At 40.3% G+C, this 282,991-nt stretch overlaps 4 protein-coding genes and 5 long non-coding RNA genes across 36 annotated transcripts; 6 read left to right on the forward strand and 3 right to left on the reverse strand.

The window, feature by feature from the left end:
- Positions 1-10,111: 10,111 nt before the first annotated feature.
- Positions 10,112-70,648, forward strand: TANC1 (tetratricopeptide repeat, ankyrin repeat and coiled-coil containing 1). 5 transcript variants are annotated; one of them, XM_053947952.1, is made up of 26 exons: positions 10,112-10,236; positions 26,154-26,228; positions 37,976-38,179; positions 42,057-42,158; positions 43,275-43,396; positions 44,343-44,532; positions 47,886-48,143; positions 48,715-48,834; positions 49,905-50,186; positions 51,067-51,221; positions 52,459-52,690; positions 53,684-53,850; positions 55,096-55,703; positions 57,033-57,141; positions 57,355-57,477; positions 58,311-58,547; positions 59,165-59,350; positions 61,222-61,300; positions 62,647-62,780; positions 63,534-63,657; positions 63,771-63,946; positions 64,973-65,105; positions 65,935-66,026; positions 66,444-66,590; positions 67,077-67,177; positions 68,055-70,648. In XM_053947952.1, exons 2-26 carry the CDS (start codon positions 26,168-26,170, stop codon positions 69,415-69,417), a joined length of 5,505 nt encoding a protein of 1,834 aa, XP_053803927.1. In that variant the 5' UTR covers positions 10,112-10,236; positions 26,154-26,167; the 3' UTR covers positions 69,418-70,648. The 5 variants fall into 5 exon arrangements, with proteins under 5 accessions (XP_053803927.1, XP_053803928.1, XP_053803930.1 ...); XM_053947953.1 differs by having other exon boundaries at positions 51,070-51,221; XM_053947955.1 differs by having other exon boundaries at positions 51,130-51,221.
- A 168-nt stretch (positions 70,649-70,816) lies between these two features.
- Positions 70,817-89,186, reverse strand: WDSUB1 (WD repeat, sterile alpha motif and U-box domain containing 1). 9 transcript variants are annotated; one of them, XM_053947958.1, is made up of 12 exons: positions 87,590-87,617; positions 87,074-87,189; positions 85,026-85,439; positions 81,617-81,801; positions 78,662-78,754; positions 77,866-77,959; positions 77,563-77,596; positions 75,802-75,842; positions 75,611-75,717; positions 74,511-74,690; positions 72,480-72,614; positions 70,817-71,222 (listed from the first exon to the last, which is right to left on the reverse strand). In XM_053947958.1, the coding sequence occupies exons 3-12, from the start codon at positions 85,421-85,423 to the stop codon at positions 71,068-71,070; spliced, it is 1,422 nt and encodes a 473-aa protein (XP_053803933.1). In that variant the 5' UTR covers positions 85,424-85,439; positions 87,074-87,189; positions 87,590-87,617; the 3' UTR covers positions 70,817-71,067. The 9 variants fall into 9 exon arrangements, with proteins under 9 accessions (XP_053803933.1, XP_053803934.1, XP_053803936.1 ...); XM_053947959.1 differs by lacking the exons at positions 87,074-87,189; positions 87,590-87,617 and adding an exon at positions 88,239-89,186 and having other exon boundaries at positions 85,026-85,080; XM_053947961.1 differs by lacking the exons at positions 87,074-87,189; positions 87,590-87,617 and adding an exon at positions 87,771-87,841 and having other exon boundaries at positions 85,026-85,080.
- A 1,658-nt stretch (positions 89,187-90,844) lies between these two features.
- On the reverse strand, positions 90,845-201,894 carry BAZ2B (bromodomain adjacent to zinc finger domain 2B). 3 transcript variants are annotated; one of them, XM_053947948.1, is made up of 36 exons: positions 201,772-201,894; positions 148,521-148,676; positions 142,762-142,923; positions 142,191-142,384; positions 140,217-140,426; positions 139,145-139,543; positions 136,352-136,958; positions 134,879-135,175; positions 132,508-132,568; positions 131,852-131,960; positions 131,485-131,586; positions 126,469-126,679; positions 125,436-125,528; positions 125,272-125,333; positions 120,043-120,108; positions 119,266-119,331; positions 118,604-118,648; positions 118,327-118,353; positions 117,069-117,134; positions 114,534-114,674; positions 113,526-113,780; positions 112,559-112,773; positions 111,063-111,137; positions 105,731-105,974; positions 104,051-104,113; positions 102,680-102,824; positions 99,417-100,081; positions 98,619-98,895; positions 98,323-98,478; positions 97,691-97,851; positions 96,479-96,789; positions 95,957-96,092; positions 94,009-94,155; positions 93,033-93,295; positions 92,272-92,415; positions 90,845-91,386 (listed from the first exon to the last, which is right to left on the reverse strand). In XM_053947948.1, exons 2-36 carry the CDS (start codon positions 148,672-148,674, stop codon positions 91,233-91,235), a joined length of 6,483 nt encoding a protein of 2,160 aa, XP_053803923.1. In that variant the 5' UTR covers positions 148,675-148,676; positions 201,772-201,894; the 3' UTR covers positions 90,845-91,232. The 3 variants fall into 3 exon arrangements, with proteins under 3 accessions (XP_053803923.1, XP_053803925.1, XP_053803924.1); XM_053947950.1 differs by lacking the exons at positions 118,327-118,353; positions 201,772-201,894 and adding exons at positions 155,265-155,324; positions 161,891-162,095 and having other exon boundaries at positions 96,584-96,789; positions 98,619-98,892; XM_053947949.1 differs by lacking the exons at positions 118,327-118,353; positions 201,772-201,894 and adding exons at positions 155,265-155,324; positions 161,891-162,095.
- On the forward strand, positions 105,019-108,318 carry LOC128790842 (uncharacterized). The gene is made up of 3 exons (XR_008431887.1): positions 105,019-105,374; positions 106,207-106,424; positions 108,012-108,318. It is a non-coding gene; the product is annotated as an uncharacterized LOC128790842 (long non-coding RNA).
- A 29,457-nt stretch (positions 201,895-231,351) lies between the features above and the next one.
- Positions 231,352-256,010, forward strand: MARCHF7 (membrane associated ring-CH-type finger 7). 12 transcript variants are annotated; one of them, XR_008431724.1, is made up of 12 exons: positions 231,635-231,892; positions 236,947-237,097; positions 241,178-241,336; positions 243,458-243,629; positions 245,292-245,459; positions 247,051-248,164; positions 248,426-248,595; positions 249,806-249,915; positions 251,298-251,411; positions 253,234-253,282; positions 254,353-254,465; positions 255,105-255,255. XR_008431724.1 is itself a non-coding variant. In XM_053947031.1 (11 exons), exons 2-11 carry the CDS (start codon positions 236,957-236,959, stop codon positions 255,339-255,341), a joined length of 2,220 nt encoding a protein of 739 aa, XP_053803006.1. In that variant the 5' UTR covers positions 231,636-231,892; positions 236,947-236,956; the 3' UTR covers positions 255,342-256,010. The 12 variants fall into 12 exon arrangements, 9 of the variants coding, with proteins under 9 accessions (XP_053802999.1, XP_053803006.1, XP_053803004.1 ...); XM_053947031.1 differs by lacking the exons at positions 253,234-253,282; positions 254,353-254,465 and having other exon boundaries at positions 231,636-231,892; positions 247,051-247,845; positions 248,011-248,164; positions 255,105-256,010; XM_053947029.1 differs by lacking the exons at positions 253,234-253,282; positions 254,353-254,465 and having other exon boundaries at positions 231,637-231,892; positions 247,051-247,845; positions 247,933-248,164; positions 255,105-256,010.
- Positions 256,011-258,155: 2,145 nt separating this feature from the next.
- LOC128790376 (uncharacterized) lies at positions 258,156-259,915 on the forward strand. Its single transcript, XR_008431727.1, has 3 exons — positions 258,156-258,453; positions 258,625-258,749; positions 259,349-259,915. It is a non-coding gene; the product is annotated as an uncharacterized LOC128790376 (long non-coding RNA).
- A 6,465-nt stretch (positions 259,916-266,380) lies between these two features.
- Positions 266,381-268,299, reverse strand: LOC128790883 (uncharacterized). Of its 3 annotated transcripts, XR_008431896.1 has the most exons (3): positions 267,239-267,318; positions 266,843-267,007; positions 266,381-266,572 (listed from the first exon to the last, which is right to left on the reverse strand). It is a non-coding gene; the product is annotated as an uncharacterized LOC128790883 (long non-coding RNA). The 3 variants fall into 3 exon arrangements; XR_008431895.1 differs by lacking the exons at positions 266,843-267,007; positions 267,239-267,318 and adding an exon at positions 268,258-268,299; XR_008431894.1 differs by lacking the exon at positions 267,239-267,318 and having other exon boundaries at positions 266,843-267,076.
- A 2,151-nt stretch (positions 268,300-270,450) lies between these two features.
- Positions 270,451-270,852, forward strand: LOC128791021 (uncharacterized). Its single transcript, XR_008431934.1, has 3 exons — positions 270,451-270,555; positions 270,636-270,663; positions 270,771-270,852. It is a non-coding gene; the product is annotated as an uncharacterized LOC128791021 (long non-coding RNA).
- A 9,502-nt stretch (positions 270,853-280,354) lies between these two features.
- On the forward strand, positions 280,355-280,755 carry LOC128791025 (uncharacterized). The gene is made up of 3 exons (XR_008431935.1): positions 280,355-280,459; positions 280,539-280,566; positions 280,674-280,755. It is a non-coding gene; the product is annotated as an uncharacterized LOC128791025 (long non-coding RNA).
- The last annotated feature ends 2,236 nt before the right edge of the window (positions 280,756-282,991 follow it).

Genomic DNA, 282,991 nt, shown 5'->3' on the forward strand with positions numbered 1-282,991 from the left:
AGTTGAGCCTGAGGTTTTCCATGCTGAATGTAGGCCTGAGGCTAACTGAATGATAGGCAATTCACAAAGTCCTGTGAAGGATTTCTGTGCAATGAAAGAAGTATTTTTTGCTTGCATTTCTTTCTGTAAGAAAACCCAGCTCCTCTGCAGAGATCCAGCAAGCAGGAAGAACTGAGTGGAAACAGTCTGTTTGAACCTATTAGGGGCTGGAGTGGATGAATGAAGTACCTGAGTTGGAGCTGAACCCTTGGCATAGGACAACAGGTAGCAGGGAGAAGCCAAGGTGCAGAGAATGCTATGACTGCAGTTTGGACTTAGACTTGGTAGAATGGGGTATGAGACTTAGCACTGCCTGACAGTAGTAGGGTCACAAAGGGTCAAGCTTAAAAATGGGGAGGAACAAGTGTAAATCTGAGTCCAGGCAATGTCCTTGAGCCATGACCTGCTTGCAGTGACAGCAGGGACAATAGAGAGAGCCAGGGGATAATACTGTCCTGCTGTTGGGAGTTGGTTATGGAGCTCCACTGACTCAGAATTAATTGACTATTTTTTTTTTTAAGGTAGTGACTGCAGAAGAGTATTGTGCCAAAACTGATTCTTTCACCCTTTTGGTGTGCAAGAAATTGATCCCCACACAAAGTGGAGGTTTTTGATTTGTTTACAGTTGTATGCAGAAAGGGGTACTGGATGGTGAATTGTCAGAGCTAGCATGGAGACAGACCAAGGCAGGCACACCTATAGGTTACAGTCTCAGTCCAAGCAGATCTTACTTCACTCCATGGTTAAGTTGCTGTTAGCTTCTCTCTGTTTCAGTCTCAAGGTATCGTGTCCCAAGAAGTCATGGTATGTGCTCAGTGAGCAGTGGGCTCTTGGTGGGCAGAGGGGGCTGAGCTAGGGATGTGGCTTTTACTATTATAATTATGATCTAATGAGGAAAGTTCATGGCAAGGGCAAGTTCTCACCACAGAAACAGTCAGACCTGGGGGTTTGTTGGCCCATCATAAAAGGTCCTGAATGAGAAGGGTGTGATCTTTTTATTCCCTCCCCTTCAAGGACCTAGGACATCAATTTTCTGTTTTCTACATTCCTGTGGCCGTTGCTCCCATTGCTTAACTGCTTTGTTCTCTGTCTTATTATTTGGAACTTTGTTCATGTTATTCATCAGTTCCCACTTCCATACTTAGGATGCTTCTTATACATATCATGAGTCTCACTTTGGAACCATCACATATTTTCCTGAGAGGAATCACGGGGCTGACAGGTAAATCAATTGCTTCATGATTTCCCAAATGCAAATACACAGTGCTACAATTAAGACAAAACATAATAGGGTTAGTATTAGGAGAACAACAAGGTAAAACATCTTTTAAACTCCCTTTAGTGATGGTAAGTGACCATCTGAAAAGTGTTCTACACAACTGAGCTCAGATGTAGGTAAGAGAAAAAGAACCTTCACCTTGGTTTGCACCAAGTGCCTCTGGGATCAACTATGAAGCTCGCTCATGGATTCTTTCCCACTGAGGCAATGTGTCAGATAAGAGCCATTGATTAGTTTCTAATGCTGGTAGAAAAGACCACAGAGGGTATTGCAATTTACTTAAATCACTTGTGGTTGTGCTCAGGTTATTTATAACAGCATCTGTACAGTTGAAAATTCCCTGTGGTTCCAGTCACAATTCTTATTCCTTTTGGAGAAGTGGCCATGTAGCCAAGCTGTCTTGCATGGGAAGCACTTAAACCAATGTGGTCACCATCCTTAAGTGTAGAAATATTAATCTGCATTACTAGCTCTATTTGTTTAAGAAACCAAGGTGGATTAAACAACATTTGTTGCTGATCTGTATTTTTGATCACATGATCTAATTTCAAAAATTTCTGGGGATTGAATTTTCTCATCCTCTTTGACTGGGGCAGATGTAATTGTTTTGGTTTCAGTAATATCTACCTTGAGTTTAAATGTTAGTCCCACATTATGGTGATCCCAAAGGCATACAACAAAACCAGTTTTAACCAGGGTAATTTTATACCAACAATCCCACCTTTTGGTGGCACAAAATTTCGAGTCTTGCACTTGATTCTGTTCTACTATGAAACACTGAAATCTGAGTGGCTTTCCCATGTGTAGATCCATTGATCATTTTGCAGCATATCTGAATTTTTTCTTGGGTTGTTCCTTTCAAGAGAGGAACCCAACTATATCTATCCTAATCCTACCCATGTTCTGAATATGCTGCAGCTCCATGCATAACCAGAGTAGTGAAATTGTACACTAAAATTGTATATTTAAATTCATGTTTAATGTGAAAGGTAATACTCAAAAAATGGTTATACTGTCAATGAGGATTCTTTTTGAAGTGTGCTTTCCATGTGACTGCAGTGGGAAGCTATTGCAAATATATGAGACGCTCCCTCTAAAATCAATGGGTCCTGGGAAGGTTACCCAGAGTTAGTGTTGCCATTTAACACTAATGTCTGCATCTTTTCATCCATCTATTAAATGTAAGTACCCTAGTGTTGATTAAAGATTAAATTATGATCACAGGAGGTGGTGATTATTAGCATATGCCATAAATAATTTGGTTACACCTTGAATAAATAGAAAAAAAATTAAAATACTGCTTCTGCTTTGAAGACAACTGTTTTTTATCTCTGGTTCCATAACTGACTGATAGCCACTTGTGAAATACTATCAGTGTTATCCTGGACAACAGCAACAAAATACTCTATGGGTGTTGAAGTTGTAGGTATGGGTTTTGGAAACCAGTCTGCTTTTGTATTGTTTATAGCACACTTCTATTCCCCAGGCTGGCTTTACGGCAGTGCATGTTGATATGAATGTCAGTGAACAAACAGAACTTGAGTCAAAGCTGTCCATGTGTCAAATGACTATCCATGCTCTCAGAGCCAAAATTAGCACAGGGCACTCTAATGTATTGATGGTCAATACATGCTCCCTTTACAAAGAATATTTGTAAAATCTTTAGAATTCTAATCTTTACGCTTTTTGTTTCTGAAGAAAATCAATAACTAGTGAAAAGTTGTAGGGTCTGATTCTTCAGGCCTTTATGAACATCACTTTGTATGAAGCTGAATGTTACTTAACTGTTTAAGGCAGTACGTTCAGGGAGGAGGGATGTGCTTGGTGTAGAAGGGTGCTGTCGTGAATCCCTTTTGTGGCGTAAATCAGGCAGTTATATGGGGGTTGCTAAGGATGGAACAGTTCTGTTAAAAAGCCCTAGGCACTGCCCTGTGCAGTGCACACTTGGCAAGTGCAGTCCCACAGAGACGAGCTAAGTACATTCAGGAACTCGAGTTTCTGGCAGGGCCGTGTCTGTAGGCAAACAGGAGTTCTGCAGCATGGGCTCAGCCCATGTGTCTGAACTGCATCAGTGTGCCCAGCCCAACCAATGCAGGTGTGCCTGCAGCAGCATCTGGGCTCCTGTACGGGAGCACTGCTGCAGGCTGCTCTGGGAGTGCCCAATGGCCTGCCGGAGAGCAGGCTGGAATGGAAAGGATCTTCCAGGAGCTAGCTGGGTAAAACTTGCTCATGTAAAAACAGGTCCAGACAAGAACCTAGGAGGCCTAGTTTTGATAAACTTTGTTTCATGGGCTTGTTAAATGTAGAGCAGGTGCAATCTCCTCTTCTGCTATAAGATGAATCTTGCAGAGTAGGGAATCCTGGCAAGTGTTCTGTTCCATGTCCTGCTCTGTCAGGTGGTGCCCAGTTTGTGTTTGCACCATGCTTGATGATACTGTGATAAGGCTGTTGTGCCTTCTGTTGCAGGGAGTTTGTTTTATTTAGTTTAAGCCATAATACTTTCATTATTTAAATATGCATTGCCACCAAATTCAGCACATAAAGACCAAATACAGTAGGTTTGCTAGAAAAATCAAACCCCTGCAGGAAGACTGTTTTCAGGCTTTTCATGGACTGTTTCAAACAATGCAGGCATTCAGTGAGAAGGATATGATTTCAGGAAAGCATTTCTGCTGCTGATCTTCATTTCACCATATTGGAGGACACAATGTTGGTTAATATGCAGTTGTTATTAGCTGTAGCCCTCAAAACACCTTACAGAGATGGGAAGCTAAGGGACAATGAAAGCTGTGAAAAGAGATTTCAGTACACGTTGGTTGGTTCAATGTCTTTGTCAGCTTGGTAATGTCACATGTGCTGTTTGATGCCCTGAGACACACACGTTCTGTTGGACTTCTCTGCAGGGAGGAGTTTCCTCTGGGGCAAGGAAGAGTCTCTCCCCTTAAGCACTTGGTGCTCCTAGGTTGGGTGGTGCTGGACAGAGCTGCTTGGGAATTGGGAACTGTGCAGCTTGTCACTGGTCTAGCAGGAGCTACAGGATATGCTGTTCAGTGCACAGACCAAGGCCTGTATTGAGACAAAGGGATTCCTGACTTTTGTGTGAAACTGCAGCAGATTAAATGGCAAAGAAATTACACATGGCGAGACTGGGAAGTTGCAATAAAAGAGAACTACAGCACAAGACTTCATTTTAATACACAAATATCAGCTGTTGCGTAAAGCTTTTGAGCGTTCCAGGATGTACTTGTTCAGCCTGTTCCTCTCTAAGTGGTATGCATAAATCTGCAAATCATTTCAAGCACATTAACCTCTGCCTGGCATATCAGCCCCAAAAGTCCTGGTAAGTGGTGCATACATAAGCCAAATTATTTCCTGAATTCACCTTTAATTCCAGGATAGAAGACTTTATTCCTAAAATGTAAAAAAAAAGAAAACTAATTCAGTGGTCTAATCGGTGTCATCTGCCATACTCGTATTGTTCCTGTTGTGTGCAATTCCCACACCATGTTCCCAGGAAGGCACCTCTTGGTTTGGAAAATCTTGCTGTTGTTGAGGACCCTTGTTTTCACATGTTGTCATTCCTCCTCTTCCCTTCTTGCACCTTCTCACTGCCCTTTCCTCCTCAGCCTGCACAGGACAGCCAGCTGGTCAGGTGGCTGGTGGAATGTGTACTTTTATAGTATGTTTATGGTTCTTGTCATACATAGCCACGGATTCTACTCGTGGCCATTATGCCATTCTTGCTCAATTTTAATGAAAAACTTCTAGATTATAGTATTAGCAGAAATTTCAGTCTGGCGCTTCATTTATAATGGGCTACCAATGTTTAATTCATTCCAGAATTGAAGGATTATTAGAACTCTGAAGTCTGAGTATTGTTGAGTGTCCAGCTAACAGGGACTCTCCAACTCTCCAGTTGTTTGTTAAAGCAATTTTATAGAGGTTTATAACTCATATCAAGAGAAGCTTATGCAGTTTCAAAGGTTATTAATTGTTACATGTTTAGTGGATTTGCCACAAGAGGTTGCTGTATGCCTACAGCTTGTTCCAGCTCTGCCAGCTGAGCACCCCTCAGAAATACAGCTATTTTCTGCCGAGGAGGTATATTTTAATCTGCTGGAAAAGTTTCAAAGTAAAAGAATAGATAAGTTTATAAAAACCTCATTTGGCATTTCATGGGGGACATGACTGCCTAGAAGCTGTGAAGATACAAAGGGCATAATTCCATGGTAACACAAAGTGGTATCAGACTTCCCACCCTTCCTCCAGTCTCTGGGTTCCCAGCTGGAGTCAGGTACAGGTGAGGCAGCACAAGAAACAGGAAAGAGTGCAGACTGTGTTGGTATTGGGTACATTCGGTTTGATTTTCTCAGTTTGTAGATGCTTACATAGTATGTTTCTGAATGTGGTCACTTAATAAATTCATTGCGCCATGAGCCAGGCAACATTAGAAAGTTGGATGTAGCATCCCACAGGCAACAGTTATGTATCAAGGGATTAAGTTTCTGAACCCAGCCCTATACACAGTGTAGTTCTTTTATATTTGGGCCTGACTTCTGGAGAGCAATTCAGAAGTTATAGTTATGTAAAGGAATTATTAAGGCTTTTCTTAAGTTATGATACAAATGTTTTATATAATATGTATCATTTTAGTTGCAAAATATGCAATTACCATATACTGAAATAAAACAGTCACTAAAATGAAGATTGATATTAAAATTTAAATTCAACCTTCTACTTTCATTGATTATAACTTTCTTAAATTCCTTCTAGTTTAAATTTTTCATATTCGATATGTTTTTTCAAAGTTAAAGAGAGAGCTGGAGCAAACTGAGCTATCTTTAAGCTACATAAGCCTGAAATATTTGTTTTTTATATTTTACAATCAAGAAATATTAAATAATGAAAAGTAATATTATTGATTAAAAAAATAGCTGAAATTGAAAACTTTTAATTTGGTTTGTTCTGTGGATCTGAGCCTTAAAAAGTAAAACAAGTCAAAAAGACAAATTTAGACTAATTTTGCTGAAGCTGTTCACAGGTGCCAGCCAAAGGTGACAGGTGTGTTGCTTATCTCTGGTGTGTGTGCATTTGAACTCTTCTCCAGTAAAGTCTGTTGAGGTTTCTGTAGACAGCACTTGTAAATATGTCACAAAGAGCCCTCCAATTATGTCAAAAGTTCTAGCTGCTGGTTCTAAATTTGGTTTTGATGCTTTGAATTGTAATGAATAAAACGGACAATAAGGGGAGGTGGCAGAATGTCCTAACACTTTGCAGACCTGGGCTGTAAGGAATTCAGAATCTGGCTGGCAGCAGTGGCAGACTGCATGCTTCTGCTGGTTGAAGTGCATATACTGTTCTGATGAGCTTACAGCTCACAAATAGCACTTTTTTTTACCTTGTCTTATGCTCTGCCAGCGACGAGGTTCACAAAGGAAACTGGGAGGGAGCATAGCTGGGACAGGTGACCGAAGCTGACCAAAGGGATATTCCATACCATCGAATTTCATTCCAAGTCTATGAACTGGGGGAGGTACCCAGAAGGGCCTATATAGATTTGGGAAGGGGGGGGTCTGGCATCATTCAGCCAATGGTGAGCAATTCCATTATGCATCACTTGTTTTTTCCTTTTTTATTATTTACCATTATTACTGTATTTTACTTTATTTTCAATTATTAAACTGTTACTATCTCAACAAACAAGTTTTACTTTGATTCTCCTCCACATTCCCCTGGGGTGGGGATGAAGAAAGGGCATTGAGGGAGCAGCTGCATGGTGTTTCATCTCCAGGTAGGTTTAAAATCATGACAATCTACTACCTTAAAATCAGTAAACTGAGGATTTTATACCAAATTATTATGTTGCATGAGAATGAATCTGCTGGGATAAAAGCATCTACATTGAATGGAACCTCTAAAATTAACAAATTACCTTCCTTGAAAGCACCCTCCAAAACCAAGAATTGGAATAGTGGGTTAAGATGAGAATCATGAACTAATATAAACAACACTGAAGCTGAGCTGAAAAAGGGAGAAAATGTGATTTCTAATTTCTCTAGCCCCTAGCATATATGTTAATACAATGAACACTGCTGCTGTTATATTTCATTGTGATCTGATTCCTGTTTTCCTAAAATAAAAAAGCTACTAGAAGCTTGCATGATAAGTGCGAGACTGAGGAGAGCCATAACCTTTTTAAGAAGAAGGAAGAGCTGAAGAATTTCAGTGGCTAGGAATGGATATATCATCTGAACAAATGAGTGGAAGGAGCAGAGGGCAGAACAGTTAAAGTAGAACAGCTGTGAGCTAAATACTTCCCAGAAGGAGGCTACTGACGAGAGCAAAAATCTTCCTGATATCAAAAGCATTGTTCTACTGAGACAAATGGGGAAACAATAGAATCCATTCTGAGCTTTCCTGTGAAGCAGCAGGACCTAAATCCAGTTGACTGTAAATACATTTCAAAACTTTTGGGTTCCTCTCTAGAGGAAGAGAGTGTGAGCACTGGACCTGCTGAGGAATAGATCCTGCAACAGTGGAGTCATTGCTCAGTTTCTTGTCTCAAATTTCAGAGACAAAGACAAAATCATAAAATGCTGCCCAAACTTTGATATTTCCTCTGAGAAGGAAAATTCCTTTATTTCCAGATACAGGTCTCATCACACTGGCAAAATGTAGGGAAGAGAATGTGATTAAGAGGATTCTCCACTGGAGAAAAGACACTGTGCTGCTGGCTGAGGTGCATACAGCATCCTCCCCTTGTTTTGGAACCAATCTTTGGCTACCAAATTGCTGAAGTGACAGTGAAAGAAGAGTAATGTCACTAATTGCTATTGCTCTTGTCACCCTGAGGGCTTTGTCTCCAGTTCCTCTGCTCTTCTGATACCAAACAAGGCAGTTATGGCCAATGTTCTGCAGAAAATGTGCTGCTTGTGTATCAGCCTGTCACTTCTTTCTGAACACACACATGGATTGTCTTTGTGTCCCTTACAGACACGTTGGAAGACATTTTGTGAAATGCTTGCATAGTATAGAAAATGTTCTGGAATACTCTGGCACTGTAATTTTGCAGTTAAATTCAGATTTATTTTATTATGATGAATTACATATGAAAATCAATCAGAGTTTGTACAGAAAACAGCAAATCCTTATTTATCCATTTATAAATGTATTTTGGATTATCCCTGCATTTTCCTTTTTTGGTGTGAGGAAGATTCTTTTTTGTATTTAGTTATGTGAAATTGTAGAGGTTGTGTGTAGCATAGCTAAGCACTTTGGCCTCTATGCAGGGAATAGCTGCAGTATTGGACACGGGGTGGAAGAAGCAAGCAGCTTCAGGCTGGGAGAGAAAAACATCTCAGCTGAGTGTTTCTGCTGACATTTTTGATTGATGTGCTCATAACAATGGCATGCAGATCACCACTGCTAAACCTATGTTATACTTAACACAGATAAAACCACTGGGCACTTCAGTGCTAACTCCACTGATGTAAGACAGTTATCTATCTACGTGTGACATTCCCAGCCAGAGATGCTGCTCTTTGGTGGCTACTTTGGTAAGGCTCATTGGGGTTATCATGGGTGCCCCACAGGAAAATTACCAGTACCTTGGGTTTTTTCCTCATAAGCTGCCATCTGAGCTGACTTTTTGAGGAGCTAAATATTTTAACACTTGCTGCCTGGCATCATCTTCAGCCTTCAGATCAGTTCTGTGGATTTCTTCTGCAGTCTCTCATTCTTCAGTATCTTGGAAAATATGGATGGATAGACTCAGAGGTAATACCACCTCTACACGTGCTTGCTGATCCCTCATTTGGACACGCTGGTAAAGAACACACAGGCTTCTTTTGGAGCAGCAGTACTCATGTCATGTGGTTTTGCCATGGCATCCCCAAACCCTTTTGAAGGTGCTGCTTTCCAGGATGCAGTTTATCTTTTTCTGTGTTGTGCGCAGGGAACTCCTTGTTCCTACACCTGGCGTTTCAAATGTGGCTATCTGAAATGCCTTGCGTGGTCCAGTTCAAAAAGTAACTTGGATCAGTCTGAGATCTTCACAGAATGGGTCAATTTGAAAGCGACCACAGTGGGTCATCTAGTCCAACCTCCCTGCTCAATCAGGGTCATCCCAGAGCACATGGCAAAGGATTGTGCCCAGACGGTCCTTGAATACAAGCACCTGTGGAGGAGACTCCACAACCTCTATGGGTAATCAGTTCCAGACCTGCCGTTATTATTTATAGTATTTATAGTATTTATATTCCATTCGTCTTTTGCCGTGTGCAGCTTTTATAAGCTCCGATGCGATTACGCTCATGTTCCTGATGGAAGGCTGCTCTGGTGGAAGTGGATGGCTTCCGATGCGGGGCTCGGGGCAGGAGCCCGCAGCCCCGAGCTGTGCCAGTGGGCTCTCAGGAGCAGAGCTCAGCCGGGCAGAGCGCAGAGGGCTGGGGCGCTCCGAGCAGCACACGGTCCGCGGGCCCGAGCACGGCTCTGCGGGGCCGTGCGGTCGGTGTTTGCGGAGCGGGACCGCGGCTCGCGGAAGGGCGGCCCGGCCGAGCGGGCACGGCGCTGCTGTGCCTCAGCCAGCGCTGCTGTGCCTCAGCCGGCGCTCCGCTCCGGCCCCGCTCCGCTCCGGCCCCCCTCCGGCCCGGCCGAGCGGGCCCGACGCTGCTGTGCCTCAGCCGGCGCCCCGCTCCGGCCCCGCTCCGGCCCGGCCGAGCGGGCACGGCGCTGCTGTGCCTCAGCCGGCGCTCCGGCCCGGCCCCGCTCCGCCCCAGCCCGGCCCGTGGGGCGGGCGCTGCCGCCGCCCCTCCCGTGAGCTCATCCCGCCGCCGCGCCTGCCCAGCCCGGAGGAGCCCGGAGCAGCCCGGGCTGGGCCGCGCGCGGAGCCCGAGGCGAGGGGCCGGGCCCGCCGCTGGGTGAGACCTCCCTGCCTCTTCCTCTCCTTCCCTTCGCCGCCCCGCGCCCGGCTGGGCCGGGGGCTGCGCGGGGTCGGCGGGCGCGGAGCCGCCGCTGAAACTTTCTGGCGAAGAAGCGTGTGCGGGCATGTCGGGCGGGCACGGGCCGGGGCCGGGGCCGGGGCCGGGGCCGGGGCCGGGGCCGGGGTGTGGAGGGGCGCCGCTCCGGGCCAGCGAGGTGGCCCACGGCTCGTGAGTGGCCCGGGATGGCCGGGGCCGGTCCGGTCCGGGGAAGGCGCTGCCCGGGCGGGGCCCGGCCGGGATTTCCGCCTCCCGGCCCGCACTGTCTCGTTTCGGCGACTGGGGCGGTTTTCATGCTTTTACCAGTAAAGATCTGGGGGGAAAGGGGGGGGGGAAGGGAAAAGCTGCTTTCTGGAAAACTTGGTTTCTTGGTGGTGTTTGGTTTCGGTATTAGAAGGCGAGGAAGAGCCGCTGAGAAGAGGCACACGGGCCGGGCAGAGCGGGTTCGGCCGTGCGGGGGCAGAGGCGGGGATGGGATGGGATGCGATGGGATGCGATGGGATGGGACGGGACGGGACACGCGCGTGTCTGTGGGCAGCGACCTTGTTTTGACGGCTGGAGTAGAAGGGCCTGCCCTAGAGGTCATCAGTGTTCCTGCTGAGATCTCAAGCATAAAATGATAAAACGATAACTTGATTAGTTTTTGATATGTGAGTTACTGATAATGTGTAGTAACAGTGTATTTTAAAGCAGACTTTCTTAAAGCTTTCTGATTTCTCAGTATTTGTTTGCCATAGCCTCATAAGGCATATTTATTAGATAGGGGACTGGGTCCTGAATTACTGTTTTCAAAAACAGAATGTGGCTGGAGACACCTTTGTGTGAGGTTGGACCCCGGGGGATGGAAGGAGGCTTAGATCCGCCTCGGTGGGATATGGGATGTGTGCCCTGGCCGTGGTCCCTGCTCTGCAGCCCCGCGGGGCCGGCTGGCAGTGGCGCTGCTCTGCTCACGGAGCGGTTTCTGACGAAGCCTGTGCTTTTGCACCTTTTGGGAAGCTAACAGCTGAGGATGTGGGAGGTTTACTTTGGGCTTCCGTGACTGCTGGGTGTAAAAACAGTTGGCAAGAGATTTGTTCATAGGTCTGGAGTATTTTAAATGTTTTACTCATCCAGCCTACTTCAGAGTTTTGCAGGATTATTCAGTATATGCAGAAGTCCTGTGTTACCTCATATTTTTGATAGTTGTTGCTTAAAAATAGCCTGATACTTAAAAATTGAAAAGACCAGGGAATTAGGGAAATAAGTGTGATGCCTTAGATCCTAGAAAATTTCCTCCCACTGTTGTTTAATATACAGTGGCCAAAAATGAACCTTTCCTATTTGTTCTGATCTGCTGTATAAGTGCTGTTTAAGTGAAAAATGTTAATATATTATTAAATAGTGCCAGTGAGCAAGGTAAACACAAGTACTACTGCTTTTTGCCACTGCTCGGGTAGTGTATTCAGTGCTTCATTTATGTGGATACTCTGAAGTTCTGGTTGCCTTGCTTTCTCAGCATAGCTAACCATTGGAATGTCCAAATGGTGATGAATTATATCTGCCAAAGAGCCAAAACATATTTGGTTCATAGCTAGAGTTGCTCAGCTTCCCATGAGTATGTAGGAAAAAAGACATTTTGTGTGTATGACCACAGTCCTGAAGTTGATACCATGGCAACTTTGTGATCTGAATTATATGTTGGAAGGCAGCTGAGCAGTTTTAGCAGAGGTGTTTGTTTTTCTTTAGCTGAACTTCTTTCTCTTATCAAGATTAAACCTTTCTTTGAAGGTGAAAGATTATTTAGCAAGCTTTCAAACTCCTGTGCATGTAAGAATATCAGCCTGATCTGTTAGTTATTTGTAATGACACCCGTAAATATCTGTAAATTGTAATTTATATCCATTATTTTAAAATTAATATTTATATGTAGGGATGCTGTTTTGACTAAAAAGTGTTATTTCAGGCTCTGTCAGGAGCTAGATCTTCATGTTTTCCAGAAAAATAGATAAAGGTCAGTTTTAGGTTTTGTGTGTGGGAAAGTCTAAGAAAACTGGGTTAGTTCAAGTCTTTTGGTTGCTTTCAGCTCCCAAGACTTGATGTGGAGGTTGGAGAGTTTTTTTATCACAAAGTTGTGGCAATGGAAAAAAAAAAATCTCAGCATATGGCCTAACAAATGTGTCCGGTCTTATTTCTTAACAATATGTTTGTGTAGAAGAAACACTGTTAGAAAACTGACCTCTGAGTATTGAAGGCATAGTGTAACACCAGACTGAAGAAACCCCAGAAGCAACCTCTGCAACGACATGATCCTCACTGCATTTGGTTTTGTGTTTAACTTTAGTTTGATAAGTGCATATTTTTTTTTTATTTTTAATAAGTTTGTTTTTGTGGAGCCTTAACCTCTCTGATCTTATCCTGAAGGGAAGTAAATAAAGGGATCAGTTGCTCATTAATGCAGAATATCTATTGTGTGGTCTAATGTTAATATGTCTGTTTGCTCTGCTGTCTCCTACTATCCTTTCCTTTTAAAACTCATTGTTTAGCACGACTGAATTATTTCTTCAGTATTCATTGTACTTGAGAAATTCTGTAGAGGTATTTCAGCATGCATAATTGAATAGATTATTTTTCTAAGTATAAAACTGTAGAGCTCAGGGGATGATCTCTATGCTGTGTTTGGGCTCTCCACAGATACTTTGGAGTCTCCTGTGGCGTCCATCTCCTGCTCACTGGGGTGTAGGAGAGTCTGAAGTGGAGCACAGGTTTTATTTCACTCAGTTTGTGCTTTAGTCAAACAGGGTGCTTTTCTGTCTCCTTTCATAGTTAAAATGTCCCCTTGCTCCCCCTCTCTGTCTTCCTGCTTCATAAACCTCCAGAGGTTTATCCAGCGTAGTGACTTCAGAATTTTGTGCTGTGTAGGTGATACATCACTGTGTAGGCTTTTTTCATCCATCATTGCCATTCCTGCTTCCTGAAGTATATGCATTGTAGTTCATGGAATTACTATAACTTCTAAAAGAGCTGTTTCTCTTGCGGTGTTTCTGGAATTTTGTTTTTGCTCCCCCCCCTCACCAAGAGGAGGCCTGCTAAACCACAGGCTTAATCTGTAAAGGTACTTTGTTACTAGAATATTCGACTTTGCAATATCTTAGCTTCAGTGCTTGGCCTCCTTATGTAAAGCATGGGGATACTCCTGTGCCTGAGGGATGTTCATTACGGTGTGGGAACACAGGGCCAAGCAGCTGTGCCTGTGAAAGTTACTTCTCCACTGAGTGATTGGGAGCATTGCTGGCACATGGGCTTTGTTTCCTGAGGTGGTATCACCAATTTAGTATTTCATATACTTTCTCCTCTCGGTCTGGAATACTAATTTCTAATGAGGGTGCCAGTTTGAAAGCAGGCTTTTGGAGTGACCAGCTGTGCAGATCAGCCAGCTTGGCAGATGTGAGGTGTCCCGTTGGTGTCTTGTCCCACGGGACAAGTCCTTGGGTGCTGGCAGAGAACAGTTTGTTCTCAGCCTCATGGGTGGTGTAACACCTCAGCCTGGGATTCTTGCTGGGCCACAGAAGTGATGTTCAGTGATGGCAGCGGCGAGTTCTGCCACAGCCCTTACTGAAATTGAAGTGTCTGTGGTCAAGTCAAGAGCTGCCTTTACAGTCTTGATGCTGAGGAAGTTGGTGGCAATGCTCACTGAATTATGCCTGTCTGACCTTTTTCTGTAAATACTCTGTGTCAACAGGTGCAGGGGTTGTGGTTTGCAGTGTTTGTGAGGTGACCAACTTGGTGAGGCACTCTTTGTGAAGCACTTCTCAGGCACTTTTGCAGTCTAAATGGCCAAAATAATTTTGGGAATGCAGCTGGTCTTGAAGTCATCTAGTTCTTCCTCATCTGCATTAGGGAATTCAGCTGTGTTTAGATGTGTATGAAATTGGAAAACTACATGCAGCTTTAAAGTTCTAGTGATCTTAAATATTGTAACTATATAATAAATAGCTACAATATGTAAAATATATACAAAGTTACAGATATGTATTTTGAATATCAGAGTGTTTTTTATCAGCTGCCTGTAATTCATGGTGATGCATGTTAAAACTTGAGAATTTACCATTAAATACAGATTTCCTCCAAGTTTTAGATTTCTGTAATGCAGGGTGGTCCTAAAAGAGAAACAAACTCTGCAGCCTACAGCAGAATTGTTTGCAGTCTCATTTCGCTCTGCAGCAGAATTTCCACCTGATTAGTGATGCAAGTGTTAATGGAATTTATCACCTTTTATTTTTAAGAAAAGATGCCTGGTGACCCAGCTCAGAATGACCCCATGTAGGGGGTGTGCCAGGTGACAGTGGCGCATAGCCCACCTGACACAGAGGTGCCACAGCTGTGGGGCCCAGGGGGGATCCTGAGTGCCTCAGGACAGGCCATAGGCACACAGGACACAGGGCAGTGTGGAGTGTAGCATCCCGAGGGTGGCTCAGGACAGGTACAGGACACAGGGCAGTGTGGAGTGTGGCATCCCAAGGGTGGCTCAGGACAGGTACAGGACACAGGGCAGTGTGGAGTGTGGCATCCCAAGGGTGGCTCAGGACAGGTACATAGGACACAGGGCAGTGTGGAGTGTGGCATCCCAAGGGTGGCTCAGGACAAGGACAAGGACACAGGGCAGTGTGGAGTGTGGCATCCCAAGGGTGGCTCAGGACAAGGACAAGGACACAGGGCAGTGTGGAGTGTGGCATCCCTAGGGTGGCTCAGGACAAGGACAAGGACACAGGGCAGTGTGGAGTGTGGCATCCCAAGGGTGGCTCAGGACAAGGACACAGGGCAGTGTGGAGTGTGGCATCCCAAGGGTGGCTCAGGACAGGTACACAGGACACAGGGCAGTGTGGAGTGTGGCATCCCAAGGGTGGCTCAGGACAAGGACACAGGGCAGTGTGGAGTGTGGCATCCCAAGGGTGGCTCAGGACAGGTACACAGGACACAGGGCAGTGTGGAGTGTGGCATCCCAAGGGTGGCTCAGGACAAGGACACAGGGCAGTGTGGAGTGTGGCATCCCAAGGGTGGCTCAGGACAAGGACACAGGGCAGTGTGGAGTGTGGCATCCCAAGGGTGGCTCAGGACAAGGACAAGGACACAGGGCAGTGTGGAGTGTGGCATCCCAAGGGTGGCTCAGGACAAGGACACAGGGCAGTGTGGAGTGTGGCATCCCAAGGGTGGCTCAGGACAAGGACAAGGACACAGGGCAGTGTGGAGTGTGGCATCCCAAGGGTGGCTCAGGACAAGGACACAGGGCAGTGTGGAGTGTGGCATCCCAAGGGTGGCTCAGGACAGGCACACAGGACACAGGGCAGTGTGGAGTGTGGCATCCCTAGGGTGGCTCAGGACAAGGACACAGGGCAGTGTGGAGTGTGGCATCCCTAGGGTGGCTCAGGACAAGGACACAGGGCAGTGTGGAGTGTGGCATCCCGAGGGTGGCTCAAGACAAGGACACAGGGCAGTGTGGAGTGTGGCATCCCTAGGGTGGCTCAGGACAGGTACATAGGACACAGGGCAGTGTGGAGTGTGGCCATGGGAGCGCGTGGCTGCAGGCAGCAGCCTGAGTGCTGAAGCTCCTTGTCCTTGAGTTGTTTCTTACTCTTCTGCCTGCCTGTGCCCCTGTGTAGCTCAGACAAATCTGTAATTAAGATATTCAAGAATTACAGTGTTTGCAGCAAAGCCTGAAGACTTTGTAAGGAGGGTTTTTGGCTTGATGAGGCTGTGGTGAGTGCTCTCATTCCGATGGCCAGGCACCCTGGGCTGCAGTGGGGCCTCTGCCTGCCCTGTGGATGTCACCAGCTGTCACATGCACCTACTGAACAGTGGGAGCTGGTGTCACCTGTGCCTTGGAGCTCTTAAAGTGCATTTTCAGAAGTTTGTAGGATGAGAGGGTGAGGGGCTGCTGCTTGTTTGCTGCATATTTCATATATTTGATAATTAACTGCTTAAAGACCAAAGGGTTCTGTAAAATGTTTGCTGCACTACGCTGCAGTTGTGTATATGGTGTAGGTTGTTTTTTTGTGTTGCTTCTGTTTGTTAGTGGGGTTTTTTTGGTTTATTGTTTGGGGGTTTTTGCTGTCTTTTTTATTTTTTTAAGGCTGGATTTTAGTCATGGCTAAATTTAGCTCCAGCAGGAGAGAAGCTGGAGCTTGTTAGCACACAGGAAATGCCTTGACAGGAGGTTTTTGATGTGTGTGTTTGTGTGTGCATGTGAACTCTGCAGCTCCACGATGGAGTCGGGCCTGCAGACCTTTGGGTAGGTCACAATGGTTTTACATCTTTAAATGTTGTCTTAGATTCTCGTGGAACTTCGCTATATTAAGTGTTAAATATGTCTTAACTTGTCAAAAACTGGTAGTTTTAAGTTAAATCCAAAGCGTTCACTCTTAAAACAGCAGAGGTGTTTAATTGCTGAAAAGGCAGTTCAGATTTTATCTGCTTCAGCTTTGTGTTATCTAGAAAAATACTAGAATTTGTGTAGTCTAAAGATTGTGCTTTTCTCTTTTCAGTCATTTACTATTAAACTAATCCACTTTGGTCTTAGCAGGTGTCCCTTCTTTAGGATCTATATTTTTGACCATCTTTAACAATTAAGTATTTGAACAGTATCCAAGTAAGAGTGACTAGAAGGACACTATGACCTTTGTTTTTTGAAATTTAAATGAGGTGGAAGTTGGTAGAGGCTTTAAGGTGTGGGTTGGGTTTGATTATTTTTCTGTGTTGTGTGGGGCTTTTTTTCTTTTTCTGTGTTGTGTGGGGTTTTTTTGTTCCTTGGGGTTTTTTTTGTTGTTGCTTTTGAACAAGAATGACAAAACACAAAATATTCTTAGTGTGAGTTTTAGGGAGACTAGTTTTGTGTTTTACACCAGAAATGCCTTTGAGTTCAGTTGATTATTTAGTTAATATGCTTCAAGGTCTGTTTTACACTGGGCTAAATACCATTGAGGTCGCAAAGGGATTTTTTTTGTTTGCAAGGACGGAGTTCCTGGATTTTTCTACAAAATTTTCCAGCAATTGGCAGTTTGAAGAGGACTATTGCTGCCACAAAGTGTAGGTATGGTAAGATAAATTTTGAGCACTTCCCAACTACTGATACAGAATGTTTATGTTCCTGCAAGAATTCCTTTGGAAAGTTAGGAGACATTGTGACAAGACATGAAGGGAAGACTTTGCTTTACTCTCAGGTGAACTATACTTGGCAAAGGTAGAATGGAGTATAGGAACATTGTGCCTTCTAGCATCATATACTAATCTGCTGTGTAGTTTCAGAATTCAGTGGTCTGGTATATTCAAAACTCTAGCAATACAGAGCTGGTGTGTATGTTTTTGTTTGTTTATTCTCTGTCTAAGCCATTCTTCGTGCCACTGTGGTATGTCACCAGATATTTTCTGTGAGTTTGCATTAAGCCACCCAGTGATTGATGGCAGCAGCTTATAAAGTGTTTTATACTCATTTTGAGGTACTGGGCATAGTTTGAAGGTCTGAGGGGAAAAAAGACCTAATTAATATTGGGTTTTTTCCCTGACCAGAAGTGTTGCACTTTGTCCTTTAAAGACAATAAGGAAAGGAGAACAAAAGTGATATTAAATTACTTTTTTCTGCGGGAGTTCAAAGCTTTTTAAAAGTCTTCACCAGAGGAGTGTGCTGAGTGGTTTGTCAGGGAGGACTTGTTTCTCTTTTTGCTCTTCCCATGCCCATGCAGAAGGTTCCCCCAAGGCTCTTGGACCCTGTGTGCAGTGTGTGCCACCAGAACTGCCTTGGGTCTCACTGGGGATCTGGGCTTCTCCAGAAAGCTCCTTTTGTGCATTCCAGGCATCTGCCTCACTAGCATCTGGGGAATCTCACACTGTCCTGCAACCTGGTAGAAACAAGTTTATTTTTTACCTGTTTTCATCATCTCTGCTAATAGAAAAAACAGTGAGAGCCTCCTTTCTTCAATTTTCAGCCTTCCCCAGGAGAAAAAACGAATTTTGTTTCTTTGCAGTATTTCTTCTGTTGGCAGGATTTTGACCTGAGTGAGTTCTTGTTGGTGCCGCATCGCCTCTCTTCGTATATCAGTGAACTTGACTCGTGATGTACTGTGGGCTTGTAGGCGTCTCAGGAGCAGCTTAAGGGGAGGCAAACTTGTCTTGGCAAACTTGTAAAGATTTACAGATTTAAGATTTTAACGAATAATTACTTTTTTTTTTTTTAAGTATAAAAGTTTGTGTTCCACTAGTAGTCAAATTCTGGTTGTGAGCATTTAAATTTATTTGGTTTGGACACTTGCCTGTGGAAGGAATGCTTTCTGGCATCTGAGTTAGAAACTACAGTGGTGCTTGGCTGTTTAATTACTGAAAACAACAGGACAACTGTAAAATTTTAATAAATACGGGCTTGCTGGATATTTAATATTTTTGGTAAGAGCATATAGGATCTTGTCTATGCCAGGGAGTTATTGCAGGATGGGGGAGGGTGTGAATGTGAAGCACTGTCCACCTTGTATAGGCAAGTCTTTAATTTTGCTTGAGTGAACTCTGGGATGTTCTGGGTATTCAGTGTTCTTGTCCTTAATTTGAGCTGTGCAGGGGCTGACAAGGAGTTAGTTATACTGCAAGCCTGTGTCTGGTCCATGTGAATAATCTCCCTAGTCTGGGGTCTGTGTGTAAAGAGAGCCCACACATGCCAGGCTAGGCTCGGGGGAGGCCTTGTGTGTGATCCCATTGGGGCAGGTGTTGCCTGTCAGGAATGTGCCAACAGCCAATATTAATGCTGTACCATGATCTCTCAATGCGACTACATTGTACACTGAAATAAGAAGTGATTCAAGGCAAAAGGAATTGGGAGAACATGGATGTTAGAGTGTTTCCTTGTGGTTTACACTATGGAAGAATGCCTGAGTCTGGTCCATAAAATAACACAAGCAGGTAATTAAAAATGGAAGGTTTATATTTCACAAGAGGCAGAAAAAGGCAGCATCCCAGATCTGAGGTGGAAAGCAGGGAGAGTAAATATTTTTGTTTTGCCTCACTCTGATGAGTGAGATTTCAGGAAATAACCAAGCTAATCTAAAGTTTGTTGTGATTCGGGGGAGTGGCATTCCTTCCTTCTGTACCTGCTGTGAGGTCCTTCTTTTTTCCGACGTCATCTCCTCTGTAAGCACAGAGAAGATGAGTTGCATGTGGCACCATGCAGCAGGAGCACAGGGCTGACCCCACTGGCCATCTTGTAAAGGCTCCTCCAGTATGACCTGGAGAAAACTGGGCTTGGCTCCTCCTAGGTGAAATGGAAATAAGATTGTTCCCCTTCCTGCAGGCTCTGTGAGCTGCCATACGTTCTGAGATGTTCTGAGGTTGAAGAGGCAGTATATGTAGATACCCAACATACTTTCTGGATTATGTGACTTCAGTGTCTGTTCTTTAGGCATCCTCAAAAATGTTAATGTTTAATTCCAAAGTTTGCTAATTTATTTTGTCAGCAAAGATATATACCCTTCTTCTTGTGTGTGTGTGTAGTTGTGCAATTGTGCTAATGTGTCCTGGATAGACCAGTATGTTTGAGCTTTGTGTTCCTTGTGTTGCTGCTCATTCCCACATTTTAGGGTCACTTAGCACTTGCTTTTCTTTTATTATTTTTGGGAGGAGGAGGGTTGCAGGAGGTACTGTCACATTATAGTAATTGTTATTAACTGTCTAATCCAAAACCAGCACAGGGATCAATTTAGACAGTTATGTTCTCTGAAGGAAGTAATTTTGTTTTGTATTTTTGATAGAGATTTCCAAGATTTTCTTGTGTGACTTGCCCTGACCAGGGGGCTGGACCAGATGACCTCCAGAGGTCCTTTCCAACCTTAAGCATTCTGTGACTCTGCCCTAGTCAAAGAAGTCCCAGTGAGTCCTAATGTTTCCTTTCTGTCATTTTGGATATTTCAAGCTGTTGTTGCACACATATCACTCTACCTCTAGTAACTAAAGTTAAGGATAGTTATCCTAAGGAAGAAAACATCAATATCAATTTGATGTCAGAGTAGTGTATTTTAAAAGCCACATTAAAACCTTTTAAAGTGTTTACTTAGTAATATCTATGTTTGTCTCTGCCTGTGAAGCAGGAAGTAAGTGTTGTTTGTGTGCACATTTTGGATAGAGCTCTGCATTTGATTTCTATAAAAAGTGAGCGGCTGTGATTCCCAGCCATTTCAAGATCAGGTATTTTGAGATTTGGGTTTATAGAAAACATGCTATCCCAGAGTTTCTAAGGGTACCTGACATGGGGGAGAAAAGATTGATACCAAATACAGATGCATCTTCTGGTCTATGCTTAAATAGAGGTCTGTAGTGTTAGAAGAAAACTTCTAGTGAAACAGGAGAAAAACTCCATGAAAAAGCAGATGATAAAATCCTCAAAATACCTGATAAGAAGCATGAAGAATATAGGAGATTTGGAACTAGATATGGTAAGGAACTAAAATAGAAAGAAGCTTTGAGTCTTACCAGTACCATCTTATGTTAACATTCAAGGAAATACAGCTGTCTGTATTAGTGCGATGTTTCTTTAAAAAAATAAAAATCTCAGGCATACTAGATTCACTGAATACCTGCAAAGTAGCTATGATGATGAAAACAGTCAACTCTTCTGTATTCTGGACATAATACTGACCTTGTTTGAGGTTTTGTTTGGATTAGTTAGTTTTAATTTTGCTTTGTAAGTCACAGCTGAAGAAAGGGAAGACTGTAGAAAAAGGTAGGTGGCTGTGGTCTTGGCATTTTCTCTGGAGGGTCTCAGCAGAATGGGAACAAAAAGTCTAGAACACCTCTGCTGTGGTCAGAAAAGCTGTGAACAGGTAAGATTTTCAGGTTGTGTTGACAGCTGCTGCTCTTTTTTCCCAGTGTAGCCAGACAGGTGATTCCACTCGTGATTCTCCATCTGCATGACTGCTGAATCCTTCAGGGTGCTTGCCCCTCTGGAGTGAATGGCTCTGGCTTGTGAGGGCGCTCCATCTGCTTCAGTGAAGATCGGATTCTTCAGTGCTTTGGTGTAGTAACAAGTAGTGGGGAGCAGTAATCGCTGAAATTATGATAAAGAGTAATTTTTGCAGTGTCTGGCACCTGCCCAAGATTTTTGGACAGCAGTCAAGTGAAGTGACCAGCTTTTTCCCTGTGTTGGCAGCCCTCAGGGACACTGGCCAAAATAATCAGCAGTTTGGTAAAAGAGTAACGTGGCAGAAAACTGAGTGATTGCAGGGCATAATAGTTACATCTCTGGCATCTGAGAAATGAAATCTAGATCCAGACTGGTGGGGAAAAAAGCTACTGCAAAAGTACATTCTAACAGCTAACATGATAATGAGGTTTTTCTCACACTTCCTCATCTTTCACCTCTTATTGTATTTTAATAGTGCTTCAGGGCATAATTCCACTTGAGAAGTGAACAACAAACTGGAAACCTTGCTGTTGTTTTGCAGTTTCCTTTTAAACTGCTGCATAGCTTTCACTGGGTCAGATGAGAGGGATAAAATATGGAGAATCTCACTGGTAAGTTTAATAATAATTAGATGATTGAGTGAAGAGCAAATGATGCAAATGTACTATGACTTGGCAGTTTTGTATCTGTATTGTATCTGTTTTGTACTTAGATTGATCTTTCTGTATGAGAAATGCCTACAAAGGGTAAAGGCCATAATTGCTTAGAGTATTGTATAAAAATATTTCAGTAATAACTATTTAACTTCAGTGGGTCTGGCTAAATATAGCATATTGGAAACATTATATATGCCACTTTTTACTTGGCTGTAGGGACAAAGGGTCAGGGACAGACCTCTCCAGTGTATGCTTTATCATTTTTGTACATGTATTTGAATCATCGTAACACAAATATATGTCACTGGAAATTGCATCTTAAAAGTAAAACCACTATTCTCTTCAAATGTCTGTTCATTCATTAATTAGTAGTCACATATTTGGGGATATACGCTCTGTTTATTACAAAATGCTAGATATTGATGGCCCAAAATGTAGCAATTTTAAAGGATTTTTTTCCTTACTGTCTTGATTTGTTGCATCAGTAATACCTTGCTCCTTTAAGTATTGTTTTTTGCTGTATATTTCTCTTGTTTGAAATCTGGACTTTGAATTTGCCAGAAAAGGGAAATGTTGGAACTTTTCTGTGTGACACATAGAATGACACTCTGAATGTGTTTGTAGGCAGTGAAAGCAGTTCTGACTAAATGAAGTTTTCTTTTGAAGCTTAGTATTTTGGGATTCAAATTTTTGAATCTTTGGATTCAAAAATGCAAAATACACTTTAAAAAATACAGCTTATCTGAAGTATGTGTTTAATAAATCCCACACAGAAAGGTGGCAAATACTTAAGTACTTCTGTGCAGACAGTAGACTAAGATGTTCTACCCTGTATTTCTTTGCAAATGAATGCTGACTGGTTTTCAGGATCTAAATATGGAAGCTTGAACACAGCTGTGGGTAGTACTGTAAGGAGTGTAAATGTCAGGAGTTCATGGGCATTGACTCAGGTGCTTACCTGCCATGTGCGATTAGTTTATTTGACCTCTGCAGTAGTGACGAACTCCTGAGGGTAGATCTTTGAAAATAACCCTCTCCAAAAGGTGAGGGAGGTACAACAAGAGCTGGTAGTTTTATATGGAAAACATTCCCATGCAAGGAAGTTGCTGAGTTTTAAGGAGAGACTTGCAGGTGAAGAGATTTTTTCCGTCTCTGCTTTTCAGAGGGGATTCCTCAGGTAATGAAGTACTTATAAAGGTTGATACAGGAACTGTTCTGCGTGCCTGCGCTCCTGACTCTTTCCATGACCTAAAATTTGTGTTTTATAAAACTGACAATGTTTTGGAGTTGTTCATAAAGGAGCTGATCATTATAAATTCTTGAATCAAGGGACTTTCTGCCCTTTCCCTTCATGCTCTGAGCAGGAAGCATGTATGGAACGTCGTCTGCATCTAAAGAAAACAGTTGAACTGGTGGGAGGACAGCATCCATTTGAAATGGTCTGGACAGAGCTGGGAGTCCACCTTTGTCAGCAGCTGACAGGGTCTTCAACAAGCAGAGGAGTTGTGTTGGGACGGTATTATTAGCACTCTGGGATAACAAGTCCACATCTAATACCCGTTTTAAAATGGGAATGATAGTTTTTAAATCTTTAAAAAAACCCAACAAACACCAAACAAGTGGTTTCATGGCAGAATTTAAAAATTGGAATTAAGAAAACATGAACTGGAGTTGTTTACCAGAGTGAAGCAATTGCAGTAGCTGAAAGGGTTCCTGAAGTCTGAGTCAGGGAATTTTTCTACTTCAACTTAGCTGTGAGAGAGAGAAAGTGCAGTGTGCTTAGAAAGACAACATGCCAGCATTACTAAAATATGTAAAATATCCTATTAATACAGTTATCTTTAAAAAAGAACAAGATTTAGTATTTTGTGCCTGGTTCAAGGGATGAGAAATTATAAATGCACACTATTGCTGTTCGCTTTAATTGGTGTTACTGAGGTGTGAACTATGGGTATGAAGAAATACTGAAGCTGAAATGCTTTTGGATGTATGTCAATAAGCATCACAGTAGGTGCAAATAACTTTGGTATATCTTCTGGGTCCGTTTTTTTATTTTTTAAGTAACACTGTCTGAAGTATTTCTAAGCTGTAGTAGTTGGTTCATTCTCTCAGTGTTCACCTGCATGCTCTGGAATGCAAATGATGTTTTACTGGACCCAAGGTGGTGGTTTTAGCATTACTTCAGAAGACAGTTTATTTTTTCTACCTTTCAGTTTGCAAAGAAAGAGCTGCTATTGCTTTGCTGTTGCAGCCCTTTGGGTTAGCTCTCTCTGTGTGCATAACTCACACAGCAAAAGGTGAATTGCTTCGGAAGTACTTATCTTTATTTTTGCATTTCATTTTATAGGGGAAAAGGAAGGAAGTGGGCTTTATTTCCAGGTAGTAGGTACTTTTCATATCCACACTGAATGTGGTCTGAATAAGCAACCATCTTGCATGCCAGTTGTGTTCTGTGTTAGATCAGTGAAGAACTCTTTGCACAGTAGGGAAATTGGCCTCAATTCCAAAAAGAGAAAATCTAGGATGGAATTGTCCTTGATTCCTTTTATTTGGTCTCTCATTAACCCTTATCTATATTCTAAGAATAGGAATGACATATACTGTAGAGTTTCAGTTCTATATGAAGCCTGTCTGTCCTGGTTAATAGAAAATTCACACTTGTATTTGCAAAATAAGAAAGTTAAGTATAATATATGACTTTTCAGGTCTTCCTTTTTTTTCTTCCCCCTGCCACTCTATTCTAGCTATATATGTAAAATACCTTTTTTAGATTCTGAAATTCATTAATACTTTTAGGTCCTATCATTGCATAATGCAGGCTTTCTAACATGGCAGATGGTTTTTGTATGCTTATTTTGATACATTTATATTGCTTTGTATCCAATAAGTAATCATAAATTACTTCCTTTTAGCGTATTTCATTTTTTGGTTAGATGATCCAGTTTTGGGGGTGTGTTTGTGAGCTTTTTCAATTTTCTTGTTAGTGGAATTGGAGAGGGCTGATTAATTCCCATCCTTCGGGAAGCAGCTGGAAGCGTTGCAGAGCCTGTTGGCCGTGGCAGCGCATGGGACCGCGGTGTCTGTGCCGTGTGTGCTGCCCTGTGCCCCTGGGTGGCCCCAGGAGTGCCACCCCTCAGCACAGCTGCCTGCACTGTCCTGCCTGCGTGGGGACCAGCCCGCGCTGTGCCTGGCTGTCACCTGTGCGAAGCTGTCAGAGAGCTGCGTGTGGAGGAGGATCCGGGCCCTGGAAACCTTCCAGTCTTCTGGGTGCTGTTACTTGCATGTGCTTTAGGTTATTCATAGGAGCTGAACAATGCTGTTGTACTAATTTCTCTTTCTCTGCTTTATTTCATCAAATGAAGAGAACTTTCTGAGGAATCCATAGATTTTGGATGGAAGACTTTTGCTTTTCCTGTTGATTTCTTGTGGTGTTCTTGGCAGTCTGTTACATGAGACAGCATGGTCAGATTACTTTTTTCCCCCCTTCTTGTTGCGTATTCCATACTGAAAGTTGTATTAAATTATACCTTTTGAATTCTTCAATAGAGAAAACAAATGAAATTTCAATTCTCAGATGCTCCCAGAAAGCTTTTTGAGAAAGAAGTGATCTTCATAATTCCATCCATTATGTTTTCCTTGCTCTGTAACTGAAGTTACTTCTGTGAAAGAACTGTCTTTCAGGTTTATCAGCCCAAATACATTTTACTTATACTTCATACTTCTCTGAAATCTGCAGCTGTTGCTCACTTGAGGTTGACTGTTAAGTGTGCCATGTGGCAGGCAGAAAGCGTTGTGGGGATGGAGGAGTTTGTTCCTCAGTTCCCCTGTGTGCTGTGTGTGGGCACAGGTGGGGGTGGTACCATGTCCTGCTCTTATCCCTGCTGTACAGTTGGCTTTCCCAGCTGACACCAGCCTGCTCCCATTGCTGCCAGTCAGGCTGCTGAACTCCAGTCAGAAGTTAGAGCTTGATTTTAGTTTATTTTGCTGGAGTGTCTTACAGCAGCTTACTCAGGTTTAGCTCTGTAACTGCAATTGGATGTGGAATGTGGAGAATGCTGCATTTTTTTTCTGTACCAGAAGACAGCATACTCTTAGTTGCTTAGTTCAAGTATTGGAACATTTCTTGTGCATCAGTACTTTGCTAAACCAAGTGATGCTGTAAGAAATAAATGTGACCACCAAATGGTTTCTTGTAATTACCTCACTGTTTTATTAGTACTCATCCCGTTCTTTGTTTTGACTTGTGTGAATGGAGATTGCATTTATTTTTGTTTCTCTCTGTTATTCTCCAGGAGCAACACTTAAAATGTTAAAGGCCGTTCTGAAAAAGAGCCGAGAGGGTGGCAAAGGGACCAAGAAAGACCCAGGTATGAATATTATTGTGATGTTTTATACCCCAGGTGAGTTGAGCACTGCAAACCCAGCACTGTCCATCCTGTGGTGCAGCAGTGCCCGTCCCGGGGGCAGCTCCCTGTCTGCCTCCCCAGCTCTGCCTGGGGAGCAGGAGCTGCAGGCCTGGACCTGCCTGGAAGGCGGCTCCAGTGCTTTTATTGCTGCATCTCCAGCGGGCAGCAGCGGGAGAGCAGCTGGTTGTGCTTGTTGCCCTAGAAGTACTGAGAGCAGGCTGTGTGTGCTGTGCTGCCAGCTCCTACCCGGCTTGGTGCCAGCCCTCCCGAGCACAGAAATGCACTTTAAACTGCTTATTCGTTATGTTACAAAAAAACTCAACACTGGTTATATATTATGGGCAATAGAATTTTTATTATGTATGTCTTTTGAAAAAAAAATTATTGAATTAGTGAAAATATTATTATTAAGTTGATTATCAGGTTTCTATTATGTTCTAGTTTTTGCTTTAACTACAGAGATTTTTGGAAGGTGAAAGTAATCATTATCAACAAATCTTACTTAAAATAAGTTTTATTTTACTATTAAACGTATATTTAGTAGGCCACTACTTACCTGCATTACCTTCCAGGAAGAGGGTAACTAGGAACTTTCATTGCCATTTTCTAGGGCAGAGAAGGCCCAGCAATGCTTGTTGAGGAGGAGCAGTAGCTGTAGATGTGCAGGTCTTGGTGACTGGTATGAACCTGCCTGCTCTGTGCTAGGTGTGCTGAAGTCTTTGCTGCAGTGGCCAGAAAGCTCATGGACCTGAGTGAAAGTTACCTGTTTTTCAGAGTTTCATCTTAAATGTAAGCAGACCAGAGTATTATAATGAGCAATGCAGGTACCATTCTCAACTTCTAACAGCATCTCAAATAGGAATTAAATCCTAAGGCCTTAAAAGAAAGGAGATTCATTTTCAGTCTTATGTGAAGTTTTAAGAGGAGTAACTAAGTCCTTAGTACACTGTTCCTAACAACTAGTCTGGAATTGATGTTGGTTCAGCAGCCAGCCATTACACTTTTATGGCTAAATAAAACCTCTGTTATCACAAATCTCTTCCCCTCTAGTGTACTTTATATTTTTAACTTCAGACTGTTAATGTAGACTAACATTTCTCACTTTCTGATGAGTTTGATCCTGAATTATCCATTAGAATAAATTTGTATTCTTTGGCAACAAGAACTTCTTACTCCCAGAGTGCAATACAAATAAATCCAAATACTTCTTAAATGCATAAAATTGGAACCTTTAAAACAACACAATCCTGTTTTCTTGGAAAGCAAGTTACATACATATCTTGCATTGCAGCTTTTAAAACTATGCAGTTACACTGAGTCCTGCAAGGGGAGGGTATTTTCACTGTTCTTTTGCAAAAACCGGTTCTGAGTTCATCTGGCAGGTAATGTGTTGTTCTTCAGGAAATTTCTGTGGTCTTGTGAAGTTTTCACTCTGCCACAGTTCCTTTCTAAATGACTGAATGATGGGAGCTATGCTGATTAGAAAAAAACATTGACACTAGATCAGAGATGCACAGAAATGGTCACAGAGCAACACGAAAGGCATCCTGTTAATTTTGTGTGTGCTGCTGACTTGACGTTACCAGCTGGGGTTGTTTAAACAGAGTGGGCTAAAGATTCCTGTGGTGAGGCTTTCACTGGTACATTTTTTGTTAAAGTACTAGATGGAAGTTGGTTTTGGCTCAAAAGGAAAATTGGGCTGTCCGGAATGGAGCTCTGACCAGGCTTTGATTAAAATCTGAAGCTTGGAAAAACCATTTTCCTGTAGGTCAGAAAGCATGGCTTTTTATTTTAGGATCTTATGACATCTGTCTTTATTAATGTGTGCAAAAGAAGATTTTTCTCTGTTTTTGCAAATACAATGCTGCTGTATTTCTGAGCAGCAAGAGAAGAGTTAGAGTGTGGGAAGTTTTTTGGTTTAATTTTTGGTTTAGTGCATTTGTTTACTTGTTTGGAGTTTTTTGTTGTTGTTTTTTTAAGCAGAGCTCTAGAGTTTCATGTATTAATTAGATATTATGGAAACCAAGTATTGGGCAAAATTGGTGAGAGCTAGAGCAAGGAGGAGTTCAGTAGCAGCTTTTTAAAAGGAAGTAAATAATTGATACATTGGATTTGAGAGATTTAGGGGGTTTTTTTGTATTTGAAGATGATGTGAAAAGTTTGAAGAGAGATGTATGCATTTTATTCTGTCCTGTGTTATGCCAGGACTTCCTATAACGTTATGTCCAGTTTATTAGCTTTCTCTGTTGTTCCAAAGGACATTCCAATTCTTCCAGCTGTAAGACATTTCTCTACTTTTAGAAAAGATGTGAAGCAAGGCAAAGAACATTGGTCTTTGTAGAGCTTATTTTTGCTCACTCATCTCCCTGGTCTTTAAACTGAAAACAGGGAGAAACTGAAGGGTTTTTTTGATTGTAGAGTTTTCCCACTTCATGGCCCTTTGGATATGGAATAGTAACAACAGCTTAAAATTTCCTGCTCTCTGAAGAGAGTAGAATGCACGCCAGCGATGGGAGCTGACTAGAGAGATACCACTGTTAACGTGGCCGTGGCCATTCTGCAAACTGCTGTTGGAGACAGGAATGTAGTAGTAAATTTAGATGCTTCTCTCAGCTCTGTGGGCACATGGGCTTGATTTTTTGCTTATGAAGTTCTGAAAAATTTTTCAGGTTTTTCAGAGCTTCCAAATGTGGGAGGATGCAGACAGCACATCTCACTAGGGCCACCCTGCACACAACTGGGAAGACTGCGTGGTCTTTTTTCAGTATATTCATGGTTTTAGGAGTGATGCAGAGGAGCTAGAAGGTAATAAAATCTCCATGGGTCATAGTGGGCAGCCCAGCCGGCGTAGGAAGGACCCCAGGGTGATGAGTTGCAGCTGTGCCTTTACCACATGTGACCATTTGAAGTCAAATTGGAAGGGGTTTAGGTTAAATTGCAACAGCTTATTCTTAAACTGAAGTAACCCCAGTTGTCCCATGGGTTGCACGAAAGGAACGCCTGGAAGTCTGCATAATTTAGATCTGAGTGGGATGATTCCTGTTCTACTGAATAGAACTTCCTGTTTGTGTGTTAACTCTATTTTATGGGTTTTACAGCTGGTAGGCTTGTGGAACTAGTGTGAGTAGGAATGGTGGCGTTTTTTTTCTGGATTGAAGGCAGGCACAGCTGTAATATTAAAAAATATAAAAGGGTTAAAGGACAAAAAGAAATAATCTGAACTGTTTTAACAGTAGCTTCTGTGGATTTTAATATTAGAATTTCTCATTTGTCCTGACATAAGGGCTTAAGAGCTGAAGCTGTGCATAACATTTTTGAAATCTAGCTGCTGGGAATGTTGACTGCAGGTTTTAATAGATTCTTAAATTCAGGGTTATCTTGAAAAAGAGGGTTGCAAGAACTAGTATTGATACTTTGAGAGAGAGACTAAAGTGCTCTGCTGAAGAGTGGTAGAATGTCTTTGTAGAAATAACTTCTGCCTTGATCAGATGGAAGGCTATCATGTGGGAATGTCACTTCTGGAAAAATGATTCCTCAAGCAGCACCAAAAGCACTAGTTAGAGATTCATAGTTGGGCTCAGACTGTGCAGTTGCTTCAGTAGAAATTCTTCTACAATAGTTTTGTAATAAACCCATTTTAACATGGGTTTATGTAGATGTGGCTGGGAGGCATTGATAGGTAGGTAGGTGGCTGTTGTAGAATTAGATCAAATTTAAATGAAGCAAAATTACTGTGTTTAAACATGCACATATGTAATTATCAGTTTGTGCAACGTACATGAACACAGGTGAAAAGAGCTGTGTTGGCAACAAGTTACATGTAGAGCAGCTTTTGCAAGCAAAACTTAGGAACGTTATTTCTAAATGTGGATTTGAAGACAAGGTGGTTGATATCCTACTTAGGTAAACAGATGTGCCAAATGAACAGAATTTCAAACAAACCAAATTTTTTACCCAGACATACAACTTTTTCTGCATCCAGATTTTTTCTGGTTTTCTGCAGCATGAAGAAACCTGTCTTTACAGCCCTTCAGACATAGTTATTTCCATACAACAGACATAACTATCTGTAAGTTGATTTTTCTTTTCTCTTGTCCTTCTTTGCATTAGTGATGTACATACTTGGTAAAGGACAGAACCTGAGGGGGGAAAACCCACAGTCTGCACCTGTAGCCTTAAAGTAACAGAAAACTGTTTGGGCAATGTTTGAAACCAAGCGGGAAGGGAGTAAACAGAAACAAAGTAAGAAGTGGTACTTTCTCCTCTTTGTTAGCTTGTTGTCATCAAATACCTGTTATCTCTTTAAACTCTTCCAAAGTTTCCAAGTCCTCTAGAGGTTGCTGGGGAGGTGTCTCTCCAGTGGGACATGGCAGAGCTGTCTCACCTTGTGCCCTCTGCTGAGGGTTCGTGTTCTTGTTCCTTGCTCTTTGTCTTTTGCTTTGCTTTGTTAATGGACTTTATTTTCTACATTTAAGGTAATCCCAGCTCTGTCTCTATTTCTGCCCTGTGTTTCTACCTAGAATTGTTTCTGCTCTCTCCCCTCTGTTCTCATAGTTGAGGTTTATTTGTTGACCAGTTTATTTTCTTGAGGTTTTTAACTTGACCTCAGTAACCACAAGGAGATCTTCTGTCTCTGACCTCAGCTGAAAGCAGCTGGCTGTTTTTATTTTAATATAGCATAGAAATTGTGTGTGTTAGTGACACAGTTCAAGCAGTCAGAGCCAGAAGACTGTTGTTCAAGTTGAAGTTCTACTAAGTTACCTGTAAATCCTGTCTGTGCCTATGAAGAGGTGATAGTATAAAGAATATACATAATAAGCTTCAGAATATAAACAAAAAGTACTTCTTAATTATGATTGGTTCAAAAATTCTACAGAGCTACTCATTCTTAAATGCTTAAAAATGCTTCAGAGATAAATTTATATTAGTATTTCCTGTTGGGTTTCTGTACTGCCAGCTGCTTTCCAGTATATAATTACATTTGTTTTCTTTAACTGTCCCAAAGTCAGCAACTCGCCTGCATTTGAGAATCTGCTTTCTTTTTTTTTTTTTATTTACTAATCAAAAGCTCATTCAGGATAAAATACATGTAATGTATTCTAATTTAAAAAGAAAATAAAATCCTGTATATTAAGTTTCTACAGAACATACTCAGTTATTTCAGATGGCTTTGTAGTAGCGTGACCATTGTTGTTCTGTTGACCCAATATCAGGCCTGAAGGAACACGAATAATGGCAGTATTGTGCTTAGTTTGCAGTGTTCTTCCTGCACTAAATCCCATCAGAAGTTGAACATCAAATGTAGTACATGGTATGCCTGGAAACTTCATTGATGTCAGTAGAAATTCAGTGGGGTAAGTAGTTGGGACTTTCAGGTTTTCCAGCTTCAAGGCTTGTTAGATATTAATAGTAGTGGTCAAATAACAAGAGACAGATTATTATGTCAACAAAATGATGATGTTTAGAATGTAGCAACGTAGTGCTTTAAAGGCAGAGAATGTGGAGAAACAATCTGGGTGGTTTTGATTTCTGAAATAAAAGTTATTGAAGTACTTACAGATTTGTATACATCAGACTTTCAGTGATTGCCTGCATATTTAGATTTTTTTATTATTTCGTCTGCAAAAAGGGTCCATATTAATAAATCTTTCTTGTGTCTTGTTTGATTCAGATCTGGTAGATCAGACCTAAATTTTTTCAATACTCTTTGAGACCTAGTTTGCATTTGCATTAGTTTCTTCTTGTATTCAGGTATTTTTATGTAAGTATCTTTGGCTTAAATATGGGTGTACAGACTTCTGAATGTTTGTATAGAATGGAGGCTTTATTTCTGCATTACATTCCATTGCAGATTGGCATATCATTAGTTACTTTTGTTTGTCTGCCTTGCCCTTTAGGAATACTGTATACTGAACAAGTTGGATGAAATCTGTGAATTCAGAATTTCCTCTCTTTTATTCACTCTTTTATCAGATACAATTAAGAAATTGAGATTATACTTAGTATTCTTTTTCATAAGTAAAATGGCTTTTGAAGGCATGAGCTGTGATCGCTTGTATGAGGTTCCACCATCCCTGTTTTACGTTCTCCTTTTCCTTTCAGCCAAGGCCCCTGTTACAAGCCTGACATGCAGCACTGGGGCAGCACTTGGAATGATAAACAGAAATGTGCTGAAATTCACTGTCCCTGGGTTTTGAGGCTTTTTGTTTGTTGGGTGGGGTTTTTTTGTTTATTTGGGTTTTTTATTTATTGTTTTTATTACTAGTGGCAACTAAATTGCTACTCTGAAAAGAGAAATGAAGCTGCTGTGCAGAAAAGCCTAATTTTTTCTTAAGACCCAGATCCACTATTTAGTCATTATTTTAAAACAGTATTTTAAGAACTACTTGCTTGTAGTAGTAAAGGTTTGATTCTCAGCTGACTGTGGTGAGCTAAATGCAGCTTTTAACACCCCTGTCTTGCATTACATTTCACTCAGCATTTCTGACTAATACACTCTGAACCCAGCTGAGAGCATCAAGGTACCATTCTGGAAAACTGAAAGGCCAATAAATAAAATAAGTTTGCCTTTTTAAATCTAAATATGTAAATTCAATTGGCTTTTTTCTGTCCAAACACTCTGTGATATTAGGCTTTGAATTTTAAGAGCAAAGGGCATTTGTGCTGCATAAAGTACACATTCACTGTCTGGAACATTGAACTTGGAATGGAATACTTTTAAGTTTCAGTTTGACTTTTTGTTGTTACTCTAAAAATACCTTGCAACAGAAGAAGCATTGTTTCATGCTTAAAATACGGAGCTGTTTTTGATTTTGAAAGTGTGTTGCTTTGCCCACTTTCAGCTGCTCTTGTCAATTATTTAAGAGCTTAAGCTTTTTTGCTGAGCACTGAGTATTTAATGTGGTGAATGTCTTTTCAGAAGCTAATTCCAGTGATGTATCCCATGTACATATAAACACCACCCCTCAAAAAAAATTCTGCCCTTGAAACACATATGCAAATTACTTCAATGGTCTGAATGACCTCTATTTTTCACTGCTTTTTTTTTTTTTTAAGAACTACAGGAGAACATTAATATTTTGTGTACCGATAAAGTAATCCAAGGTGCAGAAATAAATGCCAGAAAGCGAGCAAATAATGTCAAGTACAAGCAGAGTTGGCAATGGTTGGCCATTTAAACCATTTATTCTAATTTTGCTTGGGTTGTTTCTCACTCATTGCACTTCACTGCTTCCTTTACTCAGGCCATAATGCATTTTCTTCCCATGCTAGTTTCTCTGTTTTTCTGGTCTTCCCAGAGTCTCGAGAGCAAAAGAATTAAATGTTGCTCTCCCCTCGTGCATGTATTTCCCATGCCAGCAGCCTGTGTCCTGTCCCAGAAGGCTGGCTATGGATGGCTCCACTTGGCAGGAGTGGTTCTGCAGCTCCTGGTCAGTGTTTGTCCTGTGTGACTGGACTGCCTTGTCCTGGCTGGACAGACTGGGACGCTGGACTCCCCACGCCTCCTGGATTGCCCTCTCCCAAAGCTGGGCTGGCTGTGTGTGCAAGCACACACACGCATGTAAGCATTTCAGTTTTGAAAGACACAACCCTTCAAGGGCAGTGCTTAGTGTTTTACAATGAAAATGAAGCATCTTCTACTCAGTCACTGAGCCATGTTACAGAGTTCTGTGTACACCTGCCTGTCAGTTCTATTGAAAGAATATCAAACCCACTGGGTTTTGTAATCCTTAAAGAGTTTCTTACTGCTTAGACATAGAGATGCCTTGTTCTGAAAGGGATTTTCCAGTTTGGATGGCTTTCCTTGTTCTTACAACTGTTTTCTTTTTCCCACATGTAGTTTCCTTCTGAACTTGTCTGTAAGGTCGCATCTTTTCTTAGTATTTGTTAGGGTGAAACACATCCTGTGAAACAGAGTAGACTTTAAGACTGTCAGTGGTAACGTGTAATCACATCAGTGTTGGATGTGGTGGTATCCTTCACTCTGTGGGGTTCACAGGGAGCCTTGGTCAGCAGCAGCAGCATCCTGCACTTTTGTTTTTTTAAACACATCTGAAGCAGAAATACAGAATTTAAGATTTCTTCCATTGTAGCACAATTTTATATCAGATATTTTTCTTAAGTGTGTTGAGAGTCTTGTTTCACTTTAGTAGAAAGGTTAAGGGAGAGAAAGACAAAACAGGCTATCCCAGAAGGGCCTGTTGAGGGAATCCATGGAACATAGTTTTCTCTGTGGTTGCTCTCAATATCCAGGATCAAAGAGGCTGCATGTTCATTGTTTTAGCTCTCACTGTTGTAAAGGCAGTGGTCCTATTCCTTCATGTTAAAAAGTGATCTGAATTCCCCCATCTGCATCAAACTCAGTTTACACATATATTGGTAATGTAGGTGGCATTCTTCTGGTTTCTAAGCAACTTATATTGAATGAAGAATTAGATGCATTTTATAATGTTTAATACTGATATAGACAGGTACGAAGGTTTCCATTTTAGTTATCCTCCCTATTAAATAGGATTAGTTTGATCTTAAAGTTCAAGTTCTCTTTTAGAATACTAAGCTCTACAAAATCATTACTGTAGTCAGCCATCCTTGTATCTCTTTGTATTTAAAGGAAAAAAAAGTAGTTTGTAATCACATTACACCATTCAGTTGCATCCTTAGGTGCAGCTAAACTGGGATTTGGTTTTCATTCTCCAAGCTTTTTGTGTGTGGTTTTTAAAAATTTTGTTTCTGTAGTTACATTGACCACTGAATAAGAACTCTAGTGTTGATTGATGCTTATGGAAGATTTTTGTCCAGAGGCTGCTTGGCAATGGAAAACGTACAACTCAGAGGTTTTAAAAAAATGGAAGTGGAGATTCATAGGACCTTCCCTTATGTGTTTATTTTACACTGACAAACTTCTGAGAGGTCATCTTCCTTCCACTCCAGAACTGACGCAGCCTGCTTTATACTCTGGTAGATGGCAGGCAATGTCATGTAATTTTAAAGTATTGTTCTGGTAGCTAAAATATTTTAAATTACTAACCTTTAAGTTAGTAACAAGTAATTTTGGGGTTTTGTGTTTGTGTGGCATCTGCTAGTATCTGGGCATTGTAGCAGACTGTATTTGACAGGTATTTCTCATGCATTTTTCTAGTATTGTTTCCATAATGCTAAATTGATGTGTGGGAAGCATAATCTATTACTGGGTGGATCCCACAAGCTTGGTAGTTTTGGGTTTGTCTTGTCATTTGTAAAGCCTCTTATGTTACAGGAATTTTCCTGTTACTCGGATGAAATGTGGAGTTTGGTCATCAGCCCAGTTTACACAAAATAGAAAGTGCAAGATTAGAATAAATAAAATCTATGGGATAGATTTAGAGACTTAGGAAAGGATGATGTAAGCACGTAAAAAGTTTGGCACCCCTCATTATCCCACATGGAATTGAACTGGAGGCAGCCACAGATGAGGTTCCTCGTGCAGGTCTGGATGCTGCGGTGCCGGGGCCACGCGTCTGTGGGTCTGTCCGAGGTGCCACGGGCTCAGTCTGCACTGCGGGGCCAGGAGCCCCTCGCTGGGGCAGGGACACCGCAGTGTCCCCTGGCAGCCCTGGCAGCCTGCCCCGGGCACAGAGCTGGCCCTGGCCCTGGCCCTGCTGGGCAAAGGGAGCCTCAGAGCTGGCCCTGGCCCTGTCCCTGCTGGGCAAAGGGAGCCTCAGAGCTGGCCCTGGCCCTGTCCCTGTCCCTGCTGGGCAAAGGGAGCCTCAGAGCTGGCCCTGGCCCTGTCCCTGTCCCTGCTGGGCAAAGGGAGCCTCAGAGCTGGCCCTGGCCCTGGCCCTGTCCCTGCTGGGCAAAGGGAGCCTCAGAGCTGGCCCTGGCCCTGGCCCTGTCCCTGCTGGGCAAAGGGAGCCTCAGAGCTGGCCCTGGCCCTGGCCCTGTCCCTGCTGGGCAAAGGGAGCCTCAGAGCTGGCCCTGGCCCTGGCCCTGGCCCTGGCCCTGGCCCGGCTGGGTGAAGGGAGCCTTGGCCTGTGCAGTGAGGGATGAGGGCTGTGCCAGGCTTCTGCTGGAGCTGCTCTTGGGCAGTTGGGGAGTTCTGGGGAAGAGCTGGTCTGTGCCTATGGCTGGGGCAGCATTCCAGGGGCTGTGGTGTACGTGCTCTGCTGGTTCCCTGCTGTTCCTGGTGTGCATTTTTTCTGAGCTTGCAGGTGTGGGTTTGGTCTATTACCTTGAGTTTAACAGCTTTTTAGAAAGGGCCTGGAGGAGCAGGGTGCTGTTCCTCCTTTCTTGGAATGAAATTTATCTAATAGGTGTCTGTTATTCCATTATATCATAACCATTTTACACTTAACACAGGAGTTTTCCTTCTTCAGCAGAAAACAGCGCTGTTCAAATACACTGACCATCACTGAGGATACAGTACCCTTAGGCTGAAGCCTTGGGTTTTCTCAAGGTGTGGGTTTTGCTCCAAAGAGCTGCTCTGTCTGAACACCATGGGGATGTGAGTGGTAATGTGCAAAGGCTTATTGTAAAATTAGGAAATGAAGGGATTGAAAATGCTGTGGTACACATTTTACATTTTTGTCTTTTAAGTCATATTGCTCTCAGAATCTGAGTCATGGAAGCCTGCTCTCCACAGCATCAGGAAAAAGAAAAACCAGAGTATGCTGGAACAAAAATTCCTAAGATGCAGTAATGTCTCTATATATTGACTGTAAAATATCTTTCCTGTTACCATCATGGTCAAATACTCCAAACTTACCGATTAGAGCTATTTAGCTCCATCCAGCTCTCTTCCATGTTGTTATGTTTCATATGCAATAGAGATGAGAAAATTTATTCAAAATTCAAAAGTCTACTAAGAAGGCAATGAATTGCACAGATTATGCCATCATAAAAAGGAAAATAGAAATGAAGGAATTCCGGGTGAATGTGTCAACCCTTTTGCACCCCCCACTCCTCAGCATCCACCTGGAATACTTACAAATTCCAAACTGCAACCTGGATATGTATCTAGTAAAAAGCTGTTAACAGGAATTCCAGTATTTTCTAGTTATATTTAGCTGCATTACCATTCTACTGTATTTTTCAACACCTTTTGAAGCAAACTCACATATTCTGTATTGAAAAATAAAGAATAATATCACCAGTGTTTAAATCTGTGTTTAAATCGGCTGTTGTAGAAGTTTAATTTTCAAAAGAACAGAAAAGGAATATCCTTAGTCTCTTTACTAGCACTGAAAGTGGGAAAACAAATCTTAGAGTGCTCATCTCTGAGTGTACCTATTAGTAATCCACCTTATCATTACATGTAAAGGTAACCCAACCCTCCTTTAACTGGTTCAGTAAGCAGTATTTCAGGTGGTCCTGGCTTTCATGCTAATGCAGTGATGCTAAAACACCTTTTTAGTTTGAAAAATACTTTTATCTTCATAGGAAACTTGATGTTAACCCTAAGGATGAAATCTGAAAAGTGCCGACTCTGTTGAAAGTGAGATTTTTCTTCCCCTTTTTTCTCTTTATTACATTAAATTAGAATGTTGCTTACTTGTGTGTTTACATTTTCCCAGTGGTTATGTGGATTCTGCAGTGGAGGTAGCACAGTAGGGCAAGTCATGCTCAGTTTTTGCTGGCAAATGTTTTCTTGTGTTAAATATTTATATTTCAATGCAACTCTAGGCTGTTTATTTTGGCAGATCACCAAATACATGACAAAATTCTATTTTTAGCAGGTGACTGCTGCCCAGAGAATGCCTCGCAGGTTACAGCAACATCTGGCCACAATGCAGATTTCCCCAGTGGCGAGCAGCCAGGCTCCCAGGACACTTACAGAACGAACTTGGCCAAAGGAGTCTCAATGTCACTGCCGTCCTCGCCGCTGCTGCCACGGCAGTCCTATCTGATGCAGGCAAGAGCAAACAAGAAGTCTCCAGGTAAGATGAAACAATGAGCAACTAAAATCTTCATAACATGTTAATCAGTTATTGATAAATGCTGCATAAAATAACATAGTAAAGTCATGTTAAACTTTTGCAACAAGAACAAGAGTAGTGCATGTTTCCAGGTTAAAAAAAGTAACTGGTTATTAAATAGAATGTATTATTTCATGTGGCAAAAAATTAATCTGTTTGGTGTTGCAGATACTTATATTGAGGTGTCTGAATATGATTAAACTTGGTTATTTATGTTTAGTTGGTCAGGTGGAGGACTGCTGCAAAAAGCTTTGTTTGTGCATGTGTTAGTGACTGTGTGAGTATTGTTTGTGGCTTTTACAGTTCAATTGCTTTACTTGTATCTCCATACACAAATGTATTAATAGATAAGTTGCTGTGGAAGTGACAAGGAAGTTGTTAGTTTTCAGCAGTTGTGTGCTCAGTGGTGCCTACCCATTGGTGTGGGAGCCAGACTAAATATGGGGCTCCATGGGGCTCCTTTTATCAGCATTCTGTGCATAGAAATCATTCCAGCACACCAGCATCACTTGGGTTCACTTGGGTCAGGGCGGGAGAGAGAAGCGAAACTCTCCATGTTCTTGTTGCCTGTGGCGACACTCAGCAGGTTTGAGTTTATAAGGTCTGGAGCAGTGTGTCAAAAGCTGGGCTTTGTCAGCACAGAAAATGCTGAACAGTTGATGAAAAAGTGACTGAAAAGCCATATTCACGATGACTGCAGAGTTATTCCACTGTGACCCACAGCCAAGGGAAAAGGTTTCCTGTGATGCTACAGTGCTGGGAATGCATTTGCATTTATGCATCATTATTTTGTACAAAGACCTAACCAGGTGACAGGAGGCTGACAGAAATATTGTGCTATTCCTTTGACTTTCACCAAACTCTAGCTAATGGAAGATGATTCAATATAAATTAGCTGTCTAGTATCTGGGGCAGGGGTAGTAACAAGATTATACCAATGTCCTGATTTTAAAGCTCTCTATTTCGGTAGCATGACAGCAAGTTGGAGATCTTTCAGGATATGGTGAGTGAAAGAAGAAAGGGCTGCACAGGAGGCTGAAGTAGTGTTCTGAAGTTGGGTAGTAGTGATGAAGTTGTCTAACAATGATAGAACAAAATTCTAATTTCAGTCCTCTCAGTTGAGCTTCTTCTACTACAAAACTAGAATAAGCATTGTTTGGATTGGTTATCTTACAGGTGTGCAGTTAAACCAGTATTTGTTTTCTTAAAGGGGTAATAATTTATTGTAGTCTGATTTAGGAGGCTCAACTAAAAGAATGAAAATACTAATTTATAAGGGATGTTCCAAAAAACTTGATTGTGGAATTTAAGATATGAATAAAAGATGATGCTGCTGCACTTGAAAAAAATGTTTGCTGCTTTCCTTACATTAATGGTACAATAATGCTTTAACAGAGAAAGGTTTCCCTGGAAATCAGTGGAATTCCATCAGTGAATGCCAGAGGTGACTCCTAGGAGAGTCTTGCATAAATGTACAACAGAACTTTAGTAAGTTTTGAAGTTAAACTTCAATTAAAACTTCTAATTAATAAGCAAATTAATCCTCATACCTGATTCTTGAGACTAGACTAGGTCAGAGAACTGGTTTCATCTTAGGCTGCAGTTCAGTGCCCTACCCTTGGGAGCCCTGGGACTGTTACTCCTGAGAGCACTAAGGTGTCCCAGCTCCAAGGTCCTGCATCAGGCAATCTCTGGGATCAGTACAGCTACAGATCCACTTAGTCCTGACAAGAGGGAAAGGATGGAGCTGCACAAGTTACAATGATCTTCTGAGACATCAGCTCTTCTGCAGTCAAAAAAGCATTAAGAATTACTAACAAAGCAAGAAATTACTTAAAAAACTATTGGTATGGAATTGTATAAATCTATATATTGTCCCCCTTGGGAGGAGACTGGAGTAACTCTGGTGATACCAGCTTTATAAACCTTTACTAGATTTAGGACAGAACTAGAACAGGCTTCAGGAATGACGGTTGATGTGGGATGGCACTGAAGAGAAGTCATGGTAATAATAGACTGGAGTGGTGTTTGTCCACCTAGAAGAAAGGCAGTTGTAAAAAGGAGACAGTACAGTCACTGTGTCTGGCAGTGTTGTGTTCACCTGCTGATGTTGCAGAGTATGAGAGAAAGGCTGGAGTTAGTTCCTGGAAGAAAAATCCATCTAGAACTCCTAAAGAACAAGTGGCCGCTTTTGCCTCAGGACACAATAAGGCACTCAGCAGCAGTCACAAGAGCATGGCAGGGAGTGTGTTTTCCCTTACTGAGATTCCTCTGCAATTTGCTGCTGATAAAGCCCCGTCCCAGATGAACATTCTGTCAGACTTGATTCAGCCATCCTACACTTCTGTAAAAGAGCTGCTGTTCTGCAGATGCACTTCACATTTAAATGAGTCCTTTTCATCCAAGAGTTAATTCATGTGTCCTGTTCTAGATTAGTGCATGAAAATAAATTTACGATGAATTCTCCTACTTGTTGCAATGTTGTATATTGGGTTTGCAAGTACTGTAAGTCACTTCCACAGCATTTTGTGAGGAACAAAATTCAGTAAAGAGTTTCTTCCACAGCTTAAAGCATGAGCGTTAAAAATACATCCTGAAGATCTTTCTGTGTTGATCTAATTTTACAACTGCTACACGTTTGGGTTTTTTTTTATTCTTTTAGAATGAGTGCTTTTTGTTGTCCAACTTCGGTATGTTTCATTATACTTCTGCTTACAAATGACAGGTGTGAACTATTGTCTCCTTAAAGAATGCAATTTTGTTTCAAAGGAATACGTTTTTAGCTGCTTTCACCAGGGCCAATGTCCCTTATTTTTGTTAGACAGTAGCATTGGAAGAGCCCCCTCTGGTGCTGGTGCTGAGATGTTGGTGTAAAAATGGAAATTGACTCAAGAATCTCTACTACAGATATAAATATGTGTTCATATAGGACTGACACTTCCTCAGCAGTATTTCTTAGCTAAGAAATTAGATTGTCACCATGTTCCCGTATCGCACTTCTAGGTGGAAATCTGAAAGAGCAGATGGGTCCAGCCAGATCGTTCTGGGCAAATGATGTGATGTGGTGGCCAGGCCTTCACATCTCTGTGGTGGTGTGACCCTGGGAGCCTGAGGCCGCAGAGGAGAGATGCAGCTTTTCTTTAAAAGCAGTCATGAGTCTTAAAGTGCTCAGAAAAAAGAGCAAGAAATCAATGTAGTTTTCAGAGACTTAATGTAGCATCTGAGGCTGCTGCCAAAAGGAAAGATGGGATGCTTAATGTGGCTGAAGTGCCACAGCCTGTATATAGGGTGGAGTTTTAATAAACAAAGTGTCAGAGAGCTTTGGTGTGCTCTTGAACTCTGAAGCAAGGAGAAAGATGCTTTTTGAAGACCTGAACTGAGGAAGGGGAAAGTCCCTTTATCAAGGGCAATGTGGGACAGTTGGCATCAGGCCCACAGTCCCTCTGCAGTGCTCCCTGAAGGGGTTTTGCTCTATTAGCGTGGGAAGTGCAGAGCAGGAGGAGGCATAGTTGAGAGCCGAGGTGTAGTCCTGAGTTACACATCAGTACTGAGAGGAGTAGGGAGAAGAGTAGGGAGCTACTGGGGTTACATGCAGTATGCAGCTTACACACCACATACAATGGGTTTGTTTTCTAGCAGTCTTCGTGTTCTGAAAAGCCTGGAGCGTGTTTCTCACGAGAGTGGAAGTGCAGGAGCTCGCTCATCTTTGTGATAGCAGCTGTGTGTTTTAGAAGTAATTTCTCTGCTTTCTTTGCGTCATAGAGAATAGATACAGGACATAGGAATCTTGTGGTCCATGTGGAAACAGTTCAGTATGCTGCGTTCATTCCCATTGCAGGTCCAGTCAGGAAGCCCAAGTATGTGGAGAGCCCCAGGGTGCCAGGTGAGGCAGCCCTGGCCCTGCAGAGGAGGCCGGAGCCAGGAGAGCCCAGCGCCAGTGGTGAGCATCTGCCTGCCCAGCGTCTGTCTGTCCGCCTGCCCAGCGTCTGTCCGTCTGCTCGCTGGGCTCCCTAAGTCTGGGCACCTGCTTCTCTCACCCACTGAGGCACTCTGTAGCAATTGGGAATTGTTTGCTGCACAGCATCTCCAAAAGTTAAAGTGCTAGAGCTGTTTGGGTGTCCTTGCTGCCTCCCAGCAGCGGGGGTGGCACCAGCAGCCCGGGTGCTGGCTGGGAAGGGCCCGTGCAGCTGCTCCTCAATGTCCCCCTTGGCAGTTCTGGGGATAAGAGCTCCTGCTGGGATCTTCTTCTCCAAGTGGTAGGATGATGCTCCTTATTTAATTAGCTGTTTATACCTGAGGATGGGACAGGCCTATGTATATATATATTTTTTTTTTATATAATGGATGAAAGAAATAAATGCCCTGTAAATGTTCCTGTCAGAGCAGGTGGTCACAGGTTGGTGGGTGATGCCAGACTGCTGCCATCAAAGAAGGAAAAGGGCTGGAAATGCTTGTTGGTGAGATGCCATTAGCAAGAGTGTGTGCCAGGGCAGAGCTGTGCTTGGTTGCTTTTGTTGCAGGCTGCCTCATTTTGAGTTTTGTCTTGTTATATCAGTTGGATGGTAGGAGACATTTCAAAGCACTGTACTGATAAAATTAAATATCTTTGCACCAGAAGAGCTGGGGCTTTTAGAACTGGTGTCACATCTTTTGCATAGCAAACAAAACAAAGATGTGTGGTACTAGTTCTGATGTTAACTGTGAGATTACAAAACATCTATGTTATTAACCTCTACTCTTCACATTTTTATATGACAGAAATAGAATTTCAGCTTGCCACTAAGCTTTGATAGCATTGAGGTTAATACTACTCTTAGGAGAATCATTGTGTTATGTCACTCATCAGTCCAGTGATGAACTAATTGCACTTAAACATTTCTGGTTTGACTGGCAGGTGGGTTTTTCCTCCCCTAGATTTGTGCAGTTATGCAGAGGATCCAAGACCCAAGAGCAATTAAAAGTCTTGTGGACAATTTGGTTGTACTTTTTCTACATCTTTTAATAGTTCCCAAACAAAAGACTCTAACATTCAATTTTTTTTCCTCCCAATCCAAAGCAAAGTCTGACAAAGACTCAAGCTGTTCTCCTGCAGCACAAGAATTGATGACAAGATTGGGGTTTTTACTGGGAGAAGGGATCCCAACTTCTGTTCACATGGAAGAGAAAAGCGAAGTTATGGTAGGATAATGGAATATAATCTTTTAATGTTCATCCTGTTTCAGAGAGAACTAATCATACTTTGTCTATCTGCTAGCTGCAGTTACTTGATATCTACCCAAATACCATCCATTTTAATAGAAATATAATAATAGAATTGGACTTCATTTTTAACAAGTGGTTTTTTTTCAAGAATTCCAAATCAATTTACAATTTCAAAACACACAAACTGAATAGATTTCTCATCATTTCTGGAGGTTAAATCTAATCTACTATGAATGTGAATAGCTTCTAGAATTCTCTCTCCTTTTAGTATTTAGGAGGAAATATTTGCCTTCTCTTTTCAATGATTTCCAAGAATGGAGAAGGCCAGCATTCTGTTAAAATGGGAGCATGCTTGGGGAGAGGAGTGTGTTTATTTCTTGCTGAGAAGTTCAATCAGACAGTCCTTCTCTGTCATTTGGGGTAGAGGGATTGGAGAGAATCAGGCAGCTACTATCCACATGAAACTCATCTGCTAACTTAAACTTCACAGTAACTACCAACCTCTGCTCCTCCCCCTTGCTCTCTCCACTTCTAGTCCCAGCCCTCCTAAATCTTAATGTATCAGTTTGGGTTTTCACACTGATGGTGAAAACTTAATAAGACTGCAGTTCTAGGTTTTTTCAACTCAAAGAATAAATACTAGGGGTATCCAGTAAAGTGTTAAATAGATAAGAGATCTGCCTCACTACAGCTTTTTCACTGAATTGTGAAATTCCCTTTTTAATTCAGTGGTCACTTTTTAAGAGCAGTATGAAAGATTAAGATTTCCAGTCTAGACAAAGCTTTCACTTCTTGAAGTTTTTACTTGAAAAATGGGCTCTTTGCTTTGCTCTTATTCTACCTCAGCTCGAGGTGTCTAGTTTTCAGCCCAGCAGGGTCCTGCGTGCTGTGCAGTGAGTGTTTCTTGCTCTTTCCCTGGCAGTGTGCAGTCGCCAGCCAAGGAGTGAGTCCCTGTTCCACCCTCACCAGCAGCACAACGTCGCCCAGCACTGACAGCCCCTGCTCCACCCTCAACAGCTGTGCTGGCAAAACAGCAGCCAACAAGGGCAGTCCCTGTGGCACCATCAGCACCCCCAGCTCCACCCTGGAGAGCAAGGACAGTGGGATTATAGGTGAGCATTTCCATTAGCACTTAATAGAAATTACTTTCCTCTTAATTGTGCAAGTCTGAGCAGCTGCTTTGTGTCACCATGTTCAGTTTTACACTGTCTATGGATCCCATTTTGAAAGAGTGAAATCTTGTTCTTGGCTATGACAGCTACTGTTATGTGCGCATTTCTCTTCTTTTGTTTTCCTGGTGCCGTTCTAATTTCTCCACTTTTTCCTTTGAAATAATTAATTTCCTCTGTTTTTTCTCCATTTCTTGTTTTCTTATGCCTTTTTTCTTTTCCATTCCAGAGGTCTTAACAGTGCTTTTCATAATGGTGAAGCACAGCAGGGCTTGAAGTTGATTTAATTTCCAGCTGAGGAAACAATAATTGATGTGATTTCTTATGAGAATAGCTTAAATTAAACTGTTTAAAGAAAGTGCAGACTTTTGAGTAATTGGCATGAAAATGAAGCTAAAGTGGGACATTGTGGAAGAGATGAAATGGTGTGATCCTCTGTTGAAAGATGGCTGAATTGAGAGACTATGTGCATCTTGTGTGGGGAGTCCATGACCATTGGAGGCACCACCCTCACAGCCCAACTGTTACAAGCTCCTTGCACCAACCAGCTGAGTATAAATCATTTCTACTGATCAGTTACCCTAAGAGACATAGTTTGTCATGGGTCAAAACACTCCTGTATAAAACTTAAGTGTTTCAGTTGAAGAATTTGAACATTCCATGTCAGATTGATACATGATCAGCTTCGTATAAGATCTAGTTTTGAGATAGCATGAACATCTTGATGTGAAGGAAAGGATATATCAGAGTTGTTGCTTTTGGAAAAAGAGCACAAATGTAGATACTGATATGAACATACTAGCCATGCTTGACAAGTTTGAAATAGTCCAAGAGTATGTCCATGCTCTAAATAAGGTCAAAATGGCTTCATGTTTGTTTAAAATAGTGTACTGCCATAACAACATCATTACTGTATAACCTTGGAAGTACCAGTGTTTTAAAGAAAATATTTTAGAACAGTGATAAAAGTTGCTTATTGAACTACTGAAAAGGAAGGATGAGTGTATGAATGCAAGAGCAGGGGGAACTTCCTGGTGGCTCCTTCAGTCAAGTACGTGTGGTTCATGGCTGCAGGACCACATGGAAATCATCAGCTGCTCCTCTGCAGAGCTGCCGTTCGTGTCTCAAATTCCAGGAGAATTTGAACACCCCCTGTCTCTTGGCTACCCATGGCAGCACCCCTTACATCTATAAAGGCATGAAACCAAGAAGGGAAAGAAGAGGCACCTTTCTGATAAGTGGCCTTTTGGTTTTTATATACAAGTATGTCTGTGTATTCAAATTTGTTATTAGTACATGTGCATTTTAAATTATGCTTAGCAAGTATATGTTTTCTAATGTCTTTGACAGAGTTCATCCAGCCATGAAAATATCTTACTCCTTCGTGCTACTTATGTGGGCCTCCTTTGTATTTCTACTCCCACTATGTTTTCCGGACCAGCAGACTGATGGGAAATCGGTCTTTTCTCCCTTTTCCTCTTTTTTGCTTACAGTTCAGGTTTCCTTTAGTTTTCCAGTGTTTTACTGCTGTAGCTGAATAATTCTTTGCTTCAGTTGAGGTTGACGTAGTAGCAGTAAAGGCAGGTTTTAAACTTCATCAAGGAGCTAAGCAGGAGAAAAGATTGGGCTGCTGGCCAAAACAAAAGCTTTGCTGGATCCTTGCTGCTGTGTCAGGATGGAAATCTTGAGCAGCCAGGTTTCCTGGAGCTGCATTTCACTCCAAGAGGAATCAAGTTTTAAAGATTTCATACTTCAGGAGGAGCCAGATTTTTTTGACATAACAATAAAAATAAAATAAATTTGTCATATGGAAGTCCAATCTAAGTGTGTGCAAAGATTAATGGGGTGCCTGGAAAGTTGGTTTTTTTTCTTCTACTGCCTCTAAGTTGCATGTCATATTATTGGTATTTCTTAGAGTAGGAGTTGTTGAGTTGAAGCATCCAATCTTCTGTTTCTTATGAATGTGAGCCTAAGCTGGAGGAACACAGAGTTGTACAAGTACCTCACCATCCTGCACGGCTGAAGCTGCAGTGCAGCTGGTGTGGAAGAACAGCTGGTCCTTCCTTGACTGGACCAGGCTCAGTATTGCAGGGGCCATCCCTGTGGTTGCATTTTTTTAACAGTCCAGTATGCCAGAACGTTTTCATTAAAAAATGAGCCAGTTGAGTGTAGAATAGCCACAAATATAGCTTTAACTTTTAAATTGGTAGCCTGGGAAGGACCCAGAGTTCAAACAGATATTATAGTTTGAACTGGTATTGATTTTTTAAATGTTTTTTTTTTTGATCCTGATGCCCTTTCATCCTATTTTGTATTTTCCTCTGTTGCATTAAAGTGTTCAGAATGCATTGAGTGTTGGCTTAACCTTCAATAAATATTTGTTGTTCAGTTATTTTGTGAGAGTTTAATGTAAGTACTTGAAAAACTTTTAAATTAAACAGAGTGGTTTCAGTATTAGTCATACAAAAAGTAGATATCTGCAAATTGTTCCTAATTGGGCAAGGAGGTTAGCATAGTTTTACCAAGCATTACTCAAGTAGGTCTTCAAGAATATAAAGTCTTCACATTGTTGCAGGAGACCTTGATTAAATACAATCTCAGACAAATACAGGCACACTGATAACCCTCAGCAACCAAACTGGAGCATTTGGATCCCAATGGGTAATGCAGTTGGTGTAATTTCTCATCCACAAAGTCACTGCAGCAGTGGAAATTGCTGCTCTGTACTACAGCATCCAAAAACACCTCAGTGGTCTTAGCTGCCTTTTAACTGAGGGTCTCTCTAGGTCTGTGTTGCTTATTGCCTAGCATATGAAATTTTCATAGCAGAAAAAACTCCCTTTCCCCCAAGCCTTTATTTGAGTCTCTGATTTATACTGCAGCACTCTTTAAAAACATAAATCAGTATAAATCAGTATAATAAATCAGTTTAATATAATCTGAAATTTTATTAAATAATTATTAATTAATTTTATTAATTTATTTATTTAACTGGTTCTGATTCATCATGCATCTACTCCTGTTTGCTCTTTCTGACAGTGAAATGTAGTAGGTGCTTAAGAAAGGAGCAGTAAATAGCTTACTTGCAGGAAGGTTTCTATCAAGATTGGTTTGCTAGGTATATGAGTACAGGCTGATTGTCATCCTGATGTGATTATGTATTCTAGGTGAGATGGACCTCTGAACAACATTGAATTTTTGTCATTTGTGTTTCACAATGCCATTTGAGAATGAAAATTCTTATGTGTGTGCCGTATTCCTCTGACTTTACTTGGGTTTTTTCCCTTCTTTCTCAGCCACTATAACAAGTTCATCAGAAAATGATGATCGTAGTGGATCCAGCTTAGAGTGGAGTAAGGATGGGAGTCTCAGAGCTGGAAAACACCAAGGCATCAGCCGTGATCGAAGAACAGATAATTGTTCACCAGTTGCAGAAGAGGAAGCCATTGGATCTTCTGAGAATTTGCCAAAAGAAGTACCAATGGGAGAGGGTCCCCTTCCTTACACTCAGAGTTCTGCCTCTTTAATAATGCCTCGTCCAAACTCTGTTGCAGGTAAAGTCCTGAGGTCAAAACCCAAGGGTGTTCTTAATGATAGGACATTTCTTTTGAGTCTTTCTGTTGTTAGTATGAAAGTATCTTTATAGGATAAAAAGAAAAAAAGTCTATGTTCTGAACTGAATAAATGAGCATTACTTCTTTTGTTTAAAACTGTGATCCAGAAGGCTCTTACCATGCTTTTTGGTAGGTCAGGACTTTTGAAACACTTCAGAGGTCCATCAGTTATTCCAGGACACTGCCTGGTGACAGGTAGTGTATTAGCAGGTAATACCTGAACCAATTCCAACACTTCTGACCTCGCTGATGTGGTTGTTTCTACAGTAAAAAAAGAAAAGTCTCTCAGTGAGAGAGCTGGCGGCCATTTAAACAGGGAAAAACCCAATTAAATCTTTAGTCAACTTGATTGAAACTCATTTTGTAAATGTTGCAATGTGAATGACTTAGTTGCCATTGTCTAGAAAAGCTTCTCTGTAAGTAACATGCAGATGAAGGACTGTAATAAATAATAACATTCTTTGTAACTTGTGTTGAGAGAATAAGCAGCTTCAGTTCTTTAATACTCTAGCAACAAGTTCAACCAAACTGGAAGATTTGAGTTATTTGGATGGACAAAGAAATACTCCTTTACGAACTTCAATTCGCTTACCTTGGCACAACACTGCTGGCGGAAGAGTGCAGCAGGAAGGTAAAGGCAGAGATATTTACACCTGCATCTGTCTGGCACAGTCACACATTCCTTCAGCAGTTTGGAGCATGGGTGGGCTGCGAGCTTTGTGAACAGCCCTGTCCTACAGTGTTATTGTGGAGTGCTCCTGACAAGTCACTCTGCATGTCTGCCAACAAGATGCTTGCTTACGCTTTTTGCTGCACAATGCTATGGTTTAGAGATGGAATGTGTGTGTGCATCTGTTACAACCAATAACAATTAAAGGCAGAAAAATTTAAGTGAACTCCTAGTAAAACTGATCTTGAGGAGCATATGTAGATACTATGCTGCCCTCTTCCATTTATGGCTTTTCACAGTCATAGATTAATTCTGAAACAGAAGTTGCGTAACATTACATTTGGCTAATGAATCTTTAGATCTTTAGAGCATATTATTGATGAATATTATTATTCCTGTAAATTTTAAGGTATTTTATGCAATCAAACCCAAATTCTTTCCTAAGTCATCAGGTGTTTCCCAAGTGTATATATCAAAGTAATCAAAAGTGTAACTACTGATCCTGTGACTTGAAAAGTACAGAAAAACAAGGTAGTAATTTTTTTTGTATTACTTTAGGGTTTTTTTTTTTTTTTACTTTAGGGTTTTTTTTTAACAGAAAAATTATGTTAGTCTCTTTACCTTTTTCTGTTTCTCTGTAAATGTCTTTACAGATTTGAAGACCTAGCACTGTGATGCTCAGGACATAATTCACTCTAAAATGAAAAATGGTGCTTCCCCATTTGTAGAATTATTAATGCATTATTAAGAAAACTTTTTGGATTCTACAACTTACTAACTCGAGTTCAGTTGTAAAACAATACACTGTACCTGTAGCTTCTTTCCTCTACAATTTAATTCATGCAAAAATTATGGAGATGACCTGAACTGAGGCAATCAGATTTTATTGCTTTCCTGGTGAAAGCACTAGAATGTCTGGTTATGACTGATAGTAACAAAGCTTCTAAATGATGTTGCCTTCTGAAACTGTGCTGTTTGACTGCATGTCAAGTTTCTTCTGGTAAACTGTCCTCCCTGACACATCTTTTCAGCTCGTTTCATCCCCTATAAGCCTCAGGACATTTTGCTGAAGCCGCTGTTGTTTGAGGTGCCAAGCATAACCACAGACTCGGTGTTTGTTGGAAGAGAATGGCTGTTTAACGCCATTGAAGAAAAACTGCAGAATCCTGACCCAGCAGAGAACAGGGGAGCAGTCATTACTGGAAATGTGGGATTTGGGAAGACTGCAGTCATTTCACGGCTGGTGGCACTCAGCTGCCATGGAAGCCGCATGAGACAAATAGCCTCCAACAGCCCAAGTTCATCTCCTAAAAGTATGTTATTTTTCTGGGTAATGGTCTGGGTTAATGTGCTGACATCAGGAGTCACATGTTTGCTTTTTTGACTTAAGGTAGTCAGGCCTCATCAAGTCTTAGGCAAACACTTTTTTCTTCCAATGAGCAAAGGAAGGAGTTAAAATTTTGTGTTCTGACAAATACCTTCAAAGTGACATAATGTGGGCTCAGCCCATCAGAGAGGTGGTATAACACAGAGGCAGCGTGCAGGATCTCTTCTTCTTGTCAGGCATTGTGTACCCCAAACTCTGAGGATATGACTGCAGCAGGCTTTGTCTCTCACAAGTTTGGAAAGGGAGCAGTGAGTGTTTCTTTCCCACTGTGTACCCACTGTGTATGCTTTCCATAGAATTTTTGTAGAGGTGAGAATAAAGCTGTGGAGAAACCTTTTCTGTGTTCTACTGGGATCCATAGCATCCTGTCACCATATCAGTCCAGTGCCTACATTAACTGGAAGGATGGTGAGACTTTCATTACTGCTATTTCCCTGCCTGACACTTCAAATGTTATTATTACTAATAATAACAATGATAAATTTCCCAAGAGTTCAGTCATACAGTAACTACTAGTTTAAATGAGGCATTGTATGTATAATTTTCTGAAGGAAACTCTTCACATCAGCATGGTTTTGCTTTCAGTAATTCTGTAGTTTTGATCTAAAAGTCAGTTGAGTTATTTTAAAATTGTAAAGTTGCAAATGTGTGCCTGTATTTATCAGACTAGTTGCAGGCTTCTTTTATAATGGTATTGCTCAGTTTCAATTTTTACTCTAGCAGTAAGATAAATCTGTGGTGTCTTCCTAGAAAGCAATCTCCTATCAGCAAATTTGGTTTCTCTTGTATTTGTTGCCTTTTACAAGCAGGTGGTGACTCCTGTCAGGAGATTCCCTTAAGCCAGTTACCCCCGTGTCCCCCTCCATCAGGTGACACCAATACAATGAAGACTCTGACTTGTCCTGGTACTCCTGAATACAAAACTCAAACAGGGGATTCTGTGAGACACCTCGCTTCAAAGGTGAGTTTTCACTTCCTAAGAGGTGTTCAGTGTGTTAGAACCCTCTAACCTGGGGGTCAGTTTGCTTTGCAGAGCCCCGGGCAGGCTGTGGGTGGTGTGGGGAGGGGGCAGCACCTTGGCACCTCAGCTGCCTGCCTCTTGTACTTGTCAGGTGATCACTTGAATCCTGCGTGGTCTTAGAGTTACCTTAACAATTTGTCATCAGTTTGGTGTGGGTGTGGGAGATTGGGATCCTTTCCTTGCCAAAGGGGCTGTATGTTTTCTACAGGGAGCTGCTCAGTGTACCTTCAAAAAGCAAAATTCAGGCCGGGGGAGACAGGGAAGATAAAATGTTTGGTTCTTGTATAACCCATTTATATGCTATGATACAGGTTGAGTCTGAATGTAGTTTTATTTTCCATCCTCTGAAAGCCTGAAGTCATTTTTGTATTAGATTAATATGTTAGGTGTTTTATTTTTTGCCTAACTAATGAGTGTCTGAATTGCATGTTTTATATGAATAATTGTAGGGAGAACATGAGGTCTTTAACATTTGCAGTCTTTAAAGTGATACATATTCGTTTGAAGCAGTGTCATGAAAACCACTGAAGTGCAGGCTTTTTATTCACTGTGAACACCATGTTTTCCTTACGGTTTGTTTTGGGTTTTTTTACCCCAAAGAAATATGGGTTACGTCCTGGTTTATTTTTAAGTAATACACAGCTTTGGAATACTCGGAATAAAGCCAGTTGTCGTATTTCTCCATTTGCTTATGTAAGGGTGTCTTTAATAGCTCTCTGTCATTTACTTTTGCCTGATGGTCAAATTAGTCCTTAGGTCGTTACAGTGTGGGACGTGGTGTTGTTAAATTACAGCTACTGGGTTACCTTGTCAGACCTCCAGGTTACTTTTGTGCTCAGTTAATCAGCTGCTTACCCACTGTATCCGAATGCCGTGAACTCAAATTATGTTTTCCTGTCAGAATCTGACACTTTGATTTCTTCTCCTCTCTGCATACCCTGCAAGGTCAAAAACCTATTTCATTGCCTTCCTCCCTGTGTTTGACCCAGACTATCAGAGACTGTTAAAGCATGGAATCTAACACTGAAAAGGATTTTGTAGTTGAAAGAGAAATTTAAATGTAATTTCAATTTAATAAAATGTAATTTATTAAAACTAGTGCAACTAGTTAGTTGCACTAACTAGTAACCAACCAAAATTCTGAAAGAGTAATGCTTTTTACTTTGTAATTCTGCAGGTTGTTGCCTATCATTACTGCCAGGCTGATAACACATACACGTGCCTGGTCCCCGAGTTTGTGCACAGCGTGGCAGCTTTGCTTTGCCGCTCACAGCAGTTAACAGCATACAGAGATCTCCTCATCAGAGAGCCTCACCTGCAGAGCATGCTGAGCCTGAGGTCTTGTGTCCAGGATCCAGCAGCAGCTTTTAAAAGGGGAGTGTTGGAACCACTTTCAAACCTCAGGAGAGGTACGTTAAGTAGGAAGGGACTTGGAATCTAAACTGCATAAAGAGTGGAGAAAAGTATTAAAAATAAATAAAGAAGAACATTTGTGGACAAAGGAATTCCTTAATTTTGCTAGTTGTTTGTAACAATAATAGATGGGTTTTATACAGTTGATTAGTGTTTAAATTAAAATTCTGTGAAACTTATTAAAGGTCATAGAAACTTTATATTTACTTTTTTGCTAGAAAATGGGAAGACAGCTATTAGCTTGAAGTTAAGGCTGGCACATCCACATTAAAGCATTTTGTTTTAAGACACTGTCTAATTTTCTGCATCTGCAGGAAAAAAAATCGGCCTAAACATCTGCAAAGTGGATGTATGTTTTGCTTTAAAATGGATGTGGCAGTTTTCCAACAATCACAGAATCTCCTAAGGATCCACCAGGATGATCAATCCAGCTCCTATCCCTGGACAGACACCCCAGCAATCCCACCCTGGGCATCCCTGGGAGTGGTGTCCAAATGCTCCTGGAGCTCTGGCAGCTTTGGGAATGTGCCCATTCCCTGGGGAGCCTGGACAGTGCCAGCACGCTCTGGGGGAATAACCTTTCCTGATATCCACCCTAACCTCCCTTTGACACAGCTGCAGCCATTCCCTCCAGTATGGCGTGTAAAAGAAAGCATGTAGCAACATGATTTTTGTATTTAATAAAACTCTAGCAAACTCCTCTTGAAAACAACTGCTTCCCAGCGTATGCCATCTTCAGCAGATGCCTGATCTGTGGCAGAATGGGGGCTTTGCCTACATATGAACAGAGTATATCATTCCTGTTAAAACTGTTTTTAGTCTTCTAATGTTGTTTTTAATCTCCTAAATAATGCTTAAATGCCATAAGATGTACTGGTGTGCATAAAGATACATTTTTGCTTCTTGACATAGGAAATTTGAGGATAAAGGTGGGTCACTTTAAGGGAGAATGTGTTTTTATCCTTTCCTTTTTTATTCTGAAATTTCAGAACAGAAGATTCCTGAGGAAGACTACATAATTTTGGTAGATGGTTTAAATGATGCTGAATTCCATAAACCTGATTATGGTGACACAATTTCTTCATTTATCACAAGTATAATCTATAAGTTTCCTCCCTGGCTGAAGCTCATTGTGACTGTAAGAACTAATTTCCAGGTAAAAACACCTTTTAATGCTTTTCTTACTCTCAAAGACCAAATGATCATTTATATTGGCACAGCTGCATTATTATGAAAAATACTGGGTTTAGAGGAACTCAAAGTCTCTTGGATTTTTTCTTTCCTTCCTTTGTTACATATTTGTTTGCTGTGCACAGATACAATATTGGTGGCCTTTTCCATTGTGAATCACTTTATTGCTGCTGTCAGTAGAATTGCTAATACAAGAAATGATGAAATTTGAGTCTGTTCCCTTGTACCTCAGGAGTTCAGTGTTAAGGTGCAGGTGAGCTTCAGTACAGTCTCCAAGAGTTTATTTCTTCTCTGCCTTCGTACCACTAGCACTCACTGTTTAATTGAGTGAAGAGTTTATTTCTCAACTAAATTTTTGGGTTTAAGAAGGGATTTCTATAGCAGAGACTATTCTGTCTCTGGAGACTGGAGAAGTGTGTCTTTGCTTAAAACATCTCACTAGTCTGAAAGTGTAGCTTTTTGAAATCCATTTAATTACATAAAGTGGAATAGTTCCTTTTTGTGTTGTGAAAGTCTGGAGATGTTTGCTAAACCTTTCCAATACATGACTCCATGTAAGAAGTTTCTGGTTTAAGTTAGAAGTTGCAGAAGTGTTTCTTTTAAATAAAGGTCTTTTGGATCTTTATTTACATAAACATAAAAGTATTCTGTGTAACTGAAGCATGAAAGTGTGTTCAGGTGAACCTGCTGAAATGTCTGTGCTGTACTTGGTACTTGTACCTTCAGGCACATGGGGCTGGGGATGTGTGCACAGCACCTTTCTGGTACATTGTTACTGGAAGGTGAAATGATAAGGGGAGTTCTTTCTCTTGTCATTTGTCACTTCTTAATAAAACATTCCTGTCTAATAGATCATTCCTTGCGCCTCCCCCTTTCCCTGGCCTGTCTTAGGGTCCAGTTCTGGTAAATGTTTTCAATTTTCTTGACTTTGAAGTGGTCATTTCTCATCCCCTTCAATTGTTGAATTTGATCAGTGAAATATTTGAGACCTTCCTATGAAAAATGATAAAATGTAGAAATACTGTTCTCCCTGTTATGAGGAGGCAATATTTGCAAAACCATCTCAGGGTTACTGAATTCCTTTTTAATCTCTTATTCACTACAGAAGGGAAATGTAACAGAGATTCATCATTGAGTTCTCACTGCTGGAATACTGTAATATCTTTGGTTTGCTTATTTTTTTCTATTTTCCCCTCTCTCTCCCTCACAGGAAGTGTTAAGTTCACTACCATTTATCGCAATATCCCTGGATAATTTTCCAGACAACAAAGGCATTCACGATGATTTGAATGCTTATATTCAGTACAGAATTAATAACAGTCAAGAAATTATAAACAACATGTCTTTAAATGGAAAAGCTGATGTGGCTACAATTGGGAAAGTGAGTAACCACCTGATCATGAGAAGCCTGGGATCTTACCTCTATTTGAAACTCACTTTGGATCTTTTCCAAAAAGGTCATTTAGTAATCAAAAGTGCAAGCTACAAGGTTGTTCCTGTGTCTCTGTCAGAGCTGTACTTACTGCAGTGCAATATGAAGTTCATGACAAACTCTGCTTTTGAGCGAGCTCAGCCCATCTTGAATGTGGCATTGGCATCCCTGCATCCCATGACAGATGACCAGATTTTCCAGGCTATTAATGCAGGACAGATAAGCAGTGAACAACAGTGGGAAGACTTCAGCCAGAGGATGGAAGCCCTTTCATGTTTTCTGATCAAAAGACGTGACAAAACACGCATGTTCTGCCATCCTTCCTTCAGGGAATGGCTTGTCTGGAGAGCAGAAGGTGAAAATACTGACTTCTTATGTGAGCCAAGGTAAATTAAAACTGCAGTAATGCATGTTCAAATAACCAAAATTAGGTTTTTTTGTATTTGATTACAGCAATTGGTGAGAGGAAAGAGTGATGTTAAAATACAAGTACACCTAATTTTTTCCGAAACGAAAACTTATATATTTAGAGGTGAAGTGACTTTAAGATTCAAAGTTTACAATGCATAATTGACTCTCTGGAAGTCAGAAGTTTGCTCTGACTTTGCTACCCTCATGGAGAAATGAGAGTGCTATATTGTTACTAACACAGCAAAATTGTTTAGGATCCTGTGCAGCAGCACCTTGTCTGTGTAATGTAGAATGCAGGAATAGAAGGAACAGATCATTTGTGCTTTTTTAAGTAAAAATGTTGAGACATTTTGTGCTGTAATTATATCCTGCTGGCATTGTTCTAGTTTGTTCCAGCTCACTTTCTGTGACTTGGAGAGCCAGAGTTGGTTGAGTTTGAGACAGTGGCTGTTACTGTTTGTCATGTTCTCACAGTCGGCTCCCCTTTTTTCTTTTTTTTTTTTTCATGTTCCTTGGGGTTTACAGCTTTTGGGTTTTACAAAAGAATAAATAATGCTGGTATTTAAAATTATTACCACCGCAAGAATTCTCTGAGCTTTCAAGTGGCTGTAATAAAACCAGTTCTGTAGGTGGAACTGGGCCTTGTGGAGCCCTGGTCCCACCACACTGGGAACTCCCAGTGCTTGCCCCAGCAGCAGCGGGAGCTGCCTGGCCCAGGAAAAGCTTCTGATTGTGGAAAGTTCTGTTCAGAAATGTCTGAAGATGGGGTGAGAAGTCGCTTCCCACAACTTCCCCCCTCAGCTGAAGAGTCCAGCTAGCATATGGCTAACTGCCCAGTTCCAGTGTATAGTGTGATTAACAAATAGTATATGGTAACCTTGTTTTCTCAGGGTTGTGCTGCTCTCACTGTTTCCTAGAACACTGACCACCACTAATGTAGGTGCAGAATTACTAAATACATGTTTTCACTCAAATTTCACAAGTGTTCCGATCTTGTGCTTCTAAGAGGATTGGTTTGTTTCTGAGATGCCTGCAGTTCCTGGCTCTGAGAATGCAAAAGGGAGCAGTATGTAAACCACTTCAAAGCTGACATAGGGCCCCTGTGAGGGGACAGCACGGAAACAAATACCAGGAGTGTTTCATCTTCAAAATTTGCCGTTTTTCATTTTGCATTATTTCATTATGGAAAGAATTTTGTTTAGATGCGATGGTATGTTGAACTGTTATAACAGGCATAAAGATGTGTTAGAATATTTTCTGAGATACAGTTATAAAAGTGGTTCTCTCTTAATCCCTTTTATTAGGAATGGACATGCTCTGCTGGCTTTCATGTTTTCTCGACAGGAGGGAAAGTTAAACCGCCAACAAACTATGGAACTTGGCCATCACATACTTAAAGCTCATATTTTCAAGGTAAAGCTTGCAGCTTAGTAGACTTTAAGACCTGTTCGTATGAATGCATCATAGAGGTTCTCCTCTGGCTTGCTTGAATAATTTGTTGGGAGCTTATGCAAAATACTTGGTAGTGCTATCGATCCAGATTTTATTTCTTTTTATACTGAGTTGTAGATTAAAATAGAATTTCTAATTCTATAGAGAGATTTCTTGTTATATCATTTCTGATAGGGTCTCAGTAAAAGGACCGGAATCTCTTCCAGTCATCTCCAAGCCTTATGGATTGGTTATAGTACTGATGGACTGTCTACAGCCCTGGCTTCTCTAAGAAACATCTACACACCCAACGTGAAGGTAAGAACATCAGCAGGGCTGTACAACCAGCACTTTGTCTGGCACTGGGCAGGGGAATGCTGAAGTCAGTGTGACCCTTCAGCAGAAAAGCACCTGGATCTGAACTCTTTTGTGACAAGCCTTCACATACTTTTGTAAGCTGTTGCTAAAGTTCAAATCAGTTTCCCTTGATAGTATTGATGGAAAGAAGGGTTTTTCCTTTTTTCTTCTGTGGCTGTGCTCTGTAGCACAGGTGACTGTGTGGCTGCATTTTTGGGGGTTAGATGTCCCACATGGCCTTGCTGGGCAGAGCTCAGTGCTCTTTGCTTCTGTGGGAAAGTGTCAGTTGTAAAAGGGGAAAATACTGTGAGAGGAAGGGATTTAAAATACCACAGCTTTGCACTGTTATTTGAATCCCCAGATGATGGATAGCGAAATCCAAGTCGGTCAGCTGTAACTTGAGCTAACTGCTAAAGCTTTTGACTGGAAATTTGTGTGTACATAAACACACACGTGCATGCTCTGGCTGGTTTTTTTTTGAGATTTTCTTCTTATGCAATCTGGCTCTCTCTTAATGGAGGTAGTTGCAGAGTAGCAGCAAGTCACACATGCAATTGTGATGAGAGTAGTGGGTTTCAGGGGAGAGACAGGGCTTCTCTTCAGAGTGCAGTGCTCAGTAATACAATAATATATTTACTAAGAGAAGATTTTAAACTGGTATGTTGCTATATATGTGTTGATGTCTGCCAATAAAATCTGCATCAAAATTAGGGTGTAACAAATGAGTACCTGATCAAGATATCAAATTCAGACAAATCTGAGGAAAACATTGTTTTGTTTAAATTAAATTTTAGGTGAGTCGGCTGCTGATTTTGGCAGGAGCAAACGTGAATTACAGAACTGAAGTACTGAATAATGCTCCAGTGCTGTGTGTTCAGTCACACCTTGGACATGAGGAAATGGTCACTCTTTTACTCGAGTTTGGAGCTGCTATTGATGGAACTTCAGAAAATGGGATGACAGCCCTTAGTTACGCAGCCGCTGCAGGTCACATGAACATCGTGTCACTGCTGTGCAGAAAAGGTGCAAAGGTAAGCTGGTGCATAAAGATTGCCAAGCCTGCAGCCAGAAGAGTCATACAAAGGCTTAAAAAAGCTGTTATTGATTACTTAAGTGTATAATTATCAGACATAGGCCTGAGGGGTGAGTCCAGACTTCCGTGAAGCCTTTTGCACGTGCCACTGGTCACAACCCTCTGGCAGAGCTGTTCAACCAGTTTTGGGTGCCCCTCACCGTGTACTTTCACGACCTGTTGTCATCAGCTTGTCAGTGACTGTTACTGAGAGAGTGTTGGGACCCTCTAAAGTCGAGGTCAGAGGCACCCCCAGCTCTCCTCACCCACCCTCTGGTCCCCTCAGAGCCGCTGGCTGTCCAGCAGGCTAAGCACAATCTCCCCTTGGCAAGCCCATGCTGACTGGTCCTGCTCACCTTGTCCTTCCTATGTTTGGCAATGCTCTCCAGGATTAGTTTTTCCATCACCTTCCCAGCTGCTCAGGTGAGGCTATTGGGCCTGTAATTCCCCAGATGTTCCCCCTTGTCCTGGAAGTTAGGAGTGAGCACTGCTCTCTCATAGTGCCTTGAAGCATCTCCTCTCCACAGCATTTCATTGCATCCTTTAACCTCAGACGTTCCCTTTCCCCCCCTTCAGGCTGACCTTGCAGACAAGAAGGGCCAGTGTGCTTTGGTCCATAGTGCACTGAGGGGGCACTGCGGAATCCTTGAGTTCTTGCTCGGCCTGGTTTGGGTGGCTCCCTCCCAAGAACAGGATGCACTGAGGAAGCGCCAGGCACTGCAACAAGCTCTCACAGCAGCTGCCAGCATGGGGCACTGCCAGGTGGGTTGGGAATACAGGTACTTCCAGATCTGTTTGAAATCATCAGAATTGTACAACAGTGCTTGCAGCTATTTTTAAAAGAGGCTTGGAAAGAACTGTTGGCACTTCCGATATTTATTGTAGTATGTATTAGCAGCTGGTTTAAATGCTCTAGCTGAGTATCCAATAATACAGTTTGCTTCAGGATTTGTTTATATGTAATTTTCTGTATACTTTCTCCTCCCTGTCCTTGGAAGTAGTCCTAAATCTCTGGTGGTGGTGATGATTTTCTGTATCACTGACCCACCCAAGTATGTTCCTACTTTAGACTGACTTTTTTCTTCCAATTTTTCATTGCATGCAATTGCACAGGCTTCAGTTTTTAGCTTGATGCATATGCCAACTTAGAAACTTCAGCTCGGTGTCACTTTGGACAGAAATTTGGGAAGGAACACTAAAAATAAACACATAAGAAGTACTTAAAATGCTTTAGATATTTAGGTAATACAAGTATGCCTTCTGTTCATTGGGAAAATAAACTGTAACCTTGATAGAAAAGTAATGGCTAAGTAAAGATACTTGAATGAAGATCAGGTAGGCTAGGGGACTTGGTTATGTAGTAAGTGATGTACCAAAGGGGAATCAAAATCTCTTCACTAAAGCTGTTTCAATATTTACTTCTTTTAAATCTAGCTTTAAATTGCTATAAAATAAAGAGTCTGATCTTTGAAGTTGTTTAGATGATCCAAATATAGACACATCTATGTGCAGTTAATTTATTATATGGTGTATATAAGCCATCGCTATCTCACAATAAAAACTTGAGGATTCTGAGCTATGGATAACTTGGATGAATGGATAATTCCATTACTCCCATAAAAGTTCTTGTTTGCTGTCCACTGATTAAATGAAAGCAGTCAACTCCTGAATATCAACAAAAGAGATCACATTAATCATAAACACATAAGTGAAAAATGTTCGTCTTTCTCTGTTTTTAAGACATTTAGAAGCTGTATTCTTAGCTGGAAAGAAGATCTGAGTGTTTCAGGAATTTAAACAAATTATGTCCTAGCATTTTGAATTCTAGCATTTTCCATACATTGTATGCAGCAGTTTTCAGACAGTTTGAAACCACACAGATCCTTTCTCCCTTTCTGCCTTTGTTTTTTCCTGTAGCATCCCAAACTTTGTTAGTATGATTCTCCTCCCTCACCTGTTGACTGCAGCCTCAGTGACCATGTGCTCCATTAGAAAATCTGTTTGAAACAGTAATGAGAAAAAGTTTTCATTTAATGATCTTTTAGCAAGTGGTTTCAAAACACTGATTTCCTTAATATTCTAGAAACACAACAACACTTATTTTAATGCTTATTTCAGCTTTAAAAATTGCCATTTATCAACATATGCTTAGACCATTCTGGGAAGAAATTTAGAAAAACAGGAAAGCTATAACCAATGTGGAAGGAAAAACCTAGGTATCACCATTTTACAAAATGCATGCAAATATTCTCATTTTTGCTCTCTTGTTTTAGATGATCTGGAATTTCCTCACTGAACTGGGAGGCTTTATTTTTGCCATTGTTTATTTTGTTTATTCTGTTTTATATAGGCCACATGGGAACTCATTAAATCATAGTCATGCCAAACAATAAGTTCACAGAAGAGCACTGGGCTTTTTTTAAACTGTTTTCAGTAACATTCACTTGTCTTCAAGTCATTCTGAAGTCCTACTGATTTTGTTCTGAGTAATACTGATTTTCTTTTCTATTGATTATATGCATAGAGAGAGAAGCACTCTCACTTGTTTTACATCTTTTTGTCCCTTGCTGCATCATATGAGTGACAACTGATGCTCTTGTGGTCAGCACATCTCTGCTCACTGTTTTTGACAGGTGGTTCGTTACATCTTGACAGTTGAAAAAGACCATGACATGGACATCAATGACACCGATGCCTTGTGGGGAGAAACAGGTATTTCCCTTCTTGTGTGTTTCCTAATTAGCATTGCTAATTTAAGAATAAAGAGTTTTTAATCTTACTTTTAAAATTTAATTCTCCATAATAAAAATAATGAAAAATATTTGTTTTAATAATAAAATGCAGTTTATAAGTATGGTTTTAACTTACTGAATTTATTATCTCAAGTATTGAAGGACTATTTTCTATTAAAACTACTGTAAATTACTGACTTCTTAACTAAATGGAAAACTGTAGAAATACAGTGCTTAAGTTTTAGATTCTCTGTTTGAGAACCTTTGTTTATATATCATTAGTTTTCAGGGAATGCTTGGCCATCACCTCATTTGTTCTGATTAGGCAATGGAAGGAGAGACCTGCCTTTGGTCATCTGGGAAAGGCCAAATGTAGTTTTTAAGGCAGACTGTAATGCCTGCACTGCAGTTCCCTGGTGTGCCTTGTGAGTGGCATCTCCATTCCATGGAAACAGCCAAGGGTGGGGGAGCAGCATTGGGATGATGGTCAGCAGCCTCTCACATCCTGGAGAAGCAGATGTGCTTTGTTCCTACATGTGTACAAAACCCTTGTTGCAAATCCAGTGAATTCCAAAAGCCATACATCTGCTTCTAAATTAATTTTGTTCTTCAATATTTTCTTGTCAGTGTTTTTTATATCCGTGCATAATACATTGGGAATCTTCAGTCACTGAGGAAGTGAACTCCCTAAAAGGGGGATTTTTTAACAAGGCTTGACTCTTTTGCATGCAATATTGATATCCATAACAGTTACTTTCCAGTTATTCAGCTCTAAACAGTTGTTATAACTGTTACACAGTGCAGTTTCATCGACTGAGGAGGGAATGGGTAAGATAAGTGCTAAAAAAGAAAAATTTACTTCTTCCTGCAGTGCTTGTAATTTCCTTTACTTTCAGCATTCATTGGAATTAAAAAAAAAAAATTCTACTTGATCATGTTTGAAAACGTTAAAAATGAGTAACAGGAAATTCACAAATTGAGCCACTTCTTAGAAGAAAATGGAAGTTACTAGGCTTTAGAAGCTGGAGGAGCAAGTCCTTTTCTGATTCTTGCATAAGTCACACATTAACTCATTTTTTAATACTTGTTGGCATGACTAGTGAGGCTTCAACACAAACAACAAAATTTAAATTTCAAGTTCTGTTTAAAACACAATATGAGCAAAATAGAATAGGGGGAAAAATAATGATTTTGTTCTTTTCAGCTTTCAGTGAGTATCACAGTGAAAAGCTGAAAGAATGGGGATTCAGTAACACTCACATACTGTGCATGTGTCCAAAGGCCAAATGAGCCAAGAGCTGATGTTGATGCAGATGCTTTCTCTAGCCCTGACAGCTGCTGCAGGAAGAGGAAAGCTGGAAGTGTGCCGGTTACTCCTGGGGCACGGAGCGGCCGTGACCAGAGCCAGCAGGAGAGGCGTGCCCCCGCTCCTCTGCGCCGTCCGGCAGGGCCACTGGCAGGTCTGGCACAGCTTTGGGGACCCTTTGGGAGGTGGTCCCTCTTTCCTCCCATCTCTAGTTTTGAAAATAATTAGTGTCAGTTTTCTAATACATGTTTGCATCTGCTTCAGAGGGATGTGCTCAGAAGTTTCACTTCTAAACCCTTTGTATCCCTGGAAATAACTTAAAAAGCACATTTGCCTCACAACAGTCTTAGTTATAATATACCTGAAAAATAATGTGAGTTTAAAATATTTTGTTTCCTAGACCAAGATCAGAGGTGATTTCATATCTTTTATCTTTTATACTGCTGCTGTGCAGAGAGAGAACCTTGGATTCAGAAGCCTTCCTCATGCTGGCCTCTCCTGTCAGGAGAAGGCCTTGAACTGCAGTCAGGGCTTGAGCCTACATAGAACTTCTCAGTGGTTACCATAAATACCACCTTAGTCCTCTTTGTTAAAAGTTCATGATATTATGGCTGAAACCTCAATCTGCCAATTCCATAAAATCGTAGAGTGGGTAAGATTGGAAAAGCCCTCCAAGACCATCAAGTCCAGTTGTTCCCCAGGACTGCCAAGGCCACCAGTAACCCATGTCCTTAAGTGTAACACCCACGTGGCTTTAAATCCCTTCAGGGATGAGGCAGATGGGAATTCCACCCCTGCCCCTGTGCCATGGCTGGACAGCACTTTCTGAGAAGAAATTTTCCTAAAACCAATCTAAACCCCCACTGGTGCAAGGAATATATTTTTAATTTGATATTTTCTGTTTCAGATTGCTAAACTTCTAGTGGAGCACGGGGCTGATGTGAATTTAAGTGACAAGCAAGGCCGGACACCACTGATGGTGGCTTCTTGTGAAGGACATCTGAGCACTGTAGAATTTCTCCTTTCTGAAGGTAGAAAATAAATAGCAGATTACAGCTGCACCAGGGATTGCATCTGGGTATGTTAAGGAGTTTTTCCATTTAAACAGAGAATCTTCATAACAAAGTTCATATTCATTTTACAGGTGCAACTGTTTCATCTCTGGACAAGGAAGGACTGACAGCTCTGAGCTGGGCATGTCTGAAAGGCCACAAGGAAGTAGTTCAGTATTTAGTAGAAAAAGGTGCAGCAACTGATCAGACAGACAAGAATGGACGAACACCTCTAGACTTGGCAGCTTTTTATGGGGATGCTGATATTGTAAGTATAGCAACACATAACATTCAATAAAAAGTTACAAAAATTTAGAATTCAGAAAAAATATTGCCTACCAAAATAGGAAATTTGGGAAAGTAGCCAGAAGGGTTACACTCCTCTCATCTTGACTGCAATGAAAATGTTTGCTCAGGAAAGCATTTTCTAGATAAGTAGAAGCTCAGAATTATGCTACAAACCCACAGAGGTCCCTTCTCAGGGTCCTGGTCAGTTGGTGCCTTCGTAGAGGAAATACCCTAAGAGCAGGTGTAAGAAGAGGAAGGGCACACTCAGGTCTGTGTGCACTGTGGACAGATCTGAGAGGTCAGCAAGGAACTAGACAGAACAGCACACGCAGCCTCTCACTCTCACATCTGTGTTTCTGCAGCTCGCATACACAAGGTCTGTTTCAGGTGCTGCTGTGGCATCTAACTCACTGCAGCATGTTGTCCCATTCAGCCTTTGTCTGAATTAACTTGAAATTGTAAATAAGTCCTCACGTTCCGTAGTGGCTTTGGTAGTTTTTAGACACTGTGTGTGTTTTTGCCCGTGACACTGGGTACTGGAGACTCTGCTGGAGAATGAGGGGTGTCCAGGCTCCTTCCTGTCCCTGCATTTGCTGTAGGTCACTGTCCTGGAGTGGTGCCAGCTCCCATTTCCCTGCCTAGACAGGTCCCTTCAGTAGGTCTGTGCTCAGCTACTGGCCAGGCTGGGACAGGGACAGTACCAGTAAAGAGGTTCTTGAGCAGGCCCATGGCTGTGGGTCATGGCGCTTGTCCATGGGCAGGACTGTTGGTGCCTCTTCCCTTACAAGATCACTGCTGGTGGCACTTGAGCAAGTAATGGTTATGGGAAAGAACTGCTGCTTCCCTCCAGCCTGCCTGTGCTGTGGTGCCTGTAGATGGCTGTACTGTCCTCAGCAGCATATGCTAGTGTGTTTCAAAGAAGATTACATGGTACCTTAAATATTCCCTTGTTCTGCCTTTCCTACCAGAAGCCATGTTACAAGGCATGTCTCATTTCTTCTCCCAGGTGCAGTATTTGGTGGAGAAAGGAGCAATGATTGAGCATGTGGACCACAGTGGCATGAGGCCACTGGACAGAGCGATCGGCTGCCGCAATACCTCAGTCGTGGTCATGCTGCTGAGAAAGGGAGCTAAGCTGGGTTAGTGAAAGTGCCCTGCACCATGGCAAACAACTGGGTTCTGCTCTGCCAGAATTAGTTATTTCTGTAAAGTAGATGAAATAAAACACCAGATTTTTGCAGGCTATCTGGTTTGCTGATGCCCACCCAAGAGAAACAATCTCCTTTAAAGGCAGACACACAAGACTCACTTTAGAAGTGAGGAGGCGCAAGGACTTTTACTGTGCTTTTATTGTGCTCCTTCTTTGATGTGTGCTGATGGTGACGTCTGGAGGAGTCACTGTATATGGTTACTCTGCCTTAATATATTGCCTTAAGACAAGAAAATGATGATTGTGCTATTACTAATACATAATTCTGACACTATTAATGATTTAGATTAGGAAGTTTTACTTTTAAATAACATTCTTCTAATAAACTATAGAACTGTGTATTTTTGCAAAGGGTAGGCCAAAGAAATGTAAGTTAAGTATTGCCAGTAGGCAAGTACATGATGCAGTTGTATATGTGATAATTACTGAATATTTAGTACATTTGAATCACTATTTCATATTATTTGGGTAGTAAGTGTGATCAAATACAGGTTCTTACTTAGGCCTGAATTTAATTGTGACTTCCATACATTCCTTCACAGGGGTGAAATGTATCAGACCATTTAATACCTGGCTGCTGTCCAGGTGGTGGCATAGATGCATTTTAAATGTGTACACCCTAATTATGATGATAATAGTAATACTGGTTCCATGTAGGTGGAATATATACTGAAGTAGGACCAGGCTTTCTACTGTGGTAGACAGCAGAAACACACTTTCTTCCCTTTTGTCAGATAGCCTTAAAATTTAACTTGCAGGAAATGCAGCGTGGGCAATGGCCACCTCCAAACCCGATATTCTCCTGATTCTTCTGCAGAAACTGATGGAAGAAGGAAATATGCTCTATAAAGTACGTAGATTTTTCTTTTTTTCTTGCAGCAGAACAATGGACTTCTGCTTGAAGGTAGACTGAATGCCTTTATGCCTCCTTTTCAATTATATAATCTGTTTAAAACAGAGTAGTAATATATCAGATTATATGATTTTTTTTCTGGTACTAGTAGTACATATTAGTTTCAAGTATTATCCTTGTCAAATACCATTAAACATGAGTTCAGAAAGGGAGACAAACTCTGATTAACATGCAGGTTCTCACTGTGCTTTTTTGACAGTGTAGTTCATACTGTGTATATTTATTAAAAAATCTGTCTCTGTGTTTTCTACTTGAAGGGCAGTTCTTGGTAGATGTCAAATATAAATATGCTTTTTGGCAATAGTATTGCAATATTGAAAGTTTGTGAAAAATCTCGTTTCCTAAAATTTGCAGAAAGGCAAGATGAGGGAAGCAGCACAGCGCTATCAGTATGCATTGAGGAAGTTCCCAAGGGAAGGGTTTGGTGAGGAAATGAAAGCCTTCACTGAGCTGAGAGTTTCATTATACCTGAACTTGTCACGATGTCGCCGCAAAACAAATGTAAGCTCTTGCTGTTAGTCTGCTGCCTCTTGGGCATTGGGAGTCTGAGACTTATATCCTACTGCGTTACTGGGGTTGTATGTGGACATCTATCTGTGCTATTTTAGAATCCTTTTCACTATATCCTGATCTTGGGCTTTATCATGCCAATAAATGGGTGGCTTATAAGATGAGGGCGTGTTGCTGTGGGGGATCTATTACAGCTGGTCTTACATCATGCAGTCATTGTGGAATGAGGAACTACTGGATCTTTGTGGTACTTTTAAAAGACTGAATGGAAAACACTGCTACCTTTGTTATCAACCAGCACAACCAGGTGCCATGGCTGTGCTCGTGTGTGCTTTGAGGAAATACCTGCTCTTGCAGACTGGGGCAGGAGCCTCTGCCACATGCGCTGGCTGTGCTCCTGGAGCCAGAGCAGGACCCGCAGCTGGCAGCTTGCTTTGCCTGGTACTGTGTAACGAGAGTGTTGGATTCCTTTATTAGGATTTTGGAATGGCTGAAGAGTTTGCTACCAAAGCCTTGGATCTGAAGCCTAAGTGTTATGAAGCCTATTACGCCAGAGCAAGAGCCAAAAGGAACAGCAGGTACTGTTTGATTCTGTGCATGTCTGCACAGATTTTTTTTTTAACTTGCCATTTTTAATAACTTGTTCTTTTCTGCTAGTTACATTTCAAATTTGCAAAGAAAAAATTATTTTTAGTGCACTTTGCATCTGTATTAGATCTCTCTTATCAGATAAAGCCAACCACATCCAAATAGTGGTTATTGAGTACTCTGTAAGTACTTATGAGGCAGTCCAGAAAGTAACAAATTCATTTGAAGAGGGATTATTTTAAATGTAACAGTGAATGGGTCTGCTGCTCCACATGATTCAGCAGAATGTGACCAGCAGTGTGCCACCCAACTCCAGCACGTCATTATTTATTGCCAAGCTTACAATTTATTACTGGCTGCTTTGATAGGAAAGAATATGATGAATCAGCAGTTGAAGACAAAAATAAAGGACAGAGGAGGAACGATCGCTTTAGGTTGAAAGAGTAACAAACTATAGTGGTGTAGCTGAATTACAGGAAGAGGTGCCTTTTTGATTCACCATGTCTTTTCTAAACACATCAATAAATGGTCATGAAGCAGAGTTCAGCAGGTTCCCTACTCTGGAGGTAACTGTGGAAGACCTTGTGAGACAAAGTGTCAGTTCCTGGTGTTCCCAGCAGAGAGTTCTGCCTGCCTGCATGGGGTGTCAGGATACTTTAGGGAAGTGTTTAGGGTTGGGTCTGCACTTCCACCCTAGTTAAGAATTTCCTGAGGTGGAGAACTTCCAGTTCTAATTTGTCACCACCTGCAGCAGGAAGCAACAAATCAGGACATTTCGCTGAAAGGGTGGAGGTGGATTAGTAGTAGGTAATGCAGGGACACAGATTTGCCCCAATTTTCATTGTTTACTTATTTCTTCCTAAACAGAAAACTACTTGCTGCTCTCGCTGACCTACGGGAAGCCACTCAGATATGCCCCAGCAATCAGGAGATAAAACGCCTCTTGGCTCGGGTGGAAGAGGAGTGCAAACAGTTCCAGAGAGCACAGCAACAGAAGCATCAGTCTCCACAGCTACTTGAACAAACCAACAATTCTGATAATGAGGAGGAAGGAATTGTACCAGGTGTGAATGATAATTTTAATCTTCAAGACAGGGAAGATGAGCTGCCACACCCCAATGAATCTCTTTCTCCTCCACAAAGGCTGCAGTGTTCCTCAGCTGCTTCATTATTCAGCAGGACCCCTCAAGAAGGTGTTCAGAAAGCTCAGTGTGTGTCCCCTCAAAGCAGAACAAGCAACAAGTACCTGAGAGAGCCAGGCTTGATCATGCAGCCAACAAAGCAGGCACAGATTGTAAAAACTAATCAGCATCTGAGCTCCATCCAGCCTGGATCTAAACTAGGAAGCAGTCAATGTAGCACCAAGCCACAATCATCTTTGCAGCATCTTCCCCACAGTCCCTTGCCCATCCGGCACTGTAGAAGTCAACAGGTGGATGGGACAAGCACATTGTCATCTGGAAGCATTTCCACAGATCCCACTGCTGAACTGCACAATGAGAAGTTTGTGTCCAGCCAGCGTTCACATCCACAGGATCATGAAACTCTCTCTTCTCGTTCTTTTGCTAGTAAATCTAAACCTGGTGACATATCAACAGCCTCTGCTCCAATGAATTTCAGTGACTCAAGGCAGCAAAGCCCTGTACCCAGTGGTGGCTCTTCTGGCTCTCCATCCAGTAGTGTGATTCTTGCCAGCTCATCAAGCAGCTTCACTTCAGCCAGCAGTTTGTCAGGCAGTGTTAAGGGGCTGGGCCCAGATGTTCGACTCAAGGAGACCAACATCAGTCAAGCTCAGGGCACTGAGCACCGACCTCGCAATACCCCGTTTATGGGAATCATGGACAAGACTGCAAGGTTTCAGCAGCAAAACACACAATCTAGTCGCACTTGGCACTCTCAGACAGCAGATGGATTATCCACAAATGTTGTTTCTGCAGGCATTCAGCCCTCCAACTTGGAGCAGTTCTCAGTTAAACACTACTCAACTAAGGGATCCTCTACAGGTGCTGTCCTGGGAGATGGCAGCCAGAGCAGCGTGCAAGCAAAAGAACGTGAGGAGCTCACTTGCCAAATTCCTCCCCACTGTACAGACAGCAGATCACCCAACCAAGGTTCTCATTTATACCCTGATGCTGTAGCCAAACTGCCATCCCACAGCACTCAGGACGGCCACCTCAGTCACGTCACCACGGCAAAACCAAAGCGATCGTTCATTGAATCAAATGTATAAATTCTGTCCTGTACATTGACGGGCTAGACTGGGCTCACAACATCACAGGGTTTGACTGCTCTACAAAACACCGACTGCCTCGGCATGGCCAGGTACAAGGGAGCAGTCTTTAATGGGATACAACCACTTCCAACTGTTCCTACCATCACAGGGCAGTGACAGTAACTGGAATAACAAATTGGTGTAGAAAGACTCAATTAGGTTGGCCTAGACACTTGAGCAGAGAAATCCTTTCCATTACATGTTACCATTAAATAAGCTTTTCCTTTCACATACAGCTTCAATCTTGGCTTTTGGTTCTCTTGCATCTCACACATAGTACTCGTGCCTCTCAAATGCTTACGTGCTGATGTCTCACAGCAGCGCTAAGGGAGATAATCTGCTGCAGAATACTCAGATCTGTACATGCATGCATTTTTTAAAAATCAAATTATTTTATCACTTTTCTAGTGGGATCTAATTAGAGTTGCATGATGTACATTTAGGAAGCATAAATACTTTGTGTATGAGTAAACTATGCAGCCATGCTTTGACGTGTAAATATAACTATTTTTAGTAAATAGAAGAAATTAAATAAAATGAGTGACATTTGCATGTGTATTGAGAGGCTTTGACCATATTGGTTATTGCACTGAAGAACACAATATTATGGCCTATTAACAATAATCGCACTTTATATAGGGTATCTAATCACCTTTGGGTGCTATCTTAAAGCAAAATGATTTATTGTTTATTTGTGAAAAGGTACAACAACTAAATGCTTAGTAAATGTTTTTATGGGAAACCCAAGAAAGGGATGGAGTGAACGTGAAAGTTTGAGGAACAGCGTATGTGCAGTTGCATGACAGGATGAAGTTGAGACGTTGGCTTTTTAAGGAAATGAGGATTTGTATTGGCAAGAACTTACTGAAAATGAACTGCTGCAGTGACATTCCTATGAGTGCAATTCAGTTGGAGTGTTCAGCTTTATACTCTTCCCATCATGCTTGATTACAGTGTTCTGTGTACATTGTAAACAGCTGTACCCAGCTCTACACATCCTTTTGCAGTTTGTATCATTACACTTTAGCTTATTTATTGTTTACTGTTTCTTTGATATTTTGTACAAGTCCTATATTAGTCTTGTCCTGTAGTTCTATTTTTGCACAGCTACTGTACTCTTTCCATACAAAATAAAGATTATTAATATACCTGTGGGATGAGATGCAGTCCCTGATGGTTACAGGAGAAACTCTATCCCAGCTTTTCCAACTACATGTCCAGTAATGGGGAACAGAGACAGACAGTCACATTTTGGTTTGTTAGAGTAGAAAAAGAAATACAGATCCTATACTTTGCTATTTCTTACTTTCTGAAGGACTTATTTGGCAAGATGAAGACTCAAAACTCATAAACATAGTAAAAATTATAAGAAAATTTTATTTGAAAAACTGAGTTTGAGTACTTGATTCTTAAACAGAAATACCACAAAGTAGAACTACCAGGAACTTAAAGGTCTTCTGGGAGTTTCCACCAGTGAAGGTTTAACCAGCCACAGATAGAAGAGAAACACAAGTTTTTCTTTCCATTTGTTTCTGATACAATTAATTCCTCCAGCTGCATAAAATTTCAAATAATCTTAACAAACACCTTCACAATTAAGTGGTTTAACTATTTCTGCTGAGTCTCTAGCCAGCGACTAATGGCCATTTTTAGTGTTCTGTTTGGTGTGAGCATAAGAGAGTGGAGAGGAAGATTCGTCATGGGACTAGATCGTCTATTGCTGATCCAGTTTTCCATTGCTTCCCTTTCATAGGAATAGCGATCTGCAAAGAAACCATCAAAAAAAGCTCATATTACAGAGGCTTGGGCACTGTGGCACTGTGCAGATGTTAGCTGTTTAAATGTAAAAGGGAAGTAAGGAAATACATCCAAATAGGAAAACTGAGCTCTAGAATAAGTACACTGTGAAATCTTCACTGTGGATATAAACAGTTCTGGCTAGTTTCTTGTATCTCTCTGCCTGCAAAGCACCAAAATATATTACGCAAAAGTTAAATAAGACTTTTTTTTCAGTTTGAATGATCCATAATGTGAAGTAAAAGCTCAATACCATCAATTGCCTAACACAGCTAAAGCCTGCTGCTTTGCTAAACAGTCCACCTGGCTTACGCAGCCCTGAGCTGCGCCTGTATGGAGCCCTCACCACCTGCCGAGGTTCAGAACTTCAGCTCTTAGAGTTGGTAGCTGAACCAGCTGATCCTTAACAGAAATTAAGCCCCAGCTAAGTGTCAGTCACCAGGAATATCTGTGGTGGAATACAAACCCGGGCCCTATGCCCCTCCTCTTGTCTCCTTACTCCTTATTGAGTAAGGAGAATAAAGCAACTACCACTCCAGCAGTTAGCAAATGTCTTCCTATTTTGGCCATTTTAATTCTCTGCCCTAATACCTCAGAACTGGATGCAGTTAGTTACTGTTTACAGAGCAACAAAAAAATTATACTGATCTTCTGATGTTTGTATGCTCCTCCTTCCCTCTCCCCCCCAAGAATAAAACTACAAAACAATAGTTCTTCATAAAATGTTTTAACTACGTATCATCTTATGCTGCTGGCATATCATGGTTCCAATGGCTGCTGCATTTAAAGGAGTCTCATTCTGTACAAATTTTTAAGTGCCCTATAGATGGTGTGCTAAGCATAGTAATGAGGCTGAGGTTTTTTGAGATTTTTTGGGGGGGGGGAGCTGATTTGATTTGTTTGCTTTTCGCCCCACTGAATGCACAATTCCATTTTGCACTTACTGAGCCAACACTGTAATTAGGCTTGTTATTATATTTACAGAGGCACATAAAGGGAGGCACATTAAGAAAAGGAAGAAGTTGCTTGATACAGTATTTTTCTCCATATTAGAGCTGTAATTCAGCAAAGTAAATGTTTATCACAATTCTGGTTTGTTGCAACAGCTATTTAGAATAGTTTATCTTTCTAGGTCTGATGTTAAAATAGGTGTGGGATCACAAAAATGGGCCTATCTTTACCCTCAAGTAATTAGTTTTAATCCACGTCATGTAAAGACATACCTGTGGCAATGACAGGATCATTCATAAGCTCTCTTGTTATAGGACATAGGAACTCATCAGGAACAGAAACTGAGATCATTGTCATCCTCAGTTCTTCAATTTTCTGGAGAACTTTACTGCGCAGGCCTAGAGACTCTGAAAAATTATTTGTACATGAAGTGGACAGCACAGACAGGTAAGGCAAAGAGGTCAGGTCTTGGAATAGTCAGCAGCTGTGTTGCAGGAGACATAGCTCCATCTCACCACCTCCTAGAACAAAAGCCTGCAGCCAGGCCTTGCTCCCACTCCAGTCAGCTTTGCCACAGGTTCTCTCTCCTGCTGTGCAACAGGAACTTGGGTAGTAATGAAAACAATCAGTAAAACCAGTGCAAGTGCATCAGAGCCATGGCAGAGCAGTGGACTTACACAGTGTGAGTGCAGCACTGCCCTGCAGCCACACCCTGCCATGGGACACAAAGCAGTGCCAGTGGGAAGGTACAGCTGTGCACAGGTGCTGCCAGCACCTCCAACAGACTGGATTTCCCTTACCTTCACGGGCATTCAACACGCCTGGTCATACCCACCTCTGTTACACTACACCTGCTCTACAGCACTGCTGTCTAGGGCTTACAAAGGCACAGCTGAAAGGTGCCTGAGCCTGTGGTTTTTAAAAGAACGCTGATGTCCTCCAAACTGCTAAGACTGAAGAACTTCTAGAGATCTTTAGCAAGATCTTACATTACAGTCTCAGAGCAAAGAAAACAGGTTATCAAGGAGAGAAAGGACATGCTCATTCAAGCATTTGTATGGTGCTAGACACCTAAAATTTAGTTAAACAGGAACTTGAGTAACACAGAAAATGATGATTTTAGGCAAATAGTATTTTCCTATTTTGTAAATACTTGAGCTATGGCAGATAGAGAGCAATTTTTCAAGTCAGATATATGAGGCCATAATTTCTACACTTCTGTTGATTTCTTTCCCCACAGAGAACTCTCTTTGTAGCAGGTTACACTACATTCAATTCTCACAGAACATTCTAGTCAGCATTATCTGATTAGCCTCAGCTGGCAATTGCTGCAACAAAGTTTTAGGCTACTTCAATGCTAAGGAAAATGTTTGCATAAACTGAGGAAGCCAAGTGTCTTTCATGAATGACAATTCCTGACAGATTCCCAGCATTTCTGTTATTTCTATACTTCAACAAAGCCAGCTGTTACACAGAGATAATATGATCCAATATAGACCAATTCCACACACACACAAAAAGGGAGCAGTCTTCCTACAACGAACAATATCCAACTGTACTTTTTAAAAGGTTTCTTACCTCATTCAGCCTTTTGTTATACTTGACCTCACTTTAACAAACAGATTAGCACCTAATTTACACCTAAATCTGACCATCAAAATTAATAGAGAACTTGTATTTTGAAAGTTCCACTGCAGTTTACTATCTTTTGATTCCTTCTAAAATCACAGTTTTCAATAATCACAGTTTTGCAATAGAGCAATAGGACAGTGTATGAACCTGATGCATTAGAAATTGTCTGAGCCAGGCAAGCTTTGCTTGGTCCTTACCAAAAGTCATAATCAAATGCATGCTTAGGAATTTCACTGTTTGATTCAGTTAAAGATTGGTGAACACCCGCAATTCCAAACATGGCAGTTCTGCAGACTGATAGGAAAAACTATAGACCACCCTATTTACCAAAGTGAGAAACACAAATTATAGAGAAAATCTGAAATTCCTTTTCCACGGCTTAATAATACAAGATTGAACAAGGAAAATAGAAACAAAATCAGGTAAGACCATTTAACAGCATCATTAGTAGAAGTGCATTGTATGTCTCCAGGTATGAGCAACACACACACACAAAAAAAAGGAATAGTGTGGACAATGTAACATAAGGGGGTTTTTAACAGCCCTGGAAATGAAATAAAAGAAGGCTTTTCAGGGGGAAAAATCCATGTATAGAACTCCTAACTTGCTTTCATTCTAACATTTCAAAGTACTCTAGAGATTAAAAACTATTATGATTTCAATACTCTTACCAATTTTTAATTCATTAGCAAGACTTTCCTTAGTAAGATTCAGTAGTTCCTTGCCATCAATATTATTCATTTTGAAAAGTCCAACAAAGTCTGCTAAATCCTGTGCACAGAGCCAGGCTGAAACATCATCCTCTGACCAGTCCTCAACAGCCACCTTTGATTCATTTTCTACAGTATATCCTTTGAAAATTAAAAAGAGTTAAAAAACAAAACAAACAAAAAACCAAATTAAAAACAAACAACACCATCCCCCCTCCCCCACAAAAAAAAACCCACCACAACCCCCCAAAAGCAAAAAAAACAATGAAATTCTCAGTTCAAAGAAACAATGTCATTAATAGATCCCATTTTTAAGTGTTCTCAGTACTACACATTCTTCATCTTAGAAAATAAATGCTTCTTAGACATTGCTTTGTGAGGGAAGGCAGTAATTTGGGTTTACCTTTTACCTATGAATTTTCAAAGTTTAGAGGAATTAATATCTTAGATGCCTAGACCTCTGTCAAATTTGAATTGAACAAATAACTAGAAAAGTGCTACACACTGGAATCATCTTGCATGTCCTTAGAAGGCACACCAAAATCCAAACTTACTGTTGTGCTTTGAACAAAGAAAATCTGTACCTTTGTTCCATAAATTTTAGGTGCTGGTGTAATTTGTCCCATTTGTTATCCTATATTAATGGCAGTAATGTAATTTGTACAATTAGTTTTTCACCTATAACAACTGGTAACTGACAATTACAGTTGCAATTAGCATATTTTCAACTCATCACAAATTATGGGTGTCTAAGAAGACTTTCAACACTCTGGCAATAACATTCATCTCTTAAATGCTGTCCAAAGAATAAGCAATTGCAAATATCAGAAAAACAGATATAGCAAATTAATAAAATTAAGGTATGTCTAGTATATTTTTCTTTACAAAATAACAAAAAGAGAATACCTCTTCTGGGCACTAATCAGGTTAATTAGAAGCTAAAAAGCATGCACACAATCCTGATGTTACATATTAAGTGCAGGTAAGAATGAGGGATTTTTGCATCTTCAGAAGGTGTTTTGAATTTAAAAGAACAGATTTCAAATACTTCACACACTGACCTGCACAGGGTTGCTTAAGGTCAAGCTGCCATATGTGCACAGTTTTATCCATTGAGCCTGTGGCAAGTAAGGGACTATGTGGTGCAAAAGCACAAGTTGTAACATATCTACAAATAAAAAAAAAGTCTGAAAATTCATTAGAAAAGGATTTATTTTATTTATTAAACAGAATAATCATGCTGATTTCTTACCTTGAATGCTGAGACAAAGTATGAAGGGTATTGCCAGTACTCTGTAAAAGAGTTTTTGTGATCTTAAATCTTAAAGAATAAAAAAAGTGTTTCTTCACTTATTTGCTTCCTTTCAAAACAGGGAATATTGCTTCTTGAAAGGTGACAGAAGGTACCTTCAGAGAAGTTACACAACCTTGACAAAGCTGATCAGCAGCAGAGTAGGAAAAACAACTTGAATTTCCTGCTTTAAGCCCCTGTTCGATTCCCTGAAGCACTGTTCCCCTGCACAATCAGCCAGCATGGAACATTCAGGGAGAAGAGTGCCAGAAACACTGACTGAATTAAATCCATATTGGCTGGTTGGTTGTGTAGATAAAGACATTTCTTCTACAAATCTTGTATTAGAAATGACCAAAAGGGTAATTGTGGGGGGTCAACCCACAAGCCTTCAATTGGACCAATAATTAACCACACCTATTTGGCCTAGTCTCTATTTGGCCACTAAATACTAACTAAAAAATTAAATTCCTGAATTTTGGCAGTTTTAATTTATTACAGAAAGATTCTCCCTCCTATGAAAAATAGCATTTATTTGACAGGTACAGACAGGTTGGAAAGATCATAAGCAAAAGTATTCTGAATCACTAATTGATCAGTCAGCACGCCAATATTTCGAGTTGTCCAACATGATCAAAGTTCCCTAAGATAGGTTGAAATCTCTCTCCCTCCCAGAAAAGTTTATTGTCCCTACTTTTCCCCACAGAATCACAGGACGGTTGGGGACCTCTGGAGATCATATAGTCCAACCCCGCTGCTAAAGCAGCATCACCTAGAGCAGGTGTCCAGGCAGGTTTTGAGTATCTCCAAAGGAGAATTTCAGAACTAGAAAAGTTATTGTCCCATTTGATAAAAACCTAAGGCCATAAAAGCTGATGAACAGTATTAAGAAATATTTAGGCTGTGGTTTCCTTCATCTTCCAATTTTCTGAGGCTCCTGAACTCTAGAGGACATCTTACATACCTGTCTAAACGTCAAACTACTAAAATAGCTGGGCCAAAAACTGTGCAGGTATCGTATTAGTGATTTTGAGGAAAAACTTTAATGCTAATTTTAAAATTGTATCAATACAACAAGTATGTGCTGAGCAAACTGAAGAAGTTTAAAATTTGTTCATCCTTCATTTCCAGCAAAATTATTATTTTTTAATACTATAAAGTACTAAAGGTATATATACCACTTACAAGTGAATCATAAAGGAGATAATGTTATTACAGAGAATGCTTAAACAATAGGTTTTAAAGACATTGTACTTAATATAAAAATTCTCTTGAATTCTTTATTATGCTTCTATTTTATGTGCACTTTACATATAACTAACTACAAAATTTCTATGTTCACCATTCCTGATTTTATGTCAAAAGGTACAGTCTTCCTTGCTTTGAAAGCTAAGATAAAGTTAGGATAAGAAAAATATCCTTCCACTTCAATATGAATCTTGTAACACTCGTAAGTATGGAATTAATTGAGTAACACCCTACTGCAGAGAAATCAATTGACAAATGCTCACAATGTAAATAAAAAGTGAGAAAGACTGATCAACTCTCAGGAGATATTTTTCCTTAGACTCCTTCCCCTCCTGCCCCCAAATGCACAGTAAATATTTTGGTTTAGTATCATTTGTATTCTTTAGTATTTTTTCATTGATACAACACTGCAGAAGCCTTTTTATATTTAAAGGCAACACCCCAACACATGATCCTGTATTATGCTATACTTACAGTTTCATAGATTATGACGCACTTGTCCACAGACCTTAAAAAAATACATTGACATTAAAATGATGCAGAGAAGGAAAAGGAAAGTGTTTCATTAACCTTTTCCACAACCCAAGATTTCAAACTCAATCACCTACAAGACACAGACTGATTGTAAAGACACTTCAACAGCTCTAGAGGTCACAGAACTATTTTTTAATTATTGATAATAAATATTTAGAAATCTTTAACTCTTTTGAACTTTCTATTTTACAATATTGAAGCATGAACCTGGACAGCCAGACATTTCAACAAAGTGCTGCTTACCCCGAGACTATCATCTGTCCATCACATGAAAATGCACAAGCCAGAACTGGGGCAGAGTGCCCATCCAGTGTGCACTTATATTTTAACTGAACACCTGAAAATACAAAAGGTAAATTATTACATATGGCTATATTTGACAAGGTATAACATAAGCTGCTTTAAGAAGCCCAAAGCTCCACCAAAGATGTGACTCTGTAACATACTGTTTACAAAAAAGGGGATAAAAAGATCACAGAGAAAACTTCTCCTTTGAATATCTCCAACTTTATCACTTTGTAGTCTTAGCATGTCTCACAAGGTTTTAGATAATTAAATGTGTATATGGACACACAATATTAATCCTTACATACTTTTATATAAAGGAGATTACAAAAAAGTACCCACTGAAGATATTTTTGGCAATTTACTTAGTCTCTACATTGTAGTTTTTGCAGGAGCCAACATTCTTTTCTCCAGCTCTTATTCAAGGATATACTGAAACATGAAAACAAACCTCTCCCTGGCCAGGCAGATTAAGAGGTTTCAACCTATCAACCTGTTGAAAGGCCACGGCAGAATTTTTTTTAAATCTTTACTTTCAATACTTGTTGATAAATAGATTGCTAAATACAATCTGCATGGCCCCACATCACAAAGCGCTGGATGCCATAGCTGTTCTCCAGCTAACCATTAAAAGAAAACTTTCAACTTGTGGTTAGTTTGGCTGTGAATCCAGTAGTATAAATTTGATTTTCAATTTAAATTGTCACTAAAGACCTAAGACATTGGTATATTCAAAAAACATTTCTATACAAACCTAAGAAATCTGCAAACAAAATAAGCCAGAGTTTGATATGATTATCTTGTCCACAGGAAGCCATCTGGAAGTATTTCAACCCATTTTCACTATCTGATAAAAACAAAATATATAAGTGGAAGTCAGAAACATTGAAAATAACAGCAGATCAGTAAACTACATCAGCATAAAAATAATTGCAGAAGTTCTGAAACAGTTTGGACATAAGGAATAGGAATCATTATACTCTTTTCTGAATAAGTAGATTAAGACCAGAGCTGTGCTCATGTTTTAAGTTTTATTGGTGGGAAATGTTTAAATCCTCTGATTATACTGCTAGATTCTTTAAATCTAAATTATATGGTTATATGCATTTTTACTACAGTTCCACAATTCTCAAAATTAACCATATACACATGTACAAAATTTGAGAGTATCTGACAGGGAATTTTCATACTTTTACACATTTAACTTTTCACTTTTATAAGCTGACATTTCATGACTGCAGTCCAGCCAAACACTCAGTAAATACTGCATTAAGTGTGAAATACAACAATAACAGTTTCATAGCTTTCCCTTCTTGATTCAGTGGCTATGAACATTTCTGAACTATCAGGTTCCACGAGTGGACTGTTAGATGCATAAGAAAGTGGTTGGATGGTTGCAACCTGAGGGTAGTGCTCCATGGCTCAGAGTCCCAATGGACCAGTGGTGTCCCTCAGGGTTCTGTATTGGGATCAATGCTATTTAATATCTTAATTTAGATATTTAATAGGCAGCAAGAAGGAAGCAAGCACACCCTCATAAAATTTGCAGATGACATCAAGCTGAGTGGTGCAGGGGACACAAGAAGGACAAGGATCTGGGAGGACCCCAGAGGGACCCAGACAAGCTCGAGCACTGGCCCATGGGAACCTCAGGTGCTGGTGCGGCAATCGGATTGGGGCAATCCCCAGTAACAATCCAGGCTGGGGGGTGAACAGGTGGAGAGCAGCCCTGCCAAGAGAGGCTGTGAACATGGCACCACTTACCAGGTTCAGTTCCAGCTTCACCTCGGCCTTCCTCATCCCCTCCCTACACAACTGTAATTCATCTCTATACTTTTCCCAGGTTACATGTCTTTGTTCCCACTGCCTGTGCATTTGCTTCTTGCCTTTTTGTTGGACCAGCATTCTTGACTCAGCAATTCAAGTCTCTTGTCCTCCTTGTCCAATTTCTGACTCCTGGGGACCACTGACTCTTGCACTCAGTAGAAGACTTTCCTAAAGATCTGCCAACTCTGTTCCATTCCCTTGTCCCTGAGGGCAGTCTCCCAGGGGATTCCACTGACAACCTCCCTGAAGAGCTGGAAGTCTGCCTTCCTAAAGTTCAGGAGCCTGCCTCTATTCCTTACCTCACCTATATTCCTTAAGATGGTACCAAAATCCACCTTAAGTTTGGTGAAGTACCAAACTCCACCACAACTCCACCACAACTGCTCTAGATCCCATGAGCTCCTAGGCAACTGTGACTGAATCCATTTCAAAGGCAGAAGAACCACCTGTTACAGCCTAAAGCACAAAGAACCTATCAGACACTCTGGATCAAAACTTGCTCTGAATTAAGCAGGTAAAGAGAGTCTCAGTTTAGAACTATCTCTAATTGCACTGGATAAGCACTACTTGTATGCATTTCATAATGTGTTAAATCTGCCAAAAATCCCAGAAGGTTCAACCATTGATGATTAAACAGCAACACACAAAAGGAAATACGTTGACTTTCAATAATATATAGATTAAAAAATCAAGAATTATCATTAATCAGCCAGAACAAATCCACAGTGCAGTAAATACCTGCTTTGTTGCTTTTTATCTTGGGAGAAGGCTGTAATTTTTAAACCAAGAGAATAATCTCAATATGAAATGGAGTGGTGGAAATTACACTCCAATCTGTTTCAGCTGCAACATATTTTTTGCCCTCAGATGTAACTCTTAGTTCACATGGAGTTTTTTGTGTAGTATTTTCACCAAGTAAGATCCTACACCTGTCAGAGGGCACATATTTCTTTGATTTGGTATTGTCACTCATAAATTCTCTGTTCTGAAGTGTATGTTCACATCCTTCTTCCTCAGGTTCCTCCTGCTTTCTTCCCCACTGCTTCTCTCCTGTTTCCTTCCTGCTCTGCACCACCTCCTTAGACAGGGTGGTACACAGACAGCAGTACTTACTGCTGAGTTCAGCACTTGAAGATGCAAGTGGCCGCCCAGTTATAACTTCTGGGGCCTTTGAAAGGGCAGCTTGTGTATTCTGAATACAAAAGCCTAAATATGTCTATGAAGATCACCTTGTCTCAATAGTAGATCTGGAAAGCACAAAAGTATACACACAAGTATATACACAAGCTTGTTAAGTCAAGTTGCTGCATTACATCTTAAAGCTGACAAAGAGGCTTCTTTCCAATTTCCTAACCTCCATTAGAAGTAAATGACTGTGATCAAATGCTAAAACAGCTCCAAGAGTTTTGAACATCTTAGTGGAATGCGGGAGATTCTGGGCTTATTACTCCCCCAAATTCCTCTAAATGACAAAGTCAGGTGCAGGAAAATAGCCTATCTGTTCATATGCCACAGTTCAAGCATTTAGCTTATTAGGTTTAGAGATCTCTGCATTGTTTTAATCCAGTCCTGCTCCTTGGCAACCAAAGTATGAAAGAGTCACGTGGGAATGGTAATCAAACACTGCATCTTCTAAAACCCATGGGAGTAATTAGCTACTCAAAGTTATCACCTTATTTGTTGACCTAGTACATTCCTTGCCACCAACCTGACCACAACCTTTACTTAAGAATATTCAGAATATTCCAAAACATCAGCTCTTCACAAGGTCATTTGTATCTTAAGCACCAATGGCAAAAAAAAAAATATGAAAACAGGAGCTAGGGAGAAATAAATATCTCTTTTTTTAAATGTTCCTCCTCTGATGAGTTGAATAACTAACCAGATACTGGATGTGAAGAAATATCACAGCAGGTAACGCCAAGATCATGTGCTTTTTCATTATACAGGCATCTCATTTTATCATCCCAAATGGTTAAATCACCACTTGATGATCCAGTGACAAAGAAGTTTCCATTGGGAGAAAATGCACAAGCCATCAAAGAACCACCTTTAACTTTCCCAGATCTGAAAAGTAAGAGTACACAGGATTTGAATTGAGAGTAGGTAAAGTTCTACAAAGTGACCTCTCAAATACAGTCTGATGCAACTCTTCTAAGGTTTGCACTTTGGAACTAGCTAACAGAGGAAAGAGAAACTCAAACCAACTATAAAAAGAGAGTAAAATAAGCTCTGCAGGAGGGACCATTACAGGGGACCATTCCGGCTCTTTGACAGTAGGAGGAAAACATGAGATGGAGGCCCAAGGCAATAATTTTAACTGAGTGATAAAATTATTATCAAACTAAAGACAATTTGCATGGATTTAACACTTAAAAGGCACAATGCACTGTTAAAATTCTATGGCAAGATACATTTTAAAAGTCAAAGATAAATATACAATTATAATTAACACAGATTTACATGTACACAAACAAGGGGAAAAAAGACTGACAATTCTTCTGGTTTTAGAGACAAAAGAGAACACTTACTAGCCCATACAATAAACTGTAGCTGAGTAGAATACTTCCTGATTTATGATGTAGGATTAATTTTGCACCACTTGTACACAAGAGAAAACAATGTGGAAAAGAAATCCTGTATTTTAATTAAGTCAGCCAAAGCACTGTAAAACTGATCTTCAAAGAAAATTTCTAGCAGACATGGAAGTGTGGTCAACCCTTAGGAAGGAAGTGGGGTCAACCTAACATCCTTTACATTATCTGATAACCTAAATTCAATCGAAAGAGTCTCACTCCTTTTAATGGACACCAGATCCAGCCAAGCATGCATAGCTGAGTCTTTAAGTGTGGGGAGAAAATCACAGCCATGAGAAACAGTCACATGACAAGAAATGTCAGTCCTATTTACTCTGTCATCATACTTTGTAGAACAGCTGCTAATGCTCTTTTACTGACAGAAATTTTATTTACTGCCACAGGTGTCAAACTTAATGTTATAGAAGACAAGTCAATTTAATTTTCCTCAGTGTCACACTAATCAGACCCATGACCTTCTAAAAAGCATTGTCTCCCTTAATTCTTTTATTAAGAATACTATCAAATCCACTACAGTGCTTCCCATTTTTATATGTACAATCCTTTTTCTTTAGTGTAGCCTTTACAACTTTCCTTCTTTCACACAAAAGTTGCAGATTCTGCTCTGAAATCAACAGTAAAATAAATAGCATTGTGCATACATTTAAAATTCATAGGCCAAATATCAGTTTTGTAACTTACTACTGAACAGGAAAAAGAAACCAGTAAGAAACACACATAAGTCAACTTGCTTTCCTGTTGTTCACATCCAACATAGAACTTATTTAAATAGCCACCTTCCTTCACCATTTTGAACTGTCAATTACAACAGCTGAGTAGATAAGGAGCAATTTTTATGTAATTTTATTATAATTACCATCCATATATTTAGTCAAGTGACAAAACAGTGTAGTAAAATGTTTTCTCATTTTCAGCATCAACACAATCAACTGTTTCAAAAGAAACAGAGGATTGACATTAGATGGTTAACTAACTTCCTCTGACATAATTTTTAAGTACTTTGATGATTTCTATGTTATACTGATTTCAACTATTTAAAACAGGACATGTGTATTTTTCTACCTGCAATTACAAATCACAATAAAAATATTCATCAGTTGAAAATACATACACATCCCGAAATAGATATAAAGTTGACTACTGTTGGCCTGTTAACAGTTAACACTGTTGTAAACACTCTGAAATGCACTTTTAGTAGTTGAAGGGGACAGGATCGGAATGTTCAAGTTTTTTCTTATTTCTCTACAATGAAAACACCAAAGCAGAATAATTTCTGCTTGTAATAACAATATAGTTTCTAAGTAGTCATTAGACATCCACCACTCAACTAGAAGAAAATTAGAATGTAGGTCTAAAACATGCATCACTGCATGTATTAAGAGCATACAATTATAAGAAATGTTGTTTTCATATTTCTGGGTTTTTCCCTTCAGTAACAAGCATTCTGAATAAAAAAATATAATCTCTTCACTAGTAATGTCTCAAAACAAATAAACCCTCAGATTTTAGAATACTAATGACTGAATTTCCCAATTTTTCTTAAAGATAAAACTAGGAAAAAATAGGTTATCAGTACTTCTTTACTGTCTGAAAACAAAACAAGCATTTCAGTGTTACTTTATGTATTACAAAAAAAAAACATGGTGGCAAAAGTCTTGGACAATTTATGGACAAATTTCCAGATTTACACAATTTCAAGTAACTATAATCAATCATTTTGAAAAACTGTACAGTTCCCACATAAATCACTGCTGCGGAAGGCAAAGAGGCCACAAAATGAGGGACATGCTTGACAGGGGACTACCAGCATCAAACAATTCTGTCTTTCAGAAACAGCTGCTCCCTCAATCCTGAGTGAAACATCAGTTTGCTTAAATTCTTAACTACTTTTCTAACTTCAGAGAGTAATTTAGTTGCATAATAAGCCCTAAAACCTAAATAATGTCTTGCCCAAGTACAGATTAAAACAACTGGCCTAAAGAACTCACTGAAAGATAGAGACGTAGAGAAGGACTCTGAAGATAGCTGTAAGGTTCATGCCTTTAACTGTGCAACACTAATAAATATGCTCATCTGCTTTGTTTCAAATGTTTCTTGGAAACCTATGCAAAATGTTGACTCTCATGCTTAACTTATTTAGCACCAATACTTCTTTCAGTCACTTTATGTCTTAAAATGTACAGTTTCAGGACAGGTCCATAGTTTCCAAACTCTGGTTGCTGGATTACCAGCAAGCTTCTAAGACCTTCCTGGACTCCAAACTTCTAGTAATTAAACAATTTATACTACTATATGTAATGCAATACAAAGCACACCGTACAGTCAGGCTCCACTAACTGTGTATTATGTACCACAGTTTGCTGAGCCACTGTTTAGAAACCAGATGCAATGCATCCTGATCTCCTGTTAAATCAATGAAAGGAACTTTAAAAAAAAATCAGGATTTAGATGTACGATGACTTTGCAAAAATTAAAGCTTCTTGACTTCGCGTTGTTTAACTTAAAAAACCAGAAAGCTACTTAGCACGTCTCTCTCTCCTACTGATAATCTTTTGGTCACCTAAATCCTACCCCCGTTTCTTTGTGATAGCCATCGGTGGTGTAAGTCTGCATATCTTATATACAGTAGAGCATACTGCTTGAACTATGTTTCCCTCAAAGCAAAGTATTTGTCAAAAAATATTTGGGACTCACCGGTACAGTTTCATGGACTGCACGTTCCAAAGAACCACGCTGCCATCCGCTGCCCCTGCCAACAGATAGGTGGCCTCAGGAGAGAAGCGGCAGACCCTGACGGGGCTGGCCCCGGGCTGCTGCAGCACGGCCAGCCTGCGGCCATCGCGGGTGTCCCACAGCACCGAGGTGCCGTCCGTGGAGCACGAGGCCAGCACGAGTCCCGACGGCGAGAAGCAGCAGCAGTGCACGGCGTACGTGTGACCTTGCAACGGCGAGTACGGGAGCTCAGCGAAGTTACTCAAAGAATAAACGCGAATTGTTTTGTCCAAGGAACAAGTAGCCAAGCACGATGATGAGAAGGCACAGTAATTAACATCATCACTATGATCTGCTAAAGTGTGAATTAATGTCGCCATTTGAAAAAATAAAAATCTGAAAAAGAGTTTAACAGACTTAATTTTCCTGTTTCATAAATGAAACATACTACCTCAGCAAGACAAATTCTGAAGGAAATAAAAAAAGAAAGAAAAACTCATTTGCAAAGGCAGGTTTTTCACCTAGCATTGTTTAAGCAGAGAATCATAAAATCACAGATCAGTTTGGGTTGAAAGGGACCTTAAAGCCCATGCAGTTTCAACCCCTGCCATAGGCAGGGACACCTTCCACTATCCCAGGTTGTTCCAAACCCCATCCAGCCTGGCCCTGAATGCTTCCAGGGATGGGGCAGCCACAGCTTCTCTGGGCAACCTGTGGCAGGGCTTCAGTACCCTCACAGCCCAGAATTTCTTCCTAATGACTAATCTAAACCTACTCTCAGTTTAAATCCATCCCCCTTTCTATCACTGCATGCCCTTGTAAAAAGACCCTCTACAGCCTTTTTGTGGCACTTTCCAGTGAAGACTGAGACAAAAAAGTCATTGAGTACCTTAGCCTTCTCCACATCTTGGGTAACCAGGTCTCCTGTTTCCTTCCAGAGGGGGCCCACATTTCTCCTAATCTTCCTTTTATCACCAACATACATATTAAAGCTTTTCTCGTTGCCCCTGACATCCCTGGCTGGATTTAATTCCATCAGGACTTTAGCCTTCCCAACCTAATCCCTGACTGCTCAAAAGATCTCTCTGTAGTCCTCCCACTTGACCTGTCCTTGCTTGCATCCTCTTTCTTTTTGTTTGAATTTGTCCAAGAGCTCTCTTCTGCTTACTTTCACAGATAGCAACAGTAGCGATGGCAAAACATCAGCGCAGTAACACATACTTGTGTTGCCAATCCGAAGCTTGACCAGACTGACTAAAACATTTAAGTCAAAATGTGAATATTAATTGGGTGATCAGCACTGGAACCTCTCCAGAAATTGCATTTGCTGCTACACAGAACAACAAAAGGCAATGTGAACTTCACACGCATTTTCCCAGGACGTAAAATTGCTAGAACCAGTTTAAATTGTATCAGACAAGTGATTTACACTGCTGAGGTCAGGGAAATCCCTAGAGAGGTACATTCCAACCAGTTACTCCCCATGCTGCAGATCACAGACAACTTTCTTGAGAATAAATGCATACAGCCTTCAAAATGAAGTGCCTACAGCTCTTATAAGCTGTTTATAATGAAAAAAACCAGTAATACTATTTATATTGAGTTAACTTATATAATAGTCTTCTGTTGTAGATAAGTGCTTTATTCCAAATAATTTAAGTGCTGAGGCATCCGTGAACAAAACCATATATACTCACTTTTTTTTTTTTTTTTTTTTTTTTTTACTTAGAAACATACACACAGACACATATGTTTGTATGTACATGGACCTGTAAGTATGTATAAATGTAGGCACACATAGGCAGAGGTAGGTACATATACACACAGACACAAAGGTGCATATGTAAGGGCAAACTACTTGTTCTCTTCAGACAGTGTATGGCACACCGATTTAGTTAAAGACAAGATCACTGAATACTACCTACTTTAGCTTCAGGATGCTCAGTTTTACTACCACTCTCTTTAAAATCATTATACAAATGAAGTAGTATCAATAACATATCTTAGCTGCAGAAAGAAAATAAACATACTTTCTTCAACTATGAGAAACCGAAGAGAAAGCTTAACATCTAGAAAGATGAGCTGAAAAAGGCACCTTGATCTCACTATCAGGAGACTTTCAGGAGCTCACTTCAGAAAAGCAAACCTAAGAACAAGAGGTTTCTGTATCAATAAATCGACTGAGGGAGCTAGGAGCAGCGGGAGCATTCGTCACCAGAGCAACGTTCAGCACCACAGCATCATCTGCTCTGGCAATTACGTATTTTTTCTCATAATCCACAAACCAGCAGCACAGGCCCACAGGAAGAGCTACAGCAATTCTCGACGCGGCTGGCAGCCCTCTCCCTCTTGCTCTTTCCCGCAGCTTAGTCCCATCCAACCCATCGCGCCAGCAGCGCGGCCTGGACGCGCTCGGAAGGTCGGCGGAGTCACCCCGAGCTCCAGTGGCACGTGTCGGGTAAACAAGACCCTGCCCCGGCTGCGCGGGCGCCCCGCGGCCACCAGGCACGGCCGCCCGGCCGGCCATGAGGGGATCCCGCCCGCACCTTCCGCGCTCCGCCCGCGGCGCCTCCTGCCTCGGCCACCCCGGCACGGCCCAGGGAGCTGCGCACGCGCGGTGCCCCCCCGGCCTCCCGGCATGGTGCGGTCCAGGCCGAGTCGGCCCGCTGCGGGCCGCACCACTGCGCGGTGGCCGCGGGGGAGCCGCGCTGCGTTTCTCGCTCTCACCGGCGCTATTGGTCCCGGCCCCGAGGCAGCGCGGGCGCGGATCGTGCGACCTTCAGCCCTCCGCGCCCTCAGCTCCGGCTCGGAGCCGCACAGCAGCCGCCGGCGCTACGGCTGCCTTGGAACGAACCCTGCGTGGGCGCGGGCGGTGCCAGCGCCTGTGGGATGTCGGCGGGGCCGGACGCTCTCCCAGCCGTTGCCGCGCCCTCACATTAGAGCTCTGCCGGGCGCCAGGCGTGTCCGAGCGGGCAACGGGGCCACGCTCTGCTGCTGGGATCGACACGGTGACCGCCGCAGCCAGGCCTCCGCCCGCCACAGCAGAGCGATCGAGCAGAACGAAGGGGAGTTCCGAGAAAGAGTGCTCCCCCAGGCCCAGCAGCGTCAGGTAACTTACACCATCGCCCTCTCCCCCCCTTCACATACGTGCTGCTCAGCAACTCATGCATAATAAATGGTTTAGCCGGCACCTACACATTTTGAGGAAGACTAAGTCACTTTCTCGGAGTCACTGTGCCCAGGAAGCATTCCCTAAATGATCGGCCTTCCGTGTTTAGTCTGGACCATCTCACGCTCCGTTTTGTAGCACTTTATTTGATTGCACACTCTGCGATCCACGGCTGAAGCCTGGCTTTTCACTGTTCTGAATCCTAGGTGACAGACACTATTAAAAAGAAGGCTTTAGACCTCCTTTTAAAGATACATATTTTGATTTTTAGCTGCTTTTTTATCATCCCATTTTTTTCCAAAGAGATGACAAGAGACAAAATAGAACTCACACTCCACCATAACATTCTTCATTGAGTGCTGTTACAGATTTATAAAATAGTAAGTTTGAAAGTTTCAGAATAAATTCTGTAAACAAAGACTGGCACACTTTGTTCAGAGAGGATGAGAGCACACTGGAAAATTTTTCCTCTTAAGAAAACATACATCAACAGGAGAGAAAATTAGCAAAGAGGAAATATTACAAACATTTTTCTAGTGGTTAAATCCCTGCTGTTTTCTATGGATATATGAGGGCATATGAATGACTCAAGCTTGCCATTCAAATATAATACTTCCTGTAAATTTGATTTTACTGCAAGAGTAATGAAGACACTGGCTGTTCACAAGGAAAGCGATACACTGGCCACGTCAAGTTAAGAGTTGATGCTTGTCTCACTGTCATTACTATAGCAGTAGATGTTGCCACCTTCCCAGCTGTCCAGCTGAATTGGGATACAAACTGAAAAAAATGCAACTTGTATTAAAGATATTGTATGTAGTGTAGCTGGTAACCTGTCTGATATTTTAGAAAACTAACAGTTCTAGTATTGCAGACAAAGCATTAACCAGCACAGAATCTATAAAAAAAATCATTGAAGAACTAGATTTCTCAATTACCTAAGCATATTTATAACACCTTCTTACAGGATTACCATCATAAATTCAAAACACTGATTAATCTTCACATCTCTGGTACATGTCAGCAAACCTCTTTACTGAAGTCTTCAGAAAGGTCATGAAAAGGAAAGGCATGGAGCAGTCAGTTTGGGAGTTCATGTTAGCATGCAAGACTGTCTGACACTCAAATGTGATTTTTTTTTGTTCAAAGTAATAAATATTATTCTAACAGAACTTTGGAATAAAGGAAGTATTACTGAACAAGATATTCTGGGGAGAGCAATGGAAACATTAATTAAAAAATAGGCACTAAGACTCAAACATGGCAGACCTAGTTTAAAAGCAAAAACCAACACTCCAACATTATTTTGAGAGAACTACAGGTATTGTGGTTCCACAGTATTTGTTTGTAATTTCTGTATTTTCTTCAGTCAGAGCAAGGATTATGATTAATGCCCTTCTACAGGCCAAAAAAGGGACAGCACCTTACATGGACAGCGGTTTCAGAAACATGACCAAACGTGCATTTCCACGTCCATAAGGACAGTGATCAACCTTGCACACCTCTGTCATTTACAGGCAGGGAACTGCTCTCTGACTGCTTGGTAATTGCTTCCTTATGAACTACCATTAAAAGCCCAAGAGAATTAGATTAATCATAAAAAGAATTCAATGTTAAATGCAAGATTCCCAAGATATTATCTAAAAAATACCCCAAACAAAAAAACCTGTATACATACGACCTGAAGTATTAAAATTGTCCAGAAAATCTGGTTTGCAAAACAGTCTTTTATTGTATCCGTGCCACACATACTAGTGAAAAATAACACTCCTAAAAAGGGAAAAGAAAAAGAATGCTACCTTTCCACAACATTTCTTTTAAATAAAACTTCAAGTACTCTTACATTAGTACAAAAAAAATTCCCATCTATCTGCCCCAACAGGCCACCACAACACACAGTAGATAAAACACAGTGGTTACAAATGTCTTCTTTTGTTATTCTGTGGCAAGGCAAATGGAGGAAATGTTTCTATGAAAAAATACTGTGTGCGTAGGAAATTGTCACAATTTTCTTCCACATGGATACAAATGATTATACTTGGATTTGAGGCCGTGGGGGCTTGAAATTATATAACAAAATAGAAAAAATGGAAAACTAATATCCCCTACACCCTGTTTTAAAGGCAGGCACTACCAAGATTAAGGAGACTCCACAGTGTTGGTAGAGGATAATTACTGTACAAGCCATAGAGCTATAATTACCTTAAGACTAAAATAAAATGCTACCATCCTCCTAAGGCATAAACAATAATGTCTGCAAACAATATGTACACATCATACATATTTAAAACAAGACTTAATATAAACAATAATGAACAGTATATACATGTCTCAATTTTTCTTCACTGTCTTGAAATACAATTTAACTACACAAGTGATGCAGCAACATATATATAAATGTACTTGTAACTCTACAGTAAAGTTTAATTTTTAGTGCCTTCACAGCACATCAGTGTAAACAGTTTTACTTGGCTTTGTTTTACATTTTAAAACATTCCTTGTTGTATTTTCAACATTTAAAGCAATTTTCTAGTTCTTCCTTTTCACAGAAAACGAAGATTCTGAATGCTGTATAATCATAAATAATTCATAAAATTAAATACATTCACTAAAAAATAAACTACAAAGTAAAAAAAATGAAAAATAGATATTTATTGAAAGGGAAAAGAGAGACGTTTCCCCAAGTAGAGCTCTGGTGGTTGAATATTCAGTGCGTTTTGATAAATTGCTATTGCACTATTAACACCCCTTCCTTTCAAATTCTTTGGGTGTGCTTCCCTGTTCTACCTAAATTAGTTTGTTAAAACACACAAGCCAATAACCAAGGGCCATGGTTGCTGTAGGAGTGAAGCCTTTAAAACTAGTATCACAACTCTGTGATATTTTGAAGGAAAAAATTAGTTACGTATGTGCCTTGCACTTCCATGTAAATATAGTTCACATTGCTGGTCTTATCAGTCCTCATTTAATGGAAGGAAAAAAAAAACTTAAAAGAAGAAAAAAAAAGAGTTCTAGTAGCTTCAGCTCACTTTGAAAATCTCTGTCCATTTTTTTTCAAAATACTTCCTCATGTTGTGGCCAGCCCTGCCTATGTCAGAATCATCTTCATTGAAAGTTTCACAGTTGTCAAAAACAAGCCTGACATCCAGCGAAAATGCTTCAAGATTAGGGTACCTAAAAGAAGAAAAAAGTGAATGATTTTTGGAACATAGAGAATCACAGAGGAAAAATACTTCAACTACATGAGAAAATACTGAAATAAGAATTTAAATTAAAATTTCTAACAAGAGAATGAACATCAGTGAAAGGGAATATGCTCTAGTCACTGTTTTGTTATTTTCCTCACAAGTTTTGTAAGGTAGAATTTCATGCCTGTACTCAAAAAACTTTTAGAAAACTAATTCCTCCCTCTCTTCAATAGCTTTCTAGCTAAAATGCTATGGCTGTTTTCCATTTATGCATCTATTCTTGCATTCAGCGTCTTTTCAAAATGTTGAACAGAGCTGAATTTATCTAAATTAGGAACAAATGGGTACAAAAAAAGGCTGCCCAAATAATCTTGTGACACTGTCTTTGCTAATTCTTTTTATTAACCTGAACATACCCCTGAATGGCCCAAAGAGTGTTCCAATATTCACAGGAATTATTAAAAATAAGAACTGAAGTTACAAGTCTAGTGATATGAGCAGATGGGGCGCATTTAAATCTCATATTCATGGGAGAAAAAGTCTGAAGAACCACAGCTGGTTCTCTCTGACATGCAATAACACTAAGGTGTCTCCATGAAAAAAGATTTTTTTTTTATTGTTTTGGTGCATTTGACCTGGCAGTTTTATCTTTTTTCAGCCAGTTCCACACATTCTCCCATCCAACATGCTATTTCACTCAGATATGGCAAAGATAAGAGCATACAATTAAGAATTTTTATTTTGACTGTAAAAGTAATCACAGATGTGTCAGAGCTGAACGATATTGTTTGGCTAATTTTAAACATGTATTGTATTTCAGTGTTTAAATATTTTTTAAATGTAAAGTACAATTTACAATAGGTTTACTTACTGTCCACTACTTAGCTTGTCTCTAATGGTAGAAAAGTCCATAGGTTTTTTAATAACTTTCTTATAACCAGGAACAAGTTTCAAGTTTACAGGAAGTAAGAAAGGCCAGGCATCTTCATGAGTTTCCAATTCGGAGAGAATCATACTAAATAAAATAACGTTTCAAATCAGTATTTTTTAATTTTATTCATACATTCACAGTGTTTTCATTATCACATGAATTCCCTATGAACTGCCAACTATTCACTTTACAAAAGGAAACACTTTATTCTGCACCCTGTGCAAGGCTGAGAACAATGTACACAGAGACAGACAACTAAGAAACTAAAATAGCATTATGTTCTCTCCTATGTGAGATGAAATTCTAATGATTAACATTCCAAAAGAAAACATGGTCCTGCAACTTTGATGCTCAGTTGATGCCAGCTGCTAATACTGACTTTCCAAGAGCATGACAAGGCTAAACGATGTCCCTTTTGACCGAGCAGCAATGCTACCACAGCAATGGTCACAGCAATGCCCGTCTGGACATTGCGGACATTGTCTTTGATACCCTTGAGAAAGGTGGCAGTGCCACTGCTACGGGGGCTGGGCTTCACTCCTCTCCCAGAAGACACAAATACACACACACACACACAATGCGTGTATATATGTACATTTGTCAAAGAATAGCATTTCCGCTTCCCAGAACAGAGAGAAAAAGGATCAAGTACTACTTGTTTCAACAAGACTTACCCCTAAATTTAGCATCTGACACTTTACCTGCATATAGCCAGGTCCTTGGAGTCTCCATCTCTCTTAGGTTTCTTAACAGCAGTGCAAGTTTCTTGCTTTAACTGGCTTACACAAACATTTTCATCCATTTTTCTTTTTTTAGTGTCTGTTTTTCCTCTTTTTAAGGCAACACTTGTAGTTGCAGAGTCTTCATCCTCTGTTTCTCCTGCTAATTTCCTGCTTCTCTTTTGTTCATTGCTTTTTTTACCTTTAATCTGAAGCTTTTTTATCTTTAGAGTTTGACCACTTGCCTACAATAGAGACAACTGAAATAAGTAATAACCTAGAAATTACAGAAACCTCTGTTATCACTGACAGACAGCAATGAAGATCAGAAACAGAAGCACCAAAACAAATTAAATATTTAATATTCGACATTATTCACTTTTTGCTCTTCTCTAAAGGCAAATAAAGCTGCAGAAATTCCTGGTACTCATGACCTAGGTTCCCAACTTGTGACAATACAAAAGCACCTGACATTTAAATTAGTAAAATAATACCTCCTAACAACCAAGTTGGCATAATCTTAGACAAACATTAGTCCATTACTAAATGACTGATACAAACATACAAAAAAAAAAAAATCATTAAGTTTTCTCTCTGATTTTTCTTTTGAAACAGAACCTGAGATATTGGTCTGTCAACACTTAATGATGAATTTTCAAAGACAAATACTGAATAAATTTTAAAACAGAAATTAAAAATTATGGTATTGAAAAAGCATGAAAATTCTGGACCTACTTGCATTAAAAAGCCCATAGTTTAGAACAAATAAAACTGTAGCCTTTACTGCCACTAAAATACAAGCTAAATAAAACTACTAATTTCATAATTTAATGGGAGCTCCCCATAAAAAATACAGACCATTATTTTCACTGAAAAAAGCACTGGTAGACCTGTAACTCTACCACATATAATAAATCAGTCACTTGCTCCAGCCCCTTCATCCTGACAGGAGTGTTACCTTTGCTATGCAGGCAGGACAGAACCAGTCCCCATCTGGGATGGTGCTGATCTTGGGTCTGTGGCAGTAGGTGTGACAGCCTTTATCACAACCATCACAAAGAAGCAGCAGTTCCTCATTATCTCCCTTCCGACAAATTTGGCAGTACTGTAATTGATGAAAAAATGGGTTTAATTCAATTTTTAAAATTTGAAACACATAAATGGTACCTAAATTACCTTTCTCCTTCAAACACATAAATTCACTCTCAAAAATACTTTCATTTTACTTCAGTCAGAATCTGCTAATGATCATATCCATAGAAGAAGATATGGAGTATGTAATGAACTAATATAAAGGCTACATTTGGGGAACATGTTGGAAAAGCAATTTATTTATTGTAAGACAGGTGTCCCTAGAGCACAAAAAAAGATGAGCACTTTTAGTAATTCATTAAGGTCTGTGAGAAGTAAAGGTATACCTATCAAAACCTCTTGGCCCAAACATACTATCTCAGAAATCTTCTCTTCATTTATGCCCATACTGTATCTGTACATTGCTATTTAATAAAGAAAATATATATTTTACAAGAGCATTCCCACATAATAATTGGTAAGGATCTTATCCAGGAGCCACCCATGAACAAATGCAGTAAAGCAAAACAAATGATCCCAGCACTTCCTAAAATTCACACTAACTTAAAAATATCTAAAGGACTGTCAATTTTCTTAAATACATTGTGTGATTTTGCTAATTACCTTCTTTTTAGGCATTTTTTTTCAGGAACTTAAAAAAATCTCCAAATATTTTCACCAAATACATGATTAAACAAATTAACCATACACCAGTATGTTTAAACATACAGTATTAAACATACACCAGTACGTTTACTGGTATCACAGAATACTCTGAGTTGGAAGGGACGCATGAGGATCATCTAGTCCACCTCTTGAGTGAATGGCCCATACAGGGATTGAATCAGTGACCTTGTCGTTATGAGCACCCTGCTCTAACCAACTGTGTTGTAATTAAATGCAAAGAATATTTAAACCAAATTGAGAGTGATACAGTTTTTTATGAATAATTACTTCATCTTGAAACGTTCAAGTGCCTTTTCAGGTACTCCTACCAAATTCATAAGCTTTTTGCACTAAAGATACTGCTTAAAACTAATAGCTATATAAACTCAAAAGTATAGCCTGACATAACAGCTTTTATTTAAATCATCTTTTAACCGTCCAGATGCAATTAGAATTTGTATTGGAGTGACAGAAATTTAAAACTTAGGAAAAGGACCACAAATGGAAGAATCACTTTGCCAGCCTCTACACAACACTGGTCATACTTGATCACATCACAGTCACTACTGCTGTAGTAATAAGTTTTGTTTTCAGGAATTCGAGGTTCAGAGGTCCATGGAAATTTTGACATATCCCCTTTGTGTGCTTTTTTTGTATATGTAATTGACATAGATTGACCTGTTGAGTGTACAAGGAAACAGATATTTCAGCTTGTCTCTTCACACATTTGCCTAATTTGTATGTTCAGTTGTGAGAACTCTGCATGCAAAGAAGCTGCATATTTGGAGCATCTCAACTTTCTGAAAAATGAAATCCTTAATGAAGGATATATGATGGTGAACCTCCATAGAACTTGCGTCACAGGTGAGGTTAGAAACACTCCATTAGAAAGAGTATATTTCATCAGATGGAGCAAGATGACTTTTACTTCGATGTCATAATCAAAGAATAATTACCATCTTAAATAATGTAACCATTTACAAGAGCTTTCTGTCTTAGCAAGTTCGGGATGCTGAATTTGGCAAGCAAGGTACAATCTTTTCCATAAGGCTTATTCTTCTGTGCACAATATACTTTGTGAGGTTTTATGTGAAGTAGTAAGAAATGCATTAACTCAAAATGCCTGAAGTTGGAACACAAGATATAGCAAAAACAGTTTTGGTACTTACAACTTTCATAATGGATTTTTCCCATGCTATTGATTTCTGTAACTGCTGAATGCACAGAGCTACCTGGGCAGCACTGCGTGCTTCTGACAGAGCCCTTCTCCACACCCTTAGCCCTGGAGCAATATCCTCTTCAGTTCTGCATTAAAATACAGGCAAATTAAGTAGGTCACATCTGTGTTTGTTCATGTTTAAATGTGGGACAATCATTATCACACTGAAAGCCAAGCAATGACAAAACGTACACAGCCAATAAGTATAAGGTTTAAGCAACTAAATTTCATGTAGTGCACAGACTGTGGCTACGTGCCTCAAAGCTTAGTCACAACCAGTTAAATGTAAGATAACTTTGCAAGATTATTAACAAACATAACAAAAAAATTCTTTACAAAGCACCATGCAGAATAAGATGATCCATATGGATCACAGACATACAAGAAAGTACATAGATAACAGGCAATAAGAAAATAGGCTCCAATTAGCAAAGAAGCACAATAATTTTTCAAGTTAATCTCAATAACCTACCCGTCACCATCACCACTAATAGATGGTGCAGGAGCAGGGACAGTAACTGTGCCCACATTATCCAGTTTGATCTGAATGGTGGTACTTAAGGGGCTCTTCAGATACCTTCGCTCTATGTTCCGCTCCAAGTCAGCGAGCCTGGTTACAGCTATATCTAGAGGGTTGTCACTCCTCCGCTCTAGAGAGCTGGCATTGCCTTCTCCGCCTCCAGCACAATCTCCATCGTGCTTCTTGTGCAATCTAGTAATTGACTTATGTTCACGATATACCAAGTCGTCTCTCTCTGATGCAGGTTCAGGACACAGCCAGCCCTATGTCAATAGAAAGGTTTGGGCATTTATTGGTTGCTGTTAACTCAGTGTGCAATCAGAGGAATTGCTTTATGGAATCAAAGTAAGTAATTGAAGCGCTGTTTCCAGTAGATCTTGGTTACTTGTAATCCATCTGTAGAGACATTTTCCAAAATATCCAGAGAACTAAAATAATTAATCAGGAAATACAAGCATTACTGGACTTTCTGAAGGGACCTTTCTGCGACAGTCTGCATTCTTATCCCCTTGTGAAGTATCCTGTTCTACTGGCTGAAACATCAGAACAGGTCTACCTGTTCAGTAGGCTCAGGAGGCAGTATCAGGACACAGAAAATTAACATCCCATCTCATGCCAAAAACTAGATCCCAAACACTGCACCTGTACTATAACCAAACATATGCAATTTGATAACCTTACACCCACCTTGGAAAAATTCCAATATCCAGAGAATTCTTAACTATATCACACTCATAACCATTACATGTTCTCCATGGCTCTACAATACTCAAGCAAATTATTTTGATGCACTTGTAGGCATTTCTGAAAGTATTAACAGCAACAATCACACAAAACAGGCAGAAGTGTGGCAAATGCCCCAAGAGTTAAGCAGTCTCTGTGAAATACAGTCTTGCATTCAGAGAAGGTTAGCAAAATGTACACGGAACTGCACTGTAGGAGAAGATTCTCCAGGAACTGCCATTCTGAGCATCTTCAGTTGAAGACTGAACTGCAATAAAATGTTTCAAACACAAATCTCCATGATACTGGACAGTGTATTTGTTTCATTTGTAGGCAATTAGGATGGAATAAGAAGGCACTTACCAATACACAAAGACTGCTATCTGCTTTAAATTCATACCACTTATTTTAAAGAGACATTTTACTGAAAGTTGGTTTTACCTTAACTTGTAAACTAGCTGATGCAACTCTCCTCTCTAGATCTTCCACCTGCTGAAGAATAGCAAGATCCATCTCCATAGCTTGTTCTTCTACTGACCAGTTTTCCACAACATCCCGAGTTACCTGGTTATCTTCATTTTCATTGATATCAATAATTGCAACTGTATTTGAGAATCACATTTTTATTATTTTAATTAACATTACAACTGCACTGGTAAATTCAAGCTGATTTACCCGTCACTCCAGTCAAATGCTGAAGAACTGTTGTGAAAGTATACTATTCTTAAAATACCCAATATGGACAACAAATTCTGTATGCTTTCAAACTTGCAATTTAAGGGCAAGAAGGGGAAGGAGAGGCCAAGTGTTACAGACATGGAAAGAGCTTCAGAAGATTACCAGAGCTTAAGAAGTTTATTTATATCACTAGAACTATTTACATTACTTGGAATTTCTCTAATCCACTAACTTTACAGAACAAGGCTGGTGAAAATGCAGCTACAGATGAGAAGACCTTTATCTTTTTTCTCCAACCCTTACTTTAAGTTTCCTGCTAAACATACCCCAGGAGAGCTCTATGTCCATTGTCCGGTGCCCCAACACCATGTGTAACATAAATATCAACTACATACCATCCTTGTTTTTGATGCAGGCCAGAGTGATGTAATCCATGTGTTTCTGTATTTGCTTTTGTAAGGCCTTTTCTCTTATTCCCCTGAGATGCAGCACTTTAAGCAAAGATTTTAGGTCCTCTGGATCAGTAATCCTCCACCATCCATACTGCATTTCTAAATCAAGACAAGCATATAAACACTTTGCAGTGTGATCAGATTAGAAAATCAATAGGCAAATTATTAAAAAAAATGTAACATGATAGAGGCACTGCAGAAATTATCACCTTACTGTTGCACTACTGTTGCATACTTACCTTCTGGTATAGGCTTTGGGTTAGGATAATCTACAGGCTTGGCTACTTCAACTGCTGTAGAAGGGGCAGAAGTTACTTTTTCAGCTTGTAGTGCTGGTGATTCACTTTTACTTGCAGGAACACTAGATGCCAAGAATGAGTTACCATTCACTTCTGATAATCCCAGCCCTGATCCAAGAGTAGGTAAAGGAGATGGAAATGGAACATTTGAAGTAAGAACTCCTGTAGGCCATCCACAAAACTGAAGTCCCATTATAGGTAGTCCTGTCTTCATCTGCTACAAAGCACAACTACCATTACTATAACCAAGAAACCTGAATTATGATTAGGATGCTATTAGTCAAAACACAAAGAAAGCCTTTACTCAATACTTCAATTAGTTTCAGAAAAACTAATATAACACTGACATGTAATACTTATTAGGGCCCAGTTAATGCTAAAAAACAATAGCTTCTAAAGGTAGGGTTTGGTGTGTTACACTTCCAAAAACTAGTTTGTATTTACTTGCTTTTCATTTAATACCAGTAGCCAACACCCTAAAAGCCAAATTAATTACTGAAATACATGTATAAAATATCATACATTGCCTTACTTGATACATTATGATCTAGTATTATAATCTAATTATAATCTAGTATTATAAAACTTCTGTATTTAGTTAATAACATTTAGAAACAGAAAAAAAATATATAATATGCAGATATAATGATTGCAGGTCTGTGAAATAATTTGTATAAACAGACATCCTGCCCAAAATAAGTCTGCAAGTTCAAGCTATTCAGAAATTAATTTATTTACCTGCAGTGGTGACAACGCAAAAGGACTTAATCCCATGGAACTCTGTGCAGAGGTTGAGCCCAGGAGAGGAGATGGAACAGGTGATGGTGAGTTTGATGGTGGATGTGACTGAGGAGTGAGAGGAGCTGGAGTAGCTGGTGTGTCCACATGGGTGACCGAGGTGTCATCACAGGGCACCCGCGGTAACAGGCTGAACCACTGCCTGCTTTTCTCAGTAAGAGTCTTTAACAACTGATCATTTGGAATTAGTGGAGAACTGTAAAACTTTCCTGTCCCACTGGCATTAGGACTGAAAAGATTATTAGACTCAGACTTCTCGATGGAGCTTTGCGATGCAGGGGGTTGCAGACTGCAGAGAGAGTTTTTTGAGTTACTTGGGTAAGATAATGTGCAGCCATTTGCTGCACTGCCATTAGGTTTTGGGGACATAGTGTCAGACTCAGGTGGCATTTTTGCTACTTCTAACAGTTTGCTTAATTTTGAAAATGACCCAGGCTTTTGTAAAAACAGGTTAGTGCTGTCCTTTTCTTTCAGATTTTCCTTTTGCTCACAGTGAGTTGTAGCTAAGCAATGCAATTTTTCTTCTGTTTCAAATTCTTCTTCTTTGATATGCATACTTTCTTCCTTTTTTAACTTCTCTTTTTCTTTTGCAATTTCTTCTAGACCTAAAAATGTGCAAGAAGCACAGATTACCTGTAACAGGTAACTATTTTATGAACTTTTTATAATCATAGGTTGAATTAAAAATAACTTCATTTTTGGCTCAACACATGTTAGATTAGATTCCCGTGTCGTTGCTGTTGTTGCTGTTAACGAAATCCCTTCACACTTTGCAGAAGGAAACAAGTTTCTAGGCATTCAGATTTAAACACCTCTAGGAAAAATCACCTCAACATGGCTAACACACTACTGGATTCACACATCTTAAGCAGTTTGCCAGTGCAAAGTCTCTGAAAAGGACAAATTTTTGCCAGCTGTCTTTTTGCAGGACTCCGCATGCCTCATTGAGAAGCTTCTCTGGTGATATCAAGAGAGTGTAATGTTTACAGCCCTAAGGTTTTTTTTTTTGCAACTGTTTCATTAAACACACAGCCAACTATGAAACAGAGAACCAAAATTCCTGTTACAAAATCAAATATTCCCCAAATACCAAAATAACATTACGCATTTTACTTCTGTCAATACAAATCATTAACAACTTTAACTGTGCAACAATATCAACAGAATATGAAATTTAATACTCTCAAGACCCACCCAGCAGGACTGGAACTCTCCACACACCTAAGCAGACAGCTAACATCTAAGCAATTTAAAGTACAGCAAGCAGAAGCTGATTAAAAAACCAAAGTTTCTTCAAACATAGGAAGTGCAAAAGACCTGAAGATCTAGCTTTTATGAAAGGAAAATACATTTTTTCTCTTCTTTGCACTACTAGTCTTTCTTAACCATTTCTCTTCTACCCTTACACTGACTGCTAATTCAGGCAAAAAGTCTTTAGAAGTATAAAACGCTTCTAAACAGAGAACTGTTAGCATAAGGGGAAGGAGGTAGAAAATCCAACTCCTTATTTTATGTTCATCAGATACTGCAGTCACAAATAAACACATGCATGGCAAGCACATCTACAAATATTTACTTGCTCCTGAAAAACTGTATTTTCTACAGAGAAAGTACATCCCCTCCTATTAAAACTCCAAAATGTGTTCACAGTTATGGTCTGTATCAAGATATAAACAATTTAAGTATCAGCATAAACATGAAAATGACTACACAAAAGGGATAGAAAAGTTCTGTTTAAATGAACAGATCATTCAAGACTTTATGTCTCCTATTTCCAGGGTTTAGGGTTAGGGTTATGGAATTAGAAACAGATAAACTGTAGAATTTACATAAAGAGGACAAACTAAGAGCTGATAGGAAGAGGAGGTAGGTGAGAATTTAAGAATACATCTGTTTTCCTTTTCAGGGAGATTAAACTTTTATTAAGACAACATTAAAAACAGAGGGTTGCCCTACAGCTCTTGGCTAAAACTTTTTTGTGGGTTGTTTGTGTGTGGTTTTTTACTATTTTAAGACAGGTAAGTATATGTAAACTATTTTCTTTGTGTACCATTTCCAAAGCGTTTGGGAATTCATCTGGTTAAAATTAAGAATAATGATAAAATAATAATAATAAAGGAATGAAATATGGCAAACGAAAGAAATGCAAGCAGCACATTCTGTATGCAGCTACTTGTGCAAAACTGTTCCTAACACAGAGCATAACTTACTGTGGAGCAAGAGACAGAGAGGAAAGTACTTTTTATGCTACCCACTTTAGAAAGAAAACTTGATGACCAAGGTTACATTTAGGGGAAGTTCAAGGGCTTATTTTTGGACCCCAAACCAGGCTCAAATTTCCTACTATGCTGTACTGTTACAGTTAATTAAACAGCTCTCTAGAATGGTGCAATTCTCATGAGATCATGCAATTCTGATGTGCGTCAAATCTTTTTGTTATTTTTTGAAGGAAAAAATGTAAGAGAAACGAGGCTTTGGTTCATCTATATGAAAATTAGAAAGGATTTCTCCGTGGCCAAAATGAAGTTTTATGTTTAAAAATTCTAACACCAACAAAAAAGTCAGATTAATACATAATTTTTGCATCTATCCAATTAAAAGTGTGTGAAAAATTCAACCACAGTTAATATACAACTGTCACAACCCCAAAATTACATTTTAGTTTTAGCAAAATAATTTCAGCAATTGCTGGTTAAAAGAAACATCAATTGGTAAAATACAGATACTAAATCATTTGGTTGATTAGAAAACAAGGTACTTCACTGCATGAAAGTAATTGTCATGTTTTTGCAGACATCTATCATATCTTCATGCACAGAATAGTCTGTGCATTTGCAGAAAATCTGAGGATGAAAATTATTTCTGCATTCTATGGTCCTCCTAATTTTCATACACAGAGATCACTGCCATAGGGAAAGGTGAAATACTTCAGAGTCAAGAAACTTTGCAGGTAGGTAAAATCATAACATGTAGAAGTACAACAACTGAAAACTTCCAAATTACCAATCCTCGTTTTGAAAGGTATTACCTGATCTTTCATAACCCGAAAGAGATACCAGAGAACCACATAAGGGGAGAGCTCTATTGACAGCAGCCTGAGGGCAACTGGGTGAGGGTGAAGACCTTGCTGCACAATGCCAGAGCCTCCAGAGATGGGCAGCATGTCTTAGCCTTGTGTGCCACCATTCCTTTATGGCTCTTACCTTCACCACTTTCCATGCCTTCTACAAAAATACCACCACACTGGGGCAGGATCCAGTACCGGCGCCTGTAACGGTCCTGACCAAACATCATTGAACGCAAACAGTGCGAAGCTTCAAATAACTTCTTTCTGTACTGGCTTTGTTGCTATTTAAAAAAGGGAGAGCATTATAAATCAGTGAGGGAGAAAAAAAGAACCACCTCATTATTACAGAAAACATCTGTAATATGTCAGACTGAACAGAAGTTCAAGGGTCAGACAAGCAGGCCCTCTCAGAGATTCGGGATAGTGGTGTGTCTGTGTGTTGTGATATTCTACTCACAATCGCTGCCTTGATGATTTTACTTACAAAGCTTCCTTTAAAAAAAAAAAAATCAATTAAAGCATTCCCCTTCTCAGCCTAGGTTTATCAGTTGTCCTCTAAAAACACGCTGCAGTGGTGCACCTTGTCTTTTTATTCCTGAATCTCAAAAAGCAGTGGATTAAAGAAAGATATCATTGCACAAGAACAGCTGAAATCCTAACAATTGCACAGCATCAGCAAGTGGTAAAGAGAGCCCTGAAGACAGATGATAATGCAACTGCTGATGGGAGACTAGTGAGATATTTTAACTGTTCATAAAAGAATGACAACAACAATATACAAAAATAAACTCATAACACATAACACAGCTCTCTGAGGGGGGCCAACAAGAACTTCATTTAGTTTATTCAGTTCTTGCTCTGCTAAATTGACACTGATGGGAATCAGATGGAATCCTGGACTGCTAATTTACTGCAATTTGGAACATGGGAGAAACCAACACACAAAGTCTTAAATGACAAATTTTCTAACAGGAACAATAAAAACATGGGCCATGAGTAGCCCTAATTACAGCATTACATTTTTCTCATTTACACTTCTCTTCCTATCCTATTGCTGCTTCTTTCAAAATGTGAAGCCCAGTCAGTTCTGTATGGGCTTGGAGCACAACGGCAGAAATCAGCATGGAAAGGAGAGCATGAGAACAACAATGATTGTATAACTGAAGCCATTGCTTCTCATATAGAAAATATGTCATCACTTTCTAAGATCAACAAACAGGAATATGTGAAGTAGATCCAGATAAAAATTACATTACTCTCTGAAGTACAAATATATTATCAACTATTACTATTAACTGCCTTTTGAGTGACCTCTACTTATTGCCACCGGACTAAACTCACAGTTCAGGTGTCGTGAATCGGAGCATTATTCATACTTTCACAAAACAAGAGTAGATACTTATTTCAATTTATATTAACTTGGAGCATTGAAATTTATGTTTAATGTATTAACTCATAACACCCAGTGATCACATTTGTAGTAGAAAAAATAGTAATGATCTCTCACCTTTGTCAGTTTTTCAATCTGCTTCTCTAATTCTTCAACGCTTGCTGTCTGATCCCCATCATCCTATAATCAGCAAATATACTGTCACACCATGTTTATTTCAGGACAAAATCATACTACTATGTCTTATCATTATTACAGGAAAAAGATGTAACCGAAAATGAGAGGAAAATACTAAAGAGGAAAAAAAAGTTCAAATTGTGTGCTTGTGCAATATATTTCAATAGCAACAACACAACTGAAAAGAGGATACACCTTGAATGTTTTGAAACCAGATGTAGACAAAGGAGAAAGTTCATCTTTGCTGAAAATTGGAAGTAACTCAGTTTGTGCATGAACAAAACACTACAGAATTTAATCTTAGTTTCTATGAAGCTTTTTAGATAGTCAAAATAATTTTAAGTGTCTGTCATGCATGAAATAATGGCATCTCAAAATCCTATTGGTAAATCTTTGGTCAGTCCACATTTGCATTTTATTTCAATGTCTACATGAAATTGTAGAGCCACTTTAAATTATAACTTTTTATAAAAGTTACAGCATCAATCCTGCTGATTTTTGAAGAGGAATGCACTCATGATTAAGTCTGTGGTTGCCTTCTTCTTCCCTGTTTAAAAATTAGAGTCTTTTCCATGACTAGAATTTTAATTCGGTTGAAGAAAATCTTTGGAAATGGTACTAAGTTTCCAAAAGAATATGGTCAAAGTCATCCCCACCATAAGATACAAGTCTGGTATTTCTTGGCTTCATAGAAGTGTACCAGAGTAAAGCCTTCTGAAATACTACATAGAATACAAATGCAATGGAACTTCTGGTAGATCAGAAAATTAATTTCTGTACAGTTAACTGGAATTTTGTCTATGAAACACCCAGTGCACCAACACAGGAGATTGTACAAGAGGGAAAAGGATTAAGGGATGGACTTGAGATTAGAAATCTAAATATTACTCTTTTTTTAAATTCTGAATTATTTTTAGGAACTTGGGGCTGTTCCTCTAAGGTATTCTCTTAAATTCATACGAATTCTAGTACTTGAAATAAATCCACAATAACAGCACACAGGGCTATTCCTACACTAGAAATTAGCTGGGTTTCTAATTAAGGGTGTATGCAAACATCTGAGTTCACATATGCTGGATACATGCATTGTTCAAGCAGTCTTAGAAATCTTCGAACCTTGCATGAATGGATCACTTTCTGGCAAACAGAAAACCCAGTGTAGCATCAAGTGGTTTAAAATGTAGTATTTTCTATTGTTTGTGCCTTGTATCAGGTTCCATCCAGTGGAAGCCTGTGCATTTCCATTAAGAACCAGCTGAACAAGGTAAAAATCTTTCATTGATACTTCCTGTATTGTATCTGACACTGACAAACAAAATTTATCATCTTGTGATCAAATAAAGTCAGCCAGTAACTACATGGGGGAAATTGTGAAAAAAATACACAAGAAGATCACTCAAGCTTCAAAATAGAGAATGTTAACTGTAACTGCATTGTTCATTTTTTAATTAACAAAATAATAAAAACTAATAAAAATTTAAAAACATCGGAGGTAAGTTATTTTTCCCTCCTTTTTATGGCAACATTTTTGGGAAACGGTGCCATATTACAGAAAAACAGAAGGAAAACAAGTTTTAGCTTATTTGCAAATAAAGTTTCACTATACTGACAATTCCCCACCTCATCCTCACAAACTTCTGCCTTTTTTCCTTTTTTATCATCTTTGTCCTCTTCATCCTCATCATCCTCATCTGCCTGGTCATCGCTGTCATCATCGTCATCATCATCGTAGTCACTGTCCCCTCCCTTCCGCCGGCGCTTGCGGCCAGGTGCAGGTGTCTCCAAGGAATGGGGTTCCTCGCCTCCATCCCCACTCCCCACAGCATCTCTTTTACCAGTCTTCTTGGCATGAATGATTCTAAGCCTTGGAACACATGAGAAAGGGTGAAATGATGGATTATGGCTGTAGCATAAACATACCTCTCTTCCTATGAGACTGAAAGAAAATCATACATTTCAGATTTGAAATAGAGCTTCTGATCTATCATGACACTGTATTTTCTCAATATTTATTGTCACTAGTCAATAAGAAAAACTGAGGTTAAAAAACCCTTATTACTCGTGGTTCCGTTCTGAATAGACTTTGTTTCTCCCAGGTCAATTTTACTGTGTAACTGTTCAGAAGAAATGAAACACAGGAGGGATTTTGAGAAGTCAGGAAAGATGATACAGAAGAAAGAACCATTTCAACTTCTTTCTCTTTTATTTAATGCATTTAAGAACATGATGACGAAATACCTGTGTCTGAGCCAGGGAGGAAAAGGCAAAAATCCTCACTTGGAAGTATGAAATTATATACATTGCATGGCAACAAGTAAGGTTGATTTAATTTTTTTTTTTTGTTTTTTTTAGATTTTTATGAACTTTAAATATTATTTGACTTCAGTCCTTTAGCTGAACTTTTTATTCTAAGATATACTTTTTTTCCTGGGGAATTTTAGTTACCTCAACTACTAAAGATTACTCAAACTGTCATTTTTCCTTTTATGAAAGAAAAGGGAAACTTACATACCAGTTATTATGGTTGTAGTAGACCTCCTTCTTCTACAAAACCCCTATAAGACAAGATTCCACACAGCAAAAATTACAGTTCCACCTATCAGGGAGCTTGCAGGCAAACATGCTGAACCACAGGAGGTGTACATAGCCAGGCTGAACCAGTCACTTATCACGCAGACCAAAAACGCAACTGACTCAGAAGAGATTCATAAACGTATAGAAAAGACAAAGATTTTTTAAGAGATGACTGAAGAAGGTAGGATGGGAAAAGCAGAACGGTAACGACAAACACAATTACCAGGACGTAATTTTTCCTTGTCGTACTCCTCTCTCTTCCCATCCTACAGAACAATATTCCATACAGCAAGTGGCTACAAGTACAATGAGTGCTGTCCAAGTACTGGTTCCAGGAATACTGACAAATGGACCAGCCTTCTCAAACGACGATAACCAGAGACAGTTCTCAATAGCACAGACTGAAATGAAGGTGTCACTGTTCAACTGGGAGCAGCACTTTTTTTGGAAAAAGACTGTTAGCCAAGAAATCATCAAGGGGACTTGAAAACTGCTGGGCTTTGGTTTCTTGGTGTGGTTTTGTTTTGGGTTGGGTTTTTATGCACTAGATAATCCACTGGAATATAAAGTTTTATACATTTATTTTTTTCCATATCAAGTGGATGTTTACCTGTTTTAGTGATTTAAAATACATTAAAAAACAAAAATCTCAGGCCTTTCAGTAAATTTTGAAGCAAATAACATTTTCAGGTATGGTGCAAAAACCCTCAGTCACACTGCACATCAATATCACTCAGGCTATTGATTAAATTTTTTAGAAAACTGATTTCCTTTTTATGAGGACAACTTCAAGCCTCTTCGTGTAGACTGGAAATTCCTGCCAATACACAGGAATTAATTACCAAAATCACTAGTTAATGACTGGATTATCTGCTGCAGTGCTGGATGAGTTTAAAGACAATTTACATACACTAAGATGATCTTGAAGACAACTCAGTAATAAAGCTGGCAAGTGAATGTACCATGACCTGCCAGCACCTCTTTAATATACCTGAAGAGAATCAGAAGAAACAAAAAAGGCTAGTTTTGCTGAAAGCAAAAATAAAGATGTAATGTTTTCAAGCACTAAAGGAAGCTTGCATGATACTGCAAATTATCAAGCATGCAAATGGACCAAAGATGCTCTTCTTTGATAACACCAAAATCAGAAGAAGGCAGCAGTCCCTACTCAAAGTATTGCAGAGGCAGAAACCAATGCAAGCGCAACTTTAAACATGTTCAGTTATTTTAAGAAGCAGCATGATTCTTCTGTTGCTATCTACACATATGGCTCACTGAAAGAAGAAAACCCTCACTTAGGAAACTGTTCTGTCTTTCTCACTTTCAGGTATGGATCAAACCTGCATCTGCAACTGCTGAGAGAATCGTAAAGTCTACTAACTTATAAAAGAGTGGGTGGCCCATCAGAGAACCAGATGATTGACTGAAGCCTGCTCTAATCTGATCTAAAATACTTACTAGATCACAGAAGGAAAATTCACCTTCTGACTTAGTGTTCATGCCTTCCCCATAATTTTTGCATGTAAGTAGTACGTAGTACCAAGGCAAAGAAATTCTGAACACTGTACTTTTAACATACTTCACCTTGCGTCTCAAAAAATTAAAGTTTGGCAAATCAGCATTAGCGTCTCCTACCTAAACTCAGGGTGTAATTTCTCCTCTTAGTGACACTGCTTTTCATATACCATCATCATTTAGAGTTGAAATTGTTTCATTCAACAGAAATTAACTTTCACAGAGCATACCACAACACTGGCATGTGAAAAGAACACTGTTGCAGTGAAAAACTTAAGTCCTTTAAAAAACTGAATTATTATGATAACCAAATTATTAAACCAAATTATTATTACCTAATTCTTTAAGAGGTAGTATTTCATTTTTATTCTGTTTTATGTTGATCTGGCTACAAAAAAGATGCCAAAGAGAAGACATGTAATAGAAAAGGAGATGCTGAGACTTTGATTATCTAGTTTAAAAAAATCACAGAATCATGTCAGGTGAGATTCTGACCACAGCTGTTACACAGAAAGCACAAAGAAAGATGACTTAATCATAGGAGATAGGTGCCTTTACAAAAAAAGGGATTAGTATCAAGATTCACACCAAAATGTGATAGAGAAGGAATTAGATGCAACCTCTCACTGACCATCAGCTAAGCAGAAACAGTCCAGGCAGCTCAGAACTCAGATTTCCAACCATCTATATTACACTTATTAAGATCCTTGAGGGAAGGAGGAGAAAAGGAGGGAAGAGCGGGGAAAGGGGTGAGAGGGAAAGCATCCCTTAAAACAAAATACAATGATTCCGTTTTCCAACCTAGGATTTTACTGTTGCTTATTTACATCTGTCAAGCACAGCCTTTTGCATTTGTTTTTGCCCTCCTCCCCAGTTGAGAAGCTTATGTCATGAAAAAAAGAGAACATAAGCACAAAAAAAAAATCCTTCATCAAACACATGTGATACAGATAGAATCTCATCCCCCTTCAATATACTTGTAGCCAACCTGGACACAGTGGTTTGAAGATTAACAACAGTAAACACTGGCCAACCAGGCTGAGATGAAATAAATCCTTTCCTCAGCCTCTGTTATTCATCCCCTACACACTTCCTGCAGAGGGGGCACGTGCTGAGGGGCACATAAAGTTCTGTAGGCACATGAAAGGAGGTCACAGCTCTTGATCACACAGCGAGTACTCAACTAACCAGTTTTTGCCATGCAAAACTGTTTGGCACTGGGATGCTTAAAAATTAGACCAAGATGTGAATGGATGGGGAAGACAACATGTAAGAATGAAGTCTGGAAGCAGGAAAAAATAGCAAGAAGAAGACTGAAGTGTACAGATTTCATTTCAGAGAAGCCCCAGAACAGTAGTAAGGGTTTAAGAAAAACACAATTGACATAATAAAGTAGAAAATATTGTTTAAAATTGATTGAAGAAGGGTCTTCTAGAACCTTCTTGAAATTCATCAGAAAAAGTGGAAAACTCAAAAATTTTGAATCAAAGATTGAGAGAGATCAAGCTCATTGAATTCAAAGAAGCAGAAAACATTTCTGAGCTCTGCTGCAATACTTGCAGTACTGGAACCCGAAATCCACACATGAGGGGAAAAAAACAAGAAATGGAAAAATTATTGTAGCAAGGAGGAGGAGCTTGGGACTTCAGAGTATGATGCTCACTACTTGACAGGGAAGAAATGAGAGATTATAAGGCGAAGGGAAGATCCTACATCTACAAGTACTTACAGTTTGATGGAGGGAGAGAAAGACTAAGCAGGCCCTAAGAAGACAAGGACAGGGAAGAGTCCATTTTGCTAATTGTAAGTTGGCTACCTCAGAACTTCATAAACACTTCTTACACCATATCCCATACAGGGAATACAGATGAAGGTACGAAAAAAGTAACTGAGTTATCCTAAAGGTTAAAATACATTAACTCTGGGCAGATTGGGATTTGTAGTATTAGTAGAGAATGCCTGTTTATTGATTTAATTTTTTCATCTACCTCCCTCTTGTCCTTCTTCTTTACTTCTTTCCTTCTTCCTTCTGAGATACATTAAAGGGAAAAAATGGAGACATAAGATTAGAAACGAAAGTACCTAAAGCAAGGACTAAGAAAGGATTTACCATTCCTAGCAAGAGGTAAAGATGACAAAGGAAAAAAAAAACAGAGTCTGGCTATGCGTTTTTACCCCCTGTGATTCATTAACTTTATGCCGTCCAGCTTCCTGATATTTGGAGCCAGTATGGTTGCTGTATGGAATTTTGTCTTGTAGGATGGGAGAACAGTGAATATGAAACTGACAACCCTTAAGAAGTTCCAATTTTACCTTAAACAGAAATATAAGAAATATTAAAAAATACCTCAAAGCTTGCATTCTACATATGATCCCTAGCTATAGGGAACAACGTGACATTGACAGATGAGAAACACTAAGATAACATAAATTAGCAAAATTCAGTTGGCAATTGTATGAAAATCACATTGTCTTAAAATGCCTTTCAGAATGAACAATGGGAATTATGGTAGGTCCAAATAAACTTTGATTATGTCAATAGCACTTTTATGGCTCCTTTAATATTCCAATTTAAAAGTTTTTTGTTTCCTCCAAAGAATACAAAATTAGCCTTGACTTTGCTCCAATTCTGAGCGACACTAACCCTCTGAATCTCATGCACCTTTAGTGGACTGTAAAAGACTGGTGTTGCAACATCCTAGATCCACATCTGTCTTAATTAAGCAGTTTAATTACCAATGTCTTGGTAAACCTGTAAATTCATCAGCTGATTTTGTGCTTAGAACCAATTCCCGATATAGCAGTGCATGTGAACAAAGGTTAAAAAGCAAAATATTGTAATATTTAAGGAAATGAAACTTACTTCCGAAGTTTGCCTTCAACCATCCATTTATCTCTCCTTAAGTTTGACATATAATCAATGTTTTTATCAATTTCACTGTCAAAGATGAAAATAATCCATTAACTGTGAACTTACATATCTTTTTTCTGATAGACATTTACGTATAGACACTTTTCCCTCAAATAACTGTCTTTTGAGATATCGTTAAAATTCAAAATAAATAATTTTAAGGCTAAGAAATCACAATACTATGAATGCCGATGTAGCACACTGCTGTACCTATGTCAGTCTTTATGCCCAATATCACCTCAGCTTTCTTTCCACAAGAAGCATGGCATTCAACACTTCTTCTCATAGCTCTAGTTCAGTGTCAAGCCTCTAAATGTCTTTGCCACAAAGCATGTAGCCCTGTGCTGAAAAACCAGTTACCACTGGTACATCTGAAGTATTCTGCCTAGGATCCCTTGCATCTACAATCCGACATTCACTTTAGACTGTAGAAACTGAAGAACCAAAAAGAGGGCTTTGGTGCAGTCATCATCTGCGCGCCCATGTCCGAGACATCCCGGCCTCAGCAATTCAGCAGATTACAGTTGTTTCTATGATCAAAATATAGAAACTCAAGTTTTAAGTGATCATTCCTACAAATAGGACCTAACAGTCATCTGCAACAAGAGGAACCTTCTTTCTGTGATGAATTTGACTGATACACATGAACTTTCTTGAACAGTTGATGCACAGCATTTGCACTGCCCACTTCTGCTATTTTTCAACTTCAGAAAACCTAAAGCATCTCTTCCATTCCTGCCTTACGCAACCCTGATTCATTTTTGCAGGACAGTGTACCAAACTCAGCAGAATACACCAAGAAACAAAACAGCACTCAATTAGGTGATGAAACACTTTACCATAGACAGTCAATCTGTGGAAGAACAGGCATCCCAGAAAATGGCATTTCCTAACTTTTTATTGCACACTGGTGGGATTTGACGAGTTGTTGAACATAGGGAGGATGTAAAATCATGAAATGCTATACACTACTGACCACAAATGCAACATATACCTTCTTGCATTACTATGATGATACATCAAGCCTGCCACCTGGGCCACCTTATGACCCTACTTAAAAATACATCATCAAAACATCTTCAAAAACAAAAGGAAAAAAGGGAAAACAGTGTACTGCAGAAGCCTTGAACAACTCTTCTAAATTATTCCCTAGAATACCTAGAAAATTTCTTGGTAATCAACCTCATCTTTTATTCCAAAAATTGCTAGAGAAACTTTGGTTCAAGCTTTGAAAACAAAATTACAGACCAAACATGGAAAAGTTATATTCTTCCATCATATCAACAGTACATAAAGGTAGGAAGCAGTAACTCAACCAATTTCAGCTCTCATTGTAAGAAGAACATAAGTAGTCCTCCTGTAACAGAGTAGAGTGAATACACAGTATTTCTGAGCTACAACATTATTTATAATTTTATTTTCACACACCTGTTTGGGAAAAATCTTACCTTACTACACTTTTGCTGCATGCTAACTCATTGACCAGAAAAGCAAGTACTGATGCTTTCTGAGCTGGAGAATGTGCCTGAAAAGCTTTTGTCTTCAAGCTCTCTGTCAGCTCTGTTTGCCCACAATGAGCCTCCATGAAAATCTGCAGAATCTCAGACACATTATCTCGATTGATACCAACGTTCAGTAAGTGTTCCCCAAGAATAGTTTTAGCCTAAAAAGAACAAAGACATTTCAAACAATCATGTTTTAAGAACACCGTTTTCCTTTGTAGACTATATTATTCTTCATAGAAGATGGTATGGGTTTGTTTGCATTTTTACATAAGGACATCAAACATGATTGTTCTTTGAAGCTATTCAAATGTAAATCTTAAATACAGTAACAAATTAGAATGTCTTCACCTCTAAGTTTTTAAAAACAGAGATAATATTAACAATCATTAAATGGATTACATGTAAAAAGGCATGGTCCAACTGAAAATTGATGAATACTGCTGTGTACACTGATAGCATGAAGTGCTCTAGAGTGGAAGAAAGATGTATTGACTTGAAAAAGAAGGCCAGTAAGAGAGTCATGAATAAATTGGGGTTTTGATGCAGTGACCTGGACAGCAGACCTTAGGGAAAGAAATAGCAAGATTCGCTGAGAATATAAAGATAAAATGCACAGGCATGGATGGAAAGGAGTTAAAAGACATGGCCACAGATGTGACAGTGCCCTAAAAAAGGTGGAAATAAAAATGGGACATGCGTTGGTGTGAAGAGAAAATGCACAGAAATTTATCATGTCTGGAAAATGGGAAGGCTGATGGGACACAAAGTTTTGGAGTAACATTAGAACCGTGACACTGAAGAAAAGGATTAGGAAAGACAAAGGAAATCCATATGAGAGAGGTGTCAGAGACACATTATGAGGAATGCATTCATGTATACAGGGTGTTTAGTGTGGAATTTTTCTTTTTACCTTGTATCCTGTACCAAGTCCAGGATCGCACACAGCTGCAGAGACAAGTTTCACAAGCAAGTCCTGTACTTCTCCAATGCTGTCCCCTATGTTGAGCAAACCCTCTTGAAGAACACTCAGGGAGGGAACATCTATGGTCACATCAAAGCCAAGAACTTTACCGAAGTTACGCAGGAACTGCACTACCATGAGACAATCCGAAAACGTGCTTCCATCAAGAACGAGGCCTGGGATGCGAGGCAGCTCTGGGAAAGGCTGGAAAGAAAAGAAAAAAGTGAAAGATCCAGTAGCATATTTCAAAAGAAAATTTTTTTATAACAGCTAGGAAAATTGATTGACACTTCCTTTTGACCTACAGCATGACAATGCTGGAAGGTACAGGCAACAGGTAGCCTGCACCCCTTGTCCATTCAATGCTGAAACACGTTTAAATTTTCACAAATTACAGGAGGCAAGAGATTAAGAAACACTTCCTTTTTTGGCCAGGAGACACTGTAATGATCTATTATGAGCCTTTAAAAATTACTGTAAAAGGTGGTGTAAAATTATTTAGGGGGAAAAAGGGAAGGGATTTCTCTGGAACAGACTTTGAACCCAATCTTCATCAAGTCCTTACGGACAAGAACTAAGAACTCGAAGACTGACTGGGAGGGTAATTCTTTTTGAACAACAGCTTGTAAGAGTTCTCTAGATGACTATATAGTGCCTGTATACTGAGACATGATGCACATTCCTGATGTAAAAATAACTTGAGTAAAGAATTTTTTTTTAAGCAATCATGCTTTTTGGGAAGCAAGCATCTTTTAAACAAAAAGCTTTTAATTAACTAAAGATATGCTAGTGTGTAGTGTTCTAGTATCTTGTATTTGTATGTATTTCGAATAGCTCTCTAATTACCTCAATTAAAACTTGAATGCTTTCATTGTGTCTGCAAGAAGAAAGTTACTGACTGAATTATAAAATACACAAACAAGAAGCAAGAAAGTAAGTCTATGTTGTTGTGATTACCTTCTGGTCTGCTAAGCACATATCTTCATTAGGCTTCTTTAGCTCCTTTGCCATTTCTAATTCCAATCTTCGCTGTTCCAGTTTACGTTCCTTATTTAATCTTTTTTCATCACGTTTCTCTTGCTTTAGCCGCTCTTTTTCCTTAAGAGAATTAAAAGGGGAAAAAATAAACCCCACATATTAAATATAAAAAGGAACAATCTAAGAATTTGAAAAGCACTAGTTCTGTAACCTTAATAATCGCCACATCAATTAAGGAACCTGCATTAAAGGGGAGGGGAAAACTAGGACAAAATCACTGAATTCGTAAAGCAATCTAAGATTCACTTTTTTCTCTCCTGTCCACACAGACACAGGTTTCAAGTAGGTTTGCAAAGAAAAACTCTTTGAAGTACCATTTAAGAAAGATGACAGTGAAAACATGGCCAAGAATTGCCATGCAAGGCACCTGATTTTAAAGGCTCTGCTTACACTCCAGTATTGTTAATCTGCACCTGCTACAGCAGAAACCACTCAAGAAACCTCTCTGAACAATACATGGCTTTAGAAGTCCCAAAATACATAAACTAGATACGAATACCTTATAAAACACAACCAATCTTTTCAAACACAGGTAGCTTCTGGCCTTGAATTACCATACACTTTGCATGCAACCTGAGACTGAATATGCTGTCCTTTACGTCTTACATGCACATCAAGAACATCATCATCAAGTGAGAAGCCAAGCATCTATTGTCTCTTCAACACCCTCCACAGTGGAGTCACACCAATACTACACCAACTCTGTAACATGCCAAGACTGACTATGAACCTAGAGCTCCATGGCCTTTCCCATCCCCAGGGGTTCTGCTGCCAGTCCACTGTCCTGATGACACAACTGCCCACACACCTCTGTGCAACCAATATCAAGTATAAAATGCACGTGGAATCTTTCATGCATTAGCACCACCTGTTCAGAGCACAGAACTGCGTATAAACAAACACAGTTATGTGTGTGTGCCTCCACTCAAGAACCTGATAAAATACAAAACTGAAGATGCTGCATGTGCTTTTCACCTGTGGACAGGGAAGGGCTAAAGAACCAAGCCAAGATGCCTCCCATTACTTAGAACCACTCCCTACTATTCTGTTTAAGACGTCACTCTAGTCTCTTCCATTCACTACCACTATATTTTGCAACAATGAGAGGATAGGCAATACTAAATCAGGGCTCAGCTGCATTTGTAGGTCAGTATTAACCATTGACTTCTCTGTAGAGTTCTGGCAGGCCCCATGACTTTTTATTCTTCCTTTTGATTCGATACGGAGTATTACCAGACCACTAGTGACACCTGTGGATAACCACTGTGAGCGCACAGAGATCATGACTTCTACTACTACAGTCTTTAGTGGATCTTATGCAAGATCGAGTTTCAAATTACACACAAAGAACATATTTGGATCAGTAAATTTACACTGGCAGAAAAAAAATGCATTGACATTCGGAACTACTCATCTGCCCACCTGCTTGCTGCTCTACATCTGTGTAAGCATCCTCTGTACTGCCAGTGCAGGCCCTCTTTATCTACACTGAGTTCATAAGAGACATCTCGTATGGAAAAATCACAATACATTAAAGCAGCACACAAAATCCCTAACTTGATGCCCTCTGATTTGCTTTTTGAAAATGGTTTATTGCCTTTTATCTTAGCCTATGTCAATGTCCCAAGGCCAACTGGCATTGCTTACAACTTGTTTTTGCCAACAACAGACAAAAACAAGAGATGTATATATGTATATTTATGTGGCCACTCAGTAATTTACAGTTATGATTAAAACCAAAAAGTTTAGCTGCACTACATTTCATAACTCTATTTAAACATTTCTTCTACTGGTTGAAATAAACACTGTTCTATGTCTATTAGAGTAAGAATATAATTAGAGCACTGGATCAGACTAAATGACCATTTAGCCTGGTATCCTGATTTCCAACAGTGGAATGGGTGCTTGGGGTATCATCTTCCTCTATTTCCTTGTACTGAAGTATTATTCAGTTTTTCTTGGGTTTGGTCAGTCGCTTTTATTGAAATTTGCAAATACATCCTAGAGAGAAGTTTTAACAATTTCCTTAACAACTACTTGTTGTTAAGGTGGTTATCTTATTTCAGTAACTTCATTATCTGCACTTTATTTACAAAAGTTTTGGGATATGGACATAAAAAAAAAATCTCATTATATAGAAATACATAAATGTAAAACAAAAAGTAAATTAGTAATTGTGGGGCTTTTGTACTTTACTTATGTTTCCTCTCAAAAACATCCAGAACTCTCAAAACTGGCAATCTGTGTCAATGTTCAACCATCTCCCTCCAAGTAAAAAAGCTTTTTTAAGTTTGAACAGAATTTCCTGTATTTCAATTTGTGCCTAATGTTTCTTGTCCTACTGCTGCAATGTACACAAATCAAATTATACATAATATAAAAAGACATTGCTCTTCTACAGATGACTGCAGAATGAAACCATGAAAATGTCAAACTTTCAGAGTTAATACTCACTTCTGCTTTTTTACGTGCTTCCATGGCTTTCATAAGCATCATATGTTGTCTTCTCCGTTCTCGTTCCTATTGAAGCAGGTAATATTAGAACAAAACTAAACCACATTTTCAAATCAGTAAAAAAGCGGAGTAACAAATTTAGCATTAATAGACAAGTCACAGTAAATACTAAATATAGGACAAGAATGGCCAAGTCTGTGCATGTTTTAGTTCAGGTTTAGAAAGCAAATACAAGAACAATCAAAAGCAAAAAGGTAAAGCAATGAACATGGAGACAGTGTAAAAAAGAAGCATACAGATTTACTTATGGTCAGTTGTGATGCTCCTTCATAAGCTGGCAGAACAAAAAGCATAATGGTTGGCTGGAACAGGTCAGTTACCTTACATCTGCTATGATGGAACTTGCAATTTACTTCTTCAATAGCCAATTCAGCAGAAATTTTAAACTGGTCTTTTTCAAACATTGAAAATATTAACATTTTTCTAACCAAGCAACAAATTAACGTGATTAATTTCATCAGCTCTAGGTCAGTTTTAATCAAGCCAGTGGTGGTACATAAACATATGCAACAACACTTGCATTTACTGATGCCTGTTCCTCAGTAAATTATGTCAGTAGTTTCAAATGCATTAAGGAGCAGTATTCTAAGGCACTAGGTACAGGGGTTTTGCCTTAACAGCTGAAGAGCAAATCTTAGCCCCAGTAAAGGCTATAGGAATTTTATCATCTAATTTGGTGCAGCTATGATTACATTCTAATATTTCGTTGTATCCTTATAACATTATGTATTTACCACCAACTGAAAGCTAATTTCCTCAGTATCTTACAAGGGGAAGACATCACCCTGATTTCTAAAACAGGTTAATTCAAATTGTATTTAAAACATCTGGATTTATTCCCAGTGAATGGGACAAGGCTCGCAAAAATCATCCAAGTGACCATCCTAGTGATTTTGCATCCATCCCTGATTTTATATACTAGTCAAATTTTTACTGGGACATCAGTAACATAGATCCCTGGTTAAAAAACACATTTAATTATCGCCACATTTAATTTATACACATGTTCAAGACATGTCTTTTTTTTTTCCTTAACAGACAAGACAAGCAGATGTATGCAATGCACTGTGCTGTAAAGCCATGCAGCAGTATGTAATATGACAGCAGCCAGTGCTACATTTTATGCATTGCTATGACAACCATATCACAACCAAATCACAATGCGGTGTTAGATGTACAAAAATAAACATACCCATACCATATCTAGTCTATGCCTCTCCAACTCCTGGTAGAAAGAGTTGGCACAACATTATGAAACAGAAATCACAAAGTCATAAAACCACTTTATAATCCCCCAAAAGACCCCAATACCAAAGCAAAGCAAAAAAATCATAAGGCGAAAGAAAATCTGTGCAGGAATCAAACCCAGAAGTTTAAAAAGGGCATATTTTGAGGATTCCACCCCCCACATACAACTGAAAGTAGTAGCTGACAACTGGCATTCTGTCTCTTTGGTCAAGCGAACTTATACCAACCTGGTGCTTCAGAAGAACAGCCTGCTGCCTTCTCATCTCTTTCTCCTTCAACAGAAGAACAGAAGAGTATTTTTTTAAAACATCAATCAAAATTTACTTACCAAATTGCACAGCTCTGCCATTCTAAAACAGCACATCTGAGTTAGAATTTAACTTACAGAGAAGTATACACAGCATACATGACAGTAAGTCTGGTGAGTTGGGAGTTCCATGCTAGAACACACCTAGAATGCCGAAGCAGCAATAGAAGTACTTGTATACAGACACTGTATTTTCCAGTATTTGTAAAGGAGTTCTGTAGTCTTGCATACATTACAGCCTAGAAAAGACTACGCTTGCCAAGAAACAACATCATTTTTTGATACAGTGTGCATAAAAGAATATTGTGAATAATGCTACTGCACGAACATTTTGTTATGTAAACCATGGTAATGGCACATAAAGTACTGTCTCTGTCTATCTGTGTGTGTATGTCACACATACACAAACTCCTCTGCATATGCTTCATGCCTTTTTATAACCATACCTACATGTCATTATTTGCTGTCTCTATGTACAGCTTCATTACCAATGAATAACCTCCCAAATTTATTGCTTTTATACATCAACATACGTTATGTACAATAACACAGTTCTTGTTTTAGGAGCGCCTCCAAACTAACCTTTATTCGTTTTTCCGCTTCCAATAATTTGGCATTTGCTGCTTCCTCCTTCTTTTTCTTTTTTGCCTGTGCATGTGAAACAGGTCACAAAACAGCACAATCACAACATGAAAATAATCTGACTAGAAGCAAAGTTATGTATCTTTAAAAGTTAAAAACATAATCACTTATTCCATACATTGCAAGAAATTTCTGATGCAGCTTTCATGATCAATCAATTCACATTTCAGTTACTTTAAAAAATTCAACCAGAATTTCAAGTCCCACTCAAAACTGTTTCACCTGCTATTTTAAGAAACCAAGTACACACAGAAATGGCAAAGAGGTTACTATTAATTTTTATGTCAATGGAGACTTGAAAACTAGCAATCTATCTCTGCTAGTACAATAGCAAACCTGTAGAGTATACTCTAATACAGACATAGTATTTTTAAACCCACTGCACTTCATAAAGAACAGAGCATTGTATTGTTTTAATATCCTACTACTGCAAACTTTTTCTCTAACAAAGGAATTGCTCTGCTGTTAACTTATGTACACACAAGACTATTCTGATAGAAAATCCTGAGCCCAAGTGTGAATACTTGTAAGATTATGGATCACAGTTTATGTTGATCTTTTAAGAAAAATAATTTAAGACACATCTTTGAACTGGCCTTTGGAAATAAGGTTGTTAGAGCTGCTATGTTTAGTTACGCTTTTAACTACATGTGTGACTATAAAAATAAAACGTTTTAAAATGGCAATGGAAAATTACATTTGAATCATTATTTTTACCTCCAAAATTTGCTGAGCTCGAAGTTCTTTCTCCATTCTAATTTGCTGAATTCGTTTAATTTTTTCCTACAAGGGTAAGAAAGATGCTTCTTTAAAAATATATATAAAGGAAATTATATATTTTTTAAATATACATATACTTTTACATACTATACTTTTTTTACACATATACTTTCATATTTTAAAAATGACAAAGTTTATACATACTTTTTTGTTACTGAGTTTCACCCATTTTAGTCAACTTTTCCCATATGTTTAGAAATTTTACTAGTATTACATGTCTGGTATAACTGTGAAGGAAGCCACACCTAGTTATGCATGGGTGCTCACGTTTAAGTTGTCAAAGTTTTTATTATTTTTTTAACACCTTCAAGAGACCAGATGAACAGAAGGGTGAGCTATGTCATGAAATACACAATGTCTTGAAGTCATCTCTGTGACCAAGAAATAGCAAGGTCTATCCAAGCACTGTTTGTGCCTCAGTTCTTGCAGCCTCTCTCAGGCCATTATGGTCCCACGGGCAGCACAGCAAGCTGAGCTCAACAAAACCCAAAGCCCATGCTCTGTCATCCAGGAACATTCACCCACATGCAACCTGGGAAACATGCTCACCTAAGTACACTTCAGTTTCTCCAGGTATTTAAAGCACTCAGGTAATTGATGCTAATTTTGGAAGCCTTACAATGTAGTTTAGTGATGGAATTGTATACATGCTGTAAGAAAAGAAGTAATTGGAACAGGAACCATGGGTACTACAACACATTTAAGCATGTTTCATCATGGTAAGAAGAAAATGATCAAGTTATGCACTCCATAGATGGATGCTGGGCAACCATATTCTAATATATTCTTCTTCATAAATTAGTTCCTAAAATCTGAACAAAGTCTTATTACATTGAGAAATGTAATCATTGCAAACACTGGAATCATTTCACACTACCTGTGTTGCATAAGTTTGTCTGTTAAATTAGCTATTAAAAATTCATTGGCACATTATTTGAAATTATCTCAAAAGAGCTGACTGAGCCACAGTGACTAGGAAAGACCATTTTGAAGAAAAGTGCATACATCCACCTGGACTTCCTGTAAAGTTTTAGTAGCAAAACCTAGACCATGGAATAGCCCTGCAAGCTGGGGGAGGCCTAGACCGGAAGCTTGAAAAGGAGCTCAATGAACTTCTCTGGAACAGCAGATGCTTTCCAAACAGCGAGGGTAAAGCCCATCTGTACAGAATACATTGTTTTCTTATGAGCTGGCCTGAGACTCTTAGAACAGGGATCACTCTAAAATTTTACTCTCTGGCGACCACATAGTGATGTATATACTTTATTGAAAAATGACTAAAACCAAAACCAAGCTCCTAAGAAAGATAATCTAAAATATTTAACAGTAAAAGAGCAATCATGGATGAGAAAGACATACTACGTTTTCTGACACATAGAGCTCTAATACATGAAGTCTAATAAACTCCAGGCAAATCTTAGCAGCTCCTTAAACTGTTAAGAAGTCCAACATAATACAACCTTATCGAGAAAATTAATTCAGAGGCTTTGTTCAGACAGTGCTGAACTTTTTCCACGTGAAGCTTCCATGTGAAGCTCACAGCATGGACCAAAAATCTCTATTGTCTCCTGTTGTAGGTGCTGGCGAACCCAATGGGAAGGATGATGATGTCTAACTCCAGTTCAGAAAGCTGAATGATTTCTTTATTATAATTATGCTATAATACATTAATATACTATATAAAAGAGAATACTAAAAACTACATGCTACTTTCTCTAACCATCATATAACTTGTGACCCTCTCTCGAGAGTCCAGACACAGGTGGATCTGATTGGCCACCAGGCCCAAACAATCCACCATGATCCAACCAAACAATCACCCCAGGTAAACAATTCTCCAAACACATTCCACAAGAGAAAAACAAGGAGCAGAAACAGAAATTGTTTTCTCTTTCATTTCTCTCTGTGTACCTTTATGAAAAATCCTGAAAGAGAGAGAAATGTGCTTGCCACAATCTCCCATTACACTTTAAAACAAAACAGTGCAAAAGTTGAAAGCGTGTGCTACACCCTCTCCCAGAACCACAGAATGACTAGGTTGGAAGAGACCTTCAAGATCATAGAGTCCAAACCATGCCCAAACACCTCAACTAAGCATGGCACTGAGTGCCACATCCAGTCTTTCTTTAAACACATCCAGGGATGGTGTCTCCACCATCTCCTGTCCAGGCCATTCCAGAACTTTATCACCCCTTCTGTAAAAAACTTTTTCCTAATATCCAACCTATATTTCCCTTGGCACAGGTTGAGACTGTGTCCTTTGGTTCTGTCAGTTGCTGCCTGCAGAAAGAGCCCAACCCCACCTGACTACAACCTCCTTTCAGGAAGCTGTAGAGAGTGATAAGGTCACCCCTGAGTCTGCTTTTCTCCAGGCTAAACACCCCCAGCTCCCTCAGTTGTTCCTCACAGGACTTGTGTTCCCAGCCCCTCACCAGCCTGGTTGCCTCCTCTGGATGCGCTCGAGCGTCTCAATGTCCTTCCCAAACTGAGGGCCCTGAGCTGGACACAGCACTCGAGGTGTGGCCTCACCAGTGCTGAGGACAGGGGAAGGATGACCTCCCTGCTCCTGCTGGCCACACCATTCCTGATCCAGGCCAGGAGCCATTGGCCTTCTTGGCCAGGAGGGCACACTGCTGGCTCATGTTCAGTTGGCTGTCGACCAGGGCCCCCAGGTCCCTTTCTGCCTGGGCACTGTCAAGCCACACCGTCCCCAGCCTATAATGCTGCAGGGGGTTATTGTGGCCAAAATGCAGGACTCTCAACTCCATAAAGGTTAGAGTTAATACAGAACAAAGTTTTCAGCAGAGATCACAATAAAGAACTATATCAGAGAAGAAAGTACTCTGCACATGGAAATAATGAGTTTTAGAAGGTTACACATCAAGAAGGAATCTGATGATGACAAACAAGGTCTGGATTTGATGTATTTGACAATTTAAAAATTCTTGCTCCCTGGACCTCTCGGAATGTAAGGACCACATGAAAATCATAGTGTGCTCCTTTTCTTTAACAAGTATGGGTTGCCTTGAGAAGTGGATATGTTGAACCTGCCACGATCTACAAAAGAGCAGAATGGCTGAGGCTGGGAGGGACATCTGGAAGTCACCTTGTCTACACCCCCTCTTGCCCCAGAAGGGTCACATAGAACCAGTTACCCAGGACCACATCCAGGCTTGCTGTTGAAAATCTACGTGGGAGGCTCCACAGCCTCCCTGGGCCACCTGCTCCAGTTCTCAGTTGCCATCTTGGTGACAAACTGTTTCCCAGTGTTCAGAAGGAACCTTCTGTCACTGGGTACTTCTGAGAGAAGTCACCTCTTTGCAACCTCCCCTCAGGTACTTAGCAATATTAGCAAGATCCTCCCGAGCCTCTTCTTCTCCAGGCTGAAGAGTCTGAGCTCTGTCAGCCTTTTCTACTGTAACTCATACATGGTAGAGTGACAACTTCCAGCTCTGTATCTACTCCACTGAGCACTTTCTTAAAAAAAAAAAAAAAAAAAAAAAAAAAGAAACATTTAAACAGTTACCAACAAGAATTAATTGTTATCTATTCAGGGGATATTTAAGGTAGTCTGCAGTAACACCAGTTCTGGTTTACTACTCCAAAAAAAAGATGTATGTCAGGATTTGATACCTCAGTTTCAAAGATGTGAAAGGCTTTCATATTTTTATTGGTTTTTTTAACACCTCAAGATGTCACAAAATCATAAAGTATGCTGAGTTGGGAGAGACCTATCAGGATCATCGATCCAACTCCTGTCCCTGCAAAGACACCCCAACAATCCCACCCTCTGCCTGGGAGCATTGTCCAAACGCTCCTGGAGCTCTGGCAGCCTTGGAGCCGTGACCACTGCTCTGGGAAGCCTGTCCAGTGCCTGACCACCCTCTAGGTTGGTCAACCTTTATTCTGATACCTAGCCTAAACCTCCTGACTTGGCTCCAGTAGTTCCCTCAAGTCCTGTCACTGTTCACGGAGCGCAGGGATTGGAGCTGCCCCTCCACTGCCCCTCCTGACTATGCTGAAGACCAGAGTGAGTCTCCCCTCAGTCTCTTCTTCACCAGGCTGAACAAACCAAGTGCCCTCAGCCACTCCTCTTAAGACTTCCCCTCCAGTCCCATCCCCATCCTCATGGCCTTCTTTGGATAGCCTCTAATGGTTTACTGTCCTTTTTATATTGGGGTGCCAGGACTCAAGGTGAGGCCACCCCAGTGCAGAGCAGAGTGGGATATACCCCTCCCTGCCTGGCCAGTGAAGCTGGGCCTGATACCCTCCAGGGCAAAGATGTCCCTCCTGGGGGCCAGGGCACTGCTGACTGATACCCAACTTGCCATCAACCAGGACTCCCAGATCCCTTTCTGCAGCTGCTCTTCAGCTCCTCATTTCCCAATTTATAAACACAAGCAGGATTGCCATTATATATTTGAAAAAACTTTGTTCTCTTGTCCTCCACATTTCTGGCAGCTCCAACTTCAACTGAGCTTTGGCTGCATGAATTTTCTCTTTACAATGGCAAGCAGCATCTCTGTCTTCTTCCCATGTCACTTACAGGCAAACCAATACTAGTACTTTTTCCAGGTGCTGGGATGCTGAGATCATATCCAGACATTGAGGGTATGTAGCATGTCCACAGCAGAAGGGCAAGAGAGCTGGGGAAGGGGCTGGAGCACCAGGAACAGCTGAGGGAGCTGGGAAAGGGGCTCAGCTCAGAAAAAAGGAGGCTCAGGGGGGACCTTCTTGCTTTCTTGAACTCCCTGACAGGCAGGTGCAGCCAAGTGATCAGGCTCTGCTCCCTGGAACAAGGGACAGCACAAGAGAAGATGGCCTCACATTGTATCAAGGGAGGTTTAACTTGGATATTAGGTAACATTTCTTCATGGAAAGGGCTGTCTCGCTCTGGCACAGGCTGCCCAGGGCAGCAGTGGAATCACCGTCCCTAGAGAAATTTGCAAGATGTGCTGATGTGGCACCTGGGGACATGGGTTAGTGGTGGACTTAATGGAGTCTAGAATTTTAAGTAACATACCCTGTGTGCTCTTTAAAACTAGATTTCAAACATACACTTTGTAATCAGCATATTTAGTAATTGTCTAAATATTTGAAACAAACCTTCTTGAATGATAATGAAAACATCATTTAAAGAGCTTATTTAGCAATTGCATAGTTTACCTGTTGCTTCATTATCTTTATCTGCTCCTTTTGCTTTCGCTTTTCTTCAGCTGCCATAATAGCTAACAAACAAAAGCAAACAATATCAGCAGAACACAGCAAGAGACAGGTAACTTTTCAAAATAATCCCCTAGCATGTACAACCTTGCACAAGTAATACTTACCTTGCTGTTTTTTTGCTTCTTTGGCAGCTCGCGCTTGTTCCTGCTTCTGAAGCTTTCTCAGTAGCTTTATTTGTGCTGCTTGCCTAGCTATTTCTGTTACAAAAAGAAAATATTAAGTTCATAAAAACAGTGCTGTCCAACAATAAAGGTACAGTTCGTGTTCCAGACATCCGCATGTTGTAAAGACAGAGCAAACAGAGGATTTGTTTTGCACACACTGGTGTTTATAAAATTTTTCTATGAACGATCATTAATGGCACATCATGTATCAGTAACTGTCAACAGTGCAAATGAACATGGATACTTTCTACATAAAACAAATACTGGTTTCAGAGGAAAAAATTATTTATTAAGTGACAGAATCATACCAATAATGCTGGTTCATTTTAAAACCATTTTCTTCTTTCTTCTAAAGCAGCAAATACTTGTTTCAAAACTACTAAATCAACATTTTATTCAGAAAGCATGGAATTAGTTTTCCTTAGAAGTCACCTCATGTAATTATATAATAATTTTTTAACAATGAAGCAAGAGCACACTCACCTGGGTCACATGCCTCTTTCCTGTGTCTACCTGAAGTCAGCCATTCTTATGCTAATAAGTAACCTCCTGAAGCATTCTACTACCCTGTGATAGCATTTCCAAAATTTGATTTAACTGTTTATGGACACACTCGTAGAAGACAGCTGTAGGAAGGATTTTCTGGAAGTTGAATTCAGCTTCCTTTTCAAAGGACTGAGGTCCAGGACCTGCATGCTTGAACTCCCCAAAACACTGTCAGCTTCTTGTGCAGTAACTGTAGAGTAAGCTTTTAGACATGTCTTTACACATGCACTTCCTTCTTTAAAACCAATATACTGATAAACTATTTACTGATCTTCAAAAAGTCTTCAATAATAGCATGTAACAAAAACCCAAAATAAAATGCTGTATACTAATATCCTAGTGAGACAAATCACTCTCCTATAGGAAAAACATTAACTCTTCATATACTGATACCCTCTCTTTGTGAAAATATGAACACAGTTCTTACCTTGAGCCTGGAGCTTTCTCAAAAGCTTTGTGTCAGCGTTGTCCAGGAATTCACCGCTTCCAACATTGGGAGGTCGGCCTTTGCGGCGCCTCGTCCTTGACTCCTCTCTGGAGTGCTGTCTGTCTGGATTCGGGGGTCTTCCTCTACGCCCTTCCATGGCTCTGATACGGGGAATGACTTCCTCTTCTTTCAGAAGACACCACTGCACACCCTTTTAATTGACACATTTCACAGAGAGGTATTACAAACATAGATTAAAATAACCCGAAATCTAAGATGAGTTGTAGATATTAAATATACGAGTGCTGTGATGTATTATTTGGGCAGGACAATTTCTTGATGATGCACATAAGCTATATATTGAGAGACTATCACCAAGAACTTTTGTAAATTCCACCACTAAGACAGATTTGGAAGACTATTCAAGCATATACAAAGTTTTTACCTAGTAGATATGCCATTACTGTGTTATTTTTAATTATTTCTCATCAAATCAAACGGTTCAACCCTTTCTAAAAGGCAAAACATATTTTTCCTAATTATGTAAACTCAACAACTATTCTGCTTTCAAATAATCCACTACTCAACATGAATGAAAAAATGTGTCAAGCTATGAGGTGCTGTCCCAACAGAGTGTGTTTACAGAAATTCTGGCATACATAACAAGCAAAGGCAGTAATGTATTTTCAAATTATTTTCAGTAATGTATTTTCAAATATTGCTTTTGAGTGTTGCAGAGCTCAACAACTGAGCTGAAAAAACACAGATGCATTTTAATCTTCAAGTTTTAGTTAGTACAACTGAGTTCTCCCCTCATTCACTGCAAAACAGTTTCTGCACCAGGTTGAATCAATGAAAAGTAACTTCTAGGCATCCACATATCTAAAGTTACGTGAACTATATTCTCTAACCAAACAAAGCATGCACTGTAGTATTTTGAGGCATCACAAAAGCAGATTCTAAAATACTTTGTTAATAAAAATATCCAAGTTAATCCTCACGAAGGAATAGCTTTACTTTAACTGGTTACTAAAACTAGAGTTAATTGTGTCTACTGAGCAGAAAATATGTACTGTCTAGGTAAGCCTGTTTAATCGAACACCAGTATTTCAAAATTTTAATCTCTTTTAACATTTCTCCAAGTTTTTGACAAATGCGAGAAAAATCTGCAAGCTAAGCATCCTTTAGGACTTCTTTATAACTTGCCTTAAAAAGGTTCGTAAAAAATTTTGAAAATGTCTGCTAAAGCAAGAAGGGAAGTTGGTAACTTTAAAAACTCATTAAATATCAGTTCAGAAGAAATGTATTTAGAGTGCTTTGGTTTTCACATTTATGTGTACATAAACCCTAAAATCCAATTTACTGTACCTCAACATAAATAGTTTTTGCTTTTTCTGGTAGTTTGTCTTTTAATTATTTCTGCTCATTCTTCACAATTACAAAGGTTTTGCATAACTTCAGTGAAAGAAATGGCAGTTTGTTAATGAGACATTCAGATTTCAAAGGAGTGATCAGTATCTGCAAAGATACTTTTCTAAAGTCTGAATCATTCCCAGTTAAGACCATCCCCAGAGTACAAATCACACTTGGTTTCCACACATTCTAAAGGGCTTTGTTTTTAATTATGTTCTGAAAATGCACTGTTCAGAACCAAGACCACATCATTAATGTGTCCCACATCATCATGCACCACCCCTAAGGACTTTTTAATCCAAAATATTCACCTCTACCACTTGACTAGAAGTTAATTAATTCTCTTACTATCTTGAAGAGTACTACTTAAGTGAAACTTTTATTTCTCTGCCTAGTACTTGAATTGCAGTTTATCACAGGTTGAGTTTATTGAGGTAGATTTAATACTTGTACTTACTAGCTACACCAACTTCCAACCTAGAAAACCTAATCTCAAAACATGTATGCACCAGGGGAGGCAAAACAGAAATCAAAGAAGAGAAGGAGAAGCAGCCATAGTTCAAGAAGTACCTTATGAATGGCAATGGAGATTGCTCTTGCCCTGTATTTGTATTTTCTGCAGTTAATGATACTAATGATAATAAATATGCATCATAAAAAAGAGGTCTACCAGATCATTAGTACCAGAGACCATGTTGGATATTACATTTTCCTAATGCCATCTGAAATACAAACTAGAGGCCATCCAATGAAGTGAGTAATAGTTCGGTAAGCAAAAGGAGCAGGTGCTTCAATGGATGGGGGAAGACTGTTTAATGTCTTGTCAAAGGACATTGTGGATGCACAAGTTTGCACAAGTTTAAGAGAGGACAAGACAAAAACAATCCAAAGCAAAGCCATTAAGGGTTAAGCAAGAGTTTGTTGACCATCTATATTTTGTACTCAAACAACTTTTAAAATCTAACCCAAAATACATTTCTATTAAAAGAATGTACAGAGTGTTCTATTATAAGAATGTACAAAAACCCAGATACTCTGGGGTTTTGACATTTCAAAGATAAAATACAGGGGGTGTGCCCTAACATAGGAGAATCACAGGCTTCCATAAAATTGAAGCTTTGCTACTCAAACATTAGAGAAAAAAACAGGAATAACACTGTGAAATGTTGTGGTGTATTGTTCAAACTAATCAAAATAATAACTTTATTCAATTTCTCACCTTCATGCATCTACTATGTACCACAATACTGCGCTGCCATCAGGACATTTGCCAAAAAGATACCAGACAACTATGCATGAAAGTAGAATCAAGTTCAAATCCTGCTAATCAAGCTAATGAACAAAACCACTTTTGCGCTTTTGCACTTTCGCAAAGGCACTTTGCAAGAAGCAAAAATCCACTTAAATTTCAGATTAGATTTGTGGGGAAAAGTTAACAACATTGCTTTCCAAACTGAATTGCAGAACTCAGAATAGGATAAAGACTCCTATACATACTAGTTAAACTCATGAGGACCCATGTTTATTCCATCAGCCCAAAGTACATTCATACCTATCTTTCTAAATCACAGCAGTTTAAAGCTTCCAAGTGCAGTCACTGAATTTTCACATTTGCCAAACTTCAATCATTCTTCTAATCCTGCTCCTTTGTGGCCCACTTCTGCCAGATATGCTTCTGTTACAGCATTCAAACACTGCTTTGAATAACCCATAGTATTTGGTGGTTTGCATACCACAGGAGAGAAACACAGGCACTAACAGAAGCAGGGAATCCATGTACTTTTGGCTTGCTATAGGTAAATGTTTAATAATACTGATTTAATCTTAAGATAATTTTCTTCACATCTTGTTTCATCTTAGAGCTGTGTGAAACTTAGCCCAGCACATGTTGCATGTCTCGAAAGGTGACAGAAATGTATTACTAAGGAATGGAAGAATAATCACTAAAGGCTATACAGAATAATTGAAATTACCATAAAAAGCAGAATTAAAAACTTCTGGAATTACCTTCAGACATCCATGAAGATATGATTATCATATATTATTTTGAATCTGGATGACTCAAAACACTTTGGCAAAGAGGGTGCAAGCTCTTTTTATAAAGTATCAGTACCACATACTGTTTCACTGGGCAATATTATCAGTCTGAGGGCAGCTCCACTGTTTTCTAACTCCTCATTCACACATAAAATGTAAACGCATCTTAGCACATCTGGCACAGCTGCCCTCAGTCTCTTTTTCTATTAAGAAAACTTCTCCTTTGTCTACCTAAGTCTCAGTGGAAGCTATCAGAAACCACATCAGTACAAAGGTCAGCGATATGTAAAGCAAACTAATGTTTGCATCGCCAGTCTTGCCCGTAGAAATCTTCCCCTCACACTGCCTTCATTCTCAAGTTTTACAGGGCAAACTGCAAATCAACTAAAGGGAGAAGACAGATATAACTAAAGAAGGGGACAAGACTAATGAAGTAATAGAGGCAACAGACACAGAAAAGAGAATGGAGCAAAAAGAGAGCAGATACCCTGCCATACATCACATCACATCACATCACATCACATCACATCACATCACATCACAGTAAAATGAATTCTTTCAGTCAAGACATGCAGGTAACATAACGAAGTTCATAACTACAGGAACTCGTAACTGTTGAAGGCCAAATATGAACCAAGTTTAGCAATGGTCTAGCCTGCAAACCAGGAAGCACCATCTAGAAGTAGCTGCTTACCATGAATTCAGTTTTTAATGCTTTCAAATCTATACCACACAAACGTTACATATTTTTACAAGGTATTACAAGAACATCAGGCTTAACTCGAACCTCAACTCAAGACTGTTAAGAGCTAGTAACATGTTCAGAACACTTATCCCTTAAAGAAGCAAATACTTTCACTGAGAAAAATCCAAAAATTTTCATGTACATCCTGAAGAAATGGCAGCATGGCCAAAATACAGTAACACAGCATGGCACAAACACAGTAACAATTTCCTTAAAATTTTAGTTTGACTTATCCTGGTGTGGTTTATCTACACATTATCTAACAATTATACCACTGAAAGGCATAACTGGTATAGTTCTGCATCCCCCTCTGTAAAAGTGTCAAGCCTCAGGATGCTCAGAGAGTGTTCTTGATCCAGGAGACACTTGTATATAAACATGCAATTTACATATATATATATAAACACACACATACACACGTACATATATTATGAACACACTAACAGAGTGGGATTTAACATCTACACATAAATTACTACTGATACGAGGCTGTATACAATAAAAGAAGAAACAAAGTCTTAAGTCAGAAATACCTGAATGCTAAGATAAAATATGTAGCTCTGAGTTTTCAAACTAGACCAAGCCAGGTTCAGAGCTGATCATTAAAGCACCCTCTGGGCAAAGCCACTGAATGTGATTCTCAACACAGGTCAGGATCAAGCTCTCCACGTCTAAATCTAACTGCTTTTAAGAACATGTGCAGCTTTTAGAAATAATTAGCTAAAAACAGGTAATGCTTCAGATTGTAGCAAAAATTACTTCACCTAAACTTAAGTTAATGCTCCTTGGATCAAAAACTTTACTTTTTAAAAAGTGGATACCTGCGGTCCATCTCTGGCTTCATAGAAGTCACCCACTCCTATTTTTGCACTGAAGCTGAAATTGTCCCTTGAGATATCCATTATTCCATTTCTGCTGAGATACTGAAAAAATCACATATTTTTCCACTTCAGCTTGCAAATAGTTACAACCCAGCTTTGATGTACAGCTAACTTTGTGACTGTAACGTTTTGCACGTTTTGTCAAAGGGATACACATTTAAAAGACATCAAATCAGTAACAGTCTGAGATACATTACACCTCACATCATAGAAAATAAGTACCTCTATTGGAGAGAAAAAAATTACATATTTTAATTGCAAGCATGCTTACTAGCATTAGAATACAGAAGTTAAAAAGTTAACATACCTTTACTACCTCAGGATACTGTCTCAGCTTCTTTCCACAAGGTGCAAAATATGCTACTTCTCCTTGGAGACGACCACCAAAGTTTCTTATTCGGGTTTCTCTTTGCCAGCTAGAGTAATATGAAATAGTTGCATACAACAATACGCTTTTTAAAAAACAAGTAATTTGTGTCAATTTAAGAATTCTACCAAAAAATGAAAGAGGAAAATGTAATTAGAGTATCATAAATCAAACAGACCAAACCAGAAAATTTTATCACGTAGATTGTCCAAACTGACTAAATATATGAATTTATTTATATCAAGCGACTTACATATTACCAGAATTTAAACAGCTTAGAACTATACTTTAGGGAGTTATTTGGAGTCTGTATCGGCTCAGATCATTAGGATTAGTTTCCAAAGCAATACAGCTAAGAGACAGGTCATGTTTGCAAAAGAGCAAATTTAATGCACAAAAAATTAACACATGAAATACACTGACGCTTTTTAAAGCGATTCACAGTCACTGGGTGTCAGAAATCTAAATTGCTGAAGCCCTTTCCTTAGTATTCAGCCTCAAAATTTTTTAAAATTGTTTTAAAATTTTTTCTTTACCAATGGATTTTTGAAGGCATTATCTCCCTTTAAGGAAAGTCAGGTACCTATGTAACGTACCCATAATCGAGAGGAACACGCAGCTCCCGTTCATCTGCTACTCTTCGTCTTTTTGAAATACCTAAAACAGAATCTCTAGTTAATACCTAACAGAACTTATAAAAGAAAACATGTTCCTAAAATGTACTTTTTATGTTTCTATCCCCAAAACAAAAGAGAATTGTTTTTTCATTCTCGCCATTATGTACTTTAATTACCAAGAAAACGAATGGAAGTCGTCGTCTTCTGAAATACATTTTCCTCTAAGTTTCCTGTAACCTCATCCTCTGAAATCGTAAAGAGAAAACCTAACTATCCCATACCTATCTGCTTGTCCTGTTTAGTGCCCTCAAATATTGCTAGTCTAATTCCTTGCACGCCTGTTTTTCTAGACAAGAACATCTAAATTATTTTTCAGTAAAGAAGATGCAAATAAAAACACTTTACTTTAAAGATCCATATTCTAATAGGTTTAGTCTTCCTAGAGCACTGCCTATAGACTGCAGTCAAATGCCAAATGCAAAAAATTTTCTGACTCAGAACGACTTCAGCTTTTCCCAGTTCAAACAGATGTTGTGTTTGGTGCTTGTCAAGCAACTGAATCAATAGTATCCCAGAGACAACTGCCAAATGTAGGGGTTTTAGTGTGAAAGGCTTTCCTCAGGCCTCTGACAGCCACAGGACGTGAACTATGCACGCAGACCAACTTGTGAAAGGTGCACTTCTCAAAAAGGTAGTTAGACCTTCTGTCAGGAATGTGACATATCTCCTCCCTGGGACCAGCCCGAGCCCTGGCACTGGCTCCAGCCTCGTCCCGGCCGGGAGCATCACAAGGCAGCACAGCACCGGCTGCCGAGGGAGCTGCCAGCAGCTCCTCCCAGAGCATGTGAAGAGACCCCTAGAAAAAGCACCGAGGAAATGTCTGTGCTCAGATCCCAAAATTTAGACACAGGTCTGCACTCTTAACCTAACATGAATGACTACTGCATTATTTTGAATGGCCATAGTGCAAGGAGGGAGGCTGCTTTTCCAAATATAAGTGAAGTGGAAAGTTCAGTGCAAAACAGATACAGAGAAGAGACCACAGGACTCCTTCAGAGACTGACCAATTCTAGGTAAAAGGTTCACAAAAATTAGGTGATTCTTAGGTGTAGTATTATTATACATAAAGCAAGGACATAAAACTTATTTATTCTACCTCCTACTCCTGTAAACAGAAAAATCTGCTATCAGACTTTTCAAAGCATCCCAAATCAACACAGATTCCGGAGAAGAAGTCATCTTTTTAATTTACCCATTTGGATCGCTCCTAATCCATATGAAATCTTTTATAAAGTGTACAGTAAACAAGCCTGTTTCTGGGATAAAAATTAGGTAGATCACATTATACTTCTTCAAAGCTAATGACCTTTTATGACATGGAATGCAGCTTATATTCCACTGAATCCAAATATAAAAACCCATTTATAAGCAGATGTCCCCCTTTAAAAATCTGCTTACACACACATTAATAAACAGCAAGTCTCTAATTCAAAGTAGGAAATATGTGATTTAATTTCATTGTTACCATGCAAATTAAGAAGTGTGACTTTCAAAAATGCATTATTTATTGTAGCAATAGTAATTTCTAAATCTTACCAATTAAGTCACCAAATGATGGATTATAAGAACTATATAATATCAGGCAAATGCTAAATGTACTTTCCATGAACTTTTTTCTAAAAAAATCCTTGCACATAATCCATAAATTCTACTGAGAATTTTGAAAGACTTACTAGAAAATTATGTTCTAACAAAATATGGTTACAAAGTTTGTTGAGGAAGGGACAAAAACTGAAGATTCAGAACATAAACTAGAATGTTCAGAAATCAGAAGAATTACTAGTTTAAAATGAAATGGAGAATTCCAAAGACTTAATAATGAAGAGTTTTACTATCATAAATATCAAACCTGTATATTTAATTCTATCTTCTTTAAATAATTATACAAGTTAAAATACCCTAGTCTAAGTGTAATGTTCTAGTCTGGAGAACTTGCAATTTGGTTGACAGATCTTAATGACTGCTGCAAACACCCATGAAAAGATCACAGAGTCACTCAACAGCCAAAGTTAGAAGGGACATCAAAAGACACCTGATCCAGCCTTCCTTGGGAAAGGAAGCATTGCCAAGATTATCTTGCATCCTGACCAACTGGCATCTGAAAACCTCAAGTGAGGGTGACTCTGCCACATCCCTAGGGTGGCTGTTCAGTGAATCACTGTTCTGAGGGTAAAAATCTTCCAGAGCTGTCTCTTCATACCAGCACCTGGACTATTTTTGCAACTACTTTCACGAACACATGGACCTTAGCTATCACATGGTAGTAGCATAAGAGAAGACAGTGAGATACCACAGTGTGTACTTGGCGTGAGGGTGGAGGCCCCTGTCCCGAGGAACACTGCAGGCTGGGACTCAGGACATAAGGCAGCTGGTGCCGAGCTCGACGTCTTTGCTACTTGGAGATTAAGCGGGGTGGAATGAGCTGTAAGACCGATGGAAGAGCTCTTCACAGAGGAAGGTGTTTTATTCAGTTTCAGCGGGGCTTTTTCTCCCTCAGTGTCAGTATCTGATTCATCTTGGTCTTTATCATCCTCATCATCTTCCTCCTCAGACCCTTCTGTATCTGACTCAGAATTACTGTCAGACTCTGTTTAAAGAAAGTGCGGCAAAAGGTACATTATGACTTGGAAACTACTAGCAAGTACATTAAAGTGCTAACACTTGTGAAGTCTTTTCTCTTTTTATACATGCTTTTTTAATAACATCTCTTGAGTATAAATAGGAGGCTCTAATTAACTACCAAAGCTTTGAAGTTACTACAAATATGACAGTATTAAGTAATTCTGCACGATAATACACTGTTCTTTTGAATGGAAACAGATGAGTGACAGAAGCTGCAGTATTTCAAGACTGTTTACCCCAGAATGAGCTACAGCTAAATAAATCATCCCGTTAGACTGGCAGCAGCTGGGCATTACGCCAGGAAGGGAATTTTACGGGTGTGAAATCCATCATGAAGAGGAAGAAAACAACAGAACTGGATACAGGCTGAAAGGTGTCAGAATCAAAAGTATGGTGATCTGGGCAAAGGAGGAGTAAGAATCGAGGATAGCCAGGGTAAGGAACTAAAGGTGAGATACAATCCTGAGATAAAAAGATTAGTACAGGGTGTGTGGATGAGAGGAGGAAGAGAATGATGAAGGTGGAGGCTGGACACAAGGGATATCAGCACACAGGACAAAACAGTGACTGTGAATACAGTCAACTCTTTAGAACAGGCCTTGTCATTCTAAATTGCATAGCCTGGTCTGCAGCCCTTAAAACTGTCCAATTACTTGCTCATGGATGACTGTGCTCCTGAATGAGGCACAGAAACATGCTTTTCTTGCCACTCTTGACAATTTGAAGGCCCTTGAAGTTCCTCTCTGGCTAGGAAACCTGTTTTGCAGCTGGTCTCTGTCTGCCAGAATCATCAACCATCAATCAGCCTTAATGTCAATCCCTGCCTGAGCACTTTGTCACATGAAGCTGCAGGCTGGGTAACTAATGTGGAAGGCAGGTCTCCAACAGCCTTTCCAAAAGACTAAGGAGCCACCTCATCAGGACAGCTGACCAAGTATCTGAACACCCCAAACATGATTTTTGGACATGACACAATGGAGAATGAGGACATGTGCTAATTTCAATGATATGTGTAGGGCACTGTAGGGGCCATGCTGGCCCAGTATTTCCTGCCCCTATTTTAAAATATGGTGGGAAATGCATGTTTTCAAAATGCAAAAAATTAAAGTTTCTGCTTTTCCTATTAAAAAGGTTAAACCACCTGATTGGCTATCATCAGAATCATCTTCTTCATCATCCTCATCTTCATCTTCATCATCGTCGTCATCATCATTTGAGTCGTCAGAGTCTTTACTGCTGGGGGCATCTGAGTCTACCCCTCTGAACTGCTCCACCACCAGCTTTGCAGAATGAAGGCGGTGTTGTGGTTTTACTGCATTTACTGCATTATTGCTGACTGCTTTATCCTTTCCTGAACCAGGTAACACAGGAGAGGTAGAGGGCATAACAGCTGTCCGGTTACCGGCTGGCTTTTTCCCACATGCACTCAAGTTTATTGGCAAAGAAAAGGGGGCACTACTAGAAATGGCTACACTTTCATTGATCTTGGTCTGGGGTTTCGGTTTCGTAGTGAGTGCAAGAGGAGCCTCCTGGATGACGCTCTGAATAACTCCATTGGGTTGGTGATTACCTAAAAGTGCATTTGTCAGGAATGGGTTAGAATGGTTGTTTTCCAAGGATGTGAGTTTTTGATGAGCTGGTGAACTAGATGTTGGTTTGGGGCTTGACAAAGCTGCGATAACCTTCTTCAGGCTCTTCGATGATTCCTGTTTCTTTAGCTGTGCTGGGAATGTCTGTTTATATTGTTCCTAAAGAAATAAGAAGACAGAGGAATAAAATGTGGAGATGTTTGTTTGGCTTAGGTGAGCGTTAGGAAATTTTAAACATCTGCTAAGCCATTTTTAGAAAGCCAAAAGCAGATACTAGGTACAACAGAGGAGATGAGTAACTACTGATTACACAAGTCTTGCATGATTTTTTCTCTGTAAATCATGGAGGGAAAGATGAACTGAACTCAAGATGAAGTTGATTCAAATACACAGGGAAGCTTTCTCACCTGCTACAATGCTCTAGACAGACACTTTCATAAAGGTATTAATCATTCTGAAAAAGGCCATTTTTAGAAAGATACTGCTCTTGTGTGTACCAGCACAGGAAAACCTCTTCTTATAACTTAATTCAACATATAAAAATCCCATTAATGAATGTACAGCTATCTTTAATAATTTGTTCACTTTAAAGCACAAGGTAAATACAACACACTAATGGCCACAATACTAGAAAACCAACAGAGGACTCTGGTGTAGAAAAATTTTATTTAAAATAATGAGAGGAAAGGTATTACTCAGAAATGCTGTGATATGCTAACTGTTTAACTGAAAGAGTAGTAATTGAAATTCTTCATGCAAAACTTAGTAATAGTTCAGAAATGCATGTAAAGCCTACAGTGTCTTTAGTCTAAAGACTCTTCCAAAGGAAAAAAACGCACATCATCTTCAATAGAAAATACAATAAAATGAATAAAGATAGTACAGTTTAAAATCTATTTTTAAAAATTAAGTCAAACACAACACATGCTTGGAAGTTACTAACATTTAAAACTGAATAAGAAAATATGAAGAACTCTAAAATAAATATTCACACAGTGTGTACCTCCAGTAAAAGTTTTAGAGAAATCAAATTACTAAATGTGTGATCTATCACCAGCTAAAGACTCAATCTAAATTTGAAAGCAGAAGCTTCTTTCAATAGCAAAGATGTATGCTCTCATGATTATAATTTAGCTACTTCTGGTAAGTGACAAGCTTATTTGAATTTTACCTAGTAACAGGAAATTGGAAAGAAAAAACAGCTTTTATCTTCTAGTCTAGCAATAAAAATTAAGGATTTTTCAGTCCTGAGGGCCCGTGAGTTAGCTGCGAATCAGAATCGAGTTCACTACTCCTGAGTACTACTTAGTTTAAAACAAAATTTGAAAAATAAAATAATAATGACAGTTGCCTCCATAAATGTACTTTTTTATATATTTATTTTTGCATAGCCACAGTGTTTATAAAATGATCGATTTTTATTCTCTTCTAATCCTCATTCAAATCTCACTGAAGAGAAAATTCATCCGCAGTCACCTTAATTGCTATTAAAAAAATAAATAAATTGAGGATTTATTTTCTAAAAATTCTAGAACTCGCAGATCTGTTAAGACAGACATGTAAACTTATTATCCAGTCCTGATCAGTAAAAAGAGGATAAACTGAGGGAGGGTGGGCAGGCCCTGGCACAGGTGCCCAGAGCAGCTGTGGCTGCCCCTGCATCCCTGGCAGTGCCCAGGCCAGGCTGGACAGGGCTGGAGCACCTGGGACAGTGGGAGGTGTCCCTGCCATGGCAGGGGAGGAATGGGATGGGCTTTAAGGTTCCTTCCAACCCAGGCCATTCTTTGATTCTAAAAAAACTATTGAAATGGCCATACTGAGTTTTTACAGCTATCAGTGCATAAATACCTGTCTTTAAAGAGCAAACAAAACTCAACATTACATTGAGCATTTTTTTAATGTCCTTCAGCTTTTTTGTTTAAAATCATGGTTAAAATAGGTGATTTCAATTACTTTGACTTGAAACTATCTAACTTAAAAGAAAGTGAAGTCATGCTTACATACTAGATATGTGAAGTATTAAATCAGCATTTTAACTGAACCTAGAAGCACAGGAAAAATATCCAGGCCACACAATTTACTTATTTTGATATTTACAATGGTCTTATTTTGATATTGATTTCAGGTGCACATTGTTCTTAAGAGATGCATGACCCACACAATTTAGTTCACTTACACCATTCAGAAATCCAGATCAACTCTAAAAACACATAAACTCCCATGATTATGAAAATATATATATACTTATAATTTTAATACACAATATTTAAAAGAGCTTGATGGCAGAATGTTATGCCTTTTTAAGCAGATGACACAGGTTACAAATAATCAAAAACTTCACTCACCCGTTTAGATCTAACATCGCTGGTCAAAGTGATAGATTCTTCAGAGGTATTTTTATTCCCTGCTTTGAGTAGATCAGGGGAAGGAACTATGAGTTTTAAATAGGTCTCCTTTTTGGCTTCATGTACCAAAGACAAAGGTTTCACATTAGGAACCAATCCCGTAGACTGTATTACACTTGTGTGTTTGTTCACAGATTCCTCCTTTGCCTGAGAGCTTTGAAAAATAAATGGAAGCTGCTGTGACAAAACCTGAGGCTGCTTCTGCTGGGACTGGAATGATGAGTGAGTCTGGGAATCAGACACAAGAGGTATCTGCTGGTGTGTTCTTTTTTCTTGAGACTTGTCCTGTGATTTCTGTCCATCGGTTTTCGTATCTGTTACACCACTATGCATTAGCACCTGCAAAATATTTATTTTTGACTGTTCATTACATAAGTTAAAGATCCTTTTAAAAAGGCTAAACATATGATCCCTGAAACAATTACAATAGTCTTTGCAGAGGATGAACAGTAATTATTTTTAAATCAGTCCTGTAATATATTTATTGTTAATTTTCAGTTTTTCCCCCCAGAACGTTACGATAACGTTTACTAGAGAAGGAGTATTAAATCATGGTTGTTCTTAAATGTATTTCTGACTGTAAACCTAACAGGATACCAAAGATTCCAGTCTTATTGTTCTACTAGTAGGGAAAATAAGGCACTCTACTAGGAAAAGAGCAACTGCCAAAGCAATATCCACAATGATATATTTTCAGTTCACTACCTGCACGCAGTACTTAATTTCTTTGTATTTCCTACTTCATAACAAAAATAAGTCTACCAACTGTAAACTCCAGGCCTGTAAAGAACAGCAATACACAGACAGGCATGCACACAAAAGAACCAAAAAAACCTCTCCCAGAAACCTCACAAACAGAAAACCCTGAAGCAAACCTAAAAAGAGTATTTTTAGCATTTATTAATGTGCAGTTGAGTAATTGTTGACTATTTGTTCACAGACATGAGTATGTCAACTTGTCACAAACAGCTTGTAGCAACAAGACTGTGGGCAGCAGAGTGTGGTGTTATACCTTGTTCTTGCTTTTGTGATGTGCTTCATTTTCGGAATCAGATTCATCATCTTCACTCTCTTCAGCACTCTGGTCCTCCTCCTCCTCCTCTTCATCCTCCTCTAGGTCATCTGAGTCACTACTACTTACACCTTCACTTGAGGTGTCTGAAGAGGAGCCCGAATCACTGTCGCTGTTACTAGAGCTTTCCACTGCTTTTTTTCTGGGCTTCTACCGGGAAGATGAATTCTCCGTTAATGCTTCCATTTTAATGCACAAAAATTATTATTACACATAATCTTTGAAACAAAGAAGAGTGAGACTTTAGAGCAAAGTGATCTGCGATGCTTAAAGCAAAAGTGCGTCACAAGGTGATGAAAATTAAAAACTGGTCACAAAGTTCCACTGAAGTCTTTTTCTGACCACTGCTGACATCACTACATCACAAACTAAAATGCCAAATTTAGACCTAGAACATTGACCTAGAATTCAGGTCTAGTAAACCTCCACAGAATGTGCAGATTCCAAAAATAAAATTCATACCCAAAACTCGTAGTGCAAGTTAGTGCAGAAAGAACAACAAATATTAGGTTTATCAAAGTTTCAGTGATGCATTCATTTAACTACTTTCACAGCATGGTCTGTACAACAATGTAGAGTTTTGAGGACTGAAAAGAGTATGTTCATCAAATTGCTTCTGGGATAAGCTTCTGAAAAATGGACCAGAATCTGCTGAAATTCTCTGACAACTACATTATATTGAAAGTAACTCTAGATTTTCATCAACTGTAAAAATGCTTTGATATCAGCTTCGCCTTTTTCTTTTTTTCCTAAAACTAAATAAGTATTTTAACAATTTTTTTAGATACCATCCTCAAAAATAAATTACAACTAAGGAGAGGACTGACGAAATCAGAAGATGAATACTAAAAAACTAAAACCCTAAATAAAAGAACTTCTAGAAAAGTATATTAAAAGGTTTTAAAGTAAGACATGCTTTTAAGAAGAGGCAAGTTTTACACATAGAAATTTAAAAGCTTAACATCATTTGTTCAAAGCTCAGCTTTAATAATCATAATCATTCTCATATTAGAATTCTCATTTGGAGTAATTTCTGTGTTTTGATACAAAAGGTTGTGCAAATCATTACACTGACAAATACCAATTACCTCATAAAAAGTTTCAGAGGAAAAGAAGTTAGGAAAATCAGCATATCAACTAAGATTAGGAACAACAAACTCCATTTCAGTATTTAAAAATTTACTACAGGAACTTAAGAAAAAGACAACCTGACATTTATCTGCATGAGACAAAGGACTTAAAAGTCAAGATACGGAACACAACATTCTTAAGAATGGTACTTGCACATCGAATCCATCCTTTTACAGCACGTCAGTATTTAGTCAATAAAACTGGAGTTTGAAATCAGTGCTTGCATCCAGAAATCTATCAACAGTACCAAATTTATACTTAAAAACGAAAGGTAACACAAAGGAGAAGATAACAATGCTGAAAGACATCCTGAAAGAAAATGGGGGGTGGGGGGAGGAACCAAAACAACAAACCAACCAACCAACCAACAATGGGCAAAAAGAAATAATCTATAATGTTGTAATTGTAATACCAATATATGTGTGTATATATATACTGTAATATAATAATATCAAATACGGGTGTTAAAAATACTTTTTTTTTTAATTAGATAAATTAAATAGAACAAGGTGTTGGACACCGCTATTAACTTATTAGTGAAGTTAGCACTAATAGTAACTTTTCATTCATAAGTATGTTAAAAAAACCCCAAATAATTAAAAAAATTTCAAACACCAATAGACAAAAAATCCCTACAGAGATAAGGAGATAGATCCTGCTGTAATAGATCAGAAGAATCCAAAACATTTTGTACTCAGAAAGAACACTTCAATATGCTCCTGTGTGCAGAACACTTATGTCAAATTTTTTGTTGGAATCTTCACTTTCCTTCAGTGTATTTACCTTATCTTTGATTTTGTCAGCCCTGGTGTCCAAAAGCTGAACTTTGCTTTGCTCCTGGTTGTATTTGCGTCCTCCAGCTCCTGAGGTCACATTTTTCACTGGTCCTGCCGATGTTGCAATGCTAGTGGAGAGCACGGATGTGCTGAGAGCTGAGACTGCAGTGGTACTATTGCCATTCAGTGATCCATTTATACCTAAAGATGACAGATTTACAAAGTGACATTTAAAATAAATCTGAAGTAACATCATTTCTTTGAGATGCTCCAGTCACACTAACATTTCATAGACAAGTAACAAGATCCTAGACTACTTACAGGTTACTAGCCACATATACTAAAATTTGTCATCAAAGTGTCACTCTGATTTGGAGTTATTTTAGTTCAATCATACAGAGCATCCATGATTTAAAGGCCAAACACATACTTGGTATGTATCATCCTTACCTAATAGAACCAATTTTTATAGAGCTCTTTAGGAATGGGAAGAATGAGGAAAGTAAAGCTCGAATTCCACATCTTTCTGCATGTGCAGAAGTTCAACATGATCATTTCCTGACAACTTCAGCCATTACCTTTGTCTGTATTACTCCGACTACTTTTTCCTGTAGCTCTTGAGTGGAACGAAGCAGAATCATGATTCTGTGCAGGAGGCGCAAACAATGTCGGAATTCCCAAGAGTGGTGAGAAAAAAGCTGCCCCAGGACGAGAATGCGTGTCTGCTGTTCGCCACCATTCTGAACCAAAAAAGGAAATAAAAACAAACTTCTGTTGTTCTAATACTATATTCAAGTATTTTAGTAAGCATATTGCTATGCATAATCCAGAGCAGATTTACTAAATCTAGAAGTAAGAACAAAACATTAAGGAACTTCTCAATGACATACATTTCCTGAAGCAACTCTGGTCTAAAGTCATTAAAGCCATGCTGGTAAGTTTGCAATGCAGTTTTATTTAAATGCATTCTGAAAATTAATATTTAATAGAAAACTATATGACACTGATCACCCCAAAATGAAACTGCTAGTCTTATAAACTGAATCAGTATTCACAGATCACCCTTTAACATTTATTATCTCAGCACTCTTTCTACATCAGAACAAAGTAACACAACAACTTTCAGTCACCTCTGCAATCTGAATCTTCAATACTCCAAGGCCTCCACCACAAAACCACATCTGAAGCTGTTCCCCTTGCGAAGACCTATTAAATAGAGGAGCTGCTAGCTACCCAATGGTAACTCTACAGCCACTGCAAGAGGTTTCTATCCCTGAGTTTGACACTGCATTGCAAAAAAAGCTGCCTCTATTTTTTTTTTCCTGTAACAACCCTATTCAAATGCCCTGGTTTCAACTGAGATCCTGCTTCTAACTTCAGTATGCGTTATGCCGTCTCTCAGGCTGGGAGGTTGGAAGACAAGATGAAGATCAGACATGATGAAGAGGTGGGTTAGTTTTTGCAGTAGCTGGGAGGGGGCGTGGCCAAGATCCAAAGGTTATTCAAATAAATCTCACATCATTGGCAGGGGAAAGGGACTCTCTTCCAGGGAGAAGGGCTCTCTTCCCAGTTGGCGCACCAGTGGCAGAGGTCGGTAATTGCCTATTGTCGGGATGGGGAGGGCTCCATTTGAATAGTTTGTTTCTTATACCCTCTGTCATTACTGCTGCTATTAATATTTGTTTTCTTATCTCATCTCTGTTTCCAGTTAATTGTACTCATCTCAATCTGTGACCTCTGCTTTTTGTGCCTCCAATTTTCCTCTCCAGCCCTCTTCAACAGCAAGGGTGGTGGTGAAGGGCAGGGGAGAAGTGAGTGGCAATGTGGTCTCAGTGGAAGGACTAAAGCTAGATGAACCAGACTAAAAATTACATGCAAAATGTAAGCATAGCTAGACCTCTGCTTACCTTAAACAATAAGGAGACTGAAGCTAATACAGAAAGAAAAATATGTGAAAAGGAAAATGAACAGGGGAAGTGACCAGAAAAAAATAGAGAAATTATTTGAGCTGCTATGCACTGGAAAGTTGGGGAAGGGCAGCACAGAAGAGAGCAGGCACTGATGCTGTGCTGCTCTCACATACATGCTGAGCAAGTCAGCATGTATGCATAGGGTAGGACAAGGTAAGAATACATAATAGCTAAGATGAGAGACAAAAATCAAAGGTCTAGAAATTCTGTAATCCTGGTAGAGGAAATCTCATAGGAGTTCAGAACTAAACTTCAGCTTTAGAGATAGCCTGAACACAAGTATGGAAAACAAATCATGGAATTCTCAGACTGTAAAAGCATACATAACCAGAAGAACAATGTAGTCCCTAATGGAGAGAAAAAGCAGGAAAAGACTGACATCAAAAAACATTAAACTCATGTGTGCCATCCTTTAATATAAAGAGCATCACGTTAAAAAGGACAGCATGAGAAACACCGAGCATTCTCTGTTTTCCAGGAGACTCACATTATCAACAAAGGCCTCTTCACACTGGCCATGCTTCTGGTGGAGTCCTACAGAAACCATTAACTTGTTAATCCTACTTCTCCCTCTACTTGTTTTAAACATTATTACTGTGTTTGTGTATATAAGGAATAATTCTGGAATGAGTTCCTGACTGCAGTAACACATCCTATTGAGTGTTAGGAACATAAGGGCATTCACTAGGATCTTTCATTTATTAGCAACTACAAGGCAACGTAACAGGATTACTACAAATACAGTGCAGGGAAATTCCTCTTACTGATTTTACATTTCTGGTTCAGGTGGCTTTTTTTCCTTCCTCCAAGACAAAAAGAGATTTTCACTTCAATGATGCTAACTATTGCAGGTGATGTGTAGTGTAATTCTCTAAACTTCTGACATGAGTTTAAAAGCATCACGTTTCAGGCCCACATTTGCTGAATTTAGTTCAAATGGCTTTAACATCACTTCGTAAAGTATCACAAAAAAGACCCAAAAACCAACGATAACCAACCCAAACCTCATTTGTATATCTTCATCCACAATGTTTCTCTCTCACAGACCACAGTGGTGATTCTTAATCATGCTGATGAGCAGCATTGCATTGCAAAGTTTCATAATACTTTGAAGACTTTCCAAGTTAAAAGAATCTTTGAGATCGTTCATCAACTTTCTTCATCATACAGAAAGTGCAGCTAACTGTACACTATACTACACACTATTATGGCCTTGAAAGAAGACATACCAAATGTGCTAAGCCATTATCTAAGGTATCTAGGAAAGAGAAGTCATCCATTTTAAAATATGCATTTAAACACATGGAAGAAATAAATCAAAAATTGTAGAAGTCTTGTAACACTACACTGAACTGTAATGACATTTTCTCTCTTTCTTATCTCACAAAAATACTAACAGTCTGCTTACCAATTAATTAGGAAATAGTATTTCCTTAATTTTCCTATTTTAGTGTTCACTCTTCAAGTTACTAACTTACTTTAAACATGCTCCGCATAGCTAAATTTCTTATTAAATCTCACTCCTTAACATTCTTGGCTTACTTTCAAATAGGTTAAATATTTTTGAGCTCAGTTTTTGAAATTCTACTAACCACTGCACAGATACATGATTGAAAGCATTATTCCAAAGGGCAAAATACATTTCAACAATGCTGGTCTCTTAGTAACAAAGAATTACTTTGGGCATTTATGTACACAATTTAAAAATTGTTCTGGATCTCATTAAGGAGAAAGAGAACTCCAAAAAGACTGAAGAATTTTGCTTTAACAAAAACAGCTTCTGGTCTGAGAAAAAAAAATTGTTGTGTTTTGTTATTTAATAAAAAGTTAATGAACTTCCCTTTTTTGAAAATTAAAAATTAAAGACCTTCCCGATCTGGTAACATCAAAACAATACAGCTTAAAATGTTCAGCTTAGAATGGTTTCGCACACTAGTATTATTGCTTTTCGTAAAGACAAAACACTGAATTATGATTTTATTAAGAGAAAAGGCTATTGATTTATATTCTTCCAAAGCTGATAACACTCTCATGAGGGTGAACGTAAACCTCTTTCCAGAGGCAATTTACTTTTCCAATGCACCTTATTTTCAGCAATGGGTGAATAAGAAAAAAGCAAATAAAATATCTGTTTACTTGACTGGAATGCTTTAATTATTTAGAAACTAGTGCAAATTAACCAATTAAACTAACAGTATGTGATATATTCCACAATGGCTTCACACAAGTGCTTTTGTCTTTCTGACCTGGGAATATGCCAAAATAATTTACTTGTATTTTAATCTCCCTGGCAAAGCATAAAGAGTCCCAGTTCTAACTCATCATGTATCATGGGCACCTGACAGAGTATGCAATCAAGTTTATTGCAGAGACTACTTAATAGACTACTGATTGCTGTAAAGAAAATAAAGAGATCTTTTTGGGCTAAAAAGAACCTCTCTAATCTCATGCATTAAGATGCATTACCTTCTCTTAGTAAGAATAATTGCTCATTCTTAAAAAATTATTTTATTAGATACTAGAAAAATGCATTTTTAAATTTGAAGATAATTCAATTATCTGTTTGACAGACATTGTCGGGTTTTTAAAAATATTACAAGAGTCAAGAACGCCTCAGTTTAGAACTGGCTAGTATATAGTCTATCTTGGCTACAGACTTTCTTGAAAATTCAAGACAGGCAGCTGGCTGGCAGCATAAACACTTCAGTGAAATCTTTTCACAGTGGATACAACAGTAACCACAGTGCACGGTGTCAGCAGACAAACAGACATACTCATAAATAAAATTGATGGTATTGATAGTAAACTACATTTCAGCTTGGTTTTGGGAAGACAAAGTGTCCTTGCAAAATGATGTATGCTCTTAAACATCAGATGCAGCCAGGTAAACAATCTGACCATTAAAAAAAAAAAAAAAAAAAAAAGAATTCTGTAATTACTATCCATCTTTTTAACTATTAGCTATCAGACAGAAATTATACTTTTTAAAAAATAAAATATAAGAATAGAATTTTTAAAAGGCCTTTAGTAAAGAACCACCTCTGTTTTCTAATGAAGAACAAAACTGACAGTTTAGTACCTTTATTACATTATTCATCTGCTTCAGTCTTACTGTATTTTGGAAGACCAAATACATATCCCTATAAATGCACAGATCCTTAACAGTAGATACAGAATTACATGATGCAATACATACACAGCAAAAGCAGGAAGGAGAGGTAAATGAGTCACAGAAATCCTCATGTTAGGACTATACATTCACAGCCATATGGAAATTAACTCCTGCTACATTCTAGGAACCACCAAAAAAATCCATTTGAAATGGCATGGGCTAATGAATATAGACAAAAAATTCTTTTGGAGATGAATCTTTAGTGGGGTACTGAAAAATGAAACACGTTGTTATTTATTCCAGGAGAGTTTTAGTTAAGAATTCTCTGGCTGATTTTAGAGAAATTGAAATAAATTGTTGAGACATAACTCTAGGTCTGGAGACATTCTGGTTTCAGCTTCTTGGGGCAGCTGCAAATGAACAAATGCAGGGTGAAGTTGGGGACTTGGAATCTACTCATTACTTATTATCAAGCTGTATCAGTTTGGAGAATATACTTTTGCTCATTTTTTTTCTGAAAACAGGGGATTACCATGAATTTAAGCTGAAAAAAATTCCCATTTACCATATATCATTTAAGAATCAGGCTAACAGAAATAACGTTCTCCAAAAAAAGATCTGTTTACCAACAGTTAAGTGAGAAACAGCAGGGAAGAGTTTACTGTTTCTTGTTCTGTGGATGACGTTTGCATTATTCAGCTGAAATAGGAGTTTCAATCACAAAAATTAGATTCTTGCATGGAGGAATCTTCCATATATATTTCTGATTCAAGGTAAGATATTTCACTCTAGTCAATATTACCCAAGACTGTGACATTGTGAAATTTATCTTTTCCATTTCAAGCTCCATTAGAAGAAACTATTCCTCCAAATGTAAAACAACACTATGGGCTGGGCTTAAATGCTGAGAACATGATGTATGTTCAAGAAGCTGGTTACTGCAACTTAATCTGAAAGTGGCACAGAGTTTGCTAGATGAACCCTTTATTTTATCCTTGCTTTCAAGGCAGCCTTGCAAACTGATTTTTTTTCCACATTTTAAATAGGTAATTTTTAATTAATTTCATTCCATCAATAAGTAAGTATTATGTAAAATGTATTCACAGCAAATGAATGTTACTTGGCAAAACCAAACACCACAAACATTTTTCTTGGATGCATCTGTGCAACCTTATTATGTTTGATTTGTAATAGCAATTACAACTGCTGACAAACACTAAAATTACATTGCAATATAGACTTGAGTAATTTTTACCACATGTGTTGATTGTGGAGCTCAGTGTCGCGGCTCCAGAGGAAAGGCCACCTTTCGATACTTCTGAAGTTACCGATGGTGTCGAAGATGCTGGAGTGGAAGCAGCTGCAGTAGAGGAGGCTGATGATGACGTTAACCGCTCTCCAGACTCCATATCTGGAAGAGAGAAGATAAATATCTGTCTTCCATGGCAGCAAAGGAAACCACAAGGGACTACGGGGGCTGTCTGTGCTGACTGTGTCTCAGGATCTGCACTAAATTCTCAAGAGGTTCCCAGGAGACCTTCACATGAGAGGTACATCCCATTAACAGCACCCATCTGTCAGGGAACTCAGCAGAGCTGCAGCACTGTGGGAATTTGGTACTGCTGTTCAGAGTTACACCATATTTCTACTTGAATGCCTCCACCACACCTTGTGCTCAGGAGCTTCATTTCAGCTCAGGCTGGAAGCCTCAGCCCTTGGCAGCCCATCACTCTTGCAGCCTGCCTGTGCCCCTGCATCTTGGCTACATCCCATGTTCTAGCTGCCCTCTAGGATGGCATCAGCTCCCATCTACTGCTACTTCTGATCAGACAACTGGACAGATGCTGGGCCAGACAGATTCCACTATTCTGTCTAATCCTGTGACCAGCACTGTGCTGGAGTAGGCAAAAGCCCTGCCTGTGTAATCCTCAACTGCCATCTCATCCCCCCTTGCAGAGCAGCCCTGCTCTTTGCTGCTCCCTGACAGCCAACTTTAAAGAACCTGTACTGCATGCCAAAATGTCCATATCTAGACTCTTAATTTAAGGAAAGACCCAGCAATTACGGTGAGATAGTATAAATACAAGAACTCCTGTAAGTTGCTAGGGGTTTTTGGTGGTGGTGGTGTTTCCTGGTGAGCTTTTCATGCAAAAATAAGACATTTATCTGTGCCATGAATTAATTGCCTAAATTAAAAGTCACCAGACTTATTTCATGGAACAAGTATGCATATTTTAAGAGAAAGAGACAGTAAAGTTATTATTAAAAACACTAGAAAAAGTGTTTGGACAATACTCTCAGGCACATTGTGTGGCTCTTGGGGATGGTCTTGTGCAGGGACAGGAGTTAGACTCAATGATCTTTGCGGGTCCTTTCCAACTCAGCATATTCTGTGAAGTAGTTTCTCAAATACTTAAGAAGTGCAGCCAAGCCAATGATGTCTTTTCGCAGTGGTAGCAGCATCAACAGACTGTCTGACTCAATCTGCCAGAGCAGCAGATGATGGTGAGTCAGGATCACAGTATAAATAAGGTGGGGAAAAAATTCCAAAGTCCCTGTACTATCAAAAATGCCATGAGACTACGCATATTGAACTCTTAACTGGGAAACTTCCAAGAAACCTGTTCCTGTCGTGGAGTCTCCCTCATGGACAGAGGCAACACCTTTTCTCAGATTTACACCTGAAATCTGAGGGGTAAGTACTGAACCTAAATCAAACAACTTATAAAATCTCATTCCCAGCACTTGTAAAGCAGAATGCCAAGTACACAAGAAAGACACACTTTTCCAAATTCTATTTTAAACAATTTAGAAAACTGGTATGTTAAACAGCACTTCTGATCCAAAGTTGTATTAAACACTGACTTCACAAATGCACACTTGGAGAGACAGCATAAAACCTGTTATCTGCTTCTCCAGAAAGTAGATTCTTGGTTTGTCTCAGACAGTAAAAATGAAACTTAAAAAGCCATAGCAAATACAACAACAAATCAAGGGAGAAACACAAAATGCTGTGAAGATACAGTGCCCATTTTAACTAAAGTGTTCATTCCTTGTCACCAATAGTTTTTATACATTGCAATTTCTATGCACAAGGAAAGTCTCCAGGCTTTGCAAGCTAGCAGGACAAAGCATACTACTTCGGGAAAGTGAAAACTGCCAACACGGGAGGTACAGTCTGTCATACAGAATTGCCTATCCTCTGCACCAACTGCAAACAGCCCCTCCACCCCCAACAGCACCTAAAGACTTCACTGCTTTTATTCTTTACAGCCCAATTTATCATTAATTGTTTTCACACATGGAGAAAAAAACCTAATTTTTTTCTGTAAACACAGAAATATCATCTACTTACACTGATATGGCGCCAAAAAGGTATCTACTGCTATACTGAATATTAGGGGTATGACCTTCTCCTTCAGAACAATAGTAGAAGTAACAAAACTATTTACTTCAGAAAATTTATGAAGGGAAAATATTATGAAGCATTTTGATTTTTTCATTCAGCACTCCTAAATACATACTTTTCTCCATTTAAACCTTTTTCATCCATAGTTAAAGAATACTTAATTCGTTTTTAACAGTCGGTAACTACAATCAATCTAATGTGCTAATCAGTGGAGATAGGTCACTGGAAAATACTGCATGTAGTGTTTATTACATATATATGTCCCTTAACTTTTACAACTATTCTGAAGTATAATAATTAACAAAATCCCATTCATAAGGGACTATGGTTTTAGTTTGCATCTACGGACTTAAGTCCACAGCATTCGCAAACACACAGTAAAAAGATTTACTATGTTTGGTATATGGACATCAATAGACACAAATTATTATGACAAAGTGATTTTTTTAGTCACTATGAATGACTAAACTTACTTGAGGCCAACAAGTAGTCCTTGTACAAATTAAAATTTGTTGTATTTTGGTATTGTTTTAATTATGTCTACAGCGAAGTCACTATATTTACAGAGAGCGTAAGGGAAATTAGAAACAAATAAAAATGGTATTATTACAGTATTTCCTTGTAAAAGGAAAGGTACTTATAAACTTTAACACACTCCATTTGAAACTCAGGATTGAAACTTCATATTTTACATTTCCTCACAAAAACATCCATAGCTCTCAAATTTCTAAAAAAAGGAAACTGTAATGCTGTGTGTAATAATAAAACATTAAAATAAGTCTTTTCCATAAAATCACAGAATCCAACCTAATTCGGTGAAAAAGACTTCAATATCATCAAGTGCAACCTGTGCTCGATCCCCACCTTGCCACTCAGACCAGAGCACTGAGTGCCACATCCAGCCGTACCTGGAACACCTCCAAGGATGAGGACTCCATCACCCGCCTGGGATGCCCCTTCCAGTGCCTGATTGTCCTTTCCATGAAGAAATTCCTCTGATGTCCAACCAGACCCTCCCCTGGCACAGCCTGAGGCCGTTCCCTCTTGTCCTGTCCCTGTCCCCTGGGAGCAGAGCCCGACCCCCACCTGGTGGTTACACCTTCCCGTCAGGGAGTAGAGAGGGAAAAGGTTCCCAGGAGCCTCCTGTTCTCCAGGCTGAGCTCTCCCTCAGCTGCTCCTGGTGCTCCAGCCCCTTCTTCAGCTCTGTTTCAGTCTCTGGACTAGCTCCTGTCCCTCAGTGTCTTCTTTTTCGCAAAGACTCAGAATGAGGCACAGCACCCAAGTTGCCTCAGCAGTGCCAACTAGATGTCAACGCCCTGGTCCTGCTGGGGCTGATACGAGCCAAGTGCCCTTGGCCATCTTGCCCACCCGGGCACACCTAGGCTCATGTACAGCCACTTCCACCCCAGGGCCTTTTCCAGCTTATGAACCACTCTGCCTCCAGCCTGGAGCACTGCAGGGGATTGCTGTGATCCAAATGCAGGACCCAGCACTTCACCTTACTGAACCTCAGTTAGCTGCCCTTGGCCCATCAATCCAGACTGTCCAGATCCCTCTGCACAGCCTTCCTAACCTTCCTACCCGCAAGCAGATCAACAATCCCGCCCAACATGGTGTCATCCGCAAATTTACTGAGGGTGCCCACAATCCTCTCCTCCCGATCACTGATAAAGATATTGAACGGGACTGGCCCCAGTGCAGAGCCATGGGGACACCACTCGTGACCAATCCCAGCTGCAAGTAATTCCATTCACCACCACCCTCTGGGCCTGGCCATACAGCCAGATCTTAACCCAGCAAAGAGTGCACCTGTCCAAGCCATGGGCTGCCTGTTTCTCCAGGAGAATGTTGTGGGAGACAATATCAAAGGCTTTGCTGAAGTCCAGGCAGACACATCGACAGCCTTCCCCTAATTCACTAGGCAGGTCACCTGGTCACAAAAGGAGATCAGGTTGGTCAGACAGAGCCTGTCATTCCTAAAGCCCTGCTGGCTGGGCCTGCTCCCCTGGTTATCCTGCCTGTGCCATGTGACCGCACCCAAGATGATCTGTTCCATAACCTTCCTGGGCACTGAGGTCAGGCTGACAGGCCTGGAGTTCCTCAGATGTCAGCATCTAAAGTATTTTATAAATAAGCATAGTTAAGAACCACCTACAAGCAATCCATGTTTGAGTCATAAATAAGAAGACATCTTTGGCAAATCAATACTTTTTAAATACAGAAAAGTAAATATAGCTATACTTGCAAGCTTTTAACTAACATAAGCCATCTGTTTGTGCAAATAAGAACTGGGAGAACAGTAATAAGCTGCCCTTTTAAGGCTCCCCTCTCTCTCTCACCCCCACCCTGCTCCTTTTATTTCAGTTTGCAGGGGTCTGGGAAGTGTTTTTGAGAGGGTGCTTTTTCAAACTTTAATTTAGCTACTTCTTTAATGTCTTTAATAGAGAACTGGAATATTGGTATTTTCTGAATTATTTTGAATGGAAGAAATTTACATTCTTCTCCTAGAGACATACATACTTTTGATTTCAAACTAAGTTAACTCTTAATTATGTTTAATTACTCTAACCACAGCAGATGGCTAACTCCAAAAGAGATAATCCCCAAAACAGTCATTAGACAGGATCAGCAATAATTACACTGTAGACCTAATGCGTTCTGTGACTAAAAAGTCCATACCAGTTACAGCAGATCCACAGCCTTTTTAACCTCAAGTATAAGTGAGACATTTGTTTCATTGCAGTTATTCTGTCGGTCAGTAGTTATGAACTGCCATGAATGTTTTTAAATCTCTCATATTTGTAAAAGAGAAAAATCATTAAGTAAAACTAGGAAGAAAATTACTTTTAAAAATTTTCCTGGTGTAGTGATTTATGTCAGTTCCTCTCAATGTTTTGCTCGAAATTCCAGCTATTTTTCCAGAATTTCCCATGGTGAATAATCATCATTAATGCAACTTAACCCAATGAAAACAGAAAGTAATCTCTCAGTTAAAAGGAACAAAGAAGGGAAGTATGTGAAGCTTTACACAAGAAAAGTGTTGTCTTTTTGAGGAAAAAAAAATTACTAATGTTTAGTACAAATAGAAACACTAAAAAAAAAAAGATTTACTAAAGGAAACAACAATCAAATAATTTTCAAATATATCAAGTTGAAATTTCTTTACAGTCAAACACCTACCTATTCTATGCTCAAAATATTCACAGAAATGTACCCTTATGCAGAAGAAAAACCCTTTTCTTACTCTTATCCTATCAATGTTAGCTGGGATGCGTGAATACTATGAAGCGTATTTTGAAGACATCTAAACACTACACTAACTCATATCCAATTTCCAGTTTAACTTCTACAGTCCCATGTACTGCTTCCTTATTTCAATTATTACCTCTAACACAATGAAAAAGAAGTTGAGTAAAAATATGCTTCAGTTTTTCTCAATGACCAAGTGAAATTTGTAACAACTTTATGACCCCAAACTATAGAAGAGTCCCACAATACTGTGTTCTCTTGCCTTACAGCAAGGTATTTAATTGCATCATAATAATATTGTCACTCTGCCACTAGTTCTTGTGTCAATGACTGCTCCGATGCCAGAAATATTGCAGCTGATGAAGGGAAGCACATCAGAGTCTCAGAACACACAGTCCAGCACATCACAAATGCAAAATGCAGTGTCTAAAAAGGTCATGCTCAGAAGGTAAACGCGGAGCATGGATGCTAGCTCAGAGGTGACTCAGCAGGCCAAGCAGTACCTATGCGTTCCACACCTTCCACAAGGGCCACAGAACAAGGTCAAAACAGAAGTGTGGTCAAAACAAGTGGTGTGACAAAAAACCCCACAAAACAAGCAAGCACACTGACCAAACTTCAGGTGAGAATGAAGTGAGGTACCCACAGGAATGGTCGCAGCTCCTTACAGACAGACTATGGACACCAGAGGCTCCCACTGATGCTCCCTGCTCTGCTGACAAGGCCTGGTCACAGACCTTCCAACACACAGTCTACTACTGCTAGGTTGGTAAAACAGTGATGTTTTACACATTGAGATTTTTAAACTCAAATAAAAGTGCCTATATACTTGGTGAGATCCACTGTCTCAAACACTGTACAAACCAGAAAAGCCAAGTTAACTGCTACATATTGCAAATTTTGCAGAATGTCATTGCAATTATGTCACTTTCAATAATTTGCTCTAAGTACTTTGTGTAAAATTCGCTGGGAAAAAAAGTCACCACAACAAAACTTCTTTTACTAAATCAACAACAACAACAAGACCTTTTTTTGTGAATCAACAGCAAGACTGGCTTGTGTTTCAAAGCTATCATACAAAGACACTTCTATGCACAAATACACTTAATATCTTACTGCCAGTTATACTGTGTGAGGCAGACTGTACGCTCCTGTGTTACATTCTAAATGGGCTTTATAGCCTTCTCCTGACTCACATCACCCATATTTGATCAGCGATATGACAGCTCATTGTTTATTGCATCAGAATCCACTGCAGTGAAAGCATTCATAAAATCACATCGATATCACAATTCCATATATATTTGTTTTAACAGACTTTACCCACATAAGGTGACTTACTAAAAGCCACTTCAAAGAAGACCCAACTCTTAGCCTCGGTATGACGGAGTCATGACTGGCCTGGCAAAAAGAGAAACAGAGAAGGGAGTCAGTTGCCATTCTACTCTTTAATAATACGTAGTGGCCATTTTAAATAGTCTCAGGATAAAATGACATTTTAAACAATGCATCTATTTTGACTCTATCCAACAGGATAAACCCATCATTAAACAATACATGCAAAAAAAAGTTGCAACTCAAAAACTTATTTTCTCCTATTTTACAAGTAACTGTGTTGCTTTCCATTAGAAATAAACATCACTTTTTCGTGATTTTCATGATTATGGTAAAGAAAGAATAGTTATAATGACAGAGGGCATTAAAATTCACTTTACATTCCATGGAGGGAGGAGGGACACAGAGGTCAAGTTAAACTACAATCCTTCATAAGCCTCACTTCGGGACAAACCTCAGAGTATATTTCTGAAAGCTGCATAATGCTGGGCAAGAAATCTAACCTATCCAATCTGTACTACAAAAACTGTATGGCCGTACTAAGTATCCATGAGGCAACACAGCACCACAGAGAGGTATTTAATGTTGAAGTGACCCAAGGCTCCTTAAATGTTTCAAATCCAGAGTAACAACACTAAGAATCTGGTTCAAACAAATATATAAACAGAATCATAGAATGGTTTGGGTTGGAAGGGACCTTAAAAGCTCATTTCATTACACATACACACACCACCACAGGCAGGGACACCTTCCACTGGATGAGGCTGCCCACAGACCCATCCAGCTTGGCTTTTAACAGTGCCAGGGATGGGGAGATCACAATTGCTATGGTCAACCTGTCCCTGTGCCTTACCACCCTCAATTTCTTCCTAACATCCCATCTAAACCTACCCTCCTAAAATAAAATCTATCTGCATTATCTGTTATTCTGTATGAGGTTATCAACTTTTAGCAATTACCACTTTTAATAAGAACACACATCACTTATTTTCACGTCTATGTTGGATTTGGAAAGGAGAAGTTCACACCATCACCCTCAAAACACAGAAGTGGATGGGTGGGATCAGTCAGGAATGCTCACCCTACAAAAGCAGCTGCCCAAGCCACTTCTTGCAGCACAGCAAATTTCAGATGACAAGAAAGGAACCAACCTGTAAGTTACTTTTACCAACAGAAAAGCTGTGCAATTCATCCAGCTCAAGAAGAGGAGCAGTCAGGACGCAGATATCAGGGTGGCAATTGTAGAGTGCAACTCTGTGCAGACATTGAGGCTTACAGACACTCCACTCATGGAGTGGAGATGATGGCACTACACATCTGTATTCCAACGCTGCTAAGCAGATTCCAAACAGCAAATAGTGGTACCACATAAAATTGATGCAAAGTCTGGACTCTTGTCATAACTGCAGAGGCTAAAATAATAGCATCTGAAGAACATTCAAACACAAAGATTCTCTGGCATCAGTCTAGTAAATGCCCCAAAGAGGTACGTTCACCCGATTTTGTCATCAAACCAAAACAAAAGATTCATCATTTCAGAACTGAGGTTTTACAAATCCTTCTGTTCCTAAAAAAACCCCAAACCAACAAACAAATGGATCACTGCAATACTTTATAGTGTCTTGGGATGAATATCAGTTTTTATTTTCATGCCTAACAGTTCAGCTTAAAGTCATGTTTCCAGTTTCAGTGTAAAAGCCCACTCTTCCATTCCCCACATATCTTTTGGTTTTTCAATATTCTGGTTATGAGACTTCAAGAACTTGGGGTTCATTTCCACCAGATTCTAGTACTACTACATCTTCTAAAGAAGCAAGACTTAGCATTTTATACTATTAGTTCAGTTTGTGAGGGCACTGAGCAAACTATCTACAACTACCTCTATAACTTTAAAATTATGAAGTATTATTCAATCTTTGCATAGTGGTAATCAATACAGCATTTTTTTAATGCATAGCAAAAATTCTTGCTTAGAGTGGTTCTGACCCACCCTAAGAACGGAAACCCACACTACTAGAAATCCTATGCAACAGTAGTTCAAAAATTAGTAAAAAAACTGGGATAGCTGAAGTCAATGCCTTTTTTTTCTGTGCTTTTTCAAAATCTAAATTTCAATCTGTCAGAGGCAAATTTTCTGCTTCTCGGGTGGTATTCTGCCACTCAGAAACTTACCTCCTGTTTAGCCATTGATTAGTACACCTCTTCCCATAGTTCAAAAGCCAGACTTGATCTCAAGCTCAAGATCGAGGCTTAGCAACAATTCCAGGCACTACAAAAGCTGGAGAAAACACCTACCGAGGGGGAGTGCCCTGTTGAACCTCTGATGGCAAAAGCTGGGAATCATTAAAAATTCAACAGTGCTTGTGCCAAACATGCTTTTTAGTACTTCTATATGTGAATCTTGCCTAACTTTGCCAAATAATAACAGAAGGCATTAAACCAACAGCTAACTTTTTGAAGCCTAAAGTATCTGCTCTAATATATATATGTATAAGAACTCTTAAAAGGAGCCACTACAAACAATGTGTTTTGCCTACTTGGTATTATTTTGCTTTAAGCTAGGAAAAATAACATAAAGAAATTACTGCATAGAGAAAACTTTAATTAATCTTTAAAAACATGATCTAAAGGAAAATTAATCTGGGGAAGAAATAACTACAAATCCAATATCTGTTTGGGTGTATAAATGCCATGTCTGTCAAAACAACAAGTTCAGAACCAGTAAAAAAAAAGATGCTGAGAAAAGGTTTCTTTTACCCTGAAGTCCTGAACTTACAGACCACATATACTCTAACAAGTAAGAGGGGGCAAAGATGGTAGGCAGAATCCTTCCTAACAAATGGTCTAGAGATTTTTTTGGGGGTTTTTGTTTGTTTTGGAGTTTTTAATCCTAACAATTTAAGTTATTATTCTAGTCCTTCAAATATTGCTAAAAGCTGTGACCACCAGCATACTCTGATGAGAAATGAATTATAGGTACCAAGTCAGAGTTCCAGAAAAGCATTCAGGAGAAACAAATCTTTTCAATGTGTTCCTGTACCAGCCTCAGGCTTTGCAATGGGTCCTGATTTTGTTTTAGAATAGCATCAAACTTCAGTCTCGTTATTCTAACATTAATATCATTTTACATTTAAACAAAAAGAGAAAAACCCAAACATCTAAATTGTACATTAGGTTTTCCAATGCCAGCAGAAACTAGTTTTAGCCCATGGGAGAGTGAAGAAGTCTATCAGCCTCTCACATCACTCACTAAGTTCTGGTACCCTGGCTAAAAAACTTATCATTGAGGAATGCTAATTCCTCAGTTTTTAACTTCTAAAAGCATCTTGCAGTGTCATCTAGCAGGAATGTAATAGTTCCCACTAATGGGCTGAGACACAGATAAATGGTTTCCACATTTTCATGCAGTTGCACTCTCATGGTTCTTTGGAAACCCAGAACCAGTTCCTGAAGGAAGCGTTACGTGCCATAACAGCCACTGTTTTGAGTCAGCTTCATCACTGGCATCCATTCCCTTTACCAAAATATCTTTCTTAGGTTATTTGTTCATTGTTTCTTCCAGTTTGAAAGGTATGATGATTTTTTTAAAATCTGAGACATTTAAGCAAAACAAAATCCCCACAAAACAGAGTCCACTAAAGTTTAGGTAAACAGAATAACTAGAAGGAAAAATAATGGGGGTCTTAAGACACAAATAAATAAAATTAAGCCTCAACAAAACCCACAGCAGGTATTACTGTGTCAGAAGACTATTCTGGCTGACTCCATTCACAACATTATTTTTACAAACCAAGCAGATGCAAATCTGACATCTTGATGTTATTTACAAACTTGAAATAAGTGCTTAGACACAAAAAGGCTGCCAGATCGCAATTTTATTTCTATAAACTGGAAAGAAAGAAGATAATAAGCCATCCATACTTCCATCTTCGAAACGAAAGTACTGTATCTATATATCAAGCTCCAACAAAGCCACATGCTAAACATTACATTTTCCTACATGATTAAAGCACACTGGTTAAAACACACAAGTCCACTTCTGCTGTACACTAGGTGTTGTTTTCTTCCAAAGCTTGAAAACCCTTTAAAGATTAACAGTGATACACATTGCAAATAAGCCACTCTTTAAAAAATTGAAGGCACTCTGCAAAGGCAAGCAGTCAGTGATGGTCGTATCTGACAGATAAAGCTGGGGCTGTCTTACGGGGTGTGGGAGCAGGAAGCCTAAGCAGTCCCAACTCCTGCTACCCAGCACTCAATTCAAGAGCTCCGTAGGGACCTATGGCTGGGCCCAGGGTTAGCTCCTGCCCTTCCCTGCACAGCAAAAACAGCTGTATCCTTTGGCCACTGCTGCCTCCCACACTTCCCTTCCCCCAGGCAGCCCAGGCAATGCAGCTCCTACAGCTCTCATCAGGGCTGTTCTACCTGCTCTGCAGGAAAAAGCTGAAGCTTGAGCCAACAAGGTCAGCTGTGAGGCACCAAGCTTTAAGAATCTCTTCTGAGATAGAATATGCAAAAAGATTACAAATAGCAAGGGAAACCTTTTCAAAACACTCAGATTGTAGGACATTGGAAAGAATGGAGCAGGGGTACAAGAAGATGGCTGGACAGCATGGAAGTCTGCTGGAAGACAATATATATGTTTTGCTGGTCCCCAAACTAGGACACTTCATAGACATAGTCAATATAAAGCACTACTGTAACTTATCAGGAGTATCATATTATATAAAGTTTATCTATTAACAGCAGCAATTCAGGATTTTGTTGTTTTTTTTTTTTTTTTAAATCAATAGAATCTTGTTTTGTAAGAGACATTAGGATAGGATAGTACTCCAGGTCACTGGGCTTCCAAATTAAATACCAGTATTAAAGGGCTTGTAAGGGAGGCAGCATGTCTATGAAACCTATGGCTATCCTGTGAAACCTTTATCTTTCAGTCAGTGTTCTCAAGATGAAAAGGGCATAGTTTGAAAGAGAATAGCACTCATTCCTCAGCAATCCTCAGAATACAGCACAGGTATTTTGGGGAAAAAACTGTTCAAATCAATGGCTTCCAAATACCAGGTCTTCACCACCCCACAAGAAGAGAACCCTTTAAAAAAAGTAGTATACGTTGAATCGCTCTTCCTTTCTTCCCCATGGCATTTTTCCTGCCTTGTTTTCCTTAAAATAGACCTGTATCTACATGCTCTAGCCACTCTGTTGTCCACACCCTTTTCTCTATAGTTAACAACTCATGCAAACTAATAGGTCAAGCATGTCCAAAAACCTCTTTCTACCTCAAGCTGGAGGAACACTGTTCCTCACGTACTTATTTTTCTCACAGAGTGAACAAAACAGATTTCTCATATATGATGTCTACTTCACAAGTTTTTTAATAACAGCTGTTTAATTCAATGTCTTTTTTATCTATCTATTGTAAAAAAAACCTCTCTTTCTTTTAACTGAATCATACTTTTTCTTCATGTTTCATTTTTGGTTCCAGTTTCTGCTAACATAGTGGATACGTTCTGTTACTAAACAAAACTGTACATCCTTTTATTTCCACGTAAAATACGATAATAGAAAAAGTGGACTTTTGAAGAGCAACAATTATTTTGGTTAGTAATTCACTACAAGGTTTTTCATAATCTAGTTTACAAAAGGAGAAAATAAGTCTTTGGTACCAAGAACACAATATTATTTTATTATTAAATTAAATCAGAACTGCAAAATTTAATTTAGCACTTTTCTAAACTTCCACAATATAACCAAGAACATGAATTGGTATTATATACTATAGAATGCCAGTAACATTCATTGTGGTATGTATAGCACTAGTGCAAATGCTATGCCATTTATAGTGGCACAACAGAAGACCAACCTTAAGAAGAATAAAATCATTGTAGACCCATGTAACAGGCCGAGTAAGACCAAAAACACTCTGTAACCATTGTTTGACAATATGAAATCTGTTAGACTGATAGCCTCGAGAAAAATAAGACCACACCTGTGTACTGAGTGATAGCTCACACTCACCTGGTCCTCAGCAGCAAGAGCCAAGAAATTACTTAAAGTAAAAATAACACATCAACTCTAATAAAGACAGAAACAGCACTTACACAATCATATTAGAAAGGCTGACAAAAAGGCTGTTTTGTTTTATTTGAAGACTAAGTTTGTTAGACAGGAAACAGTTCTGGAAGTGATAAAAATATTATGAAAATACTAATACTTCAGAATTTGCATGAAACACACATTCCCGTGTCACTGCATTTGTCCAGTTAGTATTCATCAGAATTTTTCATAAAGTTAATACTAGTTGGCTGAAACCTAAATAGACTTCAACAGTTTGGGGTTTTTTAATCCCATGAAAATCAGGTTTTTTGCTCATCACTACTATCAGATAAGCATTACAAGAGCAGTAGTTGTCTTAGAATTAAAAAAAAAATTGCTAATCTATATATTCTTTTTGTATTCTTCAATCTATAAACATTTCATACTATTAACCCAGGGAAGGCTGGGGGGGGGGGCAGGTGCGGGGTGGGGTGTGGGGGAGGGGGTGGGGGGAAAGGATGGGGAAGGAAGCACAGAAGAAAAGCACTGAACACTTGGCATTACAGGAGAATAGATAAAGAACACGAACAGCTTACTGTGGAGAGGGGTTTAATCAGGAAGTAGCCATTATCCTGTCGCTACAGAGCAGTGACAGCACTCCAAAACAAGCCGAGGGTTTGGTCTTGGAGGTTTTTGTTGTTTGCTTTCTTTTTCAGTCAAGAAGGAAGAAGGCACACATGTTATCATGTCCGAGTTTGCTGAGCCCAAAGGTCGTCAGATGCCTATTGTCAAAAGCTATCCTGAAAATGAAATCCAAGCAAGCGTTGACAAAGCTGTATTTAAGGAAGCATCTAAAATCTACCACAAGCTCCCTCTGTGTTACACACAAAACATGGCTGTCTTATTCAGAGATTAGCAATTATTGTAATGAGATACTGCCGGAGAGGGTCAAACAGTGCTTCCTGCAGTTTACACATCTTGATTTCCTGGTAAACAAACCGAAAGGCAGGTGGAGCACTTGGATCACCAGTAACACAGCTGCTCATGGACCAAAACCAGCTCAGGTGAAGTATGCAGCTTTATCTGTACTTTAATTACATGAGGGGAAAAGGGAGCAGAAAAACATAAAAATATGAAGGAAATGTTTCCCACAGTGTTATGTAAGCATCAGTGCCTGGCTGCATTGTTCTCTCATTTATGCCAAGCCCAAGGAAATTATCTTTATTTTTATGTAAATGATGCTTATGTACACACACACACTCTCTTTCTCCAGAACAAACTGCTCCCCAAGTTGTTTTGGTATGTAAAAGTGCTATGAAACTATACCCTGAAACAACCCTGGAAAAATCTGAAACTGAGGAAAACAAACGCTAATCACTGCATGCAAACTCAAGCATCAACCTCCTAAAAAAAGCACAATTAAATCTACAAACAATATGCAGAAATCATACAAATTAATTAATTCATACCATTTTAAAAGAAAAAAAAATTCAAATTACTTTTCTTGAAACTGCCAAAAACTTTTCCTCCACAAGAAGAAATAATCGCATATGGACTAAATACATGGCAATGATTCAATGAGAAGAGATTGCAGGTTGCTCCCTACCTATAAGTATTCCAAAAACTAATTTCCGCAAGCTTCAGTTTAAAAGTCATATTTTCAAGGTGGAACTGAAGAGGGTCCTAGGTTACTATGAAAATTAGAAGGAAAAAAAAAAAAAAAAGACAAAGCAACGCTGAACAAATAAACAAGAACACTCCCCAACCTTGACTAACAGAACTAAAAGCTCACTTCTAAGCAACTAGAATAAAGTATTTGGTCCAAAAACAGAATACAGAATTTTTTGCAAGACAGAAATAGAGTTAAATTATTAGACAATCTGTTGATACAAGTGAAACTGTTACAGTGACCTAAAATAACAGCATATGGGTCTGAACCACAACATGTAATCCAAGAAAAATCATTTGTATAGCAGTAGAGAGATGCAAAGGTACTGGAGGCTGGGGGGCAGTGGATCAATCAATGAATTCTTCCTCCCTCAAAAATTCAGGAGCATCAAAGACAATCTAGGGAACACACCAAAGTAACATGTCTGAAAAAACAAATCAAGAAACAAGACACCAAAAAAGTTTCTAATAACAATGTGAGAAATACATTGCAGCCATTTTTCACAATCACGAAAGAAACAAAGGAAACTCATTTAAAAAAATACAGAAAGCATTACTGGAAAGATCATGAAATATGAAGGGGTTCATCTGTATCAGCAAACACTGACGGTGAAAATGCAGCCTCTGCCAATGAAGGAGTGATTCTGTCCTCACAATCTCCCAAACAACCAAAGATACATTAAGAGGGATCACTGCAATCAAAACAACACACCAAGAAGAATTTTGCAGGCTGTGATTGTTACAGACATAACTAGTGCAGCCACAATTTCCTCATCAGACACTTGCATATTAATCCATTGCTTTAAGTTAAACTACACCAAAACTTCAGCATTTCATCCACACAATTTTTTGTTTCCTGTCTCACAAAAAAGTAGTTCTGTCAAACCACATGCAGGGTTTCTGAAGAGAACAGCAGAATTCAAAACCATCAAATGAGAAAAGCCTTTGCAAAAACAAAGAGTATCAGCAGCACTCTTCACAGTAGCCTTAAAATAGTTTTAAAAAGCAATATATGTTGTATTTAATTGGGGTAAATTTGGTACTAGTATCACTGCAAACAAGCTTTCACTGCAAGATTTAGGAGACCATGATCTGAACCCTCAATCTGCTAATATCAGAAAATTTGCATGCTACAATACAGCTACAATGAATTTGATTCTTGTATGATTCCAGGAGAATCACGCAGAATAGTTCCATGTGTTAAAATAGCTCATAAAAGATAGTTTTTTCTAAAATTGTTTCAAACCATATTGCTCATAATGTGAAAAATACTTACTGTGGAACAGCTGTTTAGCACTGACAGAGCAATGAAGGAGAGAGAAACAAAACATGCCACTGGAAGCAGCAAAACAGAAGGTCGATACGTGTTTTCTGAACCCAAGGCTCAATCAGACCTTAGTCCAGTAACAGTCACTGAAACATTAAAAGCATAGATCTGCTTTCCACCACTGTAGCCATCAGAGAAGCTAAATACACTGAACTACAACCCACTGCCTCCATGTTAGTCAGCAAGAGAGTAACAAAGATTCAGCAATTGTTCTCAGACAAGTTTTACGGGCTACCAAAACCCTGGTGGTCAAACACCTCAGCTTCATGAAAAAAATTACATTTATAAAATTGACCTAATATGATATAATAAATCAACTACTCCAGCTGTATCTCAAATACTCATCAGCCCCTGCCCTCATGAAATGGCATGGCCTCAAAATGAGTTACTGTCTTTGTGAAAGATTTCTTTTTTTTTAACAGTATCACCTTCTATATAGCAAATTCTAAGTATAAATATGGGTATTGAATACAACTGTAGCTATGGGTATGATTAGGTAAACTACGTAAATTTAAAAACTGAAATCTTTACAAAACAATACATATGATTACATGAAGTAAAATATTGAAGGGTTCCTCCACTGAGATTTCAAACACTGCCCGTGGGAATTAAATCTACGGTCATAAAAAAATTACAAAATTCTGAAAACTTCACCTACTAGATTTCAGTCTATCTAGAACTACCTTTAATCATTGAGGTAGCTCTATTCCACACATTTTGATTTAGAACATCTCAGTTTACCCTGTGACAAAGAAATATAAAAGCAGTTAAGCCGTGAATGTTACTTACACACACTTGAGAAGAACACGTAATCCCCGAGAACCTGCAGTGAATGCTAACAAAGCCAGAGACCTACATTTTGCATCATAACTTGATCCAACTTCAGAATTGTTACAAAAACCATATGTTACCTCATAGCAGAAATACTGCTCAAAATAGCAAACATTTATGAGTACAGGCCCAATACCTGAATCCAGCATCAGCTGTGAACACAGCCTGCATCAATGGTGTTGGAGAGCATAAACTTCCTGCCGTTTATTAAATCAATATGCTTATTTATAAAAGTTTCAGATGCAGTATTAAGTGTGCCTTTTGCTTCTAGCCATTTTAACTGGAATCCTCTGACACTAACTGCATGGACCAATAAGGAGGGCACAAAAGGGATAATTCATTACTTAAGGAGTAACAGTGACTCTAAATAATCTTTTTATTCAAGAAAAATCTAACAAGTTAATAGACGTGACCTCCAACTAAAGTACAAAAGATTGGCAGGAGGAGGGGAATGTCCACAACGGATAGGCCCAACAACCAACTTTCTTCCCCTCATTCAGCCTGAAACAAATTCTCAACCACCATTTACTCCTCAGAGACCTTCATGCAATAGCGCACCAAACCAAGTCCTACTTGCGTCCCTGTAAATTCAGAGACACTGACAACACTTACAAGCCTCAGTACCATTTTTTCCCTACATATACTACTGTACAGAGCCCACTCTTGAGTTCCACTGTTACACTGAGTACCACTAGTACTCATTGGATTGGTCTAAAGTTTGGTCCCCAAACTGAAAACAAAGATGCATCACAAGAGACAGATTACCTTACTTCAAATAGTTTCTCACCACCAAAAACAACTACATCAACCAATCTCTAAAACCCATCAGCTGAGAGTAAGGAATCTGCATCCTTACATTGGTTATAGCCCTACCAAAGCCAAGGGAAAGAGGTATCCTTTCCCAAGACGGAGAGAGGCAACAATCTTCCCTTCGTTCTACCTCCTACGTATCCCAGTCGCATTTATGGGTCATAGTGCTCATGACTTAGCTTTACTTTAAAGGCCCTTTGGTCCTCATTGAATTGTTTATAAAATGCATGAACACTGCACCTGTCAATTTGATCCTGAAACGGTATCTTGGATTTGAAATGAACACAGTAGCTACCAGTGAACCATCACTCAGAAAGAACCATATTCTACTCTTATTAAATACATCTTTACCAAAACCCTAGTAAATACAGAATTGTTTCAGTGCACATAAGAAGTCACACAAAACACCAGAAAACTAGCTTATTCTTTACATTATTTCAGTGCCCAAAATCATTCTTCATGAAAGCTCATTACCTGAAACTCATTACAGAACTACAAAAAAAATCCCAAACTATCACTTTTTTAGTAGCATTTCAAGCATCTGCCACTAGATTTTAATCCCACAAAATATATATACATCGAATAAATATTCAAAGAGCACAGAAAAATAACTAAATTAAATAATTTCAGTACATTTTAATTTTCCTGTATCAAAGCTTTCTCATATACTCCTTTTCATTCTTAGCATTTTGATTAACAAAATGTCTCATTATTACTGAACGGTTTTAACTTGCAACTTGGAAAAAACAAACTAAAAAAACCCCAAACTAAACCATACCAGGATCTCAAGGAACACACTGTCCTATGTACCAAATCATGCCATTTCATAATAAAGTTGATGTATCTTACCATAATGTTTTGCTAATATTTTTCAGTATAATCTATTAAAATTTAGTCATTTGAGTTTTAGGAGATTTAACACCAAGATGAGGTTTATTTCCATGTTCTGCATACATTACTATCATCCATTTTAAAAAGCATTACAGACACCAATATTAATTTTCTTTACATATATATATGGGGGGAGGGATAAATTCAGTATTAACTGCTATTTGGTCAAACAAGATTTTGGAGAAAATACCACATAGGTAGAGAAATGCACATAGAAGGAGGGTTAAACTGCTATTTTCCATTAAAATAACCATTCATTTACCACATTATTGAAAACTTGAAAATAAATTATTTTGAAACTATAACAATATTTCAGAAGTTTTAAAAGCTTGGAGCAACAATAAACATATTCTTTATCTATCATCAAAGTACACATACACACACAGACACTCTAAGAATACAATATTCATTTTGCTGCAGAAGAACAGACATTGCATAACAATGAGATTTACTAATGAAATCAGCCATCAACCTGGAATACATTTGTATTAAACCAAGACCTCAGTGTCATTTTCTTTTTGCATCATTTGTTCTCTCATTTTTTGACCTTTCAAGTATCCTGTCCTCCTGGTTTCATTGCTTCAAGTACAGCAATACTGCAAAATATTTTAACACTGTATGTACAACACTTTATTTTACAAAATTTCTTTCTCTGCTTACTACTAAATGTAGATTCTAATTACATAGCTTCTATCAGCATTGTGAATGTAGCCTTGAAAGAAAAACAACGGGTACTACAGAAACAAAGGAGTTTTATTTCCTCTGTAAAACTGCAGGAACATCTAATAAAAAGTGGCTGTCACTTGGAATAAACTATACTTTCATAGTTCAAGTTGCAAGCCCCTTAATACAAGAATTTAACAGAACACCACATTTTAGAAAAATACCCTCTCTATTTATCTAATGATTAAACAGAACAGAATTTAGCATCATTACATGAATACAGGTGTATTTTCTTTGCCTGAACATGCAAGACCATAATGAAAAAAAGTAAAACAATCCAGCAAGCTCAGTGACAGTATTTTAAAGTATGCAGTATATATAACAGGTACATAAAACACTTTACTGAAAAAGAGATGAATACAGAATGGAATTATTCATTTGACTACTTAGAGGTGACCATAAAAATTAAAAATTGCAAAGGTATTTTAAAAGACATTTTTCTCTTATTATACTAATATCATATTTTGGTTTTGCAGGTTATATGCTGTCTTATACTTCATAGATAAAAAGCAACCTGTTTGCACCCCTAGCTCCAAAAGTATTAAACCTATGTTTTGAAGTAATTCCAAAACTATTGAAACTAGAATACAGCACACTAATTTTTCTCTACTGTTCTCATTTTACAGATTTTTTTTTCCAATTGAATTAACACAAATAACACATTTTGACTATAAGGTACTATCAAGTTAGCATTATTGTTGATAAGCTCCAAAATCACACCAAAACCTAATACAAAACAATAGCGAATAAATGTTTGCAGATTTGTTTGGTAGGGTTGGCTTTTTTTTGCAGAAGTGGGTGAGGGGGGGGGGGGGGGGGGGGTCACATGACATGGTGCTTGCTTGGGTGGGCATGGGTGTTTTTCTCCTTTTTTTTTTAATTAACACTACAAAACTCTAATTCCATGAAAAGGGCAAATAATTACTTACTCTAGTATACAAAAATTGCTCACAACTCTCATGGAATAAATGGAAGCAACCTGTAATTTATTTTATCTGGGAGATGTAAGGAAGTCATTCAGTCATTCTATGGTTACAACAGCCATCGCAACATCAAAAAACCCAAAAAGCATAAAAGACCACTGAAAAAATAGAGAAGAAAAATAATTACATGTCAGAATATGGACTTAAGCATCCCTGGAGTCAGTTGTATCAAATGGTCTCGAAACAGCCCAGGAATACCATCAAGATACTGGACATTATGAACTAGGTAAGTAACTGAAAGCACAAAAATTTCCATAAACTGTCTTCACATGTGCTCCACTGCTAAGTTAACAAGCATCTTTGTCATTAAGAGCCTTTGAAAGCTAAAGGCATAAAACATGTGCCCTTATTTTTATTCCATTTTTCTCAGTTTTAAAGATATGTGGCTACAGGATACAAACATCCAGGCATATACCATATGAAGAGGTCTTACTCTCATTCATGGATTACCACGTCCTAATAAAAAGATGGATGAAGACTATCACACACTATCAAAAATGCTTCTTTAAATTATGAAGCATTTGTCCTTCTTCAATAAAGCCATCCACATTACATCTCAAAATGACTGAAGCTGAAGAGATAGAAGAGGCATGATTCATTTAAATGCAAAGACTATAAGACCTCCAGGCTCTGAAATAAAGAAGCTCTAATGCCACAACCTTGACCCTTGAAAGTGATAGGTCATTTTCTTCTGCGATTGCTCTCTGAAACTCTAACAATTGCCAAGTAGGCTAAAGAGTATGGCTGGCAGATGATAGCTGTGAAAAGCTTGCACTTTTAACAATGACTTACTGCCCTGTAGTATAGATGAACAGTCCAATTGAGCATCTTCTACAAGATCTTACAGGCTCTTGAAGCTACATATTACAGCAATTGACATCACAGGTTTTATTAGTGATCAATCTAGTGGATATGGAACCTAAGAATATAGAAAACTGTTAAATGATACAGTCTTAATTCAAATGAGAACAACAAGATATGCAAATTCGCTGTACAAATGAAATATGTGATTCTGGTACATCACTGTTGACACTAGGCAATCATGCATATACCTTAAGCACACAACATAAAACTTCACAACTCACACAACCTGGCATAAATTTCATAGGCATGAGAATACAGAAACCAGTTATTCTACTAATGAAAGTGAACCCTTATTTTAAAAGTATAGACAAGAATATAGATGAAACTGTATCAACACCACAGAGAATAAGATAATGCCAGGTGCTAAAACATATTTGAATTTTTATCAATAAGAAAAAGCATGAATCCAGAAATTTATTTATTTGTATTTATTCTCTCTGAACTCTGAAGAGGTAGTTACTTCAGTATATAGTCTAAAATTCTGTATTTTGCTGCAATAAATCACAGATATAGATGCTCAGAGTACAAACATATTCCAAAATTTAACACTGTCCATTAGTGTTTCAAATATTCCAGAAAATATTCATAAACATATACACGTTGACATACAGAATATGCACATATACATATCCAGTTTGCATATACAGGTTTTGTGTTGTGCTGTACATGTAGTCATGTAGTCATACATATATGTATGCACACACGCACACTAACACCTTCGCTTTCAGTATTACACAGTGCTTAGTTAAACGCTATTACTGGCACTTCAATGCAGAAATTGTAAGCATCCTTCATGCTTACTTTTAAATACCTAGCAATAAAGCAGGCTTATTCTTTTTTCACAATGAAATTGTACTGAATTGTACTGAATTATAATGACTTCTATTTATCTACTTTTAGGGAGTAAAGCTAGAGGACAATTTATTAGAGCACAGGAGGAAGTCCTGAACACTGGAAGGTCACAGGCTATGTGCTGAGCTGCTAAGCAAAAGTGTCTATGATGTTGCAGAGCTGCCATTTTTCTTCCTTGACAAAGCCTCCATCTGCCACAGAGCCATTACAGCCTCAAAGTCAGAATATCAATGATTTCCAACCATTCTGCAAGTCTGCTTTCACCTTGACATCACCTCTATAAAATACCTAAAGCAGATAATACATATAACCCTCAACTATCTCTAAGCTCTTGCTTTATTCAACTGATATATATTTAAGCTGTACTCTAATACACCATTTCTTTACTACCTCTGAATTGTGCATGAATATGAAAACTCCAAATTGTACATACTTTTCATTCTTATGTTTGCCTTAAAGAAATTACCTTTGAAAAACCTAAAAACAAAACTTTTGACAATTGAACAAAACATGTAAAAATTAGTTAGAAAACATCTGTATTTACATAATGTACATGCACACCATCACAATTTACTTTATTCTTTCCCATATAAACAAAACATGCCTGGTAAGATACTTACTGCACAGAATAAATTATCACAGCCCCACTGAAACCAGCAAAACTACTTTCAGCTCTTGATGTATACACAAACTGATTTTTTTAAAAAATCCAGGTTAGAGATAGGTCAGAAGAGGAAAGAGAATCTTGACTTACTGGAAGAATACCTGATGAATTAGGTCCTCACACAAAACAATTATACCCGGATCAATGAAATCAATCAGAAACTCATATACATAAGCATTAACATTTATATACATATATAACATTTATATATGTGTACATGCACACATATGCTCTCTGTCAAGAATATACACTCCATCAGGCTGGTTACAACATGATTTTAATGAAGGCATTCATAGATAGCAACTTCTGGAGTCTCAAAATGTAGATGAATGTTGGTACTCCAGACTAATTTTAGAACAGGCAAAGTTGCAGCTTGATTTCACAGTGAAACTGGGCCACAGAAGAAACAATTTTGTATTACAAATATGTATGTAATCACATATGATAGCCAGAACTACAACTACTGCCAACAAACGCTCAAGACGCTGAGTATACAGAAGCAAAATATTTGAGCACTAGATGAAGCTTGCAAACATCTTTATGAAAAAATTACTTCATAACACCTGTAAAGTACATATTTTACAATCTCAACTTTTGAATAATCAAATGTAAAATTATCAGTGGTAGTCGGGGTAAATAGAAAAAAAGCCCCACATACAATATGCCTCCCTCCTTGAACTCACAGCCCTTAAAAAGACCAGATTTTTTGGAGCTTTCCTTGTATGAATTAGTCAAGTCCTATTAAAACAAGCTTTCTAGTTGAAACAGGGACACAATGCTCAAGATGAGTCACCTGCTGGAAAATTCCTGAAGACTTAGATTGAAAGTATATGGTGGCAACAATTTACACATGGAAAAATATCTATTCAATAGTCAACCAGAAATGTCTTCTGAACCTGAACATCTAAATTTCAGAGCTACTGTATAAGACTCTGAAATTTAGTAAGAAAAAATATTTCTCATTTCCCATAAGTGGGCAAAGCTTTATTTTTGAATGCTAAGAACATTTCCTGCTGTAAGAAAGCCAAAGCAAACAAAGTGAAAACTCTAATCTAATCATGTGTACTTGGAAAGATTTCTGAACTTTTAAACTTTTGAAGGAAATGTAAACAACAAAAACAATTTCTTGTGCAAACGGAATGTTGCTATTGCAAAGATAAATCAGCTGGTCTAAACAACACAGTGATACTACCAAAAACTGAATTTACATCTGAGCTCCTCCAGTTGTTATCTGTACAGTAAAGTTTAACTTATTCCTCCTACCAGTGGATTTACAATACTAATTTAGAATCTGCCCCTCAGCAGATAACCATTATTAAAACTGGCTTGTGCAGAAGCATTAACAAAGTTGAGAGTAAGTCTTACAGAAATTGTCAGTAAAGGGGTTTTGTGCTTTGTTTTGTTTTTTTTAACTGCCTTCCTATTATAACTTACAACACATCAAATGCAGACTATTAGTTTAAAAGAAAACTATAATGAAAAGTAGGTGTTCCACAGAGAAATATGCAGTTAAGTCTTTCCTTTGATTGAAACTTTTCAATCCTTTTGTAATTTTAGTTGTTTGAGCTAGCGTGTTAATTTGCTTTACTCAATAAAGGCATCTACATCCAAGCAAGAATATACAAGTACATACACACTAACCATATTTGCAGAAAACATACAGCAATAAACTACTTTCAATTTTTTAATAAGATGATTTTCTAAAAATAACTACATAGAAACAAGTAGGAAAAAAGGCACAATTGCCCTGTGTTTCATTTACACTCAATACAATTACCGCAAGCATATAAAACTGTTACAATCATATTATCTTTAGTTTCTTAGTCAATGTTAATTGTTAGTATACTAAAGTGAAGGTGTAATTAAATCTCCAGGTGTTACACGTGTATGAAGAAAACAAATTCTCATGTTCTGTGGGGGATGGCCTGTTTTGGAAGCTTTAAATTTTTTCTGAGCTTGCTAAGTGTATATCCACCTACACTGTTAAAAAAACCCCAAAGTGCTACTTTTCAAACATTATTACCACAAACCACGAACAGCCTCCTTTTATAGTCTCAGAATGATTCTGTTTAGAAGGGACCATAAAGCTCATCTTATCCCACCCCCTGCCATGGGCAGGGACACCTCCCACTGTCCCAGGCTGCTCCAGCCCCAGTGTCCAACCTGGCCTTGGACACCTCCAGGGATCCAGGGGCAGCCACAGCTGCTCTGGGCACCCTGTAGCAGGGCCTCCCCACTCTCACAGGAATTCCCAATTCCCAATATCCCATCCATCCCTGCCCTCTGGCAGTGGAAGCCATTCCCTGTGTCCTGTCCCTCCATCCTTTGTCCCCAGTCCCTCTCCAGCTCTCCTGGAGCCCCTTCAGGCACTAGAAGGAGCTCTGAGCTCTCCCTGGATCCTTGTCTTCTCCAGGTGAACACACCCAGCTCTCCCAGCCTGGCTCCAGAGAGAAGGGCTCCAGCCCTTAAGATCACTGTTATGGCCTCCTCTAGACCTACTTTAGCAGCTCCACACCCTCCCTGTCCTGTAGACATCAGAATTGTTTTGGGAGGAATATAAAAACAGAAATACCTTTTCCATAACCAAATGCACATTTCCAGGAATTCTCTGCATCTTTTGAGTAGTTACATGATGTAAAAAGGTAAATATAGCTATGTATGTAGATGCTTAAGTTAACTTTTGAGGAGAAGGGGAACAGCTATGGAGAAGGAGCAACCGATACAGTCCAACTGCCATAAAACCATAGAATCACTTTTATTAACCCAAAATCACCAATTTTTTTTCTTTTTTTTTTTTTTTTCCTCCCTACTTCTCTGTAAAGTATGTTCCAACTTGTTATCAACAGCTTCTCATTAGCTGCCCAGACTTATCAAATTTCACTTTTGGTTCAATAATCCCAGTTTTTGTTAATTTTCTTTTATTCTGAGACATAGAAGCTGCAAGTGATGAAGCAGATGGTTTTATAAAAATAAAATAAAAACTGTTTGCCTAACTTGCTTGTCTCTGCAAGTCTTCTGTTCTTTTATTTAGCTGCAAACAGGCTATTATTTATCTACATTTAAATTTCAAGTAAGGGTTTTTCTTGGCAATTTGCTTTCATATTTTAAACTGAAATACATGAAATCTTTCATGGGTCTGACTCACACTCATTTTTTGTTGATGTTTGCTTTCACATTCCTAGCCACCAATTCCAAGTAGGCCACTGAATACTTTGTTACTGTGAAAAGAAATTGGGTGGTTTTCAAAACCTGTTAAATCCCTACTTAAAGTCTCTGTAGGACACTTGATTTCTCAATGTTCTAACATGTTGCTCTTTTTTGCTTTTCTTTCCCCCTCCGCCCTCCCCTCCAAAAACAAAAGGAAAAAATATCCATAAATGTAGATCTCACCTAGAAAGAGGCTTCTGCTCATCACAGTACTCATCCCAACACCACTATCCCTGTAATGGCAACATCTCTCAAAAACATGACAGTTACCTTGTCATGACAATTTTTGTCAAAGAGGCCTCTCTTCTTAGTATCCTAACTTTCCTCCAGAAAATTTTGTTCAGCCTTCTGCTGAGCTGATCTTGTACTTTGAACTCTTTTTTTTTTTTTTTTATTATAGCCATTAATAACTTGTTTACTTACAACCATATAGAGAAAATTTTGGAAGTATTATCTGCATAACTTTCAAGTACTGTGTCAACATTCTAAATTAGCTGTTTCCACAAATAAATTGGGACTGTTAGAATTCACCACAGCCGCCTTTTGTAACAAATAAAAAGAGCCATGTTTAGGACTTAAAAGAATTTTGTATTTGGGGAGTAGAAATTAGTATCCACAAGAACTTCCTATCTAACATGAAAAATAAAAAAATCATATCAAACAAACAGACCACCAACACCAACTGACAACACAGAAGGAATTATTACTTGCCATTTTTCCCAATCTTTTCAAGCTCTCACTTCATCAACCTATTTGTTACAACCCAAGGCACAATGAAGTGCCATTTCTTTGTTTGGATGCAAGGGTTATTAATGCTTCAGAGCAAAGAGAGTATGTTCTGTAAGCTAAAGAAGTGACTGTACTCACAAAAATGTTAGAGATGATTAAGAATATATTTTTTATTATTATTCAGAGATTGGATATTTTTTCATCTCTCAGAAAATAATTAAGCATGATTGGACAAACAAAGAAAGAAAATAAACTGGCACACTGACTTAGTACTAACAGTCAGCATCAAAATTAAGTTCGCTGAAAGAAAGAGATCTACACCTGGCTATTGTTTCTTTTATTTTTTAATGCCTACAAGAAAACTCATCAAAAAGCATAAATCTTCCTATAAATTCCTCCTGTTCTCCAGCTGCATACTTAAAGGGAAGAAAGTCACGCACGTCAACTTGACCATTTTAGAAGCATTTTTCTCATTTTTCTGAGTAAGGCACTCTTTTCTTCAGCATTCATCTGATGGCTCCACAGAGTAATAACAGTGGTCAGATGCCGCCAGCAGCAGTTCTCATTACATGCTTGGAGGTCCAGGAAAAAATGCCCCTTGTTGGGGCATTGTTGCCCCTATGAGTAGGACTCACAGATAATAACTCCCAAAACATTAAGGAGGAAGGAGCCCTTGTAACACTTGAGTGTTCAGAAGTCAGGACAAACTTTTAACTCAACCAATGCACCTCTGTTCTTCGTAGAATTCTATCTCCTTCCCAATGTAAAGGACTTTGTTTAAAACAAGATTTCACAAGTCAGAAAGTTAGCAGGTTTAGCTTTTCAAAGCCAAACATACAGGTAATGTTTAATATCAATTATATATTTCACCCCCTTTTCCTCTGCAAAACTGGAAGCTTCTTCTATAAAATCTCTACATCCTTCCACTCACTGGAGCTGGGAAAGTAGCACTCTCAGTACATCCCAGCAAAAAAACTTTACCTCATTAACAAAAAAACAACAGGGTTAAGCTTTTATTAAATGAAGGCTTTTTCACTAAAACCAGCTCAGGTTACAGAAGCTGGCAGTACACTACCGCATTACAGGAAGTTTCACAACAGCTGATTCTGCACTAAATATTAAATACTAGATAAAGCCTTCCTATTTCTCTCTGTTATTGCAAATTATTTAAGGACTTTCCTAGTTCTGCTTTTTGATTTTTTTTAATGGTTCAGAATGCTGCTCATCATTTTGAAATAGCAGGCTTTCATACCTCCCCCACCCTTACCTGTTCACCTATCACTGCCTGCTAAGCAAAATGTTCACTAGAAAACTACTCTTTTGAACTTTATTTCCTGTTTAGTAGATCTGCTCTCTTCATATTAACCAATTCCTTCTCTGAATTTAGCAGCTGCTAATGGTGCCCTTGCTATTCCCACAAACACTGTATTAAGACACACGTAGGGGCTGCCACAGCTTCTTCCACACTGAACAGAAAGCACTTCTGAAACCTGAGCCTTTTAAATTTAATCTTACAAGTTATTTTAACCAGCATGCAAAAATTCTTGGTTTAGGCTTTTCTTCCCTACTGTCAGTGCAAATTTCATCTCTACTGACTGCAAAGTTACATCTGGAATGAGGGCCAGAAGGTCGCTATTGAGACATAAGACTCCACTGTATCGCCCAGTCTAGTAAAATAAGAAAACTCATGTTCATCATCTAGCAAAATATCACATATTCTCTGATCGTGAAAAATGCCTTTCAAAGGTGCCAAAACTAATTTTGGAATTAATCTTGCAGCACAAACTCTCAATTAGTTTTAAATACTCTGTAAACTGTACAACAGACATCAAAACTACTAAAGGTATACACTAAAATTACATGCTATCAAATTTGTATTCCAAGCTTACATACAAAGTAATCCAGAAAGAATGATAACAGTATTATGTTAAAGACCTTCTCAACGGCTAAACTTGAAGTCACAAAACTAATTGCACCCACCGAATAAGTTTTACTTAGACTAATCCGTAAGTTTTAGCTGAGGCTGTACTTAATGTCTGGCTGAAATCACGACCTGGATGAAGAATTTAGCACTAAGCCATTCCATAAATAATATTGTCCTTTTCCGTGTATGAGTCATGCTTCTCGGAGAACTATCAGAATGCTTACTGCTACAGCTTACTTACTATGACCAACGTGGTCAGTTCTGTGACATTGCTGTTCAGCCACCTGAAAACAGAACACAACTGATAATCAACTGAGTCATCAAGTAACTTTTGCAAAGACAAAGACACATCAAACAGAACACTAAAATTTATTTTTTAAAAGTACGTGAGACATTTCCAGCGCACTGAAAGCACTGTTTCCCACTGCCAGATATGAAGCCATTACAAGACGAACAGTTCAAGACAAATGTTATATAGTAACACTTGATTTGTTTGCAACCATCTGTTTAAATACACATAACCATTTTACTATAACTAAATTGTGAATGATACAGTACAACACGTACCCCTTTGATAAATACAGTAAGCCAAAGGAATCTGTCAAGATGCAAAGTAATTCCCAAAAAATAACGGAAAATGTTATTTTTTTTATAATGGAACCAGAGTTTCATTCCATTAGTGATGCTCTCTAGCATGCATATTTCAAATTCTCCTCATGTTATGAGAATTCAGAAGCATTCTCAGTACATGTCAGTACACAATCCACACATATTGCACAGAAAATTTAAAACTCAAAATAATTTTCAGCACTTGTTTGGATTGTTTACTTCCCAGATTTTTTTTTCCCCTGGGTAGATCAGTTTTTCTAAACACCTAGTTCACACACAGTGTATAGGACATCAAAAACAGCACAACAGATGCAACATTTCCATTTCAGAAAAATGTTACTTGCTATAGTAGTAGTAATCCAATACTTTTGGTATTTCCTGATATATATTTTTTCACTGAAGATGTGTAAAGATTCAGTGAAATTTTACAGCTTGGTATTTTAAAAATATCTTCTGTAAAATTAAACATGGACTTGCTTTACAAAGCTTAGAGGTGCTCTCTTCAGCTACACTGACAGACAATTTTAACTAAGAAAACCAGCATAATTTGCCTACGTATCAAAATGCTAGAGTAAAATGGCGTTTCAGGATTTTTCTTTGGGTTTGCCTTGATTGGGGCTTTTAGACTGAAAAATTTTTAGAAAACAAATGCATAGAAAACCAGGTATTTTTACTCTAGATCCTTTTCTACAGCATCACACTGCTGGGAGCATAAAGTTCACCCATCTCAAAGTGGCACAGACAAGAAAGCACACTAATAAGCTAACACAAACAAAACTTCAGTCATCTACACGAGCAAGAACTTCTTTAAGAGTTAGGCAAGCTAGCTAATTTAAATCTAGGTAGGCAGTTGCATAAACAGCAGCCATACATTTTTCTTAATGTAATCTTAAATTACAACCTGTAAATGTGTGGGCATTAACTCCAACTGCTTTTTTTGTTTGTTCTGGCCACCAGTGCCAAGCTACACTCCCAGGCCTGCCAGGAAAGCAATAGGTATTTTTCTCCCTTGACAAAGGACAGCCAGGAACAAGACACTCCTCACAACAGTCAGTGGCAACATCAAGAACCTATAAAGGAAAGGTATTGTGCTTATTCTCCCAAGGGGAAATCTAAACATTGATATTCTCCTTCTCTACCCTATTGCCATACTTTGACACCACCAAAAAACCCCAACCTACTGGAACCAAAACAAGGGAAGAAACAGAAGATACCACAGTAATTACACCATTTAAACAGTGGGAGCAAAACAGTTGAGAGAGGGGAAGCTTAAAAAATTATGCATTTTTCTACACTCTCAATCATCCTGCTGGTTGACTAGAGCCCTGAATTGTCTTCCCAAAAGCAGAAAACAAAGGCATATTTCCTTTATTAAGTTGGAAACGTGGCACTTTCTGCATTAACTGAAGCTCAAAGCTCAAGTACTTGCTCTCAGGTAATATTCTGCACATATGTTCTACTTCTGACTACATACATTTCTGTGGCACTGCTGAATTTGGGGTTTGGGATCAGTCCTGAAGGCACTGAATAGTGCCCCAAAACCTGAACTTTGGGACAAAGGTTAGAAGTTCAGCAGAGGGCAGTGAAAAAAAGTTTTTCAGGTTCCTGCTTGCAACTTGCCAAGAATGAGAACCAGCTACTTAAGCACCTGGCAGGCAGGGATACTGCACAGTCACAGCTTCTTCAGCCTTGAATCAAGTCATGAAATAGTTTTAAAAATAGGCTCTACTATGGCTCCCTGATTAAAAGCACACAGACTGGTTTTGGCCCCAGTGTCCAATGTACAGAGTAAACAGATGCCCTAAATGGAAAACCAAGGTAAAACTCAATAGCAAAGGTATGATTTGGCATGAACTGAAGGAAATTATACAACATCAACTTCTCCATACAGTAAAAAATACTCTAAAGGACCAAATAATATTGTTTCAGATTAAATATTCTCTTTCTTGGCATAACTGCACACACACAAGCATGACAAGCTCAGGATTAACCATTTAACTGTGCAATACTGGAAGTCCTGGAAACTAGTTTCTTCTTCCTTTCAGTACTCCCAGTTATTCTATTAAGGCCCCACAGAGAAGCATTTGTTTGTGGTTTATTTTTTAGAACCAATTATTAGAAAGTGTAAAACAAAGAATCCTCGGACACAAACAAAATCCTAATGCAATTAAAGAATAAAAGGCCAGAAGCAGCCAACATTCCACACTCGGTAACAAGGGAAAGAGGTTGAAGTTGAGTATTTAAAACAAAAACAAACAAACAAACCCACATCAACAACAAAAACTTGAGAGTGGTCAATGGAGAATGGGACATTTATAATGGACAAGAGTGATTTTATTGTTTACTTTCACATTAACGTAATCTAATCAGGCTTCCCTGCATTATTTCCTTACTGTGTAAAGACAAAGGAAGCTTCCTGTGCTTAATATTAGCATATAAATGGAGCTAATTAAGGTTTGACTTCAGTGGGAAGTCAGGATGAGGCGAATTCCCACCTTTGTTACTCTTACCACTTTGCAAGGTGGGTTTTTAAGCAAGATTAGAATAACTGGTTTACATTCTGGGAATGGCATCTTCTCATTTAAATCGAAACTTAGTATCTGAAGGCACTGCAGAATTCAGCAAAATAAAACAACGTTTTCATAAAGCTGTGAGAGAAGACATTTTCTATCTTGATGGCAATTTGCTTATTTCTCCACTGCAAACATACCATAAAAGATATTGTCTTCTAAAAACTTAGCACCCTTTTTAATTACATTGCAAAGACTGAAAGAACACTGTTTTCAGGTTACATTTTTCCTAGTTTTCATTCATTAATTCAGGACTTGTCTGCTCTGAAAGCTTACTGTGATGGGAAAGCCAACGAAGTTGTAGCATTCATGAAAGACTGAGAAAGTGAGATTAGGGAGCTTTATCAATCTGTTTCATACTTCTATTAATATTTGTAACCAGTAGTTCTCAAAAACCCTACAGAAAGAACATTTGATAAAATGGGGGGCCCTTATTCCCTTGAACTTACCTGAACATTTGAAAAAAAACTGAAGCAAGTTTCCCTATGTAAGACAAGACATGCCATTTTTGGTAGTTTTAAAAGGCTTAGCAGAAAAGTTATCAATACTTACCAAAGACTAGTACATGACAATATATTTATTGAAAACCCCTTCTACTAAATAGTCAAAAGAAAGAGAGAAGTCATGGGCCCAAAATATAGTTTTAGAAAAGTACCCTGATGTAAAAAAATCACACACACATATTTTTACAGTTTTTTTTAAGACTTATCTCCTCTGAACAACTAATGTTGGAAAACCAATCAGTGAAAAAAATGGATTTAGAGCAGATCAACCAAAAAAAAATCTCAGAAAATGTTGAACCTGCCAAAGCAAAATGATCCCTTATGATTTCAAAAACTGATAATTCAACAGGAGTTCATTATTGTAGCATCATATTTATGCATCAATCAGTATGAAGACCATTTAAGTAACAGAAATCAATTGCTTTCTCTAAGACTTTGGGTTCTGGGTTTAATCTCATTTAAAACATTTATGCAGTTGGGTTTTGACTGCTTGCAATTCTCCCCCTGCCCTCTTCTACAAATCAGTGAACCAGAATGGAAAGAGCACAGAACTGAAAATTACTTCTGGATCAAATTTACTTCCTTCCCATTCCACATCACACAATTCTTCTCATAATGGATAAAATATCACCTTCGAATTTGGTTTTCTACTCCCTTCTTTACATCCTTCAGGTTTTCAGCTTAAAATTGCTCTTCATCAGCTTGACTCTATTTGCTTGAATCCTGCAATTTCTCTGTTTTTTACACTTTTTTCTTGGGAGCTTGCACACCATGGGGCACAAGCATGCAAGGAGGATGCAAGGTTTAAATTTTACTAAACTAAAGCAGTTTAAATTCCTTCAAATCCTTGTATAAATCTCCAGATTACCCTCAACATCCCAGTGAATGTTCTCTTCGCCCATTTTAAAAATATGCTTCTTGAATATGAACAATCCTTCTGGAACAGAACAGAAATAAACTATATTCCAGATGAGGCCTTACCAGGATGTTCCCAATGCAACAAGCATCTAAGAGAATCACTAAAGTCACTGCACAAAAGCCTCCCATCTAGAAACACACCTCAGCGACTCACTCAAGTATTGGCCCATGAAGACTCAGTTGTCACATGCTTCCCTGCTGCCCAAGAACCCTTCAGTGGATGAGCTCTTTAAAGCTCTTGCTGCACCTTCTAAACAGAAACAATGCAACTGAGGGGGCAGGAAGTGGGCATCCACCAAAAAAAAAAAAAATCCACACTCTAAACCATCTTCAATATGATCTAGTTACATTCGGCTTCATTTCTTCAAGATCTTCTTGTTTCTTCCAGTCATTTGCAATTGAACATTCCTCAGATTATGTGTAGAACCACAAGCATAACTTCTACTCCCCGCAAACACGGTGTTTTCTCACATTATTATTTTATCAGTCCTCAAAAGACTACCCACTCTTCACCTACATTAGACAAAATTCTAGAAGTGAGAGGAAAACTAAGGCCCCTACCCACATTTTAACTTCGTACAAACAGAATGAAGATTAAAAATGTTAAATCAATTTCACTGTACTAGGAAATCATCTTTTCAGCAGCAAATGGGAGTTGTCCATTTTTATGACTAATGTTCTAAGTGCAAGAAGCCATATTTTTACAGTGAGTATGGTAGCATTGCTTTATGAAAGCACAAGCCACACAAGATTCTGCAGTGGGCAGACTATACCTCTCTGTTGTAGAGGAAATACAGAAGTTAGTTAGCTACTAGAATGGTGCACACAGGAACTATGAATTGGCCCCAGAATGCCTGATTGAGACTCACACATAGTTTCACTGTATTTTTTTTTAATCCAAGTAATTTAATCTATGCAGCTGGAGACATCTCTCATATTCAATCCCTGTGTACAGAGATCCACTTACACAGAATTGCTTAGGTTGGAAAAGCCCTCCAAGACCATTGAGTCCAACTGTTCCCCCATCACTGCCAAGGCCACTGCTAATCCATGGCCCCAAGTGCCACAGCCACATGGCTTTTAAATGCCCCCAGGGATAGGAACTCCATTACTGCCTGAGTAGCCTGTGCCAGGGTTTGACAACCCTTTCCAGGGAAGAAATTGTTCCTAATATCCAATCTAAGCCTTCCCTGGCACAAAACTGTACAATCATACCAAAGTAAATACCTTCTAGAGAGAATCCTTATAATCCTCTCAATTGTCATATTTCTTTAAGTCTCTATTAATTTAAACTTTTGACCATTTTCAAATACTTGAAAAATATTACTAGTTCTCATACTAATTGTTCATTATTTGACCTCCAAATGCTGAAAAATCTCTGTATACACTATGTGAAGAACAAAGACAACCCTCCTTTGAGCTTATTTCTGTTTCAGTGTAACAGACCACAAAAGCATAACCATCAACTGGAGGCTTTATTTAGTTCAGTAGTATTAAAAAACAAATTCAACTTTCTAAAGTCCTTTTTGCATTTTTCAGGTAAAGCATGTCTGCAAAACATGCCACTTTTTTGCATAATTATCTTCTCTCTAAAACAGATCAAGGTAAAAAGCAAGAAAGTTCAGAAAGCTGAGTTATGGGGGTTTATTCACATTGTTGACCATTTTGTGCAGCTCGACAAGGTGAGATTCCAACACTTGGCTACTCAGAAAAAGAAGGTACTGTGGGAACAAAAGCTGCATGGATTGTCAAAACTCTGTCAGCACATCGGACACACTTATGCCATGAACCTTTCCACATTCAGGACCTCTCACTGTTATGATGACTGAAAGCAAGGATGTCAGCTATGACATGGCCTACATCATAATTAGGTATTTTGATCAAGATTCAACACTTGTGAAAAAATGATCTTTTAGCAAAGCTTGCCCAAAAGTGCTGAAAGGCTTCTGCATCACTTTAATTAGTTTTCATTGGCTCCCACATTCTACAGACATGACAGAATTTTTCTCTGACTCGGCACTTCCAGAGATCAGCAAGCACACTTAGGACTAAAAAGCATGGCCATTCTATATAACGTCCCTATGTGTCACTTCCGTACATTTAAGAAACAAAAATCGTGTCAAGGCTATTCTCTAACAAGTGAGGACATGTTGGTTACCAACTCCATAACGACAGTAGAAAGTGAAGAAAACAACATTGTCGGTAAAAACTCAAAACTGTTCCTCTTCACGTCGTCACCTTCAGTAGAAGATAAAAAAATGTGAAAATAATTTTTTCTTCTAGCAAAGTACCATTTCAGCATTTAACATCCATTTTAAGCTAAAGAAAAAGAGAAAGTCTGAGAATTACTGCACTGGTGGGACTCGATCCTCTGAAGACTGACTGCTACCTTGAGACTGCATGTTTGCTCTGCAATGTTGGAAGCTCTTACAAACAAGAGGGGAGCAGCAAGACATGGCTTCAGCATGCACATAGCTAGCTGCTCCAGTCTGCCAAAAAGACACAGTCATTGTTTTGCATAGTGCCCCAGTCACAGACAAAGCTTCACTGCATTGTACATGATTCAGAGAATCCTAGACAGTATTATTTTGTATCTTCTCCAATAAAAACAATTAACAGCTGCATGCTATAGCATTTCAACCAAATGAAACTGGAAATTAATTGGTTATCAAGCACAGCTATATTTAAGCATCCTTTGTATCAGATCTTCTCTCTTTATACTTCCACATCCGTCATAGAAACATTGCCCTGCCTGTCTAGAAAACCAATCAATCCCACTTGTAAAAATAAATTTTCAAAGATGTATGTATATAAATAGGGACACCTTCCACTATCCCAGGTTGCTCCAAGCCCTATCCAACCTGGCCTTGGACACTTCCAGGGATGAGGCAGCCACAGCTTCTCTGGGCACCCTGTGCCAGGGCCTCAGCACACTAATGGGGAAGAATTCCTTCCTAATATCTCAGCTACACCTGCCCTACCAATCACCTGGCATTTAGAGCCCATGATACCACGAGAAAAGAACATCCCCCATATTATGTGACATTGAAGAGTTAATATAAACCTAATGCAGAAGCAGGATTTTTGAGGCAGAAACATAGGTACTGTTTACAGTTACTTGTAATTATTCTCTTGATGGACTATACATACATAAAATAATTTTTCCAAGTATACAAGAAACCACATAACCTGAAGCAGGTAAGATATAACAGATTTTCATAAAGCAGAACTCACAAATTAAAATCTGGGCAAAAATAATCCTACGTAATGTATTGGAAGGCTTATTTGGCAAAGAAGTACTGGAAGCCAAGAACAAATCCATTTCCAGAAAAAATAACTTAGATAATGCCAGGATCAAACCATTTACTACATATCATTACTTATATTTTATAGGTACCTCAGATAAAAACAAGAACAGATTTAACAAATAAGAGCATTTTAGCAAGAGAGATGGCTTTTACCTATAAATACACGTTAAGGAAAAACAATAATCTACTGCAATTCTAATTCACTCTTGCCCAAGATAGCAGTACCTTCCTTAAGCACATACGTAACACTTTTAGACACTAGAATATTCTCACGGGGACCTACAGTTTCCATTTATCCACAAACCGTCAACATAACAGAATATTCAAACACACCACTCCCTTTCAGCAGGGCAAGCCCCTTCAATTTTAGGCTCTCGCTCTTTCTTCCAAGACAACAATCAGGCTCCTGCACTAGCAGCTGTCATACAAAACAACCAGAGTAATATTTACTTCACATATTGCATAGTCCTTACTAAATTTGCCCTGAACCAGGACAGACAGTAATACCATGTTCCTTCTTCTGCATTTCCCCATGTATACTCCTCCATTCTGCTCTTGAGAACCAGAGTCTGACTTCATGCTTCAACAGAAGAGGCACATATTCAAATCTGACTTGCACAGCCTTGTATTGAAAGATGCCAACAACAAATATCTAGTAATGTAACTAGCACAATACATCAGGAAAATAGATCAGGATTCAAAGAAGCTGGGATAATAAAATACCTCATATCTCATTCAAATATTTTATCTTCATTTTACAGTGTTCAGTAAAATATTTTATTTACATTAAAAATCTTGTAGTCATCTCTATCAGCTTACATAACCACTACATTTAGATCAGAACACTTCTCTTATTAATCACAATAAAAATTAAAAGCTAATGAATCATACAGTATGTTTCCTAGTTACATGTCCAGTATTAGGCAGCATTACTTTTCAAAACAACTGCTAAAAATGAAAAAATGGGGGGTTTCATTACAAACAGGTGTTTGTTGGGGGTTTTCTTTTTTAACATTGGGGGTTTGTTTTTTAACATTTGTTATATTTAAGTTTACTGCCTTACAAAACAAGGCAGTGCAGCTGATAAGCTAACTTTAGCATTGCAAAGACCAAAGGGAAACACAGGTCTTCTTAATTTCGAAAAATCACAGTATGTTCATATACATAGATATACACACACTTTATGTCTTCCTATTTGCGGAAATGTTATTAGAAAATGGAATTACAACCATTAAAAAAAAACCTAGTGAACAGATTTTATCAAATTAATACAGTAATTTTAATATAGTACTCCTCTGGAACAACAAAAGGCTTTAAATTGGTCCATGTGCAAATCATCATATCAAAGGCAATAAAAAAAGGCTGTATCACAAAAAAACCGAACAGTACTAATGGACATCTTCTGTTGCTTAATCCTAAATCATCAGGGCATGACATGAGCCACCTACCAGGCATATAGTTGATTTATCAGATCACACGGTAAGTACAAACATGCTACCTGAAAAAAACAAACCATCCATACCAGTGATAGAGTCTATTCCACAGATTTTTCTAAGTAGAGAGTCCTGCTATAGAAGATTCATTTCCCTGAAACTAAAAGGCAAAGCAAATCCTGCAACAGAGACAACCACTAAAAATTCTGGAACAGAGAAGTTATGTTGCTCCTTGCTAGCATGCAAAATATAGTTGACAGAAGAGAGCTACAGACACAAATATTGAGTATTTTGTTTAGGCATGGATAAATTTGAATGGAAATAACTGTTGGTTTTCAGGGAAAAAACACAGGAGCAAATTTTACTTAAGAAAAAAAATCAACCCTTCTCCCTTTCCCCTCTGGTTTTGGGTAAGGGAGAATTTGACAGTGTAAATATATGAAGTAATCCATCAAAGACAGAACTGAAGAACTTCCTACTAAGCTTATAATAAAACAATGCTTAAAAAACAACCCTTTTTATTCTTCTGCGGAAAAGCAGCAAAGAGAAGGGAAGTTGAACCTGTAATACTCTGGGCTCCCTGTGCTCACACAGTTCAGCATGAAGTTACTAAAAACATCTGTGTCAACATTCTCTTCTAACATGATATAACAGCAGCACAAAAAACCATTCTGTACTTGACATATTTGTTGATTTCCTTCAGGCACACTTTTATGAAGTCCTCCTGTCTCAGGACATTGTGCATTAAATGTCAAAACAGTATAAACCAAGAAATTGCAGAACAAGAAAAAGTTATCTTTTTAAAGATCACACTGGATGGCCTGTAATTTAATCCTCACACATTCTATTTCAATGAATCCTAAAGACCCTAGAATTTTAGAGTCTTCATTCAAGACTGTAGCAATTTTCTACACTTCTGGTCAAAACTCGTGACTCTGCATGCTCTCCTAGTACCATTCTGACACAAAGTAAGTTTAAACAGTTCACCAAAACATCCCAAAATATAGAACAAGTGACACACAGTATCACAGAGTGGTTGAGATTGAAAGGGAGACCATCTTGTCAAAGCCTTTGCTCAAGTAGTCACTTAGAATCAGTTGCCTGGGACTGTGTCTAGATGACTTTGGAGTATCCCCGAGGGTGAAGTCTGCAACCTCTCAGGACAACCTATGTCAATGCACAGCCATCCTCACAAACAAAAAGTTTCCTGATGTTTGACGGCAACCTCACAGAATGGGTCCGCTTGAAAGGGACAGCAGCGGGTCACTTGGTCCTGCCTCCCTGCTCAGGCAGTGTCATCCCAGAGCACATGGCATGGATCCTCCTGTGTTTCAGTCTGTGCCCGTCCTTGTCCTGACCCACTGAAAAGAGGTTGGTTCTGTCCTCTTTGCACCTTTCAGACAAGTATTTACAAACACTGATGAGATTCCCCTGAACTTTTTCTCTGGGCTGAGGAGTTCAAGCTCTCTTTCCTTGCAGGTAAAATGCACTTCAACTCCTTAACAGCCATTTATCAGATGCACTTCAGTAGTCCTGTGCTAAGGAGCTCAGAACTACACACACAACTCTACAAATCTCACCTCTGTCCTTCAGCATGTATTTAACTGTATTTTGAACAGTGAAAGGCCATAAAGAATTATGGTAACAACTTATGAATTGTAATAATTTATCAGAACAACGGTGGAGCCATGACCAACATCAAAAAAGGCTTCAAGCATCTGCCGTTTATGGTTTATTAGTCCAACCTTTTATACCCTTTATCTTACACACATTCCACCTGTGTGCTCTCTGTACCCTTTTGTGATTGGCCAGTACACCTCGGCACACGATGTCTCATTGCCTTCAATACTGGTCACCTGTCCAGCACAGCTGTAGCCCATTAGAGATGAGGCTCGGCCACAGCCCCACTCCCAATTACCACAAACTGTGTGCCTACAACAGTAATTCTTCTGGCAAAAAGATTTATGGTAACAACTAGTTCAAAGAAACAGAACTCGCATACCACTTCCACGGCATTAATGAACAAAAAGCACTGAGACAGCGTTGTGCCACCAAAACAATAGACTACAAGATATTACTGGAAGTTGAAAGTGTAATGCAAGCTAGCAATCTTACCTAGTTTGAAATAAAATTGGTAATTAGGTGTGAGTGATGGGCTCTGCTGTCAGGATTCTCTACTCCCCCTATTCCTTTGGTCTTACTGAAGCAAAGGTATGAATCTTGGCCGCATACGCAAGGGGGAAAGAAAACCCAAATAACCCTGTGAATTATATTCAGAAAATAGAGTGCAAAAATAAGGAACGACTGGTAGTCATTATTTTTTACTTCAAACCATTCACACGTATTACATTCATTATATTAGCATCATTCCAGTACAAAAGCAATGTACTAGACATTCTACTAGGTTTCTGCAAGTTGGGAAGCTAACAGCAGCCTGAAGATGCTATAATGGATACCTATTTGAAAATCTATAACTTCTGTTTCAAATTATTTTTCTTCTGCTTCCCTACTCTTTCTGGGCAAAAATAAGCTTGCAAGTATTTTCTTCTGCTCTGTGAGCTTTCAAGTTCAGGATAAGAACACAGTTTTGACAAGATAACTTAGGAATCTGTAAAAGGAAATTGATTGTCCACTGATTAAAAGAGAAAATACTGTAAAAAAAAAAAAAAAAAGCGCCTTAAATCTCAGTGGAAAGGACCACTACAGGGTATGACAAGAGCAAGCTAGCAAGTCTGAATTAATTGTTTCTTAGAAGAATATCCCTGACTTTTCAGCTCCTAAAGACTGGCGTTTGAACCCAAAAATGAAACTTCCACCGCTGCTAAACTAATTTAACTTTGCTACTAATGGAATGCAAAGTACATCTAAGAAGAACATCAAGAGAAATGCTACATATTTTTTTAAATATTGCCCTAAGTATCAACTAGTATCTGAGAATCTCAGACAAGAAACATTGAATCAATTAGTAAAAATCCACCATGGAACAGGTTTGTTTTGTTTTTTTTTGTCTTCAACAAACTACATTTATTTAGAAGGAAGGATGGTCAAGATACAAGTTTGTTCTAAAACTCACTTTTGGTTTGATATCTACAGATCACTGATCACTTGACCTCTTGCCTTTTTCTTTATGGCTTATTTAAAAAAAAAACAGAACAGGAAAAAAAGCAACAGGCAAGTTGAAAATTAATCATCCTGAGGCCATATGCTTTTTAAAATGCAACTTCTGGTTATTTCATTGATTTTTATATATAAAATCATCTATTTACAAGAAAAAAAAAATTTAAAGGAACTTAAATGGCTTGTTTAAGAAACTAAGCTTCTGTTCAAGTCCTGTAGAAATTGTAGTCTTACACTTCACCTGTTCAGATTTAAATTTATACTGATCTAATGGCACCTGACTTCTGTTCAACCAGTGAAAACATACGGAAACCTGTTTTTCAGCAATTCTATGACAACTTATTTTCTAGCATCCACAGGAGTTAATTACTGCCACATGAATGAACCAGTATGATTTATACTACAACATAAGTAGCTATCTATGCAGGCTTTTTAATATCTGACAAACAAGTCTGACTCTTGTTAGTCTAGTTTAAAATTTACAGGATGGCACCGAGTCTTCTTCATCACTGAAATCCAGTCCACAATATGTGGCAGGGGGTGGGGGGGCAGGTGGAGGAGGCCAGACACCTCACTTGCCTTAAAAAATGGCTATGACTATATCTTTTAAAACCTTGTATTTTTCACTTATATTTTACTACATTAAGTAGTAGTCCTTAAAAAAGGAAGCAATAAAAGCAAGTCCTAATTTTATTAATCAAACAGCAATCAGCTGTCTGTAAGCCATCCATGTGACACATGCACACAATCCATTTCACAGGGCACTGGTACATTCACAGACTTCAGTTCTGAAAAACCCTCAACTAAAATGAAAGTTCTGGAAAATTGTGTATTATTATGTGCATGCATTTCATAAATGTAAATGCTTGTTCTCTCATGTAATACTGCACTGGAAAGATAACAAGTCAGCACGACTTGTGCTAGACTATCTGTGTGCCCTCAATAAGAAATAATGTGCTCATGGGAATGATTCTAAGGTATTTTCACTAACAGAAATTACAGGAGTACTTATTGCTTGTAGTTACAGATGTTAACATCATTCTAGTCATGTTACTTAAAAGTGACCAACATTTTCTAATTGAAATCATATTGAATTTATTCTGAGAACAAAATTTTGATCCAAAGAAAGTAAAATTTAGTAACCACTATCTGCATTCTACTGTACATGTATGTAACAAGGTACCACGCAAAAGCTTTTTACTACAGGTCTCCTCATGTGTTACTTTTGAGGTGACTGAAAAAATTCTCCCATAAGCAGCGTTCCTACGATGGTCCTCTGCATTCTCCTACTGCCATAAACCAGACCAGAGGAAATACAAGTCCATTTCAACAACCCACTTGGCAAGGACAATGCTGACAGTGCATATACTTGTTGGACAGTGGGCACACACTGAGGAATCAGAGAACTGTTTGGGGCATTAGTGAAGTAACACTAATACTGGCCCTACCACTTCCTCAGCTGGCAGGTCTAATCTGTCCATCTTCTTCAATAAATACAGTGATTAATTTTCAGAAAACTGTAGAATTTTACTGTTGAATATCTAGCCTATTTTCAATTATGTTTGAAAAGAAATGACAAACAAAAGTTACGGCATGGAATGGACAGGCACATGGACAAACAGGTGAGCATGAAGCACAGTCATAGAACTTTATGTGTTGCCAACAGGTACTTGAAGGGAAAGAGACACATGAAGCAAAAAAAGTAACTCAGCTTTACAAAAAGATCCCACTTACATGCATTTCAAATGTCTCCTAGAACATATAACACAGATAATTCCTTAAGACGATTGCTTATCTATTTATTTTAAAGACATTGCAAGGTATAAAAAAATACCCCAATTATAAAAATTAAGCATTTAGAGGCCAAGAGATCTCTTAAAAGTGATTGCCCACACTTGTTTTAACATAAAGTCTTTACACTATTCACGAATCTCTCAGAACACATAATTCATTTCCATTACCGCAAAAAGACTGCAGGCTACATTTGAACACTGCTCTGTATAAACTACTTACATCAACACAATAAACTTTCCAGTATGCTGTATATCTATAACATCTTAACTGCTAACACTGAAAATTTACTGACACCTGCAAGAGTCAAAAGATTATAGATTTACCTCAATAATAACCAAAAACAGGTTGACATAGAAAAACATTTCCCAAAAACCAGGCAAGTATTTCAAGCTGCTCTGAATCTCTCTCTCATACAAATAAAAGGAAAATGACATAGCATAACGTGTTCCTTTCAGTTCCTAATAGCAGGCAAAAAAGGGCATTTCATAACTGCACTTACTGGTGCACTTAACATTAGTTTTAACCTAAAGTAAGTGAGAGCAAGTTCCTTCCTACCCTGCATGCCCTTTGACTGTTTCTTTGTATAATGAACACACTGCTTTTTGCAAATCATAAAAAACTAGTTCAAAACTAACTCACTGGATAAGCCTCTACCATGGAACCAGTACTTCCCATTCTTGTTCAAAACTACATTTGGTTCCACGAAGACAACTTGCTATACCCTCTAACCCTTAAAGGGGGAAAATCAGGCCAGAAAAGCACTTCTAGAAAAGAAGGAAAGAGAACTGCAGAAAAATATAGTGCTAATACCACAGTTAAAGGCTGAACAATAAAGGACCCTTACTAAGTCTGTTGTCATTTTAGTAATATATTCTTTCCGTATGCATTTTTTCTCTTTTCTGAAATTTAATGCTCCAAACCCCTCTTACATCCATTAAATGGCAAGTATATATCTTGTATATATCTATATAAATACCCTTTAGGTATTTTTTGTCAAGTTGTTGGCAAGTTAAAACAAACAAAAGACATGAAAAACACCAAACAGAAGGACTTCAGTATGTCATCAAAATGAGGCATACCCATTTTGTGGTCAAATATACACCCGTTCTAAAACCCTATCCTCCAAATCCTCCGTTACATTTAAAGTATGACTAAATCCAAGGGCACTCTCTACTAAGCTGCCAGAAGGATAATAATTGCTGGAATGTATTGCTGTGGTTTTTTTCAATAATCCACAGTATTTCACTCCTTTTAGTCAAGACTTGGGATCTCAACTTCCTTCCCATTTCTCACACTTTCTTTGGGACAGTAGCTTTTTAACACGGTCTCTGTTGACAACACAGTGAAAAAAAATTCAATCACTGTCTGCTGTTAACCAAGTGTCAGCGATTACTAAGAGGAGGGTGGGTGTGCAATCACCCAATATCAGAATATCCTGCAATGGAGGAGACCCCCAAGGATCATTGAATTCAACCCCAGCCCTGCCCAGGATAACCAGGCAATCCCACCCTGGCCCTGAGAGCAGTGTTCAAACACTCCTGAAGCTCTGGCAGCCTTGGGGCTGCGACCATTCCCTGGGGAGCCTGCCCAGTGCCCAACAACCCTCTGAGGACAGAACCTTTTCCTGATAGCCAACCTAAACCCACCCCTGACACAGCTACAGCTGTTCCCTCAGGTCCTGTCCCTGATCACAGAGAGCAGAAATCAGAGCTGCCCCTTCACTTCCCCTCATGAGGAAGCTGTAGACCCCAATGAGGTCTGACCTCAGCCTCCTTTTCTCCAGACAGAACAAACCAGGAGACCTCAGCCATTCTTCACATGGCTTCCCCTCCAAACCCTTAACAATTTACTTCTTTAGACTCCTGTGTAAAGTAATTTCACTGAAAGAGCCAAAACGGGAGCGTTTCTAATGTTAGACTCAGTAACTAAAAGCACCCAAAAACCCAAACAGGAACTCTCCTTGCTGCTTTGAAAGCTCCTACAATCGTGCTATGAAGAAATTGTTTCTGGCATTACAACTGTTGTAGAGGCTGGGTCCCCCCAGGGACCTATTGAGCAACCTTTCACCCCACTTCTCTCCTAAACCACACAGTTGTAGTCTTGGTTACCTCTGATCTAGCTCTTTCTTCAACATTGAAAAGAAGCAGGGAGGTGCTAAGGGTAACTCCAAGAAAGAGAAATGATCAGAGATGACATGGAAAAATACTGGTTTGCATATCTCAGTTTATCCTTTTTTCAATTGCTGTAACTACTCAGACAAGACCAGAGCTGTAAGGAGTCATAACATCTTTTATTAAATCAACTGATACAGCTTGAAAAACTAGACTCTTTCAGGCACGTATATTTCTTTGATATTTTTATCTTGCTGACTGACACAGTAAGAAACCTCCTTTAATGGCTTCCCATTTTCCTGGATCCATACCTATGCAACTTTGCTCAGCAATACTTTCTATTTACATGCCAGCTTATAAATTAGTAACAAATTAATAACTTACAACGTACTGGATCAAATGATGTATGGAGAGCAGGAATTTCGGGCTCCCTTTTATTCCCAGAAGAACTAAGGATGTTAGGAAAACTGACTTTTATTGTCAAAAATATATTACTCCTTATAAAAGTTCCAGTCACTACGGCAAACAAAAACACGGAAAAGTTATCAAACTATTCTGTATAAGCTTGGTTTCTAACTGAAAAGGAAAACTGAATGCGGGGAGATCAACTTTACATCACAGCTTATATATATATATATCAATAACTATTATTTCTAAATATGTACTTTTCACATCATAATAATAGATAAGCATACCTTTATAAGAGTACAGTCATTCCTAATACATCCATTATTTTCTCCATGGGATACTCAACGGGATTGCTTACTTCTATTTTACTATACCTTCATTTTGTGTAATACAATTGCATTTTATACTTCTTGGCTTTCCCCCAAAACCCCTGGGTATACAATGCATTAAAAAAAAAAAAAAAAAATCAACTAGAGTGTTAGCAAGGTAACATTGGGTAAATCTAACAAGGATTTCTTATTCAGAACAACAAATGTTACAAAACAACTACAAAGCTTGGCTGATGTTACTTTTTTAGTCTTTACATAACAAGATTTCATGTTTAAGATGTATGTCACTGCTCACCCTTACACCTTGTTTCTTCAAAGCTCAGAGTTTAACATTTTATTCAGCGTTTAGTTAAAAATAAATATTTAATACAGAGGTTGTTCTACAATGCAAGCACAGCTAAAATGAAGGGCCTCTGTGGCTGCAGCGACCAGATTTCAAATGCAGGTAGATCAATAAAAAAGAAAGCTCAAGCACAGAATCCATGTGTGAGTAGAATGGTTTATAATAGCTTGCAAATGACTATGCACTTGCTGCAACCAGCTGCTCTTAAATTATGAATATGCAACCAGTTCATGTTAAAGCCAAATCCCAGCACCATTTTTACAGGGAAATCCTAGTAATTTTTTGCTTATTCCACATGTTAGTTCTGTTAAGGCTACATACAAACAGCAGTAACTTTGGAACAAATAGGACCAAACTATTTGCATTTCATTACCAAGTCCATCAGCACAGCAAGGGTTGTCAATCTTTAGAACTCCCCTACAACAGCACAGGCAATACAACAATGATCTCCAAGGCAAAAAAAAAACCCTCCACAGCAGACACACAAACCCCTTTGCCAAGTTTATGCTTCAGCCAATCAGCCTGTCTGCCGTGACCTGCTTGAAGGCTTGCATCAAGCTTCAAACACTTAAAAACATCCATCATAAAAACAAAGACAGGACACTGAATTATACAGTATTAACCTCCAGGGTTTGCATACAAAGATGTAAGATTTATTTATGTCCTAGCACATTAAGAGCTTCAGCACACTGTTCTTTACACCAAACTAGCTGCCAATTTGATGAACCTCTCTGCCCTCAGCAGTACAGTGTCTTTGATTAATGAGTGCATGCTTGTGGAAAAGAGCAAGAACAAAAAATGGGGCAAAATCCACAATTATGTCCCTGTGCACCGATGGACCACTGCAACAATTTTTGTCCAACTGGCTTCCTGTTGTAGAAAGACTGAAGGCTGAGGAGCGGGTTGTGGAATTATTTTGCTGATTATACTTGGATACTACATATCACTCTTCTAAAATAGATATCTGGTAAAATGCACTGCATTGTTTATGAAAGAATCTTTCAGCATTAGAAAAGCATTTAACTCATTAACACAGATCGATTAATAAATAGGGTCACAATCCAAAAACATTATCTTCGTAGTCAGTGAAGAAAAAAAATACTCTCCAGAAGATTTCAAGGTTTTAGCTTCTAATCCAAAAGACTCAGGACTGAGGTTCAAGCTCAAAAACAGCCAGGCAGATTATTTTGTGCCTTTAAATTACTGTATTAAATATTCTAAAGAAAATCTACCTTATGCTTCCCGTAATTTACAGGAATAAGAATACACTGGTAGGGTTCATCATTACTCAAAAAATGAAAATTTTTCATTATCCTTTCCAGAGCAGAACTAAGTTCTGTGTGAGGCTCCAAAAGACAACAGCATTATCAGTCACTGTATTATTTTTAAGCCTACCGTCTTTCCCAAGGCTTTACACTGTAAACATTACCGGTGACAAATACTTAAATTTAGCAGTCCCACTAATTACTAATGTAAAAAGTCCATCAGGTAGAACAATTTTTCAGGTAGTTTTTCCTTTATGTTTTTAGTCGTTTGAATTCTAAGGTTTTGGGTGATTCCTCCCTCAGCAGCTAGAAAAATCTCTGCAATCTCTTTTTGCAAACTACCAAGGCTTAACCCATTCAGCTCTTTACAATGCCTGACCTACATCAAGTCAAAGGAGTCTTATGTCCTTCACACACAGAAAACAAGACATTCAGGAGGCCCTGAAGGACATGGGTAGCAAGGTAAAAGGAGTGAATTCACATTAAAGGCAACAGGCATCATACAGACACTGACAAGCCCAGCACATCTTTTCCTAAGTTTCAGAGACTATGTTTGAAAGATCATCTGTCACTAAACAAGGTTTTAAAATGCATACTTGTTTTGATATTGGTCTTTTTTCCAATGATCTGAAAGATATTCTATAAAAAGAGAAGGAACTGGTATTATACAAATACATAAATTAATTCTGTTAAACTAAGCTGGGAAAATCCTTGTATCCTTTCTTCCTTGTTGCTACATTAAAAAAGTGAAACAAGCATTAAGACCTCCTCACACTCCAAGAGTTTCTTTCTGGTGTCTCAAGACCTAGTGTCTCATGAAATGCTAACAACACAAAGTAAATCACAATTTCTCCTCCCCAAAAATAAACAAAAATCTATTTTATACCATAAAATTACTACTTTTATTATTTATTTCTATTTAAATCTCTGCAGAACTTTTGTATTGGACTTTAAAAAAGTATACTTTTTTTTTTTTTTTTTTCTTTTTAAGGAATGGCTCAAGTCCTGGACACTATATAATGGCAAATTTAGGGCAGTAAAGAGCTTAAACACTAAAGAACTTGGATAAGAACTTAACACAGCTAATAGGTGAAACTGTGTGCTAACTGGATGATATGTTCTACATACCTCTTTTCCACTTAAAACTGTATGATTAAGAAACAAAATAATGGCAGAATACTGCATCTTGCCCGGCCCTTCTACAGAGGCTGAATGAATACATGGTCCCGGTTTTGTTTAATGACTACATGCTGCATTCTGATTACCTACCCATAGCAATTACTCTGCGGGCTAACAAACCATGCATTTCCGTTTTCGAGGAAACAGCTACCCAGCACACCACAGATTAAAGTCAGTGAAGACAGCTCTTTCTTCATCTTCTACCACCAACTACTTGAGATGTTGGTAAAACACTACACCCTTCAAGAGTCCTTATCTCTGTAACAGTGAAACTAATACTGTCTTGCCTTCCTAAAGTCCTAAGAAAGACAAACTAAAAATCTAATAAGAACCTACTGTTATCCTCAGACAAATCTTCTGGTGATTCCTTGCTCGTTTGTTTGTTGCTGTTTACAGTAAAAATGGTATTAAAGTAAAAATGTAGTAGCATAACAAAAAAAAAAAAAAATCTTTAAATGCATAGATGCCAGTTTAAAAAAGGATGTTTCATTTCCTTCTCCGATGCAGTGGGGAAGATCATCTGTACCTAGATTCCGAATACTGCATAATGTTCTTGAATACAAACTTCCCATTTCTATAAAATACGTTGACCAACTTATACTTACTACATTTTGTCTACATTCAGAATGTTGTAAACTATTAAACAATGACAAAAATCACTGCTTACCTTGATAACTGTTTCAGTGTTCCTCGTGGTGGCAATTAACAACCACAAACTACTTTATAATGTAGTATGACATAATTCACTGAGTGTACTGTAGTAAAACTACAGTATTAACTCAGAAGTTGATCCACACTTGGGAGAAAAGTGTTTAAACTATGGGAATCTTCCTTGGGCCAAATTATCTGTGTGATGAAAACACTAAGTATCACTCTTAGTACTCTATTGGAATAGTCTGTTTATTAAAAAAAAATTACAAATAATTTTTTTTTTAAATCAAACAAAAAACCCTCATTCCACCATTTTTTACACTTTTATTTAAAGGTACCTATACATTAGAGTCTCGGAGAGGGATCATAGTAAAGGGATTTGAACACAGAATGTTCACACAGTGAAAATCTTCATGTGCTGGAGGGAGAGGGGGAAGAAGGGTGTAGGAAACTGCATTGTTGGCTATACCTCCCAACAATCAAGATCTCCTGTTCCCAGATACGCCATTATAAGAAAATTATATAACTAACAGCAGCGAGGTATTCCTTTCCCTCATTCTGGGATATGAGACCGGGTGCACAAGCTTCATTTTATTTGCAATTCTGATCTTCCACGTCTTGCATAGGAACAGAAAAGTAACAACAAAGACCTTAACAATTGCAGTTCAAGCTGGGAGGGACTGTTCTACTTGAATTCAATGACACCACTAATGGCTTCTTAGCAGTTTCATGAAATCAACCAGCTGTCAAATCGATGCATCAGAAGGAACAGTTATGCACTCCCATAAGAAAAAGCAACACATTAGGATGTTTTGCAAAACATCTGCTCCTTTACAATGCAGTTCTACAATAAACGTGCAAACAAAGAAAAAAAGAAAAAGGGCAACAGGACCTATAAAGAAAGGCTTCTATTACCTTCTTATTTGCATTTTAAGTGTCTCCCAAAAAAGACAAAAAAAAGCCAGTCTCACAGAACTTTCTTCTTAACATAAGGTCAGCATAAAGATCAAACAGATATACTACAGCGGTCAATCAATGCTCTTTCCCTCCATGATATAAAGATATTGTTAGTTTACCTTTTGAAAATGCAAAACATTTTATTACATGTTCAAGAAAATCCAGGATTTTTCACCAAAAGGTATGAAGTATGTATTTAGGGTTTTTTCCCTCTCACACTCCTCAAAAAAATTTTACAATGGCATTGACAACCTACCTGAATCTTAAAAACAATTAGCTTTTTGTGGGAACACAGACCTGTAAGGAACCCAGCACAGTGGAATTTAGTTTAAGAAAATAATTTGGATGAGAAATACCAGTATGTCATGGTTTAGGACTGGTATTCTCCAATTCAGTGCTCCCACTGAAACCATGTGCTGCTCATTTGCTCCCTCCCCTTCTTCAGGACTGAGAGGAGAATTGGAGGCACAAAAGGTAAAGGTCACGGATTCAGATAAGAACAATTTACCTGAAAACAGCAATGAGATAAGAAAACGAATAGTAATACCAATGACGGAGACTACAAAAAAGCGTCCAAAGATTCACACGGAAAGAACAATACCCTAGGTTCACTTGGAAGAGAGCCCTTCTCTCCCCAAAAGGAATAGAGTGCCTTGCCTGCCCTTCCCCACCCTCAACGAACAGAGGTAAGTAAGGTGGTCAGAACTACTGGGTCCCGGCCATGCCCCCTCGGCTGCTGCAAAAATGAACCATGTCCTGGCTGGAACTAGAACAGGGTATCACAATTCCAGTTTATTTTCAATACAGAATAGTCACAAAACCTTATACTGTGCCATCCAGAACAGACTTTGGATCAGGAACAAAAAGGAAACAATATCTGATCCTCTAAAGATTTTTTTTTTTTTTTTTTTTTACTTTTCTGATAGTTCTGTTTATGAACAACTTCATCACAACCTGATATGAATACTCCCCTCACTTACAGGAATTGGTACAACCTGTGATTAAACCAGCATCACCTGCTTGAAGCGAACATATAATTTCTCGAACACAGAAGATTCCTTAACAATTCCTATTGCCCTCTCTACACATACTTTACAAAAATTACCTGGCTACCATTTTCTTAACATTATGCAGTTTACTGATTTTGCAGCATTTTGAAAAAAAAAAAAGTATGTAGTGTATTATGAGATGTCAAAGCTATACTGCCAATTTCAGAAACTATTTATCCTCTGTTGCTCACCACTTATAACCAATCCAGCCTTCTAGACCTTCACTGCATTTATAATTTAGAATCAGATGCTGTACATGCTTTCAAACTGTTTAAACGTTTTCATTTACTCAGCATTCACACATATAGGAAATAGATAGCAAATCCAGCAACACTTTCTGATGCATTTAGGAAAGAAAAATAAAGTAAGCATCTGACATTTGTTCTAACATAACCTTAAGGCTACTTTAAGTACAGCATTCAATACTGACTTGGATAGAAAGAAAATCTTGATGTACAAACAGCTATTGCTATTACTTATTGCTATTATGTTAAATGTTGTCAATATTTTCCCCAGTCCTGAAGACAAAGAAAACGTGAATTAAATACAAGTAGTTTCATGTTCTCCATAGTGTGACTTTAAATCTGGAGCATGTCAAACAAGCATAGGAAGAAGAATAGAAAAACAAAACTTTACCTATAACAATTACGCCTTACCAATTACATGTTTCACTAGGTCATGTGACCAGAAAAACTTTCCTGAGATTTAAAAAAAAGCAATTGACAACCAAATTAACATGTTGAACAATACCTTTTATTGTTCTCCCTTTCACAACAGCTGATGCAAAACTTGTAGTCAGAGGAAAAGAGATTTGTTGTTAGGTTTTGAGTAAGGAGTTGTTGTAGGGTTGGTTCTTCCAATGAGTTTAGTATAGTTACTATGTTTAGCCACACACATTATACAGTACGTGGAACATAACCCAAACTACATGTAATATTTATAGGTACTTTCCAGATGGAACCTTTTAATAATATACCTTAATAAGTTCGTTGCTCCCAAACATACCTCCAAGTCTGTAATTTAAAAATGGAGGTCTGTTTAGCCATGTTCCTCATGCCAAAAAGACACTGTTTATTTCTCAGGGAAGATTCTGTACCAAGTGTTTCATGCAAACGTCACATCAGGTTAATACTTTCCATAAACAAAACCAATGCAGATCTCCAGACAATTAGTTATTTAACATAGTAACTTCAGAACGGTTTTTTTAATAACCCAACAGTTAAGCATTGCACATTAAATACGAAGGCCAGGGCAGAAAAAAAAAGAAAAGGAAAAAAAAAAAAAAAAAAAAAAAAAAAAAAGAAAAAAAAAAAAAAAGAAAGAAAAAAAGAGGGGCGGGGGGGTACGACTGTTTTCCTGATATGAAACCAGACAGCAGATAAAGAAGCCTATTCGCAGTGTCCCCTGTACGCGCGCGCTCAGCTAGGAACCTTTCTCTTTTAAGTGCGGTTTACAACACGTTAGATCAGGGATTCCAGGGGAAAGCACAGAGTTTTGGACAAAAATCCCCTTAAACTTTACATGACGTCACTATCTGTCCCTTATAAACTTTAATGCTTATCCAGAAGTGCTTTCAGGTTTTCTACTCATTCCCTCCTAAAAGAGACGGTCAGACTTTGGAATAAAATTTTGCCCAAGATGGCGAAAGGCTTGTTGTTTAGAGGGCAGAAAAATGGAGGATATTGTAATATACACAAAGGGATAAATTTCAACAACTCAGCCCAGCGCTGCAGCTGCTTGTTTCTCTTAACAAGGACGGGACACGCACAAAGCCGCGGACAGAGTGGGCCCGCAGCGAGCCGGGTGTGCGGAGCGGCGCCCGCCACCGGCCCGCGCCGCGCCCCGCGGAAGGGAAGAAGGGAGCGCCTACTCACCGCGCTCGGGAGCGGGGGCTGCGCGGGGCCGAGGGTCGCCCGCGGAGGGGCATCGCCCGCTCCGGCCGCTGCCCCGCGGCCGCTCCGCGCGGCCCCGCCTCGCGCCCGCCCTGACAGCCCCAACCGAGGGGAGCGGGGCAGCGCCCGCCGCCAAGAGGGGAACGGGGCGGGAGGGCCGCCGGGAGCGGTGCGTACCACACAGCGCCACACAAAAGAGCCGCCCGGTGGCCGCTAGCAGCCGCCGCGCCGCCCCGGAGGCTGCGGGCGTCCGTCGGCAGAGACGTGACCGGCGCCGCCCGGCCAAAGCACGGGCGTGCGGCCACGAGCAAAGTTTAAAATCGCTCGGAACGCGGCCGTCCCGTCTGCAGACACCCCGGCCCCGGCCCTAACCCGGGACTGACCTCCACGCAGCCACTCCGCCTCCCGCCCGCAGCCCTGCCCGGGCAGGGCCCCGCAGCGGGACTCGCACTCGGCCCACACAACAAAGGGGCGATACGCACCGCCGGGGACGCGGCCGACGAGGCGGGCGCTACTCAGGTTCGGGAGCCTCGGCGCGGCAGAACGCCATCCCACCCCAGCCGCTCACCTGGGAGAAGCTCCGCCGCTCGGTGCGCGGGGCGCGCGGCTCTCACTCTCCCGCTCTCTCCCCTCCGCGGTGCGGGCGGCGCGCGCCGGGCCGGCCCTTCCCGGCGCTCCCCGGAGCCGGGCGGGGGCGCGCGCGGGCGGCGGCGCGCGCGGCGGCCGCCCCCAGCCGGCGGGACCCTGGAGGGGGTCGCGGACCCCGCGCCCCCGGTGACGTCACCGCCGGCGCTCCCCGCAGGGCTGGCGGCGTGGCCGAGCCGGGAGCGGGTGGCGGGATCGCGGGCCCGCCCTCGGGCTGCGAAAAGTTCTGAACAGCCCACGTTCTTCACACAGCGACGCGAAGTTCCAGTCCGCCTTGGGTCATTTTTTAATGATGACTTTATCGGTCGGGGGAGAAACAAAGTTGCCCACCTTAAGAACCTACAGATTAAGTTCAGGTTAAAAAAATTAATAAAGCAACAATAGAATCTGTGCTGTAAACAACTGACGTCTACGAAACAAAGAAATAAGGTGATCCACTTCTAAAAGAGAAGACATTTTAAAGAAGCAACGTTCTACTTTTGAGTTCTTGAAGTAGTCGATAAATTCAAGTAAAGAAAGCAACAAGGGTGGTGGAATTAAATCAAAATCAAGGGGAAGTATTAACACTCACCAGCTATTGACACAAGAATTAAAAATAAAGTAAAATTGCAGAAAATTAAAAGCTGTGCTTCCCTGCACCAACCCTTCACAGGACACACATGGATGGTATCCTCTTTTTTTTTTTTTTTTTCTTCTTTCTTTGGCATAGTCTCAAGCAGGGTTAAAGTACACTGCAAGAACCCAAGGACTGCTCCCTACAAACCATAACTATAACACTATAAAGTTAAACCACAGTGCAATGAAGAAAATCTAAGTGATTTCAGTATGAGTTGGTAAAAACATACTTGCAGAATTCAAGAATATGTATAGCTTGTTAACCTTATTAAATAATACATATAAGCATCAATCATATAATCAACAATATTTCTAAATAAAGTCGATCTATGCATAAAGAAATATGCACATATAAAAAGATGCCATTGTCTTCTGTTTCCTCTTCAGCCACTGGCCGCGATTTTAATTGTGCTGGAGTATCTTCATTAGTATTAACACATGGGGAGATTTCACAAAGCTGCTTCATTAGGGAAAAAAAAAAAAAAGCCTGGCAGACTAGGTCTTTTTGCATGCAACGAGAATGTCAGCCTTACCTCGGTCATTTGTAACATAATAAGTGCAAGCACAATGATTGCAGTGCAGGAGCATTGGGGGAAGGGCAAAAACACTGCCTAATACGGATATGAGAAAAAAAAGCTTCTCATTACACAGTAAAATTTATGCTAAAAATTAGTGAAGATGATGTCTCGTGAGACTCATGCTAAATACATTAATGTGCTGGTATGTTTTTAATTATTATTTTTAAACCAGGCTATTTCATTCCAAGGATTCACATCCAGCAGCAAAGGTTTCCTAGCATTTATTGATTTTTTTTTTTTTTTTTTTTTTTGTCCACCACATTCCCGGAATACAGATTTTAATCATTTCACTACACCACACTCAGTAATTTCATTAAAAAATGGAAGCTTCCATCCCCAGAAAGGCATTTAATTTCAATGACACACAATTTCTTTTAGAAGCAAACTGTCTCAACAGTAAAAGCTGGCCTAAGGTTCAAATGCATAATTTAGTCCCAAATTCTCCATGCTCTGCATTCCTTTGAAGCTATAATTTGACTAACTACCTAATAACTGTAATAAGGACAATGATTTCCTTATAATATAGTATTAACCCACATTTAATTAACTCAGAGGCTGAGCTCTGTACATGTTTGATTGGGTCAGTACCTCTCTAACCTCAAAACTTACTAATAATGGTCTAAAAAACAGTGTGGGGTAAAAACTAGAACAGATACAATAAACAGCTGCTTTGCTCAGAATGTTATCCATCAAAAGCTCACATATATTGCAATGCAACAACACTGTCAGTCATGAGATAACAGAGTTTTGTAAGGGGAAACAAACAATAGATTTAGATAATTCACTATCAAATTTACTGGATGTTTGGTGCATATTTAATATTGCTGCTTGTAACATTTAAAAGAAATTCTAGTAATAATAGAAATTGCATTATTACAACCTCTCTAAATACCCATAGTAAATATATTTTTTTGTTGTTAGTAAGAGGAACTATAGTATATTGTGACAAATAAAAATGTGTGTATGTTTGGACAATGTTAGGTAATCTTTATTTTCTGTTATGCTCAGCAGGACAGAATTTAATCTGTGAGCACAGAACGACAGGTCCCAACACATATTTCTCTTCACAAAGTTCAGTCAACTATCCAAATTTACACCACTGGGTTATATTTGTCATCAAAATATGAAAAATATCTTTCTCATTGTGCTGAATATTAATTTGGTTTTTGGTCAACTATTTAATGTAGTCTTAGGTAGCTACATAATATTTTATAGTCTACACCAAAATATGTTTATAAAGTTACAGTTTTTCCACCAGTCACAAACAAATCAGTTTTACTACTGCAAAACATACTAAGGTTTTAAAAATATATTACAATTCCTTTGTTTTAATACGCTTATTCAACAGAAGCTGTTGTTAGTGGACGTTACTGATGCATTTAAAGTGATTAACTATTATATCAGAAAGGTCCCTAGCTTTCAAATTTGGCTGTTCTCCCTCAGGCAGTATGAAAGATGGAATTCTCAATTTTAAAAAATGCAAATTCAAACCGCAGCACATATACTACAAAAACAGGATTCTTTTTTCTTTTGCTTCCTTTTCATGAATTAATTACAAATACAGTTAGCCTTTGCATTTTCAGGCTTCCAGTGTAAATACCATTAAAAAAATACACCATGCTAGAGTTTTGTAGTTCCCTTAGTATTTTCTGCTATGCTTTTTTACTGTATCATCATATTTTTTTTAACTAGCTGCATGCACCAATGCATTCATAATCTTAACTGCTGAATCGTGAGAAAGAAGATTAAAATAAGCACCATATTTACAGACACGTAACCTCACATTTGAATAATTACACTGATGTCACGAGGGCCATTTACATACCATGCATAAATGTCTGGAAGGTCAAATCCAAAATTCCTGTGGGACCACAGAGGTAGAGTTCACTGTAATGATCTCTCCAGAGGCACAGACAGTTTAAGAGGTTCCTCTCTTATGCACCTCCATGCACAGGCTAGCAGAACAGGTTTACAGCACTTCATTTGTAGCAATCCAGCTGTTTGTGAGGCTACACTAAAGATAAAACTCACACATTTCCAAACTCTGATCTTGTAACAGGATCTGTTCTAGACGACCTTCTTATACACCTAAACAAACAAAAAGTCTTTGAAAGTATTTAAAAGGCTATGCAGTATTCACTAAGGACTAGAAACTATATTACAAAATTCTGTTAACAGGTGTCCTGTGCACTGCTTGGAAAGCATGCATTTTATTATCATAAAATATATTAAAGCCAATTGGCCACACTGTAAGGACCAGCAGAACATTACCATCAATCAAAAATAACATTTTTACAAGGCTAGTAGGGCTATTCCATCCCTGATGAAGGGTTGAAATAGTTAGCATTTAATGAATACTAATAATGAAAAAATTAGAAGTTTGATTTTTATAAAAACCTGAATATATCATTCAATTGTGATGTGCAATCTGGTTTTGAAACACTACATTCAAAAATGTTGCAAAGCCTTTTTGCTGAATATGCTTTGTGTTTAGGAGGTTCATTGTCATCACAAATACTTGTAAGCATTTGCAGAGGTTATGCTACCACTCTCTGACAGCTATTTATACAATTTAGCATGTCTAAGTACCCCCGGCTTTATGCTCTTATACACATGGTTTTATTATGCCATCCTGGAGTGGTCAAATGAGTATCTACTTCTACTACAATGAATGAGGGTCGAGGTACAAAAGGCCAAGGAATCTTTAAAAACATAAGTAAGTTTATAAAAAGTATAAAACTAATATAATAGTTCTGCAACTGGATCAATACGTTCACCACTAAGTTGCTTTCATTAAGAAATGCAGTGTAATTGTTGAAAATTGGTATGTGGGGAAATTTTGTTTTGCAAAGGTGCTGAACTAAATTGATCCACAGAGCAGTCATAAAGTCATAACTGGTGCAGAAAACACAGATTTGAAGTACCAAAAAAAGAACTTCTGAAGGATGGAAAAGAATCTACGACTGCAATAATCTAGACTTCACACATTATATAAAAGCCTAGAAATCTTCCTTAAGGAGTTTCTGCATCAGCCTGTGTTACAGACAACTTACCAAATACACTGCATAGGAAGTGCACTCTTCTTATAACACATCTCACTGGGACAGAGGTGAAAGCAGCTATGTGTTATTTCCCTTCACTCATTAATTGCTAAAAGATACTTCTGCTCATCTTAAATGATAGAGAAATCTGTGATCTGTTCTGCCAATCCCATTTCAGCAGTCTCTCATACCCCAGCCTTGCCTTCCATAGCTTCTCCAGCATCTCTTTCATGTCTATGATCAAAAATAGTATTTTTATTAACCAATTAAATCTTTAAAAGTGAGAAATGCCAGCTCAATCTAAACAATTAAAATATTAACCCTTTGAAAGCAGAGAGATAAAAAAATGTTCTATACTAGGTCCCTTCTGTACTGATATGCCTGTTAAATTTTACAGTTAAAATATCTGGCTCTAACTTGTACTCAGAGCCAATGTTGCATTTTAAGTACAAGGGCGCTTTCAACTGCAAGTTGTTTGGGACATATATCCAGGATGTTATATTTACCCTTGAAATGAATGAAAAACAAGGTCATTTTAAATGTTACAGCCAGGCAATAAACTACCTCTACATTAGAAAAGACTTAGAGTTTTTCTGTTTGACTGGAAAAGCACCAACCCCACCGACAGCAATGTTAGCAAATAATGTATTGAAACTCTTTGATTACCGTGACAGCTCACATTGTTCTGTCAAAATCTTTGCAAATTAAAGTGTCTAAAAGACATACATAAAAACAAAAGAATCAGGGATTACTTTCGTATAATTTTTTCACTGAGTGCTTTAGAAGAACTAAAGCAAGGAAATACTAACTTGCAAATTCAGTTAGTTTTTATCTTCTTCCAAAAACTTGATGCTTTTTGCTATTTAGGCATATTTGGCATTTTCCCTTCCCTGTGTAAGTCTACTAAATACCTTATGTAACAACTTGGTTAATTTTCTTATACCTACAAAGGTCTCTTCTTATGGACCAAAACTACGGTTCGTTTTCTCTGATCAAAGGATGTCGTGTGGGGCTTTTTTTCCCTGTTACTTCTTTAACCACAAAGATGCAAAAAGGCCTACCTCAAAATTTAGTGTAGGTCTGTAGTAATTGCACCCACAAGTGAAAAGAAGCTCTTTCAGGGTGGAACACAACAGCTGTTACATAGCAGATAAGACTACACAATAGTTTAGGACAGGAAGTCATGCCATAAGTGATGGCATCTCTTATCAAACTATATTTAAGCAGGAAGTAATCTTATGTAATTAGCCAACTTGGAACTGGCCAGGTCACAAGGATTAAGAACTCCTGCAAAAATTTCAGCACAGTCTTAGTTAATTGCCCATGAACTTAATTTAAAATACAGCATATTACTACTGCATATATAGTGCTGTATGCATCAAAAAAACCTGTGGCAAATTATTTTGTCAGTATATACATTTTCAAGTTGCACGTAGGCTATTAATGATGTTGCCTTTAGTGTACTTTTAATAATTTTATCCATAAAACACCATCCAATTGGCTACCTTTTAGGCTACATCAAATTTATGCATATTGTCCAGGTTACTTTTATATATTAAAACAGAATAATGCAGAACACCAATACTGTGACAGAACAAAGATTTTTTTAGTTGGTTGGGTGGTTGGGTTTCTGGCTTTTTCTTTTTTTTTTTTTAAGAGACACTTGCTGTTCAAGTTTTATTTAATTAAGGTCTCATATGCCTACAAAGCCTATCATTTCAAGGCAGAACCTGGTTTTGCTTACACAGTTCAGATTCTTCAGCTTCTAGCTCTTCTCTTAGTTTATCCTTATTGTGTGTGCCATGTTGCTAAAGACATTATGAACACATTTCTATATTTTAAGACCTTGGTGATGCATCCATAAAGCAGAAAATATGTAAAACAGAGCAAGGATTACTGCAAAAAAAACTGAGCTGGAGGATAAATGCACTAACACTTCTCTTCAGCCATTGAGTTAATGACTTTTACAACAATGACACTAATTGAAGGAAATACAGAGGACACGGGTCTAATGTCCAAGAATGTCCTTAGCATAATGGAATCAACCCATTAGTATATTTAATTTCCCTCCACCATCATCATAAATGCTATTCTAAATGAGCGCTATATTGAAAGGTAAAATATACAAAGGCCCTTAAAAGTTACATTCATACATTGCCTTATGAACAGTAACTCTTAAATTTAAAAAAATATTAATGATTATGTCCTTTTGATAGAAAAGGATTGAGGTAGACAGAACAAGGAGCTGAAATCATAAGCTTGTGATTATAAATGCTGTTAAGTTCCACCTTCCAAATATTAGAAAAAAGCTTCTTAGAAATAGTTTTGTACCATGATTCGTTGTATATGTTGATAAAGAAATACACATTCCCTAAACGAATAGTTTTCTAGGCATTTATAATAATACAGTTTGTCAGAGAGTTCAGAAATCATATTCCTGAGCGCAATACTATTGCCATTAAAAAAAAAGTAATTATCTTATGGCCATGTCTTCAGAATCTTTTCCTAATCTGTTCTTTCTTAATCTGAGCACATTTTCTGCATCATCCGTTTGATGTCACATCTATTTGCACTATCTTAGAACCCTCAGAACATTATCACCATGCATGTCACAACATAACCCAAATAAAGATCAGGACTTTAGCTTCTTTCAGGACTACAGAAAGCTGAACTATGGATCTAGAGATTATTATTGCAGCTATATGAATACGAACCTGAATATTTTTTAGTGTTTCTGAAAAGACTGCAACATGTACTATTGAAATTTTATACTGTTTTTTACATAAGTAACTAACATTTTTTTGCAGGAAAGCAAGCATGAAAAGGACCTTTTCCATACTACTGAAAATTCCAAACACTCTACATTTATTGTTATATATTCGGGGATATCTTAGGCCAAAAAAAAAAAAAGTAACAAAAAGCTACTTAATGTAACTAGAATAGTAGAAATCGAGCACTCATGTGTTGATAACACAAAACTTCCACAGTCTTAGCCTTTCCTGTACCTTTTCCCTTCTCTCCCTCCACATTATATTAACTTCCTTTGTTGAAAGCTAAAAATGCATAAATTTATTACTATCTACTACAGAGATCTCTATGACAAAGCCTTACCTAAATCACTTCCTGGCATTTAGTGATAGTGCAAAATTACTGATTTGTGCTTCTGTGAAAATTCATAAGAATTATCATAAGTGGGAAAGGTGTATTGTGTTTGAACTTTTTATGACTATAACAAATACTATTCTCAAATTAAGTATGTCATTCCAAATTTAGGTTCTAAAGATTCAGGTTTCTGATCACATTTTGATCATAGAAATCAATAAAGATTGCTTTGATGCTTCTTGTGTCATTATGTTTTAACATAAACAGAGAAATAAAATAAAAAAGCCAAAAACATTCCAAGTGTCTAGTGTTGAATGTCTACATTAACTCATACTCAGCAGATATAAATACAGCTGGATTTTATGCATCTCATAAAAGATTGCATATGTTCATGAAGTGCAAGAGTTAAAAATAACCTCAATGCTTTTCCCAGTATTTTTAGCAGACTATATATATTTAATTCAATCTCATTTTCTGTAGTACTTTAGCAGTTTAGGAAAAACTTTAAACAGCTATTAAAAAAAAAAAAAATTAAAAAGGGCAAGTAGTGGAATACCTCTAGTGGTATTCCTCCATGACAAGACCCTGCATCTTTTCTCTGGCTTCACCATATTAATGGCCCTCGGCCCACACTCAGCTGTGGATGTAATTTCCATCTGTTGAAGACAGTGCACACATCGGAGCCGACCCGGCTGTTGACAGTGTGACACCTCAGAGGAGAAGCAGCGAGGAGAAGCAGCACGCCAGAGAGAGCCCCCCGGGCCTGCATGCCCGCCGAGCCAGGGCGGCTCCGAGCCGCGCACTGTCCCCTCACGCCCCCGAGGGCCAGGTCTCTGCCGGCCGGCGCAGCGCGGCGGGAGCGTCCCCGCCCGGCGCCGTGAGGGGACCCAGGGACGGCCCGGCTCCTCGGCTCCTCGGCTCCCCGGCGCCGTTCCGCACGCCCTCGGGCCGCCGTAGCCCGCACCGGGCCCATGAGGGAAGCGACGACGGCTTGCACTGGGGCCTGGCGTGGAGGTGAGCAGAAACGGCCTGCGCTGGGGCCCGGCTACGAGGGCAGGCGTGGCCTCACAGCCCGGTTGCGCAGCAAGGCAGCTCGGACAGGTGGCCTCAGACTGAGCAGACCCTGCTTTTTGGAGTTTGTGCTCCCTCTGCCAGACTAGCTGCAGAGTGACTGAAGCACTTGAGTCCAATCTTGGTTATTAAACTATATCTCTGCTTTAAGTTGGTTTTTGCTCATACAAATTTGACCGGAGGTGACCTCATGCTCAACTGCAGCGGTTTATTGCACAATTAAATTTTCTCACCTACTTCACTGGCAAGGATTCTTCTTCAAAGAAGGCAGATAGGTGTACTTGCTTCTTAAAAGGCTGCGCTTTGCAAAAGCACTATGAAAAAGCTGGAGTAATGGCAAAGAATTATTAAAAAGGCTTGATCTCTACTTGATGCACTATCTGCTCTCAAAAATCAGTGTTGGTAGAGGCAGTTCAACAACGTTTTCCAGCGCTGAACATTGTTTAAGAGTAAGAACAAACTGCCAACAACAGGCAATTTGCCACTGCAGACTAACCTGAAATGATCTCATTCTGTATACTTCAGTGCACATAGAAGACAGAGACAAATTCTATAGATGCTGATGACTGCAAGAGGGAAGATCAAGGTAAGTCTCAGACAACTTGAAGAGGTAACTAAATAGTATCATTATAGTTACTGCAAAAAAAAAAAAAAAAAACTGCAAAAACTTCAGTCAAGAGGTCTAGATGATGTCAAGGAAACTGCTAGCAAAGAATTCCCATAGTTATATTTGAAACCTATCATTAAGCAAGTCCTCAATACTCTGTCTTTTCCTTCATGGGCATTTATTAAGAAAAGGTGTTTACTAAGGGTTCACTGAACTTGTGAACTCATTCTTACCAAGCATTAATTTTCTATCAAAAGTATATGCTTCTGCTGTTAGACCTTGAGCTATGCATTATTTTTTACTAATATTTTTCCAGTCTCTCTTAATTAGCTATTAAGTTACTTCTTACGGTTGTCTGAGACTTACCTTGATCTCCTCAATTGCGGCCACCAGCATCTATAGATTTCTTGGCTGTCTTCTATGTGCACTGAAGGTAATGGAACCAAAATAAGTTATGGGGTGAGGGGGTACTGGTTCCTTGGCCTAACCAGACTAAGCTCCCTACACAATTTGAGGAAGTTGAGAAATAAGGCTTTTTGTTCTCAAGTCCAAATATTAGTTGTATTTCAACTAGGACTAAGTTGAAATCCCAGCACAACTAGTGCACTAAACAGCTTAGGTCTCGAAAGTTTGGCTTGATGCAGTCAGCCCTGGAAATTAAATCTTCCACACCTGCCCATATGTTCTTAATTTGACTGGACATGAATTGGTGTTCATGACATCCCCTTTAATCTGATCTGTTTGAACTGTCATCCCATTCTGTTGTTTCAGTTATATGGAATCACAGAATGGTTTGAGTGAAAGATCATCTCATTCCTGTGAACATTAAGATGTATGTGGAATAGTAAGTGCAGCCACTCAAAATTCCAGATATTTTGTCAGTGTTTGAAAATCCACACCAGAGGACAGTACTGGGGTTGCTTATATGCACAAGAGCTTCATCACAAAAGACAACTACATACTGATGTGTATGTCTAAGAACACTCCAGGGCAGTAGGGATTTGGATGGCCAAAAAAGAGGCATTTGGCTACCTAAATTCTCGGTGGCAGCTATAAAACAAGAAAGAAGGAAAGAACAGACTTTTGGGGGGGAGCAGGAAAAATTGACAACTTTGATTTGTATTCTATCGGTTTAAATTTTTTGGAAAACTGAATAGAAAAAAAATCTAAGATTCATCTTTCTGAAAGGGGATACAAAGTTGACTGCTAATTAAATATCAGTCATCCATGAAGTTGAGCAGGCCTAAGGACTGAAAATTAACATATAGAAATAATCCTGTACTACTTTACAGGCCTTACATTTTACTATTATAACAAAAAAAAAAAAAAAATTCAAGACTGCACAGACAAGCTCTCTGAGCTAAGAATAAACAGGACTAAAACTTATGCGTGACATCAGTTTGGCCTCTTTGTTCTCACGAGCTTATTATTCTAGTGTAGTTTGGTGGAGTATTAGGGCAGTAGACAAAGGAGGCAGTTGTCTATTCAATTCCTGAGCCAGTTGCAGCAGAAGTTGGACCACAGAATGAATGAAATATTGAGTTGTCGCTCTTTAAGTTAAGGAAAATGAAAACCACTCAGGAAAGCAGACTTTCTGTCTCAACCTCTGACATGAAATGTTTTTTATTAAACTGGAGGTTCAGTAGTTAATCTTTATTACCTAAATAGGCAGTTTGGCCACCTGTTTTCTAAAAGTATAAGGTATTCACCAGCTTCCATTCAGAGAAATTTAGAGCTGTTTTCTGAGCAAAGATCTTCACCAAACACAGGTGCTTGACCTGAGTATCCGAACTAGTCAAGCAAAGTTGGCAAATACATATTGTAATATGCCACATATGAAAACTGATGAAATCGTTCCTAATACATATAAACTAGCATGCCAAATCAGGACTACTTATTCCAGAATCAACTGTCACATAAACATGGTCTTATAGATGGCCTAATGACCATGAGGTTTAAATTCATGTCTGCTCTTGTTCCAGATTAATTTTCACCTGTAAAAAAAATCATTACTTAGAGCCTGCTTCTTGTGTATGAATTGATAAATTCCTCATGTGCCTTAATAGTGTGTATTTTACTACCATACAAGAAGTAGAAGCTTGATGTCCTTCATTTTGTACACACAAGCAACTATGGTAATCTGGCTTTGTATTTTGACTTCAGTTGCTTTCCAGCAGATCACTTGATTAACAGTCAATGCAATAATAAACAGATGAAGATTTATTTAAAATATCTCCTTGTAATCTGATCTGTATTGCCATTGCTACGAATTACACAGCAGCAATTTGAGACCCATGACTAGAGAGGTGTTTCATTTAAGATTCCTGTTCTCAGAGTGCTGGCATTTTTGACAGAATGATTTTACTTATGCATCGCAACCGAAAGGTAATTTTAATTACGGTTGCTTTGTAAGCATGGCAAATTAAATCAAAAATATTTTCTCTAAATCTTCATTCTGTGAAAAGGTAGTGAATCTATTTTATTTTGTCACTAACTTCAGAAATATTTTTGTTTCTATAAATTAAACATTTAGTCTTTCATAAGCTTAGTTCCTATTTAAAAATCTAACTTGTTCAAGGAAATTGAATTAAAAAATAGTTACTTTAGTCTAAAAGCTATGTAATAACCCCTGCATTTATTCTATGCCCTATCTCCTATTAACCTGTTAACTACAGCAAAAGCTGTAATGTGGCCTTGTGGAGAGGGAAAAGAAACTAGGTTTTGGTAGTTCCACTAGCCATAGAGCTATTTTAATTTGTGTTTATTGATGTCATTAAAAGAAATCTGAATATTCATGCTTGCACAAAATGCAAGTTTTCAGTTAAAAGAGCAATCAAGAAGGGGGTTTTGTCCTTTGACTCCTCTTTTGTCACAGTAGTCCTGTTTATCACATGATCCCTTTGGTATCCTTTCCAGGACTGGGGACAACATATGTTATGCTAATGTAAATCCTTGAGAGTTGGCTGGCCAGGAGGTTTGTTCCAACCTGAATATACAGCATATGCATCCTGCATTCTCTTTTTCACTCAAAGTATTAATTCTTATTACTCTCCTTCATGCCTGGAAAGATATGGCCACCAAGCGAGACCTCCAACAAATTTTCTTGCTATCTGCTTTTACTGCTCACTCAGGATCTCCAGTTAGCATCTCTGTCGCAACAAGCAACTTCTCTCTCTATCTGCTCAGGCTCAGATCTCGTAATCTCCACTCCTACACACCCTAAGTTTATCACTCAAATGGCTACTATTTTTTTGGCATTTGCTCCTGCACAGTCACTGATTTTCAGGAAACTTGCAGGAACACAGATTTCTATCTGTCTTTCAAAACGAGTTGAAATTGGTCAAGACAGTAAACAATGGGACTGGCAGGGCATTTGTATGAGCCTCATTTCTTTGGGAATGCACAATTGAATTATGTCTCTTAACCATGCTGGTGCAAGCACTGTCACCTCTGCAGGGGTCAGTGGCTCAAGATACAGGGTAAGCAGAGATAAACAGTTGCCCCCTTTCAGAACACACCTCCATCAATGTCTGTCTGTCCATCAGACCTGGGCACATCCACTGCTAGGATTTCACAAGACGTCTGTAACAAAACACTGGAATTTATGTATGCTAACTCTTAACATCACACATGTAAGTATGAAAGAAAAATTAATCAGAGAATGACTTACATAATTATTCCTGTCTTTTTCAAGTCAAAAAAAGGTGACAACCAGGAACAGCAGAGGCTGAAAGTAAACCTTACTGGAAAGGCAGCAGGAGGCAGATGTGTGCAAGGACAAAGGAAGAAGGCAGGCAAAACCACACAGGTATTTTTGAGAGCTGTGAGTTTCTGATATCTGCAAAAGATCATTCCCAATATAAACAGAGGCATGTTGTGGGAAGAAAAATTACTTAGGGCTATGGAAAGAAATGCCTTACCAAAATTTGTTTCAAATAATTTTTAAAACATTTACTCTGATTTTCACTTAAGTTAATTTCCTCGGCAGGAGCAGAAGCTCTTCAAGGTGTACTTTAACACAAAGCACTCAAACTAAGAGAGTGGCTTACTACTTAAAACTAAACAGGTAAATTGACTTTATACAAGACTCAGGTGTAAACTTCTTTTAGCAATCATCTAGACAAAGGAAACAATTCCCACGCGCTGTAAATAGTTTTGGAAAGGTTTCATTTTAAGTAGGCAATTGATAAGAAGGCTGCTGGCTCCTGGCATTTGCATGTTTCCCAGCAGCATGGTACTAGCTGCTTTGCTGTCCTTAATGGATGCATACAGACAACTGCTCACTCCTCCAAGAATGTGTACATATTGCTATTTTTTTATTGGATCATTGGATAAGATGCTGAGATAGATATAAATTTTAATGCAATATTTTTAATACAAAATGGAGATAATTTCTTAAAAAAAATGAGACTATTTTCTCCATTTTCCATTTTTTTACATTATTCCTAAGCTTTATTTTTATTTTTGCATTATTACTGAGCTTTCTTCCATTAGCTGTGTTTCCATGTGATAAAGACACACGTTTCTCATGTTTATTCTTTTTTACTTTGACAGTTATGACGGTTTCTCCTGAGTCTTGATTTGTTGGCTCTAACAGGATACTCTTTTCCCTCATTATAAAGTACCAGCGGAGAGAAGCATTTATTTGGCAAAAGTAGGCAAAAAGAAAAGAAATAGTTGCTCTAGTATAGTGTTAAACAAGCTACCCTACTTCATATTTGGAAGACTCCCAAATCAATCCATATGTATATACAACATAGAGGAAGCAAAGAACACAGAAAACATTTTTACCAATTTCAGGAAGAGACAATGATCAGAAGTTGGATGGAATAAGCAGACTGTGATTAAGTGAATGATGGTATTAGTGGTTATTTTTTCCCCTTGTCATAATGTCTTTTTTCCTACGGGCAATGGACATAGCTCACAGTGCAGGACTTTTTTTCAAATGCTATATCAACAATACTGCCATGTCTTAGCATGTGAGTGAAGGCGAGCACGGAAAGCCGCACCAACGTCACCAATATCGCAGGTCAGGATAATAACTACCCATCTAATGAAAAGTCACTGCAAAAAGCACCAAACTTATTAGTTAAACAAATTGTTGGAGAGGTGTAATTTTACCTTTATTTTAGTCTGAGGCCAAACCCAGCAGTCTGGATCCTTATAAAGCACTTAATATTATGCCAGGTGGATAGGCACCAGTGAACCCAAGGCTTTGAACATCAATTTTATCCAGACTTCAAAAACCCTGCGTGAATCTTCAGATGGTGCTGGGCTTTTAAAAGTCTAGAACTGTTGTCTAAATGAGCTGTGACAGAAATTCTGAGAAGGTGTAACATGCAGGCTCAGTTTTAGTCTGGTCATCTGTGGCCTTCCTCTCCCTCCCTCCCTCCCTCCCTCCCTCCCTTCCTTCCTCTCTTCCTCCCTCCCTTCCTCCCTTCCTTCCTCCTTTCCTCCCTTCCTCCTTTCCTCCCTTCCTCCCTTCCTCCCTCCCTTCCTCCCTTCCTCCCTCCCTTCCTCCCTCCCTTCCTCCCTCCCTTCCTCCCTCCCTTCCTTCCTCCCTTCCTCCCTCCCTTCCTCCCTTCCTCCCTCCCTTCCTCCCTTCCTCCCTTCCTCCCTTCCTCCCTTCCTCCCTTCCTCCCTTCCTCCCTTCCTCCCTTCCTTCCTTCCTTCCTTCCTTCCTTCCTTCCTTCCTTCCTTCCTTCTTCCTTCCTTCCTTCCTTCCTTCCTTCCTTCCTTCCTTCCTTCCTTCCTTCCTTCCTTCCTTCCTTCTTCCTTCCTTCCTTCCTTCCTTCCTTCCCTTCCTTCCTTCCTTCCTTCCTTCCTTCCTTCCTTCCTTCCTTCCTTCCTTCCTTCCTTCCTTCCTTCCTTCCTTCCTTCCTTCCTTCCTTCCTTCCTTCCTTCCTTCCTTCCTTCCTTCCTTCCTTCCTTCCTTCCTTTGTCACTATTTGGATTCAGGGCCATAATCAATGTTAATTGCATATATTTTTTTTGGATAATTGTTTTAATTACTCTTTATCATAAAATAAACATTACGTTTAACCGGTTATGTTAGAACTGGCAATGAGGAATGCAGATCGATGATTTTGAAAGGAGTGCACTGTATTTGTTTTCACCTCTCACTTTCAACTCATAGAAGTTGCTTATGGAACTAAAGTTATGTGTTTCTTTTTCTCTGCATTATTTCCTCATATGAAACTGGCAGTCATGCTTATTTACTAAAGTAAACAAAATAACCTATAGTTTTGATAGCTATGATACCTAGTTATTTAACTAAGGCCATGAATGTGCCTTAAATTATGAGAAATTATGAGTATATTTTACTGTATTTTTTTTTTATTTTATGAAGGGACAATAATGCAGAGGCTGTATGTGTGACACCTTCCAAAAAAACTACATTCTAAATTTAATTGTGCTAAGTGTAATCATGGGAATCTAAATGTATTAGCGTAAGAAATTTTAATTCTGCACAATAAATAGAAGCAGGCTGAGTTATGTTATATGTCAGACATACGCTTTCTTTTGTGAGACCTTTATTTTGCTCTTCAGAGTTAGTCAAAATCTGGGATTTTAATGTCACAGATAAGCAATAATCCATAATTCACTCCACTTTTCCTCAAATGTAAATATTTTTCTTACTGAATCTACATTATTGAAATTCCAAACAATATTACTTCAGCAAAATGCTAAATTCTTGCTATAGTCTGAGATTAGAAGACAGATGATCTTGAAGAAGAAGCAGGAGACAGTTAAAAAATCCATGACTGATTTCAAACCTGACAATTCTTAATGGATTGAGACTTAGAAGGCATAAAGTAGCATCAGCCTTTATGACTAACTGAATAGAAATCTCAAGTATTTTATGAAAATAATCTTTAATTTTGATAATGACATAGAAACCGGGCAAATCTGGTGTTTTGCAATCTGGTGAAATTGTATCCATTTACACGGATGCAAGCCTTATTAGCAAGGAATACAAAGAAAAGTAGTACATTTATTAGAAGATGCAGGTGCGAGGGATATTTTCAAAAATTAAAGAGGTTAACTTATCCTCAGTATATACACTCACCTGTTTCAGTGATGCAATAAGTGACCTTGTCCTTCTCATATAACTACCAAAAAGTATGCACAAATTACATAATAAAGCAGCATAATGGGTTGCAACAAAGCAATTTCTCAAAAGATATTTAAAAGCAGTTTGAAAGTATTAGGATTGGTGTGATACAGTTTGTCTTGTTGTGTGGTCTTTCTCCTCTTTGTACATCACTGGGAATCAGTTAATCAATAATAATTCAGTTATAAAATTGCTTCAATGTGTTGCTTTCCAGAGCAAGATCTACTCACGTGAACAGCAGTCCTCACAAGAGAATGGAGAAATAGTGTCCTGGGATACATCAAAATCAGTTGTTACTGCAGCCCAAAGTGTCTAATTATGATTTCACCAGTCAGTGCTACTGTGTCAAGTGATCCTAATAAACGGTTACAACAAGGGAAAAAGAAACCGTGCTGCATCAGCGAGGGAAATGGATACTGAGATAGAAAAAGGGGGAAAAACTCACATAATGTTATGTGAGTACACAATAGAGGAACTGAGCCTGGGATATGTTTCCAGAAACCTACTTCTAACTACATATGGGTATTTTAAAGTAAATGAAATATTGTGAAAGCTTTTTTTTCTCTTTTGTTGGTGTACTATTACTTTCTTTAGTTTTTATACATGACATCTTGGCAATGTATAGTTTCAGTGGTTAACTGATAAATGCCACCCGCACAGGATTGTTTCCAGCCCCACCCGCTGGTCTGAAACTCACCATTTCCAGCGAATTCTGGAGTTGGTTCTGTATTTGGTTCTGGCTAAATTCTTCTTATTTTTAGGCTTGAAAATTCAGGTAACGGCTAAATGCATTTTGTTTAACCAGGATTTTTTTATTTTCCAGGATTTCTGTTAAAGCAGTAGTTATTTTACAGATGTTTTGCAATTTTCCTCCTGCAGAGTCGAAATATGTTCTAACTACGACTTGCGGGCCCGGGCCCTCCGGGGGGACGGGCGCCACCGGGTGGATTGCCGAGGTACAGCCGCGGTTTGCCTCCGAGCGGGACCTGAGTCTTGCGCTGCGTCACAGAATCACAGAATATTCTCCGTTGGAAGCGACCCGCAAGGATCATCGAGCCCTTACGTACTTACGTCTCAACAATCTTCACATTGGTCTCCTGTACCTAAGGATTAGAATTCGGCCTTTAAAAACATGATGGCCTTTTGCTGAGACCACTGTCCATCCAATGGAGAAATAGTCTTTCATAGTCTCCTGTGCTGTTTTCTCACTACTTTGCCTGATATTGGGGTTTAAGACCACCTTTGATTTTCCTTCTATATTAGAGCAGCAGTTATCTCAAAAATATCCAATGGGTCATTACAGTTTATGTATGCTTCATGCTACAGATAATATAAAAGAAAGTATTATGAAGGCATTGGCTAAAACAGGATGGATCATGTAGGAAGCATCAATAAGGCAAGAGAAATACGATCAACAGAAAACTATATGTCTTAGAGAAGAAAATATAATAGATCAGCAAAAGAAAAGTGTGATTTCAAACAATTTTTCTATCCAGATTTTGGATGAGGCCTTCATTTATGCTCATTAACATTCCAAATAGGTTCTTAATTTTTAAATAATGTCTTGGATGTGAAAATCTATATGTAAAAGTTATCTTTTCATCCAGAAGAACAGTTTGTTTCTGTGAAAACAAACTAATTTTTCATGTGTGAATATGTCTGATTATTAATAGTACAGGCAATGGTGTTTTAAAAGAAATAATCCTATTACCTGGTTTCATGAATATTGAATGATTTTTCTACGTAACAGCTTACAATGACAGAACCGACCCTCCTTATTTTCTTATATACACAGCCTAGGCAATACTGTAAGGACATTTCATAAAAGATGGGAGAGTTTTCTTAGAAGGAGACTGAACTTGTTTTTTACTTCTCCTAGGCAAGGATCAGTTGGCCACGAAGAGATGCAGTTCTTGTATTACGCAGCAAATTCCTCTTACAGATCCAATTATGTAAGAATGATCTGGCAGTCCTGTGTTTAGCCTAACAATGTGTTTCCTGAGTTTCTGACTGAGGATTTGCATTTGTATTCTTCATTTACTTCTTGTATAGGAGCATCAATGGCTGTTATACTTTCAATGCCCAGCCCATGGGCTGCTGGTTGGCAGCAGCTCACCAGGAGCCAGATGATGGCAAAAGGAGATGGTCCCTCTGAGCTCACCATCGGTGCAGCCTCACCATGTGGTCCATGTGCAGCAGTGGGCCCCAGCGTTGGAGAATGACATGAAGGTCCTCTGGAGGAGGCAGCTGAGCTGGTGAGGGGCTGGAAGGCACATCCTGCAAGGAGCAGCTGAGGGATCTGGGCCTGTCTGGTTAGGAGAGAAGGCAGCTGAGGGGGAACCACTGGGCTTTTTACCAATTCCTGAGCAATGGACATGGAGAGGCAGATGCTGCGCTCCTCTCCCTGGGATCCAGGGACAGCACGTGTGGGAATGGCTCAAAGCTCTGCCAGGAGAGGTTCAGACTACACATGAGGGAACATTTCTTTATCAGGAGGGTGGTCATATGCTGAAAGAGGTCTCCTGGAGAGGGAGTTGATGTCCCAAGTATTGAAGAGTCATTTGGGCAGTGACCTTAAAAAACAAACTCCGACTTTTGGTCAGCCCTTGAGAAGTCAGGCAGCTGTACTAGCTGATTGTTGTAGGTTTCTTCCAACTGAAATAGTCCATTCTATTTGAAACCTATTGGCTGAGTACAATATCCTTGTTTAAAATGTCCATCCATTCTTTTTGTTTTTCGTAAGTAAATTAGATTGCTATTAATTAGAACTAAGATTTAGTGCATTTATACAATAGCATTATGACTATGTACATTTAAATAAAGGAAATTAAATTGCTTTCTAGTTTTGCATGGGTCTCACTGGGAGCAAGAAATACAGCATACATTATACAAGTGACCTGACTGTAGGCTTCTCAGTATTTGCGAAATGAAAAAATTACTCTAGTTAGTCCAGAAGAGTGGCACATCTCAAGGTAGTCCATGAGTAAAAACAAAGCTACATTTCCAAACCACTGAAAACAGATATTCCCAATTTGTTTCCAGAGAAAACTGTATGTTGTCAATAAATTATAAAACATGCATTTTAATATGTGTCAGTGGTATCCAAGCCCAAGTTTCTATTGCAAACTTGGGACCACAGTGCTGCTACAGCCGGTATCTTCATATCAATTTTATTTTTTGCTTCTTTTAACACCTTGTATTACAAAGATTTATGAGTATGCTAACCATTATGGTTTGTGAGAAGATCCATATGCCCCATAGCATATCAGAGCTGTTGCCTGATAATTAGTCTAGAGAGCTACGAAAGAATGTCACAAGCTGTCCTATAGAGCATGTCAGTAATATTTACAAGTGTAAGTTTAATATTAGTCAGTTACATATACAAAGCTTATTTACTTGAATGAATTCTGCAGAACCACTTCCAAGATATCAGTAATCACACCACTAGCAGATACTAGATGCAATATTAGTTTTACTGGAATCTGAAGAGATGTCAGTGCCTGCACGAGTGTCCTGGTTTAACCTGGACAGAGTTCATTTTCTTCTCAGTTGCTGGTCCAGTGACTGCTGAATTTTGTATTTGCCGTACTATTCTCAGTATGAGAATAATAGTGATGTTTTGATGCTTTTGGTTGTTGCTCAGCAGTGCTCATCCTAAGTCAAGGACTCTTCCGTGCTCTGTCAGCAAGGAGGTGCACAAGAAGATGGGGAGAAGCATGTCCAGGACAGCGGATCTGAACCGGCCAAAGGGATACTCCATACCACAGAGCATCACAGGACATGACATGCCATGTTAATATGTATGAACTACAGGTTCTGTAAATGCTTATAACTAAAAATTCAATTTACAGATTCTAAGTGTGAACTCATATGAAAGTACTCCAGTGACAAAGGGGCAACTTCCTAGGAAAAAAAAAAATACATTACATCCTTTCCCTACCAACCAGCTGATGCAAGACAAATGCTTATCATCAGTTCTTTATTCCAACAGTTGTCTGTATCTGAATTTCAAACCCATTTGTATGCTGGTCTTTGTTAGGAGCAGAAAAATGCTTCTCTGTTGCCAAGAAAACCTTATTTTGCAGTGATTTGTCTACTTTCTTGCATTGCACATGCCTCCTGTACATAAAAGAAGTTGGAAATACTGCAAACAATTGTCTCTGGAGATCACGATCTCTGACCTTTATCTGCATTTAACAACAGCTTAAATTCCGCATTTTGTTCAGCATAGGATTCACACAAAAGTCTTCTAAATAGGCTCTACCAGCTGCTGTTCAGAGCTGCTCCCATTGTAAAAGCCTTTCCCCCCACATTTCATTGTTTTGGAAGTAAAATGTTACTGGTTGTATTTTTAGAATGTTTTTATCCTTTACATCTTTTATGAGAAGTGAACATGCTAATAGTCTGTTATGCATTTTCTTTCTATAACTTTCTGCCAAACACAGATAAACCATCAGTCAAAACACTAAAGCTTTTTATGTTAATAATAATTTGAATAGTGGTTTGAAAATGCAGTTCTTTTACTAATATTTTAATTCCCATCTAATCAACAAACATATACAAAGAAAGCAGATACTTCTAGCTGTGATAATTTCTTGTTTTGACAGCTTGTGGCCAAATATCTCCTTTGGCTACTTTTGGAAGTAAGAATAGATTTGTTAGTAGTCGCAAGCTCTAAGAATGAAAAGGTTAAGAAGTGCTACTTAACTATACTAAGAATCCAATTTAAAATGTAAGATCTAAGTTTTCTTATTCTGAATGTGATGTTATATATTTGTTATTTAGGCTGTACAGTTTGGATGAAACCAATTCATTATTTATAGAAGTCAAAAATTGTACAAATCATCTAAATGAAAGCCTTTCATACTGTATTTGATATTTAAAATGAAGAGGAGGGGAAAAAAAAACCAAACCAGAAATAAACCACTTGAAGCTGTGGAAGACAAAGCCATTCTTGTTTCCCTAAAACCCAAACCCACCCAAAGTTGTAAAGTTAAGATTCATGTGAAACAGGAGAAGCCTGCATTTAATAATTCCTGAATCTTAGATCCTGATTTCCACGATGAAGAGCAGAGCCCTCTGAGTCACTGGAGTATGACTTCTAAATGGAACACAAAAAAGCAATAGGCCCTGTATTCTGTAAGGACTGTGTATTTCTCCTAAGGCTCTGACCAAAAACCCTCAAGCAAATGGTATCTGCAGGGTGGGAACATGCTACCTCACTTGCAACACTCACAACTCACAATCCCATCCTGGGTAACTCTCCCATCCTTTTCCCCTCTGCACAACTTCTCAGGCACTGGGTCAAGGCTTTTAGAACTTTTCTGGATCACACATCCATCCTGGCATGCAGGAGAGGACAAAAAGTGATATTTGAGACCGCAGATAAAGAAGTGAAGGTTATTAACAGCCGTCACTTCCTTTATGCATCTTGAGAAGATAGATTCACTAGCTGGAACACAAAGTAACTCATAAAAATTCCCCCTTTTCCATATCAAGGTAATATGATCAAAAACGAATCCCTTTTTAAGTAAGGCACTGCATATGAGACACCCAATGGGTTTGAGCACAGTATTAGAAAGGAAATAATCTAATTAATTTGTTTCAGACTTGCCAAATTTCACACAAGCTTGCCTCAAATGAAAAAGCCACTTACCAGAGATTCAGATTTCAGGTTCAGTCCTTCCAGGGAGGAAGATTTAGATATATTTAGGGGTATGTGCATAGCAGTAATAGAGCCATCTTCCCAGCAGAGCTATCAAACTCACACTTGTGAGAAGGAAAAGGTCAGTAGTTGACAGAGATTTAGTTTGACACGTTTCCTACTTATGGAACATTCAAGGAATAAACAAACAAGTCTGCCTATACAAGATCAGAAAATGAGCATCCAAGACAGTATTTTTTTTTTCCAACAGTGTCTGTGTTGTGGCTTAACATTGGCTGGCTGCCAGATGCCCACTGAACCACTCTCCCACTCCAACTCTTCAAGAGCTCAGGGGGAGAAAATAAGATGAAAAATTATGTGGCTTGAGATAAAGACAGACAGATAACTTACTAATTACCATCAGGGGAAAAACAGAACTGACTGGGGGAAGATTAATTAAATTTATTGCCAATTTAAAATTGAGCAGGATGGTGAGAAACAAAGCCAAAATGAAAATCAATCTCCCTTCCCTTCCCCTATTTCCCAGGCTCAACTTTACTGCTTTGTTCTAACTCTTCTACCTCCTCTCCCATGAGCAGCGCAGTGGGGATCGGGAATGGGGATTGCACTATAGCAATAAAGCATTCCTGTTATCAAAACTATTTTCATCACAAATCCAAAACATAGGACCATATGAGCTACTGTGAAGAAAATTATCTCAGTGAACACCAGCAGGCATTTCTCTAACACACCTTCCTCTTCCTGCTGTTTCCCTTCTCCAGCATGGGATCCCTCCCACAGGGTATACTCCTTCACAACTGCTCCAGCATAGATCCTTCCCATGGGCTGTAGTTATTTAAGAACTGCTCCCTCCAGCATGGGCTCTTTCCATGGGGTACAGTTCTTCAAGAAGAGATTGTTTCAGTGTGGGTCCCCCCCCGCTCCCCCCATTCCCCTCCCACCCAGGCCACAGATCCTGCTAGAAAACCAGCTCCTGTCACCTCTCCCTGGACCACAGTTTCTGCCAGTAGACCGTCCTGGCATGGAGTCCGCCACAGGGCCTCAACTCACCATGGTCTTCCTTATGGGCTGCAGGCAAATCTCTGCTCTGGTGTGGAGTACCTCCTCTCCCTCCTTCACTGACCTTGGTTGTCTGCAGGATTATTACACATTTTTCTCACTCCACTTAGATTTATTAAGTCAAATCTACTTGATATTTATTTTTCTCATTTGTGTAAGGCACAAGAGGAAGATATTTACTCTGGTCCTATTAAGTGCCCAGCAAAACACAGATGTTCATTTTCATTTTTTTCCTACTGGAGCCTTAAGAAAGGGATATTAATCTGTTCAATCATAAAGCAAGAGCAAGATATAGTTTCACCAACAGCTGCAAATGCTTTCTGGTTTTAATTATGTTTTAATTACAGACATTTGTTTTTACCCATAAAAGTGTTTGACATAATAAAAATTAAGGTAAATCAATAAATGCATTTGAGACAACTTTTGAGACAATTCCACTCTCAATTACAGGAAAAGCAGAATGAACTCCTTGTTGAATTTACTGTAACTAATAATTCCTGATGTTTTGCTCCTCCCACTTCCTTCTCTGCTGAATTAGTCACCATATGACAATAACAATAATTATGTTGTATCTGGATTCCAGTCCATTCTCATCAACACGGAAGTAAAACATATTGCGTACCCCACCCTACTTACACACTATCCTCAGTAGCAGAGCTCAGATAGATTTTGGTAAAATCTTACACTGCTATTATTCTTGCTCAAAAACTCTTTTAATCCCATATGTTTACATATATATATGTGTGTGTGTGTGTGTGTGTGTGTGTCCATTTGTGTAACTATTAGATTCTTATACTAGGTATATAGAAAGATAGTTTAAGGCTATCCAAGCTTTTAGTAGCCCACATTTCTTGCTAAAGGACAATAGAGAAAGACATTTTCATCTCCAGTGGAGTAATTTCCACTGCTCTAGCCTGGGTTGAAGACATCACCCTGGATAGGAAGATGAAGGAAAACACTGATGTCTAAACACTCTCTTTTCTCTAAAATGTGTTGTGACTTTTCACTATTAGCTTTTTCTATTGCAAAAGTGAGAAACAATCAACATATGTGATTTAAGGTGAAGAATTCTTCCTATTTATTAAGATATTTCTTCACAAGGTATACAAATATTTAGATTTTTCTTTTTGAACATAAAAGCTATTGGAAAGGGAAAAGGTAGTTGTTTCAGATGTCTGCTGAAGTTCAGAGTAATTTTTTTGTTTTAATTTTATATGTCTTTATTTAGAAGACTGGTTATTCCACAGAAATTAATGAAAGAGCATGTAGGTACTCTGAGAAAACAAACCAACAGAAGCATTGTGATCAGTGTTCTTTAAAATGAGCAGTAAGAGCTCCCTGGTGAATAAAACAGTACTAGAAATACAATTTTGTGCTTCACAGAGCTTTAGTCTTCTTCCTGACTTGGAACATGGGAAGAAGAAAAGAAGTAAAGAAAGATTTTAAAACATTGACACTTTCTATAGTATTAGAATTCCAGAAATAGCAATTAGAGAAAAAAAAAAAACTCATCACATTTATAAAATAAAGCTGAATAATTTTTAACAATTCTAATGATTTCTGCAATTTTAAGCACACATTCTTTTAGCTTCCAAAATACAAGTTTAGCCAAAACCTAAAATTTCAAAAGATACAGGTACACTTGATCCATCTACCCAAGGTATAGAAATGCATATAAAATTATCTGTTAATGTGGTTTAATTGCCTTTTACTTTACACTGATGTGATTCAGAAGGCACAAAGAAGCTTCTTGATTAAAATAAATTGGTAACATGATAAAGTAAATCTATGCTTAGAAAAATAATTGTCAGCAAAAATGGACAACGATTTTAGATGGATATTAAAAAAGTATAGATTTATAAAGTAGAATAACAAGAGGGAAGGGAAACCTTTTTTAAGATGGGTGTGCACCACAGTGTTTTATCTCATAAAACTGGGATCCATATGGGCCAAAATTATTTCAGTTTGATTTTGATAAAGTTAAAAAGTATTTTCATTTCAAAAAGCTTCCCTGCGGGGACTGCTGGGCTCCAGGACGGTTTGGATGGGTGGTGATGAAGGATCTCTGAAGCCAGGTCTTTAGAACATGTGGTTTATTAGAAGGGGTGAAGGGCCCTGCCTGGAGTTGCTAGCCGCAACTCGTGGCAGGCCCAGGGAAAGTGGGGAGAGAGAGAGAGAGAGGAGAGAGAGAGAGAGAGAGAGAGAGAGGGTTCCAGGTGAGCGTCCCAAGAGGAAGGTCCAAGAGAGCGTCCGGTCCCTCGGCCACACCTTATCAGGGGCTTCAAGGTGGGCTGGGACAGGACTTGGGCCAATGGGGTTACAGATACCTGATACTTCAGGGGAGGGTTACAGGTATGGGATGAACCATACATTGCGGGGTGAGACAGGACATTCCATCTGACCTTTGGATCTATCAGAAGGGGGGATTGCTTTCAGCTTGGCTGTATTATTGTTTTCGAGATGCTCAGTAATTCAGGTTTGGTATTTCAAACCTTGTTTTCATCTCAATATCTGTATTTTCTGACTCTTTTGCCAGGCCATCATATATATAGGGCTTTGCTATTTCATCTTCCCCAACACTTCCTATATCAAAATTAGATTGTAAATTAATTTCCCATATCAAAACATTTAAAAGCAGTTATTTTAACCTTGCCTTAAAAAATTACTATGTTCAAAGTGCCTGCATTGTAAAGTCTCTATATATATTTTGATAAATTATTTATTTCTGTAGGAGTTATGCCATGTTTCTCACTGTCAGTATTACAGTAGTTTCTTTAGGGCGTAATCTGTTCTAAATTCACTTGTCTCTACAAGTTTGGTTTTTTTTTTTAATCACCATTGCAATTTGGATAGATATCACAAGCCTTTTACAGACACCACATTTATCAGATTCGTTTAAGCTATGAACTGTGATTTAGATTTATTTTCTGAGGACAACGTTCTGGTTTACCGTCCACTTTCAGAAATCTTTCTTGTGTAATGTTTACCATAGACAGTTGAACATGAACTCCGCTTTTCTTCACATCCCAATTTTCCTTCCTCTGTAAAACCTATATGGTGCAGACCTACTGTTTAGCAAGTCAACCAGAAGCAACCCCACAACCCTGCCCAGCAGGCTAGAAACCAGGGAACCTCTTATACATTTAGTGCCATGCTCAGTAGCTCTAGTGCACACAGAATCAGAGAATCTCCTGAGTTGGGAGAGACCCATCAGGATCATCGAGTCCAACTCCTGTCCCTGCATAGACACCCCAACAATCCCACCCTCTGCCTGGAAGCATTGTCCAAACGCTCCTGGAGCTCTGGCAGCCTTGGAGCCGTGACCACTGCTCTGGGGAGCCAGTCCAGTGCCCAAAACAACAGCCTGCAGAAAGAAGAAAAGACAAGGGTTGAATTCATTAAAGACAACCCCAGGAATGTGTATAGTGTCAACCATAGGGACTATCTTCTTAGTACTTATTCTAGCTGACACAGTAAAAAGAACAAGTCCATGTATAACCTAAACTAACACTTAAGTGCAGAAAAAAACACATTAAAAGGATGATTTGAGATTGCCTTGGCTTTTTGTCTTGTCTGCAAGTTCTTCAACCCATTCTTTTTCTGCTGTCTGAGCCACACACCCATGGCAGGTGGTGTATTTCAAAAACTGCATTTCATAGTGAACGTTGAATAAATGGATTTTTGTCTCAAGGGTGCATTTTCCTTTTTCTAGGACACAATGGCTGCTATCCATGGAGGTCTTCTTCCTGCCTCTGTCACCTTCAGAAATGGCTACTGTAATATTCAGGATCATCTGTGTTATAACTTGCCATATCAAAACCCATTTTCTAGATTTCAGACCTTTTTGCTTCCTTTTCTCTCTGAAAGAAGAGGGTTAAGATTCTTAGGATATTGCCTGAAATCCTTCATAACAAATGAATATTTAAGATGCAGTCTAAATCCCAATTTAAAAAATGTGCTCTCTAATAAGATTCTTGCAGTTTGGTCAGAAATTTAACAAAAAGTCTTTGGAAGCTGTCTATCTCCAAATGGCTATTAAAAGTGAATTTTACTGAAGAATGACTTACTAATAGGGATAAGTATAAACTATTCAACTAGACAATACCAATTTCTGACAATCCTAAAATTTCAGACTATGACCTATTGAAGTTAAGGACAGAGAGTAGAAGAAGTTCGGCCATTTTTGGAAAAAACAGCTTTTGTGATTCCCTTTTTGAGAAGAGATGGAAGACTAGACAGTTAAGGATAGTAACTGTTAATAATTATGTGATTTAAATCTGCCTGTTTCCATATCATTGATATGGTTAAAGAACATGATAAAGCTGACTTACTCTAAACCTACTGCTTTGCCATTTACGAGCACACTATTACAGAGGATTTGTGACTTCAGCCACTAACGCCCAATGTTAGATATTTTCCCTGAGACAAAACCCAAATTATATGCACATTCATCAGATGGTGCCATTTTAGCAATGATTCAGAATGTAGAGAAGTCTTTGTGCTATGTGGTAGTATTGAACACTATGTCTTAACCTTTCCTGATTTTGTATATTTGTAATTAAACTAGTTCTTACAGTGTAGATCTTTGATCCATTATGCAGATTAAAATAAAAAAAAAAACAAGCTCATGAAGGTGATAGTCCAGTTTCTTTTTTTCTGTGAGCTAGCAAATGGCTCATAGAGCTCATAGATTGTTAATAAAAGGTTACTGCATCAACTCTCCAGTAATACAATTTGTACATTTTATTGGGCAGGGCTAATGTAGTGAATGGTATAACATCTTAGCATTCCCAGTAAATCCTCTTCTGATGCTAGCAAGACAGATCAAAGACCTCTGAAGTTTCATATTGGACGGTGCTTTCCCCACTTACTGTCTAACTAGGTTTTAAAAAGACAAGCATAATGCCCTTGATTAGTAGTGGCTGCAATCTATCCTGGCTGCAGGGAAGGCCGTACACTTCACCCTCCACATTTACACAGACACTTCACTAGATCTGTGAATAACACTTGATTTGTGCATTACTAAAACACAGAATGACGCCTTTAAAGATTGAATTTATTATAGATCTAAGTGCTCTTTCTATAAGTGCTCATTTGTTAGCCAGGAAAAAGAGCAGCTGCTACTGCTGGAATCATTCATGAACCCATTCTAGTTGTCCTCTTCCCCTGGAGAGAGTTATGCCAAATAAATGGTATCGTCTGCGGCAATAAGCCTGCTTCTGGGTGCTATAGAAAAGATTTTCCCAAGTCAAATAAGCATTGGTCTTGGCATGATGGTGAAAGGCAATATGCTCATCAGCAAAAAAAAAACAACTGCCTTTCTCTCCCCATCAGTTTTTGTTCAATTGTTCCTCTCTTCCCAGCTCAATTGTACTGCTCTTCCCAGCTCTTCATCTTTGTCTCCAATTAAATAGTACTTTGTCCATTATTTCTCTGTGGGAGGAAGTGAATAAAATGCAATACTATCCAAACATATTTAAAAGCATGAATGGAAACAGAATCAAGGGTATTGCTAAACATACCAATAGGATGGTCTACAATTTAGGTGCCACCTGTCTAGTTTCTAACTAGAGCCTGGCTGCTCTTGAGGTTCCAAATCTGTCAGACCTATTAGGCATGGACACATTGAATTTGTATGTGTTGTAGGTCCATGTCAGGGTGTCTGATTGTGCTTTCTCCCCTTTTTAAATTTTCTTTTTTTCTTTTCTTTTCTTTTTCTTCCTTTTATCCTCCCTTAAAGACTAGCCAGCCTGCTAGTGTTGCACACCCCTTTATCTGACTTGCAAAGCATGATCTATGGCACTCACTGTGATACTGGCATTCAGGAAAGCCCTGCTGCAGATTGGTGGCGGATGGACATTGGATCAGTAAAATACTGAGGCTCATGACAGCTGTGATACCAGTCTAGACTCCTTAGTAATAACATAACTTGTCTTCTTCAGGGCCTGTATAGTGTCAACCATACACGAGGGCCTGGCTCAGAAACAGACTGTGAAGTCTCTGCCATGTTCTGTAGTGGCCAGGCTGGACCACTGGAAATCATGATTTGTTTAGGATTGCTAATCTAAATTCTTTGATTATGTGAAGACTAGGTATTTTAAGAATTCGGGAACATTATCTCCCCTTTTCCAACATCATGCAACATCTTCCCCTCAAGTAAAAATGGCTGCCAATGTGTGTTACTTTCAAGAGGACAAAACTGAGGCCTAAATGCAATTAAAGTGAATGGCAATTCTGTTTTGCTTTGCCGTTGAGGGGGCTGTGTCTAACATCCCCATCCCGCCGTGTCCTTCACGGATAGCCGAGTTTATCTGGTGACGAGAGACGAGGGAATTAATTTACAGGGTTCAGGCAAGGAAGAGAATGTGACATAGACAGAAAACTCAAAGACCGTGTTGCAGTTTTCAGGCTGAACGTGGAAGACGATTCGGATGTCGCTGGGAACGCTGCCGGACGCACTAAAGGGAATCCTGCCGCACCCAGCGGGGCTTTCCGGCTCCCGGCCGCGCTCCCCGAGGGCCGCAGCGCCGCCCGCCCAGAGCCCTCAGGCTCCGCTCAGGGCTCCGCCCCCCGCCGCGCCCCTTCCGCGGGGCCGGCCCGCGCGGCCGCAGTTCTCGCGAGAGCTGGGCGTGGCCGCATCTGGCAGCCGGGCGGTCTCGCGCCGCCGCCATTGTGTTGCGGGAGCGGCGCGAGCGGGCAGCCAGGCCCGGCCCAGCCCGCGCGCCGGCCCGGCCGTGACGGTGAGTACGGACCGCCCGCGGCGGCCGCTGCGGCTCGGGTTGCGCCTGCTGCGGGGCCCCGCCCGCCCCGGCGGCCTCGCACCGGGGCCGGGGAACCATTTTGTGCTGTGCTGGGACCGGCCCAACCGCCCTTCTCTCCGCCATCGCCACCAACGGCCGCTCGGCTCCGCGCCCGCTCTCGTAGCGAGGCCGTGTGACACCTGGTGCCCCCTGTTCCTCTCCGCCCTCCTCGCAGCCTCCGCCCGGCGGTTGGGGCCGGATGGTGCCTGGGTAGCGGGATCGGGGGCGGCCGCGGGCCCCGGCCGGGCCCGAGCCGTGCGAGCCGCTCCCCGGGGCCTGGCGGGGGGAGGTGAGGTGCCCTCGGCAGCTCTGCGCAGCACCTACTGGGTGCGGGAATAGCCCAGCCTTAGGGCACCAGCCGCGGCAGCGTGGGCAGCCATCCATCGACATTTGTAAATATTCTTGCTCCTGAATTATTTGTCAATCCCACTACATTGAAGGTTGAGAAAATAGTCGTAACGAAGAATCGCACAGTCTGAGAGAAAGACTCGTGAGCACTGTCTTGTTTGTCATAAAAACGTGATTGTGAGTAAGCCCCGAGGAAGACACGTGAGCACAGGTTGCTCGGGAGAGAATCTTATGAATAGTTTTATGTTAAATTACACAAAAACATGTAGACATGAGAGCTCGAGTCTTAGGTAGACGTGTCAGTGCATAGTTCCAAGCTAGAAGAATTAATTTAGGAGCAGACAATGAAGCTTATGCTTCCCTCTGATGGAGGGTACAAGATTGCTTAAAACTGGTAGTAATCATGGAAGCTGGCAAACGCTTTACTTACTCGTAGACATGATTACCTGAAATTGCTCCTTTTTTAGTGATAGAGAGGGTCAAGGCAGAAGAGGAATATTTGCTCTCTCTGTTTTGTGAATCCCTTTTTGCGAAGGGGTGTAAAAATGGATGGTTAAGGATAGTAACTGTTTTTGCCTTTTGAGATTGCATTGCTTTCCCTCAAAGACCTCTTGGATATTTTATCACTTTGTTATCTCTATCCGTGGCTGTGTTAGGTCTAGTTTATCTTTTACAATGCTGTTGGAGGGATGACGGATCAAAAAAGGCAGGACATTTGATCTGTGTGCTCAAAATAGGCTGTGCAGTTCCACCTCCTTTTTCAAGTTGGTCATCTGTTTCTCAGGTATGACTTAAAAGTTTTATTTCAGAACTTGATTTCTGACCAAGTCTTGAGAGGTATTGCATATGTCCCTTATTTCAGGAGTCTCTAGAATCGTTTCAGTTTTTTAAATGAGGCTGAGTAGTGTAACATGGCATAAGCTGATGAAATACGTTGCTTTGATAAGAAGAGTGCTGCTCATCCTGCTGTACGTGTTCTCATTTTTCTATTGCTGGGTCTGAGCGTGAGTAGTGTTAAAATAATGGAGAAGCCAGAAGTGTGTTTTCACTGGTTAATATGTTGAGGGTTCTCAGTGAAGGGCACATCAGGTGTGATGTTTGAGTAAGGTGTTCCTTTACTTTTTGGCAACAACAGGCTTTTTAATCAGTTCAGACTAGAACCAAATTTCTGGTTCTATGATTATTGTTATTATTTCCTCAGAGAAGAAATTTAAGTATTTTTTGGTCTTACTACCTTCTGTGTAAATTGAGGTGTCTACTTTGTCATTACAGAACAACTCACCACAGCATGTTAGTTAACACTTGGGGTTTGTTGAATTCCTGTGTGTGTAAACAAAATGTTGGAGGTTTTGAGTGCTTTTCTTCAGGAAAACCCTTAAGATGATGATACTGTAAAAGGGAACCATTCTCATTCTGAAATACTGTATACAAGCACAATATTCCCCTTGCAGAGAAGTATTGTTGTGGCTTTAATAATGTGGTGATTTTTTTAGCATGAGACCACTTTATTGCTCTGTCCTGTGCTCTGTAATAGCTTAGCATGCTCACCTTATTTATAACGATCTCATGGTGTTACCATGATCAGCATAAGCCTTGTATGTGTTTTGTTTGTATTCAAGCCACCTATGAAGACAGTTGCATCTCAGGCTTTCAAGGTACAGTGCTTAAAATGGTATTCGGAGAACTCTGGGGAAAAAACTCCAAAACCCAAAAGACATCTTACTAGTGTTGATCACCAGAGGTGAAATGCCTAGGTCTAGTTTTGTCTGTCTAGTAAATGGACATCGTGGCTCCATTGACCACAGCTGCATCTCTGTCCATCTGGGTAAGACTATGAGGAAAGGCTGAAATAATTTGGGTTGTTTCGCCTGGAGAAGAGAAGCCTCTGGGGAAACCTCATTGCAGCCTTTCAGTACTTAAAAAGGGTCCGTAAGAAAGATGGGGATGGACATTTAGTAGAGCTTGTTGTGATAGGACAAGGAGTAAATTTGACAAAGGCATTTTTTATGATGAGCATAGTGAACCATGGGCAGAGATTGCCCAGAGAGATGGTGGATGCTCTGTTCCTGGAGACATACGAGGTCAGGTGAGATGGGACTCTGAGCCATCTGATCTTGCTGAAGATGTCCCTGCTTATTGCAGGGCGGTTGGACTAGATGGTCTTGAAATATCCTTTTCAGTTCAAACTATTCTATAATTTCTGTTAGTTGGATTGCAAATATATTTTATAATGGATGCCCAGAAATTGAAGAGCTCTTGGGCAGCAAATTTTTTAAAATTATTCATCTTAACAACATGCTTTATGTCACCAAATCTTTATTGAAAGGTAAAGGTAAAATCCGATTTCCTTGACCAGAATTTCTTTGCCTAGATCATAAGGCCTTCTATTCAGCATCTTTTCACTTCTGCATCAGACATGGTAGATGTAAAATCCCTATTCTTACGTGACTCTGATCTTTATAGCAGATCTTCTCATTTGCTGGCTGAAGCAAAGACTGCAGAAAAAATGTAAGGTTGTATGCAGGAAATGAATCATAGTGTGTATACATAAACTGACACATTAAATTTTGCCTTTCCTATTGTGCTGCCTTAACTTGGTTTAAACACCTTTTTTTGGTATAGTTTCTGCAAGATTACTTGTAGAAAGAAAATATTCTATAGATAGTATTATCCTGACATACTTGGATTGAAATCATAACCTGTGCTAATTTACAAGATTAGGCTGATGGATAACATTGTCTGTCCTCTTGGGGCTACCACTGAAGGAGAAAATTAGTCTTGTGCCTATTTATGTGTATCTGTAGAAGGAATTTGCTAATTTTGGACTCCATTTCATCTTCTGCAGGATGTTGGCTCTGGTGTCCAGTCTTCCACCCCATCCTGTTCCGTGTGAATGCTCTTATTCTGTTCTGTGGATGGTGCATAAGCATTTTTATTAGTATTAGATGATTTATAATTTAGTCTTTGAAGTCTTACACTTCTGTCTCCTCCGATGACTCATCTGGACATTAATTCCTACTAATAGGAACTTCCATTCCTTCTTGAACCTTTGCATTTTCTATGTGTGTCTGTGTCTGACTTTTATCTATGCTATTTAATTCATCTAGTCCCACACCTATCTGAAACAGAGTGATTCAGAAACAGAATGTTCCATAATAGAGGAGATAATGCCAGCACTCTTTGTTGAGTATTTAATAGTACAGAATTGGATCCGTTATTCTGTGTGTTTGTTCCTTTTATTTTATATCAGGGTAAAACATAGACAAACAGTGCTTTTAGTATCAGATCTCATCGACATACGGCTGTCCTGTCCAGCCTACACTCTAGTCTATATTATTGTGATACAATTTTAGCTTCACAGTTTGCAACTTTGATAGTTACTTTTTTACACTCGTTGCAGCTTCATATAAGTACTAAACTTGTAGAGCACATCATGGCAGATTACTCTGAAGGTTAAATTAACTATCATTAAAGTTTGAAAATAAATATGATTGTAATGTTTTATTGAACTAATGATGCACTTGAAGTGGCGTAGTTTAGATAATTAGGCTTGTAATTAATTTCTTTTAAACTTCCACAATTAACTGTTTTTTTTTTTTTTTGAACTCTGGACTGTTGCTTAGAACATTCTTATTGATACAGATGTGCTTACAACCTGAGAATTGCATAAATTGCTGAATATTTACCAAAGGTTTTAAATGTGATCTGGGAAATTAAATTAATTAATTACTTCAGTATATTAATGCGAAGTTGGACAAGTGAGCATTTCAGATTCTTAACCAGATCTCGTTTACCTGGTGATGGCTTTGATAAACACGAACTGGTTACTAATGTTGGAAGCATGGTCTAGAAGCAAGTGTGCTCTGTAATACAAGCCAGTAGCTCTTTAGTACACAAAGGTAAACAGTCACTTAAACTCGGTACACTTTAGAGTCCTACTTGGAAGGGTAGAATATTTTGTTCAGTGTGACTTAAGCAAAGATTAGAAGCCTTGAGTATGTGGACTCACCTTGAAACTGCAGCCAGACATGAAGTGTGTCAGGATTGATGTAGCAGCTTTTTGCAGAATATGATACTGATGAGCATGACTGAATTATGGAAAAAAATGTGCTTTCTTGATGGATAGGGTTTTTTTTTATTATCAATATAGTTTACTCCTGTTCTCAGAAGGTTAGGCCAGAATTCGAAGTGGTTAAATAGACTGTACCGCTTTGGCAAATCACCCTGTATCAGTGGGATTCTCTGCCATCTGTTTGAGTTGTTACGTGTCATGCTACTCTTCATGTACCACACCATTGAGGATACTGCAGTTTCCTTAAATATTTTTAAGTGCTAACATTTGTGGTCTGCTTCTGTTTGTACTGTCTTGAGGAGGAAGAATCTAGCTGTCTGGAGTTTTAAGTAAACATTAAGTCAGATACCATTTCAAGGGCAGGGATGAGTCTAGGAGCACATCTCATGTGGAAAAGGCACCAGCATTTCTTTTGAAATGCCTAGAAATAGCAAAAGGCAGATAAACACTCAGCAAGTGAGAAGTAAATTTATTAATACACTTCTGAGATAGCCTGTGCTCCTTTGCATATGTTAGCTTCCATGGGTGTTGTCTTTGGAGAAGTTGAAGGCAGATAGACTGCAGATGTGTTTTTTCACAGGAGGGTGAAGTTTCAAAATGTCAACCCTGAGGAATAAGTCTGAATATAATTTCTGCAAGTGTTGAGATGCAGTTCATTAGCAAAAACATAATATATGAATTTGAGAAATCTGAGTAATCTGTTCCTTACTAATTTTGCGTTAATATGAGTACTGTGTGGTTCTTAAGGGAGTGCTTCTTATACTTATAATTGCAAGAATATAGTGTAACAAAATCATAAAAGGGGCTGTAGTTTTCTAATGAGGGATGGGAGGAGATGTAAAGAAGAGGTTACAAAAACTAGGATAAGAATTTGTTTCCTCATTTTGCTGATGCAGTCAGACCAAAGCACTTTGTAAATATTTGTATGTGTGAGTCATATTTACGTTACACCCAGAATGACCTGTGCCTATTTTGCATGAGTTCCCTGCTTCCATGAGAAAAAATGATCAGTATGTCCTTGTACAGGATACAAAGGATGGAGTCAAAACCCTCAAGAATTCCTCGCAGGATATCTGTTCAGGCTTCCAGCTCTCCTGTAGGATCTAGAACTGGAAACAGTTTATCTGGTGCATATAGTACAAGAGAATCTTCATGGAGATTAGAATCTGGATACCAGGTAATGTATGTTTTCCCTTTTTATAAAGTATAAATAATTTTTAAAATGTCTTTTTTAACCAAGAAAAGCCCCAAAACTTAGACAAACAAAATTTCTAAAATGCAAGAATTTACTAACCAGGGCAGTGACAGTAATCAGTGAACTGGTAGTTCTAGATTTTCTGGTTTTACCTGCTCTTGTTTGTAGCTGCACCTTTAGAAATCAGCTGTTTAATGAATGAGAGGGCATGCTGATAGTATGGATCCATTTTCTTAGAGCCACTGCCATCTTTGAGCCTGGGTAAATGGAGTTTTTTGTTGAGGGAGAGGTGAGGGTTTTGCTTGAACTTTGATGTGTGTAGGGCATTACACTTGATGTGTTGGTGATGCAAAAAGAACAGGACTATGTTGTCAGTTAACAAGGCTATACCATTCTGCAGCACCTCTTGTGTTTATATTTTGAAAAGGTAAGAAGACGAGCTTTAGAGTCTGTCATGGTTTGACACCTGGCAAATCTCAGGCACGCACAACAGTTGCTCACTCACCCTCCCCTGCGCAGCTGGGCAGAGGAAGGAAGAACTTAATGAAGGGTTCATGAGTTGAGATAAGGACTATGAGAAAACACTCCAAGGGCAAAACAGGCTTAACTTAAAGGTACAAAGTGAATTTTTTACTAACAAAATCAGAGGAGGATAATGAGAAGTAAAATAAGCCCTGAAAAGCACCTTTCCTTCTCCCAACTCCTCCCTCCTTCCCACTGACAGCGCATAGAGACAGGGCATGGGGGTTTTGGTCAGTTCCTCTCCCGAGTTTTTTTTTTCCACTTGCCTCAGGGTCCAGAGTCCTTCCCCTTTGAGGCCGTGGGGTCCCTCCCATGGGAGACAGCTCTCTGTGAACTTCTCTAGCGTGGGTCCACTCTCACGAGCAGCAGTCCTCCCCAAACTGCTGCGGCGTGGGTCACTCTTCCACAGGCTGAAGTCCTCCAAGGACAGGCTGCTCCAGCCTGGAAGCTGGGGCCCTCTCTCTCCATCGGGTCTCCCACGGGATCACAGCCTTCTCCAGGAATTCACCTTCTCCAATGAGAGCACCTCCGCCATGGGCTGCGGGTGAATCTCTGCATTCCCCGTGGACCCACGGGCTGCAGGCGTCAACCTGCTTCACCATGGTCTTCACCACAGCCTGCAGAGGGATCTTGGCTCTGGTGCCTGGTGCACCTCCTCCCCCCCTTCTCCACTGACCTTGGTGTTGCCGTGTTGTTTTCCCTCACATGTTCTCAACTCCTACTCTATTGTGGCTGAAATTAAAACTGCATCCCTACTTTTGTTTTGATTTCTTCTGAAATCTATTGTCACAAGAGGTGTTATCACCATCTCAAATTGGCCCAGCCTTGACCAGCAGCCCGTCCATCTTCAGAGCCACATCAGGGATTTGCTCTGCCAAACACGGTGGAAGCTTCCAGCAGCTAATTACAGAAGCCACGTCTCTGGCCCCCAAGGTTTTTGGCAGCTACCAAAAACCACGCTGTGCAAAACCAACAGACACTCGCATTAGTCTGTCATGTCAGTATGTTAGTACAGTTGGGCTTTGTGTGCACCACATGGAACTGAAAAAAGGCCTTTTGATGTTTCACAAAAGCAGCATTTTACACTAACCAAGCTACTTTTGTCAGGAAGGGGAGCTGTGCTCAAGAGGAAATATTCACGCTGTGCAGGTACTTGCAGTTTAGGAGGGTATTATGGGAAGCAGAGATCAAACTACTGTAGAAATTATTTTTGACACTCGGAAGCAACAGATAGCAGTTTGGCTCAATTATCTTAGTACTTTTTCTGCTTCTGTCAGCAGTTCTCACCTCAGTTTTGGGCTCAGAAATGTAAGCCCATTTTGGTCTTTCATTGCAGAAACTTAACTCTGTGATTAAATGTTCATATTTAAAAAAAAAAAAAAAAAAAGGTTAGGAATTTGGTCCCTTCTGGCAAGCTATCTGGGGCACTGTATTATAGAACACCTTTTTGAGAAACAGTTTTACAAGTAATAGAACATTATTTTTAGCACAATTAAATGTATGTGTGTTACATTTTTGTTATCTTCAGCATGCATGTGCTTGTTATTATATGGGCTACAATATATAGGCTGAACGTACAAGGGGAAGCAGTTGTCAGTCCTTTTTGCCTTTTGGAGTTCTACATGTTTTTCACTGTCTGGCTGCTCAGCAAAAGCAAATTGAACAGTCTTACTCTTTTGTAGAGACATATGAACACAGTACATATACTGAAAGCCCTTGATCAGAAGTCTTCAGCTGAACTGGTGCTGTTAAAAGATTTTGACACAGTGTACCTTTCATTATTTCATTTATTACATGAACTGTAATGTGTTCACTGCACTGTGTATTCTTTTGACTATTTCCTGTTGAGCAAAATGATTCTGAGCTGAGGAATGATCTCATAACACTTGCCAGTTAAAACAGCAGGGAAAATATTTGTATAGAAGATTATGTTGTATCCCTTTTTTCCACTCCCAGTTTGTAGAAGGTAGTCTGAGAACTCATTATACAAGACTGGTGCTTAGTGATAAAACTGTAGGGAAGCTCCCTCTCTTGACTAACCTTTGGTATTTACAGAGCTGGTAGGAGCAAATTGCATTGTTGCTTGCAGGTTAAGATTACAGAGACTGGAGCAGTCCAGTCAGATAGGAATACAAAGGACAGGCATTTTCACTTTGTTAATCCATTCACAAACCTACCATAAAGTATTTAAGATCTAGTTCAGTTACTTAGAAGAAAAACTTGGACTATCAGTAATTCTTTAGGTATAAGGAGGATTTGGATTTTTAATGCAGAATTTCTATAGAGAGAACACTTGATTATAGATTAACTCAAAAGCTTCTGCGACAGATCAGTCAGATTTATATTTGATTTTGATTAGGGCTAACAAATAAGAAAGGTTTCTATTGGGTGGGTTTGTTGTTTTATTTTGGTTTTTTTTGGTGTTTTTTTCATGCACATATGGAATGCTTGTACATCATGCACTTTTGAGATTGATCTGGGTACTAGCCCCTGCTTATCTGAGGAGGCATAATGAAGAGGTTAATTGTATACTAATCAGATGTATGGGATATAGTGTTGTTGCCAGGTAACTTTAAAATAGAAAAATCGAACTAGTGTCATTTTATAAGGACAAAAATTCCTATCCTTTGCAATACAACATAGTAAACATTTTATGTTTACTATGAAAAATGAATTATAAGGTTTGGTTTTTTTTTTTTGGTTTTTTTTTTTTTTTTCAGTGGAGGCATAGGGTCAAGAGTAGTTTATAGAATTGTTTTGAATGTTTTCCTGATAACATTTTTCAGCTACTGAAAATAGACACCATAACCAGAATACCTTATGTAGGGCTTTAATTGTTAAGTTCTGACAAGGGACTTTAAGTAGTCTTAAGCTGAAGTGAAGGAAGAAAACAAGCTGAGATTTTTGTATTGTTTTGGTTTGGCTTTGTATGCTTTGTTGTTGCTTTTAAGAAATGGTGGCAGCAACTACTGTGTTTGTAGTACTCGTAGTTCATAGAAAGAGAATGGACAACTAATAAGTTAAAAATGCTGCTATGTGTTAATAAAATGGTTGCATTTCTGTTATTTCTATTAATTTTGCTATTCTCCATTATTATTATATGGAGCAAATTAAATTGCAGCCTCTTTCGTCAATTATAATCTATTCATTGAAATTCAGCTTGTTTTAGTGGCCAATGAGGTGCTTTTGTTGTCACAGGGACCCTCTCTACACCTGTGGGGTTTTTTGCATAACGCTTGAAAATTAGGCCCTTAATTCTGCCCTGTTGCTACAGTATCTAAGTCAGGCTAATGCCTCAAAAGCCAGAAGAAAGAGGAAGGAGCTGCTATAAAGTACTTAAAAAAAAACAAATGACAAAACTTTCCTTTTGCCAGTAGTTCTCTCTAAGCTTGTTTCATTTCTTGGCTATCCCTCAAGGTTTCTTATTAAATGTTCCCAGATTTGTTACTGCTTCCACTTCCCTGTATTTTCAATACTCAGATCAGATACCGAGTTATTTTTGAGTTACAAGATGCATATGATAATCATGTTGTTCTTCAGGAATCCAGTGTATTGAATAGTTCCAGTAGAGACTGGAGAATTGGAGAAAGGGACACCCATGAAACTCCTTGGAAGCTTACAGCGTCGTCTCCAACTCGCTACTCAGGGACACTTGATCACCCTCATTCTGGAAGATATTTTGGAAGCAGAAGCAGATTGGTGAGAACTGTTACTGTGTGATACTTGGGAAAAAATATTGAAACCCCAGGGTTTTACTTTAGTCTTCCCAATCTGAAAAGCTGCCAGCAGGGGCTCTCTCTCTCTAAATCTCTTACAGATTTATGTTTTTGATAAGTAAATCTTACTAATTCTCAAGATAGAGCAAAAGCTAGAAGATGGCAGTGTTTAAAAACATTCAGAGGATGAAAATAGTGATGTATATTAGTTTTATTAAGAGTTAACAAATTCATCTAAAGTCAGTGGCTCTGTAAAAGTCCATTTAAAAAGAAAAAAGGAGGGGGTGATTAGAATCTCAGACATGTTACAGTCCTGTGGATGGCAAAGTTCATATTTCTTATGTCTGGGGGGGTGGGGGGGGGTGGGGGTGGCGTGTTTCTTGGATGGTACTAGCTTTGTGAGTTAACACGAAGTTCATGGGTTTGGAGACCTGCTTTAGGAAATCTAATTGTGAGGTGTAGTGTTCATAGTCTGATTGTTCTTACTTACATGCTGCTTACATCAGCAAAAGAATGGTTGCCTGAGATTCAAGACTCAGGCCCTAAGAGTTTGTCTTAACTGGGTTCTAGAATGTGCCTTGGTAACTCCAAGAATAAAGTAGTTTGCTTGTGGCATGCTTATGCATTGTAGAGCGACATAAAACACTTGGAAGCACAGTCAAAATACTAAGATAGGAAAAGCAGAAAACTGTGAACAAGTTTGGCGGGACGAAATTTTACTCACTTTCAAAGGGAAAGATGTTTGGGCTTGAATCATTAAAGAGGTATTCGTTTTCTTAGGTGCCTTGAAGGTGAAGACACTGAGATATTGGAGGGTGAAGAGGGAGGAACCAGTGTGCACGTGTTGGCCTTCAGGGGAGGTCATGCTAGATGTCTACCTATAGTTTAAATGCAAATGGAATCTGTGCTTCTAAGTGGTCTACATATATAGTTAAATTAGTGCTGTGGTTTTCAAGGTGAAAACCCTTTTTTCCCTCCATTAAGGTTAATTATTCTCTTAAAGTAAATTCTAATGCAAGTGAACCTTGCAGAAGACACTCTGAAAATTCCACATATCAAGTAGTAAATAATTAAAAAATAAGTGATATGTTAAATAGAAGATTAATAAGGGAAAGTATAACCTGGCTTTGTACTTGGTTTCTGAATGTTGGTTTGTTTCCCTGGGTTTTTTTTTGTGATGAGGGGAATACTTAAGAGACTTCTTAGTTTGAAAGAGTAAGAAGTTGTGGCTTAAACTTAGTAAAAACCTTAACTAAGTAGAAATAAAACACAGATAAAACGTACTCTAATTTAGTTGATCTTTAAAGGATCTTGGTTGTGGATAGTTTCTGGGAAGACAAACATCTCAATTCAGCTTTTTGATTGAGCTTAACTTTTTCTTTTTTTATATGAAAAAAATAAACCCAAAGTATTTCAAATAGAAAATTAATGCCTCAACTGTAAGTAACCAGATGAACAGCTTTGTAGGCTACTCCAGACTTTTTATTCTAAGTCTTATAGTGCTAGTTTTTGAAAACTGTTTCAGTGCCGTACCCTGCAAAAATTGTATTGTACCTGTTCTTTACTCTGAAATCCTTCAGTTGCGCTTGAGCATACTGTAATCAAAATATACTTGTTTCAAACAATTGTCCTGAAGCTCACTCCTTAGCTAATTATATTTTAGGTTGATAAAAAATAAGTTGGATTAGTTAAACTGTTAAATAAAACAATGTAGCTCTTCAGTTTTGGCCATTTCTGGACAGCAAAATATGTTCTCTTGGGGATCTGTAAAGCTATATTTGATTGTGTTTATAGCATCTTACAGGCCAGGAGTATAATTTTTCCCCCCTTTTTGCACCAATTTTTTGTTGTAAGCCATATCTATCTGGAAAGGAAATAAAATGTTGAATGTTATAGAAACTGACTTTTGTATGTAGGACTGTATTGAGTAAACCTGGAAATACTAATCAAGAGCACAAGCATAATTCTTACTTGATTTTTAAAGAAAAGGGTTTGTATCTAAAGTTATTCTTTACAATGTTTGTGAGGTTTACATTATATACACTTTTGTGTAGTATAAGTGCATCTGATGTACTATGTAATTTATTTTTTAATGTTATTTCAGTCTACATCTTCTTCCTCTCATTTCACATCTGGGTGTTATGGTGAGTCTGAGAGAACTCAGGGAGCATATTCAAGACTGCATAGCCAGCAGCAAGATAGTGATTCAAAGAGACCTAAACTATCTTGCACATCTACCTCTTCTGTGAGAAGTAATGGCTTGACTGCCTTTTCAGGTGAGAGGTTGATTACTTGAGCTGAGTTACATCAAAATTGTCTGAGTAGTAAGATCAGGTTTTACCAAGTTTTAAAAGACTTGCTTCAAATATTATGCTTATATGTTTCTTAAGTAATAAAAATTTATGCCTGTCTGAAGAGTATGTTCACAGTGATAGCAGTATCCAAAGTTCCAAGTATGGTGTTAACGTGGTCTTTTGAAAGTCCAGTTGTACTCGTGTCATTTCAGAATTATTAGCTGTACCTATTCCATTTGGGGTCAAGCTGACCTTCATGGCTCAAACATACCTTCATTGGTTAAGCTTTCAAGAAAAGAATGAGTGCAGCTGCTCTTATTTCATGAGTCAAATGGTATTGCTACATCAATGTGTGCCAGGGACAGCAGAAAGGAAATCTTTACCATACTTAGCAATATGTTCAACACAGTGTCATGGCTGGTTAGAGCACTGTTGTTATGGGTCGGGGAAGAAAGAGTTCCATTTTTAGCAGGACCTGAACTCATTCTCTAGGTCCTGGCTAAAGAAACATTTTACACTAAGAGCTCTTTCAGGAAAACCTGAGATTTTCATTGAAGCTGTGGGTAAGTTCGTGAAACTTGGATAGACAGAATTTATGCAATATGCCAACAGAAGTCTAAAGTTCAGGAAGTAACAGTCAAAACCTTACACTGAAAATATTTCTAAACCATTTTGATACAGGTTGTTAAATTAAGTCAGATTACCCTTGTGAGTATGGATTAATATAGGTTTTTTAATAACCCCTTATGGAATTGCATAGACATCCAAATAAAAATTAATAAATTATTGCTCAAACCTTAGTATTATTGATACTTTCTTACTCTTAATAAAACGACAGCTGTTAACATTTCTCATTATGGTGTAGGAGTGTTTCTCTTTCCATTTCTACATTGGTTGGTTGTCACACTGCCGACCAACGAGTGCTTAAATTTGTTTTTCTAAGTTAGCAATGAAGCGATATCAAGGTGAATTTTTCAGAGCCATCGAAGAAGACTCTTTTGGAACTAGAGTTTTGTCCACAGTTGATGTATATGCAGCTTGCTATGCAGTTGTTGGAGCTGTTAACGAAAAACAAGATCCATTTTTATGCTGAAGTGTTTTGCTCTGTAATATGAACAAGGGCAGTGTTAGTCATTGTTCTTAAAGTTGTGTCTAAATTGCATTTAAGCTTCATCAGCTGTTTTTATGAAATTCCATTTAATGAAATTTCTTTTAATGAAATTTCATTTAAGTAGTGTCAAATAGAGTGGCAGCATTTGCTAAGTCTCAAGCTGCTGTTTTGCTATAATGTGAAACCTTTTAAAAAACTATCTGCCATTAGGAAGCAAGATGCTACTTCTCTTCTTCTGTCCTGTAAGAGTGTTAATGGGTCTGATTCTTCATGAAAGTATTACTACTTTTTGTTTGATGTAGCTTTCAGAGCCAACTTTCTGCAAGATGAAGTGCCTGCATCAGCAGAGTGCACTTAGCTTTATGTTGGCAGCTGGGTCCTTGGTCAGTGGTAATGTTAAATGTACAGTGGTCCTAGTGGTAATGTTAAACTCACCCTTGATATGAATAACAAAAATGTCTGCATGAGTGCCAGTTTCAATGTATTTTTAGATGATTACAAAAACAGGGGATTTATTTACTTTTTCTTTCTAGATTCCTCATGGAGATGCAGTAGGATTCCTAGATCTTCATCAGTCATGCTTGGCTCCCTTGGAACTGATCCGGTGAGAGAGCGAACACAGTTAGAAAGAAGAACAGATCTGTCTGTTGATAACCTGGTGGATCCCAGCTACGGAAACAGTGACTTTTCACCTTCAACATGTATGTTTCGTGTAACTGAAAGCTCATAAACCTACAATTTTTATGGCTTTTAGTTTCTTAACATGTTCATAGGATCACAGAATGATTTGGTTTGGAGGGCACCTTTTGTTCCACCTCCTGCCATGAGCAGGGACACTTTTCACTATCCCAGGTTGTTTCAAGCCCTGTCCGACGTGGTTTGGATGGAGCATCCAAAACTTCACTGGGCATGTTTTTTTAATACTTTATTCAAAACACGAAGACAAAATAGATTTTAAAGTATCATTTTAAATAAAATTCATTAGCCACTCTCCATGTGTTGACCAAACCATCAAAGGATATATGAATGGTCTAGCTTGTAGATGCATTGTGGTGTTGGTGGTTGCCACTGTAACTCTGTGATTACGCAGTAAAGCTCTTTTCTTGTTTGTCTTAAAATCTCTTTGTATTTAAGTATGGGTAGAGAAATAATGTTGATTTGACCCAGGGAAGCTTTTTCTTAAAGGTGCATATTATCTCTTTTTATTTGGGTCCTCGAATAGTTATTAGGGAAAACTGCTAGACTACTGAAAATAACAATAAACACACACTTTACATGAGGTGAGAGGTTTGTCTCACGGCAACTGCTAGGACTAGTAAGGACTTGAGCACTGTAATTTTCACTTTCTGTTTGGAGTGCTATGACCTTCTAGAAATGTGTCAGGGGAAGCTCACCATTAATCTTGATCTGCAGCCTTTTGCAGATGCATTAGCTGTATTTCGTCATGCAGAAGTTAAAGAAAATGCCATGTTTCTAAGTATAGAAGATAAGCAGAAAAGATAAAAATTACTTTCAGAATTTGTCCCATAGTCTTACCTTGACAGAAGAGTATATTTTAATGTCATCATACTCCCAGCACTTTTTAGTAAGTGGACAGTTCAACTATTCTACCTGGTAGAGCCTAATGGGAGGAGTTGATTAGCGATCAGCCTTGCTTTGTACTGTCTGTGCTGCATTTCTAGCAGTAGTGCTGCTATTAAGTGCTATAAAAATAACTTCCAACTGTGTTCCCTGATGTGTAGTCAAAAGCATATGGTAGATGATTGGCATCTGCGCAGATGTTTCATTAGCTGGAATCTGCCAGATAAATAAAGCTCATCTTCAGCAGTAAATTGTGATTGCAATGCAGAACCCAGTAAAAGAAAGTCACCAAAACTGCAAAGATGAAAGTTTTTAAATTGAGACTGCATAGAGAGCTTCTGTTTCCTACCTTCATCTATCCATGCTTGTTCCTCCTTCCCCCTTCTCCCACCCACAACCACCCAATGCGGCCGTTTGAGGAAGGAGACTAGCCACCTCAGTTGCTTCATGTGAACTACGGTTCATCTACAGTGCAATTCTTCTCAGCGTGTTGAGATACTCAGACAGCACTTACAGAAGATGTGCTTGTAAGAATGATAGAATGGTTTGGGTTGGAAGGGACCTTTAAAGTCCCCTAGTCCAATCTCCCTGCAGTGAGCAGGGACATCTTCATGTGGGACAGGTTGCCTAGAGCCCCGTTGAACCTGACCTTGAATGTTTCCTGATGTGTTTGAGCACATCTTGTCATTTTCCTCTGCTTTTCTGCAACAGATATTCAAGACAGGCCTGCCTCTTCATATGCAGAGGGAGCAAGACCAAAAGAGAACTCATTAAGCACTTTGAGGCTGAATGCACCCATGAACCGCCAGTTGCCTTCTGATCATCAGCCATCTTTTTTCAACAGAGACTCTAACATGAGCTCTTCAAGATCCAGCTATTCTTCAAGACAAAGGAGAAATGAATTGGAATCTCCCCAGAGGAGTGTGCAGCCAGCATTTTCTCTTACTGCCGTTAGAGGTGAAACCCCTTCCTCAAGTGGTTCTGAAAGGATTTTATCTTCTCAGAGGTCATTGAATGAGTCTGCAGCTGACAGCGAAGGGAGGCGGACAACCAGACAGCTGCTGTCTCGTTTAGCATCTAGTATGTCATCTACATTTTTCTCTCGAAGGTCTAGCCAAGACCCATTGCATACAAGGTCATTAGGCTCTGAAGAGTCAACGGTGGTCCCAAGAATTCAAGCTACTGCTCTGTCAAGTAGTAATGGAGCTGCAACTCCAGAAGTTCCAGGACTTCAGTCATCTGAAGCTTCTCAGGGGTTCAGTTTTCTTGGACGAAGATGGGGTTTATCAGGAGTTTCACAGAATCGCAACTCTGATTCTGATGGGGAAAGTTACAGACCAGACACTGAAAGTAGGAGCACAGGATCCTGGTTGTCATCCTCTTTGAGGAACAGGTGTACACCTCTCTTTTCCAGAAGAAGAAGAGAAGGAAGAGATGAATCCGCAAGGATCTCTACCCCTGATACAACTGCTAGATCACAACGTGTCTTTAGAAGGAGAGAGTCAGGTGAGGAGACCTCTCTAGAAGCATCAGATAGCCTTCCTCGGGCTTCTATTAGCAGACCAACGCCTGCAGTGTCTGTTATTTCTACAGCTACTGCCTCCCCATCAGATTCAGCCCCCACTGGAAGAAGTTCAGGAATTCTGCCTGCCTCTCTCTTTCGCTTTGCAGTGCCTCCAACACTGGGAAGCAGTCTGTCTGACAATCTTATGATAACTGTAGATATTATTCCCTCTGGCTGGAATCAGTCTGACGGACAAGAAAGTGGCAAGTCTAAAGTACCACCTTCAAGAGATCCGGAAAGACTCCAGAAAATTAAAGAAAGGTAAAGTTAGTATGTTCTTTCGCAACAGTGAAATGTACCTGTTTTAACCTGAGAGGGCTTTCTGCAGTCATGATTTTAAAAGAAAACTTTCCTTTAGAGGAGGTGGCAACTCAGTCCCCTGTTACTTTTATTCTCACCATTGTCTTTAAAGAAACTTGTTTTAATTCTCACGGTTTGAGAACAGTTTGATAAGTGGAATTATCGTTTTAAAAAGTCCTACATGAAATATCACAGCATTTGTTGGTATTCCATCCTATTCAGCCTGCTTTTAGAAGATTCTGAAGATGAAGAGGGTGACATATGCAGAATCTGTCAGATGTCCTCTGCAAGTTCTGACAACCTTTTAATAGAGCCATGCAAATGCACTGGAAGTCTGCAGTATGTTCACCAGGAATGCATGAAAAAATGGCTGCAGTCAAAGATAAATTCAGGTAAAGCAAACTCTAGACCAAAGCAGACTTCTAGTTATACGTGGAGGCTTATTGGAAAGATTGCAGTTACTGAAGTGTTTAGCTGAAAAGCGGGCTGTGGGGACAAACAGTAGTGTGTCACTTCCAGGCTTTTTTTGTTCTGTGCCGCCTCTCATGTGAGTAGTTCCAAGAACTGTATTTCTTGTTTAGAAAACGACATTTTTTGGGGTTGTCTACTAAGATGTTAGATGAAATACAACATTGCAGAAGCGTAGCTTTGGAATTATTCTGCCACTTCAGTGGTACTACTTTGGGTAGCATTTGTTCCCCCTTATGGAAGTGATTGTGCTTTTTTTCAAGATTACTGTAGCTGAGCTAACTGTTAGCAGCGATAGAAATTTGAAAATCCGGAAATTATTTTGAATTGTAACCAAAGTATCTTAGTTTTTTTCTTAAAGATACTAACTCCTGTTCAAGGCATTTTAAAAATGCTTGTTCAAAAATTACTTCAGAGTGCATATATAATTCTTTAAGAAACACTTCAGATATTGCATGCTATAGAGATATTTTTGTAACAAATGGATTGACCGGTTTGTAACTGTTATCTGCAGTATTCTTAAAATTAGGTGGCTTGATAGAAGACATGAAATACTTTATACTGAAGGAAGGTGCTAGTATCTGACTTTTTTACTCAGCACCAGAGGATACACATCAGCGAAGGGATGTTTTAGAAGCCTCAGCCTGTAGAAGAAAATTAATTTGAATTATTTAGCTGTATATGAGAACTTAAGTCCACTATCAACTTGCTTTGCTCATCTTGTTGCTTATGGAGGAGTCTGTTTTAAAACTGGTACTTAAGACAAAACGTTACTTAACTTTATTCTGGTATATTTATTCTTACTTCTGTGTGTATTTGGATTACACGGTAAATTTCAGAAAGCCCAAGAAGCCATTTTATACCAGACTTGCAGGAAGAGGCATATTAATGCCCAGAGAGAATGTAAGGCAAAATAGGTGCAGCTGGATAGAGAATAGACATTCTACAGCATTTAAATTCTGACAGTAGCAGATGTCACTACATTCCTATTAGAGGCTTGCTTTTCTTCTAACCTTGCTCTGCAAAATAAAGCCAAAAATGACGTAGAGTTTTTAATGCTTATATGACTGTGTCGTATGTTATAGATTGTTGAAACTTGACACTGAGTTTTCCCCCTGCCCACCACCCCACCAGGTTCTTCTTTGGAAGCAGTGACAACTTGTGAATTGTGCAAGGAGAAGTTGCATCTTAATCTGGAAGACTTTGACATTCATGAACTTTATAGGGCACATGCAAATGAACAAGTTAGTATATTTTACCTTATTTGGTAAGTGTTGATTTAGTGCTGGGAGGGCAGTTTTTAGAGAAGCCAAATGCATCTCCATTTCAGAAGGACTGTTATGCATATAAAGTAATGTTAATGTGGAACAGATTTTTCTTCTCAATATTCCAACTACCGGTACCTTCCTGCTACACTTCCTACAGCTGAGCTTTCAGTAAGTGTAATATATCTCTTTCCTTAGTTGCATATCTGTCATCTAGCTTTGTAATCCAGTGTCTCTGCCACATAGGTGCAGTGTGAATTCTAGCGTGATTAGATTGAATTTCGCATTAAGTCAGGCATTGTCGTTGCTTTTAGCTGGTTTTGGACACAGTTTAGCAGTTGTTGTAAACATACAACTACAAACTTCTTTTGTTTCATTAGAGTGGTAGAAACTAACCTCTGTTCTAGCAGTTTCTAACTGCTCCTTCAAATAATTTCCTAACTTAAAAATAATCAAAATAATCATTGGTTTTAGTCTTGTTATTTAAAATAGAATGTCTTAGAACTACTGGATTGTATAGTATTTAAAAAAGAGTAAATTACACAAAACTGGTGTTTTTAATGAACTTTATTCAGAGGGTTTTTCCCTATTCTCCGAGTTGTAATCTGACAATATAGAAAGACTAATGCTATTAGCCTACCTCAAATGTTTAAAGAAAATACCAAGTGACATCAATTTTGGGGCAAAACATCGGCCTCTAATTTTTTTATTATTTAAAGTAAATTCTTACTGTAGTACTCTAATTCCTATCAATTGGGGAAGTCTCTGAAAAGTCTTTTTCAAGAGTGCTGATCATCTTGTTTTAGTGCTATTGCTTATTGGTTGCTGTCATTGCACTTTAATAGAGATAAGAGCTTTGAATTTTTTTCCTAAAGAATTGACTAAATTATCTGTTCAGCAGTAGCATTTTAAAAGTTTTTCTCTTATCTTAGCAGGTAAAGGAATTTCTCAAATATTTGTAACATCATAAGATTCTTAAAATAGATTCCTTTATTTTGGCTTTCTGTAAAGCCTTGGGACCACAGAGAAGAAACCAGCAATACTAGTTTTATTTCCCCAAGTGATATAATACTCTGATTTGCACATTCTTTCCTCTGAACTAGTCATGCTGACTGAGATTTAATTTGTAGAACTCTTTTCAAGGATAACATGTTAGATTTGGGGTGGATGGGAAGGACCAGAAGTATAAATAGCTTTTCAGCAACTTCTTAAAATTTTTAGTATTACATTTTCCTAATTCTTTCGGAACAATTAGAGATAAACCTGTAATGATTTCATTAAAATCTAATTGTTGTTCTACTTGAAACAGATGTGCAGATGTGTTACTGACATTCTGAATGTTTCTTTTGATCTCCTTTAAGGCAGACTATGAATTTATCAGCTCTGGTCTCTACCTTGTAGTGTTGTTACACTTATGCGAGCAGCGCTTTTCTGATATGTTAGGAACTGCAAATGAGGCCAGCACACGTGTCAGAGTAAGTATGCAGTGATTTTCTGGCAGGAATTGCTCATACAGAGAACTTGGAAGCAGATTGTTACCTTGAGTGACCTAGGAGCTGGATACCCAAGAAACATACTTTTTAAACAAATTTAGGTTTAAAATGGGCTGTGCTTGTCAGTGCGCCGTGTTTGATTGGAAACTGAAGGTACTACACAATTGCAGGTACTCTGCTACAGAATACTTTCTGTCAAGGCTGTTGGTAATTCATTAGTTAGCATACAGATAAGCATACATGTTGTCGTGATTATTGTGAATTTATGCAAAACGGGAGGTTAAGCTCTCTCTGTGCCAAGTGTGCAGTTAAGAATGCTGGACTACCTGATTTGTTTAATTTTTCTCATTATGCAAGTCTATATTGCAAAGGTCTAGTACTTGTGCTTGGCTAGTGCACTAGACTAGTGCTTGTCTGACAGAGTACACCTAACTGTGTACTTGAATATTAACATTCTGCAGCAGCCTGTAGCTGTAGTATGGTTTCTCCGGCATTAGTCCAAACTCTTATTAGTTGCATTTGACTGCATTCTTGTCAATTGAAACGCCTGGCTTAGGAACGTGTTAAGTACACCTTTAACCAGTAAGAGATCAGCATACAGAGTTCTTTCTGCTCAGTGATTCACTCATAAATCCAGTATTCTACATGTTTATTTGATACTAGATAATTAATCAGTGCTCTTAGTCAACTGAGCTCCTGAAAAGCTGGTTATTTTTAGATTTTTTTCTTACATACAAAGAAGTGACAGTATTAACCTTATCTAGTGCATATGGTAATGGTTGACTGGTAGCAGGTAGTAGATCTTTGGAAGAGGCAGGACTGTGCTCTACCTAATCTCTTAATGTATTAGAACAGTGCTCTTCTTTTCTGTACAGATCCAACATAGGCCTTGTATAACGTGCTCCAGTTTCTGTGCTACGAGTGTGGAGATATAAAAAGATACATGATCTAATTGTAGCCAGCATCCAGCACAGATTGTTAGCTTGAGTGTATTGCAGAAGATGTTTTTACTGGTTTCCCATCAGAGGACGCATTACATACTTTAGTGTGTGACGCTGCATTTTAAACCAGTGAGAGCACCAGTGCTGGTATTTTATATCAAGCATATGAATAAGCTGTGGAAACTCTCTTTATCTGCTGTGTCTCAGTGTCTGGACTTCAACTGAAGCAGTGATGCAGATTGGCAGTGACAAAAGAAAACCACTTGGCTGAGACTTTTTAATTGTAGGAATTTTGGCTTTGGGTTTTGATACCGTGTGTTTCTTACATCAAACCACCACCAATGCCCAGTAGTAATCATGCTCTTAAGGTTTTAATTGTAAACAAAAACTTAAGTGTGTTTATGCATTTTTCCTGAACCACATTCATTCAGAGGGTTCTGTTTTGTCATATTAGTCATGAATTAAATGAAATGGATTTAACTAATGCAAGTCCTTACTGTGATTGTTTTTCTGCATTACAGTTTCTAGGAATGGTTTTCATTAAACTGACACTTGTTTATGTTTGCTGCTTTCAAAATCGATGTGTTCTACAGTCTGTAGAACGTGAAGATGATGTCAGAAGTTGCTACCACAAACATTCTACAGCTGAAATAACTGTGCAATAGCAATTTGAAGTCTAGTGTGTGGGGATTTATGTTAACTTTTGCATTGTTTTTTGTAAATTGGGCAAATGGGTTAGGTAACCAAGATCTGTCATGAAGCTTTGGGATGTAAAAAGTGAAGAAAAATTTGCTAACTTGTTGCAAATGTCTGCAGGTAACTTTGCAACTTTTAAACTACTTTCTCTCTTGCCTTGTTTCTAGTTTATTAACCTTGCAAGAACTCTTCAGGCACATATGGAAGATATTGAAAGTAGGTGCTTCCCCTCTTTCCCTCCCCTCCCATTAGATCAACTCAAAGCTAATGAGTACAATCCTCCTTTGCCAAGATTCATAATACTGAACATAATTACTGAAAACCTTACTCAGCAGTGCTTTTTCCATCATCAGTAGAATTATTCTGAGGGGGAACCGATTTTTAATTCTCCATGATTAACTTACCAACAGCACAGAGTTGTTTAGACCACAGAAGTGTTATCTGCAGTCGATAACAAAATTCCTCAGTAGTTACAGTTTGGTTATTGTAGTTCTGGTAATGCATAATTACAGGATAAATGATGACCTTCTGCTTGCTGCCTTTTACAAGAGAAAGTAGGAAAGAACGTAGAAGGAAAGAAACATTTAGAATTGAATTTTAATGCATTTAAAGTAGACATTTGTATTGCCAGCTTTCTTCCCTTTCATTTTCTTGCCCTCTTCTCCCCTTTGTTTTTTCCATTCACACACACTTTTTGGTTGTGTGGGTTGCTTGATCAGACCTATCCGACCTCTTGAATGAATTCTAAAGGTTGCCAATTTTGGCAAAGGATTAACCTACTTTTCATCTAATGGCTTTTTTTTAGTGTGTTTAAATTTAAAACTATATGCTGATATGTTTACATTTCTGGTAGATATACCCCATTTCTGGGCATGTTGAATAGGCAGTGCAAGGGTAGTTGGTCTACCCTTTTTTTCCTAGTGTGCATGTGTCTGTCAACTGTATATGGGTTTTCAGTACACAGGATGCATTTGGAATACTATAAAGAAAGGGAGCGTGTGTGTGTGAAAGAGGGAGTTCTGGTTCAAGGTGATTATTTCTGCATTCAGAGCGGTCAAAGGTGGACTTGAGTTATGAATGCATTTCTAAGTTATGTGCATTTTCCTTATTAGAGGAAAATCAATGAGTGTCATTTTACTCCTTAATTCAATCTGTATTTGATTCGACCTTTAACTTGCAGGTGAGGAATACTGAGTTCTAGATTTATTATTGATGCGCTTCAGTTACATTTCTCTTCTAAGAACTGAAGAAGCAAGGAGTTAGACTTTTCTTCTTTCTGTGTTCAGGGATGGAACAAGTTACTCCAGTATAAATACTTCCTTGCCTGCAGACCTTGCTTAAGAGGACACACTAAATTCCTGTTACAGAGAAGCTAACATTTTACAAACCTGATATAGATGTGCGTACTGACTTTTCTACCATAGTTGACAAGTGTGTATGTGTCTTTTAACTGACCTTGCAACGACAAAATCCTGTGCATATGTGGGCTTTGTGTTCATCTTGCATATGCTGAAAGGACAGGAGTGGAGAGAGGAGCTGCTTCCAAGTAGGCCCAGGTTGCATTAAGCAACATATATATATATATATAAAATGTAAGAGTCTTTGTTTAGACTGCTGGGTCATTCTAGGTATTTTAGTATCCAAATTGTTAACTTAGTAATTTCTTTCCCTTATGTTGGGTGCTGCTGTCATGGATTGAGTATGTCCTCCTCTGACTACTGCTGGAATTAGCCACTCTAAGCACTACATAAAAGTTGAATCTCTGGCGTAATTAAGTTTTCTTCCTCTTATTTTGAGGAAGGAGAGTAGGAGGACACAGCAAATTGTATGATCTGTTGAGTTTTGATTTGAAAATGCTGTATTTTTCCGACATGAGATGCATTTAAGAATTGTTATGTGATTACTCAAGGTTTGGGTGGGTATTGCAGTCTGCTATTTGATATTATAAAATCACCTTTATTTCCTCTACTCATCCTAAAGTGCTTTAATTTCACACATTTTTGTCAAGGCTTCTGATTACACTGTGTTGTTCCAACAGCTTCTGAAGATGACTCTGAAGACTGATGCTGGTAGAACTTTCATACTGCAAGAAACAAATGGAATTGCTGCAGAAATGCTGAACTGGCAAGAACAACATCAACATGCATTTGTTTTATTCCTCTCCTTAGTAAAATGCGCATTGAATATTACTGTAGTTTTTGAAGCATTGTTGAATTCAAAATCAACTGCTGCACAGTGGAGCTCAGTAGACTTGAGAACTACTCAGCATGTGTGAGGATTAGATACATAGAAAGCAACTTCCCTTTTCAAATTATGAGGATGTTGTGCTTTGTTTTGGAAGACATCAGAGTCTGAATATTTAAGGAAGCTCTATCTCCCTTTGTGTTTCCTTCTTACTGTAGTCAAACTTCTGGTTTTGTCTTACCGAGTTTTTGCTCCTGTACCGGCACTAAGTGGTTATAGGGGGTTTCAGGGGGAGGGTGGGGATGCCCGTGTACTTAAATAGGTTTTGTTTGGGTGTTCTTAAATGCCTCTTTTGCTGCATCGTATAACTGATTGCTTCCATCGTTAATGAATGAACAGGAGGATAAGCAAGATACTGTAGAGATTGTTTGGGTTTAGGCTTATTTGAAGATTATTATTTAACTCAAAAAGCAATAAGAACTTGCAGTGGTCTTTTAATACTTGTTGATGGCTTTTTTATGTACCAGTTTGGAAATCTGAGATTATATTTGATATCATGTGGCTGTTCCATTATGGAATATTGCAGGTGTAAACTCTTGCATTTCAGCATTCCTGGCAGATATGCAACTTGACAAAAGACCTCTGGTTGTTTAGTTTAATCAGACTTTTTTTAGATCCCACCTTCTGTTCAAAGCACCAGTTATCAATGTGTTTTCTAGTGTTGTCACTTCTTTATAAATAAAGACAAAAGAGGTATGCATCTCTACTGGTATTGTCCATTTCATTTAAATGTGGTATCTACCAGAATTTAACACATGAAAACATAGAAAGCTGGAGTCTGTGGGATATCTTTACTAATGTTTCTAAATTCTTATCCAGGTATTTAAGATTGTTCTGACCATTTTGGATTGAAATGCTTTCTATAAATGGTGGTACAAAAAATTCTTATACACGTACTGGAATTGTATTATTTCCTACAGGTGTGTGTTAGTTTGTAATTACCGCAGTAACAATGTATCTGCAAAGAGTGCAGTATGTTGAATTGCCATATTGTTGCAGTATGTAAAACTAACTTGTGCAGATGAAAGGATGTGCCTTACCAGCTGAAATGAACTCATGATTTGTAGAGTTAATTTTGCTAGCATTACATGAGTTGGCCTGTCATCTGTAAGACTTGAAAGAAATGGAATGCTAAAGAAATGACATGTTTCTGTGCCCAGTCCGGTATCTTTAGGCATTTGGTGCCAACACTTAAAAGTATTACTCAGTAATTAGTTGAAATACAGCTCCGGGACATTCATCTGAAAAGTGAAAGTCCAGGCATGTGTGAAGATGTTTCTAACTCATTTCTGAAGAAGGTGAATTGAAGTTTGTAATAAATGTTCAATCCTTGCTGAGTTAGATGGTACCGCTTATTAAAATGTCATACAGGGAAGCAGATAGTATTTTATATGCACTCAATACATTTAGGGTTACAAGCATGGGTTCTGATACCCTAATAAATTTATGACCTGAAGGATATTTTTAAAATTTTTTCCTCAGTCTTTGCAACAAACACCATTCCACAACAGTGAGCAATGTAAGGAGTTCCACGTACAAATGCAGTTGAAGTGATACGTACGTTTTGTGTCCTACAGCCTTGTCGAGCTTCAGTGCAAATGAGTGACATGGGGGAATTAGTGAAGAGTAGAGGGTCTGAATGCACACGTTGGGAAGAATGGTGCCATCAGACCCAGCTGCCTTCTCAGAGGAGAGCTGCCTTGCAGCCCTGATGGCCCCACAGCTTTAGATGGGTAGAGCCTGGGAGCAGCCAGATTAGTTGTCATCTGTGTAGCTGTGCTGTGAGATCTCTGTCCACGAGCACACCTATCTGGACTCTTTGGGTCCATGCAAGCAGATTTTCGTTAGCACATTGCACGCGTGTCCGTGCAGGTGGTGTCTGTGCAAACACGCATTTTGTCTCATCACACATGCACGTGCCCTGTTCCCAGGGTTTCAAGACATAAGGAATAACTGTGGCTTGTTGCTTGTTTCAGCAATTCATAAGCATACCTGATCCTCAGTGGTGGGCCCAGATCTCCCTAATGAGGCCAGTGATGACAGATCCACATGTGAATGGGAGCAAGCTGCAGAACTGAGTGCCTCATCCCATCCTGGGGCCAGTTAAGAGCCGTGAGATTGACAGGATGCAAAGGTGTTCAGTGCCACCGTGCACATTTAGGGCTGTGGCTCCTGCAGAGCTCCTTGGTGCTCTGCTGGATGTGCTGCAGGTGTCCATCCTGGGGTCCTGTGTAGGGGGTGAGAAGGACAGTATATTTTTCCAGGTTACAAATCTGACTTCTGCTACTGTGTGTGCAGTAGCCTTTTGTTCTGTGCCACCCTCGTCTGCCAGGTTGTTTGCACTGCACTGCCCTTTGAAACGTCCATTTTGTGCATTACTATGCTCCTCCCAAACCCAAGCACGGGCTGGGCTCGTTTACACTGCACGCAATGTGCAGCAGAGGATCCCACCCGTGCACACGAACTCTGCAGTGTCGTGCATGCTCAATTAAAAAGCAGTAATAAAACTCCTCAAACATAAAAACACCCAGCAAAAATGCGTGCACATAAGCGGCAGGACTCAAAGGAACGACCGCCGTCTTGGAGAACGGCGCACGCGCAGCACAGTGAGTTCCTGCGCGTGCGCACCAAGAGGGAAAGCTGCGGGTGGGGCTGCTCGCTGCCTCCACCTGCTGGCTGACAGGAGTCGCTGCAGCTCCCCGGGGAAAGGCTGCACGCGCGCAGTGCCCGATGATGCTGATTCGGGAGAGTCGTGCTGCGCACGCGCAGTGCCTCGGGACCGCCGCGCACGCGCCGAGGCTTCTTCCGCTCGCTGCCGCCGCCTCGTGCTCTAACAAACGTCCCGTGCCGCAGCCAGGGCCTCACGCCTTCCCTGAGTGCCGCCGCCTCGTGCTCTAACAAACGTCCCGTGCCGCAGCCAGGGCCTCACGCCTTCCCTGAGTGCCGCCGCCTCGTGCTTGTCCTGTCCTTGTGAGGCCACAGTGCCCAGAGGGCAAATCGCACAGCTGTGGTGCTACTGCCGCCAGGCATTCTTGGTCTCCTGTTGCTTCTGGGGCCTGGATTGCCTCCAGTCAGCAAGGATTGTTCCCAAACGTCATCCCCTGGCTCTGGAACTCGATGAAGTTGTGTTCCTTGAAGTCCAGGTGCTGCTTATTGGTGCTGTGTGCCTTTGCCTGCTGTGAGCAGCTTTGTGTTGCAGTTCAGTGGTTTCTATACCAGAAACCCCTGTAGTGAGCAATCAAAAGGGAGGTGTGAAAGCTGGCATCCTTTGACTTCCACAGTGGGCTTAATTTTTTTTTTTTTTTCTCCTTCAGGACAGGAAAAACCATTTAAGTGGGCCCCGTGATGTCAGAAGCTTTGGTGTTTGAGCAGCCAAAGCCAAGAGGCTCTTGCCCCGGAGGTCTGCAGTGGAGGGCCCTGGTCCTGCCCACGCTGTGGGGTAAATCAGAGGGATGCAGGGTTCCTCTTTTCCTCTCTGCTGGGATTAACTGCCTAGGGAATGCCATTTCTGACAGCCCAGAAGAGGGCAGAGGTGAAGAGGCAAATGCCAGAATTCCCTGGGGATGATGGGGTTGTGGTGTTCAGCTGTGCCCAGAGGGGCAGGTTTGGTGTTTTTTGTGCATCTAAGGACTGGTCTGGGGGTTCAGGAGCCCAGGGAGCTGAGCTCTTGGTGTATTCCCAGCTCTCCCAGGGGTGACAGCTGGTGCAGGGCTGGGTGACAGCCTCTGGTTGGGCTGGGAGCAGGCACAGGCCCCAGCACAGACACGGGTGGGGTTTGGGAGCAATGGGAGGAAAATGAGGAGTGGTGCTGGGCGAAGTGATTGACCTGTGCTTGTGTAAGTGCAGCCAGGCAGGGTGCTGTCATCTGGGTAAAACTCCACCTCTCCTGGGTATTCAGGGGTCCAAGGTCACAGGGACTCTTATATCTATGTGTCTGTCTGGGTGCCTCTCTGTGCCTATTTATGTATGTCAAAGAAAACTGCCTGTACTTGTGACTGGGATCACTCTGAGAAGTTCTTTCCTTGCTGTCCTTCACAGGAGGCTAGTACTTGAGAAGCACTTATGGAGCACTTTCGCTGCTCAAGAAATTCTAGGAAGAACAAGCTGCCTAGCTGCTCATTTCAGAGGCCAGAGATACTCTCTGGCAGTGGCACAAGAGGAGGACAACAAACAGGACAATACCTTCAGTTGATGATTTTCAGGTAGACCTTAGAGCTGAAATAGAAAATGGGATGATTGTGTTGTTGGAAATTTCCATTTGAGATGTACGATTCATAGCAAATTCCCTTGGGGCCCACAAGTGGAGTGAAACAGTGCTGAGATTAAGGCTGGCAAATTTGCCTCTGTTTTGAAGTCTTTGCACTTTTTATCAAACAGTTTCATTATGATGGTCTGAAGAAAACACTATATAGTAGAGCTTTCTTACCTTCCCTTTTAAGTCCTCTAGAGTGAGGACAAACTGAATTGTATCTTAGATTCAGCTTTTTTATATACTTTGCTGTTAAAAAGATCAAATACAGATTTCCAGGACTATAAATCAGCACAACTCCCCAGCAGCCAGTGGTGACATAAATCAAGTAGCAGAGAGGAGATGTGGGAGAAATGTTCCCCAACAGTTGTGAAGTTTAGGCAGGCAGCACAATTCTGTAATATGGATGTTCTCGTGTTTGTTTTTTGTTTTTTTTTTTTTTGTCCCCTGTATTTTGTACTGCTCTTCCAGTGTAGGGCAGTACCCTTCAAGGGCAAAATAACAAAACAGTCATTATTACTTCATCTTCTGAAACCAGGCCTGCATCTCTTTCATATACTTTGGACTGACTGTTAAGGTGCAGCAGTCTGTGGGCTGAAAGAGGGAGGGTGTTGGAATTGGGAAGAGGGGATTTTACTCCTTGGTGTTCAGCTGTCTGCAGTTAGGAAGAGGAGAAGCGATTATGAGCAATTCCAGTGCTTGGCCAGTACCCAAAGCCCATCCATCTCCCCGGGTTTTGGCTTGAAAGGCAGGTGTCTGCTAGGTAAGGCAGGAGCCTCCCTTGGAATGGAGAATGTAAACCTCTTCCCTCCAAATTATAATTTTGAAATTAAGGGGCTCTCCGGCAAAGATACGAGGCTAGGAATAACAGTTCTTTGCTAGTATGTATAACAGGGCAAACAAGCCACAGCTATGGCATTAACAACAAACAGAACCAGGAACCCCGTGACAGCTTTCTCGGCTGAGACGGGAAGGGATGGAGGAGAGGCTTTGCTTCACAAACCTTGGAGCAGTCGATCCCCGTGCCCCTGCAGGACTCTTGAGGAGCACCAAGCTGGAACGGCAGGAACGAGCAAAAATTCCAGGCTGGTGGATGAGATGTATCAGAAGCTCCGTGGTGGTAGCTGGAACTGCGGGACATCCCAGCAGGGCAGTGCGGAGCTACAGCGTAGAGAAACCCAGAGCAGTGCCGAAGAAGCAGTGGGGGTGAGACAGCAGCGGCCCGGTTCCCAGCAGGGCAGGGAGAGGCAAGCTCAGGATTCCTGGGCACACAAGCAGATGGTGATAAGTTCCTCTTCTAGTGAGGTAGGGAGTTTGTTAAGGTCCCAACCTAACGGCTGTTCTTATGAGCAAAGGCTTACTTACAGAAAGGAAGAGGCAGTACAGGACTGGACTCCAGTGGTGGCAGTGAATTCTCCCCGCAGTAAGCAACAGCTTGACCGTCTTCCTTCTGAGAGCGAGAGGGAACAGCTACCCCCAGCCCCGTCTTTTACCTGTCCCCAAAATTCGCACTATCTTCCCTCTCAGAGAGAAACTCCCAGAGAAAAAGAAGTGTAGCCAGATGCTACACTGCTCTCCTGACCTTGGCCACTTTTTCAGTTTTTCTTAAGTACTTCTCAGTACCCAGTAGTTAGTTTCCTAGCAACTTATGGGAAAAAATTCTATAGACAAAAAAGAGAGAAATGTAACCCCCAACACCCTGGGAACCACAGTGTGTTAGATTCCAGCAGCTGGAGTATTTGTTCTTTCAGCAAAACTCTGCACTTTCTGTGGGAGCATCCAGCAGAATTCCTCACCCAGCAGAATTCTGCAATTCTGCTGGGTGAGGAAATGACAGAAGATTCTTTCTGCAGGATCTTGTGGGAAGTTCCATCTTCTCTTTCTGTGCAAATGAACTTGGTCCAGTCTTCCATGCAGGAAGATGCAGGGGCCAGGGAAGAGCTGTCACCAGGTGTGCCCAGTGCTTCTCATGCTGTTGTTTCTTTCAAAGGAGAGTCTCAAATTAGTGGATCCCACCACTCCCAGCATGTGCTTGGCACAAATGTAAGCATTTTACCATCTGCTCAGAATGGCAGTTTTCTCTCTTCTCTCTCTGAGTCCTGCAGTCCTGAAATGAAGCACCTTTCCTACAACCAGCATGGAACACACATGCAGCTCCAGTCATCTTTCTCCTAGGGAAGCAGGTGATAAATAAAATTATTTCCTTACTCCATCCTTTGTGGCTAATAAATTTAGGAGACAAGAGAGAAAACAGGAATCGATCCCAGATGCTGCTGTTGAGATGGGTATATGATCTACCTGTATATAGATATATGCGTATCTATCTATATCTGTGTAGTGATAATAATGGGAGTTTTTATGATACGTTGCTTTACTGTCTTCTATTTTTAATAAAGTGCGATTTTAAGTTATTAGGTATAACATTTTATTCTGCTTATTGGCTAAAGTAACATTTTCTTGTATTTTATTGGTATCAAGTCATGTTAATCATTAATTGGTAAGAGTTTATAATGAATTATTAAGGTGTGAATATTGTTCATTAAGGTACGTCTTTTTTTTACTGTAGGTATTTTCATGTGTTCGTATGGGTTTTTATGTTAATGATTTTGGGTTTTTGTGTTATGAATATATTAGTATTTTATTAGGGTTTTTTTGGTTAGTTTACTTGTTTGGTGTGTAGATCACTCCTGTTAAGTATGTTTATCTATATATGTTTTAAAATGTAAGTTATAAATCTACTTGTTAAGGATTTTTGTAGAGTTCTATGTAAAAATTTAAATCGGTAGGGGAGATAAAAAGCAGTAATTATTAATAAGATGAGTATTTTAGTTTTTAATAATGATTTAAGTTATTCAGCGATGTTTTAATTTTTGAAAATATTATTTAGTTATTTTTTATGTGTGATTGATTAATTTTTTAAAAAAAAATTAGTAATGTTTTTGTAAATTGATTTCTTGTGATTTCATCAATTTATATATTTTTAAAAATGTTTTCTATTTATGATTGTGTGTGAATAATAAAAAATGAACAGTTGTTTTATTTTGTAAGGTAGTATGTTTAAAGATGTTCATATTTGGCAGTAATTTATTTAACGTTATACATGTGTTATTGTTTGATTTGGTTGGTTAATAAGTAAGTTCATTTGATGTGCTTCAAGTGTGAGTTGTAGTTATTTTAGGTGTTAAAAGAGATGTAGAACTAATAGAATTAGGTTGTTAAAAGGTTGTACTATTTTGATCCTGAGAAGTAAATTTGTGTTGGAGTGATTGGGTATTTTTAGGTGGGTGTTCTTTTTTTGGGTTTTTTTTTTTTTTTTTTTTTTTTTTTTTTTTTTTTTTTGTTTTGGGTTTTTTTTTTTTTTTTTTGTTTTGGTTTGGTTTGTTTTTTTTTTTATATGTATTATTGTTATGTTTGGTCTTAGTGGGTTAATTGTTTTAAATTGTAGGTTTGCTGTTTTGAGGTAACTTCTTTGTGGTTTGGTGTGGTTTGGGGGTTGTTTTGTAACTAAATATTGTACAAGTATTTGTTTGTAATGATTTGAGTAATTTTACTTTTGGTGGTTTACCTGTAATTTGGGGTATGAGTGTATAAATGTTATTTGAAGAGTTTATGTTACGTGTAAGTTTTTTGATTTGCAATTTAGTGTTTGTAAAGGATAAGGTTAGTTGTGAGGAGGTATACAAACGAGCTACGTAGAAAAGAGATTTTTCGGGTTGGTGACTGATAAACAGAGCGTATTTGGACGTGGGGTTTTAGTTAGTGTTACTTGTTTGTTCTGTTTTGGTTGTGGAACTATTTCTTTCGGGGTTGGGTTTTTTTGTTTTTTTTTTCTTTGGTGTGTTTTAAATAAGGCTTGACACAGTGAGTAGGACTCTTGTGTGATTTTTTTTTTTTTTTTTTTTTTTTTTTTAAATTGTGGAAACATAAGTATAACGTGTTCTGTAGGTTATGAAATTGACGGGACTACATTATTGGCTACTTACTAAACCTTGTAGTTGTGAGTAGGTTTTTGTAACTCTGATTTTGAAATCCAAGAAGAAAACTGAGGAGACGAAGGAGGTAGAGAAGTTATCTCCTTCTAGGACAGAAAGGGTTTAGAGCAGAAACTGCTGGGTCTAATGTGGCGCGGGGGTTTCCGTGCGCCGGCCGGGCCGGGCGCGGGGCTCGGCGGCAGGAGAGCGGCGAGCTGTGCGCGTGCGCGGGAGGCGCGCTGCCGCGGGGAGCCGAGCGGAGCCGAGCGGAGGTGAATGGAGCCGAGCGGAGCCGAGCCGAGTCGAGCGGAGCCGAGCGGAGGTGAATGGAGCCGAGCCGAGGCGAATGGAGGCGAACGGAGCGAGCGGCTCCGAGTTGAGCCGAGCCGAGCTGCGCCGAAGAGGCGAATCCAGCCGAGTCTAGCGGAGAACAGCCCGAGTGTAGGCGAGGAGCCGAGCGGGGCCGAACCGAGCCGAGCTCCGCCGAGCGCAGCATCCCGAGCAGGGCGGGCCGCCGGGGCGGGCTCGGGTGGAGTCGGGGCTCTCTGAGGCTCCCCGTCCTGTCCCGCTCTCTACCCCTCCTTCTTCCTCCCCGTATTCCTCTTCTTTCTCTCTTTCCCCCATTTCCCGCTCTCCCCAAAGCCGACCCCTTTCTCTCCCTTTTCGGCCTCCCCTCTCGTCCCCCCCTCCATCCTTCCTTCCTCCTCCCCGTATTCCTGTTCTTTGTCCGCAGACCCTCTCCCCTCCTCTCCCTCGCAAACCCGACACCCCGCGCCCCCCCCCCCCCCCACTCCTTCCTGCTCTGTCCCTATCCCGCTCCTCCGTTCTATTCCTCTTCTCTCCCTCCTCTGTGCACCGTCCCTCTTCCCCGCTCCCGGCCTTTCCCTTGCCCTCCCGCTTTCCTCCACAGCCCGACCTCCCTCCCTACCCTTTCTCATGCCCTGCTAGCCCTCTTCTCTTCCCGTCGCCCCGTTCCTTCTTTCCCCGCAGCCGCGGGGCCGGGAGCGCCGGAGAATAAAGCCCAGAGGGCCGGAGCCCGGCGCCCCTGGGCCCTTGCGGGAGTCCCCGCACGGGGCCGGAGGCTCTCGGCGGATCCCCCCGTGCCGGTCAAACCCCGCCCGGCCCCGCCGGACCTGCGGCTTTGCCGGCATCGCGCTGAGAGCGGCCCCCGCTCTGTGCCGTGCCGTCCGTGCCGCGTCCCCGCCGTCTCTGCCGCTCCCTCTCTCTGCCCCTCGCCCGTGACAGCGAGGCTGGGCAGGAGCTTCGACCCTTCTGGGGGCTGCCCCCTTTTGTTGTTGCGGCAGAGTCCCTTTCGGGGGGAATGTACATGTGGAAAGGGATGGAAGCAAGTGCTGGGCTGCTGTCCAGGGCAGTTAAGACTCGTTCTGTGCCTTCTTTGGGGGCCAGGAAAAAGGGGTGAAGACTCGGGGCTCTGGTGTCATTTGGGGCACCCTAAGGTCCCTAGGAGAGGGAGGCACGCTGCGGCGGAGGAGCAGGTGCGTGGTGAATGAGGGGGGGTCCTGCCGGGTGCCGTCCCCCCGAGGGACCCAAAGCTGCCCCAAAATGCACAGGGGAGGGGGGTGTGTAGAATACTACTAAATCCTGGCAAATGTTTCGTTTTTATAGGTATTGGTAAAAATAGGAAAGTATTGCTAAATTCATTTGGAAAGAAACCCTCTCTCTATCCACTCATTTGTATCCAGGAATGTAGGAAACTCTGACTGGGCATGGGTAGTAGTTTTGAAAATAATGCCATAACGTTTTGATCTAGGAATGAACCAAGCAAGTGCCCTGAAACCATCAGAACAGCTGCAGGGGCTGAAGGGAATAGAAAGGGCGCTCTGGCACCTTTTGCCTCCATTCTCTGCCAGTCCCCAAAACGTGTCGCAGTCCCGTAAGAGGCGTTTGTCATCCAGACTGCCAAAATGAAGACCTGTAAAATCCTAGCTCTGCCTTTTGTTTAACGTGTTTTTACTTCATATTTATGTCATCACAGAAAGCAAGGAAAGGAGAAATGTGACTGGTTCCCACTATTGCTGTGTGCAGGCATTTTGAAAGGCTGGTGTACTTATGTTCTCTTTTTCCACTCCAAGCTTGACTTTTCCCCTCCTTTTTCGAGGTCTGCTGCTTTGGGTGTCCCAAGGAGGGCTGGGTTCCTCAGCAGGGGTCTTAGGAGCTGGTGCTGATTCTGCTTTTTCTGAAGGTGTATCAAAGTGTGCTTCCAAAATGACTATTTTGTCCACCGGAAAGCTTTCCCTCAATGACCATCAATGCATGTGCGTGTTTTAATCGTCTAATCAGACGGACTAAGAAAAGCCAACACCCCTAGTGGATTTCTGCTTGGTGTGTGTCTGTGAGAAGTGGGCTGTGTGCTGGACAGGGAGAGGCGCTGGCAACAGCGCCAGGTGTGAGCTGTGAGGATGATGAGGGCTCAGAGCAGCCCCAGGTGTGAGCTGTGAGGATGATGAGGGGGCGGCTCCTGCCGGCGGCTGTTTTAGGAGGTTTGCCTCAGCTCACTCTTGCATGGAGCTGTTGGAGAAGAGGAGTTTGGGGGGGGGCTCCCGGCGTTGTCTCATGGAAGGACGGTGAGAGCTTCAGACAGGGTCTGGGGGATCGCTTGGATACCTGGAGCATTGCTCAAAGGAGGTGCCGAGGGACAAACCTTTGTGCCGGGAAACAGCAGCCAAACAGGTGAGACGGTGTGCCTTTGTAGCGGGGACTTTTCTCCTTTCCCTTTTAAATTTCGTTTTGCCAATCCCTCCCCATTGCTCCCCGAAAAAAAAAAAAAAACCCACCAAAAAACGCCAAAACAAAAAAAAAACCAAAAAAAACAAAAACGAAAAAAAAAAACCCCAAACAAACTAGGGTTTATTAAGACAAAAGAAATTCAAAATGAGGGAAGCAACTTCTCTTCCATTATTGCCTGTGTTTGAACTGGGTGGGATTCCCGTGCACTCGTGGTTTTGAGGGTCTTGATTGAAGGAAAACATGCCTTTTCCAGGGTGTTAGGGGTATCCCGGGGTGGCAGCGAATCCCTGTGTTCTATTTCAAATAGAAGGGGAAAAATATTGTTGTTGTATGCTGGGTTTTGACTTGAGGGTAGCCCCCCCCCCCATTTTCATCATCCTGAGGTTTAAATGGAGGGGGTAGTTGGTAGGGGACGTGTTGTCCGTCCTTGTAAAGGGTTTGGATTGCGGTAAAAATCCCCCTTTTACCATCATTTGAGGAAAGTACTTTCTTTTCTGCTCTTATAGGGGCTGAAACTGAAGGGGAGAACACACTTACTTGCCCTTGTTGAAGTGAGGCGAGCACCTGAGTGTGGAGTAAGTTCCGGGGGTTGAATTGAAGGAAGCTGCAGCTCTCGCAGCGTTTGAAGGGTTGGAATCGGGCTGTGCCGCTGCATTGGAGGGCGCTTCTTGTGCCCCTGGCCCGGCAGCCAAGGCTGTGGCGCGGGAGCGGCTGGCGTTGCCTGGGGAGCTGCCGAGGTGGAAGGGGACTTGGGCGCGGCCGGGCTGGCGCGGGACTGCCGGAGCCGCGCCGGAGCGAGGCGTGCGGAGCCGAGGGGAGCTTTGCCGGGCCGGCGGGCGGGAGAGGCGGCGCGGGCGCTGCGCCGGTGCCGGCCGGTGCCGGCCGCTCCGGGCGCGGGGCTCGGGCGCGGCCGGGGCCCCCTGCAGCCCTCAGGAGCCGCCGGAGGAGCCGCTTTCTTACCGGAAGCTGCGTTCCGCCCGGTGCCGGGAGCGCGGCTTTTAATTTTCCAAAGTTCCTTGATGTTGTGACTTTGAGGTGGTTTTTAGGAATTGATTGTATCGTTTTATTTTGTTCGTAATTGATGTATGATAACGGCCATGGTGTACTTCTTGAATGTTATGGTTCTTGTTTCAGGTGCTGATGGCAAGGGTTTTTTGGGATTGAGTTTTGTTGAATATTTTTTGTTGTGGAATTTGCTAGTTTTTTTTGTTTTCATTTTTTTTTTACTATGTAGTAATATTTTTATGCTATAAAAATATAATTAAAACAGTAAAATTTTAAGAGGATCTGTTGTTTAAGGTCTACAAAAGTCTATATGGGTCATACCATGAAGTAGAGGGTAGGTTTATAATTCTGCTGGAGTGGGTTTTATAAGTGTGAGTATGTAGTGTTCGTTTTGATGGGTTTTAGGTACTGTCCTGTAGTTAATCAGTGAGGTATCTATAATATTGGAAATTGCATTATTATTTATAGTATAATAGAGGTTTTATTCATTTAGTTTGTTTGACTGTCGTGTATGTTTTGTTTGTTGTTGCGGAGAATCTGTGAAATACTGATTATGGTAACAGGTTTCTTTGGTGTTCTTGATTGTAGCTGAGCAAGGGGCCACAGTCGGCGACTCTAGGAAACTGCCAGCGGGCGAGGCGGCCTTCCTCGGCACCGGACGTGGATTCTCGTCCCCGGACGTCCGAGAGATAAGTCGAGGGCCGGGACCCTGAGAGGGGATGGAAGCGAGGCGCTGGGAGGGCTTTTGGAGGCAGCTTTGGAGATGGGGGTGGCCCTTTAGGCCACATAAAGGAAAAGCCTCACAGTGCTGAATTGCTCAGGGCAGAGCAGTGCCGGTGCACGGCGTGTCACTTGTCTGTCGTGCCTTCTGTGTCTTTTGCCTTAGTCCTTTGAGGGGCTTATCGGAAGCCCGGGCGTCCATCTTTGCATCTCTCATCTCTGTGTTCCTCGGCCCCGTGCCGATTCCTTCTTACCTTTGGCTCGGGAGCCCGGACAGGCCTTGGAGTAGCATCCGGTCAGATGTCTTTTGAGGTCTTGTTCTGGGCTGTTCTCGACAGCTGTGATTTGTGACAATTGTGACGGCAAGGATGCGTTCTAGCAGATTAGGACTCGTAGCGATGCGGAGATCCGTAGAGCATTCTGACGCTAGGATTCTCGGGCATCCTTCTCTGCCTTGCTTGGAATAGGTCATTCAGTTAGCATCTTGTTCCTGCACTGTTCTCTGCGCCTTAGAGGCTCGCCATCAGTCTCAGCTAGGTCATCTCATTCTGCAGTCTCTGGCTCCCTGAGGGCATTCTTCTCGCTCAGAGCTTTCTCCCCCTGTTGTGTCCCCTTGTTTGTCTTGTTCTGTGTCACGGGTGTCTGGGTATTTGGTCTGGAGCTGCTCTGCCCTGCTGCATAGCGTGGTGTAGGTCTAGAATGGGGCGTGTCCTGGGCCTGGAAATTTGTAATGTGGGGTGTATTTGGACTCTAGATGGGATCTGTAGATTGATGAAGGCTATCTGGAGCTGTTAAGTTATCCTGCAGTGCTCTGACTTTTGTCCTCACGTTCTTTCAGACGCAGCCAGATGGAATCCGTGGCAGAGGGCCCCGTCCCGGGTGAGGGGGCTCCCCCGAGAAGGTCAGTCACCGTTTGTCTTTGCAGGGGGAGTATAAATGGTGCCTCTGTATTACAGCTATTTTCTTTGTTGTTATTTTTAGGAACTAAAGCCGGGTACTAGCGGTCAAGGTAAGTGGGCAAGGTGAGCAGTGAGCGGTGGCAGGCAGCAGTTGTTCTTGCTCCGGTCTCAATTCCCGGTGCAGCTCTTAGGCTCCGTTCTTGTTTGCGTGCTCTAGGCGGTCCGCTCGTATTACGCCGAGACCCCCCTCAGCAACGGGGCCGCAGACCCCCGCTTCGTCACTCTCGTGGGAATTTGGGAAGCAGCGCACGGATCTGTGATGAAGCCTTGATCTTTGACATTTGAAGGTGTCACCCGGGGAGCCTTCAGGAGCGGCCGAGGAGTTGCTGTAAGTCGGGGAGCTAGGGAGGAGGAGCCAGGGTCCACTGGAGTTTCAGCGATGCCACGTCACCTCGTCTCCTCTTCACCCAGGCAGACCCTGCCGCGAGGGCATCGGCCTCCGGGCGCGGCCAGATGAGGCGGACGTTCTTAGGAGAATGGTGAGTAGCAGAATTGTTATTGGTTATTGGCCGCTGTGCAGCTAAGATCCTGCAGTGATGTTTGGTGTTCTTGATTGTAGCTGAGCAAGGGGCCACAGTCGGTGACTCTAGGAAACTGCCAGCGGGCGAGGCGGCCTTCCTCGGCACCGGACGTGGATTCTCGTCCCCGGACGTCCGAGAGATAAGTGGAGGGCCGGGACCCTGAGAGGGGATGGAAGCGAGGCGCTGGGAGGGCTTTTGGAGGCAGCTTTGGAGATGGGGGTGGCCCTTTAGGCCACATAAAGGAAAAGCCTCACAGTGCTGAAGTGCTCAGGGCAGAGCAGTGCCGGTGCACGGTGTGTCACTTGTCTGTCGTGCCTTCTGTGTCTTTTGCCTTAGTCCTTTGAGGGGCTTATCGGAAGCCCGGGCGTCCATCTTTGCATCTCTCATCTCTGTGTTCCTCGGCCCCGTGCCGATTCCTTCTTACCTTTGGCTCGGGAGCCCGGACAGGCCTTGGAGTAGCATCCGGTCAGATGTCTTTTGAGGTCTTGTTCTGGGCTGTTCTCGACAGCTGTGATTTGTGACAATTGTGACGGCAAGGATGCGTTCTAGCAGATTAGGACTCGTAGCGATGCGGAGATCCGTAGAGCATTCTGACGCTAGGATTCTCGGGCATCCTTCTCTGCCTTGCTTGGAATAGGTCATTCAGTTAGCATCTTGTTCCTGCAGGGTTCTCTGCGCCTTAGAGGCTCGCCATCAGTCTCAGCTAGGTCATCTCATTCTGCAGTCTCTGGCTCCCTGAGGGCATTCTTCTCGCTCAGAGCTTTCTCCCCCTGTTGTGTCCCCTTGTTTGTCTTGTTCTGTGTCACGGGTGTCTGGGTATTTGGTCTGGAGCTGCTCTGCCCTGCTGCATAGCGTGGTGTAGGTCTAGAATGGGGCGTGTCCTGGGGCCTGGAAATTTGTAATGTGGGGTGTATTTGGACTCTAGATGGGATCTGTAGATTGATGAAGGCTATCTGGAGCTGTTAAGTTATCCTGCAGTGCTCTGACTTTTGTCCTCACGTTCTTTCAGACGCAGCCAGATGGAATCCGTGGCAGAGGGCCCCGTCCCGGGTGAGGGGGCTCCCCCGAGAAGGTCAGTCACCGTTTGTCTTTGCAGGGGGAGTGTAAATGGTGCCTCTGTATTACAGCTATTTTCTTTGTTGTTATTTTTAGGAACTAAAGCCGGGTACTAGCGGTCAAGGTAAGTGGGCAAGGTGAGCAGTGAGCGGTGGCAGGCAGCAGTTGTTCTTGCTCCGGTCTCAATTCCCGGTGCAGCTCTTAGGCTCCGTTCTTGTTTGCGTGCTCTAGGCGGTCCGCTCGTATTACGCCGAGACCCCCCTCAGCAACGGGGCCGCAGACCCCCGCTTCGTCACTCTCGTGGGAATTTGGGAAGCAGCGCACGGATCTGTGATGAAGCCTTGATCTTTGACATTTGAAGGTGTCACCCGGGGAGCCTTCAGGAGCGGCCGAGGAGTTGCTGTAAGTCGGGGAGCTAGGGAGGAGGAGCCAGGGTCCACTCGAGTTTCAGCGATGCCACGTCACCTCGTCTCCTCTTCACCCAGGCAGACCCTGCCGCGAGGGCATCGGCCTCCGGGCGCGGCCAGATGAGGCGGACGTTCTTAGGAGAATGGTGAGTAGCAGAATTGTTATTGGTTATTGGCCGCTGTGCAGCTAAGATCCTGCAGTGATGTTTGGTGTTCTTGATTGTAGCTGAGCAAGGGGCCACAGTCGGTGACTCTAGGAAACTGCCAGCGGGCGAGGCGGCCTTCCTCGGCACCGGACGTGGATTCTCGTCCCCGGACGTCCGAGAGATAAGTCGAGGGCCGGGACCCTGAGAGGGGATGGAAGCGAGGCGCTGGGAGGGCTTTTGGAGGCAGCTTTGGAGATGGGGGTGGCCCTTTAGGCCACATAAAGGAAAAGCCTCACAGTGCTGAAGTGCTCAGGGCAGAGCAGTGCCGGTGCACGGTGTGTCACTTGTCTGTCGTGCCTTCTGTGTCTTTTGCCTTAGTCCTTTGAGGGGCTTATCGGAAGCCCGGGCGTCCATCTTTGCATCTCTCATCTCTGTGTTCCTCGGCCCCGTGCCGATTCCTTCTTACCTTTGGCTCGGGAGCCCGGACAGGCCTTGGAGTAGCATCCGGTCAGATGTCTTTTGAGGTCTTGTTCTGGGCTGTTCTCGACAGCTGTGATTTGTGACAATTGTGACGGCAAGGATGCGTTCTAGCAGATTAGGACTCGTAGCGATGCGGAGATCCGTAGAGCATTCTGACGCTAGGATTCTCGGGCATCCTTCTCTGCCTTGCTTGGAATAGGTCATTCAGTTAGCATCTTGTTCCTGCAGGGTTCTCTGCGCCTTAGAGGCTCGCCATCAGTCTCAGCTAGGTCATCTCATTCTGCAGTCTCTGGCTCCCTGAGGGCATTCTTCTCGCTCAGAGCTTTCTCCCCCTGTTGTGTCCCCTTGTTTGTCTTGTTCTGTGTCACGGGTGTCTGGGTATTTGGTCTGGAGCTGCTCTGCCCTGCTGCATAGCGTGGTGTAGGTCTAGAATGGGGCGTGTCCTGGGGCCTGGAAATTTGTAATGTGGGGTGTATTTGGACTCTAGATGGGATCTGTAGATTGATGAAGGCTATCTGGAGCTGTTAAGTTATCCTGCAGTGCTCTGACTTTTGTCCTCACGTTCTTTCAGACGCAGCCAGATGGAATCCGTGGCAGAGGGCCCCGTCCCGGGTGAGGGGGCTCCCCCGAGAAGGTCAGTCACCGTTTGTCTTTGCAGGGGGAGTATAAATGGTGCCTCTGTATTACAGCTATTTTCTTTGTTGTTATTTTTAGGAACTAAAGCCGGGTACTAGCGGTCAAGGTAAGTGGGCAAGGTGAGCAGTGAGCGGTGGCAGGCAGCAGTTGTTCTTGCTCCGGTCTCAATTCCCGGTGCAGCTCTTAGGCTCCGTTCTTGTTTGCGTGCTCTAGGCGGTCCGCTCGTATTACGCCGAGACCCCCCTCAGCAACGGGGCCGCAGACCCCCGCTTCGTCACTCTCGTGGGAATTTGGGAAGCAGCGCACGGATCTGTGATGAAGCCTTGATCTTTGACATTTGAAGGTGTCACCCGGGGAGCCTTCAGGAGCGGCCGAGGAGTTGCTGTAAGTCGGGGAGCTAGGGAGGAGGAGCCAGGGTCCACTGGAGTTTCAGCGATGCCACGTCACCTCGTCTCCTCTTCACCCAGGCAGACCCTGCCGCGAGGGCATCGGCCTCCGGGCGCGGCCAGATGAGGCGGACGTTCTTAGGAGAATGGTGAGTAGCAGAATTGTTATTGGTTATTGGCCGCTGTGCAGCTAAGATCCTGCAGTGATGTTTGGTGTTCTTGATTGTAGCTGAGCAAGGGGCCACAGTCGGTGACTCTAGGAAACTGCCAGCGGGCGAGGCGGCCTTCCTCGGCACCGGACGTGGATTCTCGTCCCCGGACGTCCGAGAGATAAGTCGAGGGCCGGGACCCTGAGAGGGGATGGAAGCGAGGCGCTGGGAGGGCTTTTGGAGGCAGCTTTGGAGATGGGGGTGGCCCTTTAGGCCACATAAAGGAAAAGCCTCACAGTGCTGAAGTGCTCAGGGCAGAGCAGTGCCGGTGCACGGTGTGTCACTTGTCTGTCGTGCCTTCTGTGTCTTTTGCCTTAGTCCTTTGAGGGGCTTATCGGAAGCCCGGGCGTCCATCTTTGCATCTCTCATCTCTGTGTTCCTCGGCCCCGTGCCGATTCCTTCTTACCTTTGGCTCGGGAGCCCGGACAGGCCTTGGAGTAGCATCCGGTCAGATGTCTTTTGAGGTCTTGTTCTGGGCTGTTCTCGACAGCTGTGATTTGTGACAATTGTGACGGCAAGGATGCGTTCTAGCAGATTAGGACTCGTAGCGATGCGGAGATCCGTAGAGCATTCTGACGCTAGGATTCTCGGGCATCCTTCTCTGCCTTGCTTGGAATAGGTCATTCAGTTAGCATCTTGTTCCTGCAGGGTTCTCTGCGCCTTAGAGGCTCGCCATCAGTCTCAGCTAGGTCATCTCATTCTGCAGTCTCTGGCTCCCTGAGGGCATTCTTCTCGCTCAGAGCTTTCTCCCCCTGTTGTGTCCCCTTGTTTGTCTTGTTCTGTGTCACGGGTGTCTGGGTATTTGGTCTGGAGCTGCTCTGCCCTGCTGCATAGCGTGGTGTAGGTCTAGAATGGGGCGTGTCCTGGGGCCTGGAAATTTGTAATGTGGGGTGTATTTGGACTCTAGATGGGATCTGTAGATTGATGAAGGCTATCTGGAGCTGTTAAGTTATCCTGCAGTGCTCTGACTTTTGTCCTCACGTTCTTTCAGACGCAGCCAGATGGAATCCGTGGCAGAGGGCCCCGTCCCGGGTGAGGGGGCTCCCCCGAGAAGGTCAGTCACCGTTTGTCTTTGCAGGGGGAGTATAAATGGTGCCTCTGTATTACAGCTATTTTCTTTGTTGTTATTTTTAGGAACTAAAGCCGGGTACTAGCGGTCAAGGTAAGTGGGCAAGGTGAGCAGTGAGCGGTGGCAGGCAGCAGTTGTTCTTGCTCCGGTCTCAATTCCCGGTGCAGCTCTTAGGCTCCGTTCTTGTTTGCGTGCTCTAGGCGGTCCGCTCGTATTACGCCGAGACCCCCCTCAGCAACGGGGCCGCAGACCCCCGCTTCGTCACTCTCGTGGGAATTTGGGAAGCAGCGCACGGATCTGTGATGAAGCCTTGATCTTTGACATTTGAAGGTGTCACCCGGGGAGCCTTCAGGAGCGGCCGAGGAGTTGCTGTAAGTCGGGGAGCTAGGGAGGAGGAGCCAGGGTCCACTCGAGTTTCAGCGATGCCACGTCACCTCGTCTCCTCTTCACCCAGGCAGACCCTGCCGCGAGGGCATCGGCCTCCGGGCGCGGCCAGATGAGGCGGACGTTCTTAGGAGAATGGTGAGTAGCAGAATTGTTATTGGTTATTGGCCGCTGTGCAGCTAAGATCCTGCAGTGATGTTTGGTGTTCTTGATTGTAGCTGAGCAAGGGGCCACAGTCGGTGACTCTAGGAAACTGCCAGCGGGCGAGGCGGCCTTCCTCGGCACCGGACGTGGATTCTCGTCCCCGGACGTCCGAGAGATAAGTCGAGGGCCGGGACCCTGAGAGGGGATGGAAGCGAGGCGCTGGGAGGGCTTTTGGAGGCAGCTTTGGAGATGGGGGTGGCCCTTTAGGCCACATAAAGGAAAAGCCTCACAGTGCTGAAGTGCTCAGGGCAGAGCAGTGCCGGTGCACGGTGTGTCACTTGTCTGTCGTGCCTTCTGTGTCTTTTGCCTTAGTCCTTTGAGGGGCTTATCGGAAGCCCGGGCGTCCATCTTTGCATCTCTCATCTCTGTGTTCCTCGGCCCCGTGCCGATTCCTTCTTACCTTTGGCTCGGGAGCCCGGACAGGCCTTGGAGTAGCATCCGGTCAGATGTCTTTTGAGGTCTTGTTCTGGGCTGTTCTCGACAGCTGTGATTTGTGACAATTGTGACGGCAAGGATGCGTTCTAGCAGATTAGGACTCGTAGCGATGCGGAGATCCGTAGAGCATTCTGACGCTAGGATTCTCGGGCATCCTTCTCTGCCTTGCTTGGAATAGGTCATTCAGTTAGCATCTTGTTCCTGCAGGGTTCTCTGCGCCTTAGAGGCTCGCCATCAGTCTCAGCTAGGTCATCTCATTCTGCAGTCTCTGGCTCCCTGAGGGCATTCTTCTCGCTCAGAGCTTTCTCCCCCTGTTGTGTCCCCTTGTTTGTCTTGTTCTGTGTCACGGGTGTCTGGGTATTTGGTCTGGAGCTGCTCTGCCCTGCTGCATAGCGTGGTGTAGGTCTAGAATGGGGCGTGTCCTGGGCCTGGAAATTTGTAATGTGGGGTGTATTTGGACTCTAGATGGGATCTGTAGATTGATGAAGGCTATCTGGAGCTGTTAAGTTATCCTGCAGTGCTCTGACTTTTGTCCTCACGTTCTTTCAGACGCAGCCAGATGGAATCCGTGGCAGAGGGCCCCGTCCCGGGTGAGGGGGGTCCCCGAGAAGGTCAGTCACCGTTTGTCTTTGCAGGGGGAGTATAAATGGTGCCTCTGTATTACAGCTATTTTCTTTGTTGTTATTTTTAGGAACTAAAGCCGGATACTAGCGGTCAAGGTAAGTGGGCAAGGTGAGCAGTGAGCGGTGGCAGGCAGCAGTTGTTCTTGCTCCGGTCTCAATTCCCGGTGCAGCTCTTAGGCTCCGTTCTTGTTTGCGTGCTCTAGGCGGTCCGCTCGTATTACGCCGAGACCCCCCTCAGCAACGGGGCCGCAGACCCCCGCTTCGTCACTCTCGTGGGAATTTGGGAAGCAGCGCACGGATCTGTGATGAAGCCTTGATCTTTGACATTTGAAGGTGTCACCCGGGGAGCCTTCAGGAGCGGCCGAGGAGTTGCTGTAAGTCGGGGAGCTAGGGAGGAGGAGCCAGGGTCCACTCGAGTTTCAGCGATGCCACGTCACCTCGTCTCCTCTTCACCCAGGCAGACCCTGCCGCGAGGGCATCGGCCTCCGGGCGCGGCCAGATGAGGCGGACGTTCTTAGGAGAATGGTGAGTAGCAGAATTGTTATTGGTTATTGGCCGCTGTGCAGCTAAGATCCTGCAGTGATGTTTGGTGTTCTTGATTGTAGCTGAGCAAGGGGCCACAGTCGGTGACTCTAGGAAACTGCCAGCGGGCGAGGCGGCCTTCCTCGGCACCGGACGTGGATTCTCGTCCCCGGACGTCCGAGAGATAAGTGGAGGGCCGGGACCCTGAGAGGGGATGGAAGCGAGGCGCTGGGAGGGCTTTTGGAGGCAGCTTTGGAGATGGGGGTGGCCCTTTAGGCCACATAAAGGAAAAGCCTCACAGTGCTGAAGTGCTCAGGGCAGAGCAGTGCCGGTGCACGGTGTGTCACTTGTCTGTCGTGCCTTCTGTGTCTTTTGCCTTAGTCCTTTGAGGGGCTTATCGGAAGCCCGGGCGTCCATCTTTGCATCTCTCATCTCTGTGTTCCTCGGCCCCGTGCCGATTCCTTCTTACCTTTGGCTCGGGAGCCCGGACAGGCCTTGGAGTAGCATCCGGTCAGATGTCTTTTGAGGTCTTGTTCTGGGCTGTTCTCGACAGCTGTGATTTGTGACAATTGTGACGGCAAGGATGCGTTCTAGCAGATTAGGACTCGTAGCGATGCGGAGATCCGTAGAGCATTCTGACGCTAGGATTCTCGGGCATCCTTCTCTGCCTTGCTTGGAATAGGTCATTCAGTTAGCATCTTGTTCCTGCAGGGTTCTCTGCGCCTTAGAGGCTCGCCATCAGTCTCAGCTAGGTCATCTCATTCTGCAGTCTCTGGCTCCCTGAGGGCATTCTTCTCGCTCAGAGCTTTCTCCCCCTGTTGTGTCCCCTTGTTTGTCTTGTTCTGTGTCACGGGTGTCTGGGTATTTGGTCTGGAGCTGCTCTGCCCTGCTGCATAGCGTGGTGTAGGTCTAGAATGGGGCGTGTCCTGGGGCCTGGAAATTTGTAATGTGGGGTGTATTTGGACTCTAGATGGGATCTGTAGATTGATGAAGGCTATCTGGAGCTGTTAAGTTATCCTGCAGTGCTCTGACTTTTGTCCTCACGTTCTTTCAGACGCAGCCAGATGGAATCCGTGGCAGAGGGCCCCGTCCCGGGTGAGGGGGCTCCCCCGAGAAGGTCAGTCACCGTTTGTCTTTGCAGGGGGAGTATAAATGGTGCCTCTGTATTACAGCTATTTTCTTTGTTGTTATTTTTAGGAACTAAAGCCGGGTACTAGCGGTCAAGGTAAGTGGGCAAGGTGAGCAGTGAGCGGTGGCAGGCAGCAGTTGTTCTTGCTCCGGTCTCAATTCCCGGTGCAGCTCTTAGGCTCCGTTCTTGTTTGCGTGCTCTAGGCGGTCCGCTCGTATTACGCCGAGACCCCCCTCAGCAACGGGGCCGCAGACCCCCGCTTCGTCACTCTCGTGGGAATTTGGGAAGCAGCGCACGGATCTGTGATGAAGCCTTGATCTTTGACATTTGAAGGTGTCACCCGGGGAGCCTTCAGGAGCGGCCGAGGAGTTGCTGTAAGTCGGGGAGCTAGGGAGGAGGAGCCAGGGTCCACTCGAGTTTCAGCGATGCCACGTCACCTCGTCTCCTCTTCACCCAGGCAGACCCTGCCGCGAGGGCATCGGCCTCCGGGCGCGGCCAGATGAGGCGGACGTTCTTAGGAGAATGGTGAGTAGCAGAATTGTTATTGGTTATTGGCCGCTGTGCAGCTAAGATCCTGCAGTGATGTTTGGTGTTCTTGATTGTAGCTGAGCAAGGGGCCACAGTCGGTGACTCTAGGAAACTGCCAGCGGGCGAGGCGGCCTTCCTCGGCACCGGACGTGGATTCTCGTCCCCGGACGTCCGAGAGATAAGTGGAGGGCCGGGACCCTGAGAGGGGATGGAAGCGAGGCGCTGGGAGGGCTTTTGGAGGCAGCTTTGGAGATGGGGGTGGCCCTTTAGGCCACATAAAGGAAAAGCCTCACAGTGCTGAAGTGCTCAGGGCAGAGCAGTGCCGGTGCACGGTGTGTCACTTGTCTGTCGTGCCTTCTGTGTCTTTTGCCTTAGTCCTTTGAGGGGCTTATCGGAAGCCCGGGCGTCCATCTTTGCATCTCTCATCTCTGTGTTCCTCGGCCCCGTGCCGATTCCTTCTTACCTTTGGCTCGGGAGCCCGGACAGGCCTTGGAGTAGCATCCGGTCAGATGTCTTTTGAGGTCTTGTTCTGGGCTGTTCTCGACAGCTGTGATTTGTGACAATTGTGACGGCAAGGATGCGTTCTAGCAGATTAGGACTCGTAGCGATGCGGAGATCCGTAGAGCATTCTGACGCTAGGATTCTCGGGCATCCTTCTCTGCCTTGCTTGGAATAGGTCATTCAGTTAGCATCTTGTTCCTGCAGGGTTCTCTGCGCCTTAGAGGCTCGCCATCAGTCTCAGCTAGGTCATCTCATTCTGCAGTCTCTGGCTCCCTGAGGGCATTCTTCTCGCTCAGAGCTTTCTCCCCCTGTTGTGTCCCCTTGTTTGTCTTGTTCTGTGTCACGGGTGTCTGGGTATTTGGTCTGGAGCTGCTCTGCCCTGCTGCATAGCGTGGTGTAGGTCTAGAATGGGGCGTGTCCTGGGGCCTGGAAATTTGTAATGTGGGGTGTATTTGGACTCTAGATGGGATCTGTAGATTGATGAAGGCTATCTGGAGCTGTTAAGTTATCCTGCAGTGCTCTGACTTTTGTCCTCACGTTCTTTCAGACGCAGCCAGATGGAATCCGTGGCAGAGGGCCCCGTCCCGGGTGAGGGGGTCCCCCGAGAAGGTCAGTCACCGTTTGTCTTTGCAGGGGGAGTATAAATGGTGCCTCTGTATTACAGCTATTTTCTTTGTTGTTATTTTTAGGAACTAAAGCCGGGTACTAGCGGTCAAGGTAAGTGGGCAAGGTGAGCAGTGAGCGGTGGCAGGCAGCAGTTGTTCTTGCTCCGGTCTCAATTCCCGGTGCAGCTCTTAGGCTCCGTTCTTGTTTGCGTGCTCTAGGCGGTCCGCTCGTATTACGCCGAGACCCCCCTCAGCAACGGGGCCGCAGACCCCCGCTTCGTCACTCTCGTGGGAATTTGGGAAGCAGCGCACGGATCTGTGATGAAGCCTTGATCTTTGACATTTGAAGGTGTCACCCGGGGAGCCTTCAGGAGCGGCCGAGGAGTTGCTGTAAGTCGGGGAGCTAGGGAGGAGGAGCCAGGGTCCACTCGAGTTTCAGCGATGCCACGTCACCTCGTCTCCTCTTCACCCAGGCAGACCCTGCCGCGAGGGCATCGGCCTCCGGGCGCGGCCAGATGAGGCGGACGTTCTTAGGAGAATGGTGAGTAGCAGAATTGTTATTGGTTATTGGCCGCTGTGCAGCTAAGATCCTGCAGTGATGTTTGGTGTTCTTGATTGTAGCTGAGCAAGGGGCCACAGTCGGTGACTCCAGGAAACTGCCAGCGGGCGAGGCGGCCTTCCTCGGCACCGGACGTGGATTCTCGTCCCCGGACGTCCGAGAGATAAGTGGAGGGGCCGGGACCCTGAGAGGGGATGGAAGCGAGGCGCTGGGAGGGCTTTTGGAGGCAGCTTTGGAGATGGGGGTGGCCCTTTAGGCCACATAAAGGAAAAGCCTCACAGTGCTGAAGTGCTCAGGGCAGAGCAGTGCCGGTGCACGGTGTGTCACTTGTCTGTCGTGCCTTCTGTGTCTTTTGCCTTAGTCCTTTGAGGGGCTTATCGGAAGCCCGGGCGTCCATCTTTGCATCTCTCATCTCTGTGTTCCTCGGCCCCGTGCCGATTCCTTCTTACCTTTGGCTCGGGAGCCCGGACAGGCCTTGGAGTAGCATCCGGTCAGATGTCTTTTGAGGTCTTGTTCTGGGCTGTTCTCGACAGCTGTGATTTGTGACAATTGTGACGGCAAGGATGCGTTCTAGCAGATTAGGACTCGTAGCGATGCGGAGATCCGTAGAGCATTCTGACGCTAGGATTCTCGGGCATCCTTCTCTGCCTTGCTTGGAATAGGTCATTCAGTTAGCATCTTGTTCCTGCAGGGTTCTCTGCGCCTTAGAGGCTCGCCATCAGTCTCAGCTAGGTCATCTCATTCTGCAGTCTCTGGCTCCCTGAGGGCATTCTTCTCGCTCAGAGCTTTCTCCCCCTGTTGTGTCCCCTTGTTTGTCTTGTTCTGTGTCACGGGTGTCTGGGTATTTGGTCTGGAGCTGCTCTGCCCTGCTGCATAGCGTGGTGTAGGTCTAGAATGGGGCGTGTCCTGGGGCCTGGAAATTTGTAATGTGGGGTGTATTTGGACTCTAGATGGGATCTGTAGATTGATGAAGGCTATCTGGAGCTGTTAAGTTATCCTGCAGTGCTCTGACTTTTGTCCTCACGTTCTTTCAGACGCAGCCAGATGGAATCCGTGGCAGAGGGCCCCGTCCCGGGTGAGGGGGCTCCCCCGAGAAGGTCAGTCACCGTTTGTCTTTGCAGGGGAGTATAAATGGTGCCTCTGTATTACAGCTATTTTCTTTGTTGTTATTTTTAGGAACTAAAGCCGGGTACTAGCGGTCAAGGTAAGTGGGCAAGGTGAGCAGTGAGCGGTGGCAGGCAGCAGTTGTTCTTGCTCCGGTCTCAATTCCCGGTGCAGCTCTTAGGCTCCGTTCTTGTTTGCGTGCTCTAGGCGGTCCGCTCGTATTACGCCGAGACCCCCCTCAGCAACGGGGCCGCAGACCCCCGCTTCGTCACTCTCGTGGGAATTTGGGAAGCAGCGCACGGATCTGTGATGAAGCCTTGATCTTTGACATTTGAAGGTGTCACCCGGGGAGCCTTCAGGAGCGGCCGAGGAGTTGCTGTAAGTCGGGGAGCTAGGGAGGAGGAGCCAGGGTCCACTCGAGTTTCAGCGATGCCACGTCACCTCGTCTCCTCTTCACCCAGGCAGACCCTGCCGCGAGGGCATCGGCCTCCGGGCGCGGCCAGATGAGGCGGACGTTCTTAGGAAAATGGTGAGTAGCAGAATTGTTATTGGTTATTGGCCGCTGTGCAGCTAAGATCCTGCAGTGATGTTTGGTGTTCTTGATTGTAGCTGAGCAAGGGGCCACAGTCGGTGACTCTAGGAAACTGCCAGCGGGCGAGGCGGCCTTCCTCGGCACCGGACGTGGATTCTCGTCCCCGGACGTCCGAGAGATAAGTGGAGGGCCGGGACCCTGAGAGGGGATGGAAGCGAGGCGCTGGGAGGGCTTTTGGAGGCAGCTTTGGAGATGGGGGTGGCCCTTTAGGCCACATAAAGGAAAAGCCTCACAGTGCTGAAGTGCTCAGGGCAGAGCAGTGCCGGTGCACGGTGTGTCACTTGTCTGTCGTGCCTTCTGTGTCTTTTGCCTTAGTCCTTTGAGGGGCTTATCGGAAGCCCGGGCGTCCATCTTGCATCTCTCATCTCTGTGTTCCTCGGCCCCGTGCCGATTCCTTCTTACCTTTGGCTCGGGAGCCCGGACAGGCCTTGGAGTAGCATCCGGTCAGATGTCTTTTGAGGTCTTGTTCTGGGCTGTTCTCGACAGCTGTGATTTGTGACAATTGTGACGGCAAGGATGCGTTCTAGCAGATTAGGACTCGTAGCGATGCGGAGATCCGTAGAGCATTCTGACGCTAGGATTCTCGGGCATCCTTCTCTGCCTTGCTTGGAATAGGTCATTCAGTTAGCATCTTGTTCCTGCAGGGTTCTCTGCGCCTTAGAGGCTCGCCATCAGTCTCAGCTAGGTCATCTCATTCTGCAGTCTCTGGCTCCCTGAGGGCATTCTTCTCGCTCAGAGCTTTCTCCCCCTGTTGTGTCCCCTTGTTTGTCTTGTTCTGTGTCACGGGTGTCTGGGTATTTGGTCTGGAGCTGCTCTGCCCTGCTGCATAGCGTGGTGTAGGTCTAGAATGGGGCGTGTCCTGGGGCCTGGAAATTTGTAATGTGGGGTGTATTTGGACTCTAGATGGGATCTGTAGATTGATGAAGGCTATCTGGAGCTGTTAAGTTATCCTGCAGTGCTCTGACTTTTGTCCTCACGTTCTTTCAGACGCAGCCAGATGGAATCCGTGGCAGAGGGCCCCGTCCCGGGTGAGGGGGCTCCCCGAGAAGGTCAGTCACCGTTTGTCTTTGCAGGGGGAGTATAAATGGTGCCTCTGTATTACAGCTATTTTCTTTGTTGTTATTTTTAGGAACTAAAGCCGGGTACTAGCGGTCAAGGTAAGTGGGCAAGGTGAGCAGTGAGCGGTGGCAGGCAGCAGTTGTTCTTGCTCCGGTCTCAATTCCCGGTGCAGCTCTTAGGCTCCGTTCTTGTTTGCGTGCTCTAGGCGGTCCGCTCGTATTACGCCGAGACCCCCCTCAGCAACGGGGCCGCAGACCCCCGCTTCGTCACTCTCGTGGGAATTTGGGAAGCAGCGCACGGATCTGTGATGAAGCCTTGATCTTTGACATTTGAAGGTGTCACCCGGGGAGCCTTCAGGAGCGGCCGAGGAGTTGCTGTAAGTCGGGGAGCTAGGGAGGAGGAGCCAGGGTCCACTGGAGTTTCAGCGATGCCACGTCACCTCGTCTCCTCTTCACCCAGGCAGACCCTGCCGCGAGGGCATCGGCCTCCGGGCGCGGCCAGATGAGGCGGACGTTCTTAGGAAAATGGTGAGTAGCAGAATTGTTATTGGTTATTGGCCGCTGTGCAGCTAAGATCCTGCAGTGATGTTTGGTGTTCTTGATTGTAGCTGAGCAAGGGGCCACAGTCGGTGACTCTAGGAAACTGCCAGCGGGCGAGGCGGCCTTCCTCGGCACCGGACGTGGATTCTCGTCCCCGTACGTCCGAGAGATAAGTGGAGGGCCGGGACCCTGAGAGGGGATGGAAGCGAGGCGCTGGGAGGGCTTTTGGAGGCAGCTTTGGAGATGGGGGTGGCCCTTTAGGCCACATAAAGGAAAAGCCTCACAGTGCTGAAGTGCTCAGGGCAGAGCAGTGCCGGTGCACGGTGTGTCACTTG

The sequence above is a fragment of the Vidua chalybeata genome, chromosome 7 (assembly GCF_026979565.1).
Source record: "Vidua chalybeata isolate OUT-0048 chromosome 7, bVidCha1 merged haplotype, whole genome shotgun sequence".
NCBI classification, from domain to species: Eukaryota; Metazoa; Chordata; class Aves; order Passeriformes; family Viduidae; genus Vidua; species Vidua chalybeata.

Excerpts from the sequence above, each read along its gene's own strand:
- TANC1 (XM_053947951.1), top strand. The coding sequence starts at position 26,111 with ATGGAGATTGCATTTATTTTTGTTTCTCTCTGTTATTCTCCAGGAGCA. Across the intron at positions 26,229-37,975 it reads AGGGACCAAGAAAGACCCAG|CAGGTGACTGCTGCCCAGAG; the intron begins GTATGAATATTA and ends TTCTATTTTTAG. Across the intron at positions 55,704-57,032 it reads GACTTCTTATGTGAGCCAAG|GAATGGACATGCTCTGCTGG; the intron begins GTAAATTAAAAC and ends CCCTTTTATTAG.
- WDSUB1 (XM_053947956.1), bottom strand. The coding sequence starts at position 86,057 with ATGTCAGGGGCAACGAGAAAAGCTTTAATATGTATGTTGGTGATAAAA. Across the intron at positions 78,755-81,616 it reads TTCTTCACATCCAGTATCTG|ATAGTGAAAATGGGTTGAAA; the intron begins GTTAGTTATTCA and ends TGTTTTTATCAG. Across the intron at positions 75,718-75,801 it reads ACTTTGTCTCAGCATTCAAG|ATATGTTACAACTTGTGCTT; the intron begins GTAAGAAATCAG and ends TTTTATTTGTAG.
- MARCHF7 (XM_053947024.1), top strand. The coding sequence starts at position 236,957 with ATGGAGTCAAAACCCTCAAGAATTCCTCGCAGGATATCTGTTCAGGCT. Across the intron at positions 243,630-245,291 it reads TGGCTTGACTGCCTTTTCAG|ATTCCTCATGGAGATGCAGT; the intron begins GTGAGAGGTTGA and ends TTTTCTTTCTAG. Across the intron at positions 248,596-249,805 it reads GCAGTCAAAGATAAATTCAG|GTTCTTCTTTGGAAGCAGTG; the intron begins GTAAAGCAAACT and ends CCACCCCACCAG.
- BAZ2B (XM_053947948.1), bottom strand. The coding sequence starts at position 148,674 with ATGGAGTCTGGAGAGCGGTTAACGTCATCATCAGCCTCCTCTACTGCA. Across the intron at positions 126,680-131,484 it reads AAGCCAGAGATGGACCGCAG|GGTGTGCAGTGGTGTCTTCT; the intron begins GTATCCACTTTT and ends GTCAATTAAAAG. Across the intron at positions 98,896-99,416 it reads TTGCGTTGTCACCACTGCAG|CAGATGAAGACAGGACTACC; the intron begins GTAAATAAATTA and ends TGTGCTTTGTAG.